Genomic DNA, 246,642 nt, shown 5'->3' with positions numbered 1-246,642 from the left:
ATTTATAGCAAATATGTGTGCATACATTTGCTTTATTTTGTTTTGATATGTTGATTTGTTTCCATTTGAAGACTGCTACAGTTTTCTGAGAAAGATTCAAAGTCATGAGGATTTGTTTTGCTGACTGTTCTTATATAACACAGGGAAGTCAAAGAAAGTTTGCCAAGGAAATTTTTTCTTTGTCACAAAGACAGTCATAGAATCATGAAGTGGTTTGGGTTGGACAGGATCATTGAGCTCCAATCTCCCAGTACTGGGCAGGGACATAAAAATTATGATCTTTAAAAAAATTATGAATATTAAATTCCTGCAAATGCAGAACTAGTAACTAAAAAAAATGTGGGCACATGAGGATTTTGATTAAGTAAAATGCAGCTGATTTCTGTGCAGTTTCTCTTGCCTTTTCTTTAGGCTTCATTTATAGTCAGTGAGGAGAGAAAAACTTCCTGATTATGATTCATTCTGCCTATTAGATATGTTGTATTTGCCCGGAGAATTAGCTAATCCCTTCCTACTTACTACAGGGGAGCTGAGATAGTCAAGCTATAGGAATAGTTACTTACTATTTGGATGCCTGTAATTAGGTGGGATAAATGTCTTTTTTTGTGTGAGTCTTCAGGGCGATGCCACACAGCTTGCAAGGGCCAGGATGCCTGAATGCCCCAGGCACCCTGGGTATGCACAGAATACTACTGGAAAAATACAGGGCCAGCTGAGACATCAGGAAAACAAACAAACAAACCCCAAACAAACAAACAACCCCCCCAACATAACCAAAACAAACAAAAAAACCTCACTACACACATACACACAAAAAACCCACCCCAAAACCCACACAATATTAAAAAATGAAACTCAGAAATTCTTTCCACAGTTCTTATCTGCCACTTGGCAGCACTCCGATTTTTTAGCTAAAGTGATAAACCTCGCACGCTAGCTGACCTGTTTAAAGAAACAACCAAACTTCCAAAAATATCTGTGAGTCAGGAACAGCAATACCTCTAACTGGGCCTCCTGTCATCTGTGTGCATATGAAAAATCTGAAAGCAGAATGAGAAGAGACATATGTGCTGCAATTGCCAGAGTGGTGAAAGAGAGTTAAAAAAGAGAAATTCTGTGTCTGGTAGAGTGGCTTAAAACAAACTGGCAATCTGCATTTTTGAGAATGTGAAGAGAGTTGACCATGTTCATGTGAATGGCAGAAGCAGCAGTCCTGCTGAATGATCTTGACTGACTGGGGATGTGTAAAGTCTGCCACAGTCTGTTGTTCCTAGCTGAAGCAGGGGATAAAACTGAATTTCAGTGAAAGGATTTGAAGCAGATCAAGATGTAAATATTGTCAAATCCTGGAAATAAGAAACTGCTTACTCTAGAATCTTGAGGATTTAAAAGTTATCTGTTCTCTGCAATGTAGCAATTTACAAAGTGTTTTCTTATACAGCATGTGGAGAATCTGCTGTATAATGCAAGTATGCTAGGGCAATGCAGATTACTTGAAGAGAGACAATATGATGCCAGGAGCTGTTTGGGATGTGTGGTTAAAGATATCCATGGCTCCTGAGCACATTGCAACAGAAAGATGTTTTGGGGCAAGCTGGTGCAGAAGAGAGACCAGCTTGATGTAAGCGTGAAAAGTAGTGTCTGGAAGGCTTAAAGTGAACTTGTGTTGTATAAACTGCTGATTTTATTGTTCCTTATTTGTAGTCTCTTTCCTACCCAGGGCCCCAAAGCCTGCACATGGTACATGTGATGTCATGCCTTATAGAGAAATGCTGATTCTGTGATCTTCAGCTGGCTGATGCCTGTGTGCTTTGTGTATTTGTATTCTTAGTAGCTATAAAATCCAGGTGCTGTTACTTCTCCTGTTTAGTTTGTAATCCTCGAAGCATATCCCTTCTGGCATGAGTCTAAGTCAGGCTTCTGTCAGCAAAGCATAAGCATTTCCTAGAGGCAGAAGAGATGATCAGGGAATTTCCATCAAACATCTTCAGAAAATATCACCTATCCAAAGCTTTTAGCAGGAACATAAACCCCTTATGATTACAACTCTTACATAAAAGATCCTCCTCCACCCACTCAGAAGTTTTTGATCCAAGAAGTCCGTGATCTGCTAATGAACCAATGTGTGTCCTAGTAAAACTGTACCTGTGGACACCACAGATACAAAGGATAACTTTTCACCCAGAAGATGTCAACATAAGCCTCCTGGTGTTTATCCTGCAGTTCTGTACCAAAGGTGATAAACAGAGTGCCAGAGAGCTGTAGTGAATTCCCAATTTCAGGTAATCTCTGACTCCTTTTTTGAAAAATGAAAATAATTTGCTAAGAGCCTTGTGATTTTTTCATGGTTGACTGATTTCTTTGGTTCTGGTTTGGACTGATTTCTTTTGTTCTTTGAGACAAGCAGCATATGGACGCACATGCAGCATCAAAACTGCAAGAATGGTGCTTTAATTTCATCAGCAGAATGGTAGGCTGTGCTTTGTTCTGCATCAGGAAAGGAGCATTTTCATAATACTCCATTTGTCTGCCTTTCAGTGTCCAAGTGAGAGGTCAAATACATTGGTTTAATAAGGTATTAATAAATAAACTATAGTCAGGATAGTTGTATGAAGTGGATGGAAGAGACTAGTTAGACAGGTTGGATTTAATGTTCACTTCACTGTAACTGTCACTCAGAAACCTTTTTGTAACATCAAGCTGGCATAAGATCAATGGCATAACAAAATATGACTGACAGCATAACAGTAAAAAAACGACTCCAACATCCACTTATTATAACAAGATGGTAACTGTCTCAGAAATATGCTGAGAGCTGATTTTTTGCATGTTTCATCATCTACCATCACAAAAAACATCAGAATATGATCATGCAATACAATCAAAACTAAAGTAAAAATGTCAGCACATCATATGCCAGGTATGAATTAATGGATTAGTGAAGGGATCTCAAAGGTGAGACAAGTTTGCATGTAGACTAAAATTCACCTCCTCATAGGCTTGAAATATTTCTTAGCCTTTTAAAACCTACTTAATAAAAAATCAACAGAAAGATTTGTTTTAAAAGTAGTCCCTTCATTTGTAGCATCAAACTAAAAAGCGTAATTGTCTGTCGTGAAATGGTTTTTCAATGACATAGTAGGAATAGTTTCTCAAAATATATTTCATTTCCTGTTCTAAGTTCTGAATTGTCTTCCCCACTGTACAGCTGTTCCCAAGTATGGGCTGTTATGTAGTTAGCTTTTGTATAACCTTTTTTTTCTCTGCATTTTGAGGTTGCAATTAAGCAAACAGTTGTGCAGGAAAAGTACAGCACATGCTCTGCAACCAAAATATCTTTCAGACATAGAACTATGGTGAGCACTCCATTCCCAAGTATAAAAGCCCATGCAGGGGATTACCCTCAATCCATCCTCTGCCTCTGTAGAATATCACTGCCCTATCACTTCTTCCATCACCAGACATAGTGTTCACTCTTTGTACCCATCTTTTCTTCATTATAATGGCTATTCAATATGTAACTTTGATCCAAGTATCAAAGACTTTAGACAGGAGAAAGCAGGTAGGTCCTTAATATGCCACACAACATCTTCCAATGAAGAAGGGTTATGCTGCATACACAGCACCAACCACCCATCCTCTTTGCACCTCATTTAGTAATGCATCACCACTTTTCCAGGTACTCCAGATTTTGTAGTGTGGACGGCTTTTGTCTAACATATACGGTCAGCTGTAAATAATAGCTCTAGCCATCTGTTTCCTGGAGAACATTTTTTGACAGCTGCAGAGTCACTTCCTTTCCCACTCTAACAGTTAGGTGTTTTGCCAGTGTGCTTACTGGCAAGCGGTGTACAGGAAGAAGGAAAATAATTATTCAGGGTATATTTGGGAAACTGATAAGAAATCCTGATGCTGTTAGAACACAGAGCTAGCTTTTTATCTCTGTTTTCAGAAGGCAATACTGCTCCAAGAAAATAAAATCATGTGGGTCTGGAAGTGAAGGAAAAATGCCCAAAAGGAGTTTGCCCTCTTTCCTGTTCCAACCTGAGCATAGCCTTACATTTGGATAGGGTATGGAAAAACTGCAGCTTAGGGACAAATTTCAGGGGCTTTGCAGTTCAAAAAGCTGTGGCCTGGCCATATACCTATGTGTTTGCATACGCATGAAAATGTTAAGACCACTGTCCTCCAGTACACAGCTAAAAAGGAGGATGGAAATAATGCTCCTCCTTGTTGGTCTGCACATTGTCTACTAGGGGCAGAACAAGCAGCAGTAAATATAGAACTTTAGCAGATGATATGGAGGTCATGTGTTAGTAAAATTTTCCACTAGTAATGATAGCACTGGAAACAATAGCCGGGGGAAGATGGGAGAGAGTCGTAATCAGAGAACTTTAAGAACAGGTGGGAGAAGCAACTGTCTGAAATACATGCCAGCAACAACCATCAGAAATGCCATGAGGCAGGCAGCTGGACCTGGATGACCTCCTGAGAGCCCTTTTAGGCAGGCCTCCTTTAACAGGTCTGTAATTCTACTGCTATTTTCTGCTTAAAGAATCAACTTAAAAGGGAAAACTGTGAGGTCTCCACACCTTGTGACTTTTATAGCACTGTCAAGATAACCAATAATTCTGCCTGTGTTCCATGATATGGCATTTATTTACTGAGAGCACTGGTCAGGTAAGATTCACCTACAGGTTTGCTAAGGATTTAAATAAGTGACTTAACTTTAAGCTTTCTTGAAAATGTCTACCCAAATGTAACAGCTTCTAAAATATTCTTCTGGTCTCTTAAGATGAAATCCTTTTGTTCAGTGCAATGCCCACTTTTCACCGGGCACCAGGAGCTACAAGCAAAAGGTTTTTTACAGGAGTCTCACTGTCGACATGTTACACTGTACATGAACTGCCTGCTTCCCTAGCAATGGGAGCAAGGCCTGTGCAGAAGAAGCTGCATCATAAAAGTGCATGTGTAAAACAGGCTGTTCACAGGTTTTTTTCTGTTTTTCAGAGGGAATTGTTTTCATATGTCACTTGTTGAACTTGCCACAGGTGCTAGCTCTCTTGGGTACCTCATGCAGCAGTGCATTTACATGCTGCAGTGCTTGCTGTTTCCTGCTGGTGTCAGGGGATAATTCACTGATGTTGCTCAAGAAGAGCTTGGCAATACACAGTAGGATGCTGATTAGATCTATGTTATTCCAGGTCCTTTATTTACCAAGTAAAAAAGTAAATAAATCAGCCAATTCTTTTATTTCCTGGAGCATGACATCTGACAGTTGACTTGGAGGAGACAATAAACTTCCTCTTACCATGAAGATTTAAATCCCAAAACCATGTCTGAGGCAGCTGCATTTGTGTGAACTACTTTCTGAGACACTCGATGATGAGAAAATCCTTGGTGTACCCCTTATAAATGATGTTTTAGATCACAATTGTCCTTGGATTTCCTAGAATCTTAACAGAAGAAAGAGACATCCTCAAAATCTATAGCCTATAATTTCTGGTTCCACTGGGAATGCATTTGCAATAAATAAATTTACATGCATTGCTTTTAAAATATTACAAACAGCACTGTGGCAAAAGTGCTGACTGGTCTGACATAAAAGTCACTTGGATGCCTCGGTGTCTTGAATGTGTTTGTCTGATATGTTCCTGGGCATACTCTCCTAAGTGGCTTTTCTGAAGCTGTTTTCCCTCTACAGTACGGAGTAGAAAACAAACATATTCTGGGCAACTCCAACTCTGTGGTAGAAAACTGCCATCCAGTGACATCCAGTGTCAGCATGGAGGATAATTTTTGCCAGTTTTGAGCAGAATAACAATATGTCTTCACAAATCTTTTGATACTGAAGGTAAGTGCTTTAAAGCATTAAAAGGAGTACTTCAAAGCATTAACAGAAGTTAACAACAAAGATTACTACAAACAAATTCCATTGCAAATATTTACCTTGAAAGCCTTTTCTGCCTTCATATAAGCAAGGTAAGCATATGCTGAAACAGGGAGAAAATCCTTTCTATGCCATAGCAATTAAAAACCCCAGACTGTCTCCTAGTTTGCTTTTTGTTACACTTTTAAAACTAACATTAAATAGGCGTATATTTCATTAGGCAGCGTAAAAAAAGACAAAATATTCACCTGGACATGAAATGAATGTGAATGTTTCAATTTAATTTGAGGTTGTGTTTGTGAAAATCCTCTACTGGAAAAGTAGTGAACTCGCTCTTTTGGAATTTCTGGTTTTGTTGGGCACAGAAATTTGCCACATTACAAATAGTAGGCATCTATAGGGAGCTATTTCAATGCCTATTTCGCCTTTCTCCTGAAAGACAAGAGAGACTTGCACTTCCATGTGAACATTTTAGACCAGATTCTATGTGTTTAACATGTCTGTTATCTGTTCTGAACAGCCTTTAAGACAAAGACTGGACCATATCCAGCAGAGACTGAGGAAAAGAGAGTTTGGACTTGACTAAAACCAAAGTAGCTGAGCCACATGGAGATTTACATTGCTGTCTCTCAGGTAAGTGCTTGGCAGTCAAGAGGCCCCTCACGCTTCTCCTGTAACTTCACCTTTTTAAGCAGATGGAAGCCAACATCTTTAGCACTATAAAGTCAGGTAGGGGAAAAGAATTAATCTGCTCTGCCAGTAAGGACAGTACAGAATTCCAGAAACAGGAGAAATCCATTTCTACAGAGATTGATTTTTCATTTCTTCCCTTGTCTTCCAAGTATGTGAATAGATATACACTCTTTTATATGTATATTTATATGTAAATATATAGATACACATCAGAAGAATTTAAGATGTCACACAGGTATAACATAAAATATAACTTGGCAGCTACTGTTAAGCTAACAGGTTTTCTCTGGTATTTTATGATCTTCATCTAGATTTATGGAGCAGAACATATGTCAGTCAAACATTGCCTATTAAGAATAACAGTAACTTTGAAGAACTGAAAGTATGTTGTGCCAGGCAAAGGGAGCTCCTTAAGAAATATTTCACATAAAAGTCTCTTTAGGAGCCACAGTTCTCCTGATGATATATTTAGAACTTGATTCAACATGGCTTGGAAAGATTTTAGATACAAACTTTTTTCAGGAGACAAGTTCAAACCATTTGCATTGGAATTCTATTTGAAACTCAGTAACTGCAAAATCATGTGTCATTAGTATGATTATCCAATTAGTAACTATCCTCAGAGTATTGTTTTCTGTATTCCAGATGCTTTTTTTATGCAACACTGAGTGCAGCACGCTCCAGGTTTTAAAGCATAGATGTAACATTTTCTCTAGCTTCAGGCACTAAAGTACTACATGAACACTTTTCAGCAAACTGTCGGCAAAATGCAGGAACAAAGCTGTTAAAATAGAAGGTGTGTGGGTAAGAATGCAGATATTATCTGCATGCAATAGTTTGGATTTTGGGTGGCAAATGGACAGTGTCCTGTGTGCAGACCACAGAAACACATCACGGGGATGCTGGCTGCCCTGTGGCCTCGCTGATCACCAGAGGGAGACAGAGCGTGTAACATTTCCAGATAGTGCTGAAAGTGGCAGGCAGTGCTCAAGGTAAAGGTAGCATGAGATTATGCAAGTTTCCAAAACAGTGACAGATAGGAATAATAATGAGACTTCACTCTGTGCTCTGTGTTCTTTTGGACAGACATGCATGTGACAGATGAGTAACTTCGTAATACCTCGGGACAAAATATTTCAGAATATAGGCAGGCTTACTAGTAATCATTTTGTTTTATTCTAAATTAATGAAATACATATGTAAACACAAATGGTTTAACGAAATCAGCACAGAAGCATGTGTATATGTGCATTTTGGGGTGCTACCTTGTTGAGAGAGAACAAAAGGAGTGTTTGAGACCCCATTTTCACCCCAGAGGGAACCTGTTGTTGTTTAAAAGGACATGTCTACAATGATATTTAATTATTTCAAACTTCTTAATGTGTTGTAAGTTTTGGTGGTGAGAATACTGAGAAGTACATTCTCTTTTATGGCCACATTTCTTGTAATTAACCTGTGTTACAACAAGGCTGAGAAGACAGCAGAGATGATCTCTGCTTGACACCTGCAGAACAGTGAGATCATCCTGTGGATGATGAACTCAAGCCTTTACTGTTTCATCAGCCAAAATAATGATTTAGAAGTCTACAGTGGCTGTAGCAATGACTGTTGGAAAAAACGTAGCAGCCAAAAATCATAGTACTGCTCCAGGCAATAGACCAGCAGGTCTCAGAGACCTCATAATTACCTGGATGAGATGGCTTCTCACAGGTCCCATAGCTAATCAACATCCTCTGCTCTCAAGAACTTGCATTTGCTAACTGCCTATGTGGCTAAATTACTTCATTCTGCTTTCTGTCTTACTTTATTGATAGGAAAGAAAAAACTGGCAACTTAATGATTTGCAAGGAGTTGGGCTGTCAGACAGTTTTTCCCTGAAAGCCCATTCAGTGTCATTTCCCTGACATGTGTTGGAGCAAAACCATTCTGAAATGGTCAGGATAATGTAGGCTCTCAAGTATTCTGTCTTTCAAAACACACACAGAAAATCTATCATTTCTTCTGTGCACCACCCATGATTGCTGCAGGAATGGATTGCTTACACAGCGCTCATTTTATGTTACCCAGTACAAACAGCTTTTATCTGTTCAAACACAGTGGTATGAAAAGTTATTTGAAGAATAGGGGAGAAGAAGGAAAGACATTGAAGCTTCCAAAACACAGCAAAGCAAAAATAATTTTTTTTAAATCAGATAGCTCATTTTTTTCTGTTCAAAATAGTGCCTTCATGTATGGCTGTGGCCTTGGCTAATTTTGGCTATTGCAACTGTCTTAAATTTACTGTGGAAAAAGTGTCCCACTTGCCAGTTCTATGAACCATTTCCTTTGTAGCACTGAAATAATGCCATTTCTTGATCAGACAGGCCAACGGGATTACCTGGTTGTTAATTTCTGGCATTTGGCTTTACTGAAAGTTTTTACATTTAAAAATAAGCTGAAATAGATAAGCAGACACATACTGTTCTCCTGTTCTGCTTCCTCTCAGATATGTCAAGCTTGCACTGGTACAGTGGCCAGAGAAAAGAAGCCATATGTACTTCTACAGGTAGAACATGCATACACATGAATATTATCTGACTGGAATTTACTCTGCTAGTGCATGGTTTGCTTTAGGAAATCTCTCTGTTCTTGCAAACAGAAACTTAAAACGGGGAAAAGACTTTTTTACAAAAGCAAAGTCTAGAATTACATCTATTTTGAGCACCTATTTTAAGAACACTTTAGAAAATATATACTACTATTGTTTTTATTTCATCATGTGTTTTCCTCCTTTATTTAGTCATTTACACAGTATCCATCATGATAAAATTTAACCATCTGTACTATGTCACATGAGCCAAATATTCCTTCTAATGAAGTTCCTTGGGAATATTGTCATTAATTTCCAGCTATACTGGGAATTTTTCCCAGTGTTTAAAATTAAGTAATGTCTTTCATCTCCAGAGGTCTTCAGAGTTTCTCACATGCTGTGGACCTGCCCCCACTCATACTTAATTCTTCAAAGAATTTGTCTCCAGTGACGTGATTTAGGTTTTAGTTCAGCACATGCAGTGTTGGGTGTGTATATATAGTGTTTTTACGTCAAAAGCAAACACGTTTGGTGTGAGCACTTGAGTCTGCACACGCACAAAGGCAGGTTGTGTGTTTTAAAGGGCCATTGTTTCATTTACTGGCACAGCGTAACACGGGAGAGGCTGGCGGGAGGCAGCGGAAATATTAACTATTTTGGCACAGGAGTCAGGAAGATAGCTGAGATCCAAAGAAGCAACTTGATGCTTTTTCACCATCTGCAAAAGGATTTTTCTCAGCTGGTTGGTACAAGCAGCCCCAGAGCGTGAGTGAGCTCATGCCTGTGTCTGTCTCGCAGAGCTTCCTGCCGCAGTTGCTGGAAAGCCCATTTTCTCTCTCTGCAGTTTCAGGCAACTTTGCAAAGGAAGGACCATGACAGCATGAAAGTGGAACATATAAGAGCTTCGTATGAGAGACCAACTTCTAAAAACTAGTTGTATTTCTTTCATTTGGTCCTTTGACTTAGAAAATAAATTACAATTTAATTGTAATAGGAGATTACTTATAGCCTCTCTTCCATATCCACAATTCTTGTTGGAATCTAAACCTCACCAGACACTAATAGCTATTCAAACTGTACTTTTGTCTGTGTTCTTTCTCCATTCTTCTTGTGGGGAGAAGGAAGGGTTAAGTCCACAGCCTCACAGAGGAGTAATAGTTCTGCCCAAAAGACAAGTCACAACCAAACTATTTAATTGTAAACGTCTCACTGAAGAATTGGTACACGAATGAGACATGACTTCATCCTTTAACCTACATGCTTCACTGGTCTAGGGAACCCTGGTGGGTTTGGCCCATTTTAGTCATAGTTGTCATGGGAGATCCATAATGACTTGGTAAAGTATCTTAAAAAATCTCCATGCAGAATCCAGCATATGGTATATTTATTGGCAAATGTTAATCCCCCTAGGAACAAGTTCTGCAGTAACAAATGATGAATTATGTGGCTTCATAAGCACTCATGTCATCAAATGCACCACTGACCTTTTTACATTTTCTGGGGGATTTTCTGCTGTATGCAGTTTCTCTAGTTTGGATCTGAAGCAGTTTAACACCGTGTCCTGAAGGAAACAGGTAATCAATAATTTCAGTTTTGGTTACTGTAAAAGGTAAATGAAGCCTGTGTATTTGTTGGGTAAGTAAGAAATACAGGGTTTAACAAAGCTTAAACAGGGCCTAAGAGAGAACTTGAACACTCACAGTACAAGGACACAAAGTAGACTTCCTTTACAGGAAAAAAAAAGTTAAGAGTAGGCCAAAAGGTTTAACACAAAGAGTACCAGAGTTTAAAAAAAAAAAAAAAAAGATAATTTCAAGCATGTTTTCTGATGGCAAGAAGCTAAACTGGGAAAATACTTCACTCCACTGAACAAGTCTGATATGAATTTTCACAAGAGATAGCCACAAGGTAGCCTGCAGTTAGCAGCCAGCAGCCAAGACAATGAACTCCCATTGCAGTTAATCTGAGAGATTATCTGAATCTGTTGCCTGGATACCATGGTTATAATTTTGGTCTTGTTGGAGGGGGAAACTCTAGGAACTGTACTGAGAGCAGAGAAGACCTGCCTGAAATTACCAGATTGAGAAAGGGAGCTGAAGATCAGGATGCAGTCACATCTGGCTGATCCCATAATTTGAGACTAGTCTGCCCACAAGAGCAGTGTCTGAACCACCATTTCAGCAAAGATTGCTGCTCAAACCAGAGCACCTTTTCCAGCAGACTGGTTTTCCAAAACTTATATTTTAGGATCTAATAGAAAGAAGCAGCTATTATAGTGAGTGTGGAACACACACAGATCTGTGTATAGAGCATACAGTCAGTGCTGCACACAGGTACCCACTGGCTGCAGCACAGGCAGAAATTTGACAGCCAATGCTTTCATTTTCTTATTGGTCATAGACCATGTTAAATTCAAACCTAACTCTTTGTTGAGACAACTCATGAATTTGAGTTCTTCCATTCTTGACTTAATCACTACTAAACTCTGCTTCACCAGCAAGAGCTGGTATCAGGTAAGGCAGTAGGCATCGGAGAAACTGAACCTATATTTGGCAAGGTGCATCAGCTGCCAAGTGAATCAAAGGAATCCGCAGCAGCAGTGGTAACACAGTTGGTTTTGGTCCTGGCTTCTCCCTTTTGCTCTGCCTGACAGCTGAGATGAGCTATCAGAGCTCTGTGTTGCATGCACTCAGCTGTGGACAGACACATAGCTGCTGGAAACACTGTTTATCCCTGTGGCTGAATCTGCAGAAGGCATGTAAGTAAAGATATAGTTATCTTGATTTTAAGTTACTTGTGTAGTAGATACCAGCACAGATCTGAGGAATGACTATTTTAGTTTACTGTGTGCTGCACTACATGCCACTAAAATCCGTGCTAGCAATTGTGTAAGAGTAAGCTGCTGGCTGGACCACTACCACTGTTACTTTCTTCTATTGTAAATCCTATGGGGCTTTTCTCCATGGCTTGTCTGGGCTGCACTGCAGAAGCTGAACAGATTGCAAGTGGAGCTGAGCTGGAAGTGCCACCTCCTCCATTTTTGTGAAGACTGACCGTAGCCACAGAAAGCAGTGCAGAAAGCTGTGCACTTCTGCATCTCCACTGCTATCTTATGCCTCAGGACGCCCTTACAGAGCCACAGGGAATGCTCACCAGGGATCTGCCAACCACCTCTCTTACCCTCAGGCCCCAAGGTAAGGAGATGCTTTGTCAGCACCACAGAAACAATCCCTGAGCTATCACTAACCCGAGAAGTATGAGGCAAACAAAGTCAACCAGCACAGGCACATTGGAAAACACAGTAATTTAAGCGGACTGAATCGCTTGGGGCTGGGGTTGCCAAGAGAATTTTTGGGCTATGAGAACATTTATACACGCTGGGCCTGGGCTGCCTTCTCCATCCCATCATGACTTCCAGCCCTAATTGATTGGAACTGCCAAGCCTGGCTGCCAAGCAGAATATTTTTACAATCCTGGTTCTATTTATGCACTGACAAATACAAAACTTGGTGTCAGAAAAGAAACTGTGAAGCAGAACTGCAGAAAAAGAGAGGAGTTGGCAGAGAGGACTATGAAATGATGAACAGGGCACTGAGGGGTAGTGCCACATGTTAGTACTGTGCCTGGTGCAAGTGAGTGCTGAGAGCACTTCAAGAAACATGCCTGTACAGGTCTCTGAAACATACTTTGGCAAGATGCTTTATTTTGAAATATGCACTGGCCTCTGCTGGAGATGAACTTGCTTTTCTGCTTTCAGTCTGGTTCAGAGACAAGTGACACCCAAATTTATCACCTTTATCAGAGCATTTTTAAGCATGAAACCAAACCTATTAAAAAATGAAAACCACAAAGGATCTCAGTAGAAGCAGAATGTTTTTATTGTCTATGACTGAAAAGGAAAACTGTTTTGGGTTTTCTGTTTTGGAAAAAAACCCTCCTCTTTCTCAGGCAGGAAAACAGCCTTTTTAGCCATAGAGGAAAAGGCAGTGTTCTGGTTTGATTTCTTCTCCTAGCCAGAAGAATTGGTGCATGTCCACTAGTTATAGGGGAATCAGTTTGGAGGACCACAATTTTTTTAAGGCTGTATTTTTGCACCCGTACCTGACAACCCATGTATTTATTACAGCTGACCCAATCTAAAACATCTTTTCTCTTTCATTGGTACCTAAAAAAGACATGAGAATAGTAACAACTTCTCTCACAACATATTCTCACCTCTGTTTCAGCTTATGCAATGACCACAAGACTTCACAAGCTTGTTTGTCATACTTTTAGTCAGATGGGGCTGTCTCTCCAGTTATGCTTGCTGCACTTTTATGAATGCATCAGGTTTAAGAAGCACACTTGGTAAAACCCAGAGAATATCTGGAGTGACCCCTAGGAGACAGAGAGGTGAGGGTATTCTGTAATGTGATGGTTTTTCTTTACCTGAGTTCAGATCCTCTCTGCTTTTGCTCTTTTGCTGTGTGATATGATGAACTTTTAATTCCTGTCCGTCTCTGAGATTCCTACAGCAATGACTGTCTGCAGCTGCCAATCAAAGAGTAAAAGTGAGAAGTGGGTGCATTTCCATATATATTTGGTAAGACCTTATCTGAACCCTTTCTGTGGGTTTCCTAACTGCAGTCATGAGCAATGAGATGCCCACGCAGAGACTGAAAGCAGATAAACTTATCAAAAGGACAGTAACAAACCAAGGAGGTTCAATGAGAAGCTGTGTGACTCCTTGAGTAAATACAGCTGCAATCAGAACGCCGAAGGTAGACTGGCCCAGAACTGGTTTAGTGTGGTAAGATCAGTGTCCCTTCTCATGCATTAAGTAGATGACTTGATCTTTTATGTGATCCACCAGGAGTGTTTTATGAGCAGAACTGCCACACAGTCATTCGTCACTTCAGCACTGGGAGGATGACTGCTGAGTGCTGCCCTTCTGTCTGCCTCCAGTTATGAAAATTGATTGTGTATTGATTGTATGGTATATTGACTTACTGCTAACACCATAAATAAGGACTGCAAAACTGCCTGCTTTTTCATAGCTGAGAAAAGGGATTGCCTACACATGAAGAGTGCCGTATGTGTTTTCACATTCAGGCCTTTGTAGCAGCAGCTACGAAGGGGGAGGAAAAATACCCAGCCACCTCATATGACAGAGCATCAGACTGAGGCACGGCCACCTGCGGGCACAGGAGGTGGAAATATCCTGTGAGGTGCCCCAATCACCTCTTTATTCCCACTCAGCCGCGCGGGAGAGAGGCCAAACCTTCCTTCGGGCATCCCCAGCAGGCGAGAGGCGAGTCCCCGGCCGCTGTCCTGAGGCAGCGCCGCCGGCCGTGCGCGGGAGCGCTCCTTTCCCGGGAAGCTCGCTGTTTCCCAGGAAGGCCGCAGAGGGGGAAGCTCGCTGTTTCCCTCAGGAAGGCAGCAGAGGGGGAAGCTCGTGTTTCCCGCAGGAGGGCAGCAGAGGGGGAAGCTCGCTGTTTCCCAGGAAGGCCGCAGAGGGGGAAGCTCGCTGTTTCCCTCAGGAAGGCCGCAGAGGGGGGAAGCTCGCTGTTTCCCTCAGGAAGGCAGCAGAACGGGGAAGCTCGCTGTTTCCCAGGAAGGCAGCAGAGGGGGAAGCTCGCTGTTTCCCTCAGGAAGGCAGCAGAGGGGGAAGCTCGTGTTTCCCGCAGGAGGGCAGCAGAGGGGGCCCTCGGCCCGCGGACAGGCCATGCGGGCGGCTCGGGGTCTCCCGACCCTCGGGAGCCGCGGGAGCCCCCGGCCCGCCGCCCTCCTTGGGCACCGGGCACAGCGCAGGGTGCAAACGGGATTTCCCAGCACTGTCCCCGAGTTAAAGGCTGCGCTGGAACGTTTCTGCAGTCCGAGGCGGCGTGCTTGTCCTCTGCAAAAATAAAATTAGGCTGAGCAACCCAGGGGACGCGTTATTGGGAGCAGCTGAGTTTTTCTGGGTCTCCCCTGCATCCTCCTTCCCTGCCACAGGCAAGCTGAGAAAAACCTTCCCCCATCACGCCCAGCACTTGCAAGAACATCTGGTGGTTCCACCACGTTTACTAAGGCATAGTTAGGTCTTGCATGTGGTTGGAATTGGCAGGCCTCAAAGAGGAAGTAAGAGAAATGCGGTGAGATTTAATTGCTTCCTGTGTATCTAGGAGAACCGCCCTCAAAAGGTGTGATTTTTTAAGTTTTAGTATGATTTTCCAGGAAAATAATTTGTTTGCAACATCAGAAATCAAGAGTTTGAAATGACTCTCCAGAATATTTGTCCTTTGCAATCAAGTGTATTGTATGAAAATGATTAAAAGGATACAGAAAGAGCTTTCTCTAAAAAGACAACATTTTTTTAATCATACATAGAATAAAAAGAAAGGCAGTAAGGAATTGATATATCACTCATCACTAGAATTCATTTTGTCTCTGATTCCACAGCCCAGCATTAATGCCAACAGGATGGTGCACAGAAGCATTCTAGAGGAAGCCACTGTAATACCTACATGGTATCCACAAAATATGACCCTGATTAAAGCCACCACTGCAGAACAATTTGTTTCAGTAATTATAATTTCCTGAGATTTCATGTACTCTACATGAATAAAACAGTGAAGAGTTGTTATGTTTAGTTCAAACTTATTCTATTTGTATCTGATAAGCAAGTATTATGTACCTGATCATAAAATAAAACCAACTCCTGATGGAGCAGCCCTACTACTCAGAGACAAGACAGATACAGAAAGGGAAGGAAGAATGAATGGCAAACCCTCCCATTTTTATTTACTTGTGATGTTTAACATTTCCCTGGGTTTCTACCTTATGCCATGATCTCATTTTTGGGGGGTCTCTTTAGGTGCAATATATTATATTTGATTCCTCAAAGGAGCCGAAAGTTTCATGATGACCTGAGGAAAAAGTTTTGTGGAAATTGTAAACTGCTTCCTTTTTACCTTTTTTAAAACCATCAGGGTAGAATGATGCTGACTTTATGCTAATGATTCACATGGAGTCCTCAAACTGTCCGAATTGTTGTTTTGTCAGCACAAACTGCTTTGGATAAACAGGGAGAATCTGGCCAGAAGATGACTGCTAGAGAGGTAAAAATGAGGATAAATGCAACTCAAGAATTTGAGATAAAAGTTACCTATCTTCTCCAGGGCTGTGCAGCAAATCCATCTCTGGGAAAGCACAGGAAGATATCACCAAGTTGAACTTGCTTAGGACTAGCTGGGCCACCAGTCTGCTGCATGCCACAGCATGGATATAACAGCATGGATATAACAATGTGCCTCTAGAACATAAACTCCACAGAGATTGGGGTCTAAAACTGGGTTTGTGGCTCCTTACAGCTCAGGAACCCTTGCAGATCCCTTGTTTTTTCACATGGCCTGCTACCTACTGTCAGCTCCTTCTGTAAGCACGTTTGTCCACCTTCCTCTCCTTAGGCACAGGGTGTCTCAGCAGTTGTGACTGGAGTCAGGAGGAGACAGAACAGCCAGGGAGGATGGAATGAACTACTTTTGGAAGAGCCATGCAAGCAGACTGTGAACATGGACAGTGAAAGGTTCTCTCTCTGGCTGGAAAGACAGCAGGTGAAAGTGAGGAAAAGCCAAAAACCTAGACAATTTACCTGTACCCACATGTCTCTCGGATCTTCAGGTGACATCATGTCACCCATCTGTCAGCCTGGAGCCGTGGAACCATTTGATGTGCCCACGTGTCAGTGGATAGCCAAAAAGCACAAGGAGGCTGGGACTAGCCTGGCAATTACCACCTAGTGATGCTGAACACTGAAAATTTTCTAAAGGCCTTCATGCTCAAACTTACACTCAAACCAGTCAATGTTTCTAATGCTTGTCTAAACGGGTAAAGAAACAAAGCACTGCTGCTTTGAGTTTTCTAATTTAAGTACAGTGGCAGAGAAAGTATTTGAATCTGACAGCCCTGAAGCATCACATCAGCAATGTTCCTCCTCCCAGTGCTGTACCAGGGTGTCACTTCTGTCACTTTCCCATGGGCTGAACACTAGAGATGCTACGGCTCTCTAACAGTGCACATCTACCTGGAAAGAGCTAAACCTTCTTTGATATTTTATGTGTCATCCATATAATCATGCTTTAGGGTTTTTACTTTTCAATGGGTCCTGTTTTTACAATAAGCCCTGTATGGGAGGAAAAGGGTTGGAATAATAAATAAGCATGAATAGGGTGCTTGAATAATGATCTGAGATCTGGTCTTTCACAACATTCAAGAAAGCCATCCTTTTCTGCCTTGCATTATGCTGCTGAGATGCTGCTGCTAACCTGATACTATTTCTTGTCCATCTTGACTAAAAAGGTAGCATTTGATTTGGAAATAGTACATTTTTTATTTTAAATGGAATAGAAAAAAATTGATTTTAAGCCCTAATTGCATACATGTCAAATAACATGTCACATTTAAAGGCTGTTGTGGGAGCCAACTGGTGTAATTGTATCTGGACAGTGTTATCTAATTTACCCTGCTTTGTATGATTTACTGGTATGTTTTGCTGTGGGTTGCATTATTTAGTTGTTTGATAATCTCTTTTCTTTCTGTTGTGATTTATGACATGGCATTTCTCTTAGTTTTATATCAGTGTGTTATTTTGTCAATCAAATTCTCTTTGTGCAGTGGCAATATACAAAAAAGATAGTGGGGAACAGCCCATATAGTGTATCTAATGTTTACTTTAAACAGATTATTTATGTCAAAATATATCAGAGGAACCAATTTGCAAAGCAATGGTTAGTTATACGTAAAGAACAAATGCTGCAATCAGCACTCTATGGGTTTGCTTGTGTATGTGTTGTGGACCTGCACAGTTGTCTAAATGATTAATGGGCACAAAATGAAAACTCTTTTTTTCCCTTTTGAGCCTTTGTACTTTTCCCTTCTTTTTCCTGATGGTGGAGTCATATCCTCTGTCTTTGCTGCATCCCATCTCATCTTTCTAGCCTTCTTTGGGACAGAAGGAGGACATCCAGGGCCTGGCTGTTGCCTTTCCCTGCTGGAGGCTGGGGAGGCTCAGGGGGTTTTGTCTGGTTTGGTGGCTGTGTGCCCCTGAGGCACAGATGATGAGCAAAAAGGGGATGCAATGCATCCCAAAGGCTCGAGGCTGCTCAAGAGGCCATGTAAGGAAGCCAAAGGCAAGATGTAGAATACGTTAACTGTAGCCCTCAACATTTCCTAGTGATATGAGAATGCTAGTGTTCCATTTGATTGATTTCTACAGAATCATCAAACTTTGCAGTTCATAATATTTTAGATTTTACAAGCTCTTTACCAATCACTTACTGAGTTCTTTATTTATGAGAAGGAAATGCAATTTACTGCAGTGAAATGCACTTTAGACTTGTGAAACACCTGATTATCTATGAACTCTCTACCAAATATGGCAGTGGAGTAACAGTGATACTAATAATATCATAAAAAATTGAAAGACCAATCTGTAAGTTAAGGCTTAAAAGAAATTTTCAATTATAGTGTTTTCAATTTTATTGGAACCAATTCTACTAAGAGAGGCACTCATTCAGAAAACCAGCTTGAGTACTAAGCAGTTGAATGATGATGCACAGTACATGTGAGCAGCCTTCTTCGATAGCTGCAGAGGGCATAAAGTGTTAAATTGGTGCTGCTCAGGTTTGTACCAGTATGAATTCATGACACTGTTCCCAGGAAAAGCAAAAATCAAATTGGCTTCTGACGACTCATATTCACCCATGATATTAATTTACCTCTTTTTAAGCATTCGATTTTTGACAGTAACCTCAGTTATTTACATATGATTTAGAAGTCGTCATGGTATAATAAGGACTTTAGATGGTTACAAAGAAAACAAAAATAAATTGTATTTAGTGAGAGGGAGCAAACACGCCTGAATTAGCTTAGGAAGGTGGAGCCTTTTTGTTGATTTCAAAGAGAATGCAAAAGAGTGCAAGGCTGAATTAAGTGTACTTGTATCTTTAATACCTCTCACATATTTGTCATGGGGAAAAAGTGAATCTGTTTTTAGAAAGAAACCTTGCCCAAAAAAAAAAAGGGATCATGAGAAAGTGCAGTCCCCAGCTCAGCTGTGAATTGGTATTTCCGGGTTAAGTGACCAGAAGGCTTTATGGCCCTTCTTAGAATTACAGGTCTACATGCCTTCTTTCTCTGTCTTTATCTCTGCATTCACAGGCTTAGTGGATGCTAGGTATTTAACAAAAAGATGACAATTTATTCACTTGAAACAAGAAATCTTGACAGGTCCAGATGACTTTAAAATTTACAACATAAACAAAAGCGAGACAGAAAATAAATAAATACTTCACATCAAAGCTGCTGCTGAGAGTATCCTTGTTTTAATAAAATATCTAGAAAGGGCATTTTTTAGGGAAATGAGAAGACAAGAGGAGTGCTGGTTTAGATGGAGGAAATAAACAGGTACTGTCTTTGGTTATCTTTCCAACAAAATGCAAAAATTCAAAAAATTAACTGTGGAGGCAGTGTTCAGACTGTGTATAAATCAAAGGCTTTCCTTTAATCTTTTACTAATCCCTTACTTATCTTGCCTACTGTACATGCATTGTTATAAAAGATACAAGCAGAGCAAAGACACACAGATATGCTAAAGCAGTTAAATTACAGTATTTCAAATACAAAATGCAGAAGGCCCACCACTGAAAAAGTATTTGATTTGACCCAGACACATTTAGTTTTTAAGATTAATAAAATATTCTCACAGACATTAGCAGCTCACCTATTTTGGAATTATTGAATCACTTCTTCTTTTCTAAATTATGATAAATACAAAAGATTTGTAAAGATAAGGTATTGATCACCTTTGGGTTATACCAATGCACTAAATTCTCATTATAATTTAGGAATAAGTAACAGTAATGTAATTCAAATTTATTTATTTTTATGTGTATTTTATGAGAGAAATTTGGCTAATATATTTATCTTTTGCTATAAAAATAGTTCTAATATAAGAACAGAAGTTGGCCCCTATTCCAGTCCTTTTTTGAAACTTAGTTCAAGATGAAGGTTGTTGAAAATAATAGAAATTATTAGCAGTGATATTGCTTATATCTGAAGAACAGAACTCTTCTACTCTTGGTGATAATGGATTTGACATTTGAGTGTTTCAAAAACCTGCAGTATTTTCTTAAAGCCTACAATGCAACTGGAATTTGTAATCTGCTGTGTATCAGACAATTCAAAAGAGATATTACTACAGAACTGAAGCACAATTTTACTTAGCTTAACACTGTGTTATGTTTTATTTTATGAATTACCCCAATCATCTTGATTTTAAATTTGGAGAGGAAAACCTTTCCAGATATGACTTTTATAATCAAGTGTTGTTGATTCCACATCCTTTAATGCATCTTTTAATGGCTAAATGTGAAGGATTATCAAGTCATCAAGTACAGAGCACACAGTATCTGTGACTGTATTATTTCATCCTAGGTATTTTTCTGAAAACTCTACACCACTGCGCATTGTGTATGATGGTGCTGCTGGAGGAGGTACGAAGCAAACTTATGAAATAAAGTAAAAAAGAACAAAAACAAAACCAAAAACCAAACAACCAAAAATCCCAACCAAAAGAACCACAACTCTTTAGAGACTGGGTAAATAGTAAGAAGCATGTTTAATACAACTAATTTATAGATGAATGTGGTGCCAAGCTAGAATACATTAACAAGGTAAGGCTGCAGGGCCTCTAGGTAAGATAATATATTGCTTTCATTAAAAAGCAATCTGCATGGACCATATCCACTAACACTGGAAACTCTGCAGCTGTCACCTTTATCAGGGGAACAAGAGCAAGCCACTACATTTTAATCACTGGAGTTTGTCAGGAACGAAAAACAGCCAGCTTCCCACAAATCAACAGACATGTATCCTGATAAGGAGAGTGAATTGGAAAAGGACAGCTACACCCCACACTACACCACCTATTCTGGAGTGATCAAAGCACTGTAATTGTAGCAGATAAATCTACTGAATTAGGCTCTAGGATGGAACGTTCATCTTTTCACAAAACAAATGCAGGTTTACTTGAGTCATCTGAGACATATTTCATTATTTAGTTTGAGTATTCCCAGTACTTGCCACAAAGGTGACAAGAAAGAAAAATGGGATGTCTGTATCCAAAATCTAGTGGCATTTTTTCCAGAATCTCTTTTCTGGTCATTAAACAGTAATTAATATCAGAAGTGCTATTCCTGGGGTATTCTTCTGCATAACTCTGGCAATAAAATTAAACATGGTTATTTATTAATACTTGTAGCCTTTGAATTTTTCATATCTGATATGCATGAGAGCAGATACTGTTTTTTCTATGGTAGATAATTATTCTTCAAAGAGAAAGCACTAAGAAATTGAGACAGACAATGCTTGGGACAAGAAGAACTTGAAAATTCTTGTGGAAGACATATTATGAGAGTCAAATTATAACTTCAAATGCAATCATAGTTATACGGTTTTATTTTATGCACGGATAGCAGATGTGACCCCTGTAATGGACAATACAACAAAGATTTCTTGTAATGAAAGAATCATTAAAGAAAGACTTTAATGGAAAATGTTTTTTTCCAAAGGAAATGAAAAAATCTGCTTATTTGTGGAGGAAAGACTAATTTTTTAAGGCAGGGACTAATAGACAAGATTTTAATTTTTTATTTTTTTTTAATATGAACAAACACTGTAAAAGGAAATTACTTTTTTAGGGAGAGTTGTTTTGATTTCCAAGAGCTTGGGAGTACTGATTAAAATCAGTTTAATGTGACAGAGGGGTCTTTTAAAAAGGAGTTATTCTACTACTGGGCATGCAAGGCTTTGAGGGAAGGACATATATTCATTTCCTAGGATTTGCAGTTCTGAACTCCCCACCATGTACTAAATTTGGTAGAATTGCCCTTTTCTTACCATTTGTACCTGAAGTTTGAGATCTTAATCAGCAGTGAGAAGGAAATAAAATAAATACTGTCTCAGTAGTAAGGTAACAGTATCAGTGCTAATCTTGAAAGTACAATGCACCAAAAATCATTACTGCGAACTGTTATTTGCTGCTCATGTTATATGTCTTCTTATTTATAGTACTTCAAAACTTTCCAGTGCTCAGAAAATATTCCAAATAAATCAATTGAATTGCTGTTATTGGAGCCCTCCAAGGCAGTTTCGTGAAATGAGATCCATGCTGTTATTGCATATTTACCTGCAGTTAGCAATCACCAAATGTCAAAGCCACAAGTGTCAGAAATGAAACTGAGTTCACAACTGGAAAAGTTACTGTGAGGCTGTCCTAAGAGCTAAGTTTCAGAGAGGCCATCCTGTGGTGTATTCTCCAGAGAATGTGAGGACGCGCATCCCATCTGTGGGAATTCAGGAGGGATGTGGAGGCAGGCCCCAGCAGACAGGTCACCACGGAGACTGCGGGAAGCGCCTGAGCACACGAGGGGCACCCATTCGAGCCTCCATCAGAAGCCTTGGGCATGGGCAGTCTGCCTTCCCCGGGCTCCGAGACAAGGCAGGAGGTCTGTGCCTGTGGGTTTGCTGCTCCTGTGCCCCAGCAGGACGTGGCCACGCCGATGCAATAAACCAGATTTCACAGGCCTGTCGGCCGTATCTCGGCACTGCTTGTAGGCCTGGCTGGCTATCCATGAGAACAGCGAGGGCTGATTACAGCACTCACTGACCAGCAGGTAGCTGAGAAAACCAGCCCCTGCCACTTTCTCTCTGTTTTTGTTCACGCTGAAAGCTGTGGTATCCAGGCATTGCCCCCAGCACTCACACACGCAGAGAGAGCTACGCACACAAAAACTGTTCCAGTGCACTCAGCTGCTCTGTGGAATCCATTCACAAACACAAAGTTTTCACTGAGATATTCAAATAATTAAGTAATTTCAATATCACAGTGGTTATGTACGTCTTACTGTGACAGAGATGGGGATATAAGAATCTGTTGCAACAGGAGGATGAAGTAGACAGCGAAGACACACCTACCTCTGTTTTCAGGGAGTTTAATTCTATAAATGATCTCAAAGTATGAGAATGGTGTTGATGAATACTTCTGAAAAATAACAGGGAATTGTCCTCGAATTTTCTAAGTTCTGCACGTGTTTATGTATGAAAGAGAAACAAAAAAATCCAAGCTGGATTGTTTCATATGCTTGAAACCTGTTGGTTAGCTGAAAACCAGAAAACCAAACATTAAATCAGTTTATTCTAATGTTTCACCCTCAAAATCAATTATTTTTATCTTCTCTGCATTTCAACAGCCCTTCTAGATGTAAAATAATATCCAGAATGGCAAGAGAATCAAGGGTTTCTTTTTTGCTATCATTTGCTTCTGGAATAAAAATTTGGGTCATCCATCATCTGGAGAGCTACTAAAATAAAATCACCAATATTCTGTCAACTTTATGAAGGAAGCCCCATTGTCTTTCTGTTTTCTTGTACTTTACAAGAGAAGATCTGAGTATTTCATGTTGATTGCTTGATTGGCTGCACTGGGACTCTTTAAAAATACTAAAAAATCAACAGTCTGGTACAAATCAAACACAGGCTTCTATCAATCATGAGCCTGGGGTATTATCTGAGGTTTTTACCCAGAAGCATGTCATTAAAAGTTGCAGAAATTAATTGGTGCCATTGGCTGTAATGGCTTTCCTGACACAGTTTCTCAAATGTAAAGAAAAATTATGGATAAGGCAAATTCCTCATGGGATTTTTATAGATGTCTGCTTTGTTCTGTTATTGTTTATTGCAAATGTTATTACTGTGATCTATTGCCCCATCATGCTTTGTCTATACTGCTTATACCATTTTGCAGCCCGCAACACAACTGAGGGCTTCTGTCACTGACCAAGATAGCACTTATTTTTAAATTCTATGTTTTATATATTCCTGTAGTGATCTCAAGGCGTTAATTTTGTGTGTTTAAAATTTCATACTTACTCAGATCTTGTTCTGATTGAATAAATGTTGCCAATGATCTGCCTAGAAGAATTGTGAATCTTGTCTCAGTGTGAGCTTCTGCTGCTCTTAGTTGGTAGCTGTACAAAGCTGCAGGAGTTACCCATTTATTTCAATTGTTCTGATTTGCATATCTACAAAGCAGGTCTGTTAGATGACAGCTTTCACTCCTTTTTTTATTTAAATTTATTGTTTATTTATTACTTATTACCATCTTCTTGATTACAAGTTATTTTACCCTTGCAGAAAGGTAAATATTTTAGGAGCAGAAAACTAAGAAATTGCTTGTGCTTACAGCAGTGCAAAAGTAGTAGTAAATGAATTCCCCCAAATTAGATTTGACATTCAAGAAAGATTTCATACTTAATACCAACAGGTCATCTTACCATCATCTCTGAAGCAAGATTATACAATTACATGCATTTCCAATTATGCAATTATATTGTGTTTTCCGTTCTGGGACTCGAATTATCTGTTCATAGGACTTTGGGACCATAAGTCTCTCTTAAAAAAAGGAAAACAAACAAACAAGTGGACAAACTGCTGTGAATTAAACTTTAAAGTATATATTTCTTCATTAAACCCTCTCAGAATATTCTGTGTAAAACTTATTGGACCTTTAGGTTAACATGTACAGTGCTTTCTGTAAAATGCTAATAGGTTGTACACGGTGCACTCTGGCAACACAACCAAAACCCAACATACATGGGCAAAAAGGAAAACTCACTGCTATATTACCATCTCAGCAATGTAGGGCTGTTTCTTTTTTTCCCAAGGCTTTGGGCGTGTGGGAAGTGGTGTAAAAGGATCAGCATCATTAGCCATCTGCACAGTGTCCAGTCTGTAAAACAGTGATGTTTAGCCAGTCACCTTGCAGTTTTAATCTCTTTCTGCTGTGCACATTAGTAGGCTGTCTCCTGCCCACACATTTTGGTTCTACCTGGCGGCACAGTGCTCCTCCAGTCACTGGTTCTGGTAATGTCAGTGTGCAGCTCCCAAGCACACGCTTCATCTCTTTGTCACCGTCAGCTTGGCTTTGATTGGATAGTTTCAGAGCTGTGCTTTCAGAGTATTTGAATTGATTATCCTGTGCTAAAGTTGTAAATCCTTGCAGGGCCCCAGCAAGGGTTCAGTGCAAACAGAAACAATGGACTCTGTGGTCTCATGGGATCAGTGACAGAAACACAAATTTTCTTTCATAAGGGTTTTTTGCTTTGTGCCTTCTCTTGCCACCAATAGCCTTATTCTACAAGATCAAGGTTTATGCAGTGATATGTATCAAAGAGTAGGTTTTGGGTGACCTATTTTACATGTCATTATAATAGCATTGTTGATCATCCCTATAGCAAAAACATGACCATTTTTATTTGGACTTTTGCTATAATTTTCAGGAAAATAAGGTCTCAATTTTTATGGCTCTACAGATTATGACTTTTCTAACAAAGGTTGTTTCTGCAGGGCCATATTGTTTTTAGGCTGGAGACATTGAAAAGTACCATTCTGTGATTCTTGGATCAAGGGGAAAGGCTTTCTCTACCCTTCTTCCAAGACTACTACTCCACCTTCTTTTTTCCTTCATGTTTATTGTTCCATCCTCATCTCTCCCCTATGGGTCATACAGCCCATATCATTTAATGACACTCACTAGGGACTGCTAAGAACAGTCTGTGTTCTGTGCTTGGTGTCACACCATGTCTTCAGAAGATCACATCAAAGGGGCCTAAGCTGGAACTGCCAGTGACACTGTTTCCACCTGAAATTATTCCTTTTAGGACCACAAACACCACCATTCCCTTAGCTAGGTACTTGTGGCACAGCATCTTTAAAGACTAAAGCAGCCAGGGCACATGTGTTTTTGCAGCGTCTGGAAGTTAAAGCAGTGCTTAAGAGGTCTTGCTCTTGTCTGATCACCTCCCAGCTCCTTGTGATGTTTTAGGTTCTCATGATGAGCATGACGCTGAAGCCATTCTGTGAAGGTGTCACACAGCACATCAAGCAATACAATGTTCACAGCAAAACCTGTAAGCAGGCAACATGTGCCTTCATTTTAAACCAACTAAATTAACTATTCACCACCAAATTTAGACTACTCATTATTTTGCAAAACTGTAATAGATCCTTAAAAATCTCACATAAAGCCTACATTTGTTTGATTGTTTTCAACAGTCAGTTAAATTCTCTGTAATTCACACCTAGAAATCTAAACTTATGTCTGAGGTCTCACAATCACGGCGTGTCTTTGTACCAAAACTAGAAATGAGCTGCATGTGAGGTGCCTTATTCATACTTGTCTAATTTCATTGTAAGAAGAATGCTTGGACAGTATTCTGTTTCTTCTTTCTCTCTCGTTCAGGTAAACTTGTAGAAAGTTGCTCAGTAGCAATGATTTAGAAGGTTTCTGAGTGTCCGTGAGAACTGTGTGTACCTAGCACATTCCCCTGGCTGCCAGCTCCCAAGGTGAGTCCCTGAGGAGATATGAGGAGCAACCCAGAGAGGGTGGGCAGTTGTCTGCTTCAGTGATTTCCACCATTCCACATTACCTTGCTTGTGCCTTGCAGGTGAAGGAGGCAGGATGCACTTAGTCAGCTGTCACTTCCCCCAGCAGCTGATCAAGGGATATATAACATGGATACAAGGACACCAGCTTGCTGAAACTCAGCCATTTCCTCTGCTTCCCACCAGCTTCCAGTTGTAGTCCCCACCAGGTTTCAGACCAGTCTTTCCTAATTATACCCCGTGCACTGCTCTTCTGACAGTCATCCTTACAAAGAACAGCTATAAAAATCAGTTTGTCAATGTGCTCTGGGAGTGGAGTTCAGTTTTCTTAGAGAATATGGTTCTGATTTATTGAATCTGCTGATCACTTGACAAAGCCAACAGAGAGAAACCTTTATTTTTATCTGGTCACTCATGTAGCCAGGCCCTGCAGCACACAGAAAAGGGCTGTGCTGGTTCCACACACAGTGGTACTGAGGGCGTTGCAAAGGACCTGCTCCTACTTTCCCACCCAGTGTAGTTGTGCTGCTCTCAGAGTGTAGTCAGGTTCTCTTAAAGCTGTAGAAAAACAGGATCCAGACCTGACCCCTTTTCACAAATGAGCACGGGTTCGGTCCTTAGTTTGTGTAAGCTGGCACAGCTGTGACTTGATTTTGTAGGGAATGTAGTGACAACTTAAAACAGTTGAGAGGCTGGCTTACCAAGGAAAGCAAAGAAAAAAGAGACATCGAACATTAAAAATATGTTGATAATAGATTTTTATATATATATATTCTGCAGGCCTGTCTTTAATCTTTGAAATTTACATAATTTTCCATCTCTGAGAGAGAACATTAAGTGTTTTTGATATATTTTCAAAGGTCAGGCACAAAGTCATGCTCCTTTAGAGGCCTTATGTCTGTTTGTGCTTTTTTGATGTTTGTACCATCGTGCAGACTCGATAAGTAGATGAATGACCATGATAAATGTGCATAATGAGAAAGTGATAAGAATTGCAGCATCTGACATGAGTTATGTCTCTGTTGTCCAGAAATGGAGATGCTCTACTTTTATCTTTGCTCTCCTAATTTCTTAATTAGGAAGAAAGCATATTTTCCACCCATTGCATATATATTTGGCAAGGATGCTGTGTAATAACAAGATATGTCAGCCAATGAACTTATTATAGATATTGCTGTATTCTTTTTGCTTAAAAATGTCTCTCCTTCTTGTAGATCGGGAGACACAGGATCAAGGTTTGTGCATATATATCAACAAAAAATTCTAGACATAAAAAAAAAAAAAGAATAAAAAAGGTTAGTGCCCAATCCAGCAAGTACTTGAAAATACGTGCTCATTTTCTCACATATAAGGTCTGATTCAAGTTGCTGAGATTAGTTTTATGAGTAATGACACACAGATGTATTTTGAAAAACCTAGCTATTGAGATCAGATTCTAATCTGAGTTGCCCAGAAAGTCGGGATCCTGGAAGCCTTATAAGGGCAAAATTCCCTTTAATGAGATTTCTCCAACAGATAGGCCTCTTTAGAAAAACAACCAAAATGTAGCCATTGAAATAGTCCTCTAAAATTGAGCCACTGCATGTTGTTGGAGAATTAGACCTGTGGATTTTTTAAGAAAGTGCAGCCTGCTTTCAAGGATGTTAACTTTGCAGAAATTAACAGAGTGGTCTGAATTAATTTATTCCTGGGACACTTTCAAGCCAGTGATTGTTTGTTGTCTTACGTCTCTACTCTGCAGAGATTCACACACTTGCATGTGTTTTCATGCCAAGCACTTCCACATTTGTGGAGGCAGAGTTTAATGGATTGAAGCTACTTCTCTCAAAGTGAGTGGCAAAACTGTTCTCTTGAGTGAGAGGAAGATAAGATTAACAGCAATAAATATATTGCTGTTATATATACCGAGCTAAAAAATTCTGCATGCTGTGAGCTGCAAAACTGTATTGATTTCAAAACCATAGAAAAGGAAATTAAAATTAATATCTTCTGATTATATACTTCACAGTTGTTGTAGTATAGTATTTCATTCTGCCATTTAATTATTTGCATTACTTTTCTGTGATAATATGGAATTACTTGTGCTTAAAAGCTATCATGAATATTTGAAAGCAACTATCCAACATAACTGCAAAAGCATATAGTCCACGTTTTTGTTTTGCTTTCATCAAAAGCCAAAGTTTATAAAATATTAGCAATACTGTATGTAACAAAGAGGAGAGAAACATTTTGTGGAGGGTGTTTATTTAGACTTCTTGGTTTCCTTTCAAGCCAAGATTTGTTTACTAGAGGCATTACAATTTAGTGAGACAAATTAGGCTAAACTTTTTATCTCTGGTGGTTTGCACATGCACTGATTAAACTAGTATTTCTTCTAAAGATTGCCTAGGAAGATAAATGAACAAGAGGAGCAATTAGAGTAAGGAAAAACTAAAGATTGGCTGACATGATTTAAGTTTACCTCTAAGGCAGTTTGTCATTTTGTCTCTATAATCTCTATCAGAATTGACTAAAACCGTAAACATAAATCATTATACTAATTTATTTCAACACACTGTGGTCTGGGAGAAGAAGATTTCATTTTTTTCACAGACTTTGGGGGATTCAAACATTTTCAGAACTTTTTAAATGTAGTATAAAAACAAGCCAGCCTAAAGCATCATTGATTAGTATTTCAGCTTCTTAAAATCTGATTTTTTTGGTGTTAAGCCAAGAAGTGTTCCTGTTACTATTGGTAAAATATCTATTAAGAATTCAGAATACACGGGCATGGATTAAGTGACTGGATAAAGCTTAACGCGTAACAAAACAAAATGCAAGGCCATCAGTTAATAATCCTCACTACAAGAGTTAATAAGCAGCCTTCTCTCCCAAGATGCATCAGAACTAAGTCTGTAGGACCATGGAATACCTTTGTTGAAGGGAAACCGGCAGATGCCTGAGGACATCCTGCAGTATAAATCTCCATGAGCTGTCACAAGACCTGTTATAGACTCTCCAAAAATAGAGTCCTGTGTATCTTCATTAGGAACTGTGCTAACAACAGTGTCCGCCTCCGATTTTATTCAGATGCCGCAGTAAAGCAGGGATGATATTATGTTGTTCTTGTCAAGTGAAGTATTCCTTATCAGGGACTTTAAGGAACAGATATTCCAACACTGTTTAAATATGTGTTGGGCTGCCTGTTAGTGAATGGTCTCGTTTGGTTCGGTGGAGCTGCTGATGGCAGCAGGGCTGCTGCCTGAATTGCTGCTCCAGAGGAAATCTCATCAGACATCCTACCTCCCTCATGCCTGCACTCCCACACACCCTTGATGGCACAGGCTGTGGGCTGCCCAATTTCACCACCTGCCAGCCCTACCAAAACCAAAGCAAATGAAAGTTTACTTCCTGGCAGAAAATTAGGAGAGGGAACATATCTCCAAGTCTGGGAGGGCAGCTTGCAGTATGGTTAAGTAGATTCTAAATATTCTGAAAGTGTTTTTAAACCTGAGCTAGGGGTGGCACTTTCTTACCAAACCCTAATTTAAAAATAACTAATTTCAGGGTGATCAGAACGTTAGGAGCATGATTTCCTACAGATTTGTGTTTCCTGGTTAATTTATTTCGTAGTCCAAGAAGGAAAGTATTTGGCACAGTTACCATCCCTATCAGAATTATGATCTCTGTGCCATGTCTTGGCACCTGTTTCCATGAAACCCTAAGGAATTCAACCCAGCTTCATACCAGTCTTGCTGCATCCCCCATAATTCCAAGCAATCAAGGGTTCAAATACTGTTAAAAGGGAATACACAGATGAACACTAACATACTTACATGATTCCATAAGACGCAGAAAAAGCTTAGTGAAATGCCATTCTTTCCTGGATCTGTATTTCTAGACCAGAGCTTTTACTAATTAAGTTTTGTGAACAACTCAGAGCACAAACAAAAACCTGTGGCTCTGTGCAGTCAAATTTACACAGGGTGCAATAGCACATCAATTTTTTTCTAAAAACAGATTTAATTTTGTATATTATTTCTTGATCGTGTGCTTTGAAAGGATAGATTTCTTGTCTTGAACCCTGCTGTGATGACTGCAGTTGTCTATTAAGGCTGGAACAGTAATTTCCATAACTAATGGCAATGTGTGGGTACAAGAAACCACTCATGCCCAGAAATGTCGAAGGCTTCTAAAGGTCTTTAAAATAGTTCTGTGACTGAGATAAGCATTAATGATGTAATGAACAAGGATTAGCTCCGCTGCTGGCTTGACCCCAAAGAAAATGATGTAATTCCAAGGAGCAAATATTTCAGTGCTGTCTCTGCAGGTAAACCAGGCTCAGTGAAAGCCAGAAAAATTCCTGCTTAGTTGTAAACTCACTCAGCCGAGGGGAATAGTGCAGTCTTCTTCCTGAACAGGAAAGACACGTTGAGAAAACGCTCATCCCAGCTTTGAACTCCAGAGGGCAATAGTCCACAGCACGACGGGTATGCAGGTATGTGTTCACTAAAAAAATTTTAAAAAGACAAACCAAACCAACCGACCAAACAAAAACCCCCCACAAAACAAAAGGAAAAAAAATTAAAAATATAATTCCCAATAGTTTCCTTGATACTACCAGCAGGACAGGAGTCGTGTCAATAGACCCACAGCATTGGTGGGTGCAGAAGGTCAGCCAGGGTTGCCAGAAGCACAGCTGGTAACACAGTGTCGGGCTTTTTTTGGGAAAAAAAGGACGCCTTCCCTCTGAAAATAGTCAAATGTGAGTTCAGTGACATGCTTGAGGAAAAGCAGGATAGGATGTAAGTGAGGAGAAGATAGGTCATGAAAGCAGGATTGTGTAATTTAAATATGTCCTGATGTGTGTTGATTAATAGCATTGAGTGTGGCAAGTCTATAAAATCTTATGGTTATTTACTCTGATTTTACTTTTTAATATTGCACTTTTCACATGTTAAGAGAACAGAAATTCTTTCAACTATCATCCAGGCTGCAAAAACTGTTGCACAGCTTTGTTAATGCTACATAATGTTTGACTCTGAACTAGGAGCAAATATGCTGTATTACCACTGAATACTTTAATAATGTCATTATTTTTTTGAAAGCCTATGTTTTTTGGAGCCTATGTTTTTTAGTAAATCACTCCGACTCTGGGTGTCTCTGGCAATAGCAGAAAGCACTCTCAAGCTTCTCTCAGAAGGTCACTCCTATTGTGGCTTTTGCTACTTCCCAGAGCCCGGCAGTAATTTTAATTCCTCACCCAGATGTGTACTGCCCACCCTGTCACTGGAGGCACTGTGCCTCTTCTCCCACCATGCAGAGGAGGTTTCCTCGTTCTACTCCAGCTCTAGGCAGGAATGAACTCACATGGGCACCATTATCAGTTTAATTATGCAATCAGCAGAGCAAACTTGAAGAGACAGAAGGTGGACGGGGGCAAAACCAAGAATGAAACTGAAGCTGTCCATTTGTGTGTCATTCTTCTGTGCTTCCATAAATCATATTTTTTTTAATAAAGACAATGCAGTGTTCATTGTTACATGCTAACACCACTTCTCTCCCTGACATTGAGGAAGAGCTATACCTGCCTACCAAGCCTTCCCTGGCAAGGAAAAAGGGATCAGCAAGCAGTAGGAAATTAGTCAGACACATATCTCATATTCAGAGAGGTGAGGGATGAAAAAGTACTTCACCACACACAGATAGTTCTGAATGTCTTTTTTTTTTAAATTATTCCCAAACCAATATTGACCAAATGCTCCTGCTCTTGTAGCTACTTGTTTACATTCTAAAAATAGCTCGTTATTTGGCTTTATTATTTTAAGGTTCTCTGTGGTTTGTCTTCCCACACTAGTTTTCAGAGTGGATGCATACGGATGCATTTTGTTGTAGTTTAAAGAGACTTAAAGTCTAAAACATTTCCTTGGTGCAATGCTAACATCAATGGTATAATGAACCTCAATGTTAACTTAAGGTTCTTACACTGTATGAAAGGACAATTTCAGGTTAGGAGTAGGCATGTTGCAGATACCTTTGGATCAAAACAGAGGTTAACAAATCGGGAAAGTTACACAAAAAATGTATTATGCCTCATCTGATGGTGTGACAATGTAGTATGTGTCATTTCTAGTTCAATTTTAGCTCATCAGCAAGATATCTTTTCCAAAGGTTTCAAATCCTGTGTTAGGTAGGTAGGATTGAAAAAAGAAGAAAAAGGATTGAAGTAGCAACTCACATGAGAATGTTTTTGCCTGACTGAACAACTTGGCTTCTATATATTAAAAAACCCTAAAACACATAATAGTATCACTTCAATTTTACTTAAATATTCAATTACAGCTGTCCTGTGTTATCAGAATTACCATTACTACTGATGTATATTAATGCTGACACATGTGAAAGCAAAAGTTTTGTTCCTAGCACAAGCTTTGTCTATAGTGAAAGCTTATTTTACTTTTTAGTGCCAGACAGTCCCTACTTTTCTGGCATTAAAGTTTTTCTCCCTGTATATTTTATCTCCTAAATTTTTATCCTGCCTTTCTGACCTTTTGAGACACTGCCTAATTCTTTTAGAGTGCTGGTTGTAAGCCACCCTGCACCTTATTGCTTGAAAAGTGTATTCTGTGAAAGAGCTTCTCCTGTGATGGCCACAGAATTCCTGCACCTCAACACAGATTCCATTCTTTCTGCACAGGGTCAATGAAAAAGCATTGCAGAAAAAGCAACGTGGGGCTGTATTTTAAGGTGTGATCAAACCCTCCTATGCCAAAATGAGCAATGAGCTGCATTTAAGTCCTTTTATTCATTTTTCTATGAATGATTTATTTGGATGCCATACTGCACAAGTCCACACCATTCAAGCATATTTTATTTAAATATGTCTTTCAAATTGGGAGAAAAGGCATGACAGACAAAACACGTGACTGCTAACATGAGCTCATCCAACTTTCAAAATGCAACGTGGCAGTCATCCCTTCACACTCTGGGCAAATGGCACATGGTACCAGGAGACATTAGGTTTTTAAAAGTGAAGTTAAACTGATAAATTAGACCTCATTTATTGAACAGCAGTTACAGCCAATTGCCCAGGGAGTAATTTGACACCTTTGAAGACCCTGCTAACTTAATTGGTGATAGTTTGGGGGCTGAAGGAAACATTTAAGCCCGTAGCAGCAGGACACCGTGCAGCATGAAAATGGAGAAGACAAGCATTCTCACTGACAAGGGGAGTCATATATAGATTTTTGTGTCCATTGTTTTTGCTTATTTGTGTGTGTGCTTTACTCAGTCAATCAAATATAATTGACACCACTGGGTTCTGTTGTTTTGTGGATGACAGGAGCTAATGCAAGGGAAAAAAAGCTGGGAGTAAACTTCCCCCTGAAAGGCTGTGTAAAGGTTTTTCCACTGGGCTTGTGACATTTTTTGCTCAATTGTATTAATTGATGTAGTGACAAGGCAGTTGGAAAGATGATGGATACTGATCACTACACTTTTCTTTTTTTTCTTTTTAAGTATCTGGGCATTAACATAAACTCTCCTTTTGTGCAAGCAGTAGGAATACAGCCAGTAAGAATGTAAGATGAAGATTTTAGCACGTGCAGACCAGGTTTATGGGACTCAACAGTCGCAGCTGAATACCACTACAGAATGAAAAAGGCATGTTGCCTTGGGACAGACTTTTACCCAGGACAACCATGTTCCCACCTTGATTTTTTTCCCCCTTGTGTTAGAAACTTTGATATTTACTGTGCTGTTTCATGAATTCAAGGGGTGAGTTTAATTAAGACTAACCTGTCTCTTCCCTAGATTTACAGTATCTCCAAACTCAGTTTGGAAACCCAGCTGGCTGCCTGAAGTGGCTGGGGAGGTCAGGTTGCCGCAGATAGTCACCACAGCTGGGTGACCAGCTCCCAGCTCTGCACTGACGAGGGTAGGTGGTCCTTGGATTCAAATCACTACAGTGCAGAAACTATTCTGAGCATTTCTGTGAGAGTGATGACATAATCACACAAATATGCATTTGTTATTCCGCCTCCCAGCTTTCCACAGAAGACACTATAGCTCCAGCACAAAGGAGATGCCCTCACATGCATGTGACTAAATGCTGAGTGCAGAAAAAATGTGTTAGCACAAGCACAGCTTTGCCTTTGAATGCTTGATCTGAGTTAACACAGACATCAATCAGTCAGTTTTCTGAAGGACATCATCTCTGGAATTGTCTCAGTAGGTAAATTACATAATCAAAAGATTAGTTTTTCTGAAAGGACTTCTAAGCCAGTTCCTTGCTTCAGGAGTACATTCAGAGGAGCTGGCTAAAATGGAAGTTTGTAGGAGTCCAGACTTCTAAAGAAGAAAGTCTGAGGCCTTGACACAAAATGTGACATAGATGATGCCTATGCTCATAGATTATTTCACACCTGTGAATCAGCATTAGGGGGAGCATAGGCCTTGTCTATGAGCACACAGGTTGAATGAATATTGTACCAGTCTTACTCTTCCATTTATTCATTGTCTCTGGTTGTGGTTAGTAGGCTGGGATGACAAACACATTTTATGTGTTAATCTCCTAATTAGGAACTTGGTTTTGAATGTCCCACCACATACTTCTGATTTAAGACCTACACGTAAGAAGGATCCCTGCCTTGAGAAAGCTGTTCCCTAAGATCTCACACAGATCCAGATCCAGAAATTCGTGAATAAAATTCAGGCAAGTCCAAGAAAACCAAAGAATTTTTTTCACAAATTCATTTTCCCATGAGTGTCCCATAAATATTTCCTTTAGCATATTGATATAGAAGACATGTGTCCAGAGATTAAGTGATCTGAATTCACTTCCTCCTTTATCAGAGACGTTGTTTATGAGAGTGTCCATTTAGGGTGAGAGGCACAAAACAAGCACAAGGAAGTATGTGGAACAGAGAGACCCAGCTCTGCTCCGGGGGCCACCTCTTTTAGCCACAACTTTAGCCAGATGCAACCTCTTTCCTTTAGATTTCTGAGCTGGTTCTTCTCACACCACGTGTGTCAGAGGTACAGTGGATCACAACAAATGGTGTCTGGTTATGGGGTCATGCTTTACCTGCTCTTCTCTGCCTGATATGGGGCAACGTTTGGTATCTGGACTTGTGGAAGCATCACGACATGAGATCTCTGTAGGATGCCAGATGAATGTGATTCCACTAACTTGCTGAACAGGTAGATCCAGCATGAAGCCTGACCTTTCGTAGTAATGGCTGTGAGCACCTTTCTGAACTATGAGCAGTTTGGCGTCAGGTCTTGTCTGGTTGGGCAGCAGCACAACAGCTTTACTGGCAGACATGTAAGAATCTGGACACTGCCTCTTTTTGCATTTAAAAACTTCAAAATTTTTTTATCCCTATTTCTTCAAATCCCCAGGAAAAATGCAACAATGAAAATCTATTGTTTGCCTCTGATTTCAAGCTTCAAAGCTTTCCCCTTTGGATGGCTTGGTGTGCCTGGTCATAATGCATAGTGTGCAACACCTGAAACAGTTCAGTCAGCAAGGCCAGATACCGCCAGAAAAAAAATGTGTAAACATTTGCAATTTAAGTGGTGAATAACCAAACACAGATACTAAAACAAAGTAAACTATGTCAGCATAGAATTATCTTCATAGCTCAGTCAAAGAGTAATAAATTCTTTCTTATTATTGCTTTGGTACATATTGACACAAACTTGTGATCGTTTCAAAGTATTAGGCTGTTGTCATTTCTGGCCTCAGTCATAAACCAGTAATAAGCTGCATACAATTAGTCTGTATAGATGTTTGCATTGTGTGTTATATTGCACAAGCTGACAGGAATGGAAATCCTGGCTAGAGATTAGTTGATTACCTACTAGTTTGAAGAAAGCTAAGTAGCTACAAAGGGAGAGCCATAAGTTTCACACTTTATTGAGGAATAGAGTTGTCTACCTACCAGAGTAGACTCCTGATATAAAAATTGATGTGTTTATGTACCAGTGGAAGGGATATTTTTTTTTTTATTAGGAGGACTAAGGTCAAATAAGATCATTAGAAGGCACTTTCTTGAGGCAACCTTAGCATAAAGAGATGCACTATTGTTGTCGTAGATTTTTTAACTTTGTCTATTGTATGTGTAATATTTCTAACTGTTTTTTTATTTTATGGACAATTACTAAGCTTAGCCTGCTTTGATTAGTGAGTTAAATGAACTAGAAAACAACATGATACTCCTCTTCCAAGGATGTGGGATAAATAAAAAAATAAAAATAAATAATAATAAATTAATAATAAAAAAAGCCAAGGGGCACCTGAAATATTTCATCTCCTCAGCATGTCTTCCACACTTCAGGCAAAGGATCTCAGGCCCCTCTTAGAGCTGCATGGGCAGTGGGAGAGTGGGCATCACCAGGATCACTAAGATGCATTTTAGCAGCGACAGCTGATGGGACTGAAGGTTCTTGCATGCAATAAAATACTAGGATATAATTCTAAGCATGCAGGCACACAAAAGATGTGTCACATTTGAGAAAAGGGGATTTTCCAGCTTGCGTAGGAACTTGTAAATGATGAGTGAGAAAAAACTCAGTATCTTGAAAGAAGGCATGAAAGTTGGTCTCCCAACCAAACAGCCTGATGATACTTTCAATTTTGATGTCAAGTTCCTATAAATTATTCAAATTCCATTAATTTCATTAAACTTTCAGGCACACACTCGTGATGTTTTAGAACATAAAAATGTCCTCCATGTTCATGTGGAGTATGACATGGGTGACTTCCCTGAGATGATATACACAGCAAACTGCTGAACCAAATCTGGGACACTGTTCTTGTGAAACCAGTGGAAAGCCTTGTCTTTTGAAAGGCATTGTTACTTCAAATGGCTAATCCCATGAGACAAATCGTATATTACTGTCCTTGTAGTTTAGCAGGTAGATTCTAAAATGTTCAATGGAACATGCCATTTTCTGCTGCCAGAGAAAATACCACATGCCTGGAATTGTGGATTTCTTACAAGGCGCCAAGTAACTGGTGGCACATGCTCTGAAGTCCCCTGTAGGTCCATCAATACTGGTCTGGCAAAGACAAGGACCTGCAGAGAAAGAGTAATTTGGAGACATTCAGGTAAAAAAGGGTCTAAATAATTTCTATAATCTTTACCTTTTTCCCCCTTTACCTCACTTCCAGATACTTCATGGATTATTGGTGTCAACTGGAGTTGACTTTAATGATTCAGAAGTTTGATCATATATGTATCAATTTGTGTTTCCATCATGTGTTGTGTTACTTTTGACACAAAGTAAAAGCATGGCATAGAATCACTGAAAAAATCTGTCAGTGACTGTTTTATTCCATTTCTATAGAAAAAGAGTCCGTACAGCTCTCATAGGAAGAGAGAGGGAGTCCTTTTCAGACATTTCTGAAATTTAAATAACTCCACAGTCTTAGCACAGACTGTATGAAACAAATGTATAGAGTCTTCTCCCCTCAGATGCTTTGGGGTCCTTTTCTCAGTAATCCTCCCAGTGTAGTTATGGTAGCTTGCAAAACATTGGCAACAAGTGTGAGCCAGTAGTCAGCATATTTTTTGTGTTATGTTATGAATTTGCAACACTCCTCTGTGCTAGGAGGATAGAATTCAGTACAGCTTGGGAGCTTGGTTCTGGAATGTGCTATGTCTTCATAGAGGAATGAGTTCTACTTTCAGTCAAAACCCTAGGAAAAAAAAGGGAGTTATTGGTATTTCTTCTTGAGGTGGTGAACTTTCTAATTTCATTACTACTTTTTTTTTTTTCCTCCAGTTATTCTGTGTTTGTTTGTATGGACATTAGTTAAGTCCATAAGAAAAAAGGCAAGTGGAAATCATTATACTAAAAATAATCATTGTACTAAAAATTGTAAAGAACTTGAAGTCATTCAAAGCAAGATGCTTCCTAAAATATGCCATAACCTGTCATTTGTGGAAACCATGATGCTGTTAGGAGCTCTCACTAATGCAAGGAACAGCTCATCATTCAATTCACCACACACTGAAAAAAATCCATGCATTGTTATTTATTATTCTTCTTGATGTATACTGATGGCTTCACAGAAGACATGGGAAAATGTGTCATTTATTCATGGGCCTTTCAATGTATGTTTCAGCTGTATCACTGTAATAGGGACAAAAGTAGAGGCTGCAGTGGATGCATCCCTGTATAAACTAATGCACATGTGATTGTTCATGGTAGTATTGAGGAATGCAATCTCATGCTGCTGTTGGTCCCTTCATTCTTAGTCATATACTCTGAAATTTCTGAACAAAACCACTTTTCATCTCCAAACAGCCAGTTGCATGCTCCTTGATAGTAGCTTTTGGATGCACATAATTTGTATGCCATACCATTGTGAAGACAGATGTTGGTTCATGCCAGATAACCATAAAGGTCTCGACAATTTTATTTCAGTTTTGCTTTATCTATTAGTGCAATTGTGTGTTTGGTTTTTGTGCCGAGCCAGCTAGCCAAATTTTCAGGAATGGAAAGCAGCTGTATTTTAGACAGATTTGATGAGGCTCTACTGTGTGTGGCATATTCAGGGAGCAGATCCTCCATGGGCAGAGGTGAACCTGATCGACGAGCACATGCCAAATTTACTCACAGTATTTTGCGCTACTTCTTTAAGGTCTTCAATATGTACATTTCATCTTAAGGTACAACATGATCCTGAGTAATGTTCACTGAAATTGTGCATGGAAAACAAGGGCACATGTCAAGATATAGAAGGACGGAGCAGCTGAGCCAGTGTGCCCACTGGATCTTTAACACCTTATGGCATACCAAGGTTGTGGCAAGTTGCTCCCATCCACAGGTCCTAGGCTCCATTCTGTTGTAGTAAGCAGTATGGAGCTGGCTCTTTAAACATATCCACTGCTGAGATGCCTCTGTATTGAGACTTTTCTAATACAGTTGATCAGCAAGCACTTCCCCTAATTATGAACTTCCCTGTGTTCATAATTAACATCTACACTTATATGAGTTAGCTCAAATTTTTAGTAAGGCTTCAAAGCATCCAGGTCTGGGGAGTGCATCAAGGAGGATATAAATATTTTAAAGGGTGGCATGTAAAAGACATTATGTGCACTTGGAGAATATAATGAAAGTATATTACTCCTGATAATGTTTTGAGTTAAACTGTTGACAGTTTATTACATTCTAAGATACATATACCTGCAGTATAAAATTCTTTGGTTCATGGAATTTAAATACCGAAACCTTACAAAACATTTTAAATTTCTGGTTTCTAACTCCTAGCCAAGTCAGGTGCTTGAACATATATCTAAATATGTTAATATGGCTTATATGAATGCAGGCAGTTGCCAAAATCCATTATAAAACCAAAACCTTCTTTAGTAAATAAATGAAAAAACAGCTTTTGTATAAATATCTTTACACTTTTTTGCTAAACCTGTTCTAAAAAAAAGTCACTTTTGCAGAGGAATGAAATGTCGTGATATCATAGAAACAGAAGGAGGTCAGGAAACATATAAGGAAATTGAGACTTTCAGTGGGTTGTCTTATCTTTCTGTTTTTGCTGAATTTACACCAATATCATGTAAGTCTAAACTTTGTTTAATCACCATGTTCACATATAAACTTGCACTGGCCAAGCAGAATGACTTTTCCATCTGATTTAAGCCAGCATATTGGATCAATGCTGCTGATGTTTTACATCAGCGGAGAATAATATCTGTACTATCCAGCTGGCATGCTATGAGAAAAAAAAGCCAGGGTTTTCTTCAACTCCTTACCTTCCTTCCACAATGGGAAGCAGAAATGCAGGGTACATCTGCCTTAACACAGTCATAGCTGAATGTGGTGGGCAAGAAATACTTGAAAGAGATATGTTTGGGGTCATGTAATACACAATATTTGTTAGGGTTCATTGACACCTGCTCTTCACCTACGAAGTATTATCATGCTTCCATGATGGAGTTAAGCTCACAGCATTTTTGCAGACTCCCCAGGGAGCCTGTGTTTTTACTTTACACCATAATACCTGAAAAACAATCAAAGCAAACTCTTGGTATGTTTATTCAGAATTCATTTTCTCTTTCTCTTTATAATCCTGCAATAATTTCTTCATCTCTTTCTATTGATCTAGAGGGGGGAAGCTTAGTACTGTGCTACAGTCACCTGTTCCTTGGGGAAAGAATAAAAAATCCCAGAAAAAGAAGGGGAAGGAAAAAACAAAACAAAACCAAAAGCCCTGAAGATTGACTGGGGGCCCTGGTGTATTCCTTCTTACAGCAGAGCATCATTTAAGTCTATGTTCTTCCATCTGCCTTGTTTGCAGCAAATAGCTGCCCATGATGTGGGGTCAGGCCGGCGCTGCGGCCTGGCGGCCATGCTCGGCCTGCCGGGGCCCGGGGCAGCCCCTGGGGCTCTCAGCCTCCCGAGCTGTCAGGGCTCCGAGCGACAGGTTGTCTCCCGGCCTTAAAACATCCCTGCAAAGCTTCCCCTCCTTCCCTTCCCCCCTCCTCTTGTTGACAGTCTGCTTGAAACAAGACAGATGCTGGAGTAGTTTTCTTTAGACTCGTGTAATTCCACAAGGCCCAGTGCACCAAATACAATTCCACCCGTCTTTTAAGAGGCCAAGTTGAGGAGGCAGTCATGTTGTTGTGGGGAGGACAAGAGGTCCCTTATGCTAACACAAATATTTCCAGATGAATTTGATGCTGTCGGTGTGCCTCCCTTATGTTCTTTGCCCACAATAAACAAACTACTTTACAAGTTCCTAGAGAAACCAAGGAAAAGTGTCTGGGGTCGCATTTTTCAAGACACCTACCTTTCAACTGTATTTAGCTGAATATTTTATAGTCTTTTAAAAGAGCACAGGCTTACCAATATGACACATAATTTCCCCTTGCATCACTTTAGCCTTAGAACACAACAGTGCTCTCTGTAGATTTGTTTGCATGAAAATAAGATTTATCTTGTAAACAGAACTAAATGACTTATGAGAACTTATCTTAAAATGCCAGTTTTATGTCACTGCCACCTTTGCAGGCTGATTCTATTCATGGTGCAAATCCAGAGCCATTTGTCATAGATATTATGTCCAATAGAGTACATTTTAAAAATATAACCTCTAAATAACCCATAAATTGTAATGTCCTCTCTGTGTACTTTGTCATCCTGTAATCACAAGGAAGCACATTTTCACTCAGGGCCAACCTTTTCTGATCCTAACTGCCTTTTGTCACAAATGACAGATAATTTCTGTATTCACTTCCTAAATTACACCTGCACCAGGAGAAAGGAAGCATACCCTTTCACGATATCTTCTCCCTTCCTGCTGTTCCTACTTTCTGTCTTTTGCAAACATAGCGCAGGCACTCAGTATTAGAAAAATTTCCTTTGAGATGATCCTGCCCTTGGCCCTCTCCAGAGGAATAAAAAAAAGATAAAATTAGTGAAGAAACACTGAAATCTTCCTTGCTCACCATCACTTTTGCCATGCCTGATCTCCTCGAATAGTTGCTTTTCTTCATCAGAAGTTGCAGAATTTAGAATGGTGAGAGGCACATTTTAAACCACTGAGTTGACAGAAAAGGGATTTTATTCTTATGTTTTCTTCATTTTTCACACCAGTCAGGGAGGGCCTTTGAGCTGTCTGCATACACAAGTAATCAAACACTTTGGGGGTCACACGTATCCTGAAGCTGGCCTGCATGGCATTCTCCCTTCTCTGTATGGTTCCCAACATGCTCACAAAGAGCACATTGGCAAAAGACATCAGCTAATGACTGAACCTATTCTTAGATGCTCATTGCTAAATGTCTTTTGGTGGTCATGGCATTTTCAACTGATTCCTGTTATTATTCAGATAAATGAAATATATATGGACCCTCATAGCACCAGCAATGACATCAAGTCTTTTTCTCTGATCTAGACAGCTTCCTGTGCCTCTCACAGATTTCTTGAATATCTTACTTTAGGTATTGCATCCAAATCTGAATTGACAAGTCAGCTACTGCCAGTAGGGCACACTGAATCTTATCCAGGTGCATCACAGAATGATTTACACTAGCACTAAACTTCACGCACATGGCCTGCACCCCACTGAACTCAGCATGCACAGCTAGAAATGAGGAAAAGGAGGCTCTGTCACTAGAGCACAAGTGATTTTTCTTTTCCCATACTAGCAGCAGAGTGTTACGGTTATTTTTGACCTTAAAATTGTCATGGTTTACTTACTTATTTATTGTTCTGAAAATCAAATCCTTCTGAATCACTCCTTCTATTTTGCCTGGCTGCAGAGCATCCAGATAAAATAGTGGATGAGCACTTTGGGATCTTTCAGATGTGTAAACTAAGCCTGGATATCACAGTGCAGAGACCCCACAATATAAAGTCACTGAGTTAATTTCCACAATTTAAAAAAAGTGACCTTCTCAGCCAGAAAAAATTTATTAGCAGTACAAGTACATACCATAACTTTTAGGCTCCTCAAGCCTATGCTTTGCACTGAGCACAGGCTCAGTGGGGTACCAGGTTGTGAAGTGAAGATTCAAAATTACATGAGGGTGTGAGAGATTTAGATCGTGCTCTGTGCTGCTTGGGCAACCTAAATCCTCTGTGGGATTACTTCACAAGAACAGCACAAGTTGTCTTTCCAGAACTAAATCTACACTGTTTTCAGCCCCAGCCTCAACCTTTCTTATCTGTGCTACTGCATAACCAAGTGTCAATGACTGGTGCTCTTCCTGTTGGTTGAATCCATCCCTAATCTTTTCTTGCACAGTGTGAGGAAGGCTGAAGTAAATATAATAAATACTCTAACTATGTTAGAGTGCTCTAACATAATAAATACTACTAAATACTAACAAATACCGCTCTAACCTATGTTAGAGTTTCTTTACATCCTTTGCATAACCTGGTAAATGACATAGTAGTATTCAAGAGGCAATTAATGTTTTTTAATGCAATAGAGGATGTAAGAAATGTATCCTAAGCACAGGGTTATGCTCTGAACAATGAAGAGAAAAAAATAGTTGAATGCGCTTTGTTTCTCTGTACTGAACAATAAAATTAACATATGAAAAATATGTGATCATAATGCATATGGACATTTGCATAACCTTGTGGTTGGTGTAACTAGACTTTTGAAGTCATGGTACACCAAAACAAACACAACTGTAACTTCAACAAGTTTGAAAGTCTGTGAAGATTTCAATAAAGGAACCGACCAGGTTAGTAGAGATTATATTTTTTTCTCAAATGGCTTTCACATACATCTCTATGGACAGCAATATTTCTTCACACCATATAGGAAAGCACAGATTAGATTATAGAAAAGTACTACAGTGACTTATGAATGTATATTTTAAAATTATTTTTGCTATTACATTGAAATCAATAGCTGCAATTTATGAGGACTAACATGATTCCAAAGTCACTGTTTTTCTGTCTCTTCTATGTCCTTCAGTAAATTGAAAAAGTCATGAGCTTATTTAACTATTTTGTACAGCATTTGGATTTGGTTTTGACAGTGGGCTATAAACATTAACCTTGTTCACAGCAATCCGTACCATGCCTTTTGAAAGAACTCTTCTATGCTGCTTTGTGACACCTTTGAAAAATATGGTACCATCAACAAAAAGCCTTCCTGAACTTTGAAGAATATTTTAAAAGTATGTACTTTAACTTAAGTAGCAGAAATTACAAATTTGGCCTTCTCCGTTAAAATTCAAGATTTCAGAGATGGTGAGAGAATCCAGGGTACCGCTGTTAGGACTCTGTTAGTGTTTTCCGGGTTGTGCAGTGCAGTGGAAACTTCCTAAGTTATCCTTTAGGAAACCAAGTCTCTATCCACTTCAAGAATGCTCAGAATTATAAGAAGCGAATGCTTCAGTTCATAAAAATCTGTCTGGATTGCTCAGAATGAAGTCTTTCAGTGATTTTTTTCCTGCTAAAATGCATCAAACTGAATAACTGAGCTGTATTATTGCTATTCAAGGAAAATCTACCTAGTGATTAGAAAATGTCATTAAAAGCAAAATGATTGTCTGTAAAAGTCTTTCCCTGACAAAATGTGTTGACCTAAATGATATTCCTCAAAGGTAAGTCAGAGTGTTATGTGATGTTCTCTTATCGATTGTTGAATCTATGTGTACCTCTGGGAACATAAACCACAAAGAAATGTTTTGAAAGGAAAAAGAGTGACCTTTTATATGTAGGCATTTTAATACTATGAGATGCTGAAATAAGTATAACAAAGGAAGGGGAAAATATATGTGAAAATGTGGGTATTTTTATTTATTTTCAGGGTGAAATCAGAGTTATAATACAGCACATGCCATCTACACTGAAAGCTATAACTTCAAGCCAGCCCTTTATATTCATGCAGTTTATACTGGAGAGGTAAAATAGCAATCTGTTGTATAGAAAGCACGAGAGTCCCATCTGGGATGATAAATAAAGTGTTGCATCATTGTCGTTGTTAGGAAACCTAATTCCTACAGTGATTTTTTTGCAATCCTTCTATATATATTTTTTTTTAAATGGAAAAAATCTGGAGTTTTTTGTTTGTGTGATGTTTGATAAAGGAGTTGTATTGTTTATTAGCCAAACCAACTCTCATATTGTTAAAAGAGGAGGCTTTGTAGATGCTGTAACAGTAGAAGGAAATTGAATTAATTTTATGCAACTGAAATAACTTGAAGATCATGATTACTTTAAGTGCAATATTTGAGTAATGTTACTGGAAAGCTTATTTCTGGCCATCTGTCAGACTGACTTATATAATGCTCGGTTTTATACAAGCCTAACAGGGAGCACCATGTGACTTATTCTTCATCAGTTTCTTTATGGTCTAAAAGAGAACTAAACAATCCATCCTAAGCCTAATGTATTCCAAATCCCAAGAGGAGGAAGGAGGGTAAGTGTGGATCTATAGAGGGTTATGACCTTTAAGAGAACTCCAATTACAGGTATGGTAGGTAATTTCTCTTGGATCTCTACACTCCTCAAGACTAAGTGGTTACTATTCCTGTGTTCAAGATATGGCTATATAAACTTACATATATCATGAAAGTGCACCTAAATATTTTAGCTGGAATATATTTTGGACATGGTATTAATGAATCATAGAAACAGTTTAACACTGAAAAATTAAACACAGCAGAGTGGAAATAACAAGGCATTTATATTAGAAGGACTTTTTGTAACATAGTACAAATATCAATATATTTTGTTTAGACAGGATATTCCATCTGTGTTTTGTATCTTGTATGGCCAAGTTATAGTAGTCATAAAACTGAATAAACTGAGATGAGTAACTAGTGTAACAAAGAACTAAATCTAATGGCTGGATACAAAGTCTTGACAAGGGTATGGAGAGACTTAAATCTTCAGCTTTCCTTCCAACAAAAAATAATTTTTCTTTTTCCTTAGAAATAAAAAACTTGGTTATTTCCAAGTAGATAAATTTTTCTGCATTTTAAAAATCCTAGCTGCAATTAGAAATACAGTACAGAAAAAATACAGTGCACAATATTTCCAGTCTGTTCTTGGACAAGAAAGAAAGGGAAGAGGAGCAAATAAGGACAGGCTTCTTAATATTTAGCCAGAGCTTTGTGGCTTCCTTACCATGGCATCAAAGACAGAAACCAGTACACAGATTTTCCCCCCTCCATATCTGGATGACAGAATTTCCTCACTTCTAGAGTCACCACTTGTGTGAATTTACCTAGTAATTACCTCTGCTCCTTAACAGCATTTGTAGGCAGAGAGAAAGCACTCTGTGATGACCTGGAACAATGCAAAAGCCTGGAATAATTTTTTTCTTTGGAGCAGAATATTTGCAAACCCAGAAGCTGCATGCTGGTAGTTCATGTGATTCTATTTAATTAAAAATATAATTGATTTCCCTGTGACTGAAGATTTGAATGTGCAGAGGTTAGAAAAAAAGAAATACTGCATGACAGTGTGTTGCAGCAGAAGAGGAGGGAAGGCCAAGAAATGCTTAGGGCAGAAGCTGGGGTGACTTCTGTCTGTCCAGCAGATCTGTTTGGCCCGCAGGTTGAGAGCACAGGTGAGAGCAGGCCAGTGCAAACTAGAACTCAGCAAAGCAAGTGCTTCAGCAGAGGAAGAGGTGGGGCAAGAGATGCTCTCCTGGTCTGTTGGAGAAAATGGCTGGAAGGAAGGAGGAAGAAAGAAGTGGCTGGCATAGGAGAGCACTGCAGAGAAAAGTGGGGTTTTGATGCTGCCCAAAAATTCTCCCAACATCTTCAGGGTGCTGTTGTATTGAACAGATGTATCATGCCACCAATATGACTCCTTGCCAATATGACACCTAGCCACATCTCCTTCTTCTGTCTCATCAGCAGTACGCTTACTCTGCCAAAAGAGTGTCCCTCCAGAAGGCTATCCAGGTGAGCTGATTTTTCACGTAGGCACTCACTCAGCTCCAGCACCTGCCTGTTCTCTGCACAGCAGGAGCACCTGCCCCTCTCCCACCCTTTGTCACCCCGTCCCAGTAGCCAGAGCTGCCTGAGCAAGGGTCACTGGGGACTCTGCTGTAGCAGCCACCCCCCAGCCCCACGGCCTGCGGGCCACTCTCCAGCCCCTGTACCTTGCCCTCAGACCTCTCTGCTCTCACTGCAGCTGTACTTTTCCACAGAAACAATTTCAGGGGCTGTTGTCATGTGCAGTGGTGGTTGCTATTTCAAGAATTGAGGCAAGTTGTTATGGTTTTCACCCTTTGGTTTATTTCTTAAGTTTTATCTTCCTTTTACAGTGCTATGAATGTTGTCACCTGTGCTTTCGCAACAGTACAGAGAATTTGCACTATTTGCACTATAGGAATTACTCCTGCCTAGACACAGTTGCTTGGTTTTTGCTTTATTTGCATTTTATTGCTTTTTGGAACATTTTTATGCATCTTTGCTGGTGTTATTTCCCTTTAATGTTTTTGCTTTTTTTACTTAAACCACCTTGTTTTTATTTGTACTATTGACTTTTCCAGTTTGTTCATGCAATCTGTTTGCATTTGATTAGTATTCTTGACTCTCTTTGCATTTGATAACATGGTTTGCACAATTAATTCCAGGTAAATGTTTCTGCATGACTGCACTGTTTGCACAACCAGCCTGCCTTCCAGGTGAGAGGAAAAAGGAGTAGGATAGCACACAGATCTCTACAGAGCCTTTTGCCTTCCCTACACTTCCACACAGTGATTTTGGAAGAGAGAAGGTGGAGGGGGGCAAAAATGACCAAAGAATAAGGCAAGAGCAAATGGGAGATGGAACCATAGGTAACAATGACAGAAAAAAAGAAAAAATCTTAGAAAACAGGAGATGCCAAGCATTTTTAAGTTCTGCACAAAACAGTGATTTAGACTTTTGTTGTTCTCATAAGTAGCAAAAAGAAAAATTGATCCTGTCACTCTCCTTTGAGTGGATAATCCCACCTCCGTTTCTAGAAAGTAGCAAAAAAATATTTAATTGACTGAGTCAGCAATTGAATGCAATCAAAAAATCTTTCTGTCTTTTTTTTTTTTTTACTTGTTTTGTACATTAAAATAATTGTGTAGAAGATGGTGAAAGGCTTAGAGGGAGAAGCCATTCAAGGAGTGGCTGAGGTCCCTTGGTGTATTCAGCCTGGAGAAGGGGACACTGAGGGGAGACCCCACTGCAGGTTGTGAGGGGAAGAGGGGCAGGCACTGATCTCTGCTCTGTGGTGACAGGGACAGAACATGATGGAGTGGGCTGAAGTTGTTTCAGGGGAGGTTTATGTTGGGTGTCAGGAAAAGGTTCCTCTCCCAGAGGATGACTGGGCACTGGAACAGGCTCCCCAGGGATGTGGGCACAGCATCAGCCTGACAGAGCTCAATAAGTGTTTCTGGACAATGCTCTCAGGCACATGGTGAGATTTTCAGGACTGTCCTCTGTAGGGCTAGGAGATGGACTTTGGCGATTCTTGTGGGACCCTTCTAACTCAAAATAGTCTGTGATTGTATGAGTTCATTTTGTTTTGTAATTTTTGTAATTATCCCTTCCCTCTTCTGTCCTATTGCACTGTGTTTATCTCAACCCATGAGTTTTACCTTTCGTCCAGTTCTCTTCCCCCATCCCTGTGGGGGACAGAGAGTGAACAGCTCTGTAGAGCCAAGCTGCCTGCTGGGTTAAACCACAGCAGCTGTGAGTGCCTTTTGAAGCACTCAGGGAGCACACAGAGCTACTGCCACACACAGCAGGCACCACTCTGCCGATGTCCAGGGCTCCTGTGGCTGTCACCAAGAGGTCACTCTGAGCTAGAGCTGTGGGACATGCTGGTGCCATGCAGCTGCCCGTGCCCTGAGCACGGTCACACACCAGCCAGCAGCCACCACGGTCTGAAAGCACACACACGGCACCTCTCAGGGCTGAAGCCCAGGACAGCCCACAGGAGAGCAGACAGAAAGCAGCATCCGGTCCATACCTGTGGTGCACTCTTTAGAGAGCAGGCATGCAGGATTCTTTGCTTTGGAATCTGCATCACATCAAGCCTGTGAATTGCAAACAGGCATTGTGTTCTCACAGATTACTATGAGGACCTTGCTGCTCCAAACAGGTCGAGAGGAAAGCTGGAGCTGTCAGAAGAAGTTGACAAAAGACTAAGACAGTTTGTTTTTCCTGGCAGGTAAGGGAAGGGTGTATTCATTCGCTGATTCAATAGACAAAGGCTGAGCTCAGAAGAAAGCCCAGGGAATACTTCTCTGTGCCTGTAAACACGAACACATTTTCTTGATTCTCCCCACTTTGTTGCCTGCTGAAGGTGGTGGTGCTTGTGATGCTTGCGACCCACTGGCAGCAGCATAGTGACCAGAATATAAACATGGACTGAGAAAAAACATGAGCAAAGAATTCCCTAGAGAGCAAATAGGCTCGAAGCATGCCAGAGTAGAAGACTGTGAGCAAGGGGCTACACCAAACAGCCAGACCACTTTCCACAGCTTCTTCCTTGGGGAATGTTCAACAATGGCTCAAAAACTGCAATGTGCACCTTCTAATTTCACAGAATCACAGGATGGATTCAATGGAAGATAGCTCCAGAGACCACCTTGTCCAACTCCCCTGCTGAAGCAGGCTCACCTAGTGCAGGTTGTGCAGGATTGTGTCCAGATGGCCTCTGAAAATCTCCAGAGAAGAAGACGCCACCACCTCTCCTCACAGCCTGTACCAGTGCTCTCCCACTTTCACAGTAAAGAGGTTTAATCTCGTATTCAGATGAAACTTCCTTTATTCCAGTTTGTGCCTGTTGACCCTTGTGATATCACTGGGCAGTGGAGAGAAGAGTCTGGCCCCACCCTCCTGAAATCCACCTTTAAACTATCTGTAATAAATATTTAGGTAATGTTAATTATGTGTTTAAAGTAGGTACCACAAAAATAATTTAGAGGGAGTAAATACCTTCTAATGAACTAAGAAGTAATACTGAAGACTTGTCAGCTTTGTGTGAGCGCTTTACAGTATATGCATTTGCATAAGACACTGTCACTGGAGCAACTTGATAACCTTTTGCAAGCCAGTACAATGGGTTTGTGCCCAGACTTAGCTTGACAGCTACAGTGAACAGAGTTGTTGTGTTTGGAATTTGTACATAAATAATTCAAAGATCTGTTGGTAAACATGGTTCTCTCCAACAATTTGTCCAAGCTCACCTTTTGCTTTTTCTAAATTCCTTGGATTTGCATAATCTCAATTTTTAAAAATGAAATAAAAATTTTAGCATGGGTTAAAAGCTAATTTACCCATTTTTGATGTCTAAGTAGCACCAGGGGTAATAATATTCCAAAGGAAATTGACTAAAATACTTACCAGATATATTAAGCCATAGGATAATTTCCAGATAAAGAGATTATTTTAAAAAATGTTTTACAAATACACTAATAATCCTTTTTCTTTCATGTTGTGTAGAGTATTTTTAACATTCTTTCTTCACTTATCTACCAGGATTTCATACATTTTTAAATTTGGTATTTTCCTATGGGACTGCTGATCATTTCTAACGATAGATGCTCCATTAGGCTCCCCTTTTGACCTTTGTTCTAATCTAAGAAGCAAGTTTCAGAGCTACCTTACACTTAATTAAACTGAGTCTCTGTTCTGAAGTGAGTGGAGTTACAGAAATGTTTAGTACAAAGGAATCTGTCTGTAGGTGGCTGCAAATGTTTTTTTTAGCTAATATATTAATTAGATTGTTTCCACAGAAAAAGACCTGAAGAAGGGGGAGAGCCAGCTGGTTTAAACCTGCTTACGTACTTTTCAGTCACAGCACAGAACACAATTTCATGTTGGGTAATGTTGTTTAAGCCTATAAGCCAGGCAATGGTCTGGAGTCCATGCCTTGAAAAACAAACACAGTTTAATGTTGTCATACAGATCTCTCATTCTCTCCCTCCCCTCCCTTCATCTCCTTCCTCTCCCTCTCTTTCTTTTCTTTTCTCTTTTCTTTTCTCTTTTCTTTTCTTTTCTTTTCTTTTCTTTTCTTTTCTTTTCTTTTCTTTTCTTTTCTTTTCTTTTCTTTTCTTTTCTTTTCTTTTCTTTTCTTTTCTTTTCTTTTCTTTTCTTTTCTTTTCTTTTCTTTTCTTTTCTTTTCTTTTCTTTTCTTTTCTTTTCTTTTTTCTTTCCTTTTTTCTTTCCTTTTTCCTTTCCTTTCCTTTCCTTTCCTTTCCTTTCCTTTCCTTTCCTTTCCTTTCCTTTCCTTTCCTTTCCTTTCCTTTCCTTTCCTTTCCTTTCCTTTCCTTTCCTTTCCTTTCCTTTCCTTTCCTTTCCTTTCCTTTCCTTTCCTTTCCTTTCCTTTCCTTTCCTTTCCTTTCCTTTCCTTTCCTTTCCTTTCCTTTCCTTTCCTTTCCTTTCCTTTCCTTTCCTTTCCTTTCCTTTCCTTTCCTTTCCTTTCCTTTCCTTTCCTTTCCTTTCCTTTCCTTTCCTTTCCTTTCCTTTCCTTTCCTTTCCTTTCCTTTCCTTTCCTTTCCTTTCCTTTCCTTTCCTTTCCTTTCCTTTCCTTTCCTTTCCTTTCCTTTCCTTTCCTTTCCTTTCCTTTCCTTTCCTTTCCTTTCCTGAATTGTAACTAATGTTTGGATACATTCTGATAACATCTCTTCTATGTAAGTTCCAGATTGCACAAGATCAGGATATTTTTCAGAGTCACATTTTTGCCTTACAGCAAAATGTTGATACAATCAAGACTGGCTAGATTACAAGCAATCACAATTTTTTAGAGTCATGTTTCGTATTAACACAATAAATCTATCACCTGAGCAGATAAAATTATACAATGGATAAAATCTTATAGTTATTTGTTTACAAAACTGCCAGGATGATTCTTAGGATCTTATTTCATGATATCCATGTAGACATAGCTGATAAAAGCACTGGGTAAGATTACGGTTTTGTTCTGCCTCCAAGAAAACATGTAGTATTCTTCCTTTGTTAGAGGAAGTTGCTGTGCCTTGGCTTTTCTGTTGATGTCTCCAGACTGATGACCGAACACTCTTTTAGGGCACTGGCAGCAGCTATAAAACAATTTCAATGTTGTGCTCCCTCTTTTCCAGGCGCGGGTCCCCGGCCCGCGGGGGCGGGTGGGTGTCGGTGTTCCCTGTGGGAGCAGAGCTGCCGTGTGAGCCCGACAGGGAGAGCATCTCCATCCCAGGCTGTGCCTGCTTTCACAGCGGATGGGTGAGTGAGGGCTGCTTGGTGCATTGCCTCTCGGGCAGAGAAGCCCAGCCCTACCCTTGAGTTACAGCAGCCCCAGGCAGCTCCACGGGCTGGGCAGAGTGTCTGCAAAGCTGCCCCGCAGAAAAGCACCTGGGGGCTCACAGCAGCTGAACACCAGCCAGCAGTGCCCAGGCGGCCAAGAAGGCCAGTGGCATCCCGGCCACTCTCAGCAACAGCATGGCCAGCAGGAGCAGGCAGGGATCCTTCCCTTGTACCTGTAAATAGATATTTATTTACCATTTGCTTTCATTGTAGATCTACGTGAAATACGTCTTTGGGATTTTTAATTGAAAGTGCTACCGGGTGATCTGTTTTGTAGTTGCTCATTACAATACTTAAAAGAAAATAAAAGACTTTGTGATTGGATTTGTACTCTTCTGTCCTTAGTGTGTTTACATTCCTATTGATTCAGTTAATGCATCCATCAGGGAAATAAAAATGTTAGGCCTCATTTAATTAAACCAAATTACTTCTGTGACTTTTACATATTTTTGCTTGGTTTTTTTTTTCTCTTATGGGAGCTCCATTAACATATGTTGAGCTTTGCATTTTGTTTATAACCAAAAAAATAAGTGCACAATGTAATTTTGGTGAATTAGAGCCCCATGTTACTTATCAGACATTACAGATCAAAAAGCACTAAGTGAACATCCTTTGAAGTAACATTTAACTTTAGAAAATAATCAAAAAACTGGACGAGCTAAAATTATTTGTTTTGAATATTTCCTGCACTATTTCTTTTTGTACCAACCTCTTTGCACATTTAGAACTGTATCTGACCACAAAGTAAGTGCCAGATATAAAAAGTCTTAACTGTAGACAAGGACCAGGTAAATATCTGTAGGTAAATATCTACACAATATAGTTACTAGTAGTAGAATGATCCCACATTACATGCAATCTGTGGGATAGAAGAAGGTTTTCTGGAGCATGAATTCCAGAATTCACAGGCTTGCCCTTTGTAAAAGCGATCTTAATTCATAAAAAAAATGGAAGTACCTTGTGAATCCTTGATCTAGAGTTTTTGAAAATCCATTAAAGATTTTGTGGAAAGCGTTTGCTTTAATATGCATTTCTATATGCACCTATGTGGTTATAAAATAGATGAAGTAAGTGGCAAACCATCCTATTACTTGATTATTTGCATTCTGCCATGATCTCAGCATTTCTGTGCACTAGACTTGCCTAGAATTGTCACAAGCAACTTTAGAAGTCACTCAGAATGAACACTAATGGTAAAGAAAACAAGTTCTCCACTACATTGAGCAGTTTTTATAATGTTAATAATTAGATTCTTGGCTATGATAAAATTTCACTATTTCTGTCTAAATTAGAGTTTTCTTTCTTCTATAAATCTTCCAAACTATGCAAAAAGAGGGTCTTGTTCCTCCTGTGAATCTATCCTGAAACACAATTTTCCAAAGGGAAAAAATATTAAAAAGGATTCTCAAATATACAAGAAGTGAATGATTTGTAATAGTGGACAACCCTCTCTCTAATTTCTGCTTGTTTTTACAGCAACTTATAATGGATATATCAGTAACTCGGGAAGACAGAAATTACCTCAAGACACTAATTTGTTTTCAGTAAGAATGTATCTGTGAGTAGTTAGATAAGTACAGAGTGAAAGTTTTACCAGCAGCCATTCTGCAGCAACTTCCTGAGCATCCTGGGAGCACTGTAGCGTCTTTCTGATTACAGAGGGCTTTCATTTTCCTGTAAATTTAGTATGACACAGAATTTTTGAACTAAGTAGTTTTCTACACTATTAGCTGCATGATATAACACTGGGAAATAAGCTGGGTCGCTGGACGTAAAAATTCATCATATAGAGTCTCTTTTTTCCCATATGCAATATGTGTGCAGTTAAAACACATTGTTCACAGACATTACTGTGTTTCACTAACTAGTCTAAGTGAACAAAATATAGTAATAGAGGCTTTAACAACTGAAGTATATTCTCAGAAACTGTCCCCTATTAACACTGCAAGAACAGGAATTCTGTCCCCCAAGACAGTAAAAATCCAGCAGCTCTAGCTCTGACCATTGGAGAGAAACCTATGCGTTCCCTGTAATGATTAATGCTCCTCATGAGTGAGAAAGCTTTTTCTTTCTGCCCAGGTACCTGTTAAGGCTTTCCCAACCCTTAGCACTTTCAGGGTATCAAGAGCTGTAAGCCAGCAGGATGGGCTGAGACACCCGTGCAAGTCACAGGAGCGCATGACAGAAAAAGAAAAGTGGTTCAGCCACCTCTGCTAGGAGTGTGCCAGCACCACAGCTAACCCAAAGAGATTGCAGCCCCGATTAGGCTTAGTGCAGTAATGGAAAACCATCAGATTCATTCAGTATTCAAGGTAAGCAGCTGTATAACAATTTGTTTCACAACAAAAAGTTGACAGAACAAATCCAAAACAACTCTGTGTGCATGTTTACATGGGAAGCTATTGGCATCAGCAGTGCATTTGAAGGTGTGCTTCAAGTCCCTTATGCTTTTTGTAACATTTTCAAATTCATTGCTGTCTTCAAGATGACAGGAAATTCAGGTCTGCCTTCCTCCTGGGAGATCTTTATTCACAGACAAGTCAAAAACCCTTGACAAAAGGCAACCAAGGGAACTTGCTGACCTTTTAGCTGCCTGTCTAACATCAGTGCAAGTATTGCTTCCTGATAAAATGAGAAATTCAATTTAAGGGGAAACATAGCAGGTATTTGAGTAGGCTCTCATTTTATTTTACTTCTTGGGCTGTCTCTCAAGCAGAAAACAAATGTAAATAAACAGGAATTCATTCTTCATTCTTGTGCAGTTACCAGAGCTAACAATGCTGCTCACCGGGGTAACATCATCCTTGCACCATGGCCCACCCTTCTGTCTGCTCTCTTGTTCACTAATTGATGTTTATCTCCCCAAAATAAGACTTGTCATTTAGAAATCCTAGTTTTTTAATATCCCATTATTTTTGTCCCAAGTTTTAGGAAGAAATGATCCCTTCATTGAAAACCAATCATTTATACCAGAGCTCTTTGGAAATTAGCTGATTGTTCCACTATGGTTAACCATACTAAATTTCATTGTTTGGACATCAGATATAATGCCAGCATGCACAAAGCTTGCAGAGTTCTAGAGGTACTCTTGTTTGGCTCCCAACACAGCAAGCACCTTTCCAGTTTGAACCTCTTTTCATCTTCCATATTTGTCCCAACAGAAACATTTGCTTCTTCCATGATCAGTCTGGAAGATCTGAGTTTCATGTTGAAAGCCTTGATTGAAGAATGCACCAAAGAGTGGAGCATCTCTCCTGGGACTGTTCACTGAGAAGGGAAGGCAGCTCAGGGGAATTTTATTAATGTCTGTAAACACTTGCAGGGAGCGTGCAAAGATGATGGAGCCAGGCTCTTTCTGGGGGTGCCAAGTGACAGAACAAGTGGCTATGGGCACAAACTGAAACAGAGGAGATTTCCTCTGGCAGTAAGAAAACTTCCTGCTGGGGATGACCAAGTGCTGGCACAGGTTTCCTGAGGAAGTAGCTGAGTCTTGGAGCACTCAGAAACTAATTCAGTTTCTTAAATGGAAGAAAGTTATAACACAAAGCCGTCATTTGCAAATTAAAGCTTTATTATTTTATTGGACAAGTGGGTCATTAAACAAAAACCTGGGTAATAGTGGACAGCCCTCTGAGTGGCCCTGAGTGGCCCTGCTTGAGCAAGCAAGCTGGACCAGAAGACCTCTGGAGGCCTCTTCTGACCTCAGTTCTCCTGTGATTATGTGCTGCATGAAGGTCATCTGAACCCAGCAGATGTCCTGGGCTCCTTCAAGGAGAAGAGATGTCAATTTATACAGAGGAAGAAAATCATTAGAGAATGGGTCTCCAATTTTGAGAAAGACTGAGAATAGCATTAAAGATGCTTGGATTCACACACAGCGATTTAGAAAAATCTCCCTGTTGTGTTCTGCCAGTATTTTTGTTGATTGGTTGGCTGGTTGGAGGTTTTGGTTTTTGTAGGGTTTCTTTGTTTTTTAGTGTACTAAGAATTAAAACCAGTCTAGAGAAGTTACCTTCTCTGCTTTGGTGTGTACATGGGAATGTACTATTTTGTGTGTATATGGGACACAAATGATACAGAAGTTTCAAAACTAAATTATCTGATGATTGTAGAGAATAACATATGAATATAATTAAATTGTGGTCTGTTTTGAAAACTAACACCAAAACGGGAAAATGTTCAAGTACATTCAAGTCTTAGAGATTTACATATCAGGCTTGATTTGTACATATTTATTGCATATCTAATGCATAACTATTTTTCTTCAAGCAATTATCAATACTAATATCTACTGTAGAGATTCTTATGGAAATTAAAGTAACCAACAATCAGTGGTCAAAGTCAACAAACGAGCTGAAATCTGTGTTCTTCTTTGCTTGTTTGTTCTGTCCTCTCAGTAAAACTGCAGTGAATGTTGATGCATGAGTCCCAGAACTTCTCCCTGTGACATCACCAGTAAAGTTAAAAATGTTAGGAGTAATTATGTTAGGAGTAATGTTAGTAAATGTTATGAGTCCTTCACTCATGTCCACAGTAACAAACATTATCATACATGTCCTGTATGTACAATCCTACAATGCTGAGTCCCTATCATTCTGACTGAGCAGTGAAGATTTTCTCTTATTAGAATTGTAATATTGTAATTTCTGCCTTTTCTACTTGGGCAATAGGATAGGAAAGGATTTATTTGAAGAGACTTTATAAGAGGAAGGAAAAGGGCAAGAAATTTTGAACCATGCTGTCTGTTCTGCAGTGCTTCAATGATGATGTATCTTTGGTTGGCTCATTGAGTTTTTTTTTTTGTTTTTAAAAGGGACTGTTTTAGTATACTGAAGATACCCTAAGGACATAAACCAATCAGATCTTACCAGCTGTTTCATATTCAGGCCACACATCCCACAAGGAATGAAACCTGCCCTCTCAGAACAGCCTCAGCTTCTGTGTGAACAAAGAAAAGGCAAAACAAAATGTCATTAAAGACAAAATGAGCCAGCTGCCTTTCCAGGGAAAGTTGCCTCTTCCATTTGCATTTGCTAAAATGCTGTGCATTGCGGGGCATCTTCCTTCACTCACACATGTGTTCTGTTACCACCCATTAAATTTCATTGCAGTTCTGTGTGCAGAAAAGCAGGAACTTTACCAGTGAGAGGCTGGAATGGATGCAGATAGGTTATTTACTCAGATGTCCATATAATCTTTCAGTAAATTCAAGGGCAGGTTAATCTCTTAAGTAATCAGTACCAAGATTTTATGCTAACCAGAATAAATTCCTGCTCTAGCACTGCTTTGGCTGCTTACACTGCTTATCTGAATCTGAACCATCTGAAGGAATTTAGGTCTTTCCTAAATGTGACCTGAAGGAAATCTCCTCAAAGTTGCAATGGTTGTTATCACTGCAGTGTTCTTGAGTTCTGAATCAACGACATGGGAGCAATTCAGTGGCCATTGAAAAAGAGCATTTTGTACTCTCTGAGAGTGCAACAGGTCCCAGCAGTGCCTGTGGTTCTGTGAAGAAGCATAATTATTGCTCTATTCCAAAAGAATATAGTCACTTCCATGTGAAGTAAAGATGTACTGTATAGCAAAGTTCTCTAGATGCTGCAAATCTTATTCTTTCCATGTCTCATTCTGCAAAAATTTCAACTTTTGAGGTATGGTAACAGTGTCATAGCATAATCTAAATTAAACCAATATAAACTGCTTTCTAAAGCTGACCATGGTATGACATGGATGCATGAACTAGAATAAGGACAGTATAGTAAGAACTGAGAAAAGAGGGAAGAACTAGTGACTGCACAAGATATTCTGAATTTTCAGGAGTAGGCAAAACATACGTACTCACAGTGAATGGGGGTTACGCTGACATTCACCTATATGTTGCACCTTTGTTGCTGAACACAGAAGATGCTGGCGTATTCTGCATTTTCAAACAAGGCTTATTTTGGCCTGCTCTATCTTCTTTCTTACTACAGGTGCCACAACGCCACTTTGGTCCTGGCTGACTGCCAGGCATCCAGCAAATATAATCACCCCAAAGCCAGGTTCTCTTTTTTTCACATTTGTTCACCTGCCTTGAGGGAATTGCAAAGACACTGACCTGAATATTCCTAGTAACACAAGGAGGAGCCTAAAAGTAAAACTGCAGAAGGATTTTTTCAGCACAACCTATCTGAAGTGAGTTGCCAGGTCTGTCAGAGGTGCCATCTTTGTCTAGGAGTGGAACTCTTTAAGTTATGAAATACATAAGCATGGCAATATATTTCTTAGGTGAGAAGGATCTTTAGCAAATTTGCTGGTTTGTTATGGGTTTGGAAAGGAAATTTTGCTTGTGTCTTGCTACAGCCACCAAGGGATCAGCAGTAATGGGCAAGGACACACGCAGGGCTTACCCCTTTTAAACAAAGAGCCCTGCTCTGTGGCATCAGAAGAAAAATAAAATGTACATTCCCAGCTCCCTGTCCCACACAGGTCTCATGCCCTCCCAGTGCTTGTACAAAGGGCCAGGACCTGCCACTGTGCTGCCACCAGGAATTGCAGAGAAAAAAGGTAATTTTCAGCAGGCTCACGCCAGCAGATGCAATGCATCTGACAGCTCTCCTGCTGAAAAGAGTGAGTTGGGTTGGGTGTGGATAGAAATGGAAATCTGTTCAGGAAGTTTTCAGCTGGCAACTGATCCAGAGATTGCTTTATTTTCAGTCTGGGACAATGCTGAGTGTACTGCATCTTGAGATCAGGTAGGCAAAGCAGGCTGCAGCTCTTTCCCCAGCCCTGCCTCTCTCTGCTCTTTGTAAAAAGCATAAGGGAATACCCTGGAGGCAATTTACAGTCCAGTCATCTATGCAACCTACAGGATTCAAACTAAATTTAGAGATAAATCAAGGGTAATCCAGTTGGTTTTTCACAGTTTATCCCTGCAAAGCTTGTAATTTCCTCAGTATATTTATTGCTCCCGGGTATACTTCTGACAATGGATATCAATAAAGTGGATAGATTTATTATTTAAGTTTAAATCATGTTTGATAGAATTTGGTGGTTAATATTTTATTTTGTACTAACAGTTCATCTAGAAACACTGCTTTTTCCTAATTTTTCCTTACACTTCAAAAACCTCTGCACCCAGCATGAGGAAAATGAGCCATCTGTGTGCCTGCATGAAACCCTCTCTCTGGCAGCTCCCCTGGCTGAAGTGCAGGTTCTCTGTGGAGGAGACCCAGACAGCTACAGAGTATTGATCACAGATGAACAGTCTACAGTAACAAATCCTAGGGATAGCTCACCAATTTTTTTTTTCTGAAGACCTTTTCAAACCTTTCTCTAATCACTGGGTGGAAAGCTGTAAATTAAATCAGCCAGTTCGGGCTGTGGAAATGCTTAGCAGGCAGGGTGCAGCAGGAGAACATATAAGAGTTTGAATTATTGCATTGCTGCAACCTTCCACATTTACATTCAAGTCATAATTTCTGGAAGTAAGCATAAATAAGAATTAAATATCTGCAAAGTCTTTTTTCTTCTGTCCTTTGATTACAGTTGTATTTTATTTATGACTCCCACAAGAGAGCCAAACTTCTATTATGTGAGATTTCTTCTGTAAATTGTTAAAGAATCACAAAAATGAAATACTTCACAGCAGGTTTTTCCTCTATTGCTACCTGCCTGTGGTATTAGCTTGGTCCCTTTCCCAAACCACTCCTTAGTAGGTGATTTTTTTTCTGGTAGGGAAATATCTTATTATACTTTGTCTGTCTCTTTCTGTGATTTTCTCTGAAGGTGATTTGGCTGTGTTTGATGCTTCTGCTACTTCCCACATTGCAACATATTCATTGTTAGTACTTGAAATATATTTTAAAAACTAAATAATTAATTAAAAACAAAAAGCAAAACCACACCCAAACTTTGCATGTGCATGTGACAAGTTGTGTACTGAATGCTGTTAAAGGCTACACAGGATTTCATGTTATTGGTCAAAGAAGCATTTTTCTTACCCCCATTACACATCTGAAACTTTTTTCCAGACCTCTTAGCTCTGACAGAAATTCCAGTCTGACTCTGAATTCCAGTCTCTGTTTATTTTTTGCCAGGTCATATTTATTTTTCCTTGCATCAACACTCTCCTTAGATAGCTGGTCCCACTCAGAAGGTATTTATGCCTAGCTGTATTTGCAGAAGAGTCTTTTGTAGCTTTGGCTGTAATTTTGGTAAGCAATCCTAAAGATACAAGAAATGATAAGAAATGGTGCCATGGAGGGCATAGAACTGAGAGTACAATATCTAAAACTTTATAGGCCTCTGTCTTATCCAGCCTTTATAATTATTTATTTATTTCTTCCCCAAGGTGAGCACCCCTTTAAATACTTTGAGATTGACTACTAGTCCATCACAAAGTATTTTTTACTTGGAGATTTACTACTGTTCTTTTATTCTTCTTATTTCTCTTATTTCACCTCTTGAACTGGTAATGGTTGTTCTTGCAGTATGTTATGTAAGCTTCTTGGACCAGTATAAAAACATTTCAGTAACTTCTCTTCAGCCACACTCAAATTACTCAATGAACTATATCCATCACTTTAGCTGGTGCTTTTATCTGCAAAACTTCTGCTACTATCCGTGGTATTCTTTATTTTCCTTATCATGCCTCTTTCTCTTCTTCTTTTTCATCTCCTGTTCTGTGCTTTTATGCCTGAGGGGTTTTTTCATAAAAAACACGTTTGGAAAATACAGTACTGTTCTGCTTTGTTTTAAAGTTCCTATCAGTTGTGGTAGCATCCATTCTGGAAAGACAGTGCCTTGGGGCCCAAGGACAGTGTGTCTGCCCAGTAGGGGCACCTCTCCTGAAAGAAACTGTGCAGTTGACTTCCCTCCTCATCTTGCCGTCCTTTCCTCTAGAAGATGCAATTTTGAGCCTCCTTCCTTTTCATTCCCAATCTTTTCCCAGGAGATTTTGTACTGTCATTAGTGGGAAAGCTAGCATTAAATCAGGATTGTCTCCTTGAATTCCTCACAAGTCTCTGCTTAAAACACTATTTGCACTTCTGACACCAATGATTCTGGTGAATATCTGAGTAGAAACATCAAAATTTTTATAATTCTATCTAGTTAGTTCACTCAGACAAGTCCAATTTTTAGTTCAGTCAGACTCAATGACCAGCTTTGGAATTTTTTTATTTTTTTAAAAACTCCCATAGAACGTTTATTTATATTATTTGCATGTTTGTTGTTTCAGTGTTCTTTTGAGATGAAACTTATCCAATAAGTAGAGAGAAAACATTCTTAGGCAATATTCCTAAAAACCCAAACAAAAAGTAACTTACTTTTAATCCTGAAAATACAAATCCCCAACCAAGCAACGAACTAAACAAAAGGAAAAAAATCCTAACAAACAAACTACAACAACATCAACAACAAACAAAATTTCACCAGACAGGAATTTCATAATGCCTCCATTTTCCTATTTCCTACTTCCTGACTGTTTCTGACATAATTTCATTCTTACCTGTGTTGTAACTGTTATAACTCTGTTATAACAAATTATTAATAACTAGGGTGAGGTTAACTTTTGCACAGGCTTATTTTGAAGATCTGGCCAGGCTGCAATGTCAAAAGGCAAATTGCTGCTGGAGCTTTTAGTTGCATCTATTAATGTCTCTTTCTTTTGCCGTAAATCTTGTATATGGTGCTACATAAAAAACATTACTTAGTAGTAGACACCTGTGTAGACAACACATTTTGTTAAGCAGTGCAGTTCTCAGCTTACAGCATAGACAGGAGACAGCAGAGGAGGTGAGTTGCCCTCTAAAACCTTATATCCTTATTCTGAGTCCATTACCCTAAATGCTGGAAAAGTCTGAACTGAGACCTCTTTGCTATTTGGCTGTCTTTCAGTGTTTACTCCTGCAAAACCTATCTCAATTTTATTTACAGACTGAAGGGCATGTATGGAGCTGGCTCATCAGGCCACAAACCTTTCTTTTATCTCTGGAAGTAGCAGCCTCTGGTCAAATACTCTGCATAATTGCAACAGAAGTAATCCTAGCAATACATTTAATACATACTTGTAAAGAAAAGTGAAATACAGAGAGATCCTTTCAATCTAGGATACCTGTTGTTCACAATTTCTGGAAAACAGATGCAAGAGAATAATTCAAGCATGAGATCAAACAGTGAAGTCAAAAAATATCCTAGTGATTAGATACAGGTCAATCTAAACTGCATACAATGGAATTATTTCTACTTTCTTTTTCCATTATTAGTATGCTATCAATAAATCCACAAATAAAAGTATACCAGATTGTCATCTGCCTTTTCTTAACTCACTCTGAAAATATTCATAATCTAAATCTGTTTCTCACTCAAGCCCACCTCTGGAAGTGATTCAAAAAGATTAAACAGAGTTCTCCGAACTCAGGCTTTATCACAGCAGACCAGCAGAGACATTCCCTGCTCTTCCTGTCTCTTGTTCTTATGTTTTCATAAGATGAATTATGTTTTCATTAATGAATTTACTGTTATAAGTTCTCATTAGCCCTGCCAATTTGGGGAAACACATTGCTTCTAATAAGGTGCAGGCTGTACACATGTTCCTTTTGGGGACTGGTGTAACAGCTTTTCATAAGGATTGTGTCAGTGAAAGGAGAAGACCATTAACATCCCTCTTTCCTTAGCCAAGAGATTTCCTCAAGACTTCTTCAGTGTGCTGTTTTCAAAATAATGCAGCTGTTGCATCAGCCAAGCATTGTCCTCTTACAACAGGTACTCTGTGTCTAGATATTCTGTGCTTCTGCCTTGGCCCAGTCTAATCCCACACCACACAAATCCCAGCCAGTCTTCCAAGCACCAAAAGTCTACAGGTTCTCTCTGCATTTGCATTCTCGTGTGCAATTTCAGCACTGAAGCACTAAAGTGCTGCATAAAACTGCTTCATATGGTCTGCATAAAATATTCCCTTGCTTGTACAGACTAAAACAATTTGTTAAGGTCAAAAACTATTACCTTCAAATTGCAAATATTATATTGCTTTCAACCACCTCCTGTCTTCTCCTTAGAAAAATAACTTTTTAAAAATTTTACTCTATAGTGAATTTTATTATTCTCAACATCTGTGTTTTCTGGCATTGTGCCGTGTAAACTTCCCAGTATTACTACATAATATTGTCCGCTGACCGAATCTTAATTTTTTCTCTCACTTATAAGGTAAGCTGATAATTCCAAGCTGCACTTTTCCTTTACTGAGCTTTTCCTGTTTATTTTTTTAAAAAATTAAATACATATGAAGCACTCAGAAATTAATTCAGTTTCTTAAATGGAAGAAAGTTATAACACAAAGCCATCATTTGCAAATTAAATTTTATTTATTTTATTGGACAAGTGGGTCATTAAATACAAAAATGAGAAAGAGAACTTAATATCTTCAAAGGAATATTCTAAACCAGTACTTTAAAAAATCAGCTGAGGGCTATGAATCTTATTGGGAAAACATAGGGATTTTGAAAGTAGTTTTTTAATGGCATGTGAGATACTTTTAGCAATAATTGGACTCAATTAGATGACAAGATAAATTATTCTTATTTTACTCCTTCTTAGTGTTTGATACTTAGACGATGGTTTGCATCAGAGGATCTTTGCTTTACCTGCAGCAGAGAGTGCATCACTCTGGACAAACACCTAATCCTTGTGAACAAGAAAATTCAGACACGGGATGGGGACCCAAACACCTTGCCTCTGGTCCCTGTGTTGGCACTGGCCGACTTCCACAAGCTCTCCAACACCAGACAGTGAACAGCTGTGCTGCAGAGAGAAGCGTGTGGGCTGCCCCCTTTGGCACAGAGTGTAGCCCAGATACAGGCACCACAACCCACCCAGAAGATTAAGGCAGGTAGAGACAAGCCTGTGTGTCCTGTGAATGGCAGATAAACAGATTGCAGAGCAAGCCAGCAGCCTCTACAGCAGCGCTACCAGTTTGTAAAATGCAGAAGATGCACTGTTCTTGCTCGTGGGGTCAGGAACCTCTCAAATCCCCTCTTACAGCATTGGCATTTCCTAGTGCAACAACCTGGTAATGAACACGAGTACTACCACTGGAAAATATTAATTTTTGTCCTCTGGGAAGGTCTCATCATGGTGATTTAATTCCCTTGATGTGTCCACTGCTAGTGACATCTTTTGACCTCAAAATTGTTTCTTTCAGGACCTGCGTTCCAGGAAGCGCTAACTTCAGTGGTTTCAGTTTCCCTTACTGACCAAACCAGGAATCCCATTGAGGAGTCTAAGAAAAGAATGGGCTTTTATACTGAAAATGAAAGTCAATTATAAATTATTAGAATGCTATTACTTATATTACTTATATTATTATTCTATTCTGTTCTGTTCTATTCTATTCTGTTCTATTACATATTACAATTTGGCAGTCATGACAAATTGTGTACACTCTTAAGGACCTAATCCCTCATTGCTCTGTACATATTTCACCTATGAAATTTCACCAGAACTCTCAAAATGTAAAATGCTACCTGACCTTTTTTCACTGTACATACATAAAGACTAATCTATTGGAAACCAAGTGCTTTTTATGGTGTGTACACTCATTTGAGATCTGACACTCAACTTCCCTTGCAGTCATACCTGGCACATGAAGTATCTTGCTGCCAGTCATGGGGAGTAAAAGCATTCCTTTGCCACTTTACACAGTTTTGTAATTACCCCTTACTTTTGTTTCGGCTGTGCTTCCCTTTCCCTTTTCCTTGTATGGAGATCAAAAATGGTATTTAGTTACCAAACCACCTTCCTGCTTTCATGTAATCTAAGAGCTGTGCCTCTAAGGATATAAACCATACTCGTAGTTCCTGGCTTAAGCGGACAGTAGCAGAGTTGAATGTGAAATCTGAAAAGCACAGTCCCTTCCCAGGCTTTTCTTGCTGTTTGAGCAATATCAAGAAGTTTTCATTTTTTCTCTCTGTTGAGCAGTGTGAACGCCTGAAGAGCAAATTACTCCATCCTCAGTGCCAGAGATACCATAATATCAGCCCATGAAGACAATGAGAAGGCTGGCATCCTCAGCGCTTTTAACATCCCTGCTCTGACACGAGGTGATGCACTAGCCTGCAAGCTTTTGGCTGCTGAGGGAAAATGTGCAGACCTCCCGAGAGATTAGATATGCCCATCTGAGCCTCAGAGAAATGGAAACTAACAGTGACTGAAACATGTCAAAGTCCTCAGCTTCCGTCCCTTTTCAGGGGACCTTGTCCTGCATGCGTGCACTGACATTTCAGCCAGCTGAGGGCCGGGGATGGGAGCAGAGGGAGCAGCTCTCCTTCCCCTGCCCCAGATGGCACTGCCGGGGCGCAAGGCAGTGCTGGGGAGATAAGGGCTGATGGATGGCAGGGATGGCCTGGGGGATGAGATAACGCTGGGACCTACCCAGCAAGTATGCGGTGGGAGGAGATGTTCCCTGCTACTGCCACAGCCCTATCTCTCACTGCTCTTTGGGAAGGGGTGAGGGCCTGACCCTGTGTTTCTTTGGTTTTTTTTACAAGAATATTTCCACCCTCTTTAAGTGAAAAAGTTACCCGAGAAAAAATTGGAAAATGACTCCAAGCCTTCAAAGGCCTTCCTGACCCACACAGGTACACCTTTGTCACACTCTGATTCCCTGTCTTCCTGCTTGTGCAAGCATAAGGTCCCCAGTGACCATAAGTGTTTGGTAAGTGATTTCCCTGCTCCAGTGCCACTTCACACACGTCTAATTTTACCTTGGTAATATGAAAATCTTCCATCCCTGGGCTGGTATTCTGGCATCTTCAAGAAAGATGCCAGAAAACATAGGCTCTCAGGGTTTTATAGTCATTGCTGCAACTGTAAAATTCAGTATAACCCAGCAGAAGACAATATGCTCTGTACTTTTTTTTAAAAAATTACAAAATGAGATTTTCAAAGTTGTATTTTCACCCTTTCTCCTCACACAATCCCATTATATTAAAGCACCCTAAACCAAACTGGTGAGTAATCCTTCAGATCTTACTAGTATAGGGTTGACAATGCTGCTGTCACAAAGATATCTGCAAAGATGAGTGTATTAGGGTTTTTTTACAAAAAGTCAAAAAATAAAGCATTTTTTTTTAAATATGAGGGCATGGAATGTGGGAAATAAGAGAAGACCAAATTTATTTTCTTTTGAATAAATTTTTAACATTATCAACTAAAGCCTGTTGGTGATGTCTTTTTGGGAGTGAAGTCTCTTCAGCAAATGAGTGTTTAATAATTCTCATGCTCTCATTTTTGTAATAATTTCAGTGTGATATTAAATATTACTTGTTCAGATGTTTCTCTGATACAAGGTATGTGTGTCAGTGTTTGGAGAGAGAAAAATTGGGTTCATATCTCTGTTATGCTTTCAAATTGCTAGGTCAGATTTGGGTCTCTGGCTGTAAATTCTTCAATCCTATTCTAAGTCGAAGGAATGTGACAGATTTAATACCTAGAATAAGTTATTAACTGCAATAATGCATAAACCAGTGGCACTTTCCAAAAAAGTAGCTTATGCTGCTTCTGTTTTCTAAAGAAAAATTAAAATATAATCCTATTTCCTTGTTCCTTACAGTTCTTGCAAAAAATTTCTTGATTAATCCATCAAGAACTTGAAACTGATGTGCCCATAAATACAATCTTCTGAATTTTTTTATTGCAGTCATATTTCTGTCGGGATTAGTTACCCTTCCAAAATTTAAAAAGTAAGAGGAATTCATATATGCACAAAGCATTGAAGAATCACTAGCTATAAACAGAAAGTGCCTGTATCTACCATGAACTGTTTATAGAGGACTAATGTAGAGTTACGGGCTGCATGGAAAGAAATCAAGAAAGATTAGGCCAGTAGTGAGCTCTGCCAGCCTGTGCATGTGCTCAGCTGGAAAATAGGTGGAGTGACCTGTTGACTTTGTAAGACTGAGAACGCTTGAATTTGCTTCTCCTGCAGGCTAGTAAGTTATGGTGGGCTCCATTCCACATCAGCCTGGTTTGTCCCCACTCTTGCGGGGACCCTTGTATGGACCATCAAGGTGGAAGCTGTGGTTCCTACACACAGCTTTGCCCTTGAGTGGTACATGAAATTTTTTCAATTTTTCAATTTTTCAAATTCTTCTGACTAACTGGCTCTGTGCACAAGGAGAGACAGTTACATTTCAGTCTTCAGTTATTGAATGGTGATTTTTAATGATTACCAAGGGCTTGGAGAAGGCAACCTATTATGTTTGTCAATAAATAAGTTTTGTTTTTAAGGTATTAGAGAATTTGTCCCTGAGCAGCAGTCTAAAGGATGACTGGGCTACTGTGAATGTCTGTACTTGGAGAAAGGTCTGGGAAAAAACACATTAATTTTTATTGCAAAAACTGAACCAATAAGGGGAAAAAACCAAACAAACAGGGTAGAACTCCAGCACATAAAAACCAGATTTGGGAATTTTGGTATTTGAAATGGAGCCATATATCTCCACATTTGGTATCTGCTTAATTTAAACTAAAAAACAACTGCCATACCTCACATTTCATATCCTGAAATCCTCAATAATTGGCTAGAGCATTGTGCATACTGTTATTGCCTGGTATCTTATTCTCTTTGCAGCTATTGGCATGACTAACAAGAAATGAGTATGTTTTTAAATTTTTTAATAATTTTTTTTCAATCATTATGTTACCTTTCTTTGTTGTTAAAAGTGTGGAACTGTACTCCTCCGTTATTGCAGGAGAAGTAATGTAGAGTGTGGGCTTGAACTGAGAACTCCTATGTGTCACACAAGAAGTATAGTTTCAGAATTTTAGCACTCATTTTGACTGTAAGATTTATCCTAAATCTGAAAAAGAAATCCCATGTTTGTAAAAAGGCTTCATTTCAGTATTTGCTAGAAAAACTTAAAATGAAAAGTTGTCCTTTAGCCCTAAGTAGATACAGATTGGGTATATAGCATTGAGCAATTCTACAAGAAATGAACTTTAATGAGCGTTACATCCTTTCTGCTACATCTGTGGTGTTTTGGGAAAACTACCTACTGGGCTAGAGGCAAGAGAATTTAAAAAGCTGTCATGAAAGCCTATGAGAATGAGCCTGGCTTACCTGCAAAGGACAATTTTGCTTTTTAAGCAGAAAAATAATCACAGGGCAGGGTTATAATGTATTATCCTCCTAGGAGTGCTCTCATGATAATCTTCATTGTGCCTGTTCAGAAACCGTGTTTAGAAAGCATTAAATATTTACCCTGCGGTAGTACTGTAAGATCTAACAGGTTCATAGCTGCTACCCCACTAAGCACTAGTGATGAAAGCAAATGATTGAAAGACCATACTTTATACTTTGATGATCTTCTTAATACATTTATGGCATTTAAAAATTGCTTTTTGGGTTTTTCCAATATTATACAAAGTAATGATATATATATATATATATATGTACATGACTTCATCACAGCTAAGTGCTTGGGCCAAAGTGATAAATGATAGGAAATCTTCAAGCTGAGACTGCTGTGCCACCTTTAATTCACCATGTTGTGTCTAGCTGAAGCTGGGATCCCAAATCAGTGGGGAGGATTCTGTACTTATAAATCACTCCCAATCATGTGCATGCACACTTATGTCCTCACTCTTGTTTTGTTATGAGAATCATTTTCTGTTGTCTTAGGTACCCTTGGCATTTCTGATGGTTTATGAATAGTTACTTTTGTACCAAATTATATGCTGTGCTGTAACAGAGTCATCAGACACATTATGGCAGGTCATTGCAAAGGGCACCATTTATTACTGGTGTCCACAGCACCCTGCCTCCAGCAGCCAGCATGAAAGTAGGAAATACAGAGGGTGGTGGAAACAATTGCAAAGAGGTTTATTAGAACTGCTGGAATGTTTTGCCAAACCAGAAGTTGTAGCTGCCCTAGGGAAGTAGTGAATGGACTGGAGTCTGTGAGGTGGGATATAGACCTATCAGGGAGTTGACTTAGATGTAAAAATCCACAAAATCCAAGAATGAGAATCACCGTCCTTCTCATGGCACCAGGGCTAGAACTAGATGAACTTTCAGGTGCCTTTGAGCCCAGGCCATTCTGTGATTATATGACATAAGAGGGAGTGCACAGTTCAGAAAATCATGCACAGTTCAGAAAATCACTGCCTGGATCCCTCAACTGCTACTTCACACTCTGTACAAAGCAACTGTGATAAATTTGATCATTTGAAAGTTGTGTTCAGTTTTTTAAAGAGCTGCTGAAAATCCAGTTATTTGGGAAGTAAGGCCAACTGAATTGAAATTAATTCTGTAAGTGCTAAGGTTGCAAATTCTGTTTTTAGAGAAAATGTGGCATAACACAAGTCATATCTTTGAAAAAAATGTTAAAATGGGCTTTTATTTCATACTTTTTTGATGTATTGAAGGTAGTTTTCATGATGTCATCCAGATAGTTTAAATAAACAGTTTGCATATAAGGTTAACAAGCTGCAGTGGTAGCAGGGTCTGTGTGGGATTATATTAGAATTAATTTGATCAATTACTTTTAGTTCCAGAGGTCTCCAGATGAGCCAGAAGCCAGCTTATGCAGTTTGGCAGATGAAGAATCAGCGCAGTCAACACATGCCGTGAAGGTAATGAACATTCTTTCAAACTTCATTTTTCATTCTGAGCATAGAAGACAAGTAAGCCAAGACACTGCTGCTCAGAGCAGCCAAAATGATAACCATAAATAATCATAATAGAAAGCCCATGGCTTAAATGAAATGGGGAAGGGTAAAATAAGTACTTTGCCATTAAAATGATGGTTCTAAACCTCAAATTTTCATTATGATTTGCCCTGGAGTACATGAAGTTTCCTCAACTTTGAGATGCAGCTTTTGAATTAAAAGATTGCTGAACATTTTCTTTTGATAAACTGCTCACAAGAAGAGGGTGGTATAAAGAACATTTAGTCAAATCAGGGGAAATCTTTATAATAATCTATTTCATTTCCACTGCTGAACGGAAACCCAAGAGGATCAATTCTATCGGCCAGTTTCCATGGAAGAGAGTGGGAGGCATACCTGTGAAAGGATGCCACGGGCTCAGCGCTGACTGGAGCTCATACTCCCATAAACACAAAACTTCTGATGGCTTACAAGACGCTTTTAACTAGGCTAGAGCTATAAAATAGGATCACAGATTTGAAAAACTCAAGAGCAAGCTGCAGTTCATATCCCCAGTCTGTTTCTTGCTGCTGAGAGAAATTTGTTATTGGTTTGACATTTGTTAGTTTCCAAGCATAATTAAAATGACACCTTAGTAGAAATTGAAAAATTTTACAAGTGCAAAACAATTAATCTGTCATGCATTGCATTCTGTATATTCAGGCCTCTTTCTGTCAGGTATATTTTCTTTCTTTTCCTGTCTCTCACTAATAATTTATGTGTATGAGCAAGCTTGGTGTACTTAAACAAATTATACATAGGCCCATGGTTACCAAATATTGTGATTTTTTTATTTACAAATATAATGATCCTGCTCTTCTAAAAGAAGACTGTTTTATATTTAAATGTCTAAGTGTGGATTTAGAATGTTATTTTTTATTAATATGGTAACCTGCTATGAATTTTCATTAACTGTAGGTGCTCAGTTTAATGTTAAGATGAAATTGTCAGGTGGTTTGTATTTGTTAAAAATATAAATGTTAGGATTTTTGTTTCATATTATGCAAGATTAGGACAGAAGCTAATACAGTTTAAAAAATCTCTCCTCATTACAAATCTGATGTGTGTGTTGGAAGGAGGAATTTTGACTATTTCCATGCAACTTTTTAAAATGACAATCTTTAAAAGTAAAATGAAGCCCAACTGAAGCAGATTAGCTGGACTAAAAATACTTTAATGAGAATTGCTTTTACCTTCAACTTTTCTTCCAAAAAAAATCAGTGACAGCAGTGTCTGCAGCTTAGTAAATTTTTTAACAGTATTTTGATAACTTTTCCTCTTAGTGAAATAGCAACCATAGTTAAATTCACTGCAAGCCATCCTGTTTTAATGTTTAAATTTTGAGATTCACAGTGCTACCATATTTTCAATTTGCATGTGTAAAAGCAAATTTCAATCAAACAAGCCCTGATGGCCAGACATCTGCTTTCTCTCACTTCTCAGCACAGTCTGTTATCCCTATGCAGCTACTGCCAAGTGATTTGCTTCATGTTCCTACCTTGGCATTTCTCAGTCATGCAGCCATTGAGCTTTGTTACCTCTGAGCAGAGACTCTGGGCAGAAATCCTGTAGTTTACTTGGCACGTGGATTGTTGTCATGTAAGTTTTAATCTGCGCTGCAAGAGTAAAAATGGGACCTATTAGAGACTGTATTGCCCCTGTCTTCTTCTTTCACATCTCCCACTGCCTTTTCAGTATCTCAAATAAATGCTCTTTCAGGCTTTTCCATTTGCAGCTCCTGAAAGGAGTGAGTGCAGACACAGCCGCCAGCGGGTGGCCATCAGGCCTGCAGCAAACCAGGCCATTAAGACCCGCAGTTTGCAGGGAAAGAAGGAAATTTGGCATGTGCAATCAACACCCACGGTTCATTAAATCCCTCCCAGTTGTTATGGGTGATGTTGCCTGACAAGGGGGAGCAACCCACTGCAGTCAATTTTGATAACATTATTTCCCTATCAAAAATTTGGCTATCAGAGCTGTAATGAAATGTTGGCAGTAGGTGATTTCAAATGTTTTCAGCATTCAGGTACTGGATCATACCACTCACAAGACACAGTTGCTTTCACCATAGTTGTTTCTAGATAGGAAACTCTACCTTCACCTCGTGTCCGCAGCATTATTGGCTGTCAGGACATGTTCCTTTAGGCTGTCTTGCTTGCTCTGTTCTATCTGGATACGTAACAATGCACATCTGAAGAAATGTTTATTGACTTCAGTGAGATTTAGAGTTTATATGTCTGGGAACATCCAAGAAAACTAATACAAATTAACTAAAGGTGTGAATTTAAAGTTGTGATTACCTTAACTGCATTAAGTGCACATTCTCATTCAAAATTAAAGTGGCCCTAATTCAATCTAACTACATTTACTTCCAAAGTAAATTAATACATTCTAAATGAGAGTTGGCTACGCAGAAACTTAAAATGGTTTAGCCAATCTATTTTAAAAGTTAATTCAGATTGATTTTTCTACATCTTCTAGACAAAAACCTCAGGTCTTAAATGAAATGTGAAATCCTATTTCATTTAGGTTCATAGTGTAAAATGCTATTTGCAAGTTCCTCTAAGAATATTCTGCATGTCTGCGGCCTTTGTCTTATACCTGGAGATATTTTTTAAGGCTCAAAATACTGGTTTTGCCATGATTTTCTACATTACTATTCCTTTGCAACAGGGGATTCCTACAGCTATGCTACTCAACCTCTCTGGACATAATATCAGCAGTATGTGAGTGTTTTTTAAATAAATGCTTTTATGTCAGGCTTTGAAAGCTGTTGCAAGTCTTCAGAAGGAAGCGAATTTAACATAATATTATTATATCTTGAACCAGCACAAAACAGAACTCAGTGCCATAAAGAACATGTAAATAAAAGAAGGCAAGCTGGGCTGCTTTGGAGAAGTTATTTTGAGATTAATACAGTATACATGCATACATACAGATCCAAGCTCCCCTTAGATTAAAAATAATGGCTATGTACTATAGTTTGTAACAGCAGAGATCTACACTTACTGCCGTACTGCTGCAAATGCCACACACTTATTTACTGGCTCTTATAACAGCAGAACAAAATGCAGCAAGAAAGATGACTGCAGAAAATTCTTGTTAATAACCACCCCTATCAATACAGAAGTAGTTAATGGTATTTTCTTAGAGCATGATATCATGTAGTATATTTTACCTACCTATCAAATTCAGAGCAAAAGAACAATTATTATTACAAAGCTGAAGCATATTCTTCCAGAGAGAAGTATTAGTCTATTGTTAGCTCACCATTAGCTCAAATAACCTCGTTTGCTGATTGATTGATTAATTGACTGATTGATGAACAGAAGAACAATATTTTTGGTATGTATAGCCTGTGAAGATAAGTTAGAAGAAGACATATGAAGTGCCTCAATGAGTTAGTATAACAAATTTTACCACTGGTCAATAAAGATTTGTGCTCCTAACCTTCTTGGTAGTTTTGATGAGAAAGGAAAGATATGTCTGCCTCTTAAAGTGCAGCTGTACCATATCCCAGTATACTGCTTTTAATTTAACTAAGGGTCCCTGGAGAGCTTCTTTTCTGAAAAATCTGAAGACTGTCCTGATGCCATGACTGTTATTGTTATCAGTGCTTGTTCTATGAGGCTGGTGTGGAAAAACTACCACAAATTACAGCCATACCTTCATTTGACTGCACAGTTGTACCTGAACAGAACAGGGTCTTTGAGAAATAGATTACTATTTAAATTAAGTTGGAAAAAAACTATTTTGGGCTGTGAAAGTCAGCGGTAGGAATAACTTTAGGACTTTTAAAGTTTGAGTTATGAAAGGTGGGATGAGAATTCTTGAATTAACTTGCAAATTGAATAATTTAAATGCCTAAATTCAGTGTAGAGATATGCATATATTCATGCTTAATATGTCAAAATTTTAACATCTGGCCTTAAAATCTTTTTTTATTTTCTTTTGGATCAGTTGGTATTTCAAAGAACTAAATGTACAAAATCTTCCAAAATCAAATATAGATTGTCATGTTTAGATCTAAAGCAAGTTAATCTTATCTTTTAGCACAAGCCTGTCTAGAAGCCACACAACAATTTAAGCTATCAGTGTGTTCAAGACATATTTTGAATCCAAAGCCAGTTCTTGTGACTCAGAACTGCTTTTTCATGCTTACTTGTGGCTATTAATGGAAAGGATACTCAATACCTAAGGAACTTCCTTCAATGCTTTTCGAAGTCTCGTGAGAGTAAAAAAAATGAAATAATTTTTGGAAAAATATAAAGATGACAAACCTGTTACTCACATTCATATCATATTTTGTGCTACCCCAAAGCACTTCATGTTATATGCACCTTCTCCAGAATTTGTATTTATGTTGATAAAACAAGGATAATTTGACACACAAATTAAAAAACACACTGAAAAAGATAAAAAATATTTAATAAACTATGAGTGAATTGATTCAATTTTCTAGTTGGTAAAGTCTATTTAATATTTCTCCCTAAAAGTAGAAAGATTTCTCTGTGACTGCTGAATTGCAATAGCAACAAGAAGGGCATATTCACTGAAAAATATAAACAACAGCACCAACTCCATGACATAGGAAGTTTATTTAAAGTAATGTTGGCTCCTTGATCTGCTAAGGCTGCAGCTGATCAGTCAGCATGGTCTGGTATTTAACCTGCACCGCATGTGTGTGAGCTGTAGTTAAGCTGCAATAAGGCTGTCCAAAAAGAGGCTTAGGTTAGAGCTGTTTGTGAAACCAAGCCTACAGCCCTGACTGTGGGAGTGCAAACAGGTTGGGGCTGCAACTCCAGCAGGTTGCAATCCTTTGCACAGGCACCTGGAAGTTCAAGAGTGGCAAAAAGAGCTCCCGGAGCTCTCCCTGAACAGTGCCTTACCATCTTAGTGTTAGCACCCTGCTTCAGTGCAAGGGTGTTAGTTTAAACCACTGCCAAACACTGTGATTTATCAGCTAAGCATTCCTCATGGGACTGTGCTCGAGCCTGTGTTGCAGCTGCACAGCTGGTGTTGTCCTTGAGGGACAGGAATGAGCTCTACTGCAGAGTCAGCACAAAGTAACATTATGTGATGCTGCATGTGAAGTCCAGCTACAGAACAAGTCACTAAAACCAGCAAAATTAACAATGAGGAACTCATTCTGATCAGGTTCAGTGGAAAACTGGTAAAGCTACTGAACTTTGAACGTCTAGATTTTGCTGGTTTTCCTACCATAACAAAGGAAATAGAGATTTTTAATTCCTCCTATCTCTGTCATCTGCAAATAAAATTTAAGCCTGATTGCTACTCTTCTGTGGCAAGAATTAGTCAGTGACATAGAGATTCCTTACATCAGTAGTATTTGAGGAATCACTTGCTCTATTTGTGGCACCTTTAACATTGAATTTCCTATTTGAATGAGTTTTGTAATTTTAAAATCATAAACAGATTTTTATGCATATGCATTGCATCACCAAGAAATGTGTCCTTGTTTTGTCTGGGATTGAGTTAATTTTCTTCCTAGTGGCTGGTACAGTGCTGTGTCTTGGATTTAGTATGAGAAATGTGTCAATAATGTTTCAGTCATTGGTAAGTAGTGGTTACCCTAAATTAAGCACTTTTTAGTCTCCCCTGCTTTGGCACTGAGCATAAGAAGCTGGGAGGAAGCATAACCAGGACACCTGATCTGAGATGGCCAGAAAGATAGTCCATACCATAGAATGCCTTGTCCAGTACTTAAACTGTGGGGAGTCAGCCAGGAGCTGCTGATCTTAAGCTCATAGTCTTAAGCTGTGCCAGGAGAAATTTAGGCTAGACATTAGAAAACAATTCTCTGCAGAAAGCATGGCTAAGCGCTGGAATGGGCTGCCCGGGGAGGTGGTAGAGTCACTGTCCCTGGAGGTGTTTAAAAAAAGAATGGATGTTGCACTCAGTGCCATGGTTTAGTTGATAAGGGAGTTTTAAGTCTTAGGTTGGACTTGATGATCTCAAAGGTCTTTTCCAACCTAGCTGATTCTGTGATTCTACAGCTCAGGAACAGTCTGGACATCGGTCAGCAGGTGGTAAACATTGTATTGTGCATCACCTTCTCTTGACTTTTATTCCTCTTTCTCTTGACTTTTCTTTACTACTACTATGACTATCATTGGTATTGGTATTGGTATTATATTGTATTTCATTTTAATTGGTAAACTGTTTTAATCTTAACACTCAATTGGAGTGCAAATATAGCATTTCTCTCCTCCAGCAGAAATCACAGCACTCACCGTGTGAGTTTCCTTGCAAGCTCCTTTTTTCAAGTTTTAAAGTTGGTGGCAGATTAGTTTTGATAATCCTTTTAAGAATTTTCAAGAAGGAATGAGTCATTCCCACAGTGTAGCACAGCAGTCCTTCTGATAGAAGCTTCTGCAACAATCTTCCACATGGGTCACAGCAAAATTTCCACATAGGTATCCCTTACTACTTTGGGTGCCCAGTCACAGGAACAACTCACAGCTCTTTTGGCCAACGATGAGTACAGCACAGAAGGACATCCACTACCTTTAGATATCTAAAGGAAAGAATTCAGGAAAAGAAACAATAGGCAAGATAAACAAATGGAAGAGGCTAACAAAATTGTACAGTAGGCCTGGTACACATGAAACATTAAAACAGTAACAGAAACATTAAAAAAATATTTTCCCAAAGGACTTGGTGACATCAAAGAACACCTCTGGATGGTGTCAAGGGGCCAGTGCTGCAGTATACAGAATTAATGGCCAAAAAAAGGGTAAAGGGAGAAGGGTAAAGGGAGAAAGAGGAGACTTTTTGCAGCACAACTCTCCATCTTCCATTGTGCTAAATAACCTGATTTATACTTTACATCCCTTCAATCATTTAGACATAGATACAAGTTCTTTCCCATTGAGAACCAAAACTTACCTCTGTTGATTTTTAATATGATTCAAAACTTATTCAATGTATCTATATAAACAAGGACCACAAGGAAAACAGAATTAAATAATACTTACTCCCTAGCAGCGGTGTTTCACATATACACAGATTTATTTAATGTGATAACCCTATTGATCAAAACAGAATCTTATCAGAATTTTATCTGAGCATTAAAAGTTATTACTGGAATTTCAAAGACATTCCTAATCCAGATGCACATTTTCTACATTTTTAGGCTTCAGTATTAAAGATGGTAAAAAAAACCAAACTCCTGTGTTTTTCTTTTTTCTTTAGCAGCAGACATGCAATTTTCTTTTATTCTCCTTTAAAAGCATGCCTCGATTTTGTTCAAATTTTAAAGAAAACTGACTCCTCTTAAAAGAACAGCATATTCCAGCCTAAAAGATAAGAATCCAACATTATTACAGGGAAAAACACACCTCAGATTAAAGGCTGCTAAGTAATTTGTTTGACCTAGAAGAATTCCTGCTTCAAGATGTTCGCAGACAAGGGAACAGAAATTTGCATCTGCTATAAACAGAACAGTCTTGGAAGGTTATCCATATTATTTTAAGGACTAGATAGAAAGTTCTAAATTCTTCGCTCTGTCTGAAGAACACCTTTGTGTTTCAAAGGAACTGGAACTCTGATTTAAGTCACCCATACATTTTGGAGTTTTGGATCAGGCACTTAACTGTTTTCTCTTCTGTTATCTTTTGAGGCTGACTGAGCTTTTAGCATATCTAAGAGATGGAGATGATAACCAAAGACTGTGGGCACAAACAGTGCCCATCCTTGTGTGCCATCAGCCAAAGAGAGGCCAGCACCAGAGTTACTGCGCTGTCTCTCTGCTGCCAGATGCTGCTTATGTGGAGGCGCTCCGCCTGTGCCTTTAGGAAGCCGTCTGCTCTGGGGCGAGGAAATAAAGACTGAATAGGACACATGTTCTCCCAGGCTTAGTCTTTCTCACTTGGTCATAACTTCTTTCAGATGGAGCCAAAAGAAATGGTGTTTATACATGACCTAGCCCAGTGGGCTCCCAGTGGATGACATGGGCTCATATTTGCTATTCCGTTGCAAAATACTAAGAAGCCATTGCGCTGTGTCATTATTATTCAGTGCATGCCAGAAAGTGCAAATGGTGCTTTTGAAAAGCCTCCAGAAAAAGTTAGTCTAGCTCTGTAGTTTTGCAGTGTAATGAATTGTCACTTTCCAGCCAGTCAGAATTCTAATTACAGCTCACTGCAAAGAGACAAACGAATTTATCTGCAGTGTTGGTTTGCAGTGCAGGCACACACATGAACAATGAAGTACATGATAAATGATGATGAATCCATGATCCCTTCTATATTCCTTTCTCAAAGCATGGGATTTGATATCTGTACAAAGCACAAAAGAAAGGATAAACAGTCATCAGTCATTTTTAACAAGAGAAGTTTAGCAAAGGGAAGCAAACAAAATCTGTCTTCAGTTTATGCTACCTGTAAAAGAAATTCAAGTGTTGAGCTTTTGAGGGAAAGCAATGAGAAAAATCAACCCTTAGATGCAAAAAACTTAAATGAAAACATAACAAAAAATCACTCCCTATGGAAAAAAAACCAAAAAAACAAGAAAAAGAGAATCAAAACAAATGAAAAAAAACCCCTCCATACATTAACTGAGTCATTTTGCAGTGGGAAAAGTGGAAAAATAAATAAAGGAGACAATTGCTTTGCTGTATTCTCTATGAACCAGACATCTAGACAAAATAACCTGTTCGTTCCTAAACCACCTCCCTGTGTTTGAGAAGGCTGTCCTAAAGATATCAGAATGACCCCTGTGAGTATGGGTGCAGTGACCACCTCTGCCTCTCTGCCCAGAGACTGCACCGCTATGAGCATTCCAGCAGTGGCTGCCTTACACCAGGCTTACCCCTCACTTGGAAGCAGTCAGTGCATTCAAACTGAAGGCTTTTGACAGGTAGGAGGATACTATGGCACAAAGCCATGGTACCCGTGCTGAAGAGAGAGGGGAGAGGCTTTGCCAAATATACTCCCTCAAAGGTAACTGCTTACTGTAATCACACATCATTTATTGAGTATGAAAGACAGTCTGATACAGGCAGGGTGCAATGACCTTGCAATTCATTTCACTTTTCTTTGTCACAGACAAGACGCAGCTGGGTCAGACTGAGGTTCTTACCCACTATCTGACCAATATGAGCTTTTCCCCCCCCCTGCCTTAACATTAGTTTTCTTTATAAAGACCAATTAGGAGAAATTCCTCTTCAGAAGTTAGCAGGTCAGATAGAGTGCAGGTGTTTACACTGACCCAACTCAACTGCTCCCTGCTGAATCTGTCCAGAGCACTATCCAGCATGTTGGTGGTCTCCAGACACCACAGGGACCTTGCTGACCTTGCCTGTGCTTGCCCAGAGTAGAAGACCACGAGGACATCTCCCAGAGCTGCTTCAAATACTGCTTGTCCTGGCATGATGCATCATAGCATTTATCAGCCTGGTCTGGCAGATAAATAGCATTGAGGATTTTTTTCAGATAGCATTTTTGGAACATCTTAGTGCATCAGTCTGAGTTACTCATTATTGGAATGTACAGGCTTTATTAAATATGTCTTAGCAGTTCCATGTATCACATGGTTTTCCTGAGTTTTAACAGATTCATTAGTTTTGTGACAAACAACATTACTATAGATAAGATATTTATACTGAGTAAGATGGAGCACACATAAAAAATATTAACCTTGTTAGGCAGCTCCATGTTTTAGATGCTACCCAGGGTCTGAGTTCTTCTCTTATCTCCAGGTCCTTTTGTTTAAGTAATTAGGGTATTTTGTTGACATTAAAAGGCTTGAAGGCTTGAATGTCTTAGAAAGTTTAAAAGTATACATTCACCTCCTTTCACTGCACCCAAATTCCCTTTCAGTCTTCTCATAGCAGACAAACTGTGCCATACTCCCTGGAAACTTGACTGATTTCATTGAACTCTAGACAACCAGGGTAAGCATATTGTTGACACATAAGCAGATAAGAGGATGTGGGCAAATTTTGGCAGGTGACCATCTAGTGACATGATAAATGTGCTGCTCTCAAGCCATGTGCCATAAACCAGCATGTATGCACTGCCTTTTTTTTAATTCATAGCACACATTGCATAAATAGGACACCTAAGAGATCTGTTCATATAAAATAGGTACACTGTAGGTAGTAAACATGGATTTATTTTGTTAATGGGTTTATTTGCAAAAAGTCACTAACTCTTAATGCACATAGTTGCTGAGGATCAGAATGTGTATTCAATCAGTATGTTCTAAGTATTCCTGTGGAAAATATCTATACTGGATATAAAATATATACAGCTATACTGGAACAAAATATATATAGAAATATTTTTTTCCTTTAATTCTCCTAATAATTATACAGACAGTGCTCACTATTATTTCCCCAAGAAAACCACACATTATTTCATTTTGGCTAATCAGATCTCCATTTGTCACTCTTTTCTCTTTGTGTTTTATAGAGCATCAGCATGTTTTACATGTGCTTGCCTGATCTCTTGCTTTGAGGTCAAAAAATTTCATAGTGCAAAATGCAGACAAAGAATTTTTTCTCTTAAATGAGATGAAAGCAAAATATTCACCTCTGTAGTACTTTTATAAATCAAAGAGTAGGAGAAGGATTTAGGATTCTCTCTCATGAAAAAAAAAGAAAAAAGACTATAGAGAGCACTTAAAGACCTGGATACAGCTGCAGAAGGCAAAGGCACACAAGGTAAGAAAAATTATGTGTATGCTCCCAGTATTTGCAACATTTACTCCCAGGCATTTGGGATGCTGGTAAACAATAACACCTTATGATGGTTTTACAGGAGCAAAAGGAAACAATCTTCAGTAGTAGTAAAGCCCTTCTGAATCCCCACTGAGCTGGGATCCAGACACTTTAAGAAATGGTTCTCACATCACCATATCTCATGGCAGAACTCAGCCTATAGATTTCTCCCGAGTCCCTTCTGTATTTCATAACACTTAAAGTTATCCAAAGAGATATCATGCTCGAGGAGCTGGAAAAACAAATTCAAATTGATGTAATATGGCTATGGAAAATCAGCTCATGAAATCCAAATCTGACATTGGTTTTTTGACTTCCTGTTATTATAATGTAAGAGGGGAATTATAATGTAAGAGTTTTTTTTCATAGCTTTTAGGCCATCAATTAAGGAAGTCTTTAAGATTTTTACTATTTGCACAACATAAAGTGTATCAAGTTTATCTACTTTCCTATAGTGGCAAATGAGAAAATGATGGAGCTGATCTCCAAACTGAACTTTATTATCAACAAACTAAATTCACTACTGAATTTACTGCTGGTGTAAATGTCCTGAAGTATAGCCCATGTCAACTCTTAGAGTGCTTCTTAGAGAAAAACTCACTAAAAAGTCAATTCCTAGCCGTCTTCTGGTGAACCAGCTTATCAGTTTCATTGGTGAAGCCTTAGGCTCCAGCACTTCTCTTCAACTCTGTTTCAGGTCATATATATTAGACCTTCTGTGCATGCTGTGAAGACATATAAAGCTGGTAAGAAAGATTCCTTTTCCTGCATCAAAGCTGGCTAACAGCTCCCAAAAATAGAATTCGTGCGAATTTTTTAATCACAGAAATACAATTTTTAAATTTTTTTAAATTTGTCATCTGCAAGGATGTATGTGCTTTCTTGATGGAACTATTGGAGTTTCCTTTTGCTGTGGCTCATTTTTCTTGCCTCAGAAAAAAAAAGTAATTTGCATAATTACCAATATTTTGTCAGTGTTTCCCAGATTCCACACTGAAATGGATAGTTCCCACCCAAAAAAACTGCCTAGTCAATCAACAGCAACAGCTGCAAATCAACAAATCTTCCATTTATATAAGAAAATGTCATATTACAAGACATAGGCATTATAGCACTGCATGTGCACTAAGATCTCTTTTCTTCCCTATTTTCAGGGAAAAGGGGTCTTTGCTATCAGGTAAAAAACTTTCCAAAATTCAACAGACTTTTCAACTTTTTAAATTCTTTTTCTTGCAAAGAGAGCATAAGATTAAACAAAAAGTTCCAAGCCTATTGAGTTATTTTCTAAAAACACACACTTAACATTCCCTCTGTGCGCAATTTTTTATTGTTCTTCTTCATTTTAATCACAATTTATAAAACAGAGGTTCACAATCCAGCTGCTAACATTGGGTATCTATTCCAGAGCAGCACTTGAATGAACAGCAGTCCAGCTGCAGCAGAGGATGTTACTGGTTTTTCCAGCTGGCCACAAACCTGGCACTGGCTGCAGAACAATGCAGATATAGCAACAGTTACTGGAAGAAAGGAAGAAATGAAGGAAAAAGAATCACAAAGGAGGTTGAAAATTGATTGCAAAAAACTCTGCAAAATTTTATATTCTTGAAATCCAAATTTAGCATAACTGAACAGTTCTGACAAATGATGGGTGGCCTGTACTGCATCATCATGGAGAGTCGAATAGTATGATGCTATTCTCCAGGCATTTTTCAATAATATTACTAACTATTCTCTTTTGCAAAGTTATTTCCTACCTTCAGGTTTACATTGCATATTAGAGCCTTCCAAGAAACAGGCTGGATTTTTCCCTAGAGCTTTTCTCCAACACATTAGATTCCTATAAGTACAAGGGTGGGTGGTCAGCCATCACTTTTGGCCTGGCTTTCAGTCATGCTACTGGCATCAGATTCATCCCAAAACAGTAGAGAAGGGAACCTGATGTCCAGAGGAAACCACAAGCAGTTGCCAAAGAAGTGAGGGAGGGAATGAGCTGCTTGTACACAACACTGGTTAATCATTGTGTCCAGACCACAACATAAATTCAATCAGAGTAGGGAAAGATGGACTGGGAATGTCTCAAGATGAATACCAAAAATTACCAGCACCATTTCTGTGCTTATTGCATTTCTATTCTTTTTAGTGAAAAGATACTGTTCTTCTGACAGCCCTTCTATGGACACTCATTTCACTGAATTCTCTTTGTACCATCATCTGTGAAAATAACAGAAAATAAGGGTAAAAGAAAGACAGAAGCTAGAAAACAACAATTCTAGGAAAATACTCTGTAAAACAGCATAAGGAGTAAAAGGAAAACAAGATACACATTTAACAGAGCAGAATGCTGGAAGGCAGACAGGGAGGATCACCATAGTGTCCCAGGTGCTGTTAAGGACTTCTCTCTCTAATTTTCATATTGGTCTTTTTTCAATAATCAGAATTTTAAAATAAATTGTATGTTTTAAAAATTGATCTGTTCACATTGTCAGATAGGAGACAGATGTACATAAAGCAGTGTGATGAACCAGAAATTTCTTGAGGTCCATTCCAACTCCATCTCCTACAATCCCGTGATAAGGCAGTATGTTATCAGAGACAGAAACCAAACTGAGAAAAGTAACTGATCATGCTGAACAAATGTAAGAGACAAGATCATTCTTTAAAGAATTCTTAAGAAAATACTGTGCAGGATTTATATTGCGACAGAATGATCTAAGTGATTTTGGTTTATGTTTCAGGATTACTATTTGCTTGACGTGAACTGGAACACCTCTTTCTGTTGGATGCTTCCCTTTTAAACAAATCCCCTGCGGCTTCTTTCTCAGATATAAATAAAGTTGAAAAAAAAATATGGAGTGTGGCTGAAGGAGGAAAAACAACAGATCCAGACTCCCTGGTACCATTCAGTGGCAGAAGATGCCAAACATAACAAGTAAGTTTTACAACAAGCATTACCGAATAGTCACCTTTCTCATGAAAATTCTGAGGCAAGAAAAAAAGACAGTTTAATTCTGTGTCTCTTGATAAGTACTTTTCAACAATCCATAAAATGTGGTTATCTCCAACGTAATGAGAGAAATCAGATGGTCTTGCATTTGGACCTACAGTCTCAAATTGAGCATACCCTGGAGAAAGGTACCCTAGTTGTGTAGGTCTAGCATTAGAACACGGCACCTTGCCACCCAGAATGAAGAAAGTGACTCAATCCACTCCCTATTCTAAGGCCACATATACGCAGATCATTAATGAAAAACATGTCCAAAATACTGTACAATATCTCTTGAAAGAGTTGGTTCACATTTCATCAACACTGCACATATTAGGAAGTTTTCTCATTATCTGTCCCAAACTTTCCCATATGCAAATAAGACTTTACTTCTTGCAACATTGTGAGGGAAATGTAAAATTTTTCACCATCACTTTTTTTACCATTTTTTTTTACCATTTTGTAAAACTTCTCATGTATTACCTTCGTATCACATCTTTCATTGCTTCCTGGGTTTTTCCTCAGAGATTATGTAATTTAATTTTTGTCTTTTTGTTGTTGTTCTTTGAAGTACTTTTAGTTGATGTAGATCGTTTTTGCTGTCCTCTGCAGAAACAAAGTATTCTTGGCCTGGGGTTTGAATATTAAATATTTAAAAAGGAAAAATATCTGTTCCTCATGCCTTATGTAAAATGCGGCTGTTTTTAATGAAACTGCAGATGAAATTTTGTTTTATTATGGGTTAGTTCTCGTTTTGCATTTATACGCAAAACTTATTTAATATTTTCTTTCTGACTGATACTTTTTAAAAAATTCTAGCAGACAATTTTCAAGTTCTTACTTTTAAGAATTTAATTGTTTTTCACTTGTCTATAGAGTAAGTATAAAATTATTAAACCTAAACCTATTTCATCAACTAAATCACATTTGAAGGACCAGCCAAGACCTGTGCTATTAATTTTATATCATCTTGTGGTCAAGTGTTGACCATTTCTTTTTGACATGGCTTCTTGACTCTCTGTTGTGGTAGATGGATGGGATGACCACTTCCCAACAGTTTCAGATAGATTTTCTGGGAAGCTGTTGTGTCTTTGAGAATGCATATTATGGTAATTACCCATAGCTATCAAGGGAAATGGTTTTTCTAAAGAAAAAAACTACTTAGTTTTGGTTCAGTAACATGCAATGGCTTCGATTTGTATTTTTTCAATATTGCAAGTTATTTTTACTCCTTTTTCATTCGTATATTCCTCATCATCTGGGACAGACAATGTGAGAAGTATTTTTTACCTAAGGGGTGCACAGATTTTACTATGTTTTTCTGTAGTTCATCTTTGTGACTTTTGTTACCCACTTTGTAAAGAGGGACAAAGACAGGCTCCAGTCACATTATTTTTACAGCAAGTTTTAGTGCACATAGTTCTCTGCCAGTGCAGCTACTTGATCAACATAGAGATGGTAAACCCTGTACTGTTCAGGTTGGAATTTATCAGCAGATGGAATCCACCTAATGCCACATGTAGGACAAAATATGCTCTGTTTCACAATTTCAGACCATAGATTTTACAGAGAAGTCTGAGAATACAAAATATAATAATGTGAGTGGCAACCTTGAAGTATGTTCTGAATACAAACTGTTTTACCAAGTGTAATGTAAACACCTGTTAGAAAAGCAAGTTGATGTATCTTAAATTACTGAATTAATGAAGTAACCTGCTGCTTATGCCAGTTTTGACATAATTTTCTGATAAAAATGAAAGCCAACACATTGTTTTTCCTTGAGAGAGAATAATATAAAATCCTTTGATTGAGACCAATGAATTTTTCCAGAAGTAACATTCTCATCTAAAGTAATAGGTTCCATGTCAACATACAGACTTGGCAAAAAGAAATGTATTGTGGGCAATAGCTTAGAGCTGTTATAAGAGAACAAAAAGGTCACTAGTCCAAGATAGCATTTTCTTTATTTTTATTTTTTTATATTCTGGTTAAAACATAGTATGGGAATGTCCTAATGCTGATGGTTTACATTCAGAATCTTTTAAGAGAAGTGACTTTGAAACAACATTTACTCTCTAAACCAGAAAACCCATAATGCATTCTCATCATTCTGAAGTCATAATTACAAATCCACTAATATTTTTCATTCAACTTTATTTGAATATTCTGATACTTGGATCTAATAAGTAGCACAATGTCAGCATTTAAGTATTCTATCCATCAGAACATCAGAGATGACTATAATTTCCTATATTTTAAAAGACTTAAGTACAAATTTATGACCCTAGCCTCTAAAAAATTGAAGTCATCCATGTAATATTCAAGTAGGTTACACTGATAATGGTCTTATCTCAGCATACATAGGTTTTTTAGATCATATAGAAAGATGTATTATATATTTTTAAATTCTACCCTGAATCCCACATTGGATATGCAAAAAACTAAGTGAATAACCATATTTTTATACACCTTCCTATGTTCTTATTGGCAGCTTTCAAGGCACCTCCTGAATGCTCCAGCTGTATCCTCAGTATGCCATAAGTACAGGCTCAAGAATTCACAGTACCTCAAGATGCATCATTCCTCTTCAACCCTCATCCACCTATCTGTGCCCAGTGAGTGGATGGAAGGGGTCCTGCTACATCTTTTCTTGGAGCTTGGACAGGAGCGAGTGCTGAGCAGGGGTAGGATCCAGTTCTTTGTGAGATGCTCAGCCTTCCTCATCTTTTCTCCTCATCTCATGAGCAGTCTGTGCCTGGACCTGACAACCTGTACCAGGCTGCAGAGCACAGCAAACATCTCTCTTGATAGGTTCCTGCTGCCTGAACACCTGTGCAAAAGCACTGGTGCCAGAAGTGCACTTGCATTTCTTCCAGTCCCTCCAGCCAACATCATTTCTACAGACATTGTGGCCTCTGGACAAGCCCTGATACAGCAGCAGCCTGCTGCAAGAGAAGTATGTGCCAGAATTGCTTTTTCAGCCCTTCCTTGATGAATAGGCACATAGAAGTCATCCTGGCACATGGACTGGATGGATGACAGTAAATGCTGGGGCACATACCACTATCAGAAAATGAAGTAATAATACCTAACAGATTTATACCCCTGTTAATGTATTGTCAGGGACAGCAGTGATGGTGAGGATCACACAGACTGTCCTGAAGTCTCTTCCTGGAAGACCAACACACAGGAACCAGCACTGTCTCCTGAGGGGGCAGACCATGTCCTGTGCCTGCATGGACTGTGCTTCATCCTCTTCTGGTCAATGTAACCAGCCCTGTTTTCTGGGCAGGAGACAGGACTTCTCCAGACAACACAGAGAAGGCACTGCTTGCTCTGCTTGTGGCTCCTGCTGCACTGAGAGCCCCGAGTGGAACTTTATGGAGGCAGGCCCCTTCCCAGCAGGTGCTGCTGCCAGCATGGCAGTATGCACTTTCATGAACTCTCTGGAGTGTTTAGGTAAAGTCAAAGAAACTAATGTTGAATCCGCACAGGTGTGCACAAACAATCCTTTTGATGTCACTAGAAAACAGGTACCTGGAAGACCCTGGGTATGCTAAGCAAGTTTTTAGATAAAAATAGCATGATGCCACTGCATGTCTATGCAAATCAGAGTTATATATATTTCCTTTCTAAGTAGGATCAGAACAACTTAGCCAAACATAGGATCAGAACAACAGCCACAACAAACAAAGTTATGGTCTTATCCTAACCACTAAAAAATTGTACTCCAAAATTAATGCAGGGTAAATCTTCCAAATTTCAACAACTGGATCATTTATATTTTAAAACTTGAAGACTAATTAATATTATAAATATTTAAGTTGGTTTTGTGGGGAGTGACACTACACCACATGAATGTCCAAGCCTTTCTGAAAATTTCAACAACTATGTCTAGATCCAGATTTTAGTAGTGAGCCATATATATTTAATTTTTAAAGATCTAAAGGTGCTGCAACTGAAAAATAGTTCAATCATTAGGTATGACGTAATAAATAGTCTCTAAACATGAATCTTGATTCTTAACAATTGTTCCAAAACTATCATGTTTTCTTCATGTCTATGCACATGTGCTATTCATTACTTGTGATATGATATTACTTATGATATTACTTATGAACTATATGATATTACTTATTCATTACTGATGATATTACTTATATGATACTTTTAGTCCTGTGTCTCTGATACCAAGTGCAAGTGACTACCTGAGACAAAATCAGTCAGGCTTTTTGGAGTGCAAACCCAGCTGGATCCTGCCTGGCCTACCAAAATAATTTCTAACTATGTCTCTCAGCTATCTGGTTCAGCCAGGAATTAACCTCCCATAGGAGAGGGCAAAAAAACCCAGAGCACAGGCGCATCCTCTGCTAACACAGAAGAACCTGGGCCAAACTTAAGCTGAGCAAGGTGACATATTTGCCCAGAGAAGGTACTGCTCCCAAACCATACCTTGAACTGCTGGTTGCCACAAAGTGATTCCCAGTGTGTAGATCTTATTTGTTTGATCATTCACCTGATGGCTTCCAAAAGTGATCACTCCCACTGGCTCATCAGGCAGGTCCACTGAGGCAAGTGGCCAGAGGCAGCTCCAGGTGAGCAGCTGGGGAAACAGGTTTGCGACACCACAGATCTCAGCATCTCTTGAAGAAAAAAGGCTTCAAAACAGCACATATTTTGCAGAAACTCAGTAGACCTGTGAAGAGACAGTTGCATGTTTCTTGGAGGAAAGTATTCCAAATCTTCAAGAATTTCAAATGCATTAAAATAATTAGTTCCATGGACTGGTTGTGTTTGTTGTTCTGGAGAAATCAGCATATCAGCTGTTTCAGATCTATATTCCTGGAATCAGGCAGGAAGTGAGAGGCTGCTCTTCCTTCTTCCATTTTAACCTTACAACTGCAAAAAAAGGAGGAACTGAGACATCAGTCCACTATCTTTATATTATTGTGCCAGTACACTAGCAACGCCAGGAAGACAACTTGGTGATCTCCACAATAAGCTTTTTTTGTTTTAATTAATGATTATTTAATTTAATTCTCTTTTGAATTTTATATATATATATATATATATAATACACAGCGATAGATATACATGAATAGAATTATATTTTGTATACCAGAAGAGTATATATGTAGATATTTTGAGAGTGTGTACATATCTAGTACTCAAATGAGAGAATATATAGAGAAAATATATATACTCTGTATACTTCACAAATATAGCCTATACACTATGTATAAGTACTTTATCACAAATATAGACTATACATTATATATAAGTACTTCATCTATATGCAGTGATATATATTTACCTCCACATCCTTTCACTCTCTTGTATTGATTTATAGTGGATTTTTCCATGTGGGTATTTTTGTAAAAAATGCATATTTTTGTAAAAGATCAAAGCTAAAAAGGCTAAAATGTAGCTTGTGCCAAAGTAGACATCTACCTCAGCTACCCAAGAAAAGGACCAAAGATAAGCTGACACTTTCTATAAGTTCCCTGCTTGGTCATTTAAAAGAGGTACAAGAGATAGGGAGGGTGATCTAGAGTAAATTGGGACTCCTCTTTGAAGATGTGTATTTCCTAAGTAAAAGGGAAACATAAAACTGAGGATACTTACATTAAAGGAAATTCAATATCATGCTTAAAAGCAGGTAAGCAAAAGCTCTTTACTATCTGTCTTTATCTGAAAGTGAAAATAAACCTAAGATAAAATGAGCTTCCTTATGGTAATGCTGGGTTTTTTAAGGGTTGAAGTTAAAACAATCCCGCTATGGGCTACTCTGGAATAGTCATGCTGAATTTTATTAGTATCACTTTCAGTTTACTCAAAAATTATTTCTAAGCAGATTCAGTGATTTCATTAATTATCTTATTGCCAAATCATATTTGTAACCTCTGTTATTGAAATGAGAGGCTTGGTGTCCTGTTTTTTGATATATGCAACACAAAATTAATCAAGACAAATAAAATATACTGTAGAATGCAATGTAAAATAGATAAATAGATTATTAGAAAGCCACACACCCTCTCTGTAACTAAATTTGTAGTTTATGCAGGCCAAGCATTTGAAAAATCCCTTCTAAGATATCAATTTAATTTCAATGCTTTTTTACTTAAGTTCCCATCTATTCATCAATGGATTCCTCCTAACTTATTACTTCACTGAGCTCTTGAAGCTGTTTTCTTATTAAGAAATTTGAAAATGTGTTTATTAACTTTAGAAATTATGTTGATCACTTTCTCTACACTTTTGAGAGATTAATATTTTTTTCTTATTCTGTCTTTAGCATCTGTTATCACTTGAATTAAAAGCTTGAAGGAAATAGATTTTTCAAAGCCCAGATTTATGCCTCCAGGGGATAAAATTAGCCAGAGCAGAGTGAAATAAAATTTGTCTTGCAAAACCAGATTTTTGCTTAACAGGTCTGAAAATATCTTAAAGAAAAGTAAATATATGTATTAGATACAGTATCAGCTCTAGTGGCAACAGTGCCAGATTCTTCTGCATTGCTGTTTTGCAAGCTTTCCTATTCCTCAATGGGAAAGCCATAATCAACATTAAATTGATAAACTAATTGTTATAACAACCAGAGACAGTGCTATTTGGTGGAAATCAATTATGCTGGAAGATTTCCATTTTTCCTACTTATCTTTTGCCTGGTTTGGCTATAATGTAGACAGATGTCCCAAGTCAGTTTACAGCAAAATTGTAAATGATGCAAATTACAGCTGCATTTGGGCTGTGAAACTTGAAATAAAGCAAATTCTGGTCCATGCATATCCACTGTGCAATTTTCAATGAAAAATTCCTTTCACGTGCCTTTATCTTGTATGTCCAAAAAGTGGGGAAAAAAAGTCTCTGTGGACTGGAGGCTATATTGTGAAAAAAAAATGACTGGAAATATTTGAAACAAATCTTTCGTGTTCCTAGCTCTCATAATCCATGCAAATGCAAACATTTTGAGAGATATTTGTAAGTTGGAGTGTGTATTATGTTTTCTTTTATTTTAGGGCTCTCGTTCTTTTAAAGCAGTGGCAGACATGTACCAGTGTGTCTGGACAGAGTGAAGAAATTTTTTGTCAGGCTAATTTTGGACTATTTGGAGTATTATTAATACTATTTTTTCTCAAGTTAATTCTGCAGTCACTTTATAATTTTTATTATGCTAAATACTATAATCAGCCAGAAAGCTACATTTAAGATTAAGGCTCATCAACTCGGAGAATTTATAATTTAGATTATGTGCATATGTTTTGCAGAATAGAATTTTCTCACCTAATCACAGTTGGTCTAAAGTCAAGCATCTACATAAGTATAAACTTCCTCTCTTGACAATGAAAATAGGCACTCATCATTAAATTGCTCCTAGTGTAGGAGTTTAAGATGGATAGGATGCCTGAGAAATCATCTATTTATTTTTATTATCTCCTGCCACAGCCCAAATTAAGTGGAATAGCTTTCATTAGATTGCTACCTTTTATCCTGAAGTTATTTGATGTGAACTGTACCCAAATGCATATGAAAAACCTAAGGGAGAGCTGAAGTGCAGGATTTTGGAAGGAAGTGTTGGATATGCATGTTCTTAAAATTCCAGCTGTGGTTTCAGAGAGCAGATTTCCATTCTCTTACTTTCTGCTTCAAAATCTAGGTGAATTACCTCAAATAAACCACACTCAGCAGGCTGAGGGGGACAAACTATTTAAAAGCACTAAAAACCTATATAAGACCTGATGCAACGACTCCCTTATTTTGTACATGGGTAATTGCAGCAAGGGAACAGCTGGAAGCCAAAAAGCTGACCTTCCACAATCTCTTTGGAAATCCTCTTGGCAACTCCCTAGCAATAACTTCAAAGGCCAGAGAACATACAAAATACATTGTGTCCACCATCTGGAATATAAATAACAAATATTATTCCTTATATATTCCAAAGACATAGTAGCAATGTCACCTTTGCCTTCCACATAGATTTTATGAATGAATAAATTAATTAACCAGCGCTATAGTTTAATGTTTTGAGAACACAGATCTTTTAGAAAAAGACTGTCATCAGTAAAACTTGCATATAGTCTGATGGTAACACCTGAAAACTCTCAGTCCCCTTGTGATGGATCAAGGCCCCATTACTGCGATCCCATAGAACAGCAGTAGGCTGGTGTACATGTTTATAGCAGACCCTACTTTGTGCCAAGCAAGCAGGGAAATAAGCTTCCTTCCCACAGACTGCAGACCTGATGGAACAGCACAGTTCTGCCAAGGTTTACAGCAGTGAGCTGGAGTGGTTATAATACTGGTTTTTGCTGCATATCAAAAATTGCATATCTCATTTGCTGCATATCAAAAATGCGTATCTCATTTTCTTCCATACTGCCACCTTCTCTACCCTTAGACTTCTTCCATGATTGTCCAATGAAGAAAAAATATGCAAAAATCTTCCACTTCATTCACATTCTGCCTTACTCAAATCTTCTAAACTAAGATCGGCACAGGAATCATAACATCTATCAAGTGATAACACAAAATCATTTTAAACTCTCATCTTAGTAAGTCCTGCGCTAGATGGAGATAGTACTGCTGGCTGATAGAGAAACAATGAGATGTAGATCTGGTTACAGAAATTTTTTCTCAAAGTGTGTGCTTTCAGCAGGTGATTTTTTAAAAAATTCTCCTACAAATAGACACTTGGAAATGAATTGTTCCTTTGTTTGTTGTTGGTAGTTTTGGTTTGATTTGGTTTTTTCCCCTTGAAACTGTTTTCATTATGGTTATGACCACAAAGCTCTCACTAGATTAAATTAGATGAAATTGAATGGCAATGTTACATTCATCACTGGTGAAGCAGTGACAGTAAGAGTTAGGAGGCACTGGGCATTTCCTAGTGTAATACCAGAAATTAGCTGCAGAAAAGAGGATCGCCTCTGACCCTGTCTCCCATTTGAGGAAAACAAAATGTTCCACAGTTTAAGAAACGTGAATCCATTACAAAAAAAATTCCAAAGATCTAGAAAAATTGCTCAGATCAAGGCCTCCCTTACATGAAACCTCTTCTCTATCTGGAGGAATTTCCCAATGATAACTTTTGATGTGCCACTCAGGGACAGCACCAACTAATACTGTGCAGTGACTTGTCTCTGACATTGTATGGAAGGTCCAGACTCCTTCCTTCACTGTTTCCTTTTTCTTGTGTCATTCAGTTTTGGATGAAAGAATTAAGACAACTCACAGCATAAATATGAAGAGATAGCTCTAAAAAAAATGGTGTCAAAGAATAGCAACCAGAATTAGGGGATACAAACATCATTTGGATGACAGCTAAGATTGCACATGAATCTTTGAAGAGATTGGTGGCTTCTAATATTCTTATATCTAACTGAAAGTCCTAGCAAGTCAGGGAATGGTAAAAAAATGTATGTTGACTTCAGTGATTTGACATAAAAAACCTTGTAAAAATTTATCCTTGATAAAATGAGTTAAAGCTGATAAATAAAATGCTGCAAATGATCGTGCCCTACATTGGACAAGCTGCACATTTTACAGTATTTTGCTACATTCTCTGAAAGCAGGAAAGCAGGTCAAGACAATTATAGACAGTTTATAGTTATAGAAATGTATGAAATTGACTTAGTCATGCACCACAGGTTTGAAATTACATGGCACAAAATTTAACTGGGCTGTAAATGGACAAACTAGGTCAGGGAGATGAGATTAACAGTTGGTCAGAGCATGGTGCTAATAACACCAAGTTGTGGGTTCAATACCCACACAGGACATTTACTTAGGAGTTGCACTTTATGATCCTTGTGGGTCTCTTCCAACTCAGAATATGCCAGAATTACTTGGCACTTAGGAACCCATAGTTCCCTTTAATGTGATTAAGACTATGCTTCTCTCTGTGGACAAAAGCAGATCACTGAAGAAGTGTTAACTTCAGGCAGTTGCATTTTATGCTTTTTACAAGTATTGTCCCATCTCCATCCACTCTGGGTCTTTTAAAACACATTTTCTACTTTGGCAAGAGATGTCTCAGGTTAGTCTGAGACATCAGGTAAACATCAGGTAAAATGTTGCTAACAACATCCTGGTATTTGTCTTGAGCATGACTCCTGTATCAGAACACAACCCATGAAATTTGACAGACAGTTGTCAAGCAGCAGGAGTCTGAAGCCCAAAGCAAATCAGGATCTCAGAGGCTACTTTGTCTTAATTATTAAGTTGCAATGACCTGGATTATCTAAGATTAGCAGTGCAAAATAAATTCAAAACTCTCTCTTGTAAATAATAAACAGTGGAGGAAAATCTAAATAGCAGATCAGCATATGTAACAGTAACCAGTGCTTAGTTCTCACCTGCTGTTAGTGCTTAAGAATCTTCAAAAAAAAGTACTTCTACATCATTCTAACAGGGTAAACATACCCAGCTAGTGCCAGTAGAGCTCTATATTTAAGTGTACTGGAACATTAGATGAACTAGGGAATAGAAATTCTCATTCCATTATTTGTTAGAGGGCAGAACGTGCCACTACTCCAAAGGCAAATGAAATATCTAACTGATCGAAGAACTGGTTTCTTTCACATACATTAAAAATATTTTTCTGTAATATATGAGAACATTGACCACTCACTGGCAAAAAAAGGTGACAGAAAAGATTTTTTTTTTTAGGATATGCAATTAAATACTCAGATGGAAAGACAGAACAAAAGAACAGTCATCATAATTCAAAGTGTAAAGTTTATTTGTCTGAAAGGATGAGTGGGCACAAAATCAAATATACAGATTTGGTAAATACTTGTGCTTTGTGATTTTTCTTTGGAAGGCTGACTCACTCAAAGTCTCTACTGCTGTGAGTGAGTGCAGTCAATATACAAGAACACAATATTCCTTTTAATATATTTTACAAAAGGGAAAAACAAAATCTTAAAAAATGTATTTCCTCTGATTCTATGCACTCTAGTGGTTGTTGTTCCCCCATCGTATTTAGCCATTTTCTTGAAAAATCTCAGTGAGGAAACATTCCTTTGGTATTTCTAGAACATTTATCTTTTATGACTGCTTCATAAGAAAGCTTATGAAACAATATATGTTAATCTATTATAGAGTAGGTACAAAACCAGTGCAGAAAACAAAGTCAAAAGCTATTTTTCGGTGATCACAATTTTTTTGGAAGGATGAATTGAATGAATGATGAATGAAGTGATCTAACATAGGCCTGATACAATTAAATATTCTCACCACAAATAGAAAGTGGAAAATGCATACTGTATTTACGAGTGCCACGAAACAGTAGTAGCGCGGTTAAAGAATTTAAAATCATCAAAACAAACGGGAGTAAATGTTGGTAAAAATACAAAATTCAGTAGGGAGAGATTTTATCCAGTCTGAATAATCACTTCCTACATACAAAGTGAGGCCAATAGCTGTCCTGAATATGGTCACAAACTGAACAAGTCCAGTGTCATGCTGCTGCAAAATTAGACTTGATATGTGTTTGAAGATGTTTGACTGGTAGGATAGTGATGGAATTTCTTTTCTGATCCTAGAGAGCAAAGCATTAAAGCAGTTTTGCTGCAGAAGTTTTGGAGTGTTCATCACTGGAGTTGTTGAAGAAAAGGTTACAAACATTTTCCAGCAAACAGACTAGGTATCTCCTGTGGCTCCCTCCAGATCCAAACCACGCAGGCTGACCTTGAACTTGCATAATTCACTATCACTCTCTCTCCCAAAACAGCTATTTCTAAGTCATGAATCATGTTTTTCTTTCAGTTTCACTGATATTTCAGTTACTAAAATAACACAACATTACAGTAGAATAACACAACATTACAGTGGCTATTGTACTAGTACAATCCTAAAATAGAGTCAGTGAAATAAGACTCTAAAAATCTGACATTTGATTGTAAACCTTGATTCACATTGCTTAGAGCATATTCATCTTTATTTTGCATCTAATTTAATCATTTTTGACAGATGGGCAGAAGGTAGTAAAAAGTATAGTGCCTAAACCCAGATAACTTCTTGTAACTATCTCAAGGCTTCAGCACCTCTGTGAGCTGAACCAGGGAAATTATATGGAGCCCTAATGCTGTTACACTGTTCATTTTAAAAGCAATTTAAAACCTAGGGTATTATACTCCTGAGTGAAACCTGATTCTGCAGGAAAAAAACAATGAAGCCTTTTATTGTGTAAGAGCTCCCAGGAGTGTTTATGCAGAGTACATTTTTGACTTCTATATGTCCTCTAAAGTGCTGGGCTACAGAGGCTTGCAGAGCCCACAGATGCTGGGGGCAGAAGAAGGAGTGGTACAGTGACAGTTTCATGCAGCAGGCGTATTGATTTGGAGGAACTATTGGCTGGTGGGCCAAAACCAGAAATTACCTTTTTCAGAGGGTTCTCAATGGCTCCCAAGGCTAATCAAGAAAGTTTGGGACCTCACAAGGGTTAATAAAGGGAAGAAAGTGACACAATAGAGAAGGAAAGAAATAAAAGGCTGCTCCTGAAAATGGGTGGGGGTAAGGATAGTACTGTGATACTGGGGCTTCCTGCCTAGGTGAAAACTGTTGAAATGTTAGGTATTCTAGCAAATAAAAACCCACAAATCCTTGTGATCTCAATTAGGGCATCCAGGTCAGTAAATAGTTTAGGCTAAATTTTTTCCATGTCTGCTCAGTGCCTGTGTAATGGGCATCATACCCTCAAGATAAAATTCATCAATGCCTGTGAAACAGGCCTTGACAGACCTCAGAGAAATGGATGGATGTGAGAAGACAAATCCTTTTGTCTTCAGTGTAGACTTGAGAATGCATATAATAAATGAATGCAGAACGGTTAGGAAACGGGAAAACTGTGACTGTAGTAAATGCTCCTTGGGAAGAAGGCTCCTGTAAAATCTTATCACATAACCAGATAATTAAAGTAGGCACGTGGCATATACACAACTCCACATGTAAACTTAGCTTTGGTATTTCTACTTCTGCTGTTCAGCAGCTTTGCAACTTTATTCATATCCATCTCACACAGCATTACAGAGGTGGATTTATTGGCTGCAGAGGAAGGGGTGGCTATAGTTTCGACCATGAGTACCTTCCTCTTAGATTTTCACTTAGTAGCATGAGGTAGCTCTTATGTATTTGTCAAATGACATACATATTAATATCTACACTGACAAGGATAAGGCTTGGGTTTAAACTGGGGTTTTGCTTTTTGCAGTAACATATCACAATTTCATATGTGATTGGCTTTTTGCAGTCCCTCTAAATTTTCCTGCAGCATTCATTATTTTCCAATTTATTTCTTTGAATACTTTTCTCTAATTTTGGTTCTTTTTCCACACATATTTACTAATCCAGTTTTTCAACCCTGAATATCAATTAGTTAAAAATCCAGGTTCTATAGTTATCTTTGGGTTATTTCTTGTCCCCTCTGACATAAAAAAAACCCTCCTATAATAGGTTTCTGTGTCCACAGTTCTCTTTAGCCCATTATTGAATCAAAGTAGTTAAACTCACACACCTTTCTTAATGAGTGCCCAAAACCAAACAATCTAACTTAGGGAATTCTGCGTCTTTACCTCTTCTTGGGAAGACTAAGGGGCTGTGGATGCGACAGGTGCTGTGGCACGGGTTTGAGAAGGGCCTGTGGATGTGGCAGGGGTTTGATGAGGGGCTGCGGATGTGGCAGGGGCTGTGATGGCTATGGATGTGGCAGGGGCTATGGATGTGGCAGGGGCTGTGGATGTGGCAGGGGCTGTGGATGAGGCAGGGGCTGTGGATGTGGCAGGGGCTGTGTGGATGTGGCAGGGGCTGTGAGGATGTGGCAGGGGCTGTGAGGATGTGGCAGGGGCTGTGGCGGCTGTCGGGGTGTCGCAGGGGCTATGGATGTGGCAGGGGCTGTGTGGATGTGGCAGGGGCTGTGTGGATGTGGCAGGGGCTGTGGATGTGGCAGGGGCTGTGGACCTGGCAGAGGCTGTGACCTGGCAGAGGCTGTGAGGATGTGGCAGGGGCTGTGGCGGCTGTCGGGGTGTCGCAGGGGCTGTGGATGTGGCAGGGGCTGTGGATGTGGCAGGGGCTGTGGACCTGGCAGAGGCTGTGGCGATGTGGCAGGGGCTGTGGCGGCTGTCGGGGTGTCGCAGGGGCTGTGGATGTGGCAGGGGCTGTGGATGTGGCAGGGGCTGTGGACCTGGCAGAGGCTGTGGCGATGTGGCAGGGGCTGTGGCGGCTGTCGGGGTGTCGCAGGGGCTGTGGATGTGGCAGAGGCTGTGTAGATGTGGCAGAGGCTGTGGCGATGTGGCAGGGGCTGTGGCGGCTGTCGGGGTGTCGCAGGGGCTGTGGATGTGGCAGAGGCTGTGTAGATGTGGCAGAGGCTGTGGCGATGTGGCAGGGGCTGTGGCGGCTGTCGGGGTGTCGCAGGGGCTGTGGATGTGGCAGAGGCTGTGTAGATGTGGCAGAGGCTGTGAGGATGTGGCAGGGGCTGTGGCGGCTGTCGGGGTGTCGCAGGGGCTGTGGATGTGGCAGAGGCTGTGTAGATGTGGCAGAGGCTGTGGCGATGTGGCAGGGGCTGTGGCGGCTGTCGGGGTGTCGCAGGCCCTACGGACACTGTCCGGCCCCTCCCCGGCCGGGCCGCCGCGGTCACGTGCGGCGGGGCGGCGGGCAGTCACGTGAGCGCGGGGGCCGGGCCGGAGGGGAAGATGGCGGCGGAGCGCGAGCCGCCGCCGCTGGGAGAGACGCGGCCCGCCGACCTCGAGGAGCTGGAGGACGGCGAGGACCTCTTCACCAGCACCGTGTCCACCCTGGAGGTGAGGAGAGGTCGCCCTCGGCTGCAGGTCCTGCGCGCCGAGGCCGATCCGGCGCCCGCCGGGCCCTCCCCTCCCGTAGCCTCCCCCCCCCGGCACGCCGCCCGTGCTTCGCTCCTGCCCAGGCCCCCCTCACTCCTGCGCGGGCCCCCGCCCCGCCGCTGCCCTTGCCGACCTGGCCTCCACCAGGTCGCGGCCCCACCGCACACCTCTGCTTCGTCTCCTCGGTGCTTCCGTCACAGAGAGAAGGGGGTTCTGCTGCCAGGAGAAGCTCAAACCTCTTTTCTCCAAGTACCTCCGTTTTCCTTTCATTTACCCTTTTCTTCTGCTATCAGGGGAATATTCTCACCTTACCTCTCTCCAATTTCGCTGGGGTATGTGGGTGTGAGTGTGAGTGTGGGTGTGTGTGTCTCCGCCTTAGAGTGGATTAATAACGACCCATTTTCTTTGTTTGGCCTCTTTTCGAGGCTTCACTCCATTTCAGTTTGCAGATCTTGAAGAAACTTATTTGTCTCTGAGGTTTTTTCCAAGGGAGCTGACGCAGTGCTGTGCTGCGGCGGCTGCTGGGACCTGCCGGGAAAGAAGCTGGAGGAGACATGAGAAACGCTTATGTGTTCATTCGTTATAGCGGGATCCTTCTTGGCACGTTGTTGTGGTCACGTTCCACCTAGGTGTCTTGCCAGTATCTTCTGGAAGAACTTTATTCTTCCTGTGCATAGATGGCCATCTAAGAAGAAAATTGTTCTGTTCCTCTTTTCCTGAAGAGTTTTCTGTCCCTGACATTTACAGAAATAGGATTGGTGCATGTTTCTCTGGTTTTGCTCTGGCAGTTGTCTGTCCTTAGCAAATACAGTATACAAAGAGGGTTTTAAATGTATGTTAAAGTCACTTGCCTTTTCTTAAGCTACTTTTTTTTTCCTTTCTTTTTATAGATGCATAATCTGTGCATTGATAGAAAAAGATCTGTGGGAAAAATGCACTGAAGGAATAAGAAATTATGTGAATCTGCAGTTGACAAGAATTGCATGAGTAGACTTCTGTGCATCTCTGTGTGACACAGTGTGTATTACTGGAGTCTTTTTCAGTGCCCGGAGAAAGACTGCAGTGTAACACAAACAATGTTTTTATTGATGTGGTCTGGAACTAAAGCTGCAGGAGATAAGATAGATTTAGTGTCCAAATCACAGTTACCATGAGATAAAAAAGTTACTGAAACTCCTCTAACTGCAGACGTTGGCAAAGAAATGGGCTTTGTATCAACTGCTGACAATTCCGCGCTGCTGCTTTGTTTGTGTACACAGTCTGTTTGGGATAGAGTCTCTAAGGGGAAAGGGGAAGCCTTGTTGCTTAAGGAGAAGCTTTTAAAAGCTGTGTCAGTAAGCTTTTTCTGGCATCAGCATTTAGGGAACTACCTTAATCTTGTGATTTTCCTGCAGATTTGGAAGAGAGAGGTGATGAAAATTGACTTTGGACTTCTTACTAGCTTGAATATAAATTGGAGGATTCAGTGTGTAGAGTACCATAGTCCAGAGAAGAGCGATTGTCTGATGATGTAGGCCTAGTTAAACTTTTGTCTTGAGTGTTACTTTAGTCTGGTAAATATTCATGGACAAACTGATTATAAATGGCAGTGGGAGTTGTATAGTAACAACAGAATGGTGTCGTGCTTTTTGTAGCTAATCACGCATACGGTTGCCGATACCAGAAGTGAGAGTGTGGTAAGGGACACTGAGGTCCAAACCCAACTTACATGAGGGCTTTGGTACTTTGAAAGGGTTCCCGACTGCTTTATCTTGGAGCTATTTGCTTTTAGCATGATTAATTTCACTTCCTTCCTATTTTATCTTGCTTTCATTCTCTTTGCAGTTCACAAAATGTGTGCTCAGCCTTTCCTGTCTATAATTTGATTGTGCAGAGGAAAAACTCTGTGTTTTCTAATGCATCTTTCAAATAGCTTCCATATTAACAAAGTCTCCATTTGGAAAACACAAGCTAAGTTGCTTTTGACAAAGTATACAGTCATTGTACAGTGTGAATGGCAAATATGTAGCATTTAAGTACAGAGAGGCTTAGTTACTTAAGTGGCTTCAAATGGAAAATATTTTCTCTGTGCATGTTGCAAGAAAGTTAATGTGTTGAATTGAACTCTCTCAATTGTAGAAAATGAAATAGTAAAAAGATCTCGCTGAGCTGTAACACCTGGGATTTCTGAGGCGTAGTGGAAACACATTTTAGGACTTGAAAATTTGCTGTATGGCAGAGAATGAGAACTCTTCCTTCCTATGGTCTTTGGACACCAGTGAACTGGGAGCTAGGTTGTCTGAGCTGATGGGATGCTCATTTTACTGTCAGGTATCCACAGTGAGTAGTAGATTGAGAATGATTATTTTGCTTTCATTGTGCCAACTGTATTGCGAGTCTGGACCACAGCCTCTCTTACATACAGGGTTACTGAGAGATTTCCCTTCAACTGCCAGAGTAGCTTTCATTAGTGAGAACAGCTGGGATGAATTATGTAAATGGTTTAAGCCAAAATTGCATTTACAGTGATAATCAGTGGTGAGTTCCATGTGATATTGCTGGTTATTACACATGTGTGCTGGTTGGCATCTGCAGTGCTCTCCTAGGTATCAGGTTTTTGTAGCTCAATATCTTTCTGAGGTTTAGGTAGACTTTTACCTACTTGCTAAAATTTCGAGTGCATGGATTTTGGTGGGGTTTTGTTTGAGTGTTTTTTGGTTGGGTTTTTTTTTTTTTTGTATTTTTCATGATGTGGGGTTTTTTTGAGGTTTGTTTTTGGTTTTGTTTTTTTGGCCATTGTTGGGTTTTGTTTTTTTAAAAAGAGTGTCCAAGATTTGCACCACAAGAAGTTCTGGAAGTTAATTGTGTATTATGAGAAGAATCACTCCGTATTAAAGTTTAATCAGGAAACTGCTAATTTGCTGTTTGTTACTCTGCTCCCATTAGAAGGGTCCACAAACAACTGCATGAAACTCAAATTTGGTGACAGATGTGTAAGATATACATTAGATTTTCTGAAAAAATGGTCACTGTTACTCTCTTTTCACCATTTCTACCTTCTTCCTCCTTCATGCACCAGTCTTTGTCATCTTTCTTGTTTATATATTGCACCATTTCTTATTTCACTTTGCCTAAACTTCTCACTTATCTCTGTACTGCCGGTCTTTCATGAAGTTGCCATGTGAACAGAGGAACCTAGGCTGCCTCATTCAAACCTACATTTTCATTCCCATACTCCTGTTTATTGGTGTTTTTGGGTTTTTTAAATGGAAAAATATATGGAGAAACTTGAAAATAATCAGTAAGCAGTAGATGTGGTAATTTATCAAGGACTGTAATTTAGGGCAGGGTGTGTAATAATCTCATTGCCAGTTGATCTGATCTTGTCAAAGATCTGCAGTATCTATTTGTTTTTTGTACATGAGGCAAAACACTGGATAGCCACAGAGGTCTAGATGGCTTTAATAATATCCATCCAGTTTAACAGTGGCTGTTACTGTGGAAGCAGTAAAGTTCCCATTGGAATATCAGAGAGAAAAGCACTAAGTCCTTCAATACTGTATTATACCTTTGCAGAAAGCTAAGTCTGTATCCAAGATTAATTGATGTCATTCCACTGAAAATGTGTGTCTTGTTGCTTGATGTTAAATTCAGGCTGTAATGGAAGTATGTGGAAATTCATTCCAATGTGGCTGCTTGTGTCATCTTCCTTTCTGGTGCAAATGAGACTGTCCTGCCGTTGAGTGTGTTGTCTCTGCCCATGCTGTGATTTGTGAGCTCCTGTAACACTGTTTCAGACAGTGAGCTGGGTTAACCTGAACAACTAGAGTATGATGATGGCCACCTTCTGTCAGCCCTCTGTGTTTTGACTGAGGGAAGCGAGGAGGGGCTCATGCAAGCAGAACTAGTTTGGGGGTACCCTGCTATTAAGAGAAAGGAGGATGTCCAAATGTCTAGAGCTATAATTTCAACCAGCCGAAAATGCAAGAACTTGTTCTTGTTTCTTCATAAGTCAGAGCTGTAAAATACTTGGTTATTGCCTCCAGATGTAAGGAACAATAAAAGAACAGAAAATAGAGTTTGTTACTGATGTTTTAAATTGGAATGGGCCCGTGGGCATCTTACCAGAAACTTGTTTTCAAGAAAAACATGGCAGGATCCTGACTGTCCTGGATACCTGGATGTCCTGGCTATTGAGTATCTTGGTTATTGGAAGCTTCACCAAACCTTCAGCTCAGGAGTTGTTCAGAAATTTCACAGCTGTGCACATTTCAGGAAATGGATGTGTTTATGACAGTTTGTGAATCCTTGGCATCAAGTAAATTAGAAGTTTCTAAACAGCTATGCTATTTGTCTGTGCCATGAGGTTTTTGTTAGTCTCATCTCCATGTCTTGTCTGATAAAGAGATTTTCACTGCACTGACTGCTGACTCCTTTGACAGGCATTTTTCATTGGCCATTTTAGCTGTATTTTGTAGAGATAAAAAAGCAAAGCTGGGGTCCTGTCTTCTGGCTCTGATCCATAGAAGACTGCAACTGAAACAGCTTAATATATTGTTCACAGGCATGGGTGCTTCTTTGGTTTTTGAGAGGCACTTTCTGACCCACTGGCTGTGCAAAATAATGAGGTTATTAGAAATTATTGACTCAGTTTTTCATACGTAAGGGCAGTGCCTTGCTGGGTTTTTGTAGTTCTCTGAGAACTATGCCCATTTTGAAGAGAAGAAACTATACTTCATTGCAAAACTCTTAAACAAGCTAATGCAGTGTTCAGACCATGAATAATTTTTGAGATGCTTCTACACATTTTTTCTTATAAAGTCACAACTCTTAGTGAATATATTTAGTCCTATTCTTAATTCATCTTGTCTGAGAACACAGCTGTTTCAAAGGACCAAAGAGCCACAGAAAGATTAATAGACCACTTGGGACCTTATCACCTGTCAGCTTGTTGAAGTTTCTTTCTGTCTGGCATTCATGACTCCCCCTGACCTGGGAGAGAAAAATTGCAAGGGTAAAAATGAGAAGACCAGTAGACAGAGATGAGGAGAATTTGATGGGTGGAATAAAAGTTGCAATTATTCACCCCTTCCATGGGCAGGCCTATGCTTGGCCATCTTCAGGAAGAGAGAAGTGTAACAAGTGTTCTGTTACAACTCTGCATATCCTCTCTGTCCTTCTTTACCACAGCTTTGCTGAGCATGGTTTTACAAGGTTTGGGATATCCATCTGGTCAGCTTTCCTCTGCAGGTTTCTGAGGTGCCCATAAGGTCTGTTTGAGCCCTTGCTGTTTGCAAATATTCCCATAAGAAGTTTGAAGAGAGCTGCCTGTAACTGCTCTACTAACTACAGCTATGAAGCCTGGTATCCAGTGCAGAAATATTGGCTTTTTCTGTGCCATTGTACAGGTTCTTTCCCAGCTCAGTAACAGAAAGGGACTTGGTGTCATGTATTTATGGCTATTCCTAGAGGAATCTGTATCTCTCTTTAAAGTGGGAATACCTCTGTATTGACCTTTGGTTAATTTGTAACTTTAGGCATGCAGATATTTTCCTTGGGTTGATCAGATTTAAGTGTTCAAAGTGAATTTTGTGTCTGATAGAATAGATTTGTGATTAGAAGCCAGGTATAGTCAAAAATAACCGTTAGTAACTGAAATAGCTATTTCCACTAAAACTCAGAGGATAGACTGAGGGAATAGCTTGAAGGTATAAGCATTCTCCAAGGGCTCTCTTCCACCATTCATTAAGCAACAGCATAATTAAGTGATAAAGCAGAAAGCTCTCTGCTGATGTGCTGTATAGGTTCAGGAAGGCTTTTCTTCCCTATGGCTGTTTTTTGTGACAGTGACTTGACATGCACAAACCTACATACATTCTGCATCTGTGGCAGTGGGAGACTCCCACTGTGTCCTAAAACTCCAATCTATCAAAATGTAAGTGGATTGCTGTTCAAAGCTAAATAGCAGTAAAACTGGTTTGGAATGAGTACCTACCATGTTTCAGTGAAGAACTGCTTTTGCTGATAAAACTTTAACCTTTTTGAACCTCAAGCATTGAGAAATCAAGCATTTCCATGCTCTTCTGTTCTAGTTGGAATGCAAGGTTTTGAACTTGCACTTCTACGCAGCACTGGCTGGAGAGACAGACCATTTCTTCTGAAATATGCTACTTCTCAGTTGTGAAATTGCTTAAAACCTTCAGCTATGAGGTGTAACACATACTCATTTGTGGCCTAGTTTCAATATGGCTTTAGTTTTCCTTAGTGTCTTCAACAGGGCAAGTTCTAGTCTTTAGAGAATTAAAAAATTGTGTCTGTGGTAAGCCCAGCTTCTATGTACAATACAGTGTGATCCTCTGATCCTCAGTGGCAGTAATCCTGTTGCAAAGCTAACAAAATTTCTTACAGCTCCAAACAGCCTTTAATTATTTGGATGGCGTTAATATGTTCTTTTCAATCACAGAGCGCTTGGAGATTTCCATATTGATTTTTGGCTATGTACAAATCCAGATTTAAATCCAAGCCTTTCCAGGAGAAACCTAATAATCAAGTTACATTTGGCATCTCTAAAAACTTATTCTAGGTCATTCTGTAGTAGCTTTTGTTTCATATTAATAAACCTGAAGAAACTGTTGACTGTTTTTTCTCTCAAACAAAGAAATTAATAGCTTTTGACTAGCTCATGTCTTGTATTCATTGTTGCTGTGCTAGGAATGGGAAATGGAAATAGCTGACAGAGTTCCCTTTCTGTAAATCTTTTGTTTCTTTGCAATGAAACAGTGTTGCAATAATTCTTATATACTGACACATGGCAACTTGTTCTCTTATAATCATTTCACTTTTTTTCTTTTTTTTTAAACACAGTCAAGTCCTTCATCTCCAGAGCCAGCAAGTCTTCCTGCCGAAGACCTCAGCACAAACTCCAATGGTCCAAAGCCAGCAGAAATCATGCTGGATGGTGACAGAGAAGATCTCTTTGCTGGTAATGACTATTTTCTTCTAGCATGCCTGCACAAACCATTTCACCCTTGGACTGAAGGAAATGTGCTATTCTGAGAGGGAGGACTGAAACCTTAAAAGTAGTTTGAGAGTGTTGTAGAGGTCTTTTCTTGTGAAAAATGTGGCTAGTTGAGTTTGTTTATAAGTTGCTCTGTCATGTGTACTGCCAGTGTGTAGTGTGGATGTTAAGCTGGACACTAACTGCTGCTGTTAGTAAGAATAGTCTTTATAATTTTGTGATTCAAAATGTTCAAATCTGTTGGCGTGGAAATGCATGACTTAAGTTACTTTCTTGTTTTCTACTTAATAGTCATGCATAAGCTGTCCCAGCCGTTTTTCCAGTTATAAAGAGAGAGGTAATTCAGATTGTATTGCAACTATTTCCTTCTTACTACTCTTGTTTTAATGGAAAGGTAACAAACTGGCAGAAGGGACAAGTCCTGTCATTTTACTAGTGCATGATTGTGTCTCTGACAGTTGACAGTATTGCATGCTTTAGAAAAAGATATGAAAGTTCTGAAAAATGATATGTTAAAAGACAGAACATTTCTAAAAGTTCATAAATCAGTAGCTACTTCGGTGTCAGTTTTGAACTATCCTAACATGGGTTATTGTTGCTGTCAATTACAGTTGTAGGAACATTAACTATCCAAGAAAGTAGCTGGAATATTTGAAATATATTATGTGCATAAGATGGTTCTGAATGTTACATCTCAATACTATCATTTTCCCTATTACTTCATGTTGCATTAGTCAGCTGACAGTCTGCTTTAAATGCAGTAATGTCATCCTTATTGGTTACCTGATGTGTCATTCCAAAAGAAACTTTATAACCTTTAGTTCTGTGTTATTTTGTATAAATGCATATATTCACGTGCCCATTACATTTGTTCTTAACTTCCATAATTTGTATTTCCATGTATTTGAAGTTGTTTCTTCATGACACTGTTAGACTATATTGACAAGTTTGGTACCCCTCTGAAAGTGTCTTAAAAGAAAAAAGGAATGAAGGGTAGAGGGGTGATCTTACTCTTTTTCTGCATTTGTTTTGCCTTATAGCTTACAAAGACCATAAGTGTTTTAGCAATTTAGCTTTCTAGTACTAGTACGTGATTTGGTTATTTAGCTTCAGTATATAAAGCCAGCTTTTTATAACCACAGAGCCATCTGGAGTGGATATTTTAAGAAAGCCAATTCTCCTTTGGATAATATTAAGAAAAGAAAAAGGGAGACTGGAGTAAATATTGAGGGGAGTCAGACAGAAGGAACAAATGTTTGTAGCCAGATTGTTTTAACTGAAATGAATGCTGTGAGAATAACACAAGGAATTGATTTAATGAGTTGGGTTTTGCCATGTAGGACATTCTCTGAGCACTTGCAGCACTGAACTGAAGGCATCTAGTACTTCACTTCTACCTCAGCTGAGACTGGTCTTTTGAGGTTCAATTTATAGTACAGAGTCTAGTACTCTCAAACAGAGGAAAAAACAAATGTGATTTATGGAGCATGAGATAAAATACAATGTTTTTCACAGTTTCCTGTTCTAAGCAAAAAGTTTGTTTAAAGCTGTTGAACTCAAGTAATGAACTTCAGTGTTTGTGTCACTGCTATTCTGAAATGCCATTGCGGAAAAACTGTTGAATTTGTGTTTCAGTGCTGTGCACTCACAAGTAAAACTATTCTTTTCTTTCTTAGGACTATTTTGCTAGACAGTATAGAAACAGCATGAGAAGGGCAAGATGAGATACCTAATTTCTTGCTCCCATCATGCTTGCAAAAGTCTGGCTTTCTAGGAGAGCACAATTTAATTTTAAAATGATTGTGACAGAGTTTTTCTTTGACAATTAATTAAGATTCTTTTCCAAAGAATCTTAACTTGGCACGTCTTAGAGGAACACTTAAGTGAAGAGAAGAAAAATATGAAGCTCCACAGCTTTGTAGCTTCTGTTGTTCCTTCATATTGAATTAGTAGATGCTTTAAAATCCAGTTAAAAGAAATCATGTTTGTGGCTCCTGAGAGGAGTGATTGCCATTCTTCAGGGTCAGAAACAATTATAGTTTTTCAGACTTCTAAAAATTGTGATGGTATGCCTCTGTAGCTATTGTAGACATAATAAAACTTTTCCATTGTTCCACCTCATATTGCAGCATAATGGAAAAGAAGGTGAAGCAGTACAAATTTTCTCTGTGGCTTTAATGCAGGACAGAATCCTGGGAAATGGTTTAGGCTTTTTTTATTATGCTTGAAATGTCTTTGCTATTGTGTTCCTGTGGCAGCTGCAAAATAATATGTGCAATATAGTTATTTGTTACCTTTACTCTGGCAACTTAAAACTGAACTATTAAAACAGGGTCTCAAACATTGAAGAAATTAGTTTTCCTGCTGTCATTGGAGATGAGTAAATTTTTCTGCTTTGTTGTGGTTCTTTGTTCTGTAACAAAGCAAACTGTCTTGCTAAACCCACTTAAACTTTCACCCTCAGAATAAAAGTCACTATGTTGATTATTTGGCCAGAAGAATTACTGTATCTTACCTCGTAGAGCTCTTACATGCAGAGACCTTAATGGTCAGTGCTTCAAATGAGGCAGTATTAGGTGTGTCTTAAGGAATTTGGAGATGCATCTTAAAGCTTGGTAGTCAATAAACTGCTATTGTACAGTGAAGAGCTGCGTATTGAACTAGTCTTCCAAAATGTTGATCCAAAATTCAATGTATAGCTGCACAAATGTGCCATGGACTGCCCATGAAGGACACAGTTGTCTGTGCTTTTTATATCTGGGGCTTATAGAAAAGCACTAGATGGTGAGCTCATCTGTAAAGTATTATCAGTTTTTTGTGACCTTCTTCAAAAAAGTGGAAAACTATAATTTTTCCTCTCTTCTGTTGGGTAAAAGATTACTGTTATTTTGTTTTTTCAGGCCAGAAATGTGTTTGGGAATGGATCATGTTATGGAAGTGTCTAGCTATTGTGTCCTGAGGAAAAGCCACTGTTCTAGGGGCTGGGGTGATGTTTGTTTTCATTGGGTTGTTTTTTTGTTTAGTGGGGTTTTGTGTTTTTTGGTTTTTACCCTTTAGGGTTTTTTCTTGGGATATGAGACAGGAAAGGAAGTGACAATTCTCTGATCCGGACAAGATAGTTTCTTCAGGCACATCTGAACAGAAAAGCTTCTAGCTGATGGTGTCTGTCAGACCGTTGTCATATAATGTGTCTGCTATGAAGAGTTTGTGCAAATGCCTTGCTGCTTTTTAGAATCTGCTTGTTCAGTTATTTTGCAAAAAATAAATGCACAAAAGTGTGTGAACCTACAGTTTTGAAGTCAGAAGGTGGTTGTATTAGTGTGTCGCTGTTGCATTAAAACTATTCCTGTTCTCATTAAGGCTGTGTTTAATACCTCTGATATAATAATAAGGACAATGGGCTATGACTTAGGTGTAGTAGTTCTTACAGTCAATTCAGTTCAATAAAGTCTCTGAAATATTGCAGTGCCCAGAGAAGCCATTTTTAATACCTTGTCCTCTGTTCTACGTAACAGCTTCTGCTTAAGTTTACTTCCAGATTTATATGTTAACATGGAGAAACTTTCAAAGATAATAAACCAGTTTAATCGTTCAAGCTATATCAGAATGATCTGACATTTGAAAGTGTGACTAGTGAAAATAACATGTGGCCAAAGTGAGCTGCTAGTGAAGGATTGCAAACTTGCATTTTCTAAGATGGTATTTCACAAAACCTGCTGGTGAAAAATAAAGAAATGAGCTCTGTATAATGCTGAGATTAAGGCCTGTGCTTGAGTTTTGATAGAAACTTCTGGTTGTCTGTAAAACGTTAATTAAGCATATGTAGTTGTCTCCTACAGCAGAATGCTTTCATGTTCTTTTGGAACTAAGCAACTTGACAGTGATCCCTAACAAAGACTGTTTATAGATTGTAAAGCATGTATTTATGTCTATCAGTCTACACTATTAGGTTGGTGGGAGTTCTTAATATGTTCTGGTAACTCCCGTAACTGATATTAAGTGTTGGATCTCATTATTTTCCTCCCCAAAGTTGGACAGAGCAGTTGCTTGCCTCTTTAAGCGGGAACTTAAGCTCTTGAGAACTGTCCTGGAAAAGAAGACATCTAGATTTCATTTTTCATGCTAATAAAGATACTGAATATTTTAAAAATCAAACAAACCCGACACAAGCGCACAAAACCTCTCAAACCGAAAACCAACAATAAACTACACCACAAAACCACAACTTCCTACTAAGTTTTCAGGTGAAGATCTAAAATTAATAGTTTAAACAACTGTTTCTGGAAGTGCCATAGTTTCTACTGTGAAGCCTACCATATTAATGTTTCCATGGGGAAAAAAAGCACACCCGTAAAACAAGCAGAAGAATTATTCAGTAAAACCTTTTAATCAGACTTTGTCATCTGATTACTCAAAGTAAAGGGACATGTAAGAAGCATAAATGCCAGAGTTCATCTCTATTTCATGAGAAATAGATCTTCAGCTCATGTACTCTAAGACTGCTTTTCTGAGAGGGGTAAAATAGCTTGAAGAGCCTGCTGTTTTATATAAAGCTAATGCTTCTTTTTCCTTTCAGAATCCTTAAATATTTTTGTTTTAAAAAAAACTTTCTCCCTGTCCAACTGAGTCCCATCATGCCCCTTCCCATATCTTTTCCATGTCACACTTCTAGATTTGCATAGTGTCTGGTGGTGTGCCAAACCTGGGGTGAGAAGTAACAAGAGGGAGAAAGGCATAAATTCCCAATTCTTCCTTAAATAACTGACTTACTGCTATCAAACAAACAGATACTATTTTCTGTGGGTAAATACCTTCAGGAAAATAAAAAAGAAGCACCAGGCAACAGCTTTAAAAATTTGCTAATCCTGCTTGGAATTCATTTGATGCACAACCTAGATCACTTTGTGATACTGAGGGTATGTGGATACAAGTCTGAAAAAGCCTGGAGAAGAAGTGTGATTCTGATTCATCTGATAGCACTGCTGCTTTCTTACATTAAATTTAGTTTTTTCAGGAAGTTATACTTTACAGTAAGAGGATTGTGTTCTCAGCTAATGATTGAATTGTTTAATGACTTGTTTTATTAACCTGTCTAAAATTTGAAGATATAGAGAAGTAGAAAGTGGTGGTTGATGATTTGTTTCCTGAATGTGCTGGAATACAGCTAGTGATAGAGAAAAGGAAGAACTGAAGTGCAATTGCTTTATTTTAGAAATATTTTGTATTTTTAATTTCATCATGTATATAGTATACATTGTTACGTATGTATGTGCATATTTTTGCAAGAAATGTTTCTGTGAAATATTCATTTATATAACATGTATGTTGCATGCAGTTAGCTACCAAAGGAGAGAACTGCCTCTTGTTGAAATGTTCCTATTCTGCCAATCTAAAAGCCCTTTTGCAATTGCCTCAGTATGACTTCCCACCTGATCTTAGGTTCTGAATTAAAATTCCTTATTAAATTAAGACTCAGTGTCCTTCCTGTGGCATTTGAGGAAAGGAAGCATTAGCAGATACTTATGTTTTTTAAGATTTAGCAGTAAGAATAAAGCAATGCTATGAAAATAATTGTTTTCAAAGAATGGCTGTAGATTCTTCATATTAAAAATGGAAAATATAATGAGGTGCTTGGTTTTTACTTTAGTTTGAAAATACTGTGAAAATACTATGTAATTTGAAATTAGGAAAGGCAATGCCAGCAGGCTGGGGGAATTGATCGTTCCACTTGGCTCAGCCCTGCTGAAGCCACACCTGGGGTGCTGAGTCCAGGTTTGAGCTATCCAGTATGAGGGAGACATGGACAAATGGGAGGGACTCCAGTGCAGGGCCATGAAGATGATTGAGGACAAAATTTATGGCATAAGAGATGAGATTGAGAAAGCTAGTACTGTTCATCCTGGAATAGGGTCTTGGGGTGGGGAGGATCATATAGTGAGTATGAGTACTGTGTAGTAGGGAATGGAGAAAGGGGAGCCGGACTTCTCAGTAGTGCCTGCTGACAGAGCAGGAGGCAATGGCTACACACTGAAAACCAGATAATATATAAGACAAATCTTACAGTTTTGTTTGTTTGTCTTTGAGGGGGGTGAGGGGATGATGCTGGCTTTGGGTTTTTTTTCCCTTGCTGGTTAGGGTGGTCAAACACTGGCACAGGTTATCCAAGGAAGGGGTGGATTCTTCTCCTTGGAGATGCTCATGTGATCCATTTGAGCCTGCTCTAGCTAGAGCCCTGCTTGAACAGGGAGGTTAGATGATTTCAAAAGTCCTTTCCAAACTCAGCAATTCTGAGTGATATGCTCCAAAATAAAATGATGACAGTAAACTTTGTTAGCCTCAAGGCAGAATGAGTGTCTGCTTTGGTTTATTGCCTTTTTACCTGTTAGGTAAGTACCACCCACAAAAGTCTAGTTTGTGAAAGGACTTGAGGTCTATTGGAAAGTCAGTTTTGGTATCAAATGACTATTCTGTGGTCCATGTTATCTTTTAAGAAACTGGAATTCTTGAATATGCATGTCTAGTGAGAACACAACATTGTTTATTTGAGCTAGAACAGGAACTTCTGTATACCCAGGAAATGTGTAGTTTGTCAGTGGCCAGAATCTCACAGTGGCCGGTGAGATTTGTAGAGCAGGGGTTTGTGTTGTCTTTAAAGGTAGGTGAACTGTCCATAGTTTAAAGGAGTACTCAGTTTCTAGTGAACTGTTTTAAGCTCCAAAGAGCATGGAGGTAGACTAAAGATAATCTTAATGTCTCACTGGCTCATACTGCTTCTTTACAGTTTGTGGGGTATTTAGCAGGGGTGGGAGTTTGTTATACTCCCAAATTTGTTATATGGCTTAGTCTGCTTAATTACCATCCTATATGACTAAAACAGCTATTGTTCAGAGTGCAAAACAAGTGATGAAAAAGCTTTGCTCCTGTGATAAAAAAAAATAACAATATGTCATATGGAAATAAATTATTTGTAGCTTGTGACTGCTTTAAAATACTCTTTACTGAACAGTGTTCAAAAAAAAAAAAAGGCAATACTGGTCTTAATTTAACCCATTCTGTACTACAAGTTCAAAAGCCATATCTGGTTTTAGCTAGATATTGAAAAACGTTATCATGCACAAATGGGTGCTATTTATTTTGTCATCATGCATGTTTGTTGTCTTTGTGATGCATATCCATCTGTGTTGCACAGGAAATTTATTGCTAACTCAATATGTTTATCTAGAAGCAACAGAAGAAGTTTCATTGGACAGTCCGGAGAGGGATCCAATACTTTCACCAGAACCTACTCCTGCAGTCACTCCTGTAACACCTACCGCATTAATAGCTCCCAGAATGGAATCGAAAAGTGTAACAGCCCCAGTGATTTTTGATAGATCCAGAGAAGAGGTATGCTGTAAACTCTAAACTATGTGAATGTTTCATTTGGATTTTTAAGTTTTGCCTTGTTTTAAAATGCCAGCTCCTAAATATTGGTGCATGGCATTATACCTTGCTGTTTATTTTGCAAAAAAAGTTTAGTGTGAATTTGACTTATGGAAATACTGTGAGAATTCATTACTGAGGTGATTACATTTGAGATATATACTATTAGGAGTAAGAAGTTCTATTCCTTCAGAACAGATACTTTTAAAGTGTGTGTAGGAGTAAGATGTGAACTTGATACATAAGAAATGTTTTTAATTAAAATAATTCTAACTAGCTTGTTACAGTTTCAACTTTTATTTCTGAAGCTGTTCCTAACAGGGAACAAGCAGTTTTTAGAGTTATCCTGCATGCAAACAAACAGCTGAGGGTAATCTCATTCTTAACATTTCTGTTTACATTTGGTGTTCCAGTCAAAGCATGAACATTGCTGAGTGCCATTCATTCTACAGAGTTCTCTTACCAGACAGTAACTTTGCATATAAGACCCTACCCATGGCTCAATGATGTCTGCTTCCCCAGATACCACATGATGGCATTTGATTCAGATTTTGCCCCCTTCAGCCCTGATTCTGTCCCTTCTGCCATGGCATTTCTTAAGATATCTCTTTTTATCAAACTTAGGTATAGTACATGAAGGATTATGAAATTCTGGAACTCAGACGAGTATCAGGGAATTTTTTATCTGTTGCTTTTTCCTTCCCAAGCTCTTCTGCTACAGATAGTGTTACCGAAAAGGAATGTCTGTTCTTTGATTACAGGCACATGGAAGCATTGTAAATGAGAGTGGTTGTGAACCACAGTGTCTGCTGGCATTGTAGGTGATACAATGAACAGACCCCTAAATCCCTTGTACTGAAAGCTTTTGCAGTAGGTCTTAAAACTGAAATCACAGTACCATTTAGTTTGGAAAAAACCCTTAGGATCATTTGAGTCCAACTGTAAACTTAGCACTACCAAGTTTACCCCAAAAACTTTGGTTGCAGTCACAGTCAGTGTTAGAAAGTTTATTAACATTGGAAAGTATATCAACATTAGAAAGTATATTAACTGGAAATGTTTCATAATTACACAAACATAGACTTTTTCCCCTCCTTCCTCTATATTCTTATCCTTGTATCCATAGATAATATGGGTGTCCATTACCTTGTTAAATGTGGTCTGTCTTTGTCCTAGATTGAAGAGGAAGCAAATGGAGATTTGTTTGATATAGAAATCAATGTATCAGACCCAGAGAAAGTTGGTAAGTTCCTTGAGCCTAAAACTTCAGATTGTAGACTGTCTTATTCCTTGAAGACTATTCCTAGATATAAGCATGATTTCCTCTTTAGTTTTCCTTTGGCAATTTTTAGTATCTAAATGGAAATCTCTTTTAATGTATTTTTTTGGACTGAAAAGTATATGGCAGGATTACACTACCTAAGTATTTTAATTTTCTTACAGGGGATGGCATGAATGCTTATATGGCATACAGAGTAACAACAAAGGTAGGTAGTGCAACAAACTTTTGTCAATACTTTGTACTGTAGCTGAGATGAATCAGTAATGTACAACTTTTTTTTTTAAGACATCACTTTCAATATTCCACAAAAATGAATTCTCTGTTAAAAGAAGATTCAGTGATTTTCTTGGCCTGCACAGCAAATTAGCAACAAAATACATGCATATTGGTTATATTGTGCCTCCAGCTCCAGAAAAAAGTATTGTAGGTAAGTGCAATTCCAATAAGGTGACACTTAAGTACTGAATACAAAATACTCCTCTGCATAAATACTGCTTACTTCTCAGGTGGTCCAAATATTCTTCATGTTCTGTATTTTCTAAAAGTTCATGTTAAATTGGAAAGATAGGTAATGGCCTCTTCCAAATTCAGAGTAGTGTTGATAATGAGAAGGATATCCTAATGCATGGCCTTGTGTTTCTTACCTATGATTCTTTCTTTGCTGATGCCTTCAAGAGCTGATTAGTCTACCAAAACAAGAATGAAAGAGAGTTTATTTTTAAGTTAAGCTGTTATCAATTGCTTGCAATATATAGAGGTTCATACATGCTTCAGATCTCTGATACTTCTTTTTGTTTCTTTGATCGTGGTAAATGCAAAACCTCTCATAAATTTTGCAGGGTTTTAATGCAAAAAATTACTTTTGGGTTGAACACCTTAAAGGATCAGATCCTTTCTCCATGAGCTAAGAAGCATGCCTGGTGCATTAAGAGTCTTCAGTTTTGTGATCTCTAAGTAGGAGAGGTTCTTTCAAAATAGGTAAATATTTAAAACAGTAAAGCTTGTTAAAGAATTTTGCATTACTCATATAAATAAGTGACTCGAATCTAGAATGTTGTTTGATACGTAGGTAATGACAGAACAACTTTTCAGTAATTTAGTCTGTAAAGATAATCAGAGCAGCAGTTTTTCATGTAAGTAGGAGTGGGCAGATTGAGTAGATGTAGGCAGCAAGAGGCTTGGAAAATTCATTATGTTACTTCTATGGAAAAGCACTGTGTTTTTAAGCCTGTGAGACTGAAAGTGTGACCTGAATTTTTGGTAATTCTTCAAGTTTATGGGTAATTCTGTAATAATCAGTTTTTCCTGTAACAAAAATAAGTTTAATTCCAAATGCTAACAGGGCTTATGAGGTTTCTGATCATGTCTTTTGGATGATACAAAATTTAAGGCATTTATGACAGTGTGCATTTACATGAAAATGTAGTGCTTGCATCACAGTCAAATTCAGCTTAGACTGGATTTCAGCTACCACTTGAACCAAACAGCATAAAAATTGATGCACCTGGAAGACCGTAAAATGGCGGGACATACTGCAGTGCAAGCAAGCACTGGCTGCTGCTTCAAAGCCTTGTGTAGAGACTTTAACCTACAGGTAGGTTGGAAAAACTCAGATGCTGTAGAATATTTCCAAAAGATCATAAAACTCCCTCTTTAAAGCTGAACTTCATGTAGTCAGTACATTTCCAGTTCTGGAGAAAAGGAGGAGTTGATTCTGGTCTGTTTTGAAATAATGCATCTTAAAGCAGAGAGCTGAGGAAACAGCTGAAAGTAAGATTATAGTCTTTACATTATGCATGTTTATGTTTAAAGTCTTAATACATAATGTCATACATTCAGTGTTAAGCAGTGTGTGTTGTGAAGAAGTCCCTTGTCTGTTAATTCTGCTACACTGTCGGTTTTAAACACCTGGAGTTTAAAGCTCTGGTATTATTGTGCTGATGAGTGGTAGAGGCTGGAGTTTTAGATCTTAGCTACAAATTCAAGTCCATCAATTACTGACTGTGGAACAAAAGGGTAAAAATGAGTCAATTGTGAACTGGAATTAGCATTCATTAAGGTACCTCACTATTTAGATAAGTGTATGAAAATCACATTTTCATTTTTGAAGAAAGTAATCTGTTATGTCATGGATCTTTTCCTGTGAAGGAAGAGTGCTTGGTCTACAGAAACAGTCTTTGCACTGGTGTTTAAATAGGCTTATATTAGTAGAGAAAGAAATGTGGCAAGACATTTAGAAATAACTGACATTTTTACAGGGTAGGAATTCCTCATTTGTGTCATTTGTTTGTGTATTCAGTTTCTCCCTAGGAACTTCTGTTCAAAGTTCATCTATGAAGGCTCTTTTTTATTAAGCCACAGGATTTCCTTCTTTCTGCAGTAAAATATTATTGTATAGTAATACTGTAATGTAAAAAGCTGAGACATGTGAATTACCTCAACTTCCCTTGAATACTTAAATCACTTCTATTTGAAGACATACTCAATTTTACTGACAAATGTATGGATTTAATTACATTATGCTGTGTAGAATAATTTTGGGAAAAAATCTTTATCAGATTTATTTTCATCATGTTGCAGAGGAGGGAAAAACTAAGGCTGAGAGGTTAAGAGTTCAGTCTTGTTCCTGTAAGGCCTTTACTGCTTATCTCCTCCGGGGGTTACTGTGTGAAACTTTTGTGTCCAGAAGGGAGATTGGGTGAGAAACTTAGAGAACTGTTGACAGTGAGTACATCATCAGAATCTCAACACTTTTAGCTAAAGAGACACAAAAGTAACAGATATGAAAAATACTAGAGCTAGAAAACAGACATCTTGGTTGTATAATACAATACCTTTTCTTAAAATACCTTTTATTATTTGTATAATAAAATACCTTGTTTTTCAGAAAATAATAATTGTTGACGTCCTGTGTTTCATGGTGTTTTTGATTGGACTCAGGTTGCTAAACTCCAAGTTTAGATCTTTAGCATGACAAATAGTGAGTTCAGTCTGACTGTTTTAGTTCTTCTGTTGCTGAGGTTGAATTTATTTCCTATGGCATGACACATCAATAACTAGTTGCCACTCTTGTCTTGATCAGAGAAAGCACTGTAAGGCTACATACATTTTATTCTGCTGATTCTGTTCTCCTTGCAATTCAGTTCAGAATTTTCAGAACTTGTTAGTTTGCATTAGTTAATTAAAAAACTATTAGTTTTAGAACTTAAAAGAAAAAATAGTAGAAGGAAAATAATGGTACCAAGCTTACCAGTGAATAGGCTTATAATCTGAGAACATTTTTGTATTCTGCTTTATATAGCTACCTGTTTTCTTTTTCTGGATGTGAGTTGCCAGTACGACTCTGAGCAGCATTTACATTGTTTTCATAAATGCAAGTTAACCTAGTTTTACTTAACTATTAGTTGCAATTAATATGTCACAGGAAATTGAGTATTTCACAGAGCTATTTTCACAAAACCATGCACCTTGCATCAACACACTATGTAGTGTTTTTCACTGTAATTTGATTTAAATGTGTAAAGCTAGGTGAGCCTTATATTCTAATCACATCAGTTAATGATTTATCTGTGATAAAATAAAATCAATATGATGCTGTTTCCTTCAAGGCATGACCAAGGTTAAAGTAGGCAAAGAAGATTCTTCATCTACTGAATTTGTGGAGAAAAGAAGAGCAGCTCTAGAAAGGTAATGTGTGTATCTAACTAAAATTTATTTAGGCTCAGAATTACTTGCAGTATACTACATGGGTTCTGTAATTGCAACACTGGTGATCTGTACTTAAGTGAATCCTGGGGACTGTATAGAACTGTCAAATTTTTTAGTAGAAATTGACTAATTCCCATTAATAACAGGAAGAGTAGCTCTATTCATAGAAAAGATTATAGCTGACTTGTTTCAGGCTTAAAATTAAGATGGCAGAGGTGCATAAATAAAACTACCATTAGAATCTTATATAGACATTTTGGGTTGAAAGAATTAAGACACTTAGAGTAATGTATTTATCCCATAGCAAATCAGCTGTTGGGCGGGAAGGCAGGTGAAGAGGCCTTCAATCACTTGAAAGTCAAATGGGCTTCTGATGATGTGCATTGATGACATTGATGTGACTTGCTGAATTTTGGCATAAGAGATACTGCATCTCTGTCACCCAGCACTGATATATAGCTGATACTGTCAAAGTATCTTTGTCAGGAAGGGGTCCTGTCCCTGGTATCCTGCCACCTTAACCTTAACTTGTACTTCATACAGAGTATGGAACAAGGGAAAAAAGTTGAGCAATCTGATGTGTAAAATAGTTTAACTGCAATCCTTACCTTCTTCAGGAAAAAAAACAGATAAGGATCTGGTAAACATACCTAGTGGAGGGTGGATAAAAAATTACGCTTGAGGTCTAAGCAGATGTGCGGAAGAAAAAAAGGAATGAGTTACATTGAATTGTATTTGTGCATGTATGAGAACTAAATGGATTGAAGACTCTTGTCTATCCAGCACATAGATAGTTTATATGTAGACTAGAATCAACTAACTTGTCCAATATTCCCTATAATTCTAAAGTAAATCAGCCAGAATTACCTGTAACAAAAAGACTGTCCACTGCAGTGCACAAAAATGTTTAAACAAGTTCTTTTTTTTTTTCTGGAATAAGCAGGTTAATAAAGGAGTCCTCACTCAGCTGTTTAAAATAAGAAGCATATTGTTTTCCCACTGTGCAACATAGATATGACAGGCCCCACCTTAAGGAGTTTCTGGTGTAAACAAACTGTGTTGTGAAACACTACTCAACCTTTAGTATGTTACATTGTGGTATGAAGTGCATGGCACTGTATTAGATTCAGTCAGGCACGTTAGATCTGTTCTGCTACCTGATATTTTAATTTTTAAAATCATAGGTATCTACAACGTACAGTAAAGCACCCAACCTTGCTACAGGATCCAGATTTGAGACAATTCTTGGAAAGTTCTGAGGTATTTTAGAACTTTATATTAAAGTTCCTTTAACTTCTCTTATTTATTTCTAGATATGGTATCCTACCAAGCAATATATTCGCTTTATATTGAGACCTAATCCTCTAAATTAATATGAAATCAAATTGGACCATACCCTTCATGGCTAGAATGGCAGAGGCTGCTTAGGTAATGGTGTGCCTCAGGCTCTGGTAAAACTTACAGGCTAGTGACAAAATGCGATTTGCTGTATAGTGACTTCTCAAATGATTCAGTCTTATCAGTTCTGATGCTTTTTAAGTAAGATCCAAAATTCAACTTCCAAGCTGGCTTGGAAGCAGGTCTCTCACATCTAGGAATTCGGCTTGAGGTATATTGGTAGGATAATGTGAAAATGCTGGCAGTGCTGTTCACCAGGCTAGGTATTTTTGTAAATAAGGATTTCAGTTGCCTGTACTAATAATCTGGTACCTTTTACAATATTAAATACATTGTTAAAGATACAATGTATGTCTTTATAAATGTGCATAGTGTTTTCACTCTAATACTGAACTGTGTTTTAGCTAATGTCAGTATCTTAGTTATATTAATAAGTCACAGAGGCCTCCCTACTGACAAAAGCATCAATAGATAACTTACAGTGGGTTTGTCAATGCTGCTGACAGACAAAACATCACATGAAGGGTAAATGGTCTGACATAGGGACCACCTTGTATAGCATATACAATCTAGCCTGAATAATAATATCAATTAAATTTAAAGTTTGTTAATTTAACTCTGAGTGTGTCTCAGTACCAAAGAAGATAACATATTTGAGGTACATTTATAGCTTTATATTGAAAAGCAAAAAGTCATCAACCTTTTATTATCAGCATGCAGTGCATGTGCTGCATTACAATTAAATGTGTAACAGAATTTCCTTTGTCTAATTTGTTATAAATCTAAGCTTTTCTGTTCCTGTAGTGGCAGTTTGTTTATTGTAGTATATAGGTGGCCATTTAGGACATTTGGCTAGTTCATAACAGCTTTGGACAAGTGGTTTGTTTGTTCCATTTAAATGTAAAGATGTAGAAGAAAAGTAAATAGTCTATATTTTTAAGTTTTCCTCTTGAGAATGTAGAAGTAGTAAATTTGAGAAATTAGATTCCACTATATTGAAACACATAGGACTAAAGAAAACACTATATCCTTTTCTTTCCCCCCTGTGCCCAGTTAAACCTCCATCCTTTTAACCAGTCTCTTTGCCCTTATTTGTCATTCAATTCCAGCTGCCGAGAGCAGTTAACACCCAGGCTCTGAGTGGAGCAGGAATATTGAGAATGGTGAACAAGGCTGCCGACGCTGTCAACAAAATGACAATCAAGATGAATGAATCGGATGCAGTAAGAGCTGATTTTTCGGCTTGAATAATGAGATGAATTAATGAGCCTCAACAATTGCATTTTAAAGCTGTAGAAGTAGAAAATGGGTTATTAATTTCCTTATTGGCTTGAATTCTTAGCTGTATCAGTTGACCACCCTGGAAGTACCTGGATAATTTGCTTCTTTAGAACCAGAAATATTTTTGGTAATCTAATTTGTAATGCTTGACTCTTTCATCTTTTGTCAGTGGTTTGAAGAAAAACAGCAGCAATTTGAGAATCTGGATCAGCAACTTAGGAAGCTTCATGCCAGTGTTGAAGCATTAGTCTGCCACAGAAAAGGTAACTTTACTTTTACATGAACCTTAGGAAATGGTGATGAAACAAGAGCTGAGCATGTCAGAACCCTTAACTAAAATAGTTACACAATGTATTTTAGTACAAAAATTTTCTACTTGTATCTTCTGTTTAAAACTGCTTTAGTATTTTTGTATACTTGCCTTTAATTTTAAATTTAACCAGGGTATCTGTCATTCCTAGAGTCACTCTAATGATCTAGCATATTTTTTTCCCTTGCACAGTGTCATTATCAGATTTAGCAAATGATTCTACTACAGTAGACATCCATAAATTTATCTTTAGGTCTCAAGGCAAGAGTAATTTCTTTCTGAACAAAAAGTGGCTGCGTAAATCCATTTAAACATCTTTTGGTTCAGTATTGCTCTGTTAACTGAGTTTAAGTGCTTACACAGGAATATCTTATTCTTGATTTAGTCTGCATAATGATATACCCTCAAGCTACTGTTAAGGTAGACTTTTTCTGGGAAGATAAGTAGTCATAGAATATCAGCTTTTTGTTTGCTTAGTTTAGATAGAAGCAAAACGTGTAAGCTTATGTTGCAATAACCTGTGCTGCTCTTTGACAGAGATGGATTTCTATCAGGTTATTAAAAAAACCCAAACATAATAAAAACCAAACCAAACGAGAAAAAACCCTAAACATACCACAATTATGAATCTGTAGCTCAAGAAGACCCTAAGTGTGCTTTCTGATAATATTTTAGTATGTTAAAATATGATGCTACCTTTGAATACTTCCAAAATATTTGAAAATGTCATAAGTTGCTTTCTCATAATTCTAATCAAGAATTGCTCTCTGCAGTAAGAATATTTTTAGCCACCTATCTTCAAGGCTAAGGAGTATTTAAGAAGTAATGGAAAATGGAAATCTTTATTTACGGTTGATTTGACACCTTATAGATTTGGAGAAGTGTTGGATCATTGTGTTTTTTCTAAGAATTGTGTTCAAATTGTAAAGGTTTTAAATATCTGAAGACAGCTTCCTTCTGCAATCACTTCTGGTGTTCTGATGGTTCTGCAGGAGCAGCAAAATTGCAAACTAACCTGAAGTAATTTGGACCAAACATTTGTTCAAAGGTCTTTCATGGAACTAAACTTTGTACAGGATTACTTACATGGGATTTGAGACAATTGCACCAGTATTTGTTAATAAATAAGCCCAAAACTTCACTTCCACAGATGCTGATAGTATGTGAGCTTTGGTTGTTTTTTATTTTAAGGCATGTCAGAATGTGACAATGCATTACAATATGCACATGTAAAAGTTACTTGAAGTCAATAAACAGCCCAACGGAAGTAAATTCCACTCATGGGAGTGGTGATTTTGTGAAAGGGTTGGTTTTGTTGCTGTGCTGAACTAAATGGAAAATTTGTGCTGTAAACCTGTTAAAATTGTTCTGAAAATTTGCTCTGTGGGTGACTTAGCTTTTGTTTTGTCAGTTTGCATTTTCTCTGAAGTAGGCAATTGGATAATACTGAAGTGACTTCTCCTAATTGTGGTTTCATTGTGATGTCCTTGTGTATCTTACTGTGATCTTTACCTTAATTTCACTTGGTCAAGTAAACCTCTGCTCCACTGATATATGCTGCAGAGTAATATAATAAATTAACTAAATCATGCTGAACATTACTCCTGTGTTTCAGAGCTTTCAGCCAACACCGCTGCCTTTGCTAAAAGTGCTGCCATGTTAGGTAACTCGGAGGACCACACTGCTCTGTCTAGAGCTTTGTCTCAGCTTGCAGAGGTTGAGGAAAAGATAGATCAGTTGCATCAAGAACAAGCTTTTGCTGATTTCTATGTGTTCTCAGAACTGCTTGGTGATTACATTCGTCTGATTGCTGCAGTAAAAGTGAGTACTACTAGGAAAAATACTGATTTAGCATTTAAAGTCACATTCCTCGGCATATAGTTTTACGGTAAATGAATGTGTGCATTTGCTCATGTAACACACTTAAGTTTTTGCCTGATGTTCTAGCGGGGTAAAATGAAAGCATTCATGAGTTATTCCAGTGATAAAAATGGCTGTGATCAAAGATGTGAATGAAGTGGTTAGATCCAGAAAAAATGGAAATCTACTTTGAGCAATACTGATTTTGTACAGTATTTGGGAATACTGTACGGTACTGTGTCTAAGCCTACAGCACCTGTTTATTTCAGATTACTTACTGTTACAGTAAGCATACATAAATACAGAAGAACATAATTTAGTGTTCTATATTTAACAGATAGCCAGTAATGTCTTTAAATGAGAAAAAAACTCAATTTGTGGATCTACATTTCATTTTAAAAAATATTCAATTTAAGTGTAAGTATGCTGCACAGCATGATTATGTTTAGACATGAGAACAGGTATCTGTGAATTCCTTCCAGAAATACATTTGAACTTACCAGGTTGTTGGAAGTACATGTTTTTCTTTTGACTTTGTTTCTCTCTTATTTTTTTTTATATGCGTACTTCGCTTCTGCTGCCTTAGTCTGTGCTAACATAAATGTATTGCTGAAAATGCATGTAATACATGCGCATGAACAGTTTGCTAGTATCTGCAGTTAGAGAATTGATTGCATGATAGAGCACTTTATAGTGGTTGTTTTGGTAGTGCTTTGATAAAATGAGGGACATAAAATGATTTGGAGCACTGAAGTATCTGCTCTGAAAAGGGTTCTTGGACAGCCTGTCATTTGTGGAAGGTATTGAACTGTGCAAGCATGATGTCAAGTGAAATGCAATACATGGTAGACACGCTAAGGTTTCTTTGAGTATACTACTTGTTTCAGCTTTATGCTAGAATTATTTTTTTCCTGCTGAGAATTTAGATAGGCCTAACAATTCCAGTAGTTCAAGAAGTTTGTCTATTCTCACAGGGTGTGTTTGACCATCGAATGAAATGCTGGCAGAAGTGGCAAGATGCTCAGGTCACTTTACAAAAAAAACGTGAAGCTGAAGCAAAGCTCCAACTAGCCAACAAACCTGATAAATTACAGCAAGCTAAAGATGAGATAAAAGAGGTAATGTTATCAATTATTTTGGGGGTCAGACTTTCTGCATCAGCTCATTCATTCTGCATTAATGCTGCTTTATGCCATTTTTGTTTACAAATCACTTACTTGCTGTTTCCCATATTTACTGAAATTTTTAAAATAATTTACTTAAAACACTAAATGTGTGCAATTTTTACTCATTATAAGATCTGTAAGACAGTTAATACTGTCTCTACAGTCTGGGAGATGGGAGGGAGGGAACATGGACAAGTTGATGCTTTTAACTGCTAACAGCTCACTTGGATAGGCAGAGGAGCATTTCTTGGTTTCTAAGCTGACTGGGTAAATCCAGCAAAGACAGCTAATAGAGAGCTATTCCTATGTTTTGCTTAAATATGCAGCTTTTCTACCCATATATATGTGCATGTATATATGGTGTAATTTCAGTAAAAATAAATCTAACATGTTGAAGTGTCATAATTTATACACTTTTTCTATCATGCTTCACTAAGGAAATTGAAGAGGTAGGACAACTTAATTATTTAACACTAATGCATTCTGAGTATGCTCTAGTGCTCTCCCATTAAATAATGGAAGAATGTTATTGCAGACTTCAAGCTCTTTTACACAGTTGCTTTGTTTGGCTTCGTCATTGGTCACTAACCACATGCTCCTTTGTTCTTTTTGCCCTTTGATATATTTCACATACAGTATTTAAATTACTCATTAACTTGATTTTCTTTTCCTTAAAGAAGTCCTTTGTTTACTGAGAAAACGTGCAATTACTCTTGTGTGACCACATTCTTGTTGATTGCCTCTACTGATGCACAGTAAATTTCCTGATTACTGGTAGCAGTGGGAAATAGTGGTTGTTTCCCAGTCCCAATATTAAAGCAATTACTTTCTTCTCAAGGAATTCTTTTTCCTGCATTATTGGATAACTAGAGAACATTTTTAGTAAACCCACAGTTTGAGTGTGCCAGTTGAAAATCTCACTGGAACTGAAATGTGTTGAGAATTGCTGAGTTCTGTAATAGTGGACCCGCTGGCAGAAGAATTGCAAAGTGGAAGCCTAAGCAGCTTGAGCATCATCCATGACTCAGTTGGTTTTTGTGGATAAAAGGACAATGGATGGTCCTAGAGATACCTTATTGAATGAGAAATTTCTCGGGTCAGATACTATAAAATGGCAAACTGTTACCCAATAAAAATTCACATAGGACCTGGGCATGATGAAGCTTAAATGTAGAATTCATTAGGCCTATGGAAGCTTTTACAGAAATCTCAGGCACCTCTGTTTGAAGTGGTAGGAAGGTATGGGCAATCCTTAACTGTGTTTTATACTATTTAGTTACTAGCTAACTGTTCAGGCTGATCTTCCAAGAAGATACTATTATGACTTACTAAAAAGCTTCATAATGTATATCTAAAAGGGCAGTCAGGGAACTGTGAATAAATATATACTAAAAATATAAATATGGAGATGTTTATTGGAACATAGATGATGTTTATCTCATACCACAGTAGAAACTTGACACTGCATCACAAAATGCTTTTGTGAAATAAGTAGCACCACTGGATTGCCAACAGCCAGATGATACATTGAAGCATGTTGCTTCCCTGCTACTTTTTTCTGATGATGGTGAATGTTACTGAATGTATTCGTTCTCAGTTAATATGTTGAGATGAACAGATACAGTTGCATTTCAAAGAACTGCTCGCCTGCCGTGGGGCTCTCCGTTTATCTACGCAACCAACTTAACAATGCAAATAGATGTGTAAAAGCAGTTACAGGGTCACATAGATGCTGATGATCCTTCTTGTGTAGCTGGGTTCTTTTCACAGAAACCAGGAGAAACAATCTGGTGTCATATATTGTTACAGGAATCCAATGTTCCCAATATGGCATAAACCCATAACAAACATCTCTTCTTCTGAGTTTTCCTCTAGTGATCTTCTTACCTGCAGTAATGTTTCTAGTCCAGCTTTCTGTGAAAACAGTTGCCACTGAAAAAGATGGCTTGTGCTTTGGAAAGCAGATAAGCACATCCTCAGAGGCTTGTCATTTGCAACAGAAATATGATAGCAATAATCAAATACCTGACCAGAGGCAGATATGAAGGTTTACTCATCTCTTCTGGCATTAGGAAAGTATGGGGAACTAACTTGAGACTCTTCCAAGCTTGATTGGACAGGTTTAGGTTCCTTTGTATGAAGTTTATAAAGGGAATAGTAAGTAAAGCCTTCCAGATCCATTTTGTTTTCTAAATAATATTTTTAAATGTTCTTAATAGCTGTACTAAGATATTTTAACATTTTATCTACAGATAGCATTGGCTTAAAGATACCTTTGTTGTAACTGATCTGATGACATCCTAAAACACAAAGCTGAAATTGTTACTGTAAGATTTTCTTTTAAATAGGCCAAAACAATCAAATAGGTCCTTTTAGCTCTTAAGTGACTATCAGTGTGCTAAAAAAATTACAGGTAGACTGAATGGACAACACAAAATCTTACCTCTGTATGTCTTTCCTTTGCCAGTGGGAGACAAAAGTTCAGCAAGGGGAAAAAGATTTTGAACAGATCTCCAAAACCATTCGCAAGGAAGTGGGAAGATTTGAGGCATGTATAATTTTTTCCAAGTAAATGACAGTTCTACTGTACATAATATTAACAATATAAGTAAAATTTGTTAAGAAGTTAATACACCATAATTTATTTATTAACAGAAGGAACGAGTGAAAGACTTTAAAACTGTTATTATCGAGTACTTAGAGTCGTTAGTGCAAACACAACAGCAGGTAAGATAAATTTTAAGCTTTGTACAAGTTAATAAATAATACATGCTGTATTATTTTAGTTAGAAAAATATGGGCTTTAAGCTCAGCTGTTTCTAAAACATTAAGAGCTACTAGTCTGTGCTGTATTGGTGAATGATTGCAGTTTCCCAACCCATGCAGAACTGTAATTCCGTGAAGCAACAGAGAAGTTCCCTTAGGGATATGGGCAAGCAGAGGGTTATCTTGTTATCTTCTCAAACTGAATTAGTACTTTTACTTTGAGATTGGAGTAAATTGTAATCAATATGTACTTACACTTACTGAAGAGACTTGGATTCTTAAATGTTTATTGCTCTTTTTTAAAAATATGAAATATTATTGGATATTGAATATTAGAAAGTATTAAATATTGAATATTGGAAAGTATTTAAACAGTTTTCAGTGTCTGAGAAGTGGGTCTTGTTACTAGGAAAAGTCCAGGCTCTTTTTTCTGCTCATGGCAGGAATAGAACCCTCCAGCTTTGTTTAATTTAAAAAACCTGAAAAACAGTGTCTTCAGTGGTAAGAAGAAGTGGCTGATCTTTCAAAAAAATCTGTAGCATTTTATTCTATAACATTGTGTTCAATATATGGCAACATATCCATAGTTATGAGGAGATTTGTGTACCTAATACTTGCGTTTTTTCTTGCACTATGTAAAAATATTAATGAATAAGTACCTACATTCTAACTTTGCCTCGTGGAGGCAAGTTTACTGCAAGAGGAGGTAGGTATGCATTGTGGTTTTCAACATTTAGTACCTAATGAGTGATTTTCCCTTTCCTTCAAGCTAATAAAATACTGGGAGGCATTCCTACCTGAAGCCAAAGCCATTGCCTAAAAGAAGAATATTCCAAATGAGAAGACACTCTGGATGTTTGTCCTGGATAAAACTAAATTCCACAGTGAAATCACTTTAAATCATCTAAATAAACCACTATATATTTTATGAATTAACATGTGGCTTTTTTTATATACCACAGCATTTTATTAACAAGCTGCATGTCCTGACCCTCTTTGAAGTGGACTGTGGCATGATGTTCTGCAATACATTGCTGAATTGAACACTATTGTGTCTTAATCCTTGCACTAAAACATGCACTGCAAGGCCAGAAAGCTGATATTTTTGTTCTCTACAACACAATGTTCTGTAGTATGTTTACCTGATCTTTATGAAACAAATTTAATTGCATTGTTAATGTTCACTTAAACATTCCTGTACAAAATCATGTTTTTGTGATTACAATAATAAAGGGATGTACCTTGTGAAATGTTAAACACTGAGTGCTTGTGTCTGTTGATACTTGCTGGTGTTCTTAGGAGTACTGTCTAGAGCAAATTAAGATATATCCAGCGCAAACCCAGCATTTTGCAAAGAGTGATGGAGAAGGTATTAAAGATGCACAAACAATTACCCATGGTAAACTGTTCTGGTTTTTAATTCTAAATCTCTTCGATGTTCTTTCACTTGAAGTTATCACTGCCTTGGCGAATTCTACTGTGTTAGTATTCAGAGGGTCAAAAGACATGCTTGGGCAACAGACATGTAAACTGAAATCTTCTTTAAGTTTTTACAAAGCTTCTGCAGAATTAAAATCACCTGCTTGGTCAAATACTGATTTTGATCTTACTGGACTGACACACTGCATCAGCTGTATTCAGTTGTCATCTCAGGATACAAAAATGAAAAAAAACATCTTGCAGTAATTCTGGTAATAGTTGAGGGAAAAAAGTGGGTAATTTAGCTGAGTGTTTGATAGTCGTAAGAGCTAGTATTCTGTTTGGATTTTCTTCAGTAGAAAATATATTTGAAGGGGCTGGTTATACCTTTTGCATGAAATCAGAGCACGTAAACATTTTTCTGAAATACACAATATTAATGTAAGATGTGATGTCCTGTCATTTTAATGACATACTGAGCTTGTTGATATATTAGTATTAATGTTAACAAATTTTAGGCAAATATACTCACATAAAAAAGCATGAGAAGCAGTTACTTTCAGCTAATCATAAGACTGCAGGATGAACACATGAATTTGTATTGTTTGGGGTCAAATATAAAAGAGCACATAATACCATTTCTGAACAGAATGGAAACCTCGATTCGACTGGAAGGTCATACTCTATTTTTACAATAAAGTTAGTGTAAACTTGATTAGTATTTGCCATTGTTTCTCTACTTACCTCTCTTAACTCAGTATTTCAAGGAGTTTTCAAGGGAACTAGAACAGAAAAACCCTCACCAAAATTTATCAAGCCTAAATTAAGCTTCTTTTTAAATGGATAAATGCCAAAGCCTTAAGTGAGTAATACCTTATGCATCAGTGTTTGTTCCGTCATTGATCTTAAAACTGCCTTTTGAAGAGCTCAAGTATGCAGGAGATCTATGACGAAGAAACTGATCTAGGCGTAAGACTGTAAAGTGTTACAGTGTACTTAATGCTGGCTTACTTGCTGCTCATTAAAACTGACCAACAGCTCAGTATTAAACTTACTGCTCACAATATATACTGCTTACACTGAAATTGATATTTCCACAACTAAAAGACTCAGTTTGGACATGGCAAGGTCAAAATAGGTAAACATATCCTTTCATGATTTTCTTTTCTTTTTTCTTTATTTTTTCTTTTTTCTCTAAGTGCCCAGCTTTCTTAGCTCTTGATCTCTTTTTGCTTCCATCAGGGTTAGAATTCATTTGAATGATGGATCACTTTTCTTCTCTTGTGACAAGAGAATAAGAAAGTCTGCTAGCCAGGATTAGTTTGGCCATCCATACCAGTCAACTGAAAACAAGAATGAGTTGTGCAAGTTTTTCTCAAAACCAGAAGCCTTTTGGGGAACAAAAGGATAATGGCATATCTGGAGTTCACTGTCACACAGGGTTGGTTGCTAATACAAAAGATTCTAGGGGTTTTTTTCCATCACAAGGTTAGCTTGAGGAGAATATCCAGATCAGCTGTTACACTTGGCTAGCATAAAACTCTTGCTGTTTCAAGAAGCCGTTAATGATCCTGAGATTGGCTCAATTATCTGATAATGCCAAGGCTCTGGGTTCAAGTTCCAGATGGGTGATTCATTTAAGAGTTGGACTTCATGATCTTTGTGGGTCTCTTTCAACTCAAAATATCCTATGATATGGAAATTTATTTTGTTTTTCTTCCCCTGCGTTGTGAAGATTGGAGATCTGGTTACCGTCTTTCCTCGTGTGATTAACATCCATATTAGCAGAAAAATTTCTCAACCCAAGTGAATGGAGGTATTACTGAACTCTTTCCTCTGTTTCCTCTATTACTGAGGTCTTTCTTCTGACCTCACTACTAGCTATTGTACTAGATTTAAGTGTGCATTTCATTAAAACTACAAGCCAATGTACCGCTGAAGAATCACTAGCATAAGCAAAAAGTAAATGTTTGCAAAATGAGGAACTGCATTTGGAATACTGTATGAAAAACAAGATGCTACTGAATTCTAGTTTACCTTTTAGGTTAAAATAGAATGCAGATATTTGCAACAAATTCTTCTATTCATCATGTCCATCATCCTTTTTAAATTAAGTGTAAATAACATAAAGTGACTCAAATTGAAGACATTGTTATTTCTTTCTTAAGCTGGTGTTCAGTGTACAATAAGTCTGTAATTCTTTCATCACTATCCCTTTTAAAACAGAATGTTCTGCTTTCCTATCAATTATTCTTTGTTCTACCTCTCCTAGGTTATTTCCCTCTGAAAGCCTCATATGGGAGTTTGTTTCAGCTTCTGTGGAGTTCATGCCCCAAATATGTCAGTTTCTTTCAAACTGTGGAGATGAGCTGCTGGCTGGTAGGTCTTGTACATCTAAGAGAACAGGCAACATCTACTAAATTTATGTGTACAGTGAAATGATTGTCTCAAGGAAAAAAAAATAGAAAAAAAACCCCATTGGGGTTATATTTTTTTCTCTCCTTTCACTTTAGAGTAGAACAGGCTATGTAATAATCTTAATTTGTGGCAAAATATGAGTCTATTACAAATGTGGGGGAAAAAGGCCAATATTTTAACTGGTTAGAAGCTGAATTTTCAGGTTGTTCAGAATGTTACTTGTTACCTGCTAGGACAATTCTTTCTTTTTTTAAAATTCTTGTCTTCCATAGTTGAATCAATGATAGTAATTGCAAATTGTAACTTGTTAGTAATCTTTGGACTTTACGGGTGAAGTCATTCCTTCCCTTCCCCCTCCCCCACCCCAGAGCAGTGAGGAAATTATTAACAAAGGAGAGGGGTATAAAATAATCCAATTTTTTTTTTTCTCTTATTAAGAAAGAAGAGTACACAAAGCAGTGTAGGCAGACCTGTCCTAGGATATTCATATGCAAGCTAAAATTAAAGAAATAGGCAATGGAAATGGAAGGGCAAGAAAAGACTGGAGATAAACAATTTATCTGTGATTGAATTTTGTGAGTTGACTTAAAATTAGTTTTTTAGTGATTGAAAAATTGACAAACTTAGATTGTGATCTAATTAAGGACTGTTTTTTGATCTGGCCTCTTGTTTTGATGTGTATTTTACTTATCACTTAGATTAGAATTTTTGTATGGGTTTCTTTGCCTACTTCTATTCTGGAAATTAGCCATTCAGAAAGTCCTTGAATCATGAGAATTAGTGGAAAGTGATCTTTCAAATTTGTCTGTAATTATTCCTTTTTCTCTCCTGTGAATCATTCTAACATGATGGATGCTCAATTCCCCCTCCCTGTATGAGGAATTGCATAGTGATTCTTTTGGAAATAAAATAAACACAGAAGTGGCCAGTAAAGGGGCAGATTGATGGTTCCTAATTTCTGTAATTATGGACGGTTAGGTAGAATCTGATGACAGGGAATAGTTACAGTTGGAGTTACAGTATATTATGAATTAATTTTATATTCTGGATCAAAGTAATTTAAGAATAAAACCCAAGATATTGATAGGTGCCACAACACCCAGCACTGAAGACTAACACCTCCTAGAGTACTTTTGAGAGTCTGCTCAACAGATGAATTTGAAGACAGTCTATGTCACTGGTAACAGTAGAGTTCAACCATTTTACAGTTTCACTTTTAGGATTACTAACATAATTTTAATGCACGTTATGCCAGTTCAAGTCAAGCTACATTTGAAGTATTTCCACCTTGCTTTGTGTTTTGTGGGAAGAATTACTGTAGTATCTGTGCAGTTAGCTTTTAAAGACCTGGATAGTTTTGAACGCACTTTGATAGCATTCTATGAACTACTGTTTCTTAAATTTTTGATCTTTGGTGTGTTAGACAGAAAGACAATCTTGGCCAGCCAGCCATGGGAAGAAATCCTTTTTCTTTCTTCAGATGTAACTTTAAAGATTAGCCAACTAATGATGATATATTGTGTAAATTAAGTATTTAACATTCCAAAACATATTGACGTATTTGAATTCAGCTCACCATGTAATCTTCCTTGTTCCTCTTGGCTGATGCACAGTCAAAAGTTCCATTATATTCTATTGAATTTGAAACCAGATTAATGTCTAAAACGTTTCTTTGTTAATAAGTTATATTAAAGAGAAAAGTACCTTTTTGAAATTACTGCTTATTAGGTTGCAAACAGCCACAAACAGTGCTCCTATGAAATTCTTCGACTGACTTCTTAGCGTAAATGCATTATGGCACAAGTGGTGTCCTAAGACTTATTCCTCTGGTTTTTATTAGAGGGAGAATAGAAACTATAATTAAAGACTGGATTCTTAACCAGAAAGAAACAGTAATGATAGCATGGTAATTTTTACCTAGTATGCCCACGCTTACTAGAGTGATAAGACTATTATGATATGGATAATCTTTCCTTGGGACTATTGTAATATCTTTATCAGAGGGTGCTTTGGGGGGGAATGGGATTTCATACACACCTTTCAGTAAAAGGACATGATGGAGAGCACACAGGGGCTGGAAACATTGCTCTTGTCACTACTACCACAGAGCAGTGCTAGGACTGTCCTGCTGGTTGTCAGCAGTTGAGGACACTGGTCCAGGAGCAGTGTTGTGCAGAAACAGATGCTTGAGAAATATCTGGCTTTGATTTCAGGTAATTATTAAAAAATTTTGGTTTGTTACTTCACTTTAGCTTAACAAAGTAAAATAGTGTTAGTTTGCTTAAGTCTTCTTGATTTAAGTCAAATGATGTCTACTTTGTATTGCATCCTTCAAGTCACAGTTCTTTGCTTAGAGCAAAATATAATTAAATTTTCCTTTCAGTAAAATAAAGAGATATGGAGGGAAAATGAGCCTGTAATGTGGTGCAGTGGTGCTCGATAAAGATGCAGGACACACTTAGGGTGCAAAGAAGAAAAGGATAGATCTCAGCTTATTTTGTGTGCCTCTTTTTGTAGAGTTTTTAAAGAACATCCCACGTCTATCCCCAACTGGTCAGTAACAAGTTTTTACCCTGTATTTACTGGTCACTCAAACTCCCGGTGTGTACACACAGGAAAAGTTCTTTGTGAGAGATAGTTTTCATTTTTCTGTCTAACAGTATAAAAACAGTTTATACAGGTAGGTAGTGTTTATCACAGTACTAGAGTTCTTTCTCAGGGGAACCAGGTTGTTTGCCACAGACTTAGAGCTCTTTCTCAGGGAAAGCAAATTGTTTTTCACTGCTGCAGAACTCTGTTCTCAAGAGCTGTCAGCTTTCTCATGGCTTCTGTAGGCTCAAGTCAGAATTCAGTTTGTAGGCCTTTGGCCTGCTGTTTCCCCACCCCAGTAATCTCCCTCTCCCTCTCCCTCTCCCTCTCCCTCTCCCTCTCCCTCTCCCTCTCCCTCTCCCTCTCCCTCTCCCTCTCCCTCTCCCTCTCCCTCTCCCATGCTATTAATCTAGAAAGAAACAAGTTGGTTTTCAAAATAAATTTCAAAAAGCTCACAGCATAAGCCACAGACATCAGATAAATTTGTTTTCTGACTATTTTTGAGGTATGTTTTTGTACTTGGATCTACTTGTGAAGATCAAACCCTCTATGGTCATGGATTTATCACAGTAGCTACTCTAAAAGATCAGTGAGGTTGTCTCAGGTAGTGCCTGAGACTCTCCGGACTCACAAGGTGAGTTTTAAGATACACTGTTTAATACAGTGGCAGTTTGTTGACATTTTGCTTCCAAATGGTTTGGAGCTTGGAATTGGCAAATTTGTGTGAAGTCAAAGCAGTTGCCTGTGCCAACAGCCTGGCCTCCTAAATGCACTTGGTGTGCATTTAGAAACCTTCTGTTTCTGCCTCCATTATTCTTTAAGCCATCAAAACAGCTGCCTATTCTGGAGTCTTATTTAATTTCTCCAGTGGTGAGGAATCACCTACAGTTCTCTGAAATGATATGGTTTTCTTTGCTAAATAACAAAGTTAAGAGGTGGCCTCTTGGGAACACACACAACATAGGGAACTTTCCTGAGTGCCACTTTTTTTCTCCCTCTTAATTTCATGTCTGTTCCCAACAGGCGCTACTAGAGGTGCAGCATTTGTTTATTGACTGACCTAGTCATAGCAGAAGGCTGTGCTGCCATTCAGCGGGCTTGGTTGACTGCAGCATTGAGTGGCAAGAAGTGGCATGAGGTTCAGTGAGAGCAAATGTAGGGTCATGCACAGGAGTAACATATGCAGGAATAGCCCCAAGTACCAGCACAGGCTGCGGGCTGACCTGCTGGAGAGCAGCTCTGTGGAGAAATACCTGGGAGTCCTTGTGTATGACAAGCTGGCCATGAGCTGGCTGTGCCCGTGGCGTCCTGGGGTGCGTCAGGAAGAGCGAGGCCTGCAGGTGGAGGGAGCTCCAGTGATTCCACATCTGGAGTGTTGTGTTCAATTCTAGTCTTGGTACCAGAAAGACAAGGTACTACTGAAGAGGATCTGGTGGAAGCCAAAAAATGATAAGGGATCTGGAGAGGAGAGACTGTGGGAACTGGGCCTGTTTAGTCTGCAGAAGACTGAGAGGGGATCTCATTAATCTCAAAGTCGGGTGCCAAGAAGATGGTGCCAGATTCTTTTCAGTAGTGCCTAGTGGTAGTACAAGGAGTAATAGACATAAACTACAACACAAGAAATTCCACCTCAGCCTCAGGAAGAACTTTGCACTGAGGGTGGCAGAGCCCTGGAACAGGCTGCTCAGGGGGCCTGAGTCTTCCTCTCTCCAAACCCATCTGGATGTGTTCCTGTGTCACCTGCTCTAGGTGACCCTGCCTTGGCATGGGGTTGCTCTTGGTGATCTCCAGAGGTCCCTTCCACCCTAATGATTCTGTGATTCAGGTTTGAGCTGCAGTGTGAATTTAGGACCGGATAAATTCGGCCCTCCGGAATTCAATTATTTTCCCCTCCGCCTTTTGTGTGCTCCGCAGTACTGCTGCAGCTCCGGCTGAACCAGAAGCCTACGCTGTGGAGCACCATTTGTTTCAAAGAATCGTTTTCTCCAGAGGAACCTCCTCCCGCCTCATCCCGGCAGCGCGAGGGGCCGCGGGGCGCGGGGCCGAGCCCGCCTCCTGCCCGGCCCACGTCACGTGGTGCATGATCACGTGACGGGCGGGCAGATGGCGGCCGGGCTGCCGCCGCGCTGAGGGGAGCCGGCATGGAGGTGTTCATCCCGTCCTTCCGATACGAGGCGAGCGAGCTGGAGCGGGGATACACGGTGAGGTGCGCCGGGGCGGAGCACGCCCGCGCCTCGGGGAGGCCAAGTGCCGGCAACCAGCGGGGGCTGCGCTGCAGCGCTGGGCAGACATCAGTGTGCCGGGGCCGTCCTGCCCTCCGTGCCCAGGCCGGCCCCGACCTGCCCAGCCCAGCCGTGCCGTGACCAGCGCAGCCCATCCTGCCCCGCCAGCCTTCTCCCCAGCTCTGCCCAGCCTTGCCCCGCCCTGCTCTCTCCAGCATTGCCCTGCTAACCGTGTCCTGCAGAGCCATCCCAGCCCTGCTCTGTGCACCCCAGCCATGTCCTCCTTGTCCCGGCCGGCCCGGAGGGAGCCGTGCCCTGCCCAGCGCAGCCCATCCCTGCTCTGCCTCTCTCGGCGCGGGGAGCATGGCCTCAGCCCGCCAGACACCTGCTGCCTCACTCGGGCGCTGTTCTGCGGGGCGGGTGCGGCGTGAGCGGCGAGGACGCTCCGGGAGGCAGCTGCTCCCTCGCCGCTCCGCCCTGCGGGGTCCAGGTGAAGGGGTTGGAGTATCTCTTGCATGTGGAAAGGCTGAGAGAGCCGGGACTGCTCATCCTCGAGAAGAAAAGGGGCAACGATGTCTCTTCAATATGTACCGATGCCCTGAATGGCCAGAGTGAGAGGGCCAGACTCTTCGTGTTGGTGCCCGGTGGCAGGAGAGAGGGCAGTGGGCAAACACCAGAACACAGGGAAAGCTCTTTAAACATATGAAAAGACTGGCTTGTTATCATGAGGGTGGTCGAGCACTGGCATAGGTTGCCCAGAGGACTGTGAAGTCTCCATCCTTGCACGTTCTCAAAACTTGGCTGGACACTATCCTGGGTAGCCAGCTGTATCGCTGGCTCCCCTTGAACAGGCAGATTAGTTTGCACAGGTTTTAGAGGTCCTTTTTGTTCTCAGTAGTTTTTTCACCTCACAAAACTGTTGGACAGTAGCATATTCACATGGTGCTTGGTGGAGACATGTGGACCAAAACTCAAGGTATTTATCTGAAAGTGGATATTCAAAACTTGCTTCCTCTATTAAATAAATTCATTTACTAGCTTAGAAAAAAAATCTGAATCCTGTAGAACTTCTAGAAGATTAATCCATATAGGTAGTCATAGTTCCTTGAAGCAAGTTCATCTTCCTTATGCTGTATATTATTTGGTCTTCACTACTAGCAAGTGTTTGCAAGCCTTGCAAAAGGTTAACCACTTTAGTTGTGTTAATGTGGGAGTGTAGCAGCATTAATACTTTTGCCTCTTGGGTGGACTTTAGTGTGACTCTCTACAAGACACCTGTGTGGTTTTGGGGACTTGGCTTTCAAACATTTTGAACTAAATGTGATTGAGTGTAATTACAATAGCGCAGACTGATTCCACCACATCCTAGTGGGCAGGTTAGTCGAAATGACAGAGTGATTTCTAAGACGTGCATATTACACAAATAGGATTTCTCATAGTAATGTTTATTTTTAGTATTTGCATTTAGTGAGTTTCTATTTCTTTAAATGTAATACTGTCTAGAGGATATGGGTTTTTAAAATTTAATAAATGTTAAGCTGTGTAAGCTTCAAAGAAATAAGAAATGAAACTATATGATTCTAGGAGTTTTCCAAGAAAAGGATCCTGAGAGCAAGCATGTTCTATGACAACACTGTTGATTGTTACAGCATTTTTCCTCTTGAGTCATTTACTGGTGGTGAGTCAGTCTCATGGATCTGAAAGTTGCTGTGGTTTAGTAGATTTTGGTAGTTTTTCCTGCATGATTATTTTGCCATTTTATTCAGGTGTGGGGATTCTATTCTACATCCATACGAGCCATGATCATACTTTATGCTGACCATGAAACTGTATGAGGTAGTGTAGCTGAAGTTTGTCTGAGTTGGGCATGCTTGTAGGAGAGGATATGGAAAACTGCCTTGATAATAACCTTGTGTCTTTCCTTTCTGTTTTAAAGGACTGTTCATGAGAAAAACTTATGCTGGTCTAATTGTCAATTTTTGATTATTAATAATTTACATAAGTATTGTTTCAAGTGCAGAAATTCAAAGGGGTATATTTTATGTCCTCCTTACAGCAAAACTGAAGTTAATGAAAGCTTTCCGTTGCTCTGTACTAGCTATGAAATTATACAGGTAATCCACTTTATGATCATTTTCATCAGCAGCTTTACAACATTAGCATTTAAAAGTGTGGTTTACAGGCCAAAGAAAGTGTACTGCCTATGAACACTACTGGCAAACTGGTAACAAAAGACAAAGAAAAGGCTGAGCTGCTTAACTTTTTTTTGCTTCAGTCTTCATTTGTGGATCTCTTTTCCCCACAGTTCTTGAGTGGATAGACTGCAAGGCAGGGAATGGGGAAGTAAGTTGTAAGAGATGAAAGAGATCATGAAGAACCTGAACATACCTGAGACTAAGGATGCTGATGAGATGCATGCCAGAGTCCTGAGGGAGTTGGGCTGATATAGTTGCCAAGCCACTCTCCTAGATATTTAAAAAGTCATGTGAAATCTGAGGTGACTGGAAAAAGGAGTACCCATCTTTAAAGGGCATAGAAAGAAGGACCTTGCCAACTACCAACCTGTCAGTGTCCCGTCCATGCCTGGGAAGATCCCGGGACAGATCTCCTGGAAGCTCTGCCAAGGCACATGGGGCACAGGGAGCCAGGGCAGCTGCACCAAGGGTGAGTCCTGCGCGACCAGCCTGGTGGCCTTCTGGGGTGGAGTGGCTGCATCAGTGCCTGAGGGAAAGGCTGCAGGTGTCGTTTGCCTGGGCTTCGGTAAGGCCTTGACACGGCCCCCATAACATCCTCCTCTCTAAACTGGACAGGCGTGGGTTCTGCAGGTCAGCTCTTAGATGGACAAGAATGCGTTGGACGGTCGCCTCCAGAGGGTGGTGGCCAGTGGCTCAGAGTCCCAGAGGATGTCAGTGGCAGGTGGTGCCCTCAGGGGTCTGTCCTGGGACCAGTATTATTTAATATCAATGGCACAGAAAAGGATCGAGTGCATCCTCACCAAATTTGCAGATGGCACCAAGCTGAATGGTGTGGTTACTCTACTGAAGACAGGATGCCATCCAGAGGGACCTGCATAAGCTCCAGAAGTGTGCCTGTGGGATCTTAATGAGATTCAGAAAGGCCAAGTGCAAGGTGCTGCACCTGGACTGGGACAATCTCTGTTATCACTCCAGGCTGGGGGGTGGAGGGACAAGAGCAGCTGTGCCCAGAAGGGCTTGGGGGTGCTGGGGGTGAGGGGCTGGACATGACCCAGCCATGGGCACTCACAACCCAGAGAGCCAAACGTGTCCTGCAACCAGATCAGGGTGGGCAGCAGGGTGAGGAGGGGATTCTGCCCCTCTGCTCTGCTCCGCCCTGGTGAGAGCCCACCTGGAAGGGGTCTGCCGTATCCAGCCCTGGGGTCCCTAGCATAAGAAAGGGGACTGTTGGAATCAGTCCAGGAAAGGACCACAAAAAATGGATCAGAGGCATGGAGCACTTCTGCTTTCCTCTTTCTGTGAGGAAAGGCTAAGCGAGTTCGTGTGTCCAACCTGGAGAAGAGAGTGACTTTGGTGCTCCATTTTTGCAATAAACAGGGCTTTTAAGAAAGGTGAGGACAGGCTTTGTAGTAGTAGGCCTTTTCAGTGGAAAGGAGAGTGCTTTTAAACTAAAAGATACTAGATTCAGATTAGACATAAGGAACACAGTTTTTACAGTGAGCATAGTGAAATCCTGCACAGATTGCCCAGAGAGGTTTCAAATGGCCCATCCCCGGAAACATCTAAGACCAGTCTGGATGGGACTCTGACTCAGCAGCCTGACCTAGACGAAGATGTCCCTGCTTATTGCAGAAGGAGTGGATTAGATGACTTTTAAAAGTCCCTTCCTACCCAAACTATCACATAATTCTGTGATCACAGAAGTTCCACTTTACGCAGTTGATCCTTTTACTGTGTTGTTTTTCCCACGAGTGCTAACTTGCTCAAAATTAAAGTGTTTTGTTGGACTGGAGTAGCTGGAACAAGGAACTATCAGAGCTTGTGCAATTGAGAATAGCAGAAAAGGATGATGGAAGCAGATGGAAGATTGCTGGCTTGCAGACTGCCCACCAGCCGGGGGGTTTCAGAGGGTGCGTTCCGCACTGCGGCTGCCGGGGCCATTGCAGACAAGCAGCAGCCACGGGTGGTTTTCTGAGAGGAGTGGTGGTGGTTGTCGTGGCGTCTTTGCTAAATACAGTGATGGTGATGACCTCCTGCATGAAATGAGGGACTGAAGGGAGAGTTGTTCCTCTCTATGGTGGCTCTGCATTGCAACCCTAGCACACTTCCCTGACATCCCTGTGTTTCTAGTTCCTTATCTTTAGCAGAACTGAATCCAGTTCCCCTGGATGCAGGCTGCTGCTGTGTGTTCTTACTTCCTGAAAAGATAGGACACAGAAGGGGTATTTGTCCTTTTCTTTATGGGAATTCATTACCAATTGGTTTGGTTTCAGCTTAGGCCTGTTTTAGATTATTTTCTTTTTTCCCTGATGTGGCTAGGCATCACTTGGAAAATGGAATGGCCGGAGATCCATCAGTTCTGCGGAGAGGGAGGAAATGACTTGCCATAGAAAGTGGAAATTTCTGTCTAGCTTCAAAGGAAAAACTACTGTGCAATTATGAAATAGAAAGGGAGGTCTTGACCAGAGAAATAAAATACTAGGGATATAAAAGATTAGAAAGAAAAATTAGGGAAAAATGTAATTATACAATGCTTGAGATTGGATTCTGTCAATAAAATAAATGGGAAACACAGTTCTTTCAAAAGTGTTTGTTTCAGGAGCTCAGCTTTTCTAAAGCACTGTTCATCTGATACAAAATCTTGAAAGTCATTTTCCCTCATCCCCTACACAAAAAAACCCAAGGAAAGACCCCAGAGTAAACTTGCACTTGTTCCAGTTCTGTTTGGAGTGTACATAAAATGATGAAACACAGAATATGGGAAATGTCAGTTTTCTTGGTGGACAATTAAATTTCATTGTCAGTTTAAATTGATGACACTAGCTTCTAAACTATTGAGCCTGTGCTAATAAATGCAACAGTTGTTCATAATTTGGCAGTGAATGACCTTTAAATGTAGGCGCTTACTAAGGATGTCCCTAGAGAACAATTCAACTTCGAAATGACACCCACGTGTTCTTGTTGTCATTTAAATATGCTCCCTTTGTCAATAACAGAATAATAAATACTAGTTAGATTTCTAATGTTGATTCAGATCCCAGGAAACTTACTGAATAAATTAGTGTACATTTGATTTATATTGACCAAAAAAATTTTACAGTGGTATATTGCAGGTCAAGGTGACATACATTTAAATGTGTTGTAGAGCAGAGGGCATACTTGACTGACACAAGTGCTTACTGCACTTTTAATTAACACTTCCAATACGACTCTCCAGATTGCTCCTGGAGTTGCAATTGTAGAAGCAACATCTGACACGTGAGATCGTAAACTAATGTGGGCTTTTTGAAAGTTCATTCACTTTACCTCCATAGAAGCAGCAGTTTAATTACAAGACTGTACTTCTCTTCATGGAAGTATAAAATCACAAGGATCTAAAGTTTGGTAAAGTTTATGTATTTCAGCATTCTTTGCTGTTAAAATTATTGTCCATAGGGTCAAAAAGGGAAGTTTTTAGTTGTTCTTCTATGAAGACCCACAACAAGGCACTATAGCAGATTATAAAGGGGCAATATTTATTCCTTTTTTTTAATGATAAAGTACAGAGGGAGTAACTATGAGTTTATGTAAAAAGATTTCAAAGTATTAGTGTTCTAGCCCTTTAACTTTCAGTTTTCTATACTGTGTAAACTTGGTAGTTTTAAAAAATCTGAACAGATTTTGAGTGCCTTGAGTGTGAAATCTACCAGCGTGAAGATGACTTGCATACCGGTCGGGCTTTTGTAAGCTCACCATGTATTAACCTTGGGTCAGAAATAGAAATCAGTGACACAGCAGTCGCTCCAAGTTCAAGGAAGTTAAACAGAAGTACTCAATCTATTAGATCGAATTAGTCTTTCACAGTCTTAGTGTCTTCATAGAGGGTTTTCAAATGTCCTGGTTTCTCTACCGGCAGTCAAAGTAAGTCTGTACAGATGCATTTCTCTCCTGCAGGGATAATGAAGACGATAAAAGATAATTTGACAGATGTCAGTGATTCTGTAATGTCAGAAAAATGCTATTTTCATCATTGGTTTTGGTGAGTTTGATGTTCCAATGAAGGTGGAACATATTAGGGGAGGAAATAGACTAGGTAATTTAAGACAGATTGCTGTTTCTAAACATAGGTTTTTTTCCTATTTTTTTTCAGTGAATAACTTCTGCATTTGTCAGCAGTGATGATTAAATTTCTTTCCTCCAGTCAGTTTTCCAGTTTGACAGACTTTGTCAGTGGTATGAAACTGACCACTTGGTATGCAGTGGGAACTTGAAGAGTGTAAAGTAAGACACAAAGAATTTTGCAGTGCACATGACGGCAGCTAAAGAAGAAAATAGGAAGAGGTAAAGCCAAAGTGAAAACTGGCTGAATTTGTATACAGTGATCAGTTGGATCTGTGGACAGATCAGAGAGACACATGTAGCTCCAGTGATCTGCAATTGCTGGGCAATTGCCTGAAGGCCCCTGCTTCACAGTCATGGAATCTTTTTGGAAAGGGCCATCTAAGATTTCTCTGAGCAGGAAATACCTTTTGCTTTATTTGTGATGGGAGGGTTGACAGCTGAGTAGAGGAGCAGCAGCATGATTACCTCTATCAATTTTCCATCTGAAAGAGCAAAAGTTGACACATTCTATCAGTACACTCTAACTGCAAAACATGTATTATCCGTTCATCTCCCAATATCTACTGGTTGCAGGTTTAATGAGGAATTTACATTTTCAGAAAGATTGGAGGTATATATTCTATATATAGAATATATCTATATCACAATAAAGATATATTTGAATTCTGCTGTATCTTTTGGAGGTATTGGTGACAACATTTTGTTAGTAATGTAGTACTATCAGTGGAATTATTTCATCAGAGGATTCATGCTTAACTGCTCCTGGTGATGTTTCCAGATAGCATCAAGTCATGATAATTGTAAAATCTTGTCCACAAAGATAGTGTTAAACAAGTACATAGTATATTCTTCACTAGCCAGAGTGAGAATACACCAGACTTTAAAATGCAGCATGAGGGAGATGGAATAGATTTCTCCCTTTTTCTTACTGCAGTGCAATTTTGATCGGTCTTTGAATTTGAATACAGCACCTGATGTAATTAATTCCAGGTTTAATTGATAGTTAGTGACCATTGTTATGGAATTTATTAAGTTATCTTGGAATTTCACTTGGAATATGATACCAAAGAGGTGCTTCTGTGCAGAGTGCTTGGTGGGATAACTTCAGCGTTGCACTTGGGTGCAGTGGAAATGCTTGGTTTAGGTATGCACCATGGAAGTGTGCTAGTGGAGGCTTTCAGGCCATTGTATTCTGAATATTCTTGCTATCAGTAGCCATTATATTTTTGTGTTTACAGGAATTATATGAGGACTTGTATCAACTCTTCATTTTCAGTTTTCTATAAGCCTGCATTTTTTGTGGTTTGTGGAAGACTAAAATAGCATTTTGGAGAATGTTCTGTGAGAGGATTTTAAAGACAAAACAGATGTGTTGTCGTTCCCTTTGAAAGTGGCATTGTATTTTTAATAGAAAATGAAAGGAGAAGTGTATGTTGTCTGTTAATCAACTTATTTTAAGGTATCATGATAAGTCTTACAGCTAAAGCATGAATATCCTCTTCCTGTAAACAAAATTATTATTTCAACCTATATATATTGTGTTATAAATTTCACATTTCATAAACCAATAAATGTTGTAGGGTTTTGGTTTTTTGTTTTTAATAAAATATTTGGGGCACGGCAATCAGGCTTGGATACTTTCAGGCATTGAAATAAGATGAGACAGAAGGAGTATACCATGAGTAAGGAGCCCATGTCCATGCCAGGTTTGAAACAAAGTATGTTTCTTCTCGTTCCTCCTCTGTTGGTGCAGTGAGAGCTCCACCTCTTGTTCAAAAAAACCTTTGGTTCTAGGCATGTATACATAGGAAATCTGAGAAGATGAATTTGGATGTTGAATTTGCCCTCAGTGTAGGGTTACTGACTATGCTAAGTAATTTATGAGAAGTGATAGCCAAACCTCCACTGCAACCTCCATCTAGTGTATTATTTATTTAGATGTCACGGTGTTTGTGGGACCCAAAGGACCCAGTTAAGTCCAGGGCCTCTGTGAGACAGGTGTGGAATAATGTACATGCTGCACATAGTTTCAAAAGTCACTCTTTAAAGGGGTTGCCTGCCCTTGAGCATCAGTTCTTTCTTGGTGAGATGCTGTGAAAAGCATTGCATATCCAAAGATATTCTTACTATTTGAGTACTTAATTCTTTACCAGAGTGTAAACAGTACAAAACTTCTGTGAAAATCTTCTGTCCCACTAGGTTAACTTGAAAATGGTAAGATAAGAATTACTTATCTTCATTATTTTATTTTTTATATATCTTGTCTCTCATGTGATTGCTTCATTTTTTAAAAATGAACCCCCTTTTTATACCAGAGCAGAAGGTATTCAAGTACTGCAGTATCTTCAGATGGGAAAATAATGAAATCCAAAGCTTCCCTTATAATCTTTTACAAAAGGATGAACAAAGTCTTGATTAGATAGTGAAATAATCAATTGTTCAGCAACAGGTCTGCATTGATGACAATAGACTGCTTTCATGAAAAAGGACCATATGTGTTGAGAAATACAGCTAACTGCTTCTACTTCTGGTTTTGCACAGGACTCTTTCTTTGTGTATAGATTCCCTTCTCTACTCTTTATTTAGTAATCAAGCTCTTACCAGGAATAGGACTGATCATGTGTCTTCCTTGCAGCTGAGCTGTGATGGTGATTACAGTCTGACTTTCTTGTTCTTTTAAGATGTGGAGAAAGAAAAAAGGGAATATGACTTCAGTTTAATAGTAAATTAATGGACTAGTAAATTCATGGTAATGTCAGGGAATGTAATAAAAATATTAGCTGTGCTTTAAATATATGAAGAAATGGATATTCAAGAAAAATGCACATCAGCATTGAATTTGAAAGTTATGTCATTAAAGAATCAGCAAACATATTAGCCTATTTTTTTTCTTATTTGTTCCAAATTCTGAGGAAAATTATCTCCTGTGATGACATACTTCCTGTAAAGTTTTGAAATGCTTCATTCTTACAAACAAGATGGACAACATTTGAAAACTGTTTTCTAATTAGGGATTCATTCTCTCAGTAAAAGTCAAAGACCTCCCTTCCAGGTTTATGTTCTAGCAAGGGAGCGTAAAAAGTCAGTAATTAGTGACAATATCTGTTTTTGGTGTTGAATAGAAATGTCAAAGGCCTTTCCTTTTGCTGAGTGTTCAGAATGTGGGTGTGATTGTGTGATTGGTAGGAATAGTGGTTTTGCACCATTGCCTCTGACACAGTGACTAGAAAGCTCAAGTACATTCTGAAGTATGGCTAAGTTTGGGGTGGATTTTTTTATTGTTTTAGTGTTTGTTGTTTGGTTTGGGTGGGGGAGGTTGATGGGTTTTGTTGGAGTTTTTTATTTAATGATTTCCTTTTCATATTTGTCGTCTCTGTCAAAATCCATTCCTAATTTTGGTTTTACCTTCCCTTGTCAGAAATGTTTCAATATCAGACATTGAAGTTTTGCCATGGATTCCTTTTGCCATCTGAGAAGAGGGAGACAATATTTTTTGAAAGAAATTCACTAAGATCTTGATGAGCACGTTATTCTGACATAGTAGTTTTCTTCTCTTAAGTAACTCAGTCCTTATGTTGGCCTGAATTAGAGGCCAAAAAGTAGGAAAGTATATTTTGTAAGAAGTTCAGCACTTGTAGCTAAGAAGTCTTTTAAGATTTTGTCTTTTGTTACCTACTTGCTACTATATATTTATCTGGAAAATAAGGAGAATATGATAAAAGGAACCAGAAACAGTTTGAGGGTTCTTGTTAGAATAATTTTTTCTCTACATACATTTAGTCATCATATTTGAATTTTTTCTTTCCTGGCTTGTCATTGCAATTACATGACTGCAGCTTTAGAAAACCTCTAAACAGGGTTTTAAGGGTGAAAAAACCTTGTACCATCTGGTTCATAGTATAGAACTCTAAATTAAAAGAGTGATTTTTTTTGTCTAACCAGTGGGAGAAAGGAAGACATTTCTCCTGAAATAAATTGTTCTGTATACTAAGAAAAGATGACTTGAAGTTCGTTACTTAAATCAGGAAAGTCATTGCTGTTTGCTTTTTCTTTTCCTTGCTTTATTTTGTTTTGTTTTTGGTTTTTTTTTTAATAAATTGTGAATGTTAGCATTACTTTCTCTGAATGCAGTGGCCAGGATAATACCACTAACACAAAACTTTCCTAACTGACTAAGTATTTAAACAATACATTTTGTGAAGTGAAAAAGAAAAGGTTAGTTTTGAAGTGTGTTTGGTGTATAGGAAAGAAATGGTAACATGCTGCACATTCAAAGCTTTTTTTTGCTACTTAAATTGTCAAAAATTGCTGATTTGAAAGGGGGTAAAAACCTGCTTAAAGTAATCACAGATACAACCGTTATCTGTTACAGGCTAAGAACTTAATGCCCTGTTGCTCAAATGAGTTTTTACAATAACGAGATAGCTATATCACACTCCTAAGTGAAAAGCTCATGAACTTTCCTGCATGGTTATTTCCAACCTCTACTCTTCTAACAAGCTCCCAAAGATGTTGTTGCTTATAAAAGTGGAAAATGGACCTGATAAAAATGTTTAGTCTGCAGGGCTGTGTTTTATTTATCATATCACAAAAGAACAATGTTTTGTTGCATCATGGTCAAAATAGAAGCGACCTTGCTTGTTCATGAGTGCTCAAAGCATAGAGATAAGAGGCAAAGTAATAGAGTACAATAGAAAGAGTGTAGTGTAATTATTTGTGGCTTGTCAAGTGAAGCCCTTTCAGGCCCCAAGTGATTCAAATCTGGGAACTCTGCACAATTCTGTACACTAACCATAGCCAGCATCAGAGAAATCTCACCCAGCTTCTCCGACAGTACTGAAATTGCATCAGTTTGTCATGCACTGAGCATGCCAGCTCCGTACAATATCATTTGCTTGCAAATGGGCCTGGCCCCAATGCCCTGAGACACATTCTTTGGTATCTGACTCTTGGCCTGTGATTTGTCATGTCTCTAGTGCTATCAGCGTAAAGTAATTTTAATAGATTCTGATGGTTTGCTTCTGGAAGGTAAAGAATGCACTACAGATTGTGTCAGGTAGCTTTCTATGGCATGCAGTTTGGTGGAGGCCCTCATGATGGTGATAGCCAAACAAAGACTATGGAGAAATGAGAACCCTATTTTGAACAGTATTTAACACTGCCCTTCTCAACACCCTGCTGTGGACATCCTTGCTAACTCAGCAGGTCCAAGAACTTAGCAGCTCAGCAAAGCAGGGTTATTTGCGCTTCAGACTTATTCATGGATGAGAGGATACAGCAGAAAAACAGTGGCTTTTTTGCCCCTACGCAGAAAGTGTGTAAAATGTATAAAAATTTTAATTAGTTTTGAATAAGTAAACTGGATGTACATTTATCTTGGTGTTTACCTTTTTATTATTTGTTTCAAGTATTAGTATTCTCTAAAAAAAATCCCTGGGTTTTTTAGCAATATGTTACATAATACCATAAAAACATTTTTGAAAGGCTTATGCGATTTATACTTACATGTATCTTTTATAAAATTATATAAATATGGCCCAAAATATATATTCCTGAAGAATTTCTTCATATATTTTAATTGATATATTTATTTGACAATGATTTGATTACTAAATCTTTGTTTGGAGCTGTTTTCTTACACTATGAAGTAAGTATGTTGCATTATTTTACTCTTCCTTTAACACCACTGAGATGAGATTATTTTGCCATTGACAACTCTGATCTTTGCATCATTTTTTTCAGCTGACTTCCTTAATTGATTACTACTTTGGTGTTGGAGCCTGTGGCATAGCTCTCCAGAATTCTGCTGACACCAATCGATTAATGTGAAGGTGTTAGTTACTGATTTCATCTAAGAAACATTCAAAACCATGTCAGTAATCGGTTCTTAAAAACTGCCAGATCACTGGATTTTGTTCGTTTGAACATGTTAGTTTGGGTTTACAAGGATTTCTCTGGAGAGACAACAACAATAAAAAAAACCCAACAAAACAAAAGCCAACAAAAAAACCCAAAAAACCAAGCCAACCCCCCCCCCAAAAAAAACCAAAAAATCCCCACACTTTGAAGTGAGTCTTGTGGGAAAACAGATTTTATTCAGTTGTACATTAATATAGTGCACGTGCACGTGCCTTAATAATTAAAAGACTGTTTTAAAATATGTACTTATTAATATTTAAGGTATCTCTGAGGAATTTGTAAAAATGCTTCAGCACTAACTATTTCTTTTTATGTTTACCTGGGGAATTTTTGACAGCAGTGTAACTCTGAGCACCCCGCTAGCAAGGCTGTGCAAGTCTGCCACTTTCTTTTCTGCAGTTACTTCCACGTTTGCTTAGCAGCTTTGCATAGCTAAGCAAATTTTTAACATGAGCCTGCATTTTTTTTTCCTTTTTTCTTCTAAATATGTTCAGAAAAATATGTTGTTTTATACAATTCCTCAGAGTAATTCTGTGTTATGACTACAACTCACTGTTCAATATTGCACGTAAGAAAAAAAAAAAAAAGTAAAGTTTCTTTTTAAGCTTGATATTAACTTTTGGAAGCATGTTTTGCTTTTATTTCTTGGTGGAGTTTTTTGTAGAATGACTTCTTAAAACAACATAGATTTTTCCAGTGTGCTAAGCTTTGTGTATGCTGCTGTCCATCAGTAAAACTTCTCTGTCTGATTTCCTAGGGGTGGTTGCCGAGTGTGCAAGTTTGCAGTGAGCATGCTGTGTTCACAGGTTTTGTATGTGCAGAAGGCAACCTGAATCAGTTGCCTCTACACCAACATCAAAACCAGCAAAGTATTGTGGTCAGTGTAATGTGCTTATATTCAGGACGTAGATGGGCAAGCCTACACATGTGTTCATGGGTGCAGATATGCAGAGGCACGTGCACGTGTCAGCATTGGAAGGATTTGTTGGGTTGTGTTGCTGAAGGGTCTGTTTGAGTTCCGGTATGACTTGATGTTTTAGTGATGTGGATGATAGAATGAGAATGTCCTTATTTGAATTTGCCATTGACACCAAGGTGGAAGTGACTGTGATCATGCTGGAGAGCAGTAGAGTGTAAAATAATTTTCTTAAGTTGGAAAGTTTATATGAGAAAGGAAAATGAGATGCTAACTCAATAGGAACTGGTATCAAATGTTATATTTATCAAAAAATAATCACATAAATGGAGTAACATCTAAAAGATTAGGCAATAGATATTCCTGAAAGGATCGGGGGGTTATGCATCACAAGATGGCGTGTCACAAGGCAAATGCCTATTGGGGTTCCAAAAGAGGAATGTAACAAAAAAGTCAGTGATGTGAAGTGTATACTATGTGTGGAGTGCCATGTCCAGTTTTAGGTAGTGTGTGCTAAGAAACATGAAAAAATGAGAAAAATTGTGGATAAAAGAAGGCAATGTAGGAGCACTTACAACAAGTTACATTGCTTTCTGGATCTCTGATCAATGTGAAGGAGCTCTTTAGATTGAAAACAAAACAGTGGGTAGGAACCGCATGACAATCTCTGGCAACAAAAAGCTGTTGAATAACAGAGGCAGTTGGTCTGTGTATTGACAGTGTCATGGTCTTGTGCTGTGCAGATATCTGACCTATCCACCAGAAGTACAGGGCTAATTATGAAATGGTCCTGAATCCTAAAGCTACTACAGCTCTAGCACACTCTTCAGGAGCAGGGTATGGAAGCTTTGTATGAGGCTTACAAGTTTCTGTTGAGAGTAAGAAGTACAGTTGGTAAGATGTACAGCTTAGAGACAGCAGAAAGAGCCAGGTACCTCCAAGAAATATAGAGCCAGATTAGTTCTCAGACTCCTTTTTATGAGCCCTCCATTGACACTTGGCTGTCATCCTTTGCATTATTTCAAAAATTTTGTTTGTATCTTTGCCCTAATCTTTTATCTCTTACAAATTCTTTGGCTTTCTAAAACTCATATTTAAGAGTCCACAGAGAGTCGTTCTGTCTCTTTTCCTGGGGAAAGTGGAAGCCTCTCATAATGGAACAGTTGCTGAAACAATCATGAATGTTTCCAACTCTGATTCTTCATGTAAGAGACAAAAATGTGATTTGTTCATTTGCTCAGGTAAGCCTTTTTCAAGGTCTTCCTGGGAGGTAAAAATTCTAGATTTTTCCCCATTTTTAACTAATATTATTCAGTAAAGCATTTGTGTTTGGTATTTATCCTGCTTTCATGCTAGTCTGTATCTGATTCTGTAACTGTAAATATACATAGCAATGAAAGAAGGTGTAGAACCTCAAGGCTGACATCTCCCTCTTTAAGCTAGTCAAGAAAATGCAAAAATTCAGTGCTACTCTTACTTCAATCAGTATGCTTTTTCCTGTTTCACAAAATGAAAGCTTTCTGAGTGTTTAAATTGCTGGATGTGTGGTGTTTTAAGAGGTGACTAGATTGGTGGTTTAGCTGTGAAGCAGAAAGCAGTGGGGGGACAGGAGGGTTAGGAGTCCGGTCAGAGGTCTGAGTCACTAATCCCTGTCCTGCTCACAGATGTATCCACCTCAATCCTGTCTCATCTGAAGGGTGTGAAGATAGACTGTACAAGTTAGAAGGCTCTTCAGGTTTACTAAATTACAGAAATAACAGAAGGTTAAGCAATTTCTTCCTCAATTTACTCCCAAGTATTTTCAGGAGCTGATGAAAAAATTGTATTTTTAAAAGATTATTTCAGAAGGATTTGTAGGGCAACAATTTTTTGCCAAATCATATACCTTATGTGCAGAACTTTCTGTAGGTATCACCTATTCTTTCATTTGATTAATGAATTATGTACTAATTTTAATTTTGTGGGACAAGTTGCTGCTTTGTCAGTGTGTGCTCAAACATCAGCATTCATTTCCTGATGTTTCTTGCATGTTCAGTGGTAACACAGAACATTCTCTCTGCCCTGGTGCAGGAGGCATGATGTGATGCCTCTCAGTAGTAAGTTCTTGTTTGCCTGTTCTCATGTGCTTTCTTTTAAGCACTGCTATGATCCATTCCATGATGTGATCATATGCCTTGGCAGAAGTCAAAGTCAGAGCAAAGAACAGTGCTCTGCCACTTGCCATTCTAGTTCTCTCTTGCTACTCTTAGCCAAGGACATACACAGATAGTTCAGCTTCACTTAATTCTTGATGTATGTAATCCACTTATTGCTCATGTGTAGATGTAGCTTTTTATCCTTCACACCATGGAAATCATCAAAAAATCTTCTGCAGTTTCAGCAAGAATAGTACTTTAAAACAGAAGGCTTGGTGCAAAATATTGGATGCACAGCAGTATGGTGATGTGCCACTGTCCTGAACACTAAATAGAAAACTCTCATATTTCACTGCTGTCTTTCTCATTAGTCGGGGGTTTGATGATAAGTGATTTAAATATCCCTAGTATGCAAGAATCATGGTCACTGACAAGGAATATGATTACAGAGATTTTTTTTTTTTTACTCCTCATAGCTCAAATAGGCTATTCCTATACTTCTCAAGGTAACAGGATGGGGTTATGCTGAGCAGCATGATAAGTAGGCAACGCGAGTCGACATTTACTCACTCCCCAATTATAAACCCATTTTTACCTCCTACATTACAAAAGTTTTTAATTTCTTGTTTGTAGACAGTAAAACATTATTCCATTTACAAACTGTGAGCAGACTTGCAGAAGAGCATTGAGAACTAATTTTTCATTCCCCAGAGAATGCAAGTTTGTTGCCATGTAAGCTATCTTATGACTGGCATATATTGACTGTCAGCCTTTCAGAGGCCCCAGTGCTGGGTCCTGCATGCACCAGAGACACAAGATTTAATTTTGATTCCTGACTAAATTCCTTCTGGGTGTTTTTACCTGAGAGCTCTGTGCATGCATGGATTGCTTACCTGCTAGAGGAAAGCAGATGAGACAAGCTGCCATGAGAGCATACTCAGAAAAGCAGCTGAAGAGGGAAATCTCCAAGTCAGCCAAATTTGGTTTTGTACTCATGCAGTCAGACCATAGCTTTGCGCTGCTGTACAGAGGTCAGGGGTTTGAAACTAAAAGAGGTAAAAAGCAGTAGTTTGATCAGATAGCCTTCTGTCCTGGTAGTACGTTTGGTACTGAAGCTGGCTTGGCAATAGCTTTGACATTGCACTACTTTTTACTAGGGAATCGAGGTTCTGAATAGACTTAGGGGCCTTTTCTGGTATAGACAGGTTGGAAATGTAAAATGTGTTCTTGCATAGAATCATGAAGTGGTTTGGATTGGAAAGATTGAATTTAAAAATTATCTAATCCAACTCTCTACCATGGGCATGGACACCTTTCACTACTTCACATTCCTTGTTAGATTCAGCCTGACCTTTGGCACTTCCAGTGGTGGCATATCCACAGCTTCTCTGGTCAGCCTGTTCCAGTGTCTCACCACCCTCATCATATAAAAAGTCTTCCTTGTTTCCAATCTAAATCTACCCGCTTAATTTATGAGTTAACGTTGCCACTTGTCCTGTCACTACAAACCTTGGTAAAAACTACCCTGTCTCCATCTTCCCTGTAGCCCCCATTATGTATTGGAAGGCCACAAAATCTCCCTGAACACTTCTCATCTTGTGCTGAACAACCACAACTATTTTCCTTTACAACTCGTCACAGCAGGGATGTTTCAGCTCTCTGGTCAATTCTGTGTCCCTTCTCTCGACTTGTTCCAACAGATCCATGTCTTGCATGTTACTGAGGACCCAAGCACTTCAGGTGAAATCTCACCAGAGCAGAGAGGGAGAGTCTCCTCCTTCTCCCTGCTGACCCTGCTGCTTTTGATATTGCCCAAAATGCAATTGACTTTATGGGATGTGAGCACACATTGCTGCATTGTGCCCAACTTTTCATTCACCGTAGCCCAAATCCTTTTCTGCTGGGCTGCTCTCAACCCATTCATCCTCCAGCCTGTGTTGATACTGAGGGTTAACCAAACCCATGTTTGCTCTTGGCCATGTTGAATTTCATGATGTTGGTATGGGCTCACTTGTCAAGCCTGTGAAGGTCCCTCTGGATGCCATCCCTTCAGTGAATGAACTGCACTGCTCAGCTTGGTGCTTGGTTCAGTTTTGTGTAGAGGGCACTTACAAGGCTGGGATCGAACATGAGCAAGACCAACCACAACAATGGCAGATCACTTGCTCGATGAATAATGCAAAGATCTTGAGGAGTAAGTTTTTAATTATCGCTTGAGGCAAGCCCAGTGGGATAGATTAAATCGTACATGCACAGGATTATTTCTTGAATTCTGTGACTTTGGGAGTTCTTGACTTTTAACCTCAATGGTTTTGTTGTATTTCCTTTGATGGAATAATGTCTAAATTTATACTTTACTATAGTACTCAGTATTTCGGTAAAAACAATAGAAAAGGTCACTGTATAGTTTGGGGGGAAAATAGCTGAGTTACAGGCTTATTAATGTTTTATAACATGTCACTGTTGGTTTCTTGTTTTCTTCTTTTTATTCTCCTTTGTGTAACACTGTAAATATTTAAATATGGCTCCCAAAAATAAAATCTCTCTAAAATGCTGAGCTCCTGTTGAAGGCTCTGGGGATTTGGTGTACTAAGTTAGAACTGGTTGAATGCGTTTTAAAAATAACTTGTGGCTATAATTATTTGCTTCAACAGCTTGACTAGCGGTCAGAAGTAGAAGCCAGGGAGCAGGTCAGCCTGCTGGTCGCCACTGAAACAGCTGGAAGCCCAGTTTTTGCCTCTGGACCTGGAGGCTAACTCAGCTACTCCTGAGCAGCCTTTTTTTGTAAGCTCCCAGTATGAGCACATATTGAGTAACATTGGACTGACTTGGTTAGATGCAATGGAAACTTGCAGTCACTCCAGAATATTCCTTTCTAATTAGCAGAAATTTTGAAGCAGAGGAATTGCTTAAGCTTTTTAAGCAAAGGTTTTCCTCAGAAGAGGAAATCAGTACTATTTTGTCTTACTAGGTTGTTGGGATTACTTCTCGATGAAGTGAAGTCAGAGGCAAATACCTGTTTTGTTTGTTCCTGCACTTTATGTTGTAATCCTGTTTTTGTTACAGTGGTCAAAGAAATGGATTTAGAATTCACACTTAGCTTAATTTTGCTGTTTTCTAGATCTTGATTCAAGCTGGGTTCTGAACCAAGTATGTGTATGCGTGTCTAATTTGTCTGTTTAGAAATACAGGAGAACATTCAGCAGTTCAAATAAACAGCCATACCCTTCGTTTACTTTCCTGTTAATGTACTCATATTAGTGCTATGATCTTGAACAGATTCTCCTACAGAATTAAAATAATAAAAGAATGTATTAATTGATAAATTGTGTGTGTTTTGGAGCACTATTGATTACCTCACTTATTAGTTGGGCATTAAAGCAGACAGTGTTTAGACAAATATTGAAATGCTCTTATGACTTGCTTTTTATGTATAAAATGAAAGAGTAGCAAGCAAAATCTGAATAATGGGGACTTGTAATTCACATTATTGTTCAATTGTGAGTGTACAGGAAGTATACATTTTTCTCATTTGGAAACATCTAGTACATTAAAGTTTGTTTCTTCTAGGTGGCTTTTAAGTTGCTTTTTTTTCTTTAATTAAAATTCTTCATAATAATATGGTTTTCAGCTATAGATACTGGTATATAGGTGGTGTTCTTTACAAGCCATCTACTTGATAATTTTGGGTGTTTATTAGTACAAGAGGAATTAAAGTTTAAAAGGCCATAGGAAGCACTGGAATATTTTTGCCTCTACTTAGTTACTAGTATTAGTCATTCTGTAGCTTGAATAAGGTATGTGTGCTCAGTGTGAGGGTTGTCCATGAAAGTCAGCTCAGGATCAGTCCTTGGAGTGATGGCTCTTGTCGGTTTGTGTCTTCGCTGGAGTGCCTAACACACCAGTAGGGGTCACTCTATGCATTGAATTTAGGGAACATGTTGGTAAGTTTAATTACTCTTTTTAATTGCATATGCTGGCACTCTTGAAAAGAAAAAATCCTAAAGGAGAATTCTAGTCATTGTTTATTAAATTACTGTTTTTTCTTTGAGCTGGGAATATCTGTGCAAAGCATGTAAACACGTTAACATGCAAAACATGTTAACGTGTTATAAACTAAAATGGCTATTTCACAGGTGTCTCATGATAAAATTTCAGAGGAGTTTTTGAAAGAGTCTTCACAGTTTTCTGAAAGCGAGTGTGCAGAAGAGAAAGTGATTCTGGTTGCGGTTGCTGCATTTCCATGCCCCAACTCAGTAAAAAAGGCTGGAAAGTGTGGTGAGGCACGTCAATGTGCCACATAAATATTTCAGTGATGTATTCTTCCATTTCTCTCAAACTTTAAGGCTGTTTTTAATACTCTAGCAGAAGGATATCAAGCATGTGTGCACCTGTTAAATGAAAGAGATATCCTGGTAAAGATATCCTGGTCTTCTAAGTCTGGCAGTTAATGGTGCAACTAGTTGATGATCAATGCAGTCACTTCAAACCAATATATAAGATCCATCTGTTTCCAGTTTTTCTGGAGTGGCAGTGTTGTGAAATATATCTTTCCCTCCTGTTTCCTTCTAAAATCTGTATCTTAGGATTTAAAAGGTTTTCCATATAAGGTTGGAGAAAGCATTTTAATGCTTGTGAAAGGACATAATCCTTTCTTAAATGGGATTCTTCATTTATCCAATTTTAAATTAAAGATTGAGATTTGTACTTCATAATACTTTCTTTACTAAGATTTCTTATGAGGGATACTTTGCACTCTTTGATGGAACTAGATATGCTATTTAGATTCCTATCCTTTCCATGGCCTCCTCTTCCCCACTTTCTGCAGTAGTTTATGTATTTGTGTTTTTCTGTGCCACAGTTGTGCGCAGGAGCTCAGCTCTTATTTCAAAAGAACTGGAAGCCACAGAGAATCTTCAATGTAAGCAGTCTGTGGAAAAAGGCCAGCAAAAATCACTCCAATCTGGCGGCTTAGCTGGAATCCAGGACCTGAGAGTTCAGTTTCTGACTCAGGCAAGTCAAAGTAGTCTGGTAGTTTGCTTCATAAAAGCATGGATAGACACGTGGAGTCAGGTGAAATAGATGGAGAGGAAGAGCATATTTGTAATATTCGTGATCTTTGCTTCAGAGGCTGCCTGTAAGGATAAAGTGATTAATTTCAGTAATGCTGACACAAGAGCAGATGGGAGCAGAAGAAGTAATATCAAGCTAGTAAGGACCAGCAATTGCTTGTTTTTCTGTGCCTGATGAGATTTGCTTAATTTGATTGATAAGGGTATCTGAAAACTTGTGCTGATCACTTTTGCATACACTGCACTTTGATGAGAAAACAAAAGATCAGCTCAGATGTATATCTATCTCCATTTTTCAGTGAAGTGGTTGAAATTCTGTTTATGTTGGTAGTATTTTATTACAGTAAAGAGTATAGTTTCTTCTTTTTGTTAAGTGTTGTCTCTTTACTTAGAAGTGTGTATCAGGGAAGAAAGGGAAAGGTGAAGAAATAAGGAGAGTATTGATCTTTTTCTTGTATTCTTAGTTCATAAAACTGATACTTTATTTCTTTAAGTAGTCCAAAAATTTGTATATTTCAAGCAGAGAAATGTCTTTAAATGACAATGCTGCATTTTTAATTGGAATGGAATAAGAAATTTTGTAATCCTGTAACATAAAAACTATTAGCGTCTTTCCAGCAAATGTTACTTGAATTCACAAAATTAATTCAACTTTAATGTGCTTTTTTCAGTGAGACTGCTTATTTTCCCTTGCAGTATTTTTTCTCTGCATTTCCAGTGAAGTCGTTATGGCTTAAATAAATCATAGCTTTTCTTTATTGTCTCTCTGCCCCCAGGTGCACTGGTTGTTCTGGTCATCTAAGCCTAACATATTTTAATGCCTTTATATGTAGCCCTTATTTCTCCAAAACTGATCTTTGAAAAAAAAGCTTGCTCTCCTTTTCACAGAATCAGAAAATGTTTAAGGTTGGAAGGAACTCCTGGACGTAACTTTCACCAATCTCTCTATTCAAGGAGAGCCCCTTTAGAGTACATTATTCATGGTTGTGTCCATATGGATTTTGAATATCCTGCAGTGAGGGAGACTCCAAAACCTCTCTGGGCAATTTTTCCAGTGCTCAGTCGCTCTCACAGTGAAGTTCTTCCACATGTTCAGGTGGAACTTCCAATGCTTCAGTTTCTGCCCATTGCCTTTTTCTGTTGCTTGGCACCACCAAGAAGAGCCTGGTCCAGCCTCCTAGCGCCCTCCCTTCAGATACTCATGGACATTGATAAGGTCCCCTCTTAGCTGTCTCTTCTCAAGGCTAAACAGTCCCAGCTCCCTCAGCCTTTCTTGTAAGAGATGTTCTCCACTCCCCTAAAAACCTTTGGCCCTACCCCAGGAATTTCATGTCTGCTATGCTGAGGATTCCAGAGGTAGTAGTGGGGATCAGGCACAGTTCCTTTTGGCGCAGTGTACCATAACATGGCGGCTTGTCGAACTCCAGATCCCCACCAAAATTTATTTCAAATTAATTTTGAATACTTTATTATGTTTTATTATGTTTATTGTAACTTTAAAAGAGTGAACATGTGAGTATTTCCACATCTTTGGTTGATGCATGTAGCAAAATTCTACAGTTACATAGATTCTATGTATGTAGAAATTCTACATACAGTAGCTTTACAGTATTGTTGCTAACATGAAAATACAGAGATTATTAGTTTCAGTTAGGTAATGCTAATACTTACCACACCACATTACTTAACATGACCACAGATTATTTATTTTAATAATTATTGATAAATGAGTAGGGAGAGTTGGGAGATGATAGGGTTCGGGAGGATTTTTTTGTGGGTTTTTTTTGGTTTTGTTTTGTTCTTGTTCTTGTTTGTTTGTCTGATTGGGTTTTTTTTAAGGTAGGATTTGGTTACAGCAAATGGTTGTGTCAGTGATTACTTGTATGAATTTATGCACCTTTTTCTTGATAAAAGCTACCTATTTGGAACCAGAGTGAAACAAGACTTGGAGAGTTCAGGGGTTTGATGTGAAGTAGGAATATGACAAATATCAACATATTGAACAATATTTTCACACAGCAACCTGGTGGACATAACAGAAAAAACCCAACGAAACCATTCCTTTGCTTCTTCATCCATAGAAAAAAAGGTGGAGTTTGTTCAAAATATATCCAAAAAATGTTTTTAAAGAATGGTGACAAAATCACCAGATTTGTATGTTCGGACCAGATAAAGGGAACAGGTTATAAGATTTGAGAAGATAAAAATATTTTCTCGCTTTATTGACTTAAACAGTATTTCTGTGGTTTCTTTTAAACATGTGATTCTTTTTTTGTCTATGTACTGTTTTTCTGTACGTACATTATAAATTTTTATTCTATTTAGGCTTTTCTTAAATCACAGATGTATCAATTTACCTTTTTTAAACTCAATCTCATTTTCAAGTATACTTGTATTTAACATAAAAAGCTTAAAATTTTAATTTTAAAAAAAGTAAAAGGTAGTACAAAAAAATTTTAAAAGGAAAAAATATTTCAAAAGCCCAAGCAGTAATGTAACTGAGAATTGGTTAGTCAGGCCACCTAAAGACAGGGAAAAAACATGTTCTATCATATAGTATTAAATGTCATACTGGTTTTGGGAGTTACTTTGTGTACACTGAGCTTTGTACAGAAAAAAAATTGATAATTTTGTCAAGGAGCAGAGTAGAAGACTGATGCTGAAGGAGGCAAGAGAAAGTGACACTGCTGAAGTTGTCATAGATGCTCAATGTAGATTTCTTTTCAGTGGCGTGCCTTCAGTGCAAAGATGAATCCCTGCTTTAAAAAGTGCTCCTAAGTGATGTTTGCCAATGGAAAGATGTAATTATATGGTTGATGCAGGTTGTACTGTTTCATGCTTTGGAATTCAAAATTACAGCAAGAACTGTAAATTATTGCAAAATGGTAAATATTGTAATGTTTGTGACTACGTGCATTTGTTTTCCTTAGGTTTTCAGGATTCCTTTTAGAAATGTTGGGTTCTTGCTGTATTGTGCACCTTTTTTAAGACAACAGCGTATGGCACTACAATCTATACTTATTCACTAGCCAGGGAAGATGCCTCTAATGCATAATGAATCCAAGTATTAGTTTTTTTCTTTTGACTTTGGCTTTAACTCCACTGAGTTTAACTAAGAAAACAGAAAAGTCATTGCTTCAGCTAAGTATGCCTGTCCAGGAAGAAATGGTGATACTGCTACAGGCATGCTTTGAGCAATGGCTTGGGCATTTACCCAGTTCATATATCCCTGTCATAAAGAGTCAGTTTCTGTTCTTTTGAAGTGATGTGGCTTTCTGTGAATTATTCACAGGGAAGGAAAGGTCTTCTGTGCCATCTAAAACAGAAACAAATGCCTGTGATATGATTTTGTGTAAGGAAATCAAGAAATATTAGAATGGTGCCCTAAATGTAAGAAAGCAATTTGTATTATTGCATGATACAGTTAGGATCAGCCATAAAAAAATGAAAGCTGAATCTAAAAGTAATAACATCAGATGTAAAGTTGTTTTGGATTATCTAAAGACTGAGAGAGATTATCTAAAAGACTGAAGTGTGTTCATCGTAAATCACTTTCAAATTCTGCACATCCTCTGTACATCCTTATGTCAGCAGCCTATTATACAGTTTCTCTTTCCATTTCTTTTAGCTTCTGCTCTAATAGGGTGGGCATGTATGGCTTCATATTTTTTGTGAGAGAACTGACTCCAAGGTAGTAGTGCAGTGTGGGAATTATCAATGCTGAACAGTGTTTCCTTAATTTCCAGGGTGATTTCACTGAAGGAAGATAGATGTTTCTTGTGCTTTGGACAGATACTTTGCATTTCAAATAAAACAAATTGTTTTAGATCCAGGATTAAATTAGAAGTAGGTTCACATAGGGATTTTTTGTTTTTCATAATTGGTTAGGAATTGCTGTTGTCACCAGTATCAATGTCAAGGCTTTCAGCCCAGATATTTATGCATATCAGAGAACTCAGATAAAGAGAATTTCCTGTTTTCTATATAAGCACAAAGTACAAAGACCAGACTTGGAAAGAACAAGATGTAATTTGTCGTCAACTTGTTGTCTAAAGATACTCTCCTATTTTCTTGATAATTTTGAGTCCTTATGAGTAAAAGTGTGTGCAGTGGAAGATCTTACAGAAGAATACAGAACACATCTTTGTTTTCTTTGTTTAAAAAAACCTCAGGGCTGAAATAAGTTTCATAAATATACCTTAAATAGCATCCTATCTGTACTTTTCCATTGTCTGGGGTACTTCCTCTTTCCTTCCCACTGACTTCAAGATTACAGGCAGTTTGCTTTTTAGACATTTGTCATCATATGCATTGAATGTTTCTTTATCTTCCATTTTCTCCTTAGATCTGTATATGCTAAATACGCATGGTTTTGTGTATGTGCAAATAGATGCTGACAGCTAGCCACAGCATCTGAGATGACACATTTTATTTTAGATGCACACTGAGCTAGCTGTGAAAAATGTTAAATATGTATTTGAAAGCTGTTTGCTATGAATGAGTTCTGGGTTTCACTTAATGTGAATAATTGTAAATATTGGCTTCTGGGCTGAAATTTTCCATCACAAATAATTAGTACACATTGAAATTCTTAAGATTCAGTGATATAATGCATCTGCTTCTGAGAAGAACGAAATAACAAAAACACCCAACAAAATGAGGAAATTGTTTTGCCAAAATTTAAAAAATAAATTTGATCTTGTAACTGTTGTGTTACCTTATTTTTCCTCTCTTTGGAGTGGGAATTAAAAAGTTTTATTAGAGTGGGAAAAGTAATTGCTCTGTACCACTCTTAGCCAGATGACCTCTGAAAATGTAAGTTTATCCCAAGCTGAGTCTGAAAGCAAAATTCTTCTAGGTTTTTTGCAGAAAGTGCATTACAAGAACTCAAAGAAAAGAACAAAACACTTCTAACCATTATTGGTTTTATCTGAAAGAAGTTTCGGTGATAACAACTGGACTGAAAATTAGCGAGGCTACTTTCACATTTTTCCTTTGTTGTTAATGAGTTTGTAGAGATTAGTCCATATTGTTTCTACTGTGGAATAACAGAAGATGTATTCTGTTTGTTTAAGACATATTCACATGCATTTCTATGTTATTTTCAAAGCTTGGATTTCTCTGTTTGTATAAGATTTGGATTTAGTCAACCTCTGGTTTCATGCTGCTTGCCTAAATCAAGGTATAGGAAATGCCTTCTCTGAGAACTGAGTCTTTTATCTCTTTCCCCTTGAAATGGAAAGAAATTTCTGTGTCTGAGGTGGTGAATAATTTTGTTTTGAATCAGAAGATTGATTCATTTATATTCACTGTATTCATTTATAAGCAGTTAGCCTAAATGCAAGGTTTAACTTTAAAAGGTCGGTCATCACTTACCTACAGTAAAAGAGCAACTTCTGGACCATCAGCATCTTCTTCTGGATTCTTTCTTGAAAACAAAAACCTACTGCTGCTGCCTTCTGTAAGATATGAAATGGAAAGCAAGTTCTGATGTCTGTGCTGTATGCCTAGAAGTTTCATTATTTGAAGCCCTTCAGGTACAACTTGTAACATATTGGCTTTTTTTGAATGACTGCAATTTACTTGGTACTAACATTATCCTTTAGTTTTCCAATTAGACTGATAATGCAAACATAGATTCTGTAAGAAATGGTTGTATAGTGTAATTATACTCTGACAGGTTACTCTGGTGGAAAATGAGTTTTCTGTCCAAGATAACAAAAGAAAAAAGTAATGAAAATAAGAAAATTAATATTTTAGCTGCAGGACATTTTGTGTGGAGAGCCTCTGCTCATGAATGCCTCAGCATTTAAATCAATACAGTTTGAAAGACTCTCATACACGTTGATATAATAACCTCTGAAATACTAATGATGAGTTATCACTTCCACTGGGAAACTGTACCGGTCCCAAGCATAAAAGTGGTCATTTAAAATGTCTTTACTAAGCAGCACAGTATTCTGTAGAACTAAATCTCAAGTAGATCTGGCTCCCTAAATGGTAATTCCGTCTTTTTTTAAAAGGTCAGCTCAATTAGATTTTGGCAAGATTGAGTCTTCAGTGTCTCTTATTATATTCATCAGGACACATTGGCTGGTAGTTTGCAAGTGTTCATGAGCAAAACAGGTTAGTAATATATTGGTACCAGTACAAATAGATTGTCCTCATCACCGCATAGACAAAACACTCATGAGAGCTGTGCAATTCTTTAAACACTAGTGGCATGATATAATGAAGTTGTATTCCATTAAGCACTTGTATACAAGGGAGCAAAATGTCATCACCTGAGTGTGGCTGCATTTCTGTGATACAACCTCATCTGTTCCGTCAACTAGTTTTGCTCTGATCAATAAGCAGTTTTCTGTGGCCTTTCACTACTGTCAGATGTCATTGAGTGATGTAAATACACATCAGAAACTAGAAACTTGACAGCTCACCTAGACTAAAGAGAGAAGTGTGGGAGGGGGTGTACTGCTGGGATAGACAGAAATGACAGCTGATGTCTGCTGTGTATAAATGATTTGATATTGCTACAGACAAGATTTTTCATTTTCCATAAGCATGCAACAAAATGGTTCTGGCTTGTACAAGTCAAATCATTCAAAAAGACCAAAGAGAATAAAAAGGATTTTTATATTGCAGGACAGCACTGAACAGAATGGCCCACTTACAGATTACCTTTATTTTTATTCTTGCCTTTTGGTACTAAATATTGGGTTCTACTTGATGCTAAAATGAAGGAAGAATAAATAAATATTAGAAATGTTTGCCCAGGCAGCATACGATGAGTAAAATATCTATTCATGCTTACATACTCTTTCAAAGCATTAGAGAACTTCAATATTTCACTACATAGAACTCCAGTATTTCACTACAGAATCAAAAAACTGGAGGTGTTTTGGTTGCTTGTGTTGTTTTTCAGTTGTGAAGAAGCTTAAAAATACTTTCAAAAATGGCAATAGAGGGCTAACTATGAAAGCAGTTATATTCCACAGTGGAGAATTGAAGCTGGAATGTGCAGGTTTTTTCTAGTTTGAAGTCTTTTTGAGATGCTTCATGATTCCAATGAAGATCAACTGCCTGGAGTTAAGATGAAGAGGAAAGAGTTTAGCACTATTCAGTGTTTCATTTATAGCTGCTGTATTATGAGTCTTGCACTCTGGAACATACTTGCTCCTATTTTACCGTAAGAAATTTGCATTATGAGTTCCAGAACACAGTTTTCTGTGAAGAGAGAAAGTTTCTGTAATAAATGATTGGCAGTAGAAAAACATTTAAGCTTTTTGAACAGGTGCATGGTATTTGGCCTTTCATCTTGAGTGTTGGTTTTGTCCTTCCTATGCAGTATATATATATAATCCTGACATATATAGATATTTCTTTATGATATTTGCTGCTATGTGAGAAGCAAAATAAGGAAGTCATGATTTTGAAGAGAAACTAAATATGTTAGTAAAATAAAATCTGTTTCTAAAAAATTCTATGGATTTTGTAACTTAAAGTAATAGCTACTGATGTGTTGATCTGAACTCTGGCCTACTTATAATAGCAATGTCGCTGATACCAACATGCACTCTCGCTCGCTCTCCTGGCCACTGGCAAAGCTGCTGAGAAAGTGGGAGTGTTATCTCTGTGTGATGGTGAGCGCATGTGCATACAGGAATGTACGGAATTTCCAGTCTGCACCTCAGCTCCGCTCCAGGGAGACCCAGCCTGCAGTGCAGCATCCTGCTCTGGGGTCCCCAGCACAGGAGGGACACCAGCATGTCGGAGTAAATCCTGGGGAATGGCACAGAGATGATCAGAGGGATGGAGCACCACTTCTATGAGGAAAGGCTGAGAGAATTGGAGGTTGTTCCGCCTAGAGAAGAAATGGTTCTGGAGTGACTTTCTGGCGATGTTTCAGAACCTAAGGGGAGTCTGCAAGAAAGATGAAAAGGGACTGTTAACAAGGGTGTGTAGTGATAAAACAAGGGGCAATGGAATTAAACTGAAAAATAATAGATTTAAATATTAGACATAAGAAAGAAATTTTTTGTTGTGAGTGTTGTAAGGTACTGGAAGGGGTTGTCCACAGAGGCTATGAATGCCCTGTCCTTGGAAGTGTTCAAGGCCAGCTTGAATGGGGCTCTGAGCAGCCTGGGCTAGTGGAAGGTGTCCCTGCCCATGGCAGAGGAGTTAGAACTACATGATCCTTATTCTGCTATCCAACCCTTTTGTGTTTCTTCAGTATCTTTGCTGCCTTAATAATGTTGTCATGGTTCAGTGTTCTTATCCACTACACTGAAGTATAATTTGTATGGAGAAAAGCCTGTGCTTCTGCTGTGCCAAGATTTGGGCATGTGCCATGAGGTCAGTGCTTAAGTGTTGGAGATGGGGTCTTCAGCAGTTACTGGCCACACTGTTCATATACACCAGGATGTATACACCAGTTAAGAAGCCTGGATTCAGAGCAGGTGTTGTGATTCCCATTGAATTCTGGAGTTCTTCATTTGGACTCTCAGGCTTCCATCACCTCTATCTCTAAGGGTTTTTTCCGCAGGACTTTCAACACAGACAATAGTTGTCCTCATCTGGAACATTTAAAACAGATTTCTTGAGACTGGCATGAAACTTGGTTAAGAATAGCCAAGCATAACCACCCTAAATTACATGCATTCCCTGTTTTCTCAGACATCAGATCATACCTCTACCTTTCCTTGTTATGTCAATTATTTGGTGCTTTGTGTTGCGTACAGGGAATGACCAGGTGCTCATCTGCCATTATAAATTTGTAAGGAGCACAGTGAAATGCAAAGTATGTGATGCTAAGTCACCAATTGTTACTCTACTAGCATATTTCAGTTAATTTACTGTGAATTATGAACTATTGCTGTGAAAGAGATGCTGCTGGATGGCTCTGTGTCAGCTGATGTTTATTTTAAATAAAATTATTTTGAGTTTATTTCTAATTTATCTTATGAAGTCACTCAGAACCAGTAGTGTGTGTCTTGCAAATGAAAAATGTCATTTTTTCTGATACAAAAACAACCAGTCTTAGTGTGCATGCAATAATAGTAACAAAAAGAATGATGTCATGTTGTAGCTGTTAAGCAGGATTTTGGTAACATTGTGACCAGGATATTATCCACTTTTTTGGGGGTAGAAAGGGAAGTGATTAACTTGTGGAGGAGGTCATTACACAGCAGGAAGATACTCTATATCTTATAGTAGTCTTATATCTTATCTATATAGTCTTTTATGTCTGGACTCAAATCTTGAAAATTATTCAAGTTCTCTAGAAACTAGCAAGAGAGCTCTAGGGATCTCCTTCAACTTAGCCCCTGCCTGTGCTTTAGAATACTTTATAGGTTTAGAACAATCTAATGTAATTGTCTCCTTTTTTTTACTTAGTTCCTTATACTGGCAAGTGAGATTAGATGTCTCGTAGCCCAATACAACACTTCCAAATACTGTAACCTCCAGAACTCATTGAACCCCCCCCGCCAAAAGATGGCATAAAATGCTACTTTCCATTGTTCACAGTCCCATTCTGGAGCTGATATTTGTAAGATTCTTTCTAGAGCTATGTTTGCTGTAGTTTTGAGATACACTTGCAATTATATTGTATGACCCAGTGATAAAAAAAGATTAAAACTCATTTGTAGTAAGAGATGGTTGTGTGGTTGCCCCAAATATATAGCGATTTTCCATTCTATTCTTTTTCTCTCTGTTTTATTGTACATAATAAAGTAAGCACATAACCTGGTTTGTTTTGGGGTTTTTGTTTGGCTTTTTTTTTTTTTAATTTACAGATTTTGCAGTGTTTCTGTCACTTCAACTTCTTGTTCTTTATTAAGACTTCAGAGATACAAACCAGTAGCTCAGTAATTGCTTTCTTGAATCTGCCTTTAATAATTACATTTAGTAAAGCTGTATCGAAAATTAGAAAGGCAGAGACTAATGGAAAACTAGATTTTTCACTGAATTAGAAAGCAAGACAATCCATATATTGACAACATTTCAAGTTGAAACAGATCAGGAAAACTGTTTTGGACTGTCTGTGCAAAGAGGCAAACACAGGCCTGATGTGCAGTGGCATCTGCATTTTATACCAGCAGAGAAACTGTAAGAGATTTCATGTAAATAGGTGTCTTGAAGAGGGGACAGTAGAAATCTGGTTTGGAAGCAAGTCACCTGAGGTTTTTTTAGTCAGAGAACCTTTTTCTTCACATTAACAAAAGTCTAGAAAGTGCTAACTTTTCACTGATTAAAATAACTTATAGGCAAGGTGGGAAAAGAGGAAACATAGATCCATAGATCTTGTTTTAGATCTATGGAAGAATATTTGTTGAGGGTAGTATCAGAGCACTGAGTCAGCTTGTATGAAGAGGGTAGGGGAGAGGAGGTATTGTATCAGCATTTAGTCAGTAGTGGGACTTTTCACTAAAAATTTATGGCATTTGAATTCCCACTTTAAGAATGAAAAATGGGAATTCAAATGGGAAAGCATGAAAACTCTTTTCAGGTTTCTATCCCTGATATGCTAATATTTTAAATGCTTCTTATTACAAGGAGGCAGGGGATTGCATGATTGATTGATTGATTGATGTATTAAGCTCAATGTGTTCATTAATTACTAGGTGCTTTGTGTTACCTCAAAATTTAAAAAATGCCCCAAAACCTAAACAACTTTGAAATGTATATAGATCTGAGTGTAAAAAGATCATTTCATGGTTGTGTATTGTTAGTGGGATGTAAAAGCTTGTGCTTACAAGATTTGTTTTTTCCTGTTTTTTTTAACTGATTCTGTCTCTTAAAAACTTTTCTTTTTAATTTTGTAACTGAGCAGGTTTTAGTTGATACGGTTATTTGGGTGTCTTTGGGTCTTTTGTAGCATATTGAGATTGGTCTTTGCTTCAGTTATCTGTTAAACAGACACTGGGCCTAAAAATTGGTTGACACTTCCAGTATTTTTGGAGACCCTTATTTTTAACCAACACTACAATTCCTCTTACATGCTGCACATTAAATAATAGTTTACTTTGACAGTATAATGTTTTCTTCTGCTGCATTTTAGAATGCATATGCAGAATTAGGCACATTTTGCATGTGTGATTTGGATTGGTGTGCAGCATAGGTCTTGTTATTTTTATTACACTGTGGATCAGTTTTGATAAACATGAAAATAGAGTTTTTATTATGTAAATTTTTACAGTTTATTCGATGTTAAACTCATTTAACTCATTTAATTCAGCAAAATGTTGCTGAATTTTCAATTTTTATTATGTCTCATTGAACATAGGTTGATGGTTTGCACGTTTCTGAATGTAGAAGAGGCTTCTTCAGCTAGAAACTTCACCTTAAGTCCTAATCACATAGCATAGGATTAAATAGTAACTTTCATTGTTATGCATGTATATTAATCACTGTGTAATTTTAAGTTAATTATTAGTAATTCTTGGTAATCTGATAGACTTCATCACTAATCCAGCAACTTTTATGACATATGGAAAGCTCCTGTTGTTGCTAGTGTTAGAGGCAGTGTACTGTACTGTATGGTGATAGCAGCAGTGAAGCCGCTGTTAGATCACCAGCAACCTGACACATTTCACTTCTGTTTGTAGAACCCATAAAAGCTAATTTTTCCTTGTTTGGAATGGAAAAAATAAATGTACAAGAAAGCACTTCAGAAGTCACAGAGGAAATGGAAGGAACCAGAAAGGTGAGGCATGCTTGAGATTCCTTCCTGTGTCACTGGAATTCCCATAAGAGCAAACAAGTATTCTTTGTAATTTGGAAGGAATTTGTCAGTTGCAAATAAATTGCTGGTTTGATAGTAACTTTTGGACCTACAGTTTGGTTTTTTCTGTAGCTGGTGAGAAAGATGAAAGACTCTTAAAAAGAGAAATAGCATGAAGTTAATGGGAATATCTGTCATCTTCATCCCATTCACCTTCTTCAAAATATTGCAACAGGATCTTCAGAGAAACTTTGCAAACCTAGAGAGCAAATTGCTGCTTGATAACAAAAACCAAAAAAAACCCTGTAAAATTTGTGACAGTTGTGAATGTATAACTGGATCTTCTCAGTGTCTTCCAAAAACATGAGCATAGAAAAAGAAGCAATTTTTTTCATCTTTCTTCTTTTCCTCCTGCCTTGGAAGGAGCTTTCATAGGATCATAGGGTCATGTGGGTTGGCAGGGGCCCATGGAGGTCCAGGCACACCCCCCACCACCCCTGTTCCACACAAGGCCAATGCAGATCAGATTCCACGGGGTCATGTCCTATCATGTTTTGGCTTTCTCCACTACTTCTCTGGGCCTCAGCTCCAGTGTTTATCTAATATACACTTTCCAATGAAACTATTAAATAAACCAGATTTGGCACTAGGTCTGGTCTTATTTTTCCAGAAAAATTGAGTGATCTTTGCATGCAGTAATTTTTCATTGGTTCTTTAAAAAGAACGGATAGAAGATTTGATAGAAAATGTTTTCAGTGGAAAGCAAGATGTAGGAATAGAGTTATAACAGAATATCCTAATAGAAAGATAGGCATTTAGGGCTTGGACTTTTAACTTCAGGCCTCTGAATTGTGCCCAATCTGGATGGTCTAAGTAGGTTTTTCTAAGAACAAACATGAAATAAGTTGTTCAGCATTGCAGAAGCACTTGGATTTTCAATCTAAAGTTTCCAGAGTTACTATGATGTTACTATTTGCCGTACTTTCTGTATGTGTGGTTTTCCTTGTTAAATGTTTTTTTTTTTTTAGTTCTTAGATGGAAGGACCCCATAAAGACATTGTCCTTTGTTCATTTTTTCCCGCCACAGCTGGTCATGCATGCTGAGCCAAGTGGACACTCAGTGGGGAAAAGGAGTGTGTGACTGAGTGCTGCAAGTAGGTATGTGCAGCAGTGTGGGTTGCATTGTGTGAAAAGCTTAAATGGCACTGTGGGCATTTAAATTTTCAACCCTTGTTTCTTAGCAGTTTACTTCTTTTACTTACCCTTTTACTTCCTTCATCTCTGAGCTGGTAACTGGGAATTAAGGGAAGGGAAAGGAATATATCGTTTGTATAGGTACCACCCTGGACATACGTTGATGTTGAACTTTGAGGTCCCCAGTACAGACCTCTTGACTAAGAGACACTTGGGTTTTTGTCATCCAGCTGCCCCACCAGCTGTAGCTGTGCAGGGAGGGAGAGGAGTGCCACGTGTTACCAGTGGGTTTTCAGAGCAAGCAGGTGCAGTGACATGCGCTTCTGATTCATACACAGTGGAATTGTGCATTCCTTTTAAAAATACAGGAGTAGGAGTATTTCAGACTACAAGCCCCTTCTCCTGCTCTTCCTTGGCCACCTTATTTTAACATGGTCTTTAGTATGGTGTTCTCAGGTGTTGTTTCCCTGTGCCATAGATTCCTGTCCAGCATCTCTTCCACAAAACTTTAAAATGTCCTCCAATTGCTTTTCTGCTTCCTAACATTATAGCTGCTCCTGGATAGAAAAGTGTTCTGTAGGTCTGAAATTTATCCTAACTTTGTAGAGAAGCCATGAGCTTTCAATCAGATCAGACATGCTGTGAAAATAACAGAGCACCAGCAGTGCCTATCCTGTTGGAAAAACTACATTATGAACATACTCAGTGCAAAGTTTTGTTAGTAGTTAGGCAGTTTTCCAGAAATTTATGACTTGGCCAAATTTTCCTCCCAGATGTCTTCCTGGTCTTCTTGTCTACATCTTGGAGAAATTTAAGTGAAGCAGTTTGGTTTTTGTTTTGGATTGGGTTTTGGGGTTTTGTTTGGGTTTTTTGGCATGGATAATGTAAAATGTATTTTTCTTTAAATATGTGTTTGGACTGTCTCAGCTGTAACTTTCTAAAAATATTTTCTGTCTGAATCACATAACTGATACAGAAAATCTAAGCCCAAAAATTAAAGGTTGGCAAAACTATAAGTAACCGAGAACAGTCTTGTAATGGAAAATATTAGATTATTCTAATTGCTCCTGGCTCTGCCATTGAATTCTATAATGCATTTTATTAAATTACTTCCATCTCAGTCCTCTTCAGATGTTACTGAGATTGTAAAAAGAAAAATAACATCAGTGTGTCTGAGCTGCAGCATGAAACAGGAGGGTGAGGAATTAGTTGATGCAAGATGAATGTCCCCCTTCATTACCCCTTTAGAATTCTTACCCATGAAAAACATGCAGGTGAAAGAAAAGGTAAGTAGGGACAGAGGCTGTACAGAAAGATGAGTATTTTCTTGCTGAGGTAGTTGGAGATGACTTCTCAGTCACATGTAGGATGCATCTTTTTTTGCCCTATAAATAGAAAAGTGTCACTTAATCTACATATGTGGAAGTATCCAACTTTTGCACAAGTAAGAACTTAGAGTTAGCAAGGCATTTGCATGCCTTCTGCAGGGGCGCACTGCAGTTTCCTAATAACAGAGCCTTTGTAACAGAAAAAATATTAGAAAAAGAAAAAGTTATTTATGGAAGCATTTTGTGTGAATAAAAATGACAGAAATTTTTCTATTCAGTACAAAAGGTAAAACCAGGAAAACGACAAGATTCAAAGGTTTGGATAGGTGAATAAAGTTTTTGCTGAGTACCTAATAAAGCAAGAAGAAAATTTGAAGCCTCAGAACAAACTAAGGAGTGATACCCGCGACAGTATCAGGTTGTACCTGTAAGACTTCTTAGTAGTATCTCTAATATTTTCTTGGTAGTATTTTTGTCCAACTGAATTTAAAGTTTTATGTCTGTATGTATTTAAATAGGGAACTTTGTTGTTATCTGCTGGTGATGAACATCAAGTTTTCTAGTAGAAGATTTCTTTCACACCCAAGAAAGAATAGGACATGAAATAGGACTCATATTTGAGCTTAAATGAGTGTATGGATTCTGTTTCCTCATAATACTGTTTTTATGTAGATACTAGCTTTTGTTACCAAAGTGTTCAAGTCAAGTTAGTTCTTTGGTAGTGTGTGCTGGGCTGTGTCTTCTATTTTTGTCTTCATTGAGGAAGAGGCAGTTGAGGATTTTTAGGCCTGTGAATAGTGCTGTTTCATGCTTTGAGTTAACATTTGAGGAGGCTGCCACATTGTATTATCGTTGCAACAGACAGCAGTTAAAACCAGCACAATTTTCAGTCATCCACATCCTGTTGCTTTTTTTGCAGTATGTATGCTTTTTTAAACATATTTCATGCATCAGACTCAATTTCTAACTTATTTAAAATCTCTCAGAAATGTGTTGGATACATAAAACCTTATCTGGCTGAATACTTGTGCAGGCATGTAATTAGCTGATACTTGCCTCACCATCTTCCAAGTGATTGGGAGGCCAGTTGCAAAATAATATAATATTCACTGAATCAATTTTCGTGTCTTTGAAATATAAATACATGACTGTACAACCGGTGTTCTTGGATAGCTTCAATCTTGTATCGCAAAATTACTAATGGGATACTTTTATAATATATATTATGGTGGATATTGTTTGTATTAGTATTTCTACTGCCTTTGAAGCTATAGAATCTGTTGACACAATTGTACCAAAAGTAGTTCCCATAGTTGGTTTAGATGTTGCCTTTTCTCAGACAGGGCTGTTTGAGTCAAAATCTGTGCTGCCGTAGCTCTTCTGCTAATGTCAATGTAGTTCTCTGTTTGATGTGTCTTTGATTTACGTATTGCTGTTGTAAGCAAAGGAGGTTAAGAAATATTTGTTTCTCTTGCCTGTGTTATTTTTTTCATGTTCAAGTAACATCCATACCCTGCTCTGTACTTCATGCTCACCTGCTCCCTTTTGTGGTGTGCCTGCACCTTGCTGACTGCAGTCCCTATAGACATGCTTTGAACAGACCCTCTTGTCACTGAGCTTTGTCCAAACTTTACAATGAGTTCTGCAGAGTGTGCTGCCCATGCTGCTGCTACTGTTAATGCTGTCACCAGTCCCTGAGTCAGTTTGAATCTGGCTCAGGAATATTTGTATTCACTGTGTCCAAGAAGCCAACTATATAAGTACTCTGTTAGTCACAGTGTGTAAATTTAGAAGCTCAAAACCTTAAATCTCAATTCGGGTGCAGTATTTTATTATTTTTGAGCACTGTTTGTGGTAGCTGCTGTTGCATTTTCTTCAGTAGTTATGCAGAGTTTGTCACTTCTCTCTACCTTCCTTGCGCGTGAAGAAGCATTTGATTTTCTGCAGCTGGATACATTGATAACCGCATCCTGGTAACCTGTTTTAGGTCTTGTCTCAGTCACAGCAGGCTTAGTCCAGAAACAAAACTGTCTTATATCTATTTGAGCTTATTTCTTTGTCCCACTTTGAATTGCCATTCCAAAGAGATTGACCTGGCAAGGGAAACCTTTGTTGAGCAGGATGGCATTCTTTAATAAATTGATGCAGTGACTTGTCTCTCCAGGAATGAGTGCTGATGTTTGAAACAGTGTTGTTAGTTGTGTGTAAGAGTAACACAGGTGGCAGGCAGTTGCAGACGTGATGAGGTTTCTATTTTGGAAGACCGGCCAGTGCCAATTTAGTTGAAGTTTGGATGATTTAACTCAGTCAAAGTGCCTAAAGGTATTCCAAGGATCCTGACTGCTCATCTTCTTATTAACAGAATAGCATATTAACAGAATAACTCATTTTGGGTCTGAAAATATGATAATCACAGTATTTAAATGTAATACATGAAGGATATTTGGTAAGTTGCACAGACATTTAGAAAAACAACCTCCTTTGACTACTGCTCTTAAAAATTTGCTTGGATGAACTACTTATGTGTTAAAGAGGAGCAGAGACTTCTCAGACGGATCACTGTGGAAACCCTAATAAGAAATCTTGCAAAGTGGATATACATTATATTTTTCCCCTGGTTTTTAATCATCATGATGAATGCGGAGCTGACTTTAATAGCTTGTGTGTGTGGTATCTTGACTAAATCCTGTTGTGTTTTGAATCCATTTGTGTTTTGTTAGTCACCAGGAGAGAAAAAGACTAAATTCATGTACTATGGTAGATATATCAAGGAAAATGAGACAGTGGGAAGTCAGTTCCTTTGAAATGCTTATTACCCTGATGCTTGTATATCTTTTTATGTGTTCTATGGCACCATTTACATTTCTGTTTGTAAACAAAATATCTGTGCTTTGGAGGCATTAGGTCACCCAGGTGCATTCTCTCCAGACAGCAAATTCAAGTTATTCAAACAGAATAACACAGACTCAATGTTTCTAGGAAAAAACTTAATGTTGTGTCTCACCTCTCACAAAAAGGAGCTTCTTGCTGCTAGTTGGCTGCAATATCAGGGTGCTTTCATTGTGGTTAGGAATTTCATCCTGCCTTGGGAACTGAGAGGATTCATTACAGACTCTCCAGAGAAAATAGCAAAGGATTTTGTGACAAAATAGAAGATTCCTTGTATTTTATCCAACTTAGATTTAATCTTTTTCTTGTAAATATACTTCTGGCATCAGTTATTTTTTGCAGTATTCAAATATTTTATCCCAATTTACTGTTTCTATTGGAAAGCTAATATTTTCCACAAAGAGGCTCATAGTTTTTCTATTAGTAGAACATCTATGATAAGAGGCATTGAGATGATCCAGATGAGAAAATAGAGCAGATTAGGCTAATTTTATTTTTTGTCTGCATAACTATAGGCTTTAACACAGGTTGTAAACTTTTTCCTCTTTCAGTAAATGATCAACACATTTTCCCTTAAGTCTGACTGTAAGGAACTTAACCAAATGGGTAACCACAGTGACAATACGATTTTGAAAGGATGTCTGTCATCTATGTAACAGTTGTCCTCTGCGGGGGGGCCAATAAAGAAAAATGCCAAAAGCAAATCAGATCTTGTAGCATCTTGGTTTGGTTACAAATTAGATTTCCATAGCCAGTGTATCATTGGCAAGGGGTAGATTTTTTATTTTAGAAAGCCAAGTAAGTTATTTTTCAGGAAATGACAGAGAAGTTCCTATGGGATTTTATGAACCATGTGTTTGGAAAAGATTGGTTTAAAGAGAGTTGAAAAAATCAGAAAACTACTTACTCTTACATGTCAGCTACTCTTTCATTCAACAGTGACAGCTCCGCAGAAGCCTCCCTTGAGCTTCCCATGTTATAAGAATTACAAAACTGCCTGACTGGGTTGCAGTATAAATTGTTTTTCTATCTCTTCCTCCAAACCCTAAGAAATATGACACCTCTAAAAGGCCATCTTCAGGAAGAATATCCCTGAATCCTATGCATGCCTTTTGTACATTATTCCTGCTAACACTACCATTTTACAACTGGAGGAGCCTCATACTGCAAAAGAGTGTAGGGGAAGTGTGAGGAAATAATCCTTAACTATTTTCTATTGTTGGTGGAAAATATGAACTGCACACTGGAAAGTTCCTGAAGAGACTGTAATCTGATTTAGGTAGATAATGGTACCATTTAAACTGGTAACTGTTAGGGAAGAGAGAATTTTTTTAAGTAAACAAGTGTGAAGGTTGTATAAATTGCTAAGGAGGCATTTGAATTAGGAGTCACATTCATAAGAACAAGTGATTTTTCTTACGTACACATCTTTTTATTTAGTTATTCGTTCTTATGTCACAGTAGAAAATCTATTTTTATATGTTAAAAGCAGTAAGGCTGTTTTCCCAGGCCAGAATGGGTCATGGAACTGCTTCACACAGGCTGGAGCTGTTGGGAATACTCTCTGGAAATCCCACAGTGAACATTTCACTTCTCTGTCATGATTTTTCTCCCTCACAAACTCTGGACAAAGCAGTGTCGTAATTGGATAATACCAAGCTTTCATTTCCATAGTCAATAAAACTATATTTTTGTCCTTGTGCTGTAACTTAATATTGTATATTATACTTGGGACTAAGTGCAACATCTGATTTCATATAATAGACATGACAGTGCTAAGGGTGAGGGAAGGGACTCTGAGTTTAACCCAACTTTTGAGCTGACTTAAGGTGAGATAAGCAAATCTTGTAACTGATAATGCAGTGGGTCTGAGTCTCTTTGGGGCCCCTCAGTAGAAGTGAAATGTGTGTTGATCAGAGCTGTACTGCTGGAGGGCAAGGTGCAGGCACAAGGAGCACCTGCCCCAGGCGAGCAGGGAGGTGGAAGAAGCTGTGAGGACCAGTGCCCAAATGTCTGTGCCAGCTGAGTTGCCCCACTGCGGCTCTGGCATTCTGCCTGCTCTCATAACCATCAGGAAAATGTTCAGCGTGTGTGAGGATGATACCAGGAAATGTGGGTGACTCTTAGTTCTGTGCCTGTTCATGCTTCCTCCCAAGACTCTCGATTCCTTAGGCATTCACTTCTCTTCCTTTGCTGCCTCTGGCAGACATTCTCATCTCTTCTTTAGGGCCCAAAGCAAAAGCACATGGAGCAAACTGGTCTCGTTGGAACTATTCTGCTTCCTTCTTTACTGTACCCCAACAACTTCCCCAGTTCTGCAGCAGAAAAGGGACTCTTTCCTTACGGGCAGACTGCAGGAGCTCATGTAAGGGCTGCTTGTGTAGAAGAGCAATTTCTAAAGAGAGGAGTCAACAGATGTGACTATAAGCAACCCACCCAAGGAAAAGAAGGCCTTAAGTCTCAGTAACTTGAAATGGTGGCAATAACCAAGGTAAACACTGGGTGCTAGACAAAGAAGAACTAGAACTGTGGGGAATATGTTTGGAGAGCCAAAGGGAGATTTCCTTTGCTTCATGCCTCTGTGGCCCATGTCAGCCTCCATGCCCTTGAACTGCCCTGTGCCTGCTGCAGAGCTGATTTTTGCTGCCCTGCTTTCCAAAAGATGAAGTCAGAATAAGTTAATGTGTTTTCATTTGGGGAATAGTGAGATTCATTTTTATCAAGGCTACTCTGAAGTTTGAGTTGGCTCTGAATACTGTCCTCATCTCCGCCTCTGCTGTAGAAGGCATTCAGAAGTATAGAGCATTGCCATGAGGCACTGACACTCCCAAGAGGCAGAACTGCTGTTGCAGCTACATGCAGTTACCACAACCACCTAGATGCTCTTACTGATCATGTAAAATATTGTTTTCCCCTGAAACAGTAGGATGGAAATAGGCTTAAAGTTATCTTTTGATCTCTACTATTTTCTGCGGTCTTCTAGTCATAGTTGTTGCACAACCCAGACAGAAAATGTGCCATTGTCTGAGCGATAATGAAACACTAAACACGTGGAAATCCTATTAGTGTTTCATGGACCGTAGCTGTCATTTCATTTGCTCTGGAATTCCTTCCATATGGCCATGGCAAAGGTTTAAGGTTGAGTTTTCTTGACACTTTGAATGCATTAGCTGTTCCTCAGACAAAAGTCTGTCAAGTATACTGAAGCATCTGAAGGGATGTATTTATTTCAGTAAGTAATATATTAAATAGAATTAGGGTCAGTAAGCTTGGTCTTTAGAGATAAAAACATGACACTAGAATTTTGTGGAGTCTTCTTTCCTGGTAAATGTTAGACAAATGTATCTGGTTTTTGTAAATTTATCTTTTTCTGCTTCTGTTTTTTGTATCTCCTTATTCTAAATGACACTGCCCCAATTCTCTTTTGCAACTATAATTTTTCAAAAGTATCGCAATTCACTTTTTCACGTATAAGTATGCACGATGTGTTAGGATTAATTTACCATAATAGTAAACTATATAGCCGGCATAATTTCTATGAGTGAATGTGACAGTCATCTGTGTATTTCTTGTGTAATAGAAGACCAAACTGAGATGTTATTACACTTGTTAGTTTTCATCCCTACTCATGGTCACGTTTATCACTCTTGTCTGCATTTTTTTGTTAAATTGATCATTGCATGATTTTTTGAGATTAAATTATAGGAAATGCATATTTTTGCATCAGATTACCAGTTAAAATATGTCCTTTTGTATCCAATATACATATGTGACATAGGTAAGAACTGACAGGAGGCAGTGTCAGTGTTACCTACAATACATGACATGCACTTGTGGGCACCGTGGGCAGTTTTTGTACATCTTATTAGTTCCTGTTTTCTTCCTTTTGTGCTTTCTATCTTCAAAATTCCCAGTGATACAGTACCAATTTATTGCCCGTATATAATCCAGTTTAGTTGCTAAGTAGCACTGTCAAGCTTCTGCAACAAGACGAGAAATGTATATGTTATTGAAAGTATCAAAAAAGGACCATTAGTTTAGAGGTTTGGTAATGATCAGAAACAGATAAATTCAGGAAAATGACAAAAATCAGGGATGGTTGCTAACAATAAGAAAAGAAAATGGTTTCCAGGATCTGAATGTAATCCATATAATTGGAACAAAGTGAAGAGGGGAAAAAAAATTATGTGTAAATTTGTTTTGTACTCAGACCTGAAAGTTTTTACTATTAAAAAAGACCTTAGGAATTATTTTTATGAAATTTTCATCACAAATTTGGTTATGAGTTATAGTGGCAGAGCTGCTATTCTGCTAGTTTAAGAAATCAACATTATTTATACTGATATCCAATGCAGAGATTTTTGCCCCATACATTGCTAATGTGTGTTAAAGTCTGTTGGAAAAATGCTTTTAATGGCTAATGATCTTGTACCTATGTGCAGACATCACTGATAACTATTGTGGCAGCAAGGAAGAACAGTGAGATGTTTTTAGTTTCAAAGTACTCTTGGAGTTTTCTAATTGGTCTCTTAAAATCTGTGGTCCCTTGTGTCCTAGTCAGGGTGAACTGCAAATTGATCAGGGAAATGTAATTTCTGGTATTCCAATGGCTATGGGAAAAGTATTTTGCTTGTCTAATTCAGAGATTAATTCTTTCATTTTTCATTTAAGTATCTTTCACTTATAAAAAGTCATATATCTTTTGAGAGTTATCTGTTCAAGGAACATGAACATTTTTACTAGAAAAGTAATTTCCTAGCACTGTTGCAATTTTTCCCCCATAGTTCTTCCGTCTTTATTTTGGCACTTTCATCTATGTTCACCAGTTTCCTTATATTGTTTTTCTGCCAGGGCCTGCAATTGCACAGTTAAATTTGTGCGAGATTTGCTTATAGCTATTTTGTATCCATTAAGAGATCCTATCTTTCTCTCAGCTTAATGTATTTTTTATCTTTCTCACAAAGCCATGTCATTTTATGAAGCAGTGGCACAGAAACTAATTCATATGGTTTTTAATTTGCTCTTGTGAATTGTGATCCGGTAAATAGTGACGAGGCAAACCTGGAATTTATGCAGTCTGAGTTAAGCCATGTAATAATACAAGTTTGTAAATATAATTGTGTTATTTCTTGCATTTCTGCTTTACAAGTTACTTTGTAAATCAGTTTAATATTTAGATTTAAATTAGACAAAAACATTTCTGGGTTGTCCACTTATTTATCACAAATTTCTTTATATTTCCAAAGTCTAGGTGCCACAATGAGTAGATTAGAGACATCATTTGCACAGTTTTGTTTTCAGTGATACTCAACTTCAGCATAGCGGTTCCTGTTGCTTTTGTAAATTTTAGGTGTCTTTTAAAGCTGGATCTGAGGCCTCTGGATAGTGAGGGGCAAGTTAAAGCCTTTAGACTGGTGCAAGGAGTTGAGGGTGTAAGGGTGGCAGTGTCTGTATTTTGAAATAACGTTACTTTTCAGGAGAAGCTATGCTTCCTTCTTTCACCTTCTGTGAAAGTAACTGTCAAATACATTGTTCAATATCATTACATCAGCAAAAATTATGAAACTGCTATTGAAAGAGAATGAAGAATAAATGTAGCATAGTTTTTGGTGTTCTGAAACCATTTATGTAGTTCCTTACCCATGATGAAACACAGAACAAAATAGATACATGCCTTGAAAACAAGGTCCACATAAGGATTTATATTTCATTTCACATAATCCACTCTTCTCCTTTATGAAAAAAATGAGTGTTTAGATTTCAGAGGGACAGATATTTCTCTGAAGACACACAAATGAATAAAATCAAAATGGGACTTCACGTGCCAGGCTGTGATTCACAAGAAAGTTACCTCCCAAGGGAGTGGTTGGAGCTGAGGGAGGAGCCCCTTAGACTTCTCCAAATTGTTTGGCAAATCCTGTGGCCAACAGAAGTGCTAAACTTAAAGTGGTGAGTGGGCCTTAGCTGACTGATGTGTAAGTGGGTGTTAAAAGTTCCTCGTAATTCCCAGAGATTTAAAATCAAGTAAATATAAAACTGTTGCAACACCTTAGCTAGAGACCCATGATCACTTTTCATTTAACTTCTTTCATATTTTGTTACCCATTCTTTCTAACAAGTTATCCTTAAAACTCCTTTGTTCTTGTGCAATCCAAAACAAATTGTTCCTTTCAGAACTATTTCGTTTATGCAGTATGTAGAATATGAAACGTAAATAATATTTTCCTCTGATTTAATTGATATGTTAATACTTAACTAAAGAAAAATGTCTCCATTGATTTTCCTTTTCAGATGATTCTCTTTACAACTCTGAACCTAAAGTTGTAGGAGTGCCTTGGATTTTTTTTATGTGTGGAGGAAAATTTTATAGCCACTGGCTGTCCTTCCAAAGTAGTCCAAATAGAAGGGGGACGGGGGGTAGGAAATCAATGCACCCAAATAAGATCATCTACTTGTACTGTTAGGACACAGACATAGTCTTATTCAAAGATGTAGAATGTAGCACAGGTTATTACAGCAACCCAAATGAATTTTGGTAATGTAAATATTGGTGGGAAATGACTGTGGTGCTACCCATACTGCATTCAAACAAAGGTAAAAGCATTTCAGTCTGGATTAAATAAAATGCTGTCTGTTTTTAATGTTGTTTGGCTAGCCAGTGAAAACCATAGCATTTTGACCTGTTTGTAAGGCAGGTTCTAGTGGACAATAGGAAGTGTTTATCCAGTATGGTATGTCAGTGTTTGCTCTGATCAATGCTAGCTGGGCATGTTGTGACAGAAACCCCTTTTTTCTGCATTCAGGCATAAACACTGTTTGCAAATTTATTTCAAAGAACATTTTATTTGGCTAAGTTTTGGGTCTTGATGTGATCATCTGTGCTGAACATTGTTTCTCATTTTCCTGAAAATAATTATTTCCAGCATTTTCTGGGCAAATCAGAAAACAAAGAACTCCTAGATAGAACAGGCACCTTTTCTGTATTAATTCTCTGTTGATTTTGTCTTCATTTAATAGACCATATTTTCTTGAGTACCTCGAAATATTTCTCGTCACTTGCCCTCAAAACTGACCTGCTGACCTGAGAATCAAGAAAATGTCATGTTAGTGACTACTAATTAGTGGATCCAGAGAGTTGCTTCTCCTGGCCTTTCAACCTTCCAGAGGCAGCAACAAAAGCTGTCACATGTATCATACAAAGAAAACAAGCATTTGCCATGTGTGCGTTTTGTTTTGTTTTTTTCATAGAGCATACATAGCACAAGTTCAATTGAGACTAGAGGTGAATTTGTAGGTTAGGAGGAAATTAGCCTATAATATAGTGTTTGCATTTATTTCTCTATTTCCATGCATAACATAATGCATATATTGCCCAGCTCTTATTGGACGTGTGTGAATGTATTAGTACACTGCATTGTAAGAAGGGAAAAGAATTAAACCCCTCCCTGTTTTCTTTTTTTCTGTCCCTACCAATTTCTCCCTGTTTTTTTTTTTTCTGTCCCTACCATTATTTTTTATTTTGATTAGTTCAAAGTATATTGCATCTTTCTGAAAGGAGATATTTTAATGCTTAGTTTTTAATATAATGCACATAGTCCATGCTTAAGCTGATGTTTATATATTTGTTGAAAGAACAGGTTAACAGAAGATTCAGCCATATTTACCATTCATCAATGTTGTACTTCTGCAACTCATGAGGCACATTGAGTTTTTTGGGACTACTTAGAAGAATGACTGTGGTAAAATGTGCAGTCACAGCCGTGTCACTGAACTGTTTTGTGCAAGTAACATTACCCTCTTTTTTATTATTTATAATTTTCAGGTCTTTAAAATAGAAGTGCTGGTGAGTGGAAGGAAACATTTTGTGGAGAAGAGGTATAGTGAATTCCATGCACTTCATAAAAAGGTACTGATCTTTTACTTTATAATATGTTGCTTTGTTTTGCCTCACTGATGTTTTCCTCTCTCTTGTAATTGTGGTTTTCCTCTCTCTTGTACATGGTTTATCATAAATACATCCTGTGATTCATGCCTCTGGAAATTAATTCCTAACTAAATCAATTTCTTCTTTGTTTTGTAGAAGGGAGTGATGATTTCTCACATTTACTAAGTCTCTTTTTCTTTTTGATTATTGTTTACATGCTGTATGGCTAAAATACTGTCCGTAGTATGTTTTTGTCTTCTTGTAAAGTCACAAAATAAATCCCATGCCAACCACAAATAGAGTGTTTTTTTCCCAGTTAGGCAAATAATTTGTTAGATCTATACATTTTGTTGCTAACCTGCCATATGTAAAGATGAGGGAACAACTTTTGTACATGAGAAAACCAGATAATATGACAGTGACCGAGTAAAGCATCTCAATTAATGTAATATAAAATAAATGCTAAGCTTGTCTACTGAATCGTCTCAGTAACATACAGAAGGGAGCTCGGTGCTTTCAAGAGTGGTTATCCACTAATATTTCTGTAAATTGCTTTGACCATTGTTTGTTAAAGTATGAATTTTTCTCTCCAAGCTGAACTGAAAGACTGCTGTGCAGCTGAAAGGCGTGATTTATTTCTTTTCTTTACTTTATGGAGACCAGGTATTGTGAAGGAGAATTCTGGAGGAGCATTGCAGCCCATTACCAGCAGTGGGACTGTCCTGAAGAGCTCCAGTCCTAGGATCTGGGTCAACTAAACGTTTCTTGGTTTGTAGGTCTGAGTGGCAGTGGAGCATGGGCACAATCAGCTACTTTGTCTGATGCTGCTTGCCTTCATTGTGGAAGAGCTTCCTCTGCAAACAACAGAGATCAGCATGGGTGATGCCAGTGCAATTTCAGAGGAGTTTACTTCCACCATTACATTTGCTGGTGGTCCTGAATTAGCTCATGAAAGAAGCATTAACCTGAGGATGATTTTGCCAGGCTTGTAAGGTGCATAAGTTTAAGCAAACTTGTCTGAGCAAAAGGCAACTATTGACCCATCAAAATCTAAAGACAAGACCCATTTGTTTTACTGCACCATAATTAAGATGTACTAGTGCTTCTTGCCTATTTGCTTCTTGCCTCAGTAGTGGTGTCATCTGCCATTTATTAATACTCATTTCCTTGTTTATTGTTTTACTACAGATATGTCTCAGATATTGTCATTCTTGTGTTTGTATTAAATATGAAACCAAATAAGCAACAGTGTCAGAAACAGTAAAATAACTCGTTCACCCACCACTAAGCTTTGTGATATATGAGTGCTTTGTTTTACAGATGAAAATAATTCTGCAGTTGAAGGTAAAGCAGATTAATAGAGTTTATACAGTGAAATAGGCTAGGGCACATTAAGAGGCAAAAATCTTAATTTTAAGGATTTATATCCTTAAAATGTGCCCTCTCCAAGTAGGCAGTATTGTTAGAATAGTATTGTACTGTATAATGTAATGTAGTACAGAATTAGAATTAGAAATATGATTGAATATTTTCAGTTGGAAAAGATGTACAGTTATATAGTTGAACTGCCTAAGCAATGCAGGGATGACCAGAAATTACAGCATTATATTAAGGGCATTGTTCAAATGTCCCTGACAGGCTTGGGACATCCACCACCTCTTAAGGATCTTCTTTCAGTGTTTGATCATCCTCTTGGTGAAGAAATGTTCACTCTGAACCTCGCCTGGCACAGCTATGAGCCATTCCCACGTGTCCTGTTACTGAATCCCAGGGAGAAATGCTGAGCACCTCCGGCTCCACTTCCCCTCCTCAGGAAGTACTGACATCATCCCTCATCACACTTTTCTCCAAACTAAGCAAACTCAGTGTTCTCAGTCACTTGGCATCTATCTGCTGAGCACCTACAGGTGGCTCCTTTGCAAGCATAGGAGAAGAAAAGCCAACACCAATGTTGGATATGGAAAAGGGAGAAGAAAGCCCGTGGTTGTGGGCAGAAGCCTTTTCCAGGCTGCTCACCATCTGGGCAGCTGTGCAGCTGTTCCTTCACAGGGGCAGGACTTTATATTTCCCCTTCTTGGGCTCCTGCTCTGGCAGGGTATGACTCTGGCATGGTGTAGAGAGCAGCACGAAATTGTGACTCCAGGCAAGAGGAGAGATTTGGATGCCACCATAGAAAGGCTGCCCCAGGCATTGCAGGCTGGTAGGAGAGCAGAGCCCAGGGACGTGGAGCAGAAGGTACAGAGAAGAGGAAACAGGCCTGGGGTGATGAGCAGTGGGTCTGGAGACCCTGATCTGGGAACACCTGTCCCAGGATCAGCTAGGCAGTGCTTGCATGTAGAGGAGCAATGATACAGTACCTGACACAAGTAGAAGTAGCCATCAGGATTAACATTCCATCCTACCTGGCAAAAAAGCAAAAAAGAGCGAGGACAGAATCTATACTGTTAATAACACTGAGACTTTCCCTGTAGATGGTGCATTTATTTTATTTCAAGAGTTGGGGCTGGGAGCTGTTAAGGGCTGACACATACCACTAGTCCTGTTTTAGCCATGTTCCAAGGCGCCTTCCAACATCACTGATATGGTGCTGGACTCTTGTTTGCTGGAGGGTCTCTTTCCCTTCTCTTTAGGAGTTGCTGTGACCCTTCAGGGGAGCATTTACTGTGCCTTTTGAAAGTGGTAGCCCTGGGCACAGCCTTCCCTGACTCAGCCAGGGGCCCTTCTTGCTCTGTAGAGTGGCAATGGGAGCCAAGGGGTGGCTGCCAGGATCCCCACCAGCAGCAGTGAAGGAGGTGGCCCTTCTGCTGCTGCATTGCACAGCAGCACACACGCACACACACACACTGCTGCATGAATGTCACTATGCAGTTTTGGAGGGACACCCCCAGCATCCAGCCCAGCAGCTCTGCATTCATCCTGTGTTTGGTTGGGATGGTTGTGGTGGTGTCTTCCACCATGGCTCATCCAACACTGTTGCCAAATATCTCCTTCCCATGATGGATCTGTGGTTGCAGTGTCTGCAGGAGCATACCATGGTTCTGAAAGCAGTTCCATGAGCACACGGAGGCTGGATGCCACCCACAGGACACCTGAGCACTCCTTCTTGAAGCCCACCTTTGTGGTGCTCCAGGATGATGGATGTCCCAGAGCCACACCCACCTGGAGGTGACTCATGTCATAGGGGGTGTGGTGACATGCTCCAAGCAGTCATCATCCAGCTGAAATGATTGCAAGACTGACAGTATCCTCCTCTTGCAGAGGGAGTACTTGGGCTTGTCCTCACCCATCGCAGAACTGGTGGAGGGTCCACATCACATAACTGGCATTCTCCATCTAGCCAGAGAGATGGGACAGCTGGTCTAACTTCACTGTAATTTCTGGAGCTGCACAATTACTCCACGTAAAAGCTGTGGATGACCGCAGTCTCACTCTCAGATTTGTCTTCTTGTATACCATTTTCACTGCAATAACTCCTTTTGCAGAGATTTCTTATAGCACCAGAAAAACCATAAATGATGCCCCCCTTCTCTCTCTGCAGAAATAGCAGCAAATAAACAAATCTGAAAAACAGATATTCTAACCAGGCACTTTGCATCACATTTCACTTTGTTTTGTTTTCTTATTCACTTGCTATTTATATTACTCTGCAAAGGAATAGAGACTTTTCCTTATTTGTTCCCTGCACAGTTGCAAAACATAGATCATATTTTTGCAACAATATACGTTTCCAATAAGTCTTACTTTTTGAAGTTGTAAAATTTTGGTTAGTATTGTTGAACAGCTCATACTCTGAACCTTAGTGCTTTCAGTGTTACAAAAATCCTAGAGAAAGTATTTGCATCAGTTTGCTATCAGCATGCCAATATGGTCTTTATCCTCCTCTCTTCCCCTTTAATTTGAAATGTATGTTTCGTTCTAAATTCCTGCGAGTACATGGCAATTGGAAAGGTCTCTTTAGACCTGCTGCATATTCAAGGTGCCCTTAATGTAGGAAAGGTCTGTAGATAGGAGAAACAAAGTTTCTTTAGAGAACGCCTGTGGTAGAAAATAGATGTAGAGGCTGATGAGGAGATTGTGCCTTTTGCTGGAGAACAGTGTGCCTCACTGGCATTGTGGGGAGGAAGGAAGGCTGTTGCTCTTAGAAGACATTATTCATTCATCAGAATGCCAATCAATGTTTTGATTAATTATATTATTTAAACAAAGCTGTTTCCAAGAACGCATCTGGATTTCTGTTTTGGGTTCAATTTTCATAGATTCCAGTTGTATAAGAAAGTAAAGCCCCCACTTCCTGTGTAATCTGGCTGTAGTGGAAAAGGTTTAAAATATTTTCAAGACTTCCATGTTACACCAGGAGTACAATTTATACTTTTCACAGAAACGACCCACAGATGCTGGCTTCTATGAAATAGCTGGCATAGACCATTATGCTTTGCCTTGATTATGAACAACAAACCTTGCCTGTCAGGCTATGCACCATACCCAGTATTATATATGTCTGAACAGAAGTTTTATTATTCTCATTTAGAAAGTTTTTTAGCAAGAATTAAATTATTTCTAGGTGTATAACATAGTTTAAAATACAACCATTTGTTCATATTTATCCCCAAATATCTTTTTATACTTCTTTCCCCATATGTTAATAAATATTGGTAGTTCTTTTTAAATATAATTATCCTAGAAGGTCACAATGTTAAAACTACTGCAGTGAAATTTGCAAAAATTTGAAGTGTAAACCATCCTTTTTTTGCGAGCTGTCTATAATTTTAGAATAACTAGTGTATACTCTACATCATATTGTCTTTTCATAATTGTGCAAATAACCCTTTACTTGATCATGTTCACCATCTTTAGGTCTTTCAGGAAATAGAGACTACAGCATGTCAGTAGGCATTAGGTCAGTGTTACAGACAGGAAGGTACCGTGGGCAGTAATAGTCCTCAGAGAAATGTGTTTTGTTTTGTGTTGGAACAAGTCTGAAGCAATACAGCTAATGCATACATAGTTTTGCTTAATATTCCTTGACATTGTTATAATTATTTATAGCAATATGTATGACTGGATTATTGTAAGCATAAGAAAATGGGCTTTTAGTATATCTTTTGTATATCTGTATAATGTTGGCTTTATACTTACAACCAGTATCTATGCCAGCACATTAAATAGTTGGGATTTGAATGTTTTATATGTAACAGGGCCACAGAGCACAAGGGGATTGTTAATCACCAGCTGAGTTACCAGCCACAGAGTATTTATCTTGTAAGCAGCTAAGTCTTGGTGGACGCTTGTATAGTTTCAGATTTGTCTGCACTCATCTGGAGTGTTCTTCTCATTTGTTGCTTGCTTGCAGGTGCTGTCATAGTTCACAACAGCAGTGACTGTAGTTTCTTCAACATCCCCAATCAATTTAGAAGGAAAAATGGGGGGTTGTATTCTGTTTTTAAGATCAGTTAGTAAACGTAGCTGGGTTTGGAGTTTTATTTTCAAGTTGTTTTTCTCACTTCACATTTAATTGTAATTTAGCACTGTTAAGAAATAAGGAAGTTGCAAAATGTTTCCAGAGCAATTGAGGTTTCCCGGCTGCAGCTTCGATACTTGTGATTGCAGAGACGTTGATACGTTGCCACTGCTTTTTCCTGTAGTGACATCCCAGCAAGCTCAAAGATGAAATGTAAATTCTCAGTCTCCCATGGGTATGCATGTCAAAGTCAATTTTGAGTTTCTTTCCTTGCAGTCTTTGCTTCAGATTTACTCAGAGGCAATATCCAACAGAAAGAATGCCACCTTCTATTAAAATGCAACAGAGTCTATTTCTGTTATTATTTTTGCTCTGTAGTTTTGAGTAAAACATTAATATTTTTTGATTTTAAAAAAATATGTTGCTCCAGCAAGGGGACTTTTAGTGTTGTCAGGTTGCATGTTTTTGTCTTTGTATATACTATCATATGTATACATATATAAATATATATATGTGTGTGTGTGTTTGTGTGTGTATAGATCTATATAGATACACGTTATGTATAGATCTATGTAGATACATGTGTAAGGTTTCCTGTGGGAATCTTTAGAGGAATAGTTATGGAGCTGTCTTTGAAACATAATCAGTGACAATCTTGCAGTTTCTCTGTGTAAGATATTAAACACAGACTGTCAATCTCTTGGTACACTTTGAGAGCATCAATATTTTTCTCTCTTGATTACCAGCTCTCTAGAGAAATGGTTTGCACGCCTTCTTGTACTTTTCACACCTGTTTATAATTGCCTAAGTCTGGAATTAAAAGACATTATAGTGTGTTCACTGCACTTAGCAAGGTAATTTCTGGTTATGTCATGGTAATGTTGTGAGGTATTGTCCCAGGTAGACTAATGGGAAAATCTAATTTCAAATATTCTCATGTAGTCGTTGCCATTTCATTATTAGCCACAAAAAATTATCAGTAGGGTTCCTCTTTACTATCCAGGGCAACTGGAAGTGAAGATTTTTAACCACATTCTGTAGGTATGACAGCTGTTATTATTTCAGGGAGATGATTGTAAGTAACTTCATTTCCATGCTGCTGTCCTTAATACATAGGTTTTTATGCTCTTTTTTTTTTCTTTTTCTTTCTTTCTGTCTTTCTTTCTCGCAGCTCAAGAAGTTCATAAGAACACCAGAGATCCCTTCAAAGCACGTGAGAAACTGGGTCCCCAAGGTCCTGGAGCAGCGACGACAAGGCTTGGAGTTGTACTTGCAGGTGTGTCTCCTTGCAGCCTGCTGAGAGTAAAAGTAGCATCCATTTCCACAGCATTAGAAAGTAGGAAGTGTGGCATTTTACTGATAGGCAGTTTTAGAAGTGGGAAGTAATCTGTATACTTGCCAGCAGCAGTGATTTCTGTTCACTTAGCAGAACTACCAGCTAGAAATGCAGACTGTTTTGCTTTTTTTTCCTGATTTTTCCAAAGGCTGCTCATTGACTTTGGTGAACCTTCATTTTCTTCTGCCTAAAATGGGGAAAATAATGTTATTCTTTCCAAAGTTGTTCTGTCTATACCAATCAAAAATGTTGCAGAAAAACTATAAGGAGGCTTTAGTTAGCTCACCTCTATTTAGACAGACTAGGGAAGCATCAGCTCATTAAATTCATATAACTCTGCTGTACATGCCTGCATATGAATTGTTCCTCTAGGTGAAATAGGCACCTGTCATCTCATATTAATCTCAGTTGGTTTGGACATTTGCTTTAAGTCTTAGGATCTACCTAGATGGGTCATGATTTTGATAAAGACAATAAAAGGAGTCTTCAGGAATGATGCAATTGTATAGACGTCTAAATATATCAGGAATAAATCCCATTCATTTTTAATACCTGGAATTTCTGTTGTCACCGTGATTACTTTAAAAAATGTCCTGTGATGTACGTTCACAGCTGTTTCTCTGGTGGCAAAGCTAGATGAAGGTGTTCCTCTTAACATTTTCCCAGTTCACTGCACTTTCAGCTACAGTAATCCAAGTGCTGTTTTACTGAAGGGGTTGATAGAAGTAATGTGTCAAAACATAATGGTTTTGGGATGAAGGCAAGAATAAGAGTCTTCTATTTTTACTCACATTGGTCTCTTGCAGTGAATTTTTGGTTTTTCTGGTTTCCATACAACTTTCTTTTGGACATAATCACTACCAAGGCACATGTACCAGTTAGTCTTAAGCAGCTGATTTCATTAAAAAGGTAGAGAGGTATTCTGGTTATTACTTTTAATTGCTGATAAACTGTAAAAGAACATCTCCCCCTACTGGAAGAGTTAGTCAATTCTTGTTCTTTTGCAGTCTTGCCCGTTGAATTAACTCTTCCTCTATTCTATTGCTGTTGGCTGTCATAGGAACATGCAGTGGTTTAGGTTGGAAGGGACTGCTGGGCATCATTTGTTTAAAAACATGACAAGCCTCTAAGTTGTATGCATACCAATGTGCATACTAATTTAAACAAGAAGAAAAGTTGTTAATACTTTTGTCATAGTAATTAATTTCTGTGCCCACTAGTAGAAAGCAGAATTAATCATCAGTGAAATTTTAACATTTAAGATAATTAGAGCCTGGTTCTAGACAATAAAAATTTCGTAGTAAGGCACTTCAGTGATGAGACATTTTTTAATAGTGCTAAGCATTTGCCAAAGCACAGTGTAGAAATATATTACAATTGCAGAAAATGTGATCAGTTTTTTATTTAACACCATTTATGTAAAATATTCCAAACATGTTTTCAGGTGATACTGCTGACAGTTTATCTGTAGGAGTTGTTTGGCTACTAGTGTCACTAGTCAGTGGTGGTGCTTGTAGCCAGACATTTGTGCAGCAGATAAACTTTTATGAAGACATGCCAGTCACTAATTGTTTTGTATAAAACCAGCCAGAACCATATGCAAATACTGAGCTATTACATAGATGTAATGTTCAATGAATTCATACCATGCAGATGGTCATTGAATACAGACCTGTACCTGACAAGGTCTATCCATACTGGGTTCTTAAGATATTTTCAACAAAATCGTTGTCTGTAATTAAATGCAGATAAAAATATTGACATGAAATGAGGGTAGTAGAATCATTCTCTACTAAGTAATAAAGAAAGCAAGACATTCCTCTGTCTAAGACGGAAGGTGCTGCAGTTGCCAGGACCTTGTTACTTTTTGTGACCTTTTCATGATGAAACCACCCTTTTAAATGCTTTCAGCACAAGTTGTTTGTTTCTTGGAGTGGATGGACAGGAGCTCAGAAACATTTCATTATATCTTTCTGAAGAGCAGCAAAATTACAAATAAATGAAGTATTATTAAATTGTGAGCTACAAAGAGTATTTATTTATTTATTATTTTTTAACGTATCAGTAGCCACTGGCAGCTAATTGTCATAAGACTGCTTATTTTACTTCTGTTTTTGAAAGGTTGCATCAGAACTTTTTCTAGTTATAGTAGACCAATTTTAATAGAATTTTGAAAGAATGATTTATCTACACTATTTTTAAGTAAGACTTTCATATTTTACAAGTTTGACTGGAATGTGCTACTATTGTTTTTTATACTGTGAAACAATTGACTAGAGCACTAATATGCTTAGTAATTCAACAGCATGTATAATAATATTTACAGAGTCCTTGTGAATACTGAGAACAATCAACTGACTGACAAGAGGAAAGAAGGATTGTGTTTAATTTATTAATGAGGAAACAGATGCAAAGATAAGTGAATGACAGATTGTGGCCCCAAATATTAAAGCAAATTAGTATGACAAAATAAGCTATTACTACTCTGTTTATCATGGCAAATGTCTCTGTGCATGAGCTTAAACTACAGCACAAAGCACTTAAGCTGGGCTGATTTAGTCTTTGTTAAATAAGAAAAACACAGAATCAGAGAATAAACTGAATTGGAAGGGACTCTCAAGGATCATCGAGTCCAACTCCTGGCCCTGCACAGCAGAGCCCCAAGAGTCACCCTATGTGCCCAAGAGCACTTGGTCCAAACACTTCTTGAGCTCTGTCAGGCTGGTGCTGTGACCACTGCCCTGGGGAGCCTGTTCAGTGCCCAGCCACCCTATGGATGAAGAACTTTTCCTGATATCAAACTTAAATCTCCTTTGATACAAATTCAGACCATTCTCTGGAGTCCTGTCACTGGTCACCACAAAGAGATCAGTGCCTACCCCTCCTCTTCCCCTCCTGAGGATGTTGAAAATGATGCCTCCCCTTGGTCTCCTCTGAATCTCAAAACACCTGTTACTGTCAGTAGAAGAGTACTTAACCAGCTTTTACTGCCTTGTAGTGGCCATTGACTAACTTTATAGTTACTTACTTGTATATCTGAGCTTGTAGCTTGCAGTACAGCAGAGATGAGAATCCTGGTGGTTTTGATTTTAAAGTTGTAAAATAAATCACTAGGTTACACTATTGTTCACAAAAATCTGTCTTGATAGTAGTTTTAGTATGCAGTAAGATTTGGACTTCATATTTATTTATGGTTAGAAATATCTTCTTTTAATGAGCTTCATGAGCTCATTGTATTGAAGAAAGGTAGAAGATAAGGATTTTAAGCAGCTGGTTATATAAGGCACCTATAATTTGAGAAGGGCTGCCTAAAGGATCTGCCCTGAAAGCCTGTGACCCCTCATAGTAGTGAGTGTAGATAAATGTATTTGCCTTAAAATACCACAAGGTGAAGGTAAGTGTGGAAGATGATGAAGCACACTGATAAACTAGCATTGTAGCTTCTGGATTGTGTTTGTTTGGTTTGGGTTTTTTTCATCCACTGTCCAGGCTTTGACTGACTGTTATCACAGAGCAATACAGATATGTAATTTGGTTTGTATGTGAATTTAAATAAGATATAAATCACTTGAGAACTCCCACAGTTTTTACTGTGTCTGAGTTCAGTAAGTCATTTTGTAGATGGATCAAGTGAACAGGTAGTTGGAGTCTTATTTTGAACGTTGAGGGGTGACACTGGAGGGACCTCATCTAACTGGCTATCAGAGCAGCTGCAGCTGCTTTGGATCAGATCAGTATTTGTTACAAATACATTTTATATTATATACTATTGCAGGAGCAGTTTTTACAGAGCTTATTTCCTGTGAATTGGTAATGGGGAAGAATTTGATCTAGCCACCTGCTCATTTGGAGTTAGGTCATATCCTTGTCCCAGTAAGCTGACACTGGATGTTATTGCCGTCCAGTCTGTCTACCCCAGGGACTTGCCCTTTGACAGGTCTGCCTTTTAAAGTTCAATGGAATAGATATTTTCAACCCCCTTGGGCTAAAGAAATCTCATCATTTGCTGATATCATCAGTCCAACAAGATAACAAGCATCATTAACAGAATTCACTTTGAAGTGGCACCCACATCTCAGCATGAGACTTGATAGCTGCTGCTAAGTCTTCACTGAAGTAATTTGCTTATAGGGAGAGATTTTGAAGGAGGCCCATATTTTTTATTAATTTCAGAGTACTAACTCATTTCATGTGGTCTGGGTGACCTGAAGAAATTCTTCTTCTGACTAGCAAGGCTCTAATATAAAACAGAGAGTTGTAGACCTTCTGAAGTTCTCTGTATAAATGTAGGGTCTCTATGTACATACGTCTCTAACCGGAGTTAATATGTAGAGCTAATATTTCTCTCTTGGCTGAGGTCAAGAAAACATACTTGCCTTTTATTTATTCTTGAACTTTTTTACAAAGAGAACAGTCCTGATTCCTGGAGATAAGATTGGTTAAAGTGCTCCTTGGCTGTGAGACATGAAGACTTGATGAACTTCAACATTCCAGTAGTTTCAGGAATCCAAATCTTAAAAATGAATTATGGCATTTATGAAACTAGACTAGAAATTTGTTTTCCATTTAAGGAAATAATCTGGAGATCTGAGAAGCACTTTGACCTATATTTCAGTATTCTTCAGAATGCAATTCTCTTTAAAAATATTTTAACTACCAATCTTTCCTGAAAACCATAAGTAAAACCATATCTGTTGTAATTTTTCTTTTAAGAAATTAAAATCCAATTCTATACTCCTTAGCTGTCTTAGTTTCCAGCAGGGTGGAGTTAGGAAAACAGTGGATGTAATAATGTAATGAATACTGTGGAGTTGCTTTATGAATAAGCTCATCAGAAATATTAAGAAGAAAAGTACACATTATTATATTGCTTTCTTTTACTCTTTTTGGGGGAACAGTTCAATTGCAATTGCAAAAACTGAGGACAAATGAGCTATTTCTGTAGTTAGACTGCAGAGGACAAACTGTCAAAATAGAAGATTTGGCTCAAGCTGTCTTTTCTTCATGAGCCACTATGATTTTCTTTAATTACTTCAATAAGCATTGATGCATAATTCCTTGTGGTAAAGTTTAAATAAGTAAATAGCATTTCCTGACGGGATAGTGGATATGAACAAATTTTTTGTACTATTTTCTTTTAAGTTGATGTAATTTTATGACGTTACTTCATAAAAGTTTTAGATTCAGTTAAAAATACTGAAAGGTTCTTTTTGTTGATGTGAAAATTCTGTTGCAGAGCATTTCAAACTTAGTATGGCATTTCATATTCAGCTGGGGATAAGAATTGTGCTTTCTTCAAGCTTCAGTGATTGTCCCTTTTCACTATCATTCTAAAGCTGTGTTAATGTGATTTCTCAGGGTTTTTTATCAAATTGTGAAGAAGAAAGTTTTCCATCACCTTATGAGGAGCTTTATTAGATCTTCACTGCTTAACTGATTCAATTTCTGTTGACCTCTTGCTGTTCTAACTAGAAGGAATGTGAATTCAGACATTTATAACTTTATCCATTGTCAAGAAGACTGGAGAGATCTCTGCTCTAAAATGAGGCATCTGGACTCCTGATGCTAGTGTGCAAGTACTCCACATAATGTGTTTGCTAGAGCTTTGCTTTTCAATAGCCAAATAGCCTGTTCTGTAACTGCAGCTGAAATCCTGCTTCAGAACTCTGGAGTAGGAGTAGAATCAGAAAAGAAAAGAAATTTATTTGGGGGAAAGAAATGCTTGGTGATGTACATGGTTTTTCATTGTTTCTCTTCTCTTTGAAGTAGTGGAAAAAATGATCCCATAGTAGTACATAAAAATTCTGTGAGCTCTCTTAAGCAGAACAAAAACTAGGACTTCATATAAAGACAGGAAGATCTTGATTGTGGCTTAAGCTGATACAGACCTCTAGTATCAGATGTAATCTGTAAGTGCTTTCTAAGTGGAACAGTTTTTGATGTTGCATATGTAATAGCTGTAGAGGTGACTGGTGCTTTTGGAGATGTTTAGAATTATTGAGATCTCTGTGTGTAATAGGTGCACTTTTATGGGACATTTTATTGCCTTTGCCCAACAAAAATGAATCAAATTGCTTACTATTTAATTATGGAAATGCAATGGCAAAATGATCTTAGAATTATTCAATGATCATTCAACTATTTAAATTTTATTTCTGTGCAGTTCACATTCATCACATTTATCCATTCTGTCCATGTTCATTCACCACATTTATCCATTCATTACAATTTTTCTTCATTTGTATTTTCAAAAATCCATTCTGTATCAAGCATTTAATTGTTCCCACATACCTGTGTACCTTCACCAAAGAGTGTTGTGAACACAAAATTTTGAGTTAGTTCAATTGGAAGGCTGGAAAGGTTTATGAAAGGATAGCCTATGTCAAGCATAGAAGGTCTGCTAGTTGGAAATAACTTTTGAAGCTGATTTTGTTTTGAAGAAAAATGTCTTATATGGTAGTCTTGCACATTTATACTCTTCATTGGTATCCATTTACAGCCATTTTGGGATACAGTCCTAAATGGATCTTTAGTCTGAAGCAATGACCTTTCTTATATAATCCTTAAAGTAGTTAGAGACACACTTGTGTTTCAGGTTGTTACTATATTTGTTTAGACATTAATGTGTTTTTGAGAACTGAACCCTGTATCTATCATGACCACTATTTAAAAAGGAAAAGGAGTTAATTATGTGGTTGAGAAGACATATTTGAATAATTGAGATGTATCTAGAGAGAGAGAGAGAGAGAGAGAGAGAGAGAGATAGATAGATAATGAAAAGGCATGCAGGTGATGTGACTGTGCAAGCCACTTGAAAGGCTTTTTCAGACCAAATGCTTTACACATGGGAGGTAATTGGTTATATACTTAAAAGCTGAATTCAGAGGTTGAAATTTTAAGCTATGGAAATTTTGTGCAAAATGTGGGCTTATTTCTTTTCTTCTTCACCTTATCCTCTGTGTGCCTAACCTGTGGGGTTTTTTTCACACTAGGCTTCTGCTTAACCATTCCCCATGTCTGTGAGCAGGAGTGGATGGAAATGACTTTGACTTCCTTGTATCATTCATTAGGCACCACAAAGGTTCCTGCAGAGGCAGTCCTTTCCTTTGTCCTATATACGCATTCACTGTTAGGATCTATTTCTAACGAATTTAAGATCAAATTGGCTTATTTGCGGAAAAAAAAAAAATCCCATCAAGTCTAGAAGAGATGCTTATCTTCCTGATTGCTGTTTCTGGAAACCAGTTTTATTTTAAATACAGGAGAATATGCTGAGAAGAAAGGGCCCAGCATTAGAAAGTTGCAAAAAAAAGTTGGATTCAGTGAAATAAGATTTAACTAATGTTTTGCTGGAAAGTCTGTTGAATCACCCACATCTATTAATCACATTGAAAATTCTCTCAATTATCCAAAACTATTCAGTGCCTTCTGTCTCTAACTCCATTTAGTGTGCAGAATCAAGGCTGAACAGCTTCTGTAAGGAGTTCGAAAAGCAATGGTATGATAAGTATAAAAAGACAAAATGTTCTTTGTCCTCATTAAAGATTGTGAGCAGAGTGTTAAATAATATTAATGGCTGGGATTGTCAGTACTTAACAGTACTTTCCTAGTACAAGTGATTTTATTGATCGATACAGTCTCAATGTAACAGGGCAGATTATTCTACTGATTTTATCGAAACCTTAACTAAGTTTGTTAGTGTACCACATATCCTTAAATAGATCTAGATGATGATGTAGATTAAGAAAAGCAGACCACCATCCATCTTTTTTTGATCGGTTAATAACTTAAATCCATCATTGCTGTGACCAGCTTTTTTAAGATTCTGTTGTGCATACGTGTTTCTTTGGTGGTAAAGATACATAGCTGGGTCTCGATGGCTGTGGATTTTAAAGGAGCGTGCCTGACACATGCAGGATTGCATATTTGTTAAGAGGAAGCAGAAAGCCAAAGAAAACAGGGAAGCAAAATAATTCTGTAGATAATTTAAAGGAGACCTATTTATTAAGTGTCTGTCTGCAGAGATTTATGAAGAATTATTTAAGGCATTTTTCAAGAATGCTCAGAAAGTTACCTGGTTTGTGTTTTAGGAGTTAAATTTTTGCTTTTCAACTTGTGCTGTGTTGTGATTTATGATTAATATTTTTTTCCTTCATCTTCAATAATCTGTTTGGTTTTGCTGTATAGAATTGTGCTGCATGAACTCTCTTATTTTACTCTTACATGTTAGAGTGATCAAAATAAATTTTACTCAGTTAAGCACAGAACTTACATTAGTAGTTGCGACAGATTTAGAAACCATGTCTAAGTGCTTGTTCCCTTTTCATTATACTGTGTATCGTAATGATATTGTATTACATTCTTTGCCAAAGTTAAGATGAACATCAAAGTGTACTAATCATGCACTTCCATACAGTGAGAAATGGTCTCTGTCATGACAATACATGCTCAGAATAAGTGGAAAATATTTAAGAGGAGAGAGAAAGAAATTAAGCTCTCTGTCTAAGTCACAGTCTATGAAAGCAGAACTATGAGTATTAAAACTCACAGGCTGGCACACTCCTCTAATCTGCTGATGACTATCCCATACTAAAGTATGAGACAATTCATTTAGCTATGGTAAAAGAAGTCACCTTCCTTTCCCTGAATGCAGCTCCACATTTGATGTGTAGGCAGTAAATTTTCTCTTTCTTTAATAGATATTTAATAGATTTCCTTAAGGTCTTTGGCAAAGGTGGAGGGAAGTCAAAAAATGTTTGTCCATTGTAATAAAGAAGGAAGAAGGGGGCAGTAATTCCTGCAGTATTATTATCACCACCTGAAGTTTGGTAGAACGATTCAGGTTTCCCCCATCTTTTTAATCAATCCATAGCATTTTTAAAACATTTTCAGTTCCTTTTCTGTGCTGTTTTACATAAGGTAATTCTTATATTTAGGTATACAAATGACTATTGCTTTTTTAAATTGGACTTTCAAAGCAACGTAAATCTTAAGGGCTTTTTCTTCAAAATTAGTCCGTAAAGTTAATGAATTGCTAATAAAGGGATAAACTTATTTTCTGCTGAAGGAGTATTTTATTATTGCAGGTGTAGTGTAACACACTATGTTTCATTAAGGTTGTTCAGTAGTATACAGCACTAAATTAGAATATAGTTTAGACCTAGATTGTATTGACCTTATACAATCTGGTAGCATTGTTCTGCATACACTCTTTGTGTGAGTGAAGATCCACCATTAATATTCTTTACACATTTATAAATTGCACATGAGGGCAGGGAGAAAACGTTCATGAAGAAGTGTAGAATTCTTTTTTTACATCAGGACTTGAATCTGCACATAAGACACAGCCTGTGTTTGGAAGCCAGAGGAGGAAAACAAAATATGAAATAACTGAACCATTTATTATGTGCTTTGGATAAAGAACTCCTTCTGGGGGAAAAAGTAGTGTAGGATCATGCTACATGTGTAAGCAATGTTAAATAAATCCTTATACATAAGGAAGCTGAATTAAAGCTTGATTCTAGTGTGCCATAATAACTTTATTGTCCAATATAGTTTGTATCATTTAACTTAGACCATTCTGAAAAAAAAGACAGAAAAACAAGCAAACAAAAACCCAACAAGCTGTGGAACTAATCACAGGGGATTAGATACTGAAAGATACTGAAATAAACAAGCAATAATTCTTGAACTTCTGGTTTAGATGTTGAAAGGAAGGAGCATAGGAACAGAAGAATTCTTTGCAAGAAAGACTGCTAAGCAAAACATGAGAGCTGTTCTATCAGTAGCTAAGAGAGGTGAGCAGAGGAAGAGGCAAATAGTCTTCCTCAGACAGGTTATGGCAGAGTAGTGAGCCTTCTTCTTTGGTTCTGTAGTAAATTGAATGCTCCTGCATTAGGTGTAATTCCCATGTGTCTGTGTGTGTGCTGCCTTTTCTTGGCATTTATGCAGTCTTAGATGACTCCTTTCTGAAAGTTGTTGAAGGATTTCAAGGTGAAGTAAGGGGGGAAGGTCCTGTGGTCATGGGTAGCTTAGAAGAATAACAAATGCTTGTTATATTCTCTAACATTGTCTATCTTTACCCATATCACTTTTGATTGTCTTTTTTTTTTCCTCCTGCTTATTGTCTGTGTTCTCCAAATATAATATAGATTTAGTTACATGTGAAAAAGCTCATTTTACTAAACCCATTCTTTGCAGAATTTTTTGACTGAGATAGTCTTGGATTTCTGTGAAGGTACATTTGCAAACAAAAACACATTGAGTGATGCCTAAATTTATAACTCTGATATGGATTTTTTCTGTAGACTTTGAAAATATGGACATTAAAATAAGAAACTTCCAGGGTTACTTTTGATAAACACTTTGAGTTATATATAAGAAAATTTTCAAGCATTGATGTAAAAATTGAGGCTTGTGGTGCAGTTTCTTCTTTTTAATTTCTTAAAATTGTCTTTATCTAATATACTTTTTCTTCTGTAGATGAAAAAAGTTTGCAGAAACAAAGCATGAAGCAGAAGTAGAACCTTTAATTTCATTAGGCATGTTGTAACTGGTGAAGATTAATGTATATATCTCTTGCTAATTCTTTTCAATTACTCAGTTCATATAAATTCCCAAACCTTGTTAATTATGCTGAAGTCAGGTGGTAATTTTTAACAGTGTTTCCACAGCAAGGGAATTTTCCTGGTCTAACCTTGCCCTCCTGTAGAAACTCTCAGCAGATTAGGCATTCTGACTCTAGTCCATTCGTTTTCAGCACAAGCCTAATTGCTGCCGACTGCCTGCCACAGGTACCCTGGTTATTGTACATTTAAGGGATGCAGGTTCTTCTGAGAACAAATAAGGAAAGATTAATTGTTTGTTTTGTTTCATCCCAAGAGAAATGTGGGAGCTTAATCAAGAAAAATAATTTCTTCTGTTGATTTGGCTTATTTGTGGAAAGGGATAATTGTATAGAGGCAGGCATAGAGCTATGCATTTTGAAAGAAATTTTGCCATTTACCTACTTGGGAGGCAAAGATACAGCAAAATGAATGTAACACAGCATTGGAATTGATGGGGATGGTTCGCATTTCTCATAGTAAGTAATTTGGCTGCTGGGCTTTTATTTTAACCAATATTGCTAGGTGGTGTTGTCATTTGTTTTGTCTGCTTCTTTGGATATCTAATCAAGTAGGGGGAAAAACGCTTTTCCAAATTGTCCTTAATTGCCAGAGCACGAAGTGAGCTAAGCACTCAGGTATTTCCAATTAAAGAACTTGTTTCCAGCAAGCACCATTAAATCCATCTTTCCCAATCTGATAAATAAGCTATCAAAGAGTGGAACAGATTAATTGAGAGCAATTAGTTCAAAGCTCAGTATAACAGGCTGAACCAACATTATCAATGAATGCAAATTTTACGTAAAGCAGTAAGAAGCACTGATGCAGCAAAATTGAGTTGAGAGTAGCCACTAAGCACAAAGGAAAATTTTAAATGTGATACAGAAATAAAAGACATGGAAGAAACACAGATCATACAATTCAGAAACATCAGAAGATTTATTCTAATTGCATCTAAAGCATAAGAAAGCCCTGCATATACTTCAGCACTTGTGTTTGTAGACACAGTAATCTCCAAGTGTGCTTTGCTTATGTTAATAATCAGTAACCCCTGTGTTTGGTAGAGACTTAGCTTAAACATTGTATTTTGATTCCCTTTTAGTACAGGTTTGTGTTCCTATGCCTTTTGGATGGTTGTTCCTTTCTTCCAGCTGCCTGTGCATGCCAAATTGCAGTGGTCCACATGGTGCAAACATCATTCTGCATCCTCTGGATGTTTCTCTTAATGACAAAATAGAAAAAGCACCTGAATGCTGGTGTCAGCATTTTGACAGCACGCATCATCATGAGGAGAAAGTCTCTCTGCCACCTTAGATATTGAAATAAACTCATACTCTTCAAGTATAAATCTGTTTTTAATTGTTTTACGAGTTTTTTGCTTGTTGATAATCATTTTGTATACTCTGCTTTGGAGTAATCTACTCCATCAAGAAGGGGGCACATGAAATAGACTGATTTCTTCAGTTTTTGTAGAACTACCTTGGATAGGTAAGTTGTATTGCTGCTCTGTGTGTTGACATCATTCCCATAAATTGACAGCACAAATATACCAGCTGCCACAACTTTTAAAACTGCTCTCTTAGAGCATCAGTTTGTGTGGTGCATCTCTGGCCTTTACAGCAGCAATGTAGCTGGAGTCTACTTTTGCAGAATTACAGTTTTAAAATGGTTGGATAAAAATCTTATTTCTTATGCTGTTGCAACCCACTGGGTACATCTATTCTAGGAAAATGAAAAGGTCAGTGATAACTTTCCCAATAAAACCTTCTGAGAAAATGTCATTCCACTTATGTGTATCTGACTGGGAGAGTTCATCCTCCATTTTTTGAGCTTCATATTTTTTTATTTCTGGAATATCATCATCATTAGAGGAATTCAACATTCATAACCATGATAGTATGCTGTCATAGCAGCTCATGAACTGATGATAACAAGCATGCTTTAACAGACACAGAACTTTGAATACAGGTAATTTACAGTATTTTTCTTTGTATCCTTGCTGGCAAGTCACACCTGAATAAGATCTCAGCTGTATTCTGTATAACCATGGTTTTCTGAGCAGCTTCTCCTTAATGCTGGATTCTGAAAACCTCAGATTATCTCCCAAAAATGATGAAGAAATTAGACAGGTGAAACTTCTCTTAGTTTCTCCAGATGAGGCATTCAGATCTCCAAGTGCACTTTCAGTGTGGGATCCAGCTCTCACACATAGTTCAGTGGGAAAGGTTCCTGGTGTAACACTCACAAAGAAAAGCACGCACAAAGCCACAGGAGAGTATGGAGGAACAATGGCCATGCACAGAATTCAGAGTCTGCAGTCTTGCAACCAGCAGCATTTAAGCAGCCATCTCCACATTATCCCATCAGACGTTTCTCAGTGTATTTGGACTCAGTCAAGGTCAAGCAATGGTATGCGCTAATAGTTTTCAACAGCAGCAGTTGTACAACTTCACAGTTAAGAAGCAATTTGTGTTTCTGTAATGATATTGTATTTAAATGCCATGCAGTAGTGCTTACTTGCCTTACAGGGGGAATTTTTTTATAATTAATCAAATTCAGGCAAGTTTAATTATGTGATCTGAATTAGTTATCCAGTTTTAAGTGCTGTAATTACAAGAACAGGTACTGCAGGAGTAAGTTACCACAGAATATGGAGGTCTTTTCATAGTATTGGAAATAAAGATTAGCAGGTTTTATGACAAATTTGCCCTCTAATGTTATAGGAGGCTCTTGATAACTGAGTTCAATGCAGAAACAGAGATCCAGCAGCCAGGCTTGACATCTCAACCCAAATTTTAAGTGGCAAATATTTCAAAAATAATCGAAATTTCTTTAGTTTGTCAATTATTTTTGCCCAGTTTTACAGAGCAGTGATGTTCACCAAGGAAGTCAGAGAGAAGTCTGTTATCAGACTAGACTGATGGGTTTGTTACTGTGTGTATGGAGACATGTAAATTAATTTTCCTGTAGCATATTTGCCAGTTATAACCACTATATTATCTTTTTTTATATCTATAGCAGATTCTTTCAACTTCAGATTCTTTCAGCTCTCCATCTTTCAACTTTTTTTTGTTCTGTTTTTTTTTCCCCTGATATTTAATTTTGTCCCTTTGACTTTATTCAATCTTATTCAATTCAATCTACATGTAAGTTTAGTATTGTCTTCTGATGATCATGTATTGAAGGTCATCTCTGTGGCCAGTCAAGAGACAATGATAGGTGTTTTGTGGATTTCAGATCTACTATAAATCCTTTCTGAACTGTTACACTATATCCACATCTGGTGGCATACTCGCTTTTATTTGCTCATCATGGAGTCTAGAGTTTGATTAATCTTTCTGTACCACTCTATATAGTACTGTGTTGCCTTTTCATTGAAGCACCACGAGGTGTGACTTAAATAACACTTTTACCTAGCTTCAGATGCCACAGCTTTCTTAAAAAGTAAATTAGAGCCTTCTTCTTAGGGAAGAAAAGGTGCAACACGACATTTTTTTACGAATTCTTCTTGTATGGAAAACATGGAGACCAAATATTTGTGCCAAAGTGAGTAATAGAAATAAGGAAGATTGCTGTCTAAAATGCCAGAATATATGTATGATTCATTAATCTGTGATACTCAGTTTCAGCCTCATTTGTGGAGTTTACTGACCATAATTAAGTAGTTCTCTGGTTGCTGAGTGAGGAACATCAAGTAGTTGCTAAGTGAGAATATAGCATCAAGAATATGGGATTTATAGAGAACATCTTGGCATTCTTGCAGCATTCTAATGTTATGATAATTTTTAATGGAAGTACAGATAACTCTTCTGCTTCTGTTAGCAGGCTAAATTGCAATATTTTTTCTCTGTTTTGGAGAAGTTATCCCTCTTTCAATAACAAGAATGTGGACAGTTTTTAACCAAATCAGAACATTGTTCACAGAATTGCTATGGTGTGACAAGTGCAGCCTTCCAGCTGATGCCACTTGTGTGCCATCAGCACAGAAAGGTAAATACGCATTCACTAACCAAGTTAGGATGGTCTCCTTTCACAAGTAATTGCATCATTCCTCACTTTTATGAAAGACTCTCTTGCTGGTGAGTTTTGGGAGGGACAAGTGTCAAGGAATAGAACCATAATGAAGTACCTGTGATTGAGCAAGGGTTACATTGCTCTGTTAATTCTGTTAAAACTTGTCAGTTTGCCACCCAAATAAATGCCTAGACTGCGTAAAACATGGAGCAGAGTGACCTCTAGAAGAAAAATCAATGGCAATTCATATTTCATACGTCTATAATTGCTTGTGAGAGCATGGCAGCAGTTTGTTTATAGAGCAGCTTGTTCTACCAGGGATTGTTTCCTGACTTTTTCGTCTTTCTAGTGGTGATGCCTCACATGGACTGTGAATTACAGCTAGACACAGCAATAGACAAGTTTTATTGGTGGTGATTTTTTATTATTGTTTTCACATTACTGTCTTCAGAATTGCTGCAATGTGTTCTGTTCCAACCAGTGCACTAATCTATAGTTACATGTAAATCGTGTTCACAACTGTTCCTGTGAAAGACTCATGAAGCTGTTTTTTACCTTCTCTTTAGCAGGAAAGGCTCTACCCTCCATGAAGTCATCCATTTGCTAGTATTTTAGCCATCAAACTGATTCCATTGTATGGCCATCATTTTTAAGCAATTTGTCAGAGAAGCAAGGCATTCTCACAGTCTGCTAATTTAAAGATAGAATTTTGAAAATATCTTTTTTCCCTCTGCTTTGCTTTGTTTTTGTTTTTTTTTCTTTTTGAGAAGCTGTTGTAAGATTTGTATCCCCACTGAGGACCGAGATGTCATAGGGATAGAGAAAATGCCGCTCACTTTATGGATTACTGTTAGGTCAACAAAACTTTGGCAGCATTGATTAACTTGACAGTGAGTACAGCAGTACATTTATCACTTATGGCTGTGCTGTAGAAAATCTAATAAGAGGCAAACAATTCCCTTTAGAGCAGTAACAGGTTCACTGTGGCTAACGGTGCATGCACTGGAAATTTCTGACTTTAAATTATACCCTTGCTGCTAGTTGGGTCATTGACTCCAAGCTACTGCACTTTCACTACTATGTTCTGTATTATTAATTTGATCAAAGTGGTTTTGGCTTCTATAAATGTGTGCAAGCCATATATTGAAGTTCATATAAACTCATAGGCATTTTTGAAGAAGGGATGCAGGAGGAACATGATACAAACTACATTATACAGAAGGGGCGGTTGCTGGTTACCACTACAAATGTTTGGGGTCTTACAAGGTAATAAAAGAAAAATTTTGAACTGTCGCTTATAAACCTGCCTCTAATTCACCTATTTAAATAAATCCTAATCCCAAATCTATCTTACATTCAGTAAGTTTCATTGATTGTTCAGAGGGACTTTTTCCACATGTGTGAATATGTTATTTTTTAATTACCAGTAATTACCTTAAAAATTCTATACACATTGATTTACAGATATGTTCTTCCAGTTGCCTTCTTTTTGCAACAATAATGAGAACTGAACTGGTAATGAGAGAATTTTTTTTTGCCTTTCCTACATAAAAGTACTGCTGCTTGACTACAAGTTACGGTTTGGTTATAATCTTATGGTGAAATAGGGTTTTATTCAGTGTTTCTTGGTTTTATTTAAATAGAACTTTTCTCAAAGCCTGTGCATTGGAAAATGTCTTTGCATTGTAAATATTTTAAAAATCAAAGTTTTTTGGTTTTGTTTTTTTTTTTTTTTTTTTTTAATTGTACTCATTAGTTTTCTTAAATGAAAGCCCTGCATAAGATACTCTTCTGCAGAAGAATATCAAGCTTTTTTTTCAGTTCAAATAACCAAATGTATGTAAAGGTCACATACCCAGATAATTGTGTTTCTAGAAATATGCAGGAAAGAAGATTGAAGAGAATTTGGTGTGAAGTGCAGATCAGAATACAGAGTGTGCAGCTTAACTTGTGGCTTTGTGATACAATCTGTAAAATTGCTCTTCAAAGGAGAGAGTAATTTTAAATTTTTTTTAATGTTAGGATATCTGGTACACTAAAATAGAGAGCATTTGTGGGGAGCAGCTGTTATTTCAAGTATTTTATGTTATTTTAGGAAACTGTTTAAATTGGAGGTTTTGTTCTGCAGTATCTGTAAAAATGATGTTGTTTTCTTTGTTGGGAGAGAAGTATTCTACTCGAATCAATTGTCAAGAGGCTTAATGTAATAAGGCAGTTTGTGGTCTGACTAAAAGAAACACTGTGCAGAAGAAATTCCCATAGCAGTTTGTTTTTAACAGAAAAACTGAGTTCACCTGAACCATAAATACATTGAAAACTGAGGCTTAATAAGGTAGAGCAGCTTCAGAAGGAAGAGGGTTTGTTGTCCAATTGTAATGACTACAATTTAACCAAATATCTGTGTAATGATAGTGGAGCTCTAGCAGCACCATAACAGCTGATTCTTTGCAAGAAAGGATCAAGCAAGTTGACATTAGTAACATTTGATAGTTAGGGGGAAAACACAACTAAAATAGTGGCTCCCTTTTTTTTTTTTTTTTTTTTTTTTTTTTAATTTCCAGGATAGAAGTTGTGTTGTTCACTCTTTTATTGCGTTTTATGAGACACATTTCCACACTTTCTCTTGGGTTCATACAACAAAGGAGTTACCCTACTGGCTGCCTTACTGAACAGAGACCTGGTATTGATTACCTATCACACTGGCATCAGAACTACTCTTAGGATTCAATTTTTTTGTTGTTTTGCATATTTTATTGATCAAAAGTGGTAAATGAGCATCAAGCGTGCAAGAAGACGATGAATTGTTTACTTGCATAAAATAACCTTTCAATAAGGGAAGATGCATTGCTCACACTTTTGGTGCTGTTCTGCTGCCCGAAGCAGATGGCATTCAGCTGCTATTGATTTGCTCCTATAGTTACAGAGCAGCATGTAACAAGGCATGCTCATTTCTCTGAAAGAGAGGTGAGGTTTTTTTTGCCAGGGTGGCAGGAGTGAAAAAAGGAAGAATGGGGGGTTATGAGGATTGTTTTAGGGTTGTGGGCTTTCTACAAGAAAAACAGGGAAGTCTTGTGCGAACAAAAAGCAGGTGTTCTGTGTTTGCAGAGGAAGGGAATTACTTTGTCCAGTTCTGGCAGTTCTGATGACATTAATTCCTGATGCAGATTGAATTCATGAGCAAGCAAGTACTTAGGATTTTAAAAATAGCCAGAATTTAGCATCTCAGGCTCCACACCACTAGTCTTAACTGCTGTGGTTTTTTGATTTATACATGTTTGGTCCTACCTGTATAAAGACTGTTGATTCATTAGCAAGACAAAATCATACTGCAATATGTTGGGATTGATTATGCAAACAGGTAATTTAACTGAAGAATACAGAATTTAATAATTTGCTGCTGGATCTCTCCTGTAATGGAGGACATGCCAGCATGACATGAAAGTCAGCTTTCTCTGAAAATGTATGTGGAAGGATATTTAATGCAGAATTTTGGCATGAACAAGATCTCTAATTCTTTGGCAGATTTTAAAAAAATGCAGAAATGTGATAGAAGAGGATGTCAGCAAATACAGTATAGGCATGTTTGTTCTAAGACAAAACATTTTAGTTAATTTGTAGTCTTATTCCTGACAGAGTAGTTTAGAGGGTGATGTTGAGGATCAGGGTACAGTCCTTGATCAGTCTCTTTTCACATAGAAATAACCCATCTGTCAAGATCCACAAGTGTTGTAGTGTGAGAGCTAAATTCAGACACGTGGTGACAAAACTGGACAAGTGTTTCATATTAAAGCCTTTCTTGCTCACCTGACTGTTCTGCAGTGACTTACTGCAAGAAATGCTTACTGTTGCTTTTGGACAGTCTTGAGCATTTTCCTGTTCTTAGATTATTTAGGAAAATAAAATAAAATAATTTACTCCATTATGACTGCTCTACTATCCTCTATTTCTTTTGTATTGTGTTTCTTTTTAATGAGAATAATGACTGAGTAATGACCCCTGGCAAAATATTGTCAAGCAGAGTTAGTTATTAGAGAGCAGAGTTAATTACTTATCAAGAATTTAATTTAAACATGCATATCAGCATCTGTTAAAAATGTACTTCTGTTCTCTCTGACATTGATTTCAGTTTGCTTGTGTAATTTATGAAATGCTGGTTTATGCTTTAATATCCATATATTTAAGTGTCATTACATCTTGACCATTTCTTATGATGTTTCTATAGCATAAGCAGGCAAGAAGACATTGTTTGTATCTTTGACTTTAACCTGTTGGTTCCAATACATAGTAGACATTCCTTATGAGTGTTTTTCAAAGCAAGGAAAACAGATGTTTTTTAATCAATTGCTAATACTATCAGCACAGCATTTATTGGCACAGCATTTATTGCATTGTTCTAAGTTGATTTGGTCTTGCTCTCTTGTGGGGCTATGGAAATGTTTGAAACATAAGAATGTTTACGAACAGCAGTTAATACAAAGAACATGGATAAGTGTGTGTTTTTAAACAAGGTTTTCTCTTGCTAGGAGAAGACCCTTTGCTTTCACAAATTTAAACAAATACATTCATATTCTAGTTCTATACCTGTGATATCTATCTGTACTGTTAGGACTGACTCCAGTTTTCTTCTTTTTCTCCATTTCTAAGTTTGGTCACAATATACTTTGTGCTTTTTTGCCATTGTTAGCAATCACCCCTCAAGTACAGAATCAAGATATCAGAGTAAATTGTTAGTATATTAACTATTCAGACACAAAAAAACCCAACCAAAAAACTCAGCCCTACACACAGATTTTTTACCTTTCTTTTGCTAATTAAGGTAAGTAAATGTCTTGCACACAGCATGTATTTTCTTGTTGACTAAAACTTAAGTAAGCTTCAGAATTTTTAAAATAAAGCTTGCCAATTTCATTGTAACTACACTTCCAAGATTACGAAACAGCCTGGAGTACTTATTCAACATTGTGTTTTGTGCTGAAAGGGCTACCAACACTCAAAACTAACAAACAAAACCCAAAAAACACCACTATATAAACCTAAATATATTTCGCCAGCTATGTTACTCCTGTTTTACCTCTGCAGAAATGACATCATTGAGTTCATTAACCCCAGGTGAAGTGAATTCCCTGGGCTTTCTACATTCTCTTGTTTGGACTTCGGAGTGGGTACCTGCTGCTTAGTCTAATTAGTTTCAAAGGGAATGTAGAATCATTTCTCAAGAGTTTACCCTGACCCAAAACATCTGACAAGAAAATGTCAGAGATACAAAATAAGAAGTTATTGTAGAGTTGAATAGCATTTTTGTTACAGTGTCTTGTAGAAATAATGCAGATGAGAAAATCATGCTCAGATGACTTTTAAATTTTGATACAAGATTTGCATGAAATTGTCATTCTTGTGGAAAGTGAGACTTGTTTTCATAGATAAGTTCCTCAGACCTTAGCAAACATCTGTCTCTTCCCTTCTGAGCCAAGCCAGCAAAATGAGTTAGAGCTGTGGGAGATTCCTCATGAAGCTAAAAAGAAGTGAATCTGCTATTATAGCCATCAGCAACTCACTCCCCCAATTGCTAATGGCCTTTCTAAGGTCTATCATTGTTTTGTTACATTTTTTCCAGTATGCATCACTCGGAGCAGTGTTCTCCTAACCTATCTTATAACAACTTATTTATCTTTGCAAGGATCTTGCAACAACTTATTTATCTTTGCTGAGTTTGCCTTAAGGCTTTTGGTGGGGGGGGGGGGGGGGTGTGGTTTGTCGAAAGATTTTTAGAAGTGAAAGTAGGCTCTGACCTTTCAAGGGCTGCAGTAGGTATTGAAACAGGGTCTCTTTCCTCTGTTATTATTTATAGTCAGTAACCATCTATCCAGAGTCTCTCTGTTTCAGTCACAGCAGTTCCGTGATATGTTTCCATTCACATGTGTATATGTTTGTTGCCAATAATTCTACTCCTTATTGTTATTACTATCTTCCTGGTACAGGCATATCACCATAATACCCAGTTCTCTCATGGTACTCTATTGCTATCATCATTATTATTATCATTACTATTGCTATTGTTGTTACTGTCATCATCATTATTACTGTAAATTTTTTAGTTCTCTGGTTCTAATGCAGATATAAACAAGATGTTATACACCATTGTTAATCCAGAAATGAATAAGTTTTCTTTGAAGGAATACTGTGCCTCTGCTGATGCGTTACTGTTAAAAGCAAATACCTTTCTGTGTGTTTTATGATCTCAACTATGGAAATGCTTTGATAAGGATTCGAAGAAAAGGGGAAATGGAAGTGTATGGTGGGTATTCTGAGTTTAAATCTCACAGTCATGAATGCTGATGGCTTCACAATGGCTGCTCATGTCTTGAACAGACATACTCTTTGCTGGACAACCAGGCCCAGAGAGTGGAGGCGAATGGAGTTACAGCCAACTCCTGGCCACTCACAAGTGCTGATCCCCAGGGCTCAGTGCTGGGGACAACCCTGTGTAAAGTTTTTATCCATGATCTGGATGTGGGGATCAAGTGCACCCTGTGTCAGTTTGCAGATGACACTAAGTTGGGTAGCAGTGTTGATTGCTGGAAGGCTCTGCAGAGGGATCTGGACAGGCTGGATTGATGGGCTGAGGCCAGCTGGATGAGGTTCAATAAAGCGAAGATCCGTGTCCTGCCCTTGAGGTGTTACAGCCCCCTGCAGTGGTACAGGCTGGGAGCAGAGAAGCTGGAAAGCTACACAGCAGAAAAGGACCTGGATGTGCTGGTTGACATCAGCTGAACATGAGCCAACTGTGCCTAGTTGGCCAAGAAGGCCAATGGCATCCTGGCCTGTGTCCACAATAGTGTGGCCAGCAGGAGCAGGGCAGGGATTGTTCCCCTGTACTGGGCACTGGTGACACCTTGAATCACAATCACACCTTGAATCCTGCATTCAGATCTGAGCCCCTCAATTCAGGAAGGACATTGAGGCACTGGAGCATGTCCAGAGAAGGGCAATGGAGCTGGTGAAGGGTCTGGAGCACAAGTCCTCTGGGGAACAGCTGAAGGAGCTCGGCAGATTTAGCCCAGAGATAATTTTTCTCAGGGGGCACCTGATCACTATACAACTACATGAAAGAAGGTTGTGGCAGAATGGGGGTTGGTCTCCTCTCTCAGATAAGAAGTGGCAGGATAAGAGGAAATGGCCTCTACTTAGGCAGGGGAGGTTTAGATCTGATGTGAGGGAAAATTCCTTTAAGGAACAGGTTGTCCAGCATCGGAACAAGTTGTCCAGGGAAGCAGTTGAGTCACCATCCCTGGAGGTATTTATTTAAAAGACATAAACATGGTGCTTAGGAACTTGATTTGGTGATGGATTCAGCAGTGCTGGGTAAGGGTTGGTCTTAAAGACCTTTTCCCACCTAAATAAGTCTACAATTCTAAGAAGGTTGTCACATATTAAGTAGACAGGGATGTACACTAAACCCTGATATTTAGAGGAAGAAGGTTAGGACTTGCAAATTTGAAAAATGTAGAACTGACATTTCCACTTTGAAGTAGATTATGTATTTTTGATAGTATTTAATTACCTGGTCAGATCTGTTGCAGGGTTTTGCTTCTTTTTCCCATGCAACATTCTCCCTGATGCACAAGGATCAGCATCTTACACTTATCTTTCTTTTTCTTTTTTCTCTATTTGTCTTGGTGATCTTTTTCCTTTGTGTTTTCCAAAATGTAATTTATAGATAACGGATGTCTCATAAAGCTCTGGTAGTGAACAGCAGAAACTTCGTGAACAGGGAAAATACATGGACTTTTGGTAATATGAATTGTGCTGTGTGCAGGCAGTTCTTGTGGCTGGTTTGTACCTAGAGTGTTTTATGAGGAAATTCTGGCATTTACCAGTGACTCTGTTGGTCTGGGGGGTTGTGTAAGAGATCTCAGATGCTGTCTGTCTCAGGTGAGCATCCTGGTGCTCCATGGCACTGCCAGTTGGATCTTGCCCTGGGAGAGGGACTGGGTAAGTGAGGCACCTTGCTTCTCCTGAATGTTCAGCGGGGTTTTTTTTAATGATAGCATATTTGTATTTAGTTCTTTTAAGCTTTTAGAAAACAATACTGCAATCTACTGTGTATGGTAATAGTAAATATGGTTGCTTTTTTATAAGCCATCTTCCCCTGTACTCTTGAGAGAACTTTTCCAAGCCTAACTATAGAATTTCTGTATCTTCCTAGATTTTCTGGATCTACTGATTTATATATATATATATAGTGAGAGAGGGAGAGAGAGTTATCTAAGGTATTCCTGCACGTTTGTAATCACCACCACTATTCACATTGTCTTTATTACTTGTTAATTTTTCACGTCCCCCCGTGATTACTTCTGAAAAATACTTTAATTTACACATTTTGAAATCAGCATCTAATTTTGTGTCTGTCATTAGTGGATATGTTTACTCTTTGTATCACTTTTTCCTGTCACTTATTTTTAAAAGCCTTTCTTGTTCCTGCTAAGTTTTTATAACGTCATTAACTTGGCCTGTCCTTTTTTTTCCCCTTTCTGTCTGTTTCTTTTCCTTTTGCTCTGTTGATTTCTTCATTTCTCATCCAGTTTTGTCTTAACCTCCAATCCTTTGAGCAGTGTCTCAGGAAATTGTATTGACCACTTCCTTTCATTTGTATTTTTCAAAGGAACCATTCTTGCACTTTGTTTCTAATCTTTCAAGGACTAGTCTCCTCTTTTACTGAAGAGAAGTTCACAGTTTGTTCCCACTAAATTATGTTCCCAGTTTTCTGGAAAAAAAATTCAATATTTTATTTTCACATGAAATGGGTTATATTTGTAGGCTTAACCACAAGTCTGCACTTAGTAGTTAAATATTAGTTGGAACTGTAACTGTGTTTTCAGCTACCTTTCTATCTAAAGTGCTCTCATCTTTTGACCTATTTTTAAACAAAAATCAGTAAGCTGCCTTGGGAGTGTAAGTTATAGACACTGTCATGAATTTCTGCATACATATTTCCACTGACGATCTAGTAGTCTTTTAAACTATTGGGCTTCCCTTTCATCTAATTTATCCTTTGCATAGCTTGAGATTACTGTGATAGATGGATTTGTCACTCATGAGATACGAGGGGAGTTTTAAGCTCACAGGAAGTATCCTCCAGTCTTGAGGTTCAGAGGTGCAATTCCCCTCTGTCCTTCTTTTTTTAAGCTCTTGTGACTTTACATTATATTTCAGATAGTTCAGTTGGAACTTCTAGATCTTCATTGGATGTATTTTGTTTTATAATCCCTATAGTCAGTATTTTTTCCCTTTCAAAGCTCCACTGCATGGATGTCACTCTTACTGTTGACTTCCCTTTGATGCACAGTGTGGGAGTGTTAATTAGCTCATGGTTAGTATGGAACCTCACCTCTGTGTTGTTTACATGTATTTGCATGTTTCTTGAAACTTTATACAGGTTTTAAAGCACATTTGATAACCTTGTTCTGTTCTTACATATGTGAATACTTGTGGTAGTAATGAAAAGTGGAAATTCTTTTTAGAATTAATCCCAGTTAATAACGTCTAACAAGCCTCACTGAACAAGGGAGTGAGTTTCTTCAAAGTTCTTCACAATGGATATTATAAACATTATTGTATCTGCTATTACTTTAAAAAAGAAAAGCTTAATCATTCAAGTCTGGTTCCTTTGTCTACTTGGTTTTTAGCTAATGTGTTCTTTTGATAACCTTTTTACCATTTCATGGGACTGTGTAAAGCAGTTCAGGAAAAGCAGGTTAATAGAAGAATATAGACTCTAAAATGTTCTAAAAGATGTGGATTTTGGTCCCAGTGGAGACTGACACTCCAGCCTACTTACTGTAGCTGGAATGTATTGATTTTCTTTTCCCCCGTTTTAGCTGCACCGCTGAATTAGGTATTGTGAAGCATCTTTCCCTGTGAAGAGAGGAAAAACTGTCATGAACTTTTTCACCCTAACAGTACAGCCTTTCAAACTAAACCCGACTGAATAGAAAAGTCTGTAAAAACTCTGTAACTCAGCTCCCACTCTCTTTTCTCCCTTTCCCACAGTTCTTCCAGCAACCTCAAGAAAGTGTGAGAGATGACTGTAAGAAATTGATTTTAAAATATTTCTTTATTAAAACCAGCAATAATAATAATAATAATAATAATAATAATAATAATAATAATAATAATAATAATAATAATAATAATAATAATAATAATAATAGTAATAGAAAATTCTGCATATCTGTGGCATGATCTCTGAAGGTTAGCAAAGTGGTCTTGTTCAGGTTTTCAGCAAGATGTTCAGTTACTGTTATAATTGGCTGATGAGTAGGTTTGGGCCTAACTAGAATGCCAGTGTTCGATTTCACAGTGTCCTCTGTGAAGATATGTCACCATTTACCCTGGCTTTAGTGACAATTTTCTAAAAAGGAAACTCATGGGAAATCATTATGCTGTTTATATGTCTCCCTTGTTGGAGAGCATTATCCTGTGATATTTTAGCACTGTTTTCCACTGCATGATGGCATCTAGCTAAGGTTAAGGCAGAACAAGTCCCTTTGCAATTTTGTGACTGTATTTTACTTACTGAAGGAGAAAAGATAACCAACAATTAAGTATTTGAGATGTCACTGAAAGAACATGTGCGACTAATCAATGACATCCTTAGGGAACATGATTTTATGAAACTGATAAGGTAGAAAAATCTGGGATTTTATGATTTGTCTTACATAATAATAATTGCACCCTTCCAATGAAAAAGACATTTCTGCTGATGTAAACATCAGACTTTCCCTTGTGTTGTGTTGTGTTGTGGGTTTTTCTCCTGAAGCACAGAGTAGTTCATTAAAGTGTGACAGTAAGAGATAAATACCCTTTACAATTTTCTAAGAAAATATGACACTTTTAGTTCAGTTGAAATCAATGACTTGAAAAATGTCTTTCTGGAGTTACTTCCCAAATCACTTGCTAGAGGTTGTATTATGTTTAGTTTTGGGGGAAGAGGGAGTTTTATTTCGTTTAGGAAGGAAATACACATTGTGGGGATTTTTTCTTAAATTAGCTTACTTAGCACTCTGGGGCCCATATTTGAAATTCATTGCTATGATCTTGATAGAATTTGGATGCAACAAAAATTCACATTACAAAGAACTAAGTGTGAGTTTTTATTTCTTTGAAAATATTTATCTTTCAGTTTCTGACGGCAGAGCAAACAAGATAGCTAGTCATGCCTACAAGCCAGTATCATATATTCACTTGAACAAATGCTGCAGTTGAGCATATTACATCACAAATTATAGGTAATGGTTGAGAAACTTTACCTGCTGGTTCCTTTTCTGCACACCTATCATGTAAAGATGGTCAGGTTTGCAAAAATATGGATTTCTTTCAGGTTTTCAGACAGAAGTAAAAACCCTCTTGTGTTATGGGTTGTTCCAGGTAACTTAAGCCAATTATAATAACATTTCTGATTTAAGAGTTATTTGTTTTAACTTAAATAGGAAGGTGAGAATGCTTCAGGTTTGTTTTCCTATATGCACTCGCCTAATCCATTGTGGCTGGTTAGTGCTTCTAGAGGTTTTATTTTGGTATTTGTTGGTTCGGTCGATTTGGGGTTTGTGTGGTTTTTTGTTGGCTTTTCTTTGGTTTAGTTTAGTTTTGTTGTTGTTGTTGTTATCAGGCTTTTTTTTTCTCCTTTCCTTTGGTTTCCACTGTGTATTTTAAATGGCAAGATTATGTCCTTGCCTCTTGTTGAATCAAAGCCAATAAAGTCAAGCCAGAAGATAATTTGCCACCTATTAGTATAATTAACTTGTAAACTTCATATTTTTATTTTTAATGCTTAAAAGTCCACGTCACATTATATTACATCACTTGCAAAATCCTCCTTTGGTCAATGCAGTCATTCCTTCCTTTATAAAATTCTGAAAATGACAATATTCCCAGTCAGCAGAGGTGGTGTACAAATACAATACAGTGCAAAATTGCCTTTGCTTCTCTTCAGATTCTACATTTTCAAGTTTAGTGATCACTCAAGCAGAGTTATTGACCACTAACAAACTGTATGGCTTAACAGACTAAAATGGATACTATTTGCTTATGTTTTTTTGTGAAAGGTATGTGGTCAGGCCAAGATTAGCAGAGCTTGGGTTGACTTGATACATGTTGTGGGGGAAAAAAAAAAACCCAAACCAAAATAGAATGAGATATTCTCAAGTGAGTGGAAGTAGAAGCAAATAAGCTTGTAAGACCTGTCAGTAGTTTTCCTTTTATAAAATGGTATTTCCTTCTGTTCTTCCCTGCTCCATTCAGCAGCTTCAGCAGGCAGCTCAGCTTTTAGAAAAAGCTGTCACGAGTTTAGGTATGAAGTTGCACATAAGCACTGGATGCCCTTAAACATCTTTCTACAACTTTTTGCGGTTCCTCATCGCATATAATTAGCAAGATGGTTTTATTTGAGCCAGCCATACACATTTCTATGCGATTCACACACTCTCTGAATATGCATCTACCTCCACACCTTCTTTTGTGCATAACGTGAATGCAGAACGGGATAAATTTTTCAGCAGCAGAGTGCTGATTTTGCAGAATGCAAACAGAGTGGCATTTTTAATGCAGCATCTTCATATAAAGGTGAACTGAAAGGCTTAACACTTACCAACATCTTAGACTTCCTTGTTTGTTATATCCCTTAAAATCTAGAAGAGAAAAATTTAAAAGCTGCATTTTTTGCTGAACTTTTATTCAAACATTTTAGTGATGGCCTCAGCTGTTAAGAAAGTATAGCCTCTGAATTCAGACTTGTAAATGTAAAATAAAAAAATATCCAGTTCTCAAATAGTTCTGGTTTTAAATGCTTTTAAGTCCATTACGTCTTATGTAATTTTAATATTGAGCAGGTTTTCCTTACACAAATAACCAAACCATTTGCTATAAAACCTGCCATAAAATCTAGATGACTTCTAGATGTCTCTTCCAACCCTTCTTTTTTTTTATGATCCTGCTATCCTCTATATACCAGTGTCTCCCTTGTGATATTGTAATGTAAAAGAATACACATGCAGGAGTAAGTTACCTTCTGAATGTAAGAGTAATGTGTCTTTCCAGACTTGTTTCTTCTCTATATTTATTTCTTCTATCATGGGGTGGGAAAGTGAGCAGGATGAACACAGAAAGCTTTGCTTCTAGGAGTTAATTTAATTTTAAATCCAGTAAAGTTTCTTCCATACATACATTCACTTCAGGTCAGGCCTCTGTGAAGGAAATCTCTTTAAGAAAGCTTATGGCTTAATTTTTCTTGTGAAGTACACGTTTTCAGAATGCATGTCAGTATGAACAGTAAAGAGATAGGGGCTTTATCTTTCAGGTGAGACGGTTGAATTTATGAACTGTTTTTCTTTGCCTTGTGAAAATTATAGATCATCTCATCTAGGGAAAAAACAGAGGATGTAGTCTGGGCATTATGTGGCTGTTGTATCATGGTTGTGGAAGAATGTGGCAAGTCTGGCCAGCAGCTGCGTGGTCAGAGCTTTGTCATTCAGAGCTGTAGGGCAGATACATGGAGTGTATTGTAAGCTGACTTGTCAAGCCAAGCAGGGAGTTTCCCTTGTTGTCATTTACCAAGACGTGCATTAATAAAACTGCACGAAGTGAAGACTTCTTCTGCTCACAAGCCAGATGGTAGTCTTCTGTGAGGTGAACATGAAAGCACTAAGCTGAGGTTGGTTTATATTTTAAATAAACAGAACTTTATTCACAAATGAGCATGCCAGTAACTTAGTTCCAGAATCAGACATCTCTGCTTGAGAGGAATATAGGTTGGCACCAGTGATGGCAGGTGAAAAAGAATGTAGTAGCATAAGCTGATTCATCGAGAACTGTGGTTTTCCTATCAAAATTAGGCATTCCAAAATTGGTGTAAAAATGGAGAACTGAAAAGTATTGCAAGAGAGAAATTTTGTTTTATTAGCTTGAATGGAACTGTACAATATCTGAAATATTTTTTTAAACTTCGGTTTCTGTTGTGCCTTTTTTTTTACAGACAGTCATTTTAGAAAATGAAGAGCTCCCTAAGATATTTCTCGATTTTCTCAATGTTCGTCATGTACCTACCTTGCCAAAAGCAGAAAGCTGTGGGTAAGCTCTCCTTTACTGAAAAATATATGGAGGCCAAAAGGCCCATATCCACTCAGTGCTGATGCAATTCCATTGACTTAAAATGGTCTTGCTGCCAACTCTAACACTGTAAAATAAATGGGCATTAGGTTCATGTTAAGTATGTTTATATATCCCCAAAAGGTCGTAAAATAAATCCAGCATGTTCACGACAGAAGGGAAGTTTAATGTAATATTCTTGGAAAGCAAAGGAGAGCTTAGATGAGAAAAATATGACTTTCTTGTAGATCATGAAGTATCTACTGAATATGTAAGATATTCATAAGCACTTAGTAAAATTGCATAGAAAGCCTTTGCATGTGTTTTATGATCATAGTATCTGCACAAAATAGTGCATCATTCCATGATAATTTCATGATCTCACTCTGTGTATTCAAAAATGAGGTTCTTTCACCTTTCTGATGACATTACCCCAGTGACCCGATTGCCCATCCCTGGGAGGTGTTCCTAGCCAGTGGCAGAAGGGAATCTTGGGATGATGAGTTTAAGGGCTACAGAAATACCCAAACCATTATAACTGGAAGCTCTGTTACCATCTGCAGCTGTGAGCTTTGTAGGCAGAATTTCTTTTGCTCTGTAAGATGATGTGGTTGATAGTTCAGAAGCGTTACCATTCTGCTCCCCAGAAAGCCACGCGGCCCTTTTCCACTTTGGGGCAGGCTGTTTGGATCCATAGTAGTGAAAAGGCAAATTTACCTGAAGATGATTTTGAGGCCCTTTTATCCTTGGAGGTCTCTATGGCACGGGGCAGTGTCCAGAGTGACTCAGAAGCTATCAGGCTTGTAGTTTTCACTTGCAGTTAATGACATCAGCCAGTATTCTCAGTGGAACTACACTTCAGCACTTCACAGATAGATTGATGGAAATTCATCTCTTACAGTAAAATGGATGCTGTCATTTTCAAATAGTGGTAGTTATAAAATGATACAATCTCCCATGTATATTTTCTTATGTGGCATTATGTGGCCACTGACCAGCAAATTGCTCCCTTTGGTGATTCTTAAAGGACTTGGGGGTTTTAATTGTAAAATTAATTTTGTTGTAACCAAAGCTTCCTGTCACTTTACTTGCAGCTCTTTTGATGAAACAGAATCTGAAGAATCAAGGTGAGCTTGATTTCTACTCTTTATAGGGCAACTGATTAATTAACTACTTTAATTATTGCCATTTACTTTATTTGTTCCTTGCAGTTAAAAAATTAGAAGTAGTTTAGCATTAAAATTGTATTGGTTTAATATTACCATCAGCTGTGCTATATCTATCCATTTTTAGCGTGGCTTGAACATCCTTATGCTAGCGTTGAGAAATTCTTTATAAAACTGACAGAACAGTGCCAGCTCTGAAATGTATCTGGGAATGTATTTTTTGTAGCAAGATTTAGCAGAAGGAATTAGAGATCTGGGTTCTTCCCCATGCATTTGATAGAGCTTCATCTGCATCTGGTGGCACTACTTGGAATGTATATGCACAGAGCAGAGTGGAGAGGGCTGGGGGAGGCTGTCTGTGCTATGGCTAAGGGTGAGAGTCAGGCCTGGGGGGCTTCCAAGGGCTTCTCTCCACAAGTGATGGATACAGCAACTGCTTTGGGGGCTGCAAGAACACGGGGGCATTTTGAGTCAGCTTGGTGGCCTGGAGAGCCTATGGAGCCGGGCTGTAGGTGGTATTGTAGCCTGCATGACACCACGCGCCAGGGAGCAGAGCAGCATCAGGAAGTCTCAGAGCTGCAAGCCAGTCCTCCTGGATGCAGCCCCTTTACTCCAGCTTGACATTGAGGGTATCAGTGTATGGCTGAGGAGCAGCAAGCTTTGCTTCCCGGAGATGGAGCCTGCCCTTCTGGGCAGTGCTGGTGCGTGGAACCGCACTGCATGGCTCCCGGCAGCTCGACCACCTCACTTTATCAAAGCTAGTTTGTAGAACAGTCTGTTTGCTGTCCCTTGATACTGACATCCCTGTTCTTGACCTTTCCAGCAAACTGTCCCACCAGCCTGTGCTGCTGTTCCTAAGGGATCCATATGTCTTGCCTAAAGCCAACGGTAATCAAACCTGTCATCTGCTAACAGCACTTCACTGATCTGACCCTGCACTGCATAAACCACATTATTATTATTAATACTGGCCTAGTCAAATGACACTGGCCCAAAATCTAATAACCTGCCAATAAAACGATAGTTCTTGTGTAAGAAACCATTAAAACACTAAGTGGCGTGGGTGATTTATAAAAAGGTGGAATTTTCCCCCCAGTTGTTCTCTCAGACAAACCTACTGAGAATTCAAATCAAAAGAAGAACACTGCTTTTCTTTTCTTGTTGTTGACCCTTTGGCTGTTTTGCCTGAAGGTCTTGAACTTGGAGGCCCAGTCCTTTGTAAGTGCTTTTTCCCTAAACAACAGCTGCAAGCGTGTTTGTATTTCCATTTGGATTATTATTTCTTATCATTTATAATCTCTGGAGCTCTTTATGGGGGAAAAAAGTGTACTTAAAGTGATATATTTCACAAGACATTTACATTAGACTTACGTGATTCAAAGGAGCATTGGAAATTGTTATGAACTCTTTTTTTAATATAAAAAGTTCTCTGAATTAATAATTCAGAGAATTTACCCTGTCTCAAATTCAATGTGTGCAGGGAAAAAAGTACCACTTTCAGAGTGGGTTCCTCTTAGCTTTGTCATTTTACTTGTTTGAACATGTTATTTCTAATAAATATTTTATTTTAAAAATATGCTTTCAAAAGAGAATTTTCTCCCTGAGCTGCACTTTTTTTTTAATATGGCATTGTGTTTCATTTTACTATATACTGTGTAGAAATATCACACTGCCTTAAAATGAATTAAATTTTTAAGAATAAATTTAGGAAATAACAACTTTTTTGCTTTCCCTAGACAATGGAGTGTACTTCCTTGATATTTTCTCAAGATGATATTTTCTCTAAATCCTTGAGGGGAGGGCATAAGTAAGACAAAGCCAATCTCTTTTCTGTGTTGCCCAGTGACAGGACTAGAACATAAGGAATATTTTCCCAAGCCCAGACAGAGGCTGTCCAGAGTTGTGCTGGATCTCCACTTTTGGAGACACTCAGAAGCTGCTTGGCCATGGTCCTGGGCAACTGTCTGCAGGTGCCTCTTCTTGAACAGGGATTTGGACCAGATCACCTCCAGTCATCTCCCAGCTGCAGTGGTTCTGCTGTTTTTTCAAGCTGTTTACCAAAACCATAGGGATGACCTCATACACTTGGAGAGGGTTAAGCAGTCTCTCTTGCAGGCAGCGACCATGCTAGCTAGTAGTGGGGCCAAACACTATTGACCCTATGAAGCCTCACTGAACTCCAATATGTAACTAGAGTGAAACTCAGACAACAGAGGTCCAGTGTGATTCAGGTCCACATCAGAAGACACATTACAAGGTTGTTTAGCTTTTACTTTGACTTAGCACTAGTCTAATTTCACAGACTGAATGTTCATTTGAGGCTGAAGTGCAGATCACAAAATCGATGAACCAAAGCACGGTAAGGGGAGGGGGTCGCTGCACAGGGTCACATCTGACCCAAGTGACAACAGTAATGAAGAATCACCCACAGAGAAACCTCTGTTTAAAATTTGGTCCAGATGCTGCCTGTACTAATTCTTTGAGTAAGCCACATTGCATGTCTTAATCTTAGTGTTTAATGCTCCTCCTAATTGTATACTTGATTCCTCAAGAGCCTGGTATCAATTATGAACATCATGTAACTCCATAGCATTCTGAAGAGAGAAAATGGATTTCATATACAGTTATCCCAAAAAACTGAGATGGTGCTTATATTTCCAGCCCACATGTAACATTTTGCTCTAAGACTTCAAGATTCTGCAGTTCTGTGATGGTATTTCCCTCCCTTCCATGATGTGTACTCTGAGTAAGGCTCCTTTTTGTGAAATCATTAGGAACTTTCCAATGAATTTTGTAACTGTTCTTTGAAGTAATGCAAAAAAGCATTAAGATAAAGCCCTCTTCTAATGAGTAACATATTTAAATATTGAGGAAGCCTCATTAATGACATATGATATAAAGGACATTTCAGATTCTTGCCAAGGCATTTTCTGACCTTGATCCACAGTATTTAGAATTTTATATGGCAGTTGAATATTCTTTGTATTTGAAAGCCCTAAAACATCAAATTCACTGCAAGTCATTCTTTAACTAAATGAATTAAAACACAAATTAGAATGTGAGTTGTGGTTTAAAAAAGGAAGAAGAAAACCAAGTCCTGAGTCTAGAGCCTCTACTAGTTGACTCAAGTCTAGTTGGAAAGAAACAAAGTTTTTACAAAACTACTATTGCCTTTAATTCTTCTTCGTTTTTAGTTTGCAGCGCAGAGAAAATATAGATGAGCTTTCTAAAATTTTCCCTCTCAGATTAGTTCTCACTTTGATAGACTCTGATTCCTTTGTAAAAACAGCCAAGGTTGTTCAACCTTAAGACCAAAAGTAAGTGTCTGTTAACAAATAACTATTTATTATATGTTGTCTTTGAAGAAGGTGAATTTCAATCAGAAGTCTTTCCTGGATACAGGAATGCCTGTGTTAACATATTTCAATAAGCAGGAAATAGGGTGAGTTTTAAACAAAATAAAAAACTATTTCTGGAATATAATACTCAAAGAACATTTTTACCCTGCAAGTCATTGCACTGTGACTTGTCATTATAAAATACAACCTTGCCATTACTCTAGTGACTGGGCTTTAAGCACTGTTGAATTGCAAGACAGTTTTTCCAGGAATAAGATGCACAGTTACTAACCTCACTGATTTTCAGATTCCCTTTTTCAAGAGGGAATATTTAACAGTCTGAGGGCCCAAGTGTACATTACTTTTTGTGTAAGGGTACAGGGAGAAAGAAAAAATTAATGTTCTCAAAAAAAAAAAAAAAAGGAAAAACCTAATGTGCTTCAAACTGGAGACGATACTTTGGAAGCTAAAAAAGTGGGATCTCAGATTTACTGTCAGTTGTTTGAAAATTGTTCTGATGGTTCTTTAAGACATGCAGGGGTCACAGATCTGCAAGACTGTGCTTTGTTGTGTTTATACTTAAGTTATATATATATATACTTTAGTTGCATTTAACCTAAATTGATATGCTTGATTTTTTAAGCAGAAAAGGCTCACATTAAATCTAATGTTGTGAGGATGCAAAATTTTGAAAATTAATCCTTATTTTCCTATATATACTGTATGTTATAGAAGAACCAATAAAAACTGGTTTCTGGAACTGTATCATTTAATCTATAAGGAAAGCATCAGATCACCTTTACAAGTGTATTTTGGTAACATTAATGACAGCTGCATAGGGTTATTCTGCCAGGGTAATCTGGGACAGATGATCTTACAGGATTTGAGGAAACACTAAAGGATTCAAAATATCAGCAAGTCATTTATAATTATGACTCACTATGAGAAGCTGGGTAGAATTATGCATATCTTGTTTACAGGGGAGGTTACCATTCATAAAAACATCCTAAAGTATCTATGTTCATAACATCTGTAATATTCTGAAATCACTTTATTAATAACAAAGAAATAACACATTTAAGACAATAAGGATTGCTTTTATAGGGTCCAAATCTACCTTTGCTCAGTATTTTTAATTCCAAAATTATTTATGTGAAAGAGTTAGGGGCAAACCCTAATTCCCACCCACATTAGATGATCTAATTCATCATGTACTAATGATTTTTATAAAAGTTGCATCTTCCCTTTGTGAATACCTGTAGGCTGATAGTTGAAGCTTTGTTTCATGTGGAAAGTTCCACATCAGGAACTGTCTACTCTTAGCAGGAAATCCATTTCTAGTATACTAACAATTTTAAGGTTGTAAGATGTGATCAGAAATTCTTAGTTTTACTGTCTGGTGATTTAAATAGACCCTTCATTAAAACCTCAGATATTGGTGCATTTCAAAAATCTTTTTAATGCGACAGTGTATATCCATGTACATGGATCTATTATTGTGTTCTATCAGGCAATTATTTCATGCCAAATGGAACGTGAAAATTAACTGGCAGTTTCCTCTGCATCCGTGACAACAAAGTAGTGGGAATTTTTTCCTTCAAGTACTGTAAGATGACATTTTGTAATGTGACATTTTATGTTGATTGGACAACCTGAAAATTTCTTCCCTCAAATAATCATTTTTGTACAGGCATCCTCAAGTCTTCTCAGTCTAAACATCGCTGTAAACCACAATACAAAAAACAGCTTTGAAGTATTCCCAGTAGTAATCTAGAAATTTCTTCAAGTATATTGAGATTTTGTTAGAAACTGAATTGCCAGTGTAATCCATCTTCCTTGTGAGAAAAGATTCAGATAAAGAGCTGGAGCCTAGCAGCCTTAAGTATTAGAACATCCCTTTAAATCAATAAGCTACAAATCTGGCAGCGCATTCATGCAATGCCCACTGCTACCCTAAAATGGCTTTAGTGCTGAAACAGCATTACTAATAGCACATCCTCAACATGGATAAACAGTTGAGTGATGCAGTAACCCAAAGCAAATAAGGCCTTACCTAGTTAAGTTTCACAAAAACATTTATATTTTACTGACATGGATAAGAAAGTAAGTTTCTTTCTTTTTTTTCTCTTTTTTTTCAGATGACTTTCCAAATGTAGTTATAGATGGCATTCTACATGGAATATTTTATCCTCACTTACTCCCCAGGTAGAAGTAATATGAGGCAAGAAGAAGCTGAAGTCATGGTTAATAGAATTAACAGGAATAAAATTCTGTGATGTGAAAATTATGCTCAGAAGCAAGAGGCACAACCTGAGATTAAGTTCAAGCATTATGACTTTTTAAATAAAATCACTGTCATTACAGTTGCTGCTTTTAAAAAAGATACGGAAACAACAGTATTGAAGTTATTTATACTTTCTATATATTGACATGCTCTGTTTAACACTAAATGTTCTAAGTCATACACTGAATTATGCTAACCTTTGAAGAGAAAAATTTTACTAATTATTTCTATAATTTCTCTTAAAGCAAACACTAAACCATTTTGCACCAGGATTTTTCCCAGCACATTACCCATTGCTGGCACTGGATGGATTAGAAGTGCTGAAGAGAGTGTGTGCAGAATTGGAAACATGCTTTCACATTCTGAAATACACAGCACTCTCTGAGGAAATTTTCTAGATTTCAGTTTAAATTATTTGACTTACCAGGAGCTTCTCTATGGCTTTTGCACATCTCCATTCAGTTATGACATCTAACTTGTGTGTTTGTTTACTTTCCACACCAACTTGCTGACTGTATTCCATATATTAACATTTTGTAAGTCACAGAACATACAACTCTGTGGTAAACTAAAGCAAGAATATTATTAAGATTATGATCAAACTAAAACGGATACATATATATGTATGTTCAGATTTAACTGGAAATTTGTATGTGTGCTGCTGGACATTATAAAATAAATTACTAGACATGAATGTACCACTTCAGTGTTTTTTTGGTGAAATTTTTCTATTGAAATTTTTCTGAGATTCTGTTCTCTGAGATGGGTCTCAGATGTCTGTCTTCCCATGAAGTGTGAGAAAATACCTATGTGTCTGCTCATTTTAAGCCTTAGCTGAACATGGTAGCCTTACAGAACTGTATGTCTTGGTGAAAAAAATTAAGGTTAATGGAACACAGAGGAAGTCACTGGGCTCATCAGCAGAAGGGAGCGTTACACAAGACCAGCAATGGCAAAGCTGGGCACAAACACAAGTCAGATTGTGGAGACACACAGGTTGCTCTAAATGGTAAATGTGTTTGGAAGCCATCTGGGGAGAGTGGAAAGCTGGACTTCAAAACAAGATAGGCCTGTGACTGCAGCACTTGTTCAGGTACCGTATCTTTATGAGGTCTGTAAGCTCAGCCTCCAGGAGAGCTTTCAGCTACTGGCAGACTGAGGCATTCTCACTCCTGCTTGCTAACCCTGCTCCCAGAGCTGCTTTTCAGAGAATTTTACTTTAAACAGCTATTAGAAAGAAAAGTGATCAGAGGCAAAATGGAAATCTGATTGCCTAGCCCTAGACAAATTTAGAGGCCCTTGCCAAGCTCTCCTCCAGTTCTGTTTGCAGAGAACAGTAATCCTTTCACAGGTCTCTGAAAAGGAGCGTCAGTATTTATCTTCAGGAGAGGCCCCAGGGCTGTGGATGAAGAACCAGCAGGAGCATCCTCTAACAGCAAATGATATGTCAGGAGAACCTAGGGTAAATCCCTGCCGACAGTTTTTTCCTGTTTCCTTTTGAGTGGAATGCCAATAGGTAGCTACAAGCTCTGTGCTGTAGCAGTCTCTTCTGCCCTGAATCACTTTGGCTCTGGATACACCTCAGAGCTCCTTCAGGACACCCTTCAGGAAATGAGTCACTTCAAAGAGGAGTAGTGTGCTGCCTGCCTGTGTTACAGGTGGATGAGCCCTTCATCGGATCTTGGCACTGCCTCTTCCACCTCGAGTCCTAAAACAGTCAACTCAAAACGAAAAAATCCACATATCTGCACTGAACTTAATATAGGTGTCTCTTAAGTGTTACCCTACACTGACCTCCTCTGAAAGCTACCAGTTGTAAGCTTAAGAGTTATTTATTTATGAAGCATCACAAAAAAAATGAACCCAAAGTTCTCAAACTTACAGCAAAACATAAAGAAAAAGTGTTTGAGCTTTAAATAAGTAACATTAATTGTTACAAAATTCACCAAAACAAGAATTCTTCTGTTTTAATCAGTTTCTAACAGACTACCTTATTTAATAATAAGACAGAAAAGCTGCTTGTTCTTGATCACAGAATGGTATCTCAATACTGTGGTTTTCTGAAAGACAGAAGGGACTGACATGTTTAGATTAGGAAAATTTACCATCTCTGCTCTAACCTTACAACCTTATCTCCTGAAAAGCAAGACCCCCTGCATATAATGTGGAATCAATTGAGGTGAAAAAAAGTTTGGGGGCTGGAGTAAAAAATGCTCTCAAGTATTTATCTGAAAGCAAAGTTTATTTATTCAAAACACTTCTATATTTTACCTTTTTTTTTTTTTAAGTTTTTAGAACTGCTGGTAGTGTTACAGTAAATATTTTCAGTTGAAAAGACAAAAACAAATATTGCTAAAATTTCCAAACAGAACAAAATTAATGTATTTTAAACCCTGGAAAAATAGAATTCCTGCTATAATTTTTCATTAAAGACTTTTTATGCAAGATCTAGAATTTGGTGGGATATGTCTTGAATTTCAAGGAGTGGCAGCTCCAACAAGTTATTATAGAAATAGTCATATCCCTTCTGTATTTGGCAAATGATAAGTACTGCCTAAATGTAACCTCAGCTGTTTTGAGGAGAAAACTTGGTGGATCAGTGAGATTGGTCAAAAACCAGCATTAAAGACAAGTGATTAAGTTGTACTTTTCATTCTGACTATTGCTCTCACCAGTCACCAACTTCAACTACAAATGGTTCCTTCACAGCTATTTTGCCACTGTTCACAATCACACAGTCTTGAAGGGGCCGATCATGTTCATCTGTCTGCTGGAGTTCTATCGAGTGCACCACAGACTGTCAAACAAAAAAAGAACAAACAGAAAGGTTCAGTTTAGCCAAAGAAACTCAGTGGCTGAGGTCTGGTGCCACAGAAATAAAAAAGTGCACCTAACATCATTGCTTATTAACCAGTTTGTGAACAAAGTCCTTTACCCTGCCAACTTCCCATATCCTTTTCTTTCTATATTAGCAGTTGTGCCACTCTGTAAATCAAACACAGTTGACAGAAGCACAGGGAAGGCTGTTTGCCCTCCTAGAAAATCCTTCAGCCAACAAAAACATTTTGAAGGCGTAACTAAAAATGTACATTCAGCTGATTAAGCTGGCACATACAGGATTATATCTGTGGCCTATGAGCAAAAAGTGAATCCAGAGATCACAAAAGGCAAGCATGATTATTTTTCTAATTGTACAGCATAACTGCACTTCCAGAAATCTGGTTACTGCTTTTACCTTTAGCACATAACACACACATATAGATTGTTAGTGTGGTACCAGTATTTTTAAAGGACAAAATTAATTTACGTATATTGACAACTTGCTTTTTATATTTATCCATTAATCTGACTAAACTGAAACTTAAGTCTAATTAGCTTCTCAAAAATTTACAGCTACTACTGTAGATCATGAAAATGGAATTCAGTATGAATATGGGAGTGAGGGCCAAGTATTCTGATGAAGTTTTCAAACTCCTCAAAGTCCAGCAGCTCATATTTTCCCCAATAATTTCAAAACACAGATTAAAAAGAAATAATTTGTAAGGAGAACCAGACTAATAAAAGTATAATCACTTGAAAACATAATTTTTTAGCTGAAAATTTGATCAGTATGCGTTTGCCTGCTTTACATTCACATGTTTCTAAAAACCCTTAACAGTGAAAAGTGTTACCCATAACTACCATGCACTACAAAATTTTATTTTAGCCTGTAGAAAACAGTGTTACTGAAAGGAGGAACTGAACTCTCTTCACTTGTAATTTGCAAAGGTGTAATTTGCAAAGTGTTGACTTCAGTGCTTAGCAGTCTGAAATAAGGGCAGTGAAAGCCAAAAGCAAGGTACAGGTTTCCATTTCTGGTATTTCAGTTCTAAATTGTCCAGCTGGAGCTCCTCACAATCATTTCCTACCATGTACATATTAGATGAATAACGAACTGTCTCTGAACAGGGGTAACGGGGGTATAATGGGCACAATTTGTCCAGATCAACCACTACTTTAAACTTACCATTCCATCAAGGACTTTGCCAAATACTACGTGTTTTCCATCTAACCAGGAAGGCTTTGTCACACTGATGAAGAACTGGGATCCATTGGTGTCTGGCCCAGAATTAGCCATGCTAACCCATCCAATTCCATAGTGTTTGAGCTTGAAGTTCTCATCAGGAAATCTTTCTCCATAGATGCTTCTTCCTATGACAAAAAAATAAGAAAGCAGACTTTAAAAAAATAAATAAGAAAAAAAAAAGCTGCTTTTTTGTTCAAAAATGGGGAAAATGAAGTATGAATTCAGGACTTGAAGATTCACTGTTTGAGTAAACACAGCAGCATCACTGTTAAACCACCAGCAACTCCATAACTAAAATCATTTTTTGTGTAAAGGTAAGCTAAACCACCACACATAAGGAAGGAACAGTCAAAGCTGATGATGCTTTATCCCTTGAATTTAAGCACGCTGAATACCTTCAAAGGTCTGGTTTACAGACACCACTGAATAATAGTATACTTCATCCTGTTGAGCAAATTAAAGTACATACTTATGGCCACCAACAATAAGATGTAATTGTCACAAAATAATGGTTTTTTGTCAATTTCAGTATTTAAACCTTTCCCTTATGCTAAGAAATCACTTTAGGCATGTTTACAAGCATATGAAGACCAAATGGAAGTTAGACTAAAATATTTGGTGTGTATGTGTACAACCACGACATAAAGATTCTGATGTTTTTAAAACAGTTCAGAGAAAAAAACACATCAGTCATGGTTAAACCACCATCACTCTGAAAAGAGAAGGCTGTCTGTCTCACTCTTTGCTTGTCCAGTGCCTAGCACAATGGGGACACTTTTTCCAACACCACCAGATGCTATCCCAATAAACAACATCAGCAAGCAAATAATTGCTGCCTACCTTTAATGCTAAAACTATGTCTTTGGTATTATGGTCATCCCCATTGGTGACTGCTATGACAAGGAATGAATGTTTCCATTCTATCCCAGCAGGGAAATCACTAACAGTTCATGCAGACAGTTCAAATTGTAGCATGTCAAGAATGTGCATCTAAAGGAAGAGAAGAAATCTGCAGCCAGAGTGAGTGTAGTGCAAGAGATGCTGTGCTGGCATTGCCCCCTGAGTGTACTGAACTGTTCTTCTGGAGGCTCAGGAGGGAGAAGTGATACACACAAGCCAGGACTCACAGCACCAGCAAGTTTATGGTTTCAGTTTTAGTAAGAGAAAAACAGGGAGAGGGCATGACCCTCATCTTCTAGTTTCTTTCTCTCTCCCTGTTAAGAAATTCCTTCTCACAGCACATTTCAGAGGTTCCTCAGAACAGACTGAGCTGAGGGCAGAGAGGACAGCCTCCTCCTTCCCTACCTGCCTTCCCTCTACGCGCTTTCACTGTTTCATCACGGATTAGACTTCTGCTGGATGACTTGAATTGGTTCACCTATACATGCAATCAGTGAGTGCCTCAGGGAAGGAGCGCTGTCACAAAGCCAGAGCAGGGGAAGGGTGGAGACATCCATCTTTTGGAGACGGTAAGTTGTAGGAGCAGCTCAGCTGGTCACGTGGCTCCAGCCCAGCACGCAAAGCCATGCCTCTTGAATGGGGACAAGTCACAGACAGAAAAGAGCTATCTGCAAAAATTGAGGACAAAGGAAGAGCTACACATACTTATAAATCAGATAATCCAAATAGCTGCAGCTTAGGCTACAAGACACTTGGAAAAGTACTAGGAGCTCTAAACCAAATGTGGGCTGGTTTGGGGTTTTTTCATTTATCTGAGCAGAAACCATGAAGCTATATGCTGGTTTGCCCACACTTTCAGCAGACATTTGAACAAAGAAAAGGGAACCTGGAAGATACTAAGTATGTTACCTCCTGATCCATCTCCAGCTGTAAAGTCTCCTCCTTGAATCATGAAGTCTTTGATCACACGATGAAATTTACTTCCTTTGTATCCGTATCCTCTCTAAGAAAAATGAAATAATTCTTTAAATGAATGTAACATCCAGTTCTATATAAAATCATAGGAAGTACACAAGTTGTGAACAGCTAGGTTTCACAGAATATACCACCAAGGGATATAATACTGTCTAGAAACACATAAAAATGAGGTGCAGGTAAAAAACATCTAAACTGCACTGCCACAAAGAAGGTATTTATTCAGGTGATCAAAGCCATTGTCTTTATTTGACTTTATTGTCTGTATCTGACCACATGTAACTCCACATGCTAGATCTGCAAGGCAGGTACAGATTGAGGTGCTCATTTCCAGCATCTCACAATTACATCTTGCAAACCAAGGACCTGAGAAGACACACACTAGTGCACATCCCTGGGGACAGCACTTGTGCACAGGCTCCAGTGAATGAAGACTGACAATTCACAACTGAAACAGCATTAAACACACACTGCTTTCCCAAGCCAAACCTGAGTACACAGCGGAAGAAAACCACAAACGTACTTCTCCAGTTGCCAACGCAATGAAGTTCTCCACGGTCTTTGGGACAACTTTTCCAAACAATCCAATTACAATTCTGCCAACATCTTTGTCTCCGATCTTCACATCAAAGAACACCTGAATATTTTTGTGAAGGGAACAAAAGTGATATAGATGTGAGCACAGCAAACAACCAAGCTTTTCAAAGAGAAAGGTGGTAAGAAATTACTTCTGGCTGGTCTGTAGTAATAGTATCCTGCAATTCCTAAGGGTGCTGTTTCAGAGAAATCCTTTCAAAGCCACCAAAATCAGGTTATGCAGAAAACTGTTTGAGATATGGTGACTTTATGTTTTGATTCTTACTACTTTTAATGGCTCAGTGAGACTGCTGTATCTCAAGTTTGAAGACAGTGTTCAAGATGATTTTTCCCAAACATGTAAGCCTTTAAAGCTGAATGGAAAAATTAAATATGAAAGTAAGGAAGAACAACAATTCTATTCCCATATGGGGGAAATAACAAGGAACTATAGTACTGACACTCCCCACAAATGACCATTTGCTATCCACTCATAATCTTCACTGCTTTAGGTATCAGTACGTATACACAAAAGCCTAAATTCCATTGAATTGACAAACAGTGGGAAGAAAATCCTTTGGCTCAAGCAAGCAGTTGCCTTTCTAAACATGAATCCAAAACTAGCAGAGAAATAACCAGGCCAGATTATTCAGCTGATTGCCTAAATCTTCAATGTATATGTCACTGAAAAGCAACTTCAAAAAGACAAATGAGTTACAAGACATTATAATGAATCTATGAATGCATATTTGAATGTGCAAAAATGTTCCAATAATTACTGAAAATAGGAACAGCTGTCAGGAAATGAGGCGTGTTGAAGTTCTGAAAAAGTTACATAAAGGCTATTACAACTTCTAGGAAACAGCAATGTGTACTCCTATGATGTGGTATTTGCTGTTCCTTGTGGCACTCAACCAAGTATTACTTGTCTGTAATGCTAAGAAATTAGTCCAATAATGATAATAAATGACCACAGTCTCTCCAATGTGAATGCCTCTTTCACGCTCTCCTACTGAACATTTCTACCATTTCTTGATCTTCTATGTGGTTTTGACTGTTGAACTTTTGGCTAACACTATAAAAGCGCTATAAAGGAAATAAAATTCCTTTTGATACACCTCATTCATTTCCTTGACACTTGGCACTGAGTAACATGCTTCTCAGATGTGTGGCTCCCCAAGCATTAACAGCGCACTCTCACTAACTTTTTAACGGTTCTACAAACAAGTCTCTCTGAATTGTGCCGCCAGGGTTATCTAGGTAAGGGGCACTGCCTTCCTACGTTTTCTAAAACCTTTGGCTGTCTATTTTGCCTGGAAATGTTGTTCTAGTAGGACTGCCTGAAACACATGGGCACATATAAGTAACAAGACCAAGGCTACCAAACGATCACCCCACAGAGCACGAACATCATACACTTTGCTGACAGCACAAGGAGACAAGTTCGCCATACGCTGCAAGCCTAGCACAGCCACAAGGCTTCATACGTGGCACTGCTGCTTGCCTAGAGCAACAAACCCAGCACTTTTAAAAACGTATCTCTGCATATTTTAGCCACAAAATCAAGTATGGAAATATCTGGTAGCCCTAGACACTATTTCTGCATAGAAAAGCCATGTTCTCATGAGTGTATTTCCACAGGTTCCCTGGAAATTCAGTGGGCGTGGAGACTCTTGTCAGCTGGTTGATACAGTATTTTTAAATCTCAAAAAACATCTGGCCGAATTCTTCCCCAAACGCTCTGAAACAAAATAAATATTATAAATTTTCGGTCTTATTAATACTTTTATAAATATTTAATCGTATTTACAATCTGCAGTTAAGCACTTCAAGACTGAAATGAAAAAAGAACACACCACTAAGAGTGGCTGGTTCTCATAAAAAGATTCACATATAATTTACACAAGATGCTGTACATCTAACTGAAAAAATGGACAAGAGCATTCAATTATTTAAGGAAACTAAAGTGACTTTGAAAGGAAGATCTCATGATTCTTAAAGACCAGCTAATGTAATAACCTCATAAATGCAAAATTACTGTTTGTGGTGTAAAGCCACAATAAGGGGGCCAAAATACATCTGGAATCATCCTGAGTAGTTCAGTGAAAGGTTTGGCTTTGGGCTTGTGAAGGTCAGAGAAGGAAAAGAAATAGAAATACTAGAAATAATTAAAATGGATACAGTAAAGAGATGGGCATAGCTACATCTGTACTGTGAGTTCACACCCTGAGTGCTGCATGTAATTTTGGCCTCTCTACTGCAGAATGATAAAACCAACCTAAAAAAATGTAAAAAAATGGGCAGAACAGATGCCCAACGGGTATGGAATATCTTTTATATGAAGAAAGGTTACAGAAAGCTACTTAAACTGGAAGAGAGAAAACTGGTGTGATTTGATGAGCTCTGTAAAGTTACCACTGCCTAGGACACAAAAAATTGGCAATACAATTCTTTAAGTGCCACAGCAGTCAGAGAAAAGCATAACATTATGGCCCAGGCAAAAGAAATGAAGAAGGAAAGTACTTTATGCATAATTAAATAGGAATGTATTTCCAGAAGATTATTTGATGGTCAAATTTACCCTTCTCCCCCCCAAAAAAAATCAAATCTGTGGTCCAGAAGTCCATGGCAATGAAACTGTAAGCAGCTGCAGACAAGAGAGGCAATGAAGCACAGAGATAAAGGCACAGTCCATGGCTTAGGATACTGAAGCCATGCTAGAGCAAGCAGTCCAGCAAACAGCCCCTGCTGCTCCCGGTCACACTTTCAGGAGTGTAGGTGTCTTTCCCAGCACGGGCACACTCTCTCCTGACTACAGGTGGAAAAACACTTGGGGGTTGAAACACAGAATTCCAAAGCTGGACTAAACATCCCACCTCCTGCACCAAACAAACACTTTTTGGAAAGAGATGCTGTCACGCTGCAGTAGTTAGGTGCCTCCCTATCCCGCCAGCCAGCCCCACAGCCCACAGTCCATCTCCTGGGCAGTGCCACTGCAATCTGACCCAACCTCCCCATTCAACCAGGGCCACCAATTCTCTTCAGGGCAGAGAACTGCGTCCAGCTGGTTCTTGGATATCTCCTGTGAGGGAAACTCCACAGCCTCTCTGGGCAATCTGTTCCAGTGCTCAGTCACTTTTGTGCCCCGCACAATAAAGAAGTTCCTCTTCATATTCAGGTGGAACTTGCTGGGTACCAGCTGGTCACCACCGAGCGGAGCCTGGTCCATCCTCTTGGCACCCTCCCCTCAACATACTCATTGACATTGATAAGGCCCTTTCTCAGCCATTCCTTCCCCAGACTGAACAAGCCAGCTCCGCCGGCAAAAGACACGCTGCCCTCCCCTGATAACTCAGTAGCGCCCCGTTGGATCCTCTCCAGAGTTTCAGCAGAGAGGAGAAATTAATAAAACCATGGCACAGACGAGCCCCAGAGCAGTCAAACCCCGGCCCGCTCGGGGCAGCCTGGCAGCACCAGCAGCCACAAACTGCCCTGGCAACAGCAGAGGCTGCAGCAGCGCTGGAGGGGTGACGAATTTAAAAGTTTACACTTCTGCAAGGCAGAGGGAGGCTCTGCTGGCCCGAACTCCGCGACGTGCCAGTGCCTACTGAAAGGCGGCATGCCCAAAGGGGTTAAAAACCAACCAACCAACCAAGAAAACCCAATAAGACGGCGAAGCTCTGGCGTTAGGCCAAGCCCTGTGTGCCCGGGGCGCGGCGCGGGGCCGGCTGCGGAGCTGCCAGGGCAGAGGCCGGCCGGCTGCCCCGGCACGCCGCCACGGCCGCGGGATATCCCGGACCCGCCCGACCCGAACCGAGGCTTCCCGGCGGCGGGCGAGAGTCACCTTGGCTGTCACGCTGGGTCCCCTCCTCTTGAAGGCGTCGGCCACGGGGGCCAGGAAGCACAGACAGGCCACGGCGCCGAGCAGCGCCCCGCGGGCCATGGCGCCGGCCGAGCGCTGCGGCGCCTGCGCCGGGGAAGGGCGGCTCCTCCCGCCGGGGCGGGGGGCTCCCGGCAGCGGCTGCCCGCCCCAGGGAGCGGCCATCCATCCCGCAGAAAGGCCAGCAGTCCCGGGAACGGCCAGCCATCCCGGGGAAAGGCCACCCATCCAGAGGAGAGGCCACCCATCCCAGGGAGGGGTCATCCATCCTGAGGAGCCATCATCCATGCCCGGGGAATAGCCACCCATGCCAGGGAGCGATCACCCATCCCAGGAAGCGGTCACGCATGCCAGGGATCGGTCACCCATCCTGGAGAAGCCGTCACCATCCCGGCCGGGGTGGTGATCCGCCGGGGCTGAGCTCCGGTCCCGGCGCTCCCAGGACGGGCCCGGCGCCCTGGCTGGATCTGGGGCGGGTGCTGCCCCCTGTGATGGGCGGCGGGGAGCCGGGTGCCGTCCGCCGGGCCGGCCTCGCCTGGCGGGAAGTGCGATACCGGAGAGGGGCACAGCCTTCGGCTTCGGCCGGGCTGTGGGCCCAGCAGGCTCCCATGGGTGGGTGAAGTAGCCAAAAGCAGTAAACGCTTGAGAGATTGAGCCAGCAGTGTGCCCTTGAGGGAAAGGCTAATGGTATCCTGGGCTGCATTCCAAAGGGTGTTGCCAGCAGGTGTAGGGAGGTGATGGTGCTCCTCAGCCCTGCTGAAGACTCATCTGGAGTGCTCTGTCCATTTCTGGGTTCCTTAGCATAAGGGAAGTGTGGAGCTCCCGGAGTGGGTCCAGCACAGGGCAAGAAAAGGACTGGAGCATGTCTCTTATGAGGAAAGGCAGAGAGAGCTGGGCCTGCTCAGCGTGGAGAAAGGATGACTGAGATGGGACCACAGCAATGTCTATGAGTATCGGAAGGGAAGGTGTCAGGAGGATGGACCAGGCTCTGCCTGGTGGTGCCCAGAAACAGGATAAGAGGCAGCAGGCAGAAACTGATACACAGGATGGTCCCCCTGATTACAAGCGGGAACTTCTTCGCTGTGCAGGTGACTGCACATTGGAACAGATTGTCCAGAGAGACTGCAGAGTCTCCTTTACTGGAAATACTGAAGAACTATCTGGGCTCAATCCGTGCTGTGTGCTCTAGGACAACCCACATGACAACCTTGTGGTCCCTTCCAACCTCAGCAGTTCTCTGATTCTGTGATTTTGGGAGTGAGTCGTTCGTCCTTCGTATTTGCTGTATTTAATGTGCTAGAAACTACAGGAGCCTGTGAGGCACCTGTAGTACTTTTGGGTTCATTTGTGTTAGCTGTGGTGGTGCGCTGCTTGTCAGCTCACACCTCTGGCTTTGGACAATAAACAGAAGTGCTGAAGGAATTCATCAAACACAAACATTTCTCCCAAGCCATTATGTGCTAAAAAATCATTTGTATTCAGGACCTGTTTCAAATGGTGTTGCTGCGGCAGTCCCTAGAAAATGTGTAAATTGTAGCACACTGAAATTTTGTGGCCTGTCAGCTGCCAGCATATGAAAGTTGAAATGGATGCCAATGGACTGCAAGCAGGAAGCTGTCAGTGGCTTATGTAAACACGCTCAGGCTTAAACCCAGCAGCACTGTGGTTCTGGGTGTATGGCACAGCACTTCCACAGACAAAGGCACTTCCATTGCAAAGGCAGCCCAGAGCTCAGGTGCAGTGCCCAAGGGAGTGTGTGCTCTGCACCACGCACGTGCGCTGCATGTCTGCCAAACCCCTCAGCTTGAGACCGCGCCTCAGCTGGCAAGAAGTACAGACAATAGTCACAGACTCATAACCCAGCATCACCAAGCCCAGCACTTAACCATGTCCTTAAGCACCACATCTACATGTCTTTTAAATACCTCCAGATCTGGTGATTCTATCACTTCCCTGCATAGCCTGTTCAGTGCTTAACAGCCCTTTTCATGGAGGAATTTTTCATAATATCCAACTGAAACCTCCACTGGCACAGTTTAGGGATATTTCCTCTTGTCCTAAGGCTTTCTACTTACAAGAAAGAGGCTAACCTCCTCACTACATTCTCCTTTCAGGGTATTGTAAAGAGTGATCACGTGTCCCCCTGGTTACCATTTTCTCCAGGCTGAACATCCCCAGCTCCCTTAGCTGCTCCTCATCAGACCTAAGCAACAGACTGTTCCCCACCTTTGTTGACCTTCTCTGGACTCACTTCAGCACTTCAACATCTTCCTTGTAGTGAGGGACCAAAAATTTAACCCAGATTTTGAGGTGGCCTCACCAGTGCTCAATACAGGGTGACAATCTCTTTCTTGGTCGTGCTGGCCACACCATTTTTGATACAGACTAGGATATCATTGGCCTTTTTGGCCACCTGGGCACAGCTGGCTCATGTTCAGCCTCTGTTGGCCAGCACACCCAGGTCCTTTTCTTCTGGGTCACTTTACAGCCTCTCTGCCCCCAGCCTGTACCACTGCTTTCTTTGGGTTGTTGTGACCAAAGTGCAGGACCTGGCATTTCCTCTGTTAAACCTCATAATCGTGGCTTCAGCCCATCAATCCAGCCTGTCCAGATCCCTCTGCAGAGCCTTCCAGCAATCAACACTGCTACCCAACTTAGTGTCATCTGCAAACTGACACAGGGTGCACTTGATCCCCCCATCCAGATCATGGATAAAGACTTTACACAGGGTTGTCCCCAGCACTGAGCCCTGGGGATCAGCACTTGTGAGTGGCCAGGAGCTGGCTGTAACTCCATTCGCCTCCACTCTCTGGGCCTGGCTGTCCAGCTGGTTTTGGGCAGCAAGGGATGCACTTGTCCATGAGCAGACAATGTCTCTGCTGTGTGTTTTCAGGTGGCTTGTGCAGCTGACCAAAATGCCTACAACACTTGAAGGGTTCAGGCATGCTTGTGGAACATGTTCTCTCATGTAGACATTTGTCAGGCATCTGGTTCATGTACGGCAAGGCTTCTCTGAAACAAACGCTGGTACACTGGAAACATCCCCTTCAACATTCATTGCTCATCCAATCCAAAACATAGGATACCCTGATGCTCACTTTGGGATCTGTGGGGTGATCACAGACTGTCTTTCACAGGGGATGTAACTTTTCTGCTCTTTTCCATTCTGCCCACATGCTGACTGCCCAAGTGTATCTGAGTGTAATGAGATTTCTCATCAGGCGACTACAGTAAAAATTAATTTTGTGGGCACAGCAAAGGGCGTGGTTACAGCTTCTGCCTTACATAGCACATGAGCAGAAGCACCAAATTATCATCTTGCTTAATTGGTGACTGACACAAATAGATCCTTTTTCCTCAAGAGGTGTAAAACATACTTGTAGTTCCTGAGTCAAAGAGCAATCTGGACTAATCTAGGGCTTGACTTTGACATCTGACCTATGTGCTGGCATTTTGTACAACTGAGGGTTTTACCAAAGCCCTGCCCCCAGGGGCTGCCGTCAGCACTAGGGGCTTGGGGCTTCAGGGCATGGTTCAAGACATTTGTCCTGTAACTATTTAGATCTGTTCATTTTAGTAAACCAAAACTAGTACATGTGGGTGTAGGTGGTTATGGCACTTCTCTGATCCCATTGCTAATGAGCAAATATTGCACAATAATATCCTTTAAATATCAAAGCAGGCCCAAAAGGAAACATATGTCTCATATGATATATACTTTGCATTGATAACGACATGTCAATGCATTTTCAGCAGGTATGTTAGTATGTGAGTTTACTCAGAGTAAACTGCATGTGTGTTTATATTCTCTGCCAGTTAGATAAGGTACTGAGAATTTAATATTATGATTCAGCTGCCTTCCTTGTGCTGCAAACACATAGCAATGGTCCTCAACTAACTATGGCATTAAGATTTACTGCAGAAATATAACAAAGGCTTACTAGTTTGTTCCAGTAGTTGGATATAAACTTTAAAAAACCTGTATTGCTTTATAAAATCATTAGACAATTAACCATTAGATAGTTAAGGATTCTGTCTAATAGCGACAGAAACATTTTCAGTCTACATATGTATCTAATCACATAAGTCTCAATAGTTAAAATCCAGGAGGTGTAAACTTACCATTTCCATCTCTCTTTAGAGAATCATAGAATCCCAGAATGATTTGAGTTGGAAGGAACCTTAAAGATCATCCAATTCCAACTCTCTTGCCATCAGCAGGTACCCCTTTCACTAGACCAGGCTGCTCAGAGCCCATCCAGCCTAGCTGTGAGCTCTTCCAGGGACAGGGCAGCCACAGCTTCTCTGGGCAGCCTGCTCCAGTGCCTCACCACCCCCACCATAAAGAATTTTCTTAATATCTAACTTAGACCTTTTAATCTTTTAATTTGAAGTATTTTTAAGTTTGACATGCACGGGACAGAACATTTTTGTTACCTCAAACGCATTCACCAGGTGAATGTGTGAAGAAATAAGGAAAAAGGTGGAACCAAGGCTAATTCCAGATTTTGGGTTTGAAAGAAGACCAAGGCTGGCTGATGAGACTGTATTGTCTCAGAGCAATTCAGTCAGAGTAGTACATTGATTCAAACCAGGAGGTGCAGAAGAATGAGCAAGGAACTAGGAAGACACAAAAAAGATGGTCTGTCTGGGAGCCTCCTTAATTTAATACTCCGTTATACAGAGTGTCTGTAGGTATGCTGAATGACACTCTCAAGTCACAGTACTCCCAAGAGTTCCCTTTCACTCTCCCTCAATAAAAATGTTGGTGTTTGCAAGGATGACTTTGCTGTTTGTTGACATGTAAATATGTTTCATCCATGTACAAGAGGGCAGTATGAGGCAGAAAGAATGAAAGGAGTACCTGATAGCACTGAAGATCTTTGAAAACAGCAAGATGAGAAGATGAGATGGGATCTGGTTTATATTATCTTGGAAAGTTTATGCATACTGGTGATGCTGCTAAATAATTTTTGGAAGAAGATAAAACAATGTTTAAAGAGGAAATCTTGAAAAGACACAGAAACTTAATATGTTCAGTGAAAAGTCAATTTTACACAGAAAATCTCTTCCTGATGCTAAAAGAAGTACACGTTCTTTTTGCAGGAGTTTGATGTCATGACTATCAAATAGGAAGTACACAAAAGCTGGAAAAACAGTAAAGTTTGTGTAGCTGTGAAAAGAAAGAAATCCTTTCAATGAAGCTAGACAATGTGTAAGAACTTGTTATGAAGTCTTTATTTTTCTGCTTTAATTATTCATCACATTCTTGAAGAATTTGGAGGTCTTTGCAGACTCTACACCAGCTGGATACAGTGTGCTGAGAACTACTGAATGCACTGTGGCTTTGCAGAGACAACTTCTCCATGTTATAATTTTAAAAAAAGGTGCAAAATCAAGAGAGGGTCTACGACAGAAAACCATTCTTTCAGGTTCCATCTTTCCTAGCCATGAACAATTTGTTCACCTCTTCAGTGAAGCTGATTTGAAAAAAACTGTTATCATTTCTTCCCTCGATTTTCTTTCCTGTAGACTAAACAACCCCAATTCCTTCTATCTTTCCACATGGGTCAAGTATTAGAGCAGGCGTCATCTGGATGTATAGCTTTTAGTTGAAATATTACCTTTGTCCTTACACATCAGTAGAAGCTACAGATAAGCACATTTTGTCATTTCTTGCCCTTTTTTTCTTTCCTTTATTTTTAAGTAGTTCAAGTGACATAAGGCTGTTGTGGCAAAGCTTATGTAGCTCATTCAAAGAGTGTGCTCAGACTGTCTGGTGTTTGTGTTATGGTGTAGGGAACACGTTGCATTTTAGAGCTGGCTGATGTGTTATTTGGGTGCTTGTCTCTTGAAGTCACCAACCTTTTAAAAGAATAATTTACTACTGTTTGACAGTCTTCGATTTAAGTAATAGTGTCTGTAATGAGATGTTTTGTTGTTTCTTACAGGCTTTTTGCAATTTAAAAGGGGTACAGAAGAGAGAACTATTGAGCGTATAGAATCTGACAGATTTTGATTTCTAGTAGTACTAGCATTGGAAGTAATTCTAGACATCCCTTCATCACTATGGCGTGGTATGAGCTATGATTTATTGTAGTTATGTAGAAATATTTTATATCCAAATTGCTCTAGTATGTCATGTTATACAGGTAAAAGAATTCTGGTACACATAATAATGCTTTATGGTTCTGTAGGCACTTTCATCGGTGTTAACTGCTTGATAGCTGCCAGGATATAACTTGGAGTAAGCATTGTGTTCCATAAGACTGCTGTAACTGAGCTTTTATTTTTATTTTGTCACTTTGAAATGGGTTTTGGATTCTCAAGGCTGAATCACTGAAGATGTATCATCCCTTCCAGGACTGATCTTTGTCCATAAAGTTCCACACTGCCGTACTGTTACTTGTCTTGTTTATTTAATGTATCACTGGCAGAATAAAAGCCAAGCTTTAATCCCATAAGGACTAAGAAATGCCCCACTACATCTTATATGCCAGCTAAATTATAAAATGGTTAAAAGTGTTAAAAGATCAGAGCCACTGTGGCCTGACATATGATTCTGAGATGCAGCAGTAAAAAAAAAAAAAAAACGGCTTAAGGTCTGCAAATTGTAAGTCACTGTATATGGCCCTCTTGAATAATGAAGAAAGAGGTTTATGGGAAGTTTTGTTTGTGTTTTTTTGTCGTTTCCTTTATGTGACTTCAGAAAGATGGAGTGTATTGTATGTGCTGTCTCTTCTATTAAACCACTTGTAAAATGGCTTAGACTGCTCCTGTCATCTGATGCACTTATGCAAAATGAATGTGTCCTATGCTCCGGATAAGTGTCTTCCTTCTGGTGAATAGTTTTTAAGCTTTTTAAATTTTGTATCCAAACACGATTTGAAGTGTCACCCTTTCCACTCTAATGGTCAAAGCATTTATTTAGGTGATACCAGCAATGTGTTTTCAAAATAGTGCAGCTGGAGGCAGAACCATTTTGTGCCTATATGTTTACAGGATATCAGAGCTATCTGTAATTGCACATCTCATTTAGCACATAGTCATTCATTTAAATTCTGGTTTTCATAGCATCTGTGGTTGCATAAGATCTCTTAGAGCAAAACTGATTTTTTTTTTTCAGTAAAGCATAGTTGTGAGGAAATGTACAGTAAGATTTCTTTGTTTTCAAGGCAAAAAAGCTAAAATTTAGGAAAAATAAAAGCTGGAACTGCATAAGATCCTATTTTTTTCCCTTCCCCAAATATTACTTCCAATTATAGTACATTGTTCATTCCAGTTTTCCAAACACTATTGCATGTCCCTAAATTATGGCTGCCGTCTCTTTTCTGTGAACCTACTTACACCTAAAGGTAAGTACATAGGTGTTTCAAAAATATGTCTTTGTCAATAAATTTAAGTTCCATTAATCTATACTTCCAGCCTGATAATGCCCAGAGGTGCAAATCAGAATATATAGTCTGTGTTTCTAGACTCTTAAGAAAAAAAGATAATTCCTTCCTCAAATATGGAAATGGGAAACTGAGTAAGTAGCATTCCATCACGCCTGTGGTGAAGAACAGGCACAGGTTTGTTGTTTTCATGTGATATTTGCAATTATTATTGTTACTGCTGTTCTTGGTGGTGGAGCAGGAGAAAGGTAGGGAAAGAAGGGTAGGGAGAGTGAAACAGTGACAGCTCATTAATTGCCCAGGAGGTAAATGGCAACCCAGGAGTAGCACTCAGAAGAAAACAAACGTAATCAGCAGTGCTAAGGCATGTGAATGAGTTTGGCCCTCACCTTCCAAACACCAGATGAGGTTGTAGTAATAAAGAGGGAAAACGAAACTTGAAGCTGTTAAAAGGAAAGTGAAAATTACAAGAGTTTTTCCTTTACAAATCATAAGGAAAACATTGAATATTTAGAGAGATTTTGTATGAAAACTGATCATTTTAGAAAAGACCTGAGCATCTAGAACAAGAGAAGAAGCTGCTGCCAGGATAGTTTTAAATGGAAGGAAAATATATTGGTGGTTTGTTTCAAGATGAGTGAAAGGTGAAGATGCATGATATTTCTCTCTCCAACTCACTCTGGAGCCTGCTGTGCTGACAGAAGTACAAAGCCAGCCTCATTAGTACAGGAAATATGGGTTGGAAGATACAGGGGGAAAAAATAGGTGTAATTTTGGTGTCCCTGAAGTTCTACATTGTTATTACCATGTTAAAAATAGTGTCTGGTCAAGGACCTCATCTGTCTAGTTTCTTTCTAATTTCTATTCACTAAGATGCAATGGTTCTGAAAAGATGTATTAATTTGCTATCTGACAGATTACACTATGTAAAAAAAAAATCTTAATTTACCCTAAGAAAGATTTGTGTCTAGTTTTTCACCTCTATATTTACTTTAACTTTTATTACGATTTTATTCTTATGCATACACAGGTAACTGCATACACTTGACTTAGAGACCACCCTATTTGTTGCATGTTTCAGGTCTTTCAGAAAATACACACTGAAGAAGGCAAAATATTTTATTAGTGCTGTAATATTCTTCTTGGAGATCATGCCAGTCAAAGATCAAATTTCTTAGAAGCACTTACCATGATCCTTTATCTATAGGAAATAATTTTGTATACTTTTTTGTATATTAAACCTGTGCAACATTTAGAGGAACTCTGCCAAGATTGTGTAAGGATCAAGGAAAGGATAATAGTCCTGCACACAAGGTGGGCACTAAGTGGTCAACTGTTAGCAAATATATATAGTTGGTGTTTTTACTTATCTTTTATTTGAACAGTGCTACAGTCAGTCACAGGTAAAATTCTCTGCAGTGATGCTCATTAAGAATTTCCATGTCACAGTATCTAGGAAAGTGTAATGATTTCTCATACATAAAAGAAAAAGAAAATATTCTGATGAGCACAATACAATAACTCTGCATGTATTGGTGTTTGTTGTGTATGTTCAAATAAACACCATTGAAATTATTCTTCTTTCTCTATCCATTGTCTATGCTAAGGCAATTGTCTCTTTTCTAAGTGATTTTTTTCAATAAAAATCTTACTCTCAAGTGCTTTGTAAATGCTATATTTTCTGTCCAGTGACTTATTCCAGCAGTCAACCTTGCATTTCATCATTGTAATGCTTGTAATGAATGGAAGTGTAAGTGAGTTATTTTTGAGAAAGGAATTGTCGGTAATTTGGAAATAATTCTGACTCAGAGTTTTGGAGAGCTGCACTGATGGCAGCAGGACCTCTCTGTGGGGAGAGGGCCTTGGCTGCAAACAAGATGCCCACCAAGTTGCTCTACCAATCTCCTCAGCAGAATGAGGGGGAAGAAAATGAGATGTAGAAAAGAGCAATGAGTTAAGAAGAGGGAAGTTTAACCAGAAAAGAAAAAAAAGAAAAAAAAGAAAGAAAGTGCAAAGGTTGTGCATGGAAGCAAAGGAAAGCAAGAGATCTCTTCTCTGCTTCCCGTATGCAGGTGCTATCCAGCCCCTTCCCAGGAATTAGGGCTTCAGTACCCCTAGCAGTTTCTGGGGTGAGGGAGGAGGCAGAATGCTGGGGAGACAGTGCTGGTGCTGTGCCAGGGCACGGCCAGCACCTCTGCAGCCCCAGCACACAGCACAGCAGGGGAAAAGAGCCCGTCCCAGCCAGAGCCAGTGCACCTCCATCGCCACAGTTCTGGCGTTCAGGGACACGGGGAGGATCTCAGCTTTGAATTCCCACTGTCAGCAGAGAACCTGGGAGGCCTGACATGAAAAGTTGGGGATTTTAAATACCTTCTTCACTTTTGGGAAAGGAGCTTTCAGTCATGGTGGAACTTTTCAGTACTGCTTTTATATTTTACAGTTAAACTACTGAGAAAGACTAGCGTTCTAATGATTTTTTTAAAGTGTCACAAACCCTCTAAGCCCTGAAGACCACAAAGGCATTTTAAAACAAGAATTTCTTACAAAATACTTAGCATGTGCATAATGTATGGAAATGCAATGAATGGTCTGGAATAAAAATTTGCTCATACAGCTGTCAGTTCTCAATATTTAATTCATCAGAAACTGATGCTGATGGCAAGTTTACCACTTGCCATTTGTGTTCTCTGTATTTCCTGTGAAGCAAGACTGCTAAGCTGTAAATGTCAGTACTTTTTCTTAGTATATTGTCATTAAATGTTTTACTGATTTTTGGTTTTGTTGCCCACTGATATGAAGAATTGTAAGAAAAAAGTAGGAACAGTCTGGGAAATTTCAATTGGTCTGAGCAAACTGAGCAGGTTTCTGAGCAATCTAGTCTAGTCTAAGGTGTCCCTGCTCATGGCAGGCATTTGGTCTAGCTGACCTTTGAAGGCCCCTTCCAACACAAACCATTCTATGATTCTATGAAGATGATCAGATTTGTGAGTGTAAGCAAAGGAATCTGGAATAAATAGCTCAAAGATCAGACGTGTTAATAGCACCTCACTGGGAAATGTTCTCAGAAATAAAACTTCACATTGTATTTCATGTGCCAAATTACTTAGTGTAATTGTTAAAACCATTGAAAGCGTTGCTTTTCCTTCAGTTTTTAGATTCCTTATACTTTGCTGGATGCCATATTTTCTCTGTGTCTGAAAGCATATGCTAATATCATAATGATTTGGATGGCATATCCCACAGTTTTTGGTGACAAAATAATGATTTGTATGGTGAAACACATTGGAGAGTCTCCCTTATTTAATCCATTAAATTCTAGATAATCTTCATTAGAGACTCCAAAGACTTGCGTTGATTACTGGTTTTCAGTTCAAAATAGACACTGGTGGATTTAAATGTAATCCCACAAAAGCTACCTGGAAGCTGACTTATTTTTATGTCAGTTTTTACATATCTTAAAATACAGCCCTGGTTTCTAGCAGAAGCAGCATCAGAGTAGAAACAAAGCAGATGTTTCTCTGATTGTATCTAAGGATATGTCAATGGTATTCTTAGAAAGAGAGAAATTTTGACTTGGCAAACTAGTGGTGGCATTTTTGTTCTCATTAAAACATCAGATTGATAAAGTCCATGTACTGCTTTGTTCCAAAATGTTCAGGCTTCTTTAAACATTAGCATTCTTATGATTTCATTGGCATTGCAGGCTTCTAGGAAACTCACTTTTTTACAGATCTCTTTCTTCTCATCTTTGCTTCCATCAATCTGACAAGCACAAAAAAGTCAGCCCTAAGACTGCCAGTTGTAGCTGCTGCTGCTGAAGACACAATGAATACTTAAAATTTATTTCTAAGAAAGCTTTTCCCTGTTCGGGGCCCTGTCTCTCTCCCCATTGACAGGAAAGCCAGGACTTTTTTAGACTCAGCAATGTTCTGCGTCAAAATTCTCTAACTTCAGACAACATAGTCAGGGAAGTGACAGCTTTATATGTATCTCTTTGTAGAAGACCACAGTGGTGTTGTAAATCCAGAGTATATTCACAACTGTTGTGCTTAAACACTGCTGTAAAAGTAGATGGATATATCATGTGACATGCAAACTACTGTTTTCACACTTAGGACACCAATCTGTAAATTTGAACCAGTAAATCTTTCTGAACATGAAGACAAAGTTGGTACTTGTTTCATAAACACGATTGGCTATGTATATTATGGCTAATGCAGCAAATGTTCCCCTAAAGGATAAACAATGTCATCCACAGCTAAAGTGTTGTCTTTTAATGGCATGGTTCATAAATTACAATGTCATTAAAAAATTAAATTCAAACTGTTTACAAAAGCAAAATAAGTTCATTGCAAAAGTGAGTGAAATGTAAATTAGAGCTTGGATCTTTATTCTGCCTCTTTAGCATCAGTGTAAACTCAGTTCTAACCGCTGTGTTTGCCTCTGTCAGAGCAGGATATTCCAGAGCGCAGGAACAGTGTGCTCGTGAAGCATTCCAGCAGGAGTGTCCTTGTTGGCTGACCCTCTCTTCTCTCTGTCTTCTGTCTGTGATGCTTCCCCATTAATTGCATTTTCTGTCTGAGTAGGATTTTTACATTTGCTGGTGTAAGATTTATATATTTGGCAGCCTTTAAGGATCAGCTTGGCTAAGAATGTTTTTCTAGTGAGACTAAGAGTGTCCACATGTGGTCTTTTCTGCCAGAAGATATGAGTGGTAGAAGAGACATTACACAGCTATGATCTGATTAAATGAAGCTTATCCATAGTTGTGTCTGCCTTACCAGTTCAAAGATAGAGGTGTGATTCATGCTTCTCCTTTCAGACCTAGAATAGGACTGTGTGACTACAGATACTATCACAAGCTATATTTTAGCCATCAACTGAATAAGAAAAATTGTAAGGTGTCCTAATCCTGATTTCTGGAGGAAAATAAGATGACCATGGATTTCAGATCAAATATTTAGAAAGATTTCCTCTGTGAACACTGGAACAGGAGCAGACCATCTGTGAAGAAGCCAAGACAAGTTTATGCTGTAGCAAACCAGGATAGACATGAAGTTAGGACTTCACCTTCCCTTTCCTTCCTTCTCTTCTTTTCCCACTGACACTTTCAGAGATTTCAAAAAAAATGTAGCTCATCTGTCTGCCTCATTGCGACATACACATCAGTGGCTCCATTGCAGATTCCATCTGTATTTTTCAAAAGTTGTGAGAGAAAATTCTGAACTCCCTCGGCAGCAGCTTCCAGCAGTACCATGACAACTGTGTCTCCATCTTCCAGTGGATGCTATTGCCTCCTCTATTAAGACATCCAGATGCTGACAAGAGAGCTGCTGTGCAATTAGCTCATTCTGAATCACAGTAAGGGCAAAAGTGTGCTGTGAGATGATGCTTTGACTACCTGCCTGACATATTGTTTGCAGTAGTGTACAGAGCTCTGTGACACTCATTGAAGCCTTGGCATCCTGTCTGAAATTGGAGAACCAGATAGTGTCTGTATCTACAACTGCTTTATTTAACATTTATCTTGCCTGGAAACTGTGTCTCTCCCTGCTGGGCAAGGTACCTGATAAAGCAAACAGTGAATCTTGCTGAGATCTTGAACAATCTCAGCTGCTTCAGTTGAAGCTGACTGCCTGAGGCTTTGAGGAGACCATC

At 38.5% G+C, this 246,642-nt stretch overlaps 3 protein-coding genes across 7 annotated transcripts; 2 read left to right on the top strand and 1 right to left on the bottom strand.

Annotated features, from left to right (window-relative positions):
* Positions 1 to 98,452: 98,452 nt before the first annotated feature.
* SNX2 (sorting nexin 2) lies at positions 98,453 to 128,065 on the top strand. 3 transcript variants are annotated; one of them, XM_063180922.1, is made up of 15 exons: positions 98,453 to 98,579; positions 105,462 to 105,579; positions 112,838 to 113,001; positions 114,214 to 114,280; positions 114,481 to 114,524; positions 114,605 to 114,746; positions 117,928 to 118,006; positions 119,212 to 119,287; positions 120,535 to 120,648; positions 120,876 to 120,969; positions 122,632 to 122,837; positions 123,851 to 123,994; positions 126,510 to 126,590; positions 126,698 to 126,769; positions 127,578 to 128,065. In XM_063180922.1, exons 1-15 carry the CDS (start codon positions 98,472 to 98,474, stop codon positions 127,626 to 127,628), a joined length of 1,560 nt encoding a protein of 519 aa, XP_063036992.1. In that variant the 5' UTR covers positions 98,453 to 98,471; the 3' UTR covers positions 127,629 to 128,065. The 3 variants fall into 3 exon arrangements, with proteins under 3 accessions (XP_063036992.1, XP_063036993.1, XP_063036995.1); XM_063180923.1 differs by lacking the exon at positions 98,453 to 98,579 and adding an exon at positions 98,734 to 98,867; XM_063180925.1 differs by lacking the exon at positions 98,453 to 98,579 and adding an exon at positions 98,734 to 98,950.
* A 7,253-nt stretch (positions 128,066 to 135,318) lies between these two features.
* Positions 135,319 to 223,891, top strand: SNX24 (sorting nexin 24). Of its 3 annotated transcripts, XM_063180816.1 has the most exons (8): positions 135,319 to 135,435; positions 180,750 to 180,833; positions 187,481 to 187,585; positions 210,196 to 210,255; positions 216,293 to 216,387; positions 217,500 to 217,532; positions 218,395 to 218,459; positions 223,048 to 223,891. In XM_063180816.1, exons 1-8 carry the CDS (start codon positions 135,376 to 135,378, stop codon positions 223,116 to 223,118), a joined length of 573 nt encoding a protein of 190 aa, XP_063036886.1. In that variant the 5' UTR covers positions 135,319 to 135,375; the 3' UTR covers positions 223,119 to 223,891. The 3 variants fall into 3 exon arrangements, with proteins under 3 accessions (XP_063036886.1, XP_063036887.1, XP_063036888.1); XM_063180817.1 differs by lacking the exon at positions 210,196 to 210,255; XM_063180818.1 differs by lacking the exon at positions 218,395 to 218,459.
* A 1,115-nt stretch (positions 223,892 to 225,006) lies between these two features.
* On the bottom strand, positions 225,007 to 233,678 carry PPIC (peptidylprolyl isomerase C). The gene is made up of 5 exons (XM_063180819.1): positions 233,555 to 233,678; positions 229,658 to 229,771; positions 229,069 to 229,162; positions 227,200 to 227,384; positions 225,007 to 225,990 (listed from the first exon to the last, which is right to left on the bottom strand). The coding sequence occupies exons 1-5, from the start codon at positions 233,651 to 233,653 to the stop codon at positions 225,862 to 225,864; spliced, it is 621 nt and encodes a 206-aa protein (XP_063036889.1). The 5' UTR covers positions 233,654 to 233,678; the 3' UTR covers positions 225,007 to 225,861.
* Positions 233,679 to 246,642: the final 12,964 nt, after the last annotated feature.

Source organism: Melospiza melodia, chromosome Z, assembly GCF_035770615.1.
Source record: "Melospiza melodia melodia isolate bMelMel2 chromosome Z, bMelMel2.pri, whole genome shotgun sequence".
NCBI lineage: Eukaryota > Metazoa > Chordata > Aves > Passeriformes > Passerellidae > Melospiza > Melospiza melodia.
The sequence above is the reverse complement of the archived record's forward strand: the minus strand, read 5'-3'. Positions and strand labels throughout refer to the sequence as shown.

Coding starts and splice junctions, on each gene's coding strand:
- SNX2 (XM_063180922.1), top strand. CDS start 98,472: ATGGCGGCGGAGCGCGAGCCGCCGCCGCTGGGAGAGACGCGGCCCGCC. Junction 119,288..120,534: donor AATTCTTGGAAAGTTCTGAG/GTATTTTAGAAC, acceptor ATTCAATTCCAG/CTGCCGAGAGCAGTTAACAC. Junction 120,970..122,631: donor ATTAGTCTGCCACAGAAAAG/GTAACTTTACTT, acceptor CCTGTGTTTCAG/AGCTTTCAGCCAACACCGCT.
- SNX24 (XM_063180816.1), top strand. CDS start 135,376: ATGGAGGTGTTCATCCCGTCCTTCCGATACGAGGCGAGCGAGCTGGAG. Junction 135,436..180,749: donor AGCTGGAGCGGGGATACACG/GTGAGGTGCGCC, acceptor TATAATTTTCAG/GTCTTTAAAATAGAAGTGCT. Junction 218,460..223,047: donor TGTCTTGCCTAAAGCCAACG/GTAATCAAACCT, acceptor CTTTTTTTTCAG/ATGACTTTCCAAATGTAGTT.
- PPIC (XM_063180819.1), bottom strand. CDS start 233,653: ATGGCCCGCGGGGCGCTGCTCGGCGCCGTGGCCTGTCTGTGCTTCCTG. Junction 229,772..233,554: donor GACCCAGCGTGACAGCCAAG/GTGACTCTCGCC, acceptor AAAAATATTCAG/GTGTTCTTTGATGTGAAGAT. Junction 227,385..229,068: donor AGCTGGAGATGGATCAGGAG/GTAACATACTTA, acceptor TTTTTGTCATAG/GAAGAAGCATCTATGGAGAA.